General features: G+C 40.5%; 21 protein-coding genes, 1 long non-coding RNA gene and 4 pseudogenes across 36 annotated transcripts in view; 12 read left to right on the forward strand and 14 right to left on the reverse strand.

Moving 5' to 3' along the window:
• Window positions 1-604: 604 nt before the first annotated feature.
• zgc:112001 (uncharacterized protein LOC550384 homolog) lies at window positions 605-6913 on the forward strand. The gene is made up of 3 exons (XM_057352080.1): window positions 605-2347; window positions 2431-2561; window positions 6826-6913. The coding sequence occupies exon 1, from the start codon at window positions 808-810 to the stop codon at window positions 1699-1701; it is 894 nt and encodes a 297-aa protein (XP_057208063.1). The 5' UTR covers window positions 605-807; the 3' UTR covers window positions 1702-2347; window positions 2431-2561; window positions 6826-6913.
• Window positions 6914-10837: 3924 nt separating this feature from the next.
• LOC130565410 (G-protein coupled receptor family C group 6 member A-like) lies at window positions 10838-15772 on the forward strand. 2 transcript variants are annotated; one of them, XM_057352083.1, is made up of 7 exons: window positions 10838-11033; window positions 11168-12028; window positions 12126-12417; window positions 12644-13399; window positions 13920-14117; window positions 14192-14315; window positions 14507-15772. In XM_057352083.1, exons 2-7 carry the CDS (start codon window positions 11826-11828, stop codon window positions 15628-15630), a joined length of 2697 nt encoding a protein of 898 aa, XP_057208066.1. In that variant the 5' UTR covers window positions 10838-11033; window positions 11168-11825; the 3' UTR covers window positions 15631-15772. The 2 variants fall into 2 exon arrangements, with proteins under 2 accessions (XP_057208066.1, XP_057208067.1); XM_057352084.1 differs by having other exon boundaries at window positions 10838-12028.
• A 6256-nt stretch (window positions 15773-22028) lies between these two features.
• Window positions 22029-27010, reverse strand: LOC130565409 (G-protein coupled receptor family C group 6 member A-like). Of its 2 annotated transcripts, XM_057352081.1 has the most exons (7): window positions 26768-27010; window positions 25773-26633; window positions 25384-25675; window positions 24402-25157; window positions 23684-23881; window positions 23486-23609; window positions 22029-23294 (listed from the first exon to the last, which is right to left on the reverse strand). In XM_057352081.1, exons 2-7 carry the CDS (start codon window positions 25973-25975, stop codon window positions 22171-22173), a joined length of 2697 nt encoding a protein of 898 aa, XP_057208064.1. In that variant the 5' UTR covers window positions 25976-26633; window positions 26768-27010; the 3' UTR covers window positions 22029-22170. The 2 variants fall into 2 exon arrangements, with proteins under 2 accessions (XP_057208064.1, XP_057208065.1); XM_057352082.1 differs by having other exon boundaries at window positions 25773-27010.
• A 10623-nt stretch (window positions 27011-37633) lies between these two features.
• On the forward strand, window positions 37634-45797 carry LOC130565876 (G-protein coupled receptor family C group 6 member A-like; annotated as a pseudogene).
• A 3415-nt stretch (window positions 45798-49212) lies between these two features.
• On the forward strand, window positions 49213-55615 carry pcare2 (photoreceptor cilium actin regulator 2). Its single transcript, XM_057353262.1, has 2 exons — window positions 49213-52135; window positions 55021-55615. The coding sequence occupies exons 1-2, from the start codon at window positions 49479-49481 to the stop codon at window positions 55196-55198; spliced, it is 2835 nt and encodes a 944-aa protein (XP_057209245.1). The 5' UTR covers window positions 49213-49478; the 3' UTR covers window positions 55199-55615.
• Window positions 55616-75329: 19714 nt separating this feature from the next.
• Window positions 75330-78240, reverse strand: LOC130565476 (serine/threonine-protein kinase pim-1-like; annotated as a pseudogene).
• A 4399-nt stretch (window positions 78241-82639) lies between these two features.
• Window positions 82640-89494, forward strand: LOC130565951 (BTB/POZ domain-containing protein 9-like). The gene is made up of 10 exons (XM_057353121.1): window positions 82640-82921; window positions 83843-84206; window positions 86053-86320; window positions 86448-86667; window positions 87104-87223; window positions 87451-87560; window positions 87644-87833; window positions 88190-88297; window positions 88381-88459; window positions 88593-89494. The coding sequence occupies exons 1-10, from the start codon at window positions 82734-82736 to the stop codon at window positions 88719-88721; spliced, it is 1776 nt and encodes a 591-aa protein (XP_057209104.1). The 5' UTR covers window positions 82640-82733; the 3' UTR covers window positions 88722-89494.
• Window positions 89495-89545: 51 nt separating this feature from the next.
• Window positions 89546-92669, reverse strand: ypel5 (yippee-like 5). The gene is made up of 3 exons (XM_057353122.1): window positions 92549-92669; window positions 92130-92280; window positions 89546-90769 (listed from the first exon to the last, which is right to left on the reverse strand). The coding sequence occupies exons 2-3, from the start codon at window positions 92268-92270 to the stop codon at window positions 90545-90547; spliced, it is 366 nt and encodes a 121-aa protein (XP_057209105.1). The 5' UTR covers window positions 92271-92280; window positions 92549-92669; the 3' UTR covers window positions 89546-90544.
• Window positions 92670-93552: 883 nt separating this feature from the next.
• On the reverse strand, window positions 93553-101730 carry LOC130566297 (tripartite motif-containing protein 16-like). Its single transcript, XM_057353696.1, has 6 exons — window positions 101132-101730; window positions 100909-101008; window positions 96767-96996; window positions 95362-95524; window positions 95205-95264; window positions 93553-94788 (listed from the first exon to the last, which is right to left on the reverse strand). Exons 1-6 carry the CDS (start codon window positions 101711-101713, stop codon window positions 94172-94174), a joined length of 1752 nt encoding a protein of 583 aa, XP_057209679.1. The 5' UTR covers window positions 101714-101730; the 3' UTR covers window positions 93553-94171.
• A 649-nt stretch (window positions 101731-102379) lies between these two features.
• LOC130565523 (ankyrin repeat domain-containing protein 6-like) lies at window positions 102380-103588 on the forward strand. Its single transcript, XM_057352306.1, has 5 exons — window positions 102380-102518; window positions 102628-102726; window positions 102810-102929; window positions 103012-103167; window positions 103468-103588. The coding sequence occupies exons 1-5, from the start codon at window positions 102504-102506 to the stop codon at window positions 103504-103506; spliced, it is 429 nt and encodes a 142-aa protein (XP_057208289.1). The 5' UTR covers window positions 102380-102503; the 3' UTR covers window positions 103507-103588.
• Window positions 103589-105058: 1470 nt separating this feature from the next.
• On the reverse strand, window positions 105059-130984 carry slc16a10 (solute carrier family 16 member 10). Its single transcript, XM_057352298.1, has 6 exons — window positions 130563-130984; window positions 115423-115567; window positions 113890-114319; window positions 108459-108602; window positions 108018-108246; window positions 105059-107862 (listed from the first exon to the last, which is right to left on the reverse strand). Exons 1-6 carry the CDS (start codon window positions 130849-130851, stop codon window positions 107627-107629), a joined length of 1473 nt encoding a protein of 490 aa, XP_057208281.1. The 5' UTR covers window positions 130852-130984; the 3' UTR covers window positions 105059-107626.
• Window positions 130985-132429: 1445 nt separating this feature from the next.
• LOC130565517 (tripartite motif-containing protein 16-like) lies at window positions 132430-136411 on the forward strand (annotated as a pseudogene).
• Window positions 136412-137591: 1180 nt separating this feature from the next.
• Window positions 137592-142527, reverse strand: rpf2 (ribosome production factor 2 homolog). Its single transcript, XM_057352304.1, has 10 exons — window positions 142423-142527; window positions 139764-139896; window positions 139521-139558; window positions 139245-139284; window positions 139078-139159; window positions 138906-138982; window positions 138726-138825; window positions 138408-138510; window positions 138175-138319; window positions 137592-138044 (listed from the first exon to the last, which is right to left on the reverse strand). Exons 1-10 carry the CDS (start codon window positions 142443-142445, stop codon window positions 137868-137870), a joined length of 918 nt encoding a protein of 305 aa, XP_057208287.1. The 5' UTR covers window positions 142446-142527; the 3' UTR covers window positions 137592-137867.
• Window positions 142528-142766: 239 nt separating this feature from the next.
• Window positions 142767-143685, forward strand: LOC130565525 (uncharacterized). Its single transcript, XR_008964388.1, has 3 exons — window positions 142767-142827; window positions 142934-143088; window positions 143572-143685. It is a non-coding gene; the product is annotated as an uncharacterized LOC130565525 (long non-coding RNA).
• A 235-nt stretch (window positions 143686-143920) lies between these two features.
• On the reverse strand, window positions 143921-160600 carry si:ch211-241j12.3 (uncharacterized protein LOC566552 homolog). 2 transcript variants are annotated; one of them, XM_057352296.1, is made up of 11 exons: window positions 160432-160600; window positions 160223-160316; window positions 159814-159918; window positions 153837-155060; window positions 153409-153528; window positions 153197-153325; window positions 152748-152940; window positions 151520-151644; window positions 151104-151294; window positions 150225-150358; window positions 143921-149101 (listed from the first exon to the last, which is right to left on the reverse strand). In XM_057352296.1, the coding sequence occupies exons 3-11, from the start codon at window positions 159886-159888 to the stop codon at window positions 148869-148871; spliced, it is 2424 nt and encodes an 807-aa protein (XP_057208279.1). In that variant the 5' UTR covers window positions 159889-159918; window positions 160223-160316; window positions 160432-160600; the 3' UTR covers window positions 143921-148868. The 2 variants fall into 2 exon arrangements, with proteins under 2 accessions (XP_057208279.1, XP_057208280.1); XM_057352297.1 differs by lacking the exon at window positions 143921-149101 and having other exon boundaries at window positions 151177-151294.
• Window positions 160601-164337: 3737 nt separating this feature from the next.
• si:ch211-241j12.4 (uncharacterized) lies at window positions 164338-171195 on the reverse strand. Its single transcript, XM_057352303.1, has 9 exons — window positions 171032-171195; window positions 169864-169938; window positions 169657-169780; window positions 169471-169570; window positions 168934-169053; window positions 167612-167728; window positions 166593-166753; window positions 164740-164886; window positions 164338-164664 (listed from the first exon to the last, which is right to left on the reverse strand). Exons 1-9 carry the CDS (start codon window positions 171048-171050, stop codon window positions 164520-164522), a joined length of 1008 nt encoding a protein of 335 aa, XP_057208286.1. The 5' UTR covers window positions 171051-171195; the 3' UTR covers window positions 164338-164519.
• A 1199-nt stretch (window positions 171196-172394) lies between these two features.
• Window positions 172395-173758, reverse strand: smim8 (small integral membrane protein 8). The gene is made up of 2 exons (XM_057352307.1): window positions 173493-173758; window positions 172395-173297 (listed from the first exon to the last, which is right to left on the reverse strand). Exons 1-2 carry the CDS (start codon window positions 173640-173642, stop codon window positions 173139-173141), a joined length of 309 nt encoding a protein of 102 aa, XP_057208290.1. The 5' UTR covers window positions 173643-173758; the 3' UTR covers window positions 172395-173138.
• A 2574-nt stretch (window positions 173759-176332) lies between these two features.
• Window positions 176333-179014, forward strand: gjb7 (gap junction protein beta 7). Its single transcript, XM_057352305.1, has 2 exons — window positions 176333-176601; window positions 177289-179014. Exon 2 carries the CDS (start codon window positions 177310-177312, stop codon window positions 178102-178104), a length of 795 nt encoding a protein of 264 aa, XP_057208288.1. The 5' UTR covers window positions 176333-176601; window positions 177289-177309; the 3' UTR covers window positions 178105-179014.
• A 483-nt stretch (window positions 179015-179497) lies between these two features.
• Window positions 179498-193397, reverse strand: znf292b (zinc finger protein 292b). The gene is made up of 8 exons (XM_057352295.1): window positions 193212-193397; window positions 189184-189338; window positions 189004-189082; window positions 188740-188875; window positions 188463-188665; window positions 188095-188231; window positions 187846-187987; window positions 179498-187759 (listed from the first exon to the last, which is right to left on the reverse strand). The coding sequence occupies exons 1-8, from the start codon at window positions 193371-193373 to the stop codon at window positions 180908-180910; spliced, it is 7866 nt and encodes a 2621-aa protein (XP_057208278.1). The 5' UTR covers window positions 193374-193397; the 3' UTR covers window positions 179498-180907.
• A 3169-nt stretch (window positions 193398-196566) lies between these two features.
• Window positions 196567-213131, reverse strand: LOC130565519 (5-hydroxytryptamine receptor 1E). Of its 3 annotated transcripts, none has more exons than XM_057352301.1 (2): window positions 213051-213131; window positions 196567-199659 (listed from the first exon to the last, which is right to left on the reverse strand). In XM_057352301.1, exon 2 carries the CDS (start codon window positions 199604-199606, stop codon window positions 198470-198472), a length of 1137 nt encoding a protein of 378 aa, XP_057208284.1. In that variant the 5' UTR covers window positions 199607-199659; window positions 213051-213131; the 3' UTR covers window positions 196567-198469. The 3 variants fall into 3 exon arrangements, with proteins under 3 accessions (XP_057208284.1, XP_057208282.1, XP_057208285.1); XM_057352299.1 differs by having other exon boundaries at window positions 212933-213123; XM_057352302.1 differs by having other exon boundaries at window positions 213065-213102.
• An 18841-nt stretch (window positions 213132-231972) lies between these two features.
• bub1 (BUB1 mitotic checkpoint serine/threonine kinase) lies at window positions 231973-244987 on the reverse strand. The gene is made up of 25 exons (XM_057353774.1): window positions 244820-244987; window positions 244555-244614; window positions 244337-244478; window positions 243889-244085; window positions 243759-243805; window positions 243588-243670; window positions 243471-243511; window positions 243208-243383; window positions 243012-243121; window positions 242519-242796; window positions 242333-242382; window positions 242132-242248; window positions 240258-240362; window positions 239623-239701; window positions 239475-239544; window positions 239055-239229; window positions 238908-238980; window positions 237846-238831; window positions 236952-237110; window positions 236702-236802; window positions 236459-236620; window positions 235982-236139; window positions 235422-235599; window positions 234980-235086; window positions 231973-233922 (listed from the first exon to the last, which is right to left on the reverse strand). The coding sequence occupies exons 1-25, from the start codon at window positions 244840-244842 to the stop codon at window positions 233724-233726; spliced, it is 3876 nt and encodes a 1291-aa protein (XP_057209757.1). The 5' UTR covers window positions 244843-244987; the 3' UTR covers window positions 231973-233723.
• A 1047-nt stretch (window positions 244988-246034) lies between these two features.
• syncrip (synaptotagmin binding, cytoplasmic RNA interacting protein) lies at window positions 246035-254579 on the reverse strand. Of its 8 annotated transcripts, none has more exons than XM_057353161.1 (12): window positions 254430-254539; window positions 252830-252989; window positions 251624-251742; window positions 251397-251504; window positions 251213-251326; window positions 250775-250951; window positions 250336-250471; window positions 250025-250230; window positions 249579-249728; window positions 249374-249495; window positions 248891-249272; window positions 246035-247350 (listed from the first exon to the last, which is right to left on the reverse strand). In XM_057353161.1, exons 2-12 carry the CDS (start codon window positions 252975-252977, stop codon window positions 247312-247314), a joined length of 1701 nt encoding a protein of 566 aa, XP_057209144.1. In that variant the 5' UTR covers window positions 252978-252989; window positions 254430-254539; the 3' UTR covers window positions 246035-247311. The 8 variants fall into 8 exon arrangements, with proteins under 8 accessions (XP_057209144.1, XP_057209143.1, XP_057209142.1 ...); XM_057353160.1 differs by having other exon boundaries at window positions 246035-247353; XM_057353159.1 differs by having other exon boundaries at window positions 248749-249272.
• Window positions 254580-264186: 9607 nt separating this feature from the next.
• On the forward strand, window positions 264187-268474 carry akirin2 (akirin 2). The gene is made up of 5 exons (XM_057353622.1): window positions 264187-264671; window positions 267180-267317; window positions 267440-267586; window positions 267750-267821; window positions 268314-268474. The coding sequence occupies exons 1-5, from the start codon at window positions 264494-264496 to the stop codon at window positions 268322-268324; spliced, it is 546 nt and encodes a 181-aa protein (XP_057209605.1). The 5' UTR covers window positions 264187-264493; the 3' UTR covers window positions 268325-268474.
• Window positions 268475-269952: 1478 nt separating this feature from the next.
• Window positions 269953-271448, forward strand: LOC130565477 (heat shock cognate 71 kDa protein-like; annotated as a pseudogene).
• A 5144-nt stretch (window positions 271449-276592) lies between these two features.
• rars2 (arginyl-tRNA synthetase 2, mitochondrial) lies at window positions 276593-283908 on the forward strand. Of its 2 annotated transcripts, XM_057353600.1 has the most exons (20): window positions 276593-276757; window positions 276846-276919; window positions 277484-277586; window positions 277662-277745; window positions 278347-278444; window positions 278571-278626; window positions 278815-278898; window positions 279938-280014; window positions 280081-280239; window positions 280388-280494; window positions 280572-280667; window positions 280748-280808; window positions 280925-281001; window positions 281083-281207; window positions 281328-281395; window positions 282248-282357; window positions 282730-282822; window positions 283218-283292; window positions 283408-283471; window positions 283548-283908. In XM_057353600.1, the coding sequence occupies exons 1-20, from the start codon at window positions 276722-276724 to the stop codon at window positions 283632-283634; spliced, it is 1734 nt and encodes a 577-aa protein (XP_057209583.1). In that variant the 5' UTR covers window positions 276593-276721; the 3' UTR covers window positions 283635-283908. The 2 variants fall into 2 exon arrangements, with proteins under 2 accessions (XP_057209583.1, XP_057209582.1); XM_057353599.1 differs by having other exon boundaries at window positions 279938-280239.
• Window positions 283909-284033: 125 nt separating this feature from the next.
• slc35a1 (solute carrier family 35 member A1) overlaps window positions 284034-288358 on the reverse strand; it is a 5849-nt gene continuing 1524 nt past the window's right edge. For both annotated transcript variants that reach the window (XM_057353611.1, XM_057353612.1), the window contains exons 2-8: window positions 288032-288209; window positions 287800-287959; window positions 286974-287126; window positions 286576-286642; window positions 286324-286500; window positions 286116-286250; window positions 284034-285989 (exon numbers count right to left, since the gene is read on the reverse strand). In XM_057353611.1, coding sequence (XP_057209594.1) covers window positions 285856-285989; window positions 286116-286250; window positions 286324-286500; window positions 286576-286642; window positions 286974-287126; window positions 287800-287959; window positions 288032-288209 — 1004 coding nt within the window. In that variant the 3' untranslated portion in view covers window positions 284034-285855. The remainder of the gene's footprint in view (window positions 285990-286115; window positions 286251-286323; window positions 286501-286575; window positions 286643-286973; window positions 287127-287799; window positions 287960-288031; window positions 288210-288358) is intronic.

A 288358-nucleotide genomic window follows, 5' to 3' on the forward strand; every position in this document is an offset into this window, starting at 1 on the left:
CTTAGAAAGAGCTGTTGTACATCTATTCTAAATCATAAACATCTTACAGACATCTTCTAGATGTCTATATGACGTCTGACAGCAGACATCTCCGAGACGTATTGCAGATGAGCAAACTATGTATTGTAGATGTCGTGCAGATGTAAATGCAGACGTCAAATAGACGTAAACCAGATGTATGTGTGCTATCAGGGTAAAAACCGGATCGACATCAGAAATGATTCAAATGTGATTTATTTGACATTGAAATTGAAAAATAGTATAGCCCACTTATGAAAAAAATCGTTTCGGTGCTTTTTAATTGAAGTGTCCAATGAACATCCCAACTTAATAGGTTAGTATATTCTAACATCTATCCTATATTTACGCAGCTGCTGGACTCAATATAGCCTAATCTAATTTGGGTTTGTTCGTTTTTTACGATGCGGGGGCTATTTTCAGAATCGCATGCCAAAATGAAGCTGACGTTGCCAAAAACCAACGATAACCGCAGTTTTTGATGTCACAAAGTTCGTCTGTTGTGACAAATATATCAGACATGGATGTTTGTTTGTAAGTGAAATCCTGTTGGAGGGACAAAGGGTTAAAATACTGCGCGCGCATGCGCAGTGAGGTGACACTGCAGAACGAGAGGGGGTTTACTGACAGACGCGTCAGTGCTGAGATATGGCACTGAATCAACATGACAGTCGATCTTTTCCTACCGAATCGGATGTATGACATGAATTCGTTTCGCGTGTCTCGCGTTTTTCGTGACAGAATGACGCCGTCGGCCTGAATCCCCGCCGTACTCCGGCGCATCGCGCGATGTCATCGTCCGGCCACAATAAAACCGGCAGAGCCCAGATGGACGACAAGTGTAAGCAGCAGAAATTCATTTCGTTTCTTTTTTATCAAGCGGTGCGGGACCTGAAGCCCGTGTGGATGCTGGAGGACATGCGCACCATGGAGACGTTTTATTGGGAAGAGGACGCCAAGCAGAGAACTTACACCCCGTCCGAGGCGCTGCTCTACGCGATCGTGCACGACCATCAGGCGTACGCGCAATATCTGCTCGGTCACTATTCTGACGAGGCGCTGGCGATGCCGGGCGAGCGCTTCTGCTGCTGTCCGTCATCCGCGCCGCATTTAGCCATGGCCGTGCGCTACGACAGGCGCGACATACTCGCTCACATATTGCAAGTGGCGCATCGCTTGCCGAGCCTGCGCTCGTACATGAACCGCGGAGGGTGTTTCCATCTCGAGGACGGCAAGACCCCCCTCCACCTGGCCTGCGAGCTCCTGCGCTCGGACGCCGTCGTGCTGTTGCTCGGCAACGGCGCGTCGCCGCAGGCCGTAGACCACAACGGGATGACGCCGCTCGACGTCATCCTCCAGCAGCTCTGGGACTCCAAAGTCAACAAGGGGGCCAAAAAATCCTGCTTGGACAACCTGTTGATGTTTATGCCGGAGATGCGCTTCAAACTGAGGAGCTCCCTCGAGAAAGACCCCACGCGGTGGTCCAAGGTTCTCGGGGAGGACAAACTGAACTACCTCATCGGAAGAGACCCGCCTTCTCTGTTCCTCATCGCGATGCAGAGAATCCTCGCGCTCTTGCCGCCCGACCAGTTCCCCACGAGCCTGGACAAGCTTCCCATTCCAGCCTCTCTGAAACCTCTTCCCAGACCCCTTCAACAGTGCGGCCGTCTCAAAGTGGCCTGAAACTGTTCACATGTTCTCTTAAAAGTAAAGGTGCTTGAAGGGTTCTTCACTGCAGTGCCACTGAAGAACCACGTTTTGGTTCCACAACATTACATACATTTATGCATTTGGCAGACGCTTTTATCCAAAGTGACTTACATTGCATTATACTATACATTATTGTTTCTAAGTATGTGCAATCCCTGGGATCCAACCCATGAGTCATGACCCATGCTCTAACCACTGAGCTACACATTTATTTCGTGTAGAACCTTTATACCTATTAGTTTATGCAACACGAGCGTTCCTCGTGGAACCAAATAAAAGACCCTTTATTTTTAAGAGCGCATACGAGGAAAAAACGTGAAGTTGACGTGGTCTCTCTGTATTATCCATACCTTTACATCTGTTTCAGCATGAATTCTGTCTGTGTAGTATATGGCATGAAATGACTGACAGAAACAATCTTCAAGACTTCAGTCACGTGAGCAATATTGTCTTCCTGTGGTCTAATATGCTGTCCGTTTGAATAATTATTTAAATGCTTAATATATGTCTTGATTTTAACACAATATGCAAATTGTAAGTTATGAGATGTATTTATGAAAGCTGTTATTTATAGACTGTGTGAATGGCGAGCGTTACCTCATGAAGCTCATGGACTGATGTGAGTACAGTGGGGCCGGCTTTAAATTAAAAACAAATCATGATTCAAACTTATACAGACTTTCTTTCAATTTTATATTTCAGCTGTCTTACAGGAATCATTTCTAGCATCATTTATTGACTCTCATGACTCTTTGCTAAGTGGAACACAAAAGAATGTGTCGTGTAACCCTAACTCTTCATGCAGAGAAACAGAAACACAAGCTGATGTGCAGGTTAGATAAGCTGAACCTGCTCAGCTGCTCCTCAAGTATGTCGCAAAAGCATTTCATTTGACACATGGAATCCAGTTCAGTTCAGTTCGATAATATCAGAATGTGTGCCGTGTAACCCGAGGCAAGCTTAAAGTTTTGTTGAAATTGGATGGCATTGTTTTTAATTGATACATTCATTGGTTATTTGTTTTTGGGCCTTTACTTAACTTACAATAATTAACCATGTTTTTGTGGTAAAAGCTTTGGTTTTACTACAATACGCATGGATATTTTGTGGTAACCATGGTTTTACAAGATTAACCATGGTGTTTAACAATTGTTAAAGTGACAGTTCACCCAAGAATGAAAAATCTGTCATCATTTACTCACCCTCTAGTTGTTCCAAATCTGTATAATTTCGTTGTTCTGATGAACGCAGAGAAAGACATTTGGAAGAATGTTAGCAACTGACATTTCTTGGACATCATTGACTACATAGTAGCAAAAATCAAATATCAAAGGTGCTCCAGAAAACGGTTTGCTTTTCCAAATTCTTCCAAATATCTTCTGTTGTGTTGAACAGAACAAAAAAGATACAATTATTTTTCCTACTATGGTAGTCAATGATGTCCCAGAAATCTAACATTTTTCCAAATATCTTTCCTTGTGTTCATCAGAACAAAGACAGGTTTCAAACGATCTGAGGGTGAGTATGAAAGAATTTTCGTTTTTGGGGCGAACTATCCCTTCAGAGATCGATATTTTATTTAGAATCAGAATAACAACAAGCTGACAAAACATACGAGCCGATACGCCCTTTTCACAAGACGTCACGCATCTTCCGTTCTGCCGCGAAGCAGTGTATCGTTACTTCCGCTAGTACTCCAGTTCATAAGGTGGCGGTAATGCACCTTTAAGCTGGTTTGCCAACCGCCAGTAAAACTCAAGAAGAAGAAGTTACTTCCGCTAGCGGCTCAGAATGGAGTTTACCAAGTCCCTTGCACATCTGCCACAAATACGTCTAGATCAGTGGTCACCAACCCTGCTCCTGGAGATCGACCGTCCTGCAGACTGCAGCACCAACCCTGCTTCAGCACAACAGTCTGTAATTATAAAGCAAACCTGAACACCTTGATTAGATAGTTCAGGTGTGTTTGATTGGAGTTAGAGCTGAAATCTTCAGGACGGTCGATCTCCAGGAGCAGGGTTGGTGACCACTGGTCTAGATGATGTACAACGTCTTGCAGACCAATTTTCGCTAACGACAAGATCAAAGCTAGAGAAAGGATACAAATTCTTCGTTGAACAGTACCTGTTTGATTATGAAGGTAAGTGTTTTCTTTTCTTCTTGTGTTAGCGAAGGTGCTAGGATAAGTACTTGAATACGTGTTTGTCCATTTTTTTCCACTGTTGTTAAATTCCAGCACGACGGCAAAACGGAAGTTCTTCTTCTTCTTGTTTGTTGTAAGACGGATGTTATGATACACTGCTTTGCGAAAAGGCGGAAGTTAAGTGACGTCATTGTGAAACGGGCCTATTACATATCAAAGCATAAAGTTGAAGGGCCTGCAACAGAGACAGAAATGCAGACATTTCCAGTCAGACCACTAGAGGTCAATGTGTTACCAGACAGATGTCACGCAGTAGTGGACAAAAGCGATCTTCTGTGTGTTTTGTTTGTCAATTCTACTTAAATTAACATCAGAGCGATATTTTTTTCACCTCCGAGCTATTATTATTACACTCCATATCAACCAACCCCACTCTTTTTCCAACAAGCTTCCAAATATAATGTCAAAATATAACCGTGATCCCTGATCTGTTTCGTTCGATTTTAATTAATACTCTTGAATTTTAAATATGTATCTCTAACAAGTCAAGTCAACTTTATTTATATAGCGCTTTTTACAATATTCATTGTTACAAAGCAGCTGTACATAAAACATATTGATAAAGAAGGACACAAAAGCAAAAGTTCTAAAGCACACACTTTAGATAAAGGAGAGCGAAACACAGGTCAAATATTAAACAGACTATATGTAGCAAAGTTCAATGTAGGGAAGGAAGGAGGCGGGAACCGGCAAACATTCATAAAACTTTAATTCAAAAATAAATAAACAATAAACAGCAAATAACAGGCCGGCAGCCACCTCACGGTCGACTGCCGGCCACACGAACACATAAACAAACTTAACTGTTTCCGGGCCCGGGTCCTCTCTCCAGATGGTCCGGTCGCTCGTCCTCTTATGCTCCCGAGCTCCCCCGTGTGGCATGCGGGGACCGGCGGTCGCACAGCTGACACTCGTTGCCACTTACGCCGCCGGCCCCGCCTTACCTGCCCCACGGCTCTCGCCCCGCCTTCCTCGCTACACTATAAATTCCTATATGTAATATTAATTAAGTAAAACTTTAAAATAAATAAAATAAAATAAAGCAGCCCCCCCGTCCAGGCAAAACAGTATGCAAACGGTGGCGAGGAACCCAAAACTCTAATGGAGAAAAAAAACCTCAGGAGAACCCAGGCCCAACCAGGGGATTCCAGTTCCCCTCTGGCAAAAGCTGCTGCCTCTGCACAAGCTCCACAGAGCTTGCACAAGGCTAAATAAAATAAATAAACTTAGTAATAAGGTAAATTATAGTTTTAAGATGATCATTAATAATCTAATAGCATTTGAAATTTTGTGGTGAAGACGTGTCAGGTGACAGAGTCCTTCTTTATCCAGCTCTATCATCTCAGCTCTTGTCAGGTCGCTGCTCTACCATCAGGTCAGGCCATGAACTGCATCCTGCTCGCTGTGGTAACCTTGGAACAATGAGACAAGACTGGCTGAGAGTAGAGTACTGTTCTGCACTCTTTGATGCAACAAGTACATCAGTTGTGTTTTTGGTTCCGGTTGATCTAACTAATGCAGCCTAAACCCTCAGAAGATTTATATTATGGAAGAGTAGTGTATGCAAGATTAAAAAGATGCGTCTTTAGTCTAGATTTAAACTGACAGAGTGTGTCTGCCTCCCGGACAGTGCAGGGAAGACTATTCCAAAGTTTAGGCGCTAGATAGGAAAAGGATCTACCACCTGCACTTGATTTTGAAATTCTAGGTATTACCAACTGACAGGACGCCTGAGAGCGTAATGCACGTGAAGGACTGTAATACAAAAGGAGTTCATTCAAGTACTGAGGAGCTAAACCATGTAAGGCTTTATAGGTAATAAGCAAGATTTTAAAGTTAACGCGATGCTTTATAGGTAACCAGTGCAAGGTTGACAGAACCGGGCTAATATGTTCATACTTTTTTGTACGTGTAAGAACTCGAGCTGCCGCGTTTTGGACCAATTGGAGTTTTTGTAATAAGCCTGCAGGGCAACCACCTAACAGTGCATTACAGTAATCTAGTCTTGATGTCATGAATGCATGAATTAACTTCTCTGCATCTGAGATTGACAGCATATGACGTAGTTTAGATATATTCTTAAAATGGAAAAATGCAGTTTACAGGTGTTGGCGACGTGGCTCTCAAATGACAGATTGCCAACAAACATTGGTCCGAAGGCAACGTCCTGTCCCTGGCCGAAAATAGTCGCGGTAGGAAGGCATAAATCGGTAAAAATATGTGACACAGAACATTTCCTAAAAATGCATTCAGATGCATGTGTACATGTCAACAGTTCTCTGGGGTTGCATGTACAATTGTTACTTTGACTTTTAGCTACGTGTAATTCTATAAATACCCTGTTGTGAATCGGTTGTGAGAGGACGTCCTCTAGAGACGTCCTTTACACGTGCATTTTTAGTCCACCATGACCCTCTGTAAAATTCTTGTGAAATATGCAAAAGCAAATGTACTTAAACCTTGATTAATACTGCAATGATTCATTTGAGTGCCCCAATTAGTTTTAAAAATGTTGTGAATAGACGTCCACTGACATCCTTTACACGTCACGCAACACCCAGGAAGCAGGAAATCTTTTTTTAAAAACACGATCATTTGTATTCATCTAAGTTAGTTTAATGACAACTTATATTTGCAAAGTGCCCTGTGTGGTCAAGTGATTACAAAGCTACTGCATTATTCGAGACGTTTTCTGTAGGCCTACATTACAATTGTATTACTTTTATGAAAGTTGTGCATATACATATAAATCAGATATAATGTTATAATTATTTCCTTTCACAATTTAAAATGGATGATTGCCAAAACTGTGCTGCTAAGATTTTGTAACAAATCACGCGGTGTTTCAAAATCCCGCGATCTCGCAAGAGACCGATGACGCATTTCCGTTTCAGAAAGGCCATGGCGGAGGAGGACTTGGGAATGGCGGTTTGGTTTATTTCGAAAAGTGACGCAGTATTACAAAACTACTGTTGGGTAAGTACATTTTGTATAGTTTTATTAATGTGGTTGAGTTTTACTTGTTGGATACGAAGGAACTGAAAGAAATGATGCGCACATCAGGCTAAAAGGTTGTTTCTACACTTGAGTTGTGCTGTTATGCTTCTTGCTGGGAAATTGATGGCAAAATCATCAAGTCCCCAAACTGTTAACGTTGGCTGAGTTTTGTGTCACTGATCAACTTAATGTTAAATGTAACTGTTTTAGGCAATTTCATGCAACTAGGAACAATACATAGATTGGGGTTCCCAACCGTCTGCCTGATTGTTTGTAAACACAAAATGTGACTGAAAGTGTCACATATTCAGTTTAGAAGTAGTCACGTGTCCAGGTGTGTGTACAGATTAATGAACAGATTATTCTTTCAGGATTCCAAAGGAAGATTTTCCATGCTGTTTGGTTTGAAAGATGAACTTCAGTGAATAGCTGTCAGTCTGGAACAGGGCAAGTCTACATCTTCTATTAAGAGACTGGATTGTGACAAAGAATGTGTGTTTGTGTGTGTTTGTGCGCATGGTAGTTTTTGTCTCTCTCCCCCCCCCTCTCTCTCTCTCTCTCATTCTAAACTGTAATTTTTCTGAGGTGAAGTAATCCCAAGTAATTTATTTTACAGGATCACATTAAATGACTTAATGGTGAAATTCAGTATGAGGGGTGGTGGGCAACTTGAAAAGAAGCCGTTCAAAGCTATACTATGTAATTCAAGGTAATTTTGGCCTTCTGACATTGCAAAAATCTCTTGCAAAAATCTAAGAACATCAGGTTTTACCAGAAATGCCACTTTCACAAAGTTTACACACCTGGTTAAGGGTCTTTCTCAAGGGCGCCACAGTGGCAGTGTTTTTTTTTACTAATCTAACATACCCTATTTTAGACCATATAACGTGTTCCCCTCTCACTGCTAATTCTACGTGGATTCAAAGTGCTGAGCTTTTAGATTGCCAATTAAGGATAGTTCAGTTGATGGATTTTGGATGCATCGCAGAACTCCCGCCAATCCGATTCTTCGGTAGACGATGGGGGCCATTGACAGTGAACTCTTGCTGCAAGACATTTGATATCGAGCTTTCATTGCATTCCTGCGAAGAGCCTAGAATGACATGGGGCATAAGGAAATGGCAGAATGTATACCTGGCTTACGATGATGGCCTAAGGGCCTATTGAGAAATCCACATAACCACCCGCCTGCACAAACAGCATGTTCCTGCATTCGACGCATTGACTCCTGATTTCAAGATCAGCTCATCAGACGGCAACATTTTTCAGCTAATCAATGCCGTGCAATGACTTCTATTTTAGGTGTACGTGGGTCTGCGTGTACCCATCTGCCTGTCGGTGCTACATCTTTTACCGTGTAATTTCTAAGTGCTCTTATGTTAATAGTCGCCCTTTTACCACATCACAGCATTTTGCCATGCCTATGAGTTTTCTTCACTTTGAAACCCAGAAATTTCGTAAAACTAATAGCATTTCTAAGCCGTTGACAATGCCGCCTTCTTAATCACCTTTCATTGAATTAGTTGAGTTCAGGGTGTCTGACCGCCTAATCTACACTCATGTGATTGGATTAGATTTGCATATAGTAACGTGTTCTATATCTTGTATTCCTTCAAATCTATTAAAGGAGCTTCATATCAAATGCACTATTGCTGAATCTTTTAACGATGGATGGTACTCTACAGTGTTTGCTACTTTATTGAATAATTTCAGAAATAATTAATACTTAACATCTGTGTATTTTTTTAACTAATCTGCAAAATCTGCATCCAATTTGCTTCAAATTGATTCTTTTTATTCTTTTCATCGAGCTAACAGGTGAAGCCCAAATGCAACAGATTCAGACTTTGATGCAGCAGTGGCGGAACACCTGAAGCACGCTGGGGGTGGTGGATATAAAAAATGAGCCACAAAAAGCTTTTACCTTAATCCATAATCCAGTATTTTGTTGTTTACTTGTTTTATGGCTGTTTAACAGTAATACAAGACTGTTAGGAAATAATAGGTAGTACCATAGCTCTGACTTCCATACATCAATGGTGGAACACATGAATCACACTCCTGGAAGAGCTGGTGGTCGGGGACCAAGAAAAAGAGAGTAAACATTTTGAAAAAATGGAAAGACTAAAGTAGTTACATATGTGTTTACTATAATACTGTACTTTTGTTATTTTCATGTTTGATTAATGGCTGCTTAACATTAATGTAAAACTCCATTGCTATTGACATTGTACTATTTTTATTTTCCTGTTTGAATAGTAGCTGTGACGTGCAGAAAAGACGTGGAAATCACGGCCAGGTGAAGTCAAAGACGTCCGTTCAACTTTCATTTTGGAACTATTTTTCAACCGTGATGGGACGTGTCGGACTGACGTATTTTCAATGGTCATTAAACGTCCAAATGTTTGTTGGGTTACTATCGAATAAAATGCCTTTGCTGACGACGAGGGTTTTATGGAACGTCAATAGATAAGCAGTATTCTTGGTTGTTATGGCGTGGTTTTCGGTCCTAATAATAACAGACTGACACAGGACTCAAAAATTCAATAGCAGATAGACAGATCCTTTCTTTTGAAGTATATTTTAACAAATGGTATAATGATCTATTATTTACTTCACAGCACTGTGAAAAACGATGATTACAGCCAGCCAGTTTCGTTATAGCAAAATAAAGCCTATCAGTTTGATAAGAAGAGCTATCCAGCTCGTGGTGGGGTGTTTATTCCGGGGAATTCATAACCCGGCTGCTGACTGTAACATAATTCTTTACTTAACCCAGTATATCTAAATATGTACAGTTAAAACTACTGACTTAACACATAAGACACACACACTGTAGCAAACAATCCATGGAACATGACATTAAACAGTGTATTGTCAGAAGAGAACTGGCCCATCAGGTGTAGCCTTGGTTTTCCCCCAAGGTGTTTTCGTACATTACTTGTATTTCCACCCCAGTGTGCACACGATCTCACCATCCAACTTGGGCATCCCAACTGTGGCTGTGCTGTACTGTGACGAGATGGGGGTAGGGTGCGTTCAGCGAGGTTCCCTGCAAGCGGAGGAGATGAAGAGTAGACTTGAGGAATAATGGCTTAGTAGTTCGCGTTTTATGACGGGTCAAGCTGGGACATGCAAAATATTGCGAAGTTTCGAAAATCGTGTCATCAACACAACAGGCAAATTGGTTGAATTATTGGTAAATATAATGTCATATATTGTGTATTTAAAAAGACATATTTATTAACCTAATTTTGAGTGTAATTATTAAACTGCCCCTACTCAAAATGATTCGCAGCATTCCGGTTACACGGGTGTTATTAGTTTATTTGAGCGGTGTGTTATTTGAGATTATTACCACTGGCCTCTATTTGAATTGCTTGATTTCTGATTGGCCAGTTTGCGACAATTCAAGGGTTGTTATTGTCCGGCTCAAAACAAAAACACCGCTTGTGTTATGATCAATGTGGGCTTATTTTCTGCGCATTAACAACCGGCATGCCTGAAAAATACCCATTGATCCCTTACATAACAAACCCTTGGAATGTGTTGTGACTGGCCAATTCAGAATCAGCAATTCAAATAAGCCTGGATAATAATTTGGGATAAGTGACTACTTTGGTTTGTTTCAATAAGACACCAGTAGCTAAGCCAAACTTCGGTCCCTCTTCCTTCCTGACTACTGACATTGACCTTGTTAGCCAACCACAATCACCAAGAACCTCAGAGTCATGTTTTGATTGACCAAGCTTCTCGTCAATGATCATGGTTGCATAAGACGCATGCCGATCATTGCCTTTAACCATTGAGAAAGGTTAGACGCTTATCTCACTGAGATCAGCGGCACAACTTCCTTGTCTCAGGCCCTGGTGATCTCAAGGTTGGATTACTGCGACTGCTCTTCTTGCTGGACTTCCTGCAAAGGCTATCAAACCACTCCAGCTGGTTCAGAATGCACCCTTTCACACACTGCTACACCCCATCAAGAACCTTGCATTCAGCAAACAAGTGGCGTCTTGTATTGCCTTCTCAAAACGGCAGTAAATGGCTTTCCCGCTCATTCTCCTTCACAACTCCTTCCTGGTGGAACACTCTTCCTAACTCAGTTTGGTCAACCACATCTCTCACAACATTCAAAAAATTACTTAAAACCCATCTCTTCTGTGAACAATTGACAGACAAATGAAAGAAGAAAAAAAATCACTAACCCTCTCTCTCTCTCTCTCTCTCTCTCAACAGGTTTTGTTCTGGCTTATGTTGAAACTAGTAACTTGATATTAGCACCTATTGTATTATTGCTCCTGTATGACATATCGCTTTATTGCTCCCTGAACTCTCTGTAAGTCGCTTTGGATAAATAAAAGCGTCAGCTAAATGACTAAATGTAAATGTTTTCTTTAATGGCAAGCAATGCTTATACTTAGAAGCGGCCGTGTGTGAGGTGCTTCTGGGAGGTTATAGTACACGATTTCACAGCTTTAAAGATGATCATGTGACTTGGATGTAAGCCAGGTGACATGTAAGGACAAAAAAGTGGTTACAGTATATTTTCATTGTCCACTTTGGATAGTAGACTGTCTGTTAGGTTAAGGTTAGTGTTGGGTATACGGTTAGAAGAATAAGTTGACATGTAGTTACAAAGTTACTTATAGCCAGTAGAAGTTTTTTTGAGCAATTATCATGTTTAAATAAAATTTTAAAGAGACAGTCTACTAAAACTCTACTGACTGGTTGCAAATTTACTTATAATTTGTGAAATATCTAAAGTGTACTTCAAAATATACTTCAAAATCTGAAAAAAGAGGCCTGCGTTTCAACTAACGTCACTACAAAAAAAAAACAGAACCAGTTTTTCTCTACAAAAACACTCACTCGTATCATTCTGCACATTCTCAACATGAAGCTCTTTACTCTTTATCATCATGTCCGTGTGCTGGGGCTGATGTTGTGCTTGGGTTTGTGGGTTCATTGTGACATTCCAGATGATCTGTCTGGAGCTTACCTGCATGGAGATTTTAACTGCGCAATTTTGTCATCTATTCACTCAAAAGTCATCAACCTTCACAACCGAACACGCCCGGAGCCATTCATCTGTTCCGAGTAAGTATGCACAAACCTTTGTCATATGTACAAACCTTTGTCATAAGTACAGTTAAAAGCCAACGTTGATGCTTAATCTTGTTTATCTATTCACTAGTTTTGATCTGGGCTCATACTTAGAATCATTGGCTGCGATCCACACAATTGAAGAAATCAATGATTCTAAATTTCTTCCGGGAATTAAGTTTGGATATCAAGTATGTGACCCGTGTGCATCTCCCACCAAAGCACTGCACTGTCTGGAACATTTACTGGCCATTAACGGATCTCTGCCAGTTCTCTCGGACTTCTCTGATTTCCGCCCGTCAATGAAGGCGCTTTTGGGAGAAAGATACTCTGAATTATCTATCGCTGTTGCCAAACTACTCAGTCTCTACATGTTTCCTCAGGTAATTTGTTAACTGCTCCTCCAACTGTACCTTCATTTTAGTGTCATTATTTATCCTCACATTGTTTCAAACTACAAGATTCGTTATGCAAGAATCTTTATGCAGCTCTTAGATACAACAACAGTTCATAGCAAACACTTCTGCCAAAGTTCTTACAGTGGTTTGCAATAAGTCTGTTTGCACTGAAAGTACAAATGCGTGATGCAGAGAAGTTTTCTGTCAACAGATCAGCTGTACCTCCTCTTCACCAGTCCTCAGCGACAAACTGCGTTATCCTTCTTTCATGCGTGTCGTTCCAAGTGATGTCCACCAGGCTAAGGCCCTGGCCAAGCTCATGGAGCATTTCTCATGGAGCTGGGTCGGTGTGGTGTACGGAGACGATGACTACGGAAGAGCAGCCCACCAGAGTCTCCGACAAGAGGCCGAAGGAAAGGTGTGTCTGGATTTTGAGATGGTAGTACCGCACTACTTGGACCACGTAGAAATTGACAAGTACATCAAAGATGTCATCGACACTATACAAGCTTCTTCTGCCAAGGTCGTGGTTCTCATTCTAAAGGACAAGCTGGTAGAGAAGATTTTAAAAGGGATGATTCAATCCAACATGAGCAGAATTTGGATCGCAAGTGACGCCTGGTCCATGCACGGCCCCTTGACGAAGATGCCGGACATAAATAAAGTGGGTGAAATTTTTGGCTTCTCTTTTGTCATGGGAAATATACCAGGGTTTGAGGATTATTTGAAAAACCCCAGGCCATCACCAGGAGCAAAGAATGACTTCATAGAGGAGTACAAGGAGTTGAGACGGAACTGTTCCATCTCGGCCCTGAACTGTGGTGTAGGTGATCTGCTGGACGTTATGGACCGGAGGAAAGTTTACGGTCACAGAGTGGCGGTATACGCTATAGCTCACGGCCTTAAAAAACTCCTGAAATGTAACGAGACCGCCTGCCTTGGAGATATCAACTTTCCACCATGGCAGGTACGATTTCTCAAGTGACGACACAATAAAATATGATGTTCCGTTGTGTTTGTATATAAGGTTGACTCGTTTAAAGTCTAACATAAACAGCGTTTCCAGCTTCTCGGTGACACAGTGTTTCCCGTTTATTCCTAATTTGCCCTGCTAGTGTTGCTAAATTAGCAACTCTTTTACTAGATCTAGTGACTTTTGAGAAGAAGTGCATAACGACACTTTTTGGTTAAAGATTAGCTTTCATTTAGAGGGACAATATCACCAATACTGTCCCACGAGCATGTCGGGAGTAGGTAAAAATAGGTAAAAACTATGTGAAAACTACACGATGATGTCACAGATATGTTAATTAGCATGTGACCTCATCCAGCACCACAGTTCCACAAAATCCAAGCGGAAACACTGATTATGAAAACATACACAGAATTAACCTATGTTGTATGAGAACACCACACTTCACAATTACAACAAACATTTAAAATGTGATAATAGTGTATTAAAAATGTTTAATATCTTTATTTTGCAGCTTGTGGAAAGCATTCGCAGTGTGACTTTCACACTCGATGGTATCTCACATTCCTTTGATGAATACGGGGACTTTACGGATGGTTATGACCTTATAAGGTGGACAAAAACTAATGATGGTCGAATTATTGATGTTGTTGGAAAGTTTATATTGAAGAAAGGAGAAGTGGAGCTCCGGAGTGAATACCAGGGGATCACGGTGAGTCCTGTCCAGTATTCTCATCACGTGTACATCATCACAGATCATTAGATCATCATCATTGTGTCTTGCAGCTCCCACCGTCCAAGTGCTCAGAGTCCTGCCCGCCGGGCACCAGTAAGGGTGTGGTGAACACGGTAAAGTCCTGCTGCTACAACTGCACCGAGTGTCCCGAAGGAACTTACACGAACAAATCTGGTATATCACGCTTCATTCCCCTTGTCTTCTTTTTGCAGATGTTTTACCCTTTTATTTGTGACTTACTGAATAGATGTGAAATATTGATTCGAGTATTTTTACGATGTGAGAAGAGAGACGTGAAACTAGCACAGAAACGGTTTGCCTAGGACAGTTCATTCCTGATGTTTCCTGTGTTTTATTTTTTTCAGATGAAGACAGGTGCCATGATTGTCCAAAAGACCAGTGGTCTACAAAGAAACAAACTAAATGCGAGGTCTTCCAGTACACGTATCTCTTTTGGTCTGACGTCTATCCCATAGTTCTGTTGGTGGCAACAGCAATAGGCATAACTGCAGTGTTTACTTCATTTATCATTTACTACATTCACAGAGACATGGCGATCATCAAAATGGCCGACATGAAAATGTCTAGTTTTATGTTGCTGGGTCTGATGGATAGCTTCGTGAGTGTCATCATGTTTATTGGCAGGCCGAACGATCATCTGTGTCGAGCACAGCAGGCCGTGTACGGCTTAGGTTTCACCCTGTGCGTTTCGAGCATCCTGGTGAAAGCGTACCGCACCTTCCTGGCGTTCATGATCTTTAAGCCGAACATAAAGCATCAGCTTAACAAACTCTACAAGCCTCTTATCAACGTGCTGGTGCTTACCAGCGGTCAGGGAGTCATTCTGTTGTTTTGGCTGATTTTCAAGCCTCCTAATGAAGACACTGTGTGGCCTGGAAAATCAGGGATCGTAAAGTACATCGTCTGCATCGAGGGTTCCATCATAGGTTTTGCAGTCATGCACTGTTATATTTCTCTTCTTGCCTTCATTTGTTTCATTCTTGCCTTCAAGGCTAGAAAAGTGCCGCAGGATTTTAACGACACCAGTGTCATCATCTTTAGCATGTTGATTCACCTATTTGTCTGGCTTTGCTTTATTCCCATTTACATAAATAAGAACAAGACTGAACAGCAACACATAGTTCAGGCTTCGGCTGTTCTGGCCTCCAACTACGGCATAATCTTCTGCCATTTTGTCCCTAAGTGCTACATACTCTTGTGGGATTTGTCTGGAAACTCGAGGTCTGCCATCCTGGGCAGGTTGAGTAGACATATTAGACAAAACACGAGGAACGCAGACATTACTGTGTTACATGATGCAGGTACGGGAGCGGGTCCAGTAGAATCTGCGGAAGTGGTTGGCACAATTTCTCAAGATGCTCTGCGCACCGTCAAAACTCTGGGAAATGTTTTGAATGAGGACAGAGGCAGCGTGAACTCAACGCAGAACAGACATGCCCGAGTGAGGCAAAGACACACCACTAATTGAGTGCTCTGTAATGGGTTGTCTTTTTTTAACTCATTTATAAACCTATGATTTCAGAAAATAAATATTATTGCTCACCTCACGAATCAACTGTTTCTTGTTTTACTGTTTCTTGTTTTCTTTCTTTTCTAGCCCTAAACCGACACACTAGAGTGTCTATTTATTTCATAAATACGTAATCTCCTTCAGCAAAGAAGCGAAAACTTGACGACATCTTCTGTGTCAGTCACCATAGTGTTTCAGAAGGGAGGGGGGAGTTGTAGAGTGAGCCGTTGTTTGCAATTCAAAACCTCACCACTAGATGCTGCTAAATTTCATACTCTTGAGTATATTAACCCTGAAATGAGGGAAACTCAGTGTTTTCCATTTCAGAATATGTCTAACCTGATAAAGCGGGTAAGTCAAGCCCGTTTCTAAAAGAGAGGTAACTTTTACTCAGAGTCAGTAACCATAGTAACTTACTCTGTGAACCTAACCTGGTCGGGAGCAGGTTTTCTTCGGTAAACCCAGAGTTTCTTTTGGTTTCCTCCCCCTTTTAAAGTGCAAGTGGTGTACCTCATTCATTCATTCATTTAGTACAGTCATTCATGGAACACATTTTGATCACACAGAGACCATCTCAGTGACTAAAATGTCATTCAGTGTTGTAATGTAATGAAGTAAAAATACTTAAGTACAGTACTTAAGTATTTTTGGGCAGTATCTGTACTTTACTTGAGTCTTTATATTTCTGCAGACTTTTACTTTTACTCCACTACATTTCCTGAACAAAATGTATACTTGTACTGATACATTTCCCCTAAGCATGTTCGTTACTACAAAATAAAACCATAGAAACAGAACTGAAATAGACAAGTCGGCGATCCGGGGCCCTATCGTACACCCGGCGCAATGCGGCGCAAAGCGCAGCGCAAGTGTTTTTGCTAGTTTCAACCAGACGCAGATCTAATTTTCCCGCCCTGCGCCGCGTTGTTTAAATAGCAAATGCATTTGCGCTCATTTGTGTTGGTCTAAAAAAGAGGTGTGCTCAGGCGCATTGTTGGCGCGTTGCTATTTTGAGGAACTGAAAATAGACTGCGCCATAGACCAACTCAAACCTGGTCTAAAGTCTAAAGTCAATGGCGCAATATTTGTTTGTTATTTAAAGAGCGCGTTAGTAGAAAATGCGCCTCTGGGCGCGTCCACAATGCGCGTTCACTTTGCTTATTACACAGAGGGAAGCGCAGCAGCACACAAACATTTTTAAATATGAAACAATAAAAGATTAAAATGTAAAAGATTATTATTGTGTACATAAATATAAAAATGCCTACATGTCATAATGGATAGACATTGCATGTATCAGAATTAGGCTACATATTTGCTGTTCAGAAGAATGGAATTGGCTAATTATTTCACCAATCGTGACAATACACACATGTATTTAAACTGATTCGTCAGGCTGAGCTATTTCCAAGCCTGCATCCAACGCAGACGACTGAAAGATTGACTGGCCACTGAACATGTAATTTGAGCAAAACATCACTTGTTGAACTCCTCAGTTTAATCTGTGTATTTAAATTCGGCACATCTTCTTCCCTCAGACTATCAGGCTGCTGAACACTCAGAACTGACACTCGCACAGCACACCTCTCTGTCTGTACAATTCACCATGCACTTTAACTCCACCACCACCACCACCACCACCACCACAATTTTTACCAACTGGACTGCATGTAGCATGCACTGCACTTTAACACAATAATAGTCTGACAATGTCATGATTCTGCCCTCTCTTGTCATGCTTTTTGAGCCTTGTGGCAGAATCATGACAGACCCACGTGTTTTATGTGGAGAGAGGCATTTATGGCCCTTATGGCTTTCCATACACCCTCTCCAGTCTCATCTCTGTTACCGCCCTCTCGTCTCCTCATTATTGCTTGTTTATTAGTTCATGCCATGCACCTGTTCCCCCTTGGTTTTATCCCTTATTTAATTTCCCTGTGTCCTCTGTCTTGTGCTGATTCATGCGATTCATTTGTTCCATGTTCTCACTCTTCCACATACCTGTCCTAGACTGAGGTGGAGTGTCGCCAGAAACTTCGCCTATCCCGCCAGGCAGTAACAGACCTCTGTCATCTTCTGGCAGGTGATCTGCAGACGAATGCATACTGCCCTCATGCACTCCCCATTGCTGTTAAAATAACTGCTGCACCAAATGTTGTTTGCGAGTGGGTCATTCAAACATCCCTTGAGTTCAATTGGAGGCATATCCCAACCTGCCGTAAATTCGGCCATACATGCAGTAACATCAAACCTAGTCCGACATGCACACAAATTCATTAAATTCCCCATGACGCATGCTACCCAAAATCGGGTTAAAGAGGAGTTTTGTACTAAATTTGGGTTCCCTGGAGTTTTGGGTGCGATAGATTGCACAGACGTGCAACTACGTGCCCCGTCAGAGAATGCTCTGATATACGTTAATCGTAAGGGAACCCATTCCATCAATATCCAGGTGATTCGCGATGCAACGTGTAAGGTTACACACGTATTCACAAATTATCCTGGATTGAGCCATGACTCCTTTATTCTGGCCAACTCTGTCATTCCTGCAGTCTTCCAGGGTGACTCGCCCCTGGACGGGTGGCTGTTAGGGGACAATGGCTTTCCATTAAAGACATGGCTGATTACACCGTATATCATGCCTACAGAAGTAAGGGAAGTGTTTTTTAATCGTAAACACAAGAAAGCACGAGCTGTCATTGAGAGAACGTTTGGCATGCTAAAAATGCGCTTTAGGTGTTTGGATAAGTCAGGGGGAACATTACAGTACAGCCCTCAGAAGGTCGGAGCGTTTTTTGTGGCATGTTGTGTGTTGCATAACATTGCCATACGCCATGGATGTCTCTTAGACATAAATGAGCACAGATTACAGGACTTTAGGTGTGAAAATGAACTGTATGTGCCGATGCCAATTAACCAAAATCCTCAAGCAGCAGCACGGGCGAGGAGAGATCAGATGGCAGAAGAGCTGCATCATCTGTAGCCTGATAAGCTGAATTGTGTTGTAAGTAATACTTAATTAATTTTGAAATGTCTTTATGCTATCATGTTTTCATTATAGGAAGACTTTGTTCCTCGATTTGTAAAGTTTTTTTTCCCCAGTCATGAAGTAATAAGTAAAATTATCAGGGTTTTAATTGCTGAAAGTATGGATACATGATCACTGTAATCGCCAAAATATGCAAGTATTTTTTTAATAATCGTTTACAAATATTCAAAAAAATGTTTACACTCTAAAAATAATTTACTTGTAACAAACAGGAGATAAAGAATTTACAAATGTTTCGAGAGCCGAAACGTTTCAACAACTGGGGGAGCGCTGTGATTGTTTTGATAAAATGCTAATTTAAAAAAGATACAAAATCCAGAGGTACAAAATCTTCCTATACAATAAATACATGGGATAGCATAAAAAAGACATTTCAAAATTATTGCAAGGTTTGCACTTTTAGCAAACAATTCAGCTTATCAGGCTACAGATGATGCAGCTCTTCTGCCATCTGATCTCTCCTCGCCCGTGCTGCTGCTTGAGGATTTTGGTTAATTGGCATCGGCACATACAGTTCATTTTCACACCTAAAGTCCTGTAATCTGTGCTCATTTATGTCTAAGAGACATCCATGGCGTATGGCAATGTTATGCAACACACAACATGCCACAAAAAACGCTCCGACCTTCTGAGGGCTGTACTGTAATGTTCCCCCTGACTTATCCAAACACCTAAAGCGCATTTTTAGCATGCCAAACGTTCTCTCAATGACAGCTCGTGCTTTCTTGTGTTTACGATTAAAAAACACTTCCCTTACTTCTGTAGGCATGATATACGGTGTAATCAGCCATGTCTTTAATGGAAAGCCATTGTCCCCTAACAGCCACCCGTCCAGGGGCGAGTCACCCTGGAAGACTGCAGGAATGACAGAGTTGGCCAGAATAAAGGAGTCATGGCTCAATCCAGGATAATTTGTGAATACGTGTGTAACCTTACACGTTGCATCGCGAATCACCTGGATATTGATGGAATGGGTTCCCTTACGATTAACGTATATCAGAGCATTCTCTGACGGGGCACGTAGTTGCACGTCTGTGCAATCTATCGCACCCAAAACTCCAGGGAACCCAAATTTAGTACAAAACTCCTCTTTAACCCGATTTTGGGTAGCATGCGTCATGGGGAATTTAATGAATTTGTGTGCATGTCGGACTAGGTTTGATGTTACTGCATGTATGGCCGAATTTACGGCAGGTTGGGATATGCCTCCAATTGAACTCAAGGGATGTTTGAATGACCCACTCGCAAACAACATTTGGTGCAGCAGTTATTTTAACAGCAATGGGGAGTGCATGAGGGCAGTATGCATTCGTCTGCAGATCACCTGCCAGAAGATGACAGAGGTCTGTTACTGCCTGGCGGGATAGGCGAAGTTTCTGGCGACACTCCACCTCAGTCTAGGACAGGTATGTGGAAGAGTGAGAACATGGAACAAATGAATCGCATGAATCAGCACAAGACAGAGGACACAGGGAAATTAAATAAGGGATAAAACCAAGGGGGAACAGGTGCATGGCATGAACTAATAAACAAGCAATAATGAGGAGACGAGAGGGCGGTAACAGAGATGAGACTGGAGAGGGTGTATGGAAAGCCATAAGGGCCATAAATGCCTCTCTCCACATAAAACACGTGGGTCTGTCATGATTCTGCCACAAGGCTCAAAAAGCATGACAAGAGAGGGCAGAATCATGACATTGTCAGACTATTATTGTGTTAAAGTGCAGTGCATGCTACATGCAGTCCAGTTGGTAAAAATTGTGGTGGTGGTGGTGGTGGTGGTGGTGGAGTTAAAGTGCATGGTGAATTGTACAGACAGAGAGGTGTGCTGTGCGAGTGTCAGTTCTGAGTGTTCAGCAGCCTGATAGTCTGAGGGAAGAAGATGTGCCGAATTTAAATACACAGATTAAACTGAGGAGTTCAACAAGTGATGTTTTGCTCAAATTACATGTTCAGTGGCCAGTCAATCTTTCAGTCGTCTGCGTTGGATGCAGGCTTGGAAATAGCTCAGCCTGACGAATCAGTTTAAATACATGTGTGTATTGTCACGATTGGTGAAATAATTAGCCAATTCCATTCTTCTGAACAGCAAATATGTAGCCTAATTCTGATACATGCAATGTCTATCCATTATGACATGTAGGCATTTTTATATTTATGTACACAATAATAATCTTTTACATTTTAATCTTTTATTGTTTCATATTTAAAAATGTTTGTGTGCTGCTGCGCTTCCCTCTGTGTAATAAGCAAAGTGAACGCGCATTGTGGACGCGCCCAGAGGCGCATTTTCTACTAACGCGCTCTTTAAATAACAAACAAATATTGCGCCATTGACTTTAGACTTTAGACCAGGTTTGAGTTGGTCTATGGCGCAGTCTATTTTCAGTTCCTCAAAATAGCAACGCGCCAACAATGCGCCTGAGCACACCTCTTTTTTAGACCAACACAAATGAGCGCAAATGCATTTGCTATTTAAACAACGCGGCGCAGGGCGGGAAAATTAGATCTGCGTCTGGTTGAAACTAGCAAAAACACTTGCGCTGCGCTTTGCGCCGCATTGCGCCGGGTGTACGATAGGGCCCCGGATCGCCGACTTGTCTATTTCAGTTCTGTTTCTATGGTTTTATTTTGTAGTAACGAACATGCTTAGGGGAAATGTATCAGTACAAGTATACATTTTGTTCAGGAAATGTAGTGGAGTAAAAGTAAAAGTCTGCAGAAATATAAAGACTCAAGTAAAGTACAGATACTGCCCAAAAATACTTAAGTACTGTACTTAAGTATTTTTACTTCATTACATTACAACACTGAATGACATTTTAGTCACTGAGATGGTCTCTGTGTGATCAAAATGTGTTCCATGAATGACTGTACTAAATGAATGAATGAATGAGGTACACCACTTGCACTTTAAAAGGGGGAGGAAACCAAAAGAAACTCTGGGTTTACCGAAGAAAACCTGCTCCCGACCAGGTTAGGTTCACAGAGTAAGTTACTATGGTTACTGACTCTGAGTAAAAGTTACCTCTCTTTTAGAAACGGGCTTGACTTACCCGCTTTATCAGGTTAGACATATTCTGAAATGGAAAACACTGAGTTTCCCTCATTTCAGGGTTAATATACTCAAGAGTATGAAATTTAGCAGCATCTAGTGGTGAGGTTTTGAATTGCAAACAACGGCTCACTCTACAACTCCCCCCTCCCTTCTGAAACACTATGGTGACTGACACAGAAGATGTCGTCAAGTTTTCGCTTCTTTGCTGAAGGAGATTACGTATTTATGAAATAAATAGACACTCTAGTGTGTCGGTTTAGGGCTAGAAAAGAAAGAAAACAAGAAACAGTAAAACAAGAAACAGTTGATTCGTGAGGTGAGCAATAATATTTATTTTCTGAAATCATAGGTTTATAAATGAGTTAAAAAAAGACAACCCATTACAGAGCACTCAATTAGTGGTGTGTCTTTGCCTCACTCGGGCATGTCTGTTCTGCGTTGAGTTCACGCTGCCTCTGTCCTCATTCAAAACATTTCCCAGAGTTTTGACGGTGCGCAGAGCATCTTGAGAAATTGTGCCAACCACTTCCGCAGATTCTACTGGACCCGCTCCCGTACCTGCATCATGTAACACAGTAATGTCTGCGTTCCTCGTGTTTTGTCTAATATGTCTACTCAACCTGCCCAGGATGGCAGACCTCGAGTTTCCAGACAAATCCCACAAGAGTATGTAGCACTTAGGGACAAAATGGCAGAAGATTATGCCGTAGTTGGAGGCCAGAACAGCCGAAGCCTGAACTATGTGTTGCTGTTCAGTCTTGTTCTTATTTATGTAAATGGGAATAAAGCAAAGCCAGACAAATAGGTGAATCAACATGCTAAAGATGATGACACTGGTGTCGTTAAAATCCTGCGGCACTTTTCTAGCCTTGAAGGCAAGAATGAAACAAATGAAGGCAAGAAGAGAAATATAACAGTGCATGACTGCAAAACCTATGATGGAACCCTCGATGCAGACGATGTACTTTACGATCCCTGATTTTCCAGGCCACACAGTGTCTTCATTAGGAGGCTTGAAAATCAGCCAAAACAACAGAATGACTCCCTGACCGCTGGTAAGCACCAGCACGTTGATAAGAGGCTTGTAGAGTTTGTTAAGCTGATGCTTTATGTTCGGCTTAAAGATCATGAACGCCAGGAAGGTGCGGTACGCTTTCACCAGGATGCTCGAAACGCACAGGGTGAAACCTAAGCCGTACACGGCCTGCTGTGCTCGACACAGATGATCGTTCGGCCTGCCAATAAACATGATGACACTCACGAAGCTATCCATCAGACCCAGCAACATAAAACTAGACATTTTCATGTCGGCCATTTTGATGATCGCCATGTCTCTGTGAATGTAGTAAATGATAAATGAAGTAAACACTGCAGTTATGCCTATTGCTGTTGCCACCAACAGAACTATGGGATAGACGTCAGACCAAAAGAGATACGTGTACTGGAAGACCTCGCATTTAGTTTGTTTCTTTGTAGACCACTGGTCTTTTGGACAATCATGGCACCTGTCTTCATCTGAAAAAAATAAAACACAGGAAACATCAGGAATGAACTGTCCTAGGCAAACCGTTTCTGTGCTAGTTTCACGTCTCTCTTCTCACATCGTAAAAATACTCGAATCAATATTTCACATCTATTCAGTAAGTCACAAATAAAAGGGTAAAACATCTGCAAAAAGAAGACAAGGGGAATGAAGCGTGATATACCAGATTTGTTCGTGTAAGTTCCTTCGGGACACTCGGTGCAGTTGTAGCAGCAGGACTTTACCGTGTTCACCACACCCTTACTGGTGCCCGGCGGGCAGGACTCTGAGCACTTGGACGGTGGGAGCTGCAAGACACAATGATGATGATCTAATGATCTGTGATGATGTACACGTGATGAGAATACTGGACAGGACTCACCGTGATCCCCTGGTATTCACTCCGGAGCTCCACTTCTCCTTTCTTCAATATAAACTTTCCAACAACATCAATAATTCGACCATCATTAGTTTTTGTCCACCTTATAAGGTCATAACCATCCGTAAAGTCCCCGTATTCATCAAAGGAATGTGAGATACCATCGAGTGTGAAAGTCACACTGCGAATGCTTTCCACAAGCTGCAAAATAAAGATATTAAACATTTTTAATACACTATTATCACATTTTAAATGTTTGTTGTAATTGTGAAGTGTGGTGTTCTCATACAACATAGGTTAATTCTGTGTATGTTTTCATAATCAGTGTTTCCGCTTGGATTTTGTGGAACTGTGGTGCTGGATGAGGTCACATGCTAATTAACATATCTGTGACATCATCGTGTAGTTTTCACATAGTTTTTACCTATTTTTACCTACTCCCGACATGCTCGTGGGACAGTATTGGTGATATTGTCCCTCTAAATGAAAGCTAATCTTTAACCAAAAAGTGTCGTTATGCACTTCTTCTCAAAAGTCACTAGATCTAGTAAAAGAGTTGCTAATTTAGCAACACTAGCAGGGCAAATTAGGAATAAACGGGAAACACTGTGTCACCGAGAAGCTGGAAACGCTGTTTATGTTAGACTTTAAACGAGTCAACCTTATATACAAACACAACGGAACATCATATTTTATTGTGTCGTCACTTGAGAAATCGTACCTGCCATGGTGGAAAGTTGATATCTCCAAGGCAGGCGGTCTCGTTACATTTCAGGAGTTTTTTAAGGCCGTGAGCTATAGCGTATACCGCCACTCTGTGACCGTAAACTTTCCTCCGGTCCATAACGTCCAGCAGATCACCTACACCACAGTTCAGGGCCGAGATGGAACAGTTCCGTCTCAACTCCTTGTACTCCTCTATGAAGTCATTCTTTGCTCCTGGTGATGGCCTGGGGTTTTTCAAATAATCCTCAAACCCTGGTATATTTCCCATGACAAAAGAGAAGCCAAAAATTTCACCCACTTTATTTATGTCCGGCATCTTCGTCAAGGGGCCGTGCATGGACCAGGCGTCACTTGCGATCCAAATTCTGCTCATGTTGGATTGAATCATCCCTTTTAAAATCTTCTCTACCAGCTTGTCCTTTAGAATGAGAACCACGACCTTGGCAGAAGAAGCTTGTATAGTGTCGATGACATCTTTGATGTACTTGTCAATTTCTACGTGGTCCAAGTAGTGCGGTACTACCATCTCAAAATCCAGACACACCTTTCCTTCGGCCTCTTGTCGGAGACTCTGGTGGGCTGCTCTTCCGTAGTCATCGTCTCCGTACACCACACCGACCCAGCTCCATGAGAAATGCTCCATGAGCTTGGCCAGGGCCTTAGCCTGGTGGACATCACTTGGAACGACACGCATGAAAGAAGGATAACGCAGTTTGTCGCTGAGGACTGGTGAAGAGGAGGTACAGCTGATCTGTTGACAGAAAACTTCTCTGCATCACGCATTTGTACTTTCAGTGCAAACAGACTTATTGCAAACCACTGTAAGAACTTTGGCAGAAGTGTTTGCTATGAACTGTTGTTGTATCTAAGAGCTGCATAAAGATTCTTGCATAACGAATCTTGTAGTTTGAAACAATGTGAGGATAAATAATGACACTAAAATGAAGGTACAGTTGGAGGAGCAGTTAACAAATTACCTGAGGAAACATGTAGAGACTGAGTAGTTTGGCAACAGCGATAGATAATTCAGAGTATCTTTCTCCCAAAAGCGCCTTCATTGACGGGCGGAAATCAGAGAAGTCCGAGAGAACTGGCAGAGATCCGTTAATGGCCAGTAAATGTTCCAGACAGTGCAGTGCTTTGGTGGGAGATGCACACGGGTCACATACTTGATATCCAAACTTAATTCCCGGAAGAAATTTAGAATCATTGATTTCTTCAATTGTGTGGATCGCAGCCAATGATTCTAAGTATGAGCCCAGATCAAAACTAGTGAATAGATAAACAAGATTAAGCATCAACGTTGGCTTTTAACTGTACTTATGACAAAGGTTTGTACATATGACAAAGGTTTGTGCATACTTACTCGGAACAGATGAATGGCTCCGGGCGTGTTCGGTTGTGAAGGTTGATGACTTTTGAGTGAATAGATGACAAAATTGCGCAGTTAAAATCTCCATGCAGGTAAGCTCCAGACAGATCATCTGGAATGTCACAATGAACCCACAAACCCAAGCACAACATCAGCCCCAGCACACGGACATGATGATAAAGAGTAAAGAGCTTCATGTTGAGAATGTGCAGAATGATACGAGTGAGTGTTTTTGTAGAGAAAAACTGGTTCTGTTTTTTTTTTGTAGTGACGTTAGTTGAAACGCAGGCCTCTTTTTTCAGATTTTGAAGTATATTTTGAAGTACACTTTAGATATTTCACAAATTATAAGTAAATTTGCAACCAGTCAGTAGAGTTTTAGTAGACTGTCTCTTTAAAATTTTATTTAAACATGATAATTGCTCAAAAAAACTTCTACTGGCTATAAGTAACTTTGTAACTACATGTCAACTTATTCTTCTAACCGTATACCCAACACTAACCTTAACCTAACAGACAGTCTACTATCCAAAGTGGACAATGAAAATATACTGTAACCACTTTTTTGTCCTTACATGTCACCTGGCTTACATCCAAGTCACATGATCATCTTTAAAGCTGTGAAATCGTGTACTATAACCTCCCAGAAGCACCTCACACACGGCCGCTTCTAAGTATAAGCATTGCTTGCCATTAAAGAAAACATTTACATTTAGTCATTTAGCTGACGCTTTTATTTATCCAAAGCGACTTACAGAGAGTTCAGGGAGCAATAAAGCGATATGTCATACAGGAGCAATAATACAATAGGTGCTAATATCAAGTTACTAGTTTCAACATAAGCCAGAACAAAACCTGTTGAGAGAGAGAGAGAGAGAGAGAGAGGGTTAGTGATTTTTTTTCTTCTTTCATTTGTCTGTCAATTGTTCACAGAAGAGATGGGTTTTAAGTAATTTTTTGAATGTTGTGAGAGATGTGGTTGACCAAACTGAGTTAGGAAGAGTGTTCCACCAGGAAGGAGTTGTGAAGGAGAATGAGCGGGAAAGCCATTTACTGCCGTTTTGAGAAGGCAATACAAGACGCCACTTGTTTGCTGAATGCAAGGTTCTTGATGGGGTGTAGCAGTGTGTGAAAGGGTGCATTCTGAACCAGCTGGAGTGGTTTGATAGCCTTTGCAGGAAGTCCAGCAAGAAGAGCATCGCAGTAATCCAACCTTGAGATCACCAGGGCCTGGACAAAGGAGTTTGTTCCGCATGCTCCAGTGAGATTAGGTCTAACCGGTTTCATAATGTTATAAAGGCATATCGGCATGGTCTTTGCAACATGATCATTGAAGGAAGGCTTGTCATCAAACATGACCTCCTGCAGGTTTGTGATTGTGGATTGTAACAAGGTCAATGTCAGTAGTCAGGAAAGGAAGAGGAACTTGAAGTTGGCTAGCTACTGGTCTTTATTTGAACAAACAAAGTAGTCACATTCATCAAATTTTAATTACACGGCTTATTTGAATGCTTGATTTCTGATTGGCCCAGTCACGAACATTCCAGAGGGTTTGTTAATGTAAGGGATAATAGTACAGGCAGCCCGGTTGTTATTGCAGAAAATAAGTGTGATCATAACACAAGGGTTGTTATTTGTTTTTGAGCAGCAATTACCAACCCTTGGAATTGTTCGCAACTGGCCAATCAGAATCCAGCATTTCCAAATGAAGCCGTGGTAATAATCTCAAATAACAACCGCTCCAAAACTAATAACCACCCCTGTAACCCGGATGCTGCGGAATCATTTTGAGGAGGGGCCAGTTTAATATTACACTAAAATTAGTTATAAATATGTCCTTTTAATAACAATATATGACATTATCATTTAACCAATAATTAAGGTGGCCAATTTTGCCTGTTTGTGACGTTTGAAGTAATACAAGTTGTAACCGAAACTAAACAGCTTTCCTCACGAAAGGTCTGCATTCGGTAAAAACGAGCTAATAAAATATTTTATGTAATAAGCGGGATAATGTACAAGCAGCCGGCTGTTATCGCCAAATAAGCCCCTTCAGTGTGACACAAGACCCTCCGCTTCACGTCCTGATCACACTGTCTGCCATAACAACCGGCTGCCTGGATATTATCCCTTACTTAACAGGCCGCGCATTCAGCGCTCAGTCGCATACACAGTATATCCAAGTCTGTGAGATTCCTTCCGTGCAGTCGCCAGTAAGCAGCCGGTCCCTCTCTTCCCCAGCTCTCCTTTGTCGGCTCTTTTATGCAGACTCTCCACGTCACTTACTGGTATANAGGGAAAATAAATACTATGGGAGTCAATGGGAGATGAGATCTGTTTGGTTACTGACATTCTTACAAATATCTTCCTTTGTGTTAAGCAGAACAAAGATATTTATACAGGTTTTTGTCTTTGTTGATCGGTCTGGGCTGTGTTCCCAAAAGCATATAACCAACTATGGTCGCAAGTTCCGTCCTACCAGCAGAGTTTAACGACTCAAGTGATTTCCGAACAATCACGAACATTCGCAAACAGCATCGTGAAGCTGCATGGTTGGAACTACAGGTCTCGAGCTGTGGTTAAAAGCATAGTTCCTTGATATTATGACATGTAGACTTATACTGTACTGTATACATTATGCTTTTGAGCACAATAAGCAAGATCATGCAGCGCCTTCCATAGCAATCATTCTAAATACATACAAATTCCATTTTACATTTACATTTATTCATTTGGCAGAAGCTTTTATCCACATATAAACATAAAGCATATAAACATTTTGTCAACACACTATACCGTTAGTTTACAAGTCCACGTTACTAGGAGGATTAAAGCTGGAGTAAGCAAAGGAGAGAATGAACAACATATTTTTTTATAGACACAAGTCAGTTTTTTTTATGTCTTTTAGTTTGTCAAATGAATTAATGCGCTGTTTTTGAAAAGTGTGCATGTAGGACGCCGGGGGAATCCCGAGGCGGAGTGATGTAGGAAACTTTTTAAAATAAAACAACAAAGAACAAAAAAGGATAACAAAAGTAGCCTTTCAATGCAATGTCGACTGTAAAGCATTTAGCTGTATGCAGCTAGTTGCCAGTAACTTACTGTAGATTTATATTGATCTAATTTATTGGCAACAGTTTGTTCAAAGATAAATGAACATTAAACTTGAACAAGTCTTTATCTTTACAGAAACAAACTATAAAATAGCAGCCTCATGCAAAGCATTCTGGGAACCAGAAATCCTCATCAACCTTTTTCTGTCACACCGAGTGAACTACCTGGGAGATGTGTGCACACTTGTGGAGCACTGAAATGATACACTTTACATGCACAAAATATATACAGGCGGTTTCAGAGCACGGTATTACCTTCACACAAAGAGTGAGAAAATATCAAATTAAACTCAATAATTAAGCAAGTGCACCCACTCACACACACAACAGTACTCACATAACCCCCCGATGCAGAACTGTGTCGTGGCTGGAGTGCGTAGAGGCCTTTGAAACTTAAACTGGCCACTTCGCTCGCGTGAGCAGACAAAACAAAGAAACACAGTACCTAGGCTCTATAATCCAAAGCACCCGGATAATCGCCCACTGTGATCCTCCCGGAAAGCACCGATCGTCCCTTGTAGCCGGAGGAACACCCAACGCTTCCGGTGGCTGGATGCGCTTTCCGGTTATGCCCGTAGCTCTCTCCCTAGTAAATAGAAACTTGCTCGCACTTCGGGTTTCAAATGCGCTAAGTACTATCTCCCGCATCTCACCGAGAATCAAACCACGGCAGAACACAAACGCCAGCAAAGAGTCGCAATTATACGTTTAAACACGCACCGATCCATAATTGAAGGCGTGCGCCGTCTCGTGTAAAGGCAGCAATGTCCCAAACGCCTTGGTACTAACTGTTAACCCATATCTTGAGCTAACTTTAGCTTCGAAGTCACATAACAAAGGTACTCAGTTTTAAACAGAAATAAAACCACGTTTTCTTACAAATCGCAAGTTATTCACCTACGACAAACTTCGCGTGTCTCTCCTCCTTCAGTCTCTCTTGACCCACACTTTATTACCAGTCAGTGTTGCCGGATAGAGTTGAAGGTTTTCAGCCCAAAAACGGTCCAAAACCCGCCCAAAATAATTGATTAATATTTGGTTAAATTTGATCAATATTTAGCTATTTTAAATGCCACAATTAATGTACCATGCTATGGCTAGCGACATACACCAGCAGCAACGGAACCACAGTAACAAAATGACAACATAAGGCCGGATTCACATTTTCCGCGCGCATATTCGTTATTTTAAATGTAGAAGGGCGGCAGCCGTGCGGAAATAGGGGGCGACTATGGAAAGCCGTTTGGGTCAAATTTCGCCATCAACCAGACGCCTGGTGTTCAAAAGACGCCTGGTTTTACGGCGTTTAAGACTTACAGACGCCGTAAAGTACGGCGTTTTGTAGCGCATGCGCCGTAAATTACGGCGTTTTCGCCGTCGTTCATTTCACCGTTTGGACTTCCATAGTACGCCGTAAATGACGGCGTTTCCGTGTAACAATGACGCCGTAAAAAGCGACGTTTTCTATAATATTCAAATCAGCCCCGCCTTTTCTACACAGTCCAGCCCCTCCAATGAACATAAAGACCTGTGTAGTAGAATGTCGATCTGAATAACGTTTCCTGTTTTTACCTTTATTGCGAATAATGCTTAGACTTTCATTATGTGATTTTATCCCATTGGGCACGTTTTTCCTCCTTTTCGTGTATCATATTTGCAGAAACGGCATATTTTCTAGAGTGTGCACGGTCATGACTCTGTGTATGTTCATGTTTGTAAAATGCATTGGGTTCTCTCACGAATGCGTCAGCCTCAGTAGCACAGTGGATCGCGTGCGCGGCAGCAGCACAGTACCGCTTTTAACGACAGGACTTCGACTCCGCGGTCCGATCATCATTCCTTTTGAGTTGATTTATTGGGTCATGTTTTTAAATGTCGGAAAACTACCCTGTTGCTGACAACTGATTAAATGACAAGAAATGCTTATTAACAAGCCAACCAGTGTAAGGCCTTAATGCATGTAACAGCTGGGGGCTAAATCTGCTTACTGTACAGTGGCTGTTAAAAACGATTTCCCATACGAACGCGTTTGTTTTTCTATTTACATATAGACTGTACATGCTGCATGCATTCAGTATAAAACACTATAAGCTTTTGACGATCAAAAATCTAAAAATGATGGAGACTGTTCACATACAGAAACAATAAGGGAAATGCTGACAAAAAGAGCTATTGTTGCATTATTATTATATTGATTTTTTTAGGTGACAAAAACGGCATTTTAAAGGAAAGTATAGGCCTGTTTTTATAACTTATTTATTGGTAAATACAGAACAACAAGCAGCAAAGTTGCAATTAGAACTAAACGTTTTTCCCTTCATGATAAAAGGATAGCCTATAGCCTACGTACAGCCGTCGTACGGTAGTAAGACGTGTAATCTGTAGGTGACTGCATGTAGGTGAGTGCATGTTAAAAGTTACCAATCAAATGAGCGGAGACATCTGCATGTCTCTGCTCATTTGATTGGTAACTTTTAACATGCATTGTCCCGCCTCCAAAGTCTCAGAAGTCAACTCAACGAGCGAGCAAGTGTTGAGCAGTTGCGAGAGCATAGAGAGAATCGCGCACGCGCTCGTCAAAGCCTCTGCTCGCGGACTGACCCAATTCCTCATAGCACTATAGTTATATTGGGGTTACATTTAGTTCCTAGAGTGCTTTGCATGAGGCTGTTCTTTTATAGTTTTTTTTTTCTGTAAAGATACAGAACACTACAGTAAGTTAATGGCAAACTGCTGCCAGTAATACTGTCATTTCTACAGAAATGTTTTACAGTGTACGCTATCTACAGCAATAATTTGACATTACAAGAGGAGTTCACTCAAGTACCTACATAGCTAAACCATGTAGGGCTTTATAAGTAATAAGCAAGATTTTAAAGTAAATGCGATGCTTTATAGGTAACCAGTGCAATGTTGACAGAACCGGGCTAATATGCTCTTTTTTTGTACGTGTAAGAACTCGAGCTGCCGCGTTTTGGACCAGTTGGAGTTTTTGTAATAAGCCTGCAGGGCAACCACCTAACAGTGCATTACAGTAATCTAGTCTTGATGTCATGAATGCATGAATTAACTTCTCTGCATCTGACATTGACAGCATATGACGTAGTTTAGATACATTCTTAAAATGGAAAAATGCAATTTACAGGTGTTGGCAACATGGCTCTCAAATGACATTACTATCGAATAGAACGCCAAGATTCTTTACTGACAACGAGGGTTTTTGTGGAACGTCAATAGATAAGCAGTATTCTTGGTTGTTATTGTCATGACCAGGGGAGTGACAAGGAGGGAGAACCCAATTGAAGGTAGTGGTTGACAAGAAACAAGACTTTATTTACAATGACAAAACAAGAACCCAAGATGGGGTAAAACACGGACAGGACTAATAATAAAAAAACTGAAAAAAACACTTCCCACGTGGGGGAAAAAACAAGAGAACAGGTTTACAAGACTTACTGTAAAACAGGAACCAAAATAGGAAACACGACGCAACGTAGAAACTAACAAAGGGTAGGAAGTCCGATGGGGCAAGGTAATTCAAGGGAACGGGTAACACAAGGCAAGCCAATATTCCACAAGGTAAAACAGTGAGATGACGAACTAGGCATGGCAAATGATACACAATAATACAGGCCGTGTGGAAACGCTGTATGACAGTGTTACTGGCAGGGACAAGCAGTACGAACAAGCACAGTACAAGAGACACAAGGACATAATATAGGGAGACTAACAAAGGATAATTAACAAGGGACAGGTGTGGGAAATGAAACACTAATGGAAAGCTAAATGAGGAACGATAGGGCGGGAACAGAGACGAGACCGGAAAGAGAGTATGGAAGGCCGAAAGGGCCACAATGTCTCTCTCCATACAAAACAAGAGGTTCTTTCGTGGCTCTTCCACTAGGTCAAGAAAAGCAAGACAAGGTGGGACAGAACCATGACAGTTATGGCGGTTTTCGGTCTAATAAGTAACAGACTGAACAGACTCAAAATTCAATAGAGATAGACAGATCTTCTTTGAAGTATATTTTAACAAATGTATATGATCTATTATTTACTTCACAGCACTGTGAAAAACATGATACAGCCAGCCAGTTGTTATCGCAAAATAAAGCCTATCAGTGTGATAGAAGAGCATCCAGCTCGTGTTGGGGTTTATTCCGGGATGATAACCCGGCTGACTGTACATAATTCTTTACTTAACCAGTATACTAACATGTACAGTAAACACTGACTTAACAATAAGACACACCACTGTAGCAAACAACATGACATGACATTAACAGTAGTTGTCAGAGNCGATGACGCATTTCCGTTTCAGAAAGGCCATGGCGGAGGAGGACTTGGGAATGGCGGTTTGGTTTATTTCGAAAAGTGACGCAGTATTACAAAACTACTGTTGGGTAAGTACATTTTGTATTGTTTTATTAATGTGGTTGAGTTTTACTTGTTGGACACGAAGGAACTGAAAGAAATGATGCACACATTGTCAACTGCCATGTAGTTTGAGTTTGGCTAAAATTAGCTATCAGGCTAAAAGGTTGTTTCTACACTTGAGTTGTGCTGTGTTATGCTTCTTGCTGGGAAATTGATGGCAAAATCATCAAGTCCCCAAACTGTTAACGTTGGCTGAGTTTTGTGTCACTGCCTAAAACAGTTACATTTAACATTAAGTTGATCAATTTCATGCAACTAGGAACAATACATAGATTGGGGTTCCCAACCGTCTGCCTGATTGTTTGTAAACACAAAATGTGACTGAAAGTGTCACATATTCAGTTTAGAAGTAGTCACGTGTCCAGGTGTGTGTACAGATTAATGAACAGATTTTTCTTTCAGGATTCCAAAGGAAGATTTTCCATGCTGTTTGGTTTGAAAGATGAACTTCAGTGAATAGCTGTCAGTCTGGAACAGGGCCAGTCTACATCTTCTATTAAGAGACTGGATTGTGACAAAGAATGTGTGTTTGTGTGTGTTTGTGCGTGTTTGTGCGCATGATAGTTTTTGTCTCTCTCTCCCCCCCCTCTCTCTCTCTCTCTCTCTCTCATTCTAAACTGTAATTTTTCTGAGGTGAAGTAATCCCAAGTAATTTATTTTACAGGATCACATTAAATGACTTAATGGTGAAATTCAGTATGAGGGGTGGTGGGCAACTTGAAAAGAAGCCATTCAAAGCTATACTATGTAATTCAAGGTAATTTTGGCCTTCTGACATTGCAAAAATCTCTTGCAAAAATCTAAGAACATCAGGTTTTACCAGAAATGCCACTTTCACAAAGTTTACACACCTGGTTAAGGGTCTTTCTCAAGGGCGCCACAGTGGCAGTGTTTTTTTTTACTAATCTAACATATATTCCTTGTCACAATCTAGACTCTTAATAAAAGATGTAGACTTGCCATGATCCAGAATGCCAGCTATTTGCTGAAGTTCATCTTTCAAACCGAACAGCATGGAATGCGGTACTCTACAGGTGCTTTTGCTACCCTTTTATTGACATACGATTATTCTAGAGAAAAATAACGTGTAATACATTTTAATTACAATCTGGTATGTATTTTAATGTTTTTTAAATTTAGTCCTAAAATCATAGGCCTTTTTCAAAATAAGTTCATGTCATTTACCTCAAATTTTGCCTTTTTTTGCCTCAAATTTGGATTTTTTCCTACTTTTTTAATATTCATATTCTCTTCTCTCACTCAGATGCTATGAACAGGTGAAGCCCAAATGCAACAGATTCAGACTTTGATGCAGCAGTGGCGGAACACCTGAAGCACGCTGGGGGTGGTGGATATAAAAAATGAGCCACAAAAAGCTTTTACCTTAATCCATAATCCAGTATTTTGTTGTTTACTTGTTTTATGGCTGTTTAACAGTAATACAAGACTGTTAGGAAATAATAGGTAGTACCATAGCTCTGACTTCCATACATCAATGGTGGAACACATGAATCACACTCCTGGAAGAGCTGGTGGTCGGGGACCAAGAAAAAGAGAGTAAACATTTTGAAAAAATGGAAAGACTAAAGTAGTTACATATGTGTTTACTATAATACTGTACTTTTGTTATTTTCATGTTTGATTAATGGCTGCTTAACATTAATGTAAAACTCCATTGCTATTGACATTGTACTATTTTTATTTTCCTGTTTGAATAGTAGCTGTGACGTGCAGAAAAGACGTGGAAATCACGGCCAGGTGAAGTCAAAGACGTCCGTTCAACTTTCATTTTGGAACTATTTTTCAACCGTGATGGGACGTGTCGGACTGACGTATTTTCAATGGTCATTAAACGTCCAAATGTTTGTTGGGTTACTATCGAATAAAATGCCTTTGCTGACGACGAGGGTTTTATGGAACGTCAATAGATAAGCAGTATTCTTGGTTGTTATGGTGGTTTTCGGTCCAATAAGTAACAGACTGAACAGACTCAAAATTCAATAGAGATAGACAGATCTTCTTTGAAGTATATTTTAACAAATGTATATGATCTATTATTTACTTCACAGCACTGTGAAAAACATGATACAGCCAGCCAGTTCTTATAGCAAAATAAAGCCTGTCAGTGTGATAGAAGAGCATCCAGCTCGTGTTGGGGTTTATTCCGGGATAATAACCCGGCTGACTGTACATAATTCTTTACTTAACCAGTATACTAACATGTACAGTAAACACTGACTTAACAATAAGACACACCACTGTAGCAAACAACATGACATGACATTAACAGTAGTTGTCAGAGGAGAACTGGCCCATCAGGTTTAGCCTGGTTTTCCCCAAGGTGTTATCTACATTACTTGTATTTCCACCCCACGGTACAATCTCACCATCCAACTCGGCAATACCACTGTGGCGAGTGGTGCGTGGTTCAGGTCTGCAGTGGGAGCGAGAGCTGCGAGACGAGCAGTGAATGAGTGGGTCAACTGCAAAGCAAACGACAAACACCCGTGTCTTATACCAGTAAGTGACGTGGAGAGTCTGCATAAAAGAGCCGACAAAGGAGAGCTGGGGAAGAGAGGGACCGGCTGCTTACTGGCGACTGCACGGAAGGAATCTCACAGACTTGGATATACTGTGTATGCGACTGAGCGCTGAATGCGCGGCCTGTTAAGTAAGGGATAATATCCAGGCAGCCGGTTGTTATGGCAGACAGTGTGATCAGGACGTGAAGCGGAGGGTCTTGTGTCACACTGAAGGGGCTTATTTGGCGATAACAGCCGGCTGCTTGTACATTATCCCGCTTATTACATAAAATATTTTATTAGCTCGTTTTTACCGAATGCAGACCTTTCGTGAGGAAAGCTGTTTAGTTTCGGTTACAACTTGTATTACTTCAAATGTCACGAACAGGCAAATTGGTTGAATCATTTGTAAATGTAATGTCATATATGTAATTAAAAGACATATTTATAACTAATTTTGGTGTAATATTAAACTGCCCCTCAAAATGATTCGCAGCATCCGGGTTACAGGGTGTTATTAGTTTTGAGCGGTTGTTATTTGAGATTATTACACGGCTCATTTGAATGCTTGATTCTGATTGGCCAGTTGCGACATTCCAAGGGTTGTTATTGCTGCTCAAAACAAATAACACCCTGTGTTATGATCACACTGTCGGGGCTTATTTCTGCGATAACAACCGGCTGCCTGTACATTATCCCTTACATAACAACCCTTGGAATGTCGTGACTGGCCAATCAGAATCAAGCATTCAAATGAGCCTTGTAATAAGTTTGGATTAAGTGACTATTTTGTTGTTCAATAAAGACCAGTAGCTAGCCAACTTCGTCCTCTTCCTTCCTGACTACTGACATTGACTTTGTTACAACCACAATCACTGCTTCCAAAACAGCCAGGAACCTCGGAGTCATGTTTGATGACCAGCTCTCCTTCAATGATCATGTTGCAAAGACAACGCGGTCATGCCGATATGCCTTATAGCTAACATTAGAAAGGTCAGACCTTATCTCACTGAGCATGAGGCACAACTCCTTGTCCAGGCCCAGGTAATCTCAAGGTTGGACTACTGCGATGCTATACTTGCTGGTCTTCCTGCAAAGGCTATCAAACCACTCCAGCTGGTTCAGAATGCACCCTTTCACACCCTCCTACACCCCCTCTCTGTTTCTCAACAGGTTTTGTTCTGGCTTATGTTGAAACTAGTAACTTGATATTAGCACCTATTGTATTATTGCTCCTGTATGACATATCGCTTATTGCTCCCTGAACTCTCTGTAAGTCGCTTTGGATAAATAAAAGCGTCAGCTAAATGACTAAATGTAAATGTTTTCTTTAATGGCAAGCAATGCATATACTTAGAAGCGGCCGTGTGTGAGGTGCTTCTGGGAGGTTATAGTACACGATTTCACAGCTTTAAAGATGATCATGTGACTTGGATGTAAGCCAGGTGACATGTAAGGACAAAAAAGTGGTTACAGTATATTTTCATTGTCCACTTTGGATAGTAGACTGTCTGTTAGGTTAAGGTTAGTGTTGGGTATACGGTTAGAAGAATAAGTTGACATGTAGTTACAAAGTTACTTATAGCCAGTAGAAGTTTTTTTGAGCAATTATCATGTTTAAATAAAATTTTAAAGAGACAGTCTACTAAAACTCTACTCACTGGTTGCAAATTTACTTATAATTTGTGAAATATCTAAAGTGTACTTCAAAATATACTTCAAAATCTGAAAAAAGAGGCCTGCGTTTCAACTAACGTCACTACAAAAAAAAAACAGAACCAGTTTTTCTCTACAAAAACACTCACTCGTATCAATCTGCACATTCTCAACATGAAGCTCTTTACTCTTTATCATCATGTACGTGTGCTGGGGCTGATGTTGTGCTTGGGTTTGTGGGTTCATTGTGACATTCCAGATGATCTGTCTGGAGCTTACCTGCATGGAGATTTTAACTGCGCAATTTTGTCATCTATTCACTCAAAAGTCATCAACCTTCACAACCGAACACGCCCGGAGCCATTCATCTGTTCCGAGTAAGTATGCACAAACCTTTGTCATATGTACAAACCTTTGTCATAAGTACAGTTAAAAGCCAACGTTGATGCTTAATCTTGTTTATCTATTCACTAGTTTTGATCTGGGCTCATACTTAGAATCATTGGCTGCGATCCACACAATTGAAGAAATCAATGATTCTAAATTTCTTCCGGGAATTAAGTTTGGATATCAAGTGTGTGACCCGTGTGCATCTCCCACCAAAGCACTGCACTGTCTGGAACATTTACTGGCCATTAACGGATCTCTGCCAGTTCTCTCGGACTTCTCTGATTTCCGCCCGTCCATGAAGGCGCTTTTGGGAGAAAGATACTCTGAATTATCTATCGCTGTTGCCAAACTACTCAGTCTCTACATGTTTCCTCAGGTAATTTGTTAACTGCTCCTCCAACTGTACCTTCATTTTAGTGTCATTATTTATCCTCACATTGTTTCAAACTACAAGATTCATTATGCAAGAATCTTTATGCAGCTCTTAGATACAACAACAGTTCATAGCAAACACTTCTGCCAAAGTTCTTACAGTGGTTTGCAATAAGTCTGTTTGAACTGAAAGTACAAATGCGTGATGCAGAGAAGTTTTCTGTCAACAGATCAGCTGTACCTCCTCTTCACCAGTCCTCAGCGACAAACTGCGTTATCCTTCTTTCATGCGTGTCGTTCCAAGTGATGTCCACCAGGCTAAGGCCCTGGCCAAGCTCATGGAGCATTTCTCATGGAGCTGGGTCGGTGTGGTGTACGGAGACGATGACTACGGAAGAGCAGCCCACCAGAGTCTCCGACAAGAGGCCGAAGGAAAGGTGTGTCTGGATTTTGAGATGGTAGTACCGCACTACTTGGACCACGTAGAAATTGACAAGTACATCAAAGATGTCATCGACACTATACAAGCTTCTTCTGCCAAGGTCGTGGTTCTCATTCTAAAGGACAAGCTGGTAGAGAAGATTTTAAAAGGGATGATTCAATCCAACATGAGCAGAATTTGGATCGCAAGTGACGCCTGGTCCATGCACGGCCCCTTGACGAAGATGCCGGACATAAATAAAGTGGGTGAAATTTTTGGCTTCTCTTTTGTCATGGGAAATATACCAGGGTTTGAGGATTATTTGAAAAACCCCAGGCCATCACCAGGAGCAAAGAATGACTTCATAGAGGAGTACAAGGAGTTGAGACGGAACTGATCCATCTCGGCCCTGAACTGTGGTGTAGGTGATCTGCTGGACGTTATGGACCGGAGGAAAGTTTACGGTCACAGAGTGGCGGTATACGCTATAGCTCACGGCCTCAAAAAACTCCTGAAATGTAACGAGACCGCCTGCCATGGAGATATCAACTTTCCACCATGGCAGGTACGATTTCTCAAGTGACGACACAATAAAATATGATGTTCCGTTGTGTTTGTATATAAGGTTGACTCATTAAGGGCGGTTTCCCAGACAAGGTTTAGTTTAAACCAGGACTAGGCCTTAGTTAAATTAGGATAATTAAGTTGTTTTAAAAAACATACTTTACAAAAAAAATATTACTTTGTGCATCTTGAGACAAAACAATCACAGTGATATATTTTAAGATATGTCAGTGCAAGTTGTTTTCGATCAAGGCATCTCTCACATTTAAGTTAGTCTGAGACTAGGCTTAAACGTGTCTGGGAAACCGCCCCTTAAAGTCTAACATAAACAGCATTTCCAGCTTCTCGGTGACACAGTGTTTCCCATTCATTCCTAATTTGCCCTGCTAGTGTTGCTAAGTTAGCAACTCTTTTACTAGATCTAGTGACTTTTGAGAAGAAGTGCATAACGACACTTTTTGGTTAAAGATTAGCTTTCATTTAGAGGTACAATGTCGCCAATAACTGTCCCACGAGCATGTCAGGAGTAGGGTGAAACTATGTGAAAACTACACGACAGATATGTTAATTAGCATGTGACCTCATCCAGCACCACAGTTCCACAAAATCCAAGCGGAAACACTGATTATGAAAACATACACAGAATTAACCTATGTTGTATGAGAACACCACACTTCACAATTACAACAAACATTTAAAATGTGATAATAGTGTATTAAAAATGTTTAATATCTTTATTTTGCAGCTTGTGGAAAGCATTCGCAGTGTGACTTTCACACTCGATGGTATCTCACATTCCTTTGATGAATACGGGGACTTTACGGATGGTTATGACCTTATAAGGTGGACAAAAACTAATGATGGTCGAATTATTGATGTTGTTGGAAAGTTTATCTTGAAGAAAGGAGAAGTGGAGCTCCGGAGTGAATACCAGGGGATCACGGTGAGTCCTGTCCAGTATTCTCATCACGTGTACATCATCACAGATCATTAGATCATCATCATTGTGTCTTGCAGCTCCCACCGTCCAAGTGCTCAGAGTCCTGCCCGCCGGGCACCAGTAAGGGTGTGGTGAACACGGTAAAGTCCTGCTGCTACAACTGCACCGAGTGTCCCGAAGGAACTTACACGAACAAATCTGGTATATCACGCTTCATTCCCCTTGTCTTCTTTTTGCAGATGTTTTACCCTTTTATTTGTGACTTACTGAATAGATGTGAAATATTGATTCGAGTATTTTTACGATGTGAGAAGAGAGACGTGAAACTAGCACAGAAACGGTTTGCCTAGGACAGTTCATTCCTGATGTTTCCTGTGTTTTATTTTTTTCAGATGAAGACAGGTGCCATGATTGTCCAAAAGACCAGTGGTCTACAAAGAAACAAACTAAATGCGAGGTATTCCAGTACACGTATCTCTTTTGGTCTGACGTCTATCCCATAGTTCTGTTGGTGGCAACAGCAATAGGCATAACTGCAGTGTTTACTTCATTTATCATTTACTACATTCACAGAGACATGGCGATCATCAAAATGGCCGACATGAAAATGTCTAGTTTTATGTTGCTGGGTCTGATGGATAGCTTCGTGAGTGTCATCATGTTTATTGGCAGGCCGAACGATCATCTGTGTCGAGCACAACAGGCCGTGTACGGCTTAGGTTTCACCCTGTGAGTTTCGAGCATCCTGGTGAAAGCGTACCGCACCTTCCTGGCGTTCATGATCTTTAAGCCGAACATAAAGCATCAGCTTAACAAACTCTACAAGCCTCTTATCAACGTGCTGGTGCTTACCAGCGGTCAGGGAGTCATTCTGTTGTTTTGGCTGATTTTCAAGCCTCCTAATGAAGACACTGTGTGGCCTGGAAAATCAGGGATCGTAAAGTACATCGTCTGCATCGAGGGTTCCATCATAGGTTTTGCAGTCATGCACTGTTATATTTCTCTTCTTGCCTTCATTTGTTTCATTCTTGCCTTCAAGGCTAGAAAAGTGCCGCAGGATTTTAACGACACCAGTGTCATCATCTTTAGCATGTTGATTCACCTTTTTGTCTGGCTTTGCTTTATTCCCATTTACATAAATAAGAACAAGACTGAACAGCAACACATAGTTCAGGCTTCGGCTGTTCTGGCCTCCAACTACGGCATAATCTTCTGCCATTTTGTCCCTAAGTGCTACATACTCTTGTGGGATTTGTCTGGAAACTCGAGGTCTGCCATCCTGGGCAGGTTGAGTAGACATATTAGACAAAACACGAGGAACGCAGACATTACTGTGTTACATGATGCAGGTACGGGAGCGGGTCCAGTAGAATCTGCGAAAGTGGATGGCACAATTTCTCAAGATGCTCTGCGCACCGTCAAAACTCTGGGAAATGTTTTGAATGAGGACAGAGGCAGCGTGAACTCAACGCAGAACAGACATGCCCGAGTGAGGCAAAGACACACCACTAATTGAGTGCTCTGTAATGGGTTGTCTTTTTTTAACTCATTTATAAACCTATGATTTCAGAAAATAAATATTATTGCTCACCTCACGAATCAACTGTTTCTTGTTTTACTGTTTCTTGTTTTATTTCTTTTCTAGCCCTAAACCGACACACTAGAGTGTCTATTTATTTCATAAATACGTAATCTCCTTCAGCAAAGAAGCGAAAACTTGACGACATCTTCTGTGTCAGTCACCATAGTGTTTCAGAAGGGAGGGGGGAGTTGTAGAGTGAGCCGTTGTTTGCAATTCAAAACCTCACCACTAGATGCTGCTAAATTTCATACTCTTGAGTATATTAACCCTGAAATGAGGGAAACTCAGTGTTTTCCATTTCAGAATATGTCTAACCTGATAAAGCGGGTAAGTCAAGCCCGTTTCTAAAAGAGAGGTAACTTTTACTCAGAGTCAGTAACCATAGTAACTTACTCTGTGAACCTAACCTGGTCGGGAGCAGGTTTTCTTCGGTAAACCCAGAGTTTCTTTTGGTTTCCTCCCCCTTTTAAAGTGCAAGTGGTGTACCTCATTCATTCATTCATTTAGTACAGTCATTCATGGAACACATTTTGATCACACAGAGACCATCTCAGTGACTAAAATGTCATTCAGTGTTGTAATGTAATGAAGTAAAAATACTTAAGTACAGTACTTAAGTATTTTTGGGCAGTATCTGTACTTTACTTGAGTCTTTATATTTCTGCAGACTTTTACTTTTACTCCACTACATTTCCTGAACAAAATGTATACTTGTACTGATACATTTCCCCTAAGCATGTTCGTTACTACAAAATAAAACCATAGAAACAGAACTGAAATAGACAAGTAGGCGATCCGGGGCCCTATCGTACACCCGGCGCAATGCGGCGCAAAGCGCAGCGCAAGTGTTTTTGCTAGTTTCAACAAGACGCAGATCTAATTTTCCCGCCCTGAGCCGCGTTGTTTAAATAGCAAATGCATTTGCGCTCATTTGTGTTGGTCTAAAAAAGAGGTGTGCTCAGGCGCATTGTTGGCGCGTTGCTATTTTGAGGAACTGAAAATAGACTACGCCATAGACCAACTCAAACCTGGTCTAAAGTCTAAAGTCAATGGCGCAATATTTGTTTGTTATTTAAAGAGCGCGTTAGTAGAAAATGCGCCTCTGGGCGCGTCCACAATGCACGTTCACTTTGCTTATTACACAGAGGGAAGCGCAGCAGCACACAAACATTTTTAAATATGAAACAATAAAAGATTAAAATGTAAAAGATTATTATTGTGTACATAAATATAAAAATGCCTACATGTCATAATGGATAGACATTGCATGTATCAGAATTAGGCTACATATTTGCTGTTCAGAAGAATGGAATTGGCTAATTATTTCACCAATCGTGACAATACACACATGTATTTAAACTGATTCGTCAGGCTGAGCTATTTCCAAGCCTGCATCCAACGCAGACGACTGAAAGATTGACTGGCCACTGAACATGTAATTTGAGCAAAACATCACTTGTTGAACTCCTCAGTTTAATCTGTGTATTTAAATTCGGCACATCTTCTTCCCTCAGACTATCAGGCTGCTGAACACTCAGAACTGACACTCGCACAGCACACCTCTCTGTCTGTACAATTCACCATGCACTTTAACTCCACCACCACCACCACCACCACCACCACAATTTTTACCAACTGGACTGCATGTAGCATGCACTGCACTTTAACACAATAATAGTCTGACAATGTCATGATTCTGCCCTCTCTTGTCATGCTTTTTGAGCCTTGTGGCAGAATCATGACAGACCCACGTGTTTTATGTGGAGAGAGGCATTTATGGCCCTTATGGCTTTCCATACACCCTCTCCAGTCTCATCTCTGTTACCGCCCTCTCGTCTCCTCATTATTGCTTGTTTATTAGTTCATGCCATGCACCTGTTCCCCCTTGGTTTTATCCCTTATTTAATTTCCCTGTGTCCTCTGTCTTGTGCTGATTCATGCGATTCATTTGTTCCATGTTCTCACTCTTCCACATACCTGTCCTAGACTGAGGTGGAGTGTCGCCAGAAACTTCGCCTATCCCGCCAGGCAGTAACAGACCTCTGTCATCTTCTGGCAGGTGATCTGCAGACGAATGCATACTGCCCTCATGCACTCCCCATTGCTGTTAAAATAACTGCTGCACCAAATGTTGTTTGCGAGTGGGTCATTCAAACATCCCTTGAGTTCAATTGGAGGCATATCCCAACCTGCCGTAAATTCGGCCATACATGCAGTAACATCAAACCTAGTCCGACATGCACACAAATTCATTAAATTCCCCATGACGCATGCTACCCAAAATCGGGTTAAAGAGGAGTTTTGTACTAAATTTGGGTTCCCTGGAGTTTTGGGTGCGATAGATTGCACAGACGTGCAACTACGTGCCCCGTCAGAGAATGCTCTGATATACGTTAATCGTAAGGGAACCCATTCCATCAATATCCAGGTGATTCGCGATGCAACGTGTAAGGTTACACACGTATTCACAAATTATCCTGGATTGAGCCATGACTCCTTTATTCTGGCCAACTCTGTCATTCCTGCAGTCTTCCAGGGTGACTCGCCCCTGGACGGGTGGCTGTTAGGGGACAATGGCTTTCCATTAAAGACATGGCTGATTACACCGTATATCATGCCTACAGAAGTAAGGGAAGTGTTTTTTAATCGTAAACACACGAAAGCACGAGCTGTCATTGAGAGAACGTTTGGCATGCTAAAAATGCGCTTTAGGTGTTTGGATAAGTCAGGGGGAACATTACAGTACAGCCCTCAGAAGGTCGGAGCGTTTTTTGTGGCATGTTGTGTGTTGCATAACATTGCCATACGCCATGGATGTCTCTTAGACATAAATGAGCACAGATTACAGGACTTTAGGTGTGAAAATGAACTGTATGTGCCGATGCCAATTAACCAAAATCCTCAAGCAGCAGCACGGGCGAGGAGAGATCAGATGGCAGAAGAGCTGCATCATCTGTAGCCTGATAAGCTGAATTGTTTGCTAAAAGTGCAAACCTTGCAATAATTTTGAAATGTCTTTTTTATGCTATCCCATGTATTTATTGTATAGGAAGATTTTGTACCTCTGGATTTTGTATCTTTTTTAAATTAGCATTTTATCAAAACAATCACAGCGCTCCCCCAGTTGTTGAAACGTTTCGGCTCTCGAAACATTTGTAAATTCTTTATCTCCTGTTTGTTACAAGTAAATTATTTTTAGAGTGTAAACATTTTTTTGAATATTTGTAAACGATTATTAAAAAAATACTTGCATATTTTGGCGATTACAGTGATCATGTATCCATACTTTCAGCAATTAAAACCCTGATAATTTTACTTATTACTTCATGACTGGGGAAAAAAAACTTTTAATGAGAACCAAAGCTTTAATGGAAAATAAATACATTTCTATTAATAATAATAAACACAACTCAATTTTAAACTGGTCCTCTTCTTCCTCCTTGGGTTCGCAGGAGGAAAGCACCATGGCGGGACGGGCGACGGGAGGGTCCAGGAGCAGAAGAGCGCAGCATAGACATGGATCGGGTGGTCAGAGAAGATCTGGTGGATGGAGGATTGCAGGAGATGTTGCAGGTGCAATGCGCTCAACTGCATCAGCGAGCCATCCCATACTGTCTGCGATGCGTCCGAGGGGCAGCAGCAACATCTCCAAGCGGCTCAAGCGGGTGTTCACGCGCCGCAAACTCTGATGTAGTCTACCCAGTTCCCTCTCCAGCGTATTGAAGCTGGCCTGCTGGAGTGTCAGGAATGGGTGGTCTTTGTGGCTGACATTCTCGCATCGTGCTCTGGTTCACCTCGCCTCTTCCCTCAACCTAGATGGTTGTTCCACAGTTTCTTCTCCATCCGAAACTACCCCCTCCTCCTGGGTTCGGCCGCACAATCTTCAGCCAGCGGAGCTGCATGAAATTTCATGTTCAAATATTTTATGACTGTTGATAAATAAAATATGTTATATGCCTGAATGTTATGTACAAATTATTTTTTCCCATTATCATTACATAACCTTCGACGCCCACCTCTAAGCCCCCAAAGAGGTGACGATGTCCTCCGCTGGCGTTAGGTCCGGGGTGGCTGTAGGTGGCCCTCCTCCCGTGGCCACCTGCTGTTTTTTATTAGCGGCGAACTTTTGTTTTCCCCGTCTCCTGACATCATTGTACCTGTTTCTGCATTGTACAGCCGTTCTTCTGATGCCAGAAGACGAGGACACAATCACCGCTACTTCCTCCCACGCCTTCTTCACCTCGGGAAGCTTTGGTGGATTCCTGCTTGTCCCGTAGATGATCTGCTCGCACGCATTAGCACGAGCAAATCAGTTTCTTCACTTAAGAAGCATTCAGCTTTTCCGCCAACAAACTCCGCCATGTAAATAGCGACCCGCCATGGCGCGAGCGCAACTAGCTCTTAAAGGGAATGAAAGATGACACTCTGATTGGTTTACTGCACGTTACGCCCAAAAAACACCCATGACTCATTAAGAGAATGACCGTTTTCCCGTCGTTAAACTAGCAAAAGTGGATTCAGACACGCCCTGAGTGCACTTGCGGCCTGCGCTTTAGACCATACACTTAGATCGTGAAAATAGGGTCAACCATGACAGCACTGAACCAATCATTGGTTTAAGCTCAATGTGCAAGTGCAGAAGGGTTTTAATGTGCTGCTTCTTTTAAAGATAAACAGCAAATTGTTCAGTTTCAATGAACGATCAAATGACTGGATTATTACTGTATGGGAAATGCAAGGAAAGAAAGCAGTAAGGGCCAGACAGATTTGATCTGAATTTGTTCCAAGTTGTTCTCTTGGAGGGATAATATTGGGGGTGGGAGGAAACTTTTATAAAGTAAAGTTATAAAGATGTGGTTTCTGAACTTTATTTTTTTAGTTAAGCAATTTGGCATCATTTTGTTCCAGATAAAACTACTGAGCTTGAGACAGAGCTTTTCAAAGTTGTAAATTTCTATGTATGTCACCCTTTATGCTAAAAAAAACATTTTTATTAACAACGTTTGCTAACTTTAACTTGCTTTAACTTTACTTTCAATACTTGAGTACATTAAAAATACAAAGTACTACTTAAGTACAAAATGTATCTGTTGCTTTAAGACTTTTACTCAAGTCATATTCTAAAAGGTTACTTTCACTTCTACCAAAGTAATTTTCTGGCAAGATATTTGTACTTTTACTCAAGTATTGCTTTTAGGTACTTTATACATCACTGATGTCATTTGTGCTTTTGTAGAGGATCTTGTATGTGAAGAAGCTGCATTAATAGGGATTCTTTGATTTCAGGAGAGCAGTTTAGGAGCCGAGTGGAATTTTGTCATTTCCCTGTGAATTTTTATTAAAACTGTACCATTTTTCTTTACAGTGAAATAGATATGTCAAAACACATCATCCATCCTTACATCAAAAACATCAGCCGTGTGTTACATCAGAGCATATTCTCTCCCTTACATGTTCTCACAAATGGTAGTTTTCTATGGAGGATGAGAATGACCTAATAAAGTATAAATAAAGTGCACGAATAAAGAAATGAATAAATACAGACGTAAATGCAGAAATTAAGTGATAAAGGTAATAAAACAATTAATTTAGACGTGCAACCATTCATACCCAAATCCGTTCCGAGCAGGGTTCGAACCAGTGATTGAACAAGTGTCCTATATACACCATAACGTCTCACACTCATCAAGAGCACTGATGGGGAGTGAGAACATAAGAATTTTTTATTATTTCTATTTTATTTCTGTTGTTTCATTCATTTACTGATTAATTTAGTTGTTTATTGGTAGATTTATCTAATTATTCATTTAAACTTAAGTCATTTTCAGCACATTAGTAAATCCACTGTATGCCTCGCTCTCAAGTGCTTTCTGCCGCCATGTTGCTTTTTTTGGTGCCGTTGCCATGGTGAATCGTAATATCGGAGCTCCATTGATCATGGCTTGTCGTAGTTGTGGTGCAAGCTCTTAAGTCAAGGTAAGTCTACCCAGAGTTGCTAGAATTAACTCAAATCAGCTGTTCTGAAACCCATAACTCACAGTTTCGCATCTCAGTGTAAATCAACTCAGAGTTCACATTTAACTCGGTGTTGGCTGAACCTACCCTGGTTTAAAACCCTAAAAACAATGAAGTTGTCCATTTTTTTATATCTTTGAACATGATATAGTCATATATTTGTAATGGAAAACAATCAAATAAGTGCACTCAGGAAGGGGTCGACCACATTTGCCAGTAGTTTTATCCAAAGTGATGTACGGTAAATTCAAGCTATACATTTTTATCAGCACGTGTGTTCTCTCTGAAGATCAAACAGACGACCTTTGTGTTGCTAGCACAATTCTCTACCAAATTAACTACAGGAATACAATTAACCACCAAATTAATATTAATAGTGTTTCTGTAATGGTTAGTCAATGCTAAAATAAAATGATTATTGTTATCCGTGAATTTACAAATGTACTGTTTTACAAGAAAGGCAGGAAAAATAGTAAAGCACTTTATTATTTTCTATTCAGATGCACAATTACAGTCAATAACTACAAAGACTGTGGAAAGATGCATAAAAACAAGGCAAGCTGTTATCAAGAATAAAGTGAATTCATTCACAAAATGAATGTTTTTTATGTGTGAATAAAGACTATTTAGTTGTTTAAGTTTGTTATTTGCCTCAAAAATAACAATAAAATATGTAGTTTTAAACATGTTTTTCACTGATTCCTAAAAGATTTGTTTTTTCTCTTTATTATGACAGGTGGCCTAGTTAATTTGTAAATAACTGTACAGTATACAATATAGGTAATTGACAAATATACCGTGTGTATATGTGTGTGTGTCCTGTGGTGTGACAGCAAAAATCTAGAAAAAAACTAACAATTCGCATGCAGTTTGCTGTCAGAATTTTGGCTGTCACACCATACGGCATATTTGTCAACTACCCTTATAAATGTAATAGTTCTTAACCTTTGATGCACTCTTAAATGTTTGTCACTGTTTGTAATGCCTGCGGCTCATTCGGTTCTATTTAAATCCGTCTCATTCTCAGTAGATCTCTGGCACATGTCCAGATAGGATTTCAGTAAGAAGTAAACGTCTAGAAATACTCCAGTCACACTAAACTTGATTTGCACTGCTTTTGTTGTTTGTTAAAAATACACTCATGATAAGGGCTCATCTCATGACCTGACATGCCAAAGAACATACTTAAAAAAATAATAAAAGGTCATCTAAACAACTTCTTTCACCATATTACTTTGAATTCCTCTTAGTTGGAGTCACAGGATTTACAAAAATGTATATATTATACATTATATAATGCGTATTGACTACTTCCTTCAATCATAATTCACAAAGGGTAAAAATAAAGAAGACCGGGGCACCAGCCGGGCATCTTATTAGCCTGATGAGCTTACGGGCTTACGCATGCACTAAAGTGTGACCATATGTGTGTGTGGATGAGCTGGACATTGCCAATCCTGTTTCTCTGGCTTGTTCTTTGCGATTTTGGTGTGCAACGAACCTACTGGGCTGCAGTGAATCTCAACAAAACACTGTGAAGTAAGTGTAAAAAAAGCTGGAATTGGAAGCCAACCTGATTCAAAAGATTTTAAGGAGATGTTTTGGGGGGATCGAAGAAGCCAGAAAGAAAAGGTTTTGAAACTTGATAAAAAACAACAAAAGAAAAAGAATACATATCTTTCATCAGCATGGGTTGCTCTCCTTCTAAAGGTCAACTCTTCAGTAAAAAAACAATGCCAACTGCACCGCAAGAACTGCTCTCAAACACGACTTCAGAAGAATCAGCAGAAACAGAGATACAGGACAATACTATAAACATACAAGGTAAGAGATCCTCAGTAGGTGACGTAGTCTGTGATGCCACTTTGAAAGTCGTTGAAGGAGACGGTCCTGAAGAAGATGTGGATGTAGTCCAGAAAGGAGGTTCTCAGGATGGACAGACTGCACAAGGGGGGTTGCTAGGGAAGTCGAAGAAAGGCACCGAAGAAATAAAGACAAAACGTAAGCAAGGAAAACAGAGGAAGCTCAGAAAACAGAGGTTAAGAGAAACTTCATATGTGCAGTCCAAAGCAGAGTTCATATTAAAAGCACAGCACAGAGCCTGTGCTTACCTGAACCCCAGCATATCCAAATACGAGTCGCTATTGGAACTATTGGACCAGGCATCTCAGACCCGCTTATCTTTGAGGAGCACGGTAGCTTCAGTAATCTTACACTATGAAGAAATCAACCAAGCTTTGGAGGAAATGGCCGCTGAAGGTGAGCAGATGTTGTGGGAACACGGACACTACATGACTTGGCCTTCTTCACTTAAAGACTGTCCACTTACGATAAGCAAACCCAACAATGATCTGAACACTTCTGAGGTTCCTTCTGAAATGCTCCGGCAAATGCTTCTTCACTCCACACTAAAGATGATCTCTGTTGGAGACTCTGTGAGATGCCTGGGTGATTCCGCATTACAAGAACTAGCCGATTACTTTGGTTCCTTGTCTGAACTGGTAGAAGAGAAATTACGTGCTAAGCATGCGGCAGAGAGTCGCTTGAAACAGGTCTTGACACGTGTGGAAGCTGCTGCTCTCGGGAAAGGCAGTCCTGAGGACTCTGCCCTGCACAGCGAGGACAGTGGCATAGGTGCCGACAATGAGTGTCAGAATGGCACAGAGCGCCTCCGACGCCATCGCAATAGTTCTGGGTCGAACGTGGGCACAATATCTGTTTGTACCACAGGTAACTCTCCTGATCAGCAGCTTACAAATGACAATGAAGAAGTTACAGACAATGATGATGATGATGACGATGATGATGAAGATAATGATGCAGAAATCGAAGAAGTCAATTCTAGAGATGAGCAGATGACTGACAAGATGAGGGAAGCTATCTGTAGTTCTTCTGAAGCAGATCCTCTAAATCGGGATGGTCTTCAAATCAACGACCAAGTCAACAAGAATGTAAGGAGGAACACCAGACGACCAAAAACCACAGATAACAGCTGTCAGGTGAAACGAAAGAGCCGCCATTTAAGAGGACCAAAGCATTCACAATCCACAGGGTGTTTGTGTGCCAACGTAGAAGGCTCTGAACTAAATGAGCAACAGAGGACCCCGAGAAACAAACAAACTCTTCAGGAGTTTTTGACAAGTAAAGATTTTCCTGGGGAGCCCAGAGGTCGCATTCAGACGAAGATTAGAAGACATTCATCAGGAGGACAGAATGCAGTCAGGTATTACGGTCTTCAGTACGGTAGCAAAGGGCCTTTTACAGCAACGCCACCTAATTCTCCCACAGAGTTTACTCCAGAACCACCTGGCCGACATGCTGTCAAGAGGCTCATTAATACTTTTAGCCAAGGAGTGGAAGGCAATTCCAGACTGGATCAAAGACCATCAAGAGTCAAGAGTAACAAGAAAAATTGCCTTCCGTTGCTGTTGAACAGCAGAGGTGCACTTACCACCAATAGCAGCACCCGTCCACCCGAGCCCAGACTGTCAGACAGACCAGAGCATGTGGATTTAGAGAGTCTTCCACCTCCACCCCCAGAGATGTTGATGGATAACTCATTTGAGAGGAGTACAGGGTTGCCACCTCAGGAGTGGACTCAATGGTCACAGTGTAGACAGCAACGTGCTTCATTGCCAAGAGAGACTGTGGCCCCCAACAGGGTGAACATGCAACAAGGCTACATCAGTTACTCTGATACTCGTCCACTGAGACAAGATGCTTTGGTGGGTTCCTGCATTGAACAGGATTACAACAAACTGATTGAGCTGGATTCTGAAAGAGAGGCAGCAGCCACTTGTAACCAGCAAAAGGCTGTTCACAAGTCAGGCCTGGCTAACGGAAGAACATGCCGATCTCCACCGCCTCAAGGATGCAATGACCACCAAAAGTTTGTTCCTCCGACAACTCCACCCGTCTCCAGAGCGCGACTTTCACCCTCTTGTCCCACCGTGCACCATGCAGTGCCAACCCCTCCGTCCACAGGTCTCCCCCCGAGTGGGAACTGGACACCATCCACAACACCAACCCCCTCTAGTATACATAGATGGGCTGTGACAGAAGAAAACGACCCGTCTGTTTCAAGCTCACAATTGTTTTCTGAAGCTCGATCCGTATTCTGTCAGAACAACCAGTTAGTTCCTCATACAGGGACGCCTTCATGTACTTCTACATTGCCACGGCCATGGGGAGAATCAGCAAAAAGGAGAATTCCCACTGCTCATCTTCAACCCACTTTTATGAGATGCAGTCCCTCGGGTCATAGGTCATCCCACAGTGAGCAGCAACAATCCTTGTTTAATGTCAAGCAACAACACATTCAGGGCAATGATGTCACAATTGATGGGTAAGTGTCATGCTTCCAGTATTATTGATTATTATTCCATTTAAACTACAGCAAAACATCACACGTCGATTCAAACTTTTAATATTTTTGGAGCTTTAGGGCGTTTTTGGTCGAGCGCCCTTTTGAAGTTGATGTTTTTGCTGTGTTTAACTACAACATATAGCAAATATCAATGTTTGTCAGGATACACTCTGTGTTGAAAAAATATACAATAAATGCATCTGGTGTAAAACAATCTGTGTAACACAATGCAATTGTAGCATGCTCAGTGGCAGAACCACATTCCTTCTCGATGCCATCTGGGCTTGTGAAAAGCAGAACTGGTGATTTTTTCTTGGTCTTACTGTAAATGTTTATCTCATGTGTGTAAACAAAGGAACACTATTCTTAAAAATATCAAGTTGTACATCAAAACAGCCGTGAGAGAAATGTAGGGTTGCACAATACATCGATACTAGAAAAGTACCACGATACTATTTCTCATTTCATTGGTATGGATAACAAATTAAGTCTGTAGAAAACCTACACAGACCAGAAGAACTAACGTGTCCAGCTAGGCAAAGCATTTCACCAACAGACATACTGACCCGTTTAAATGTGAATGATAACAACAGCCTGAATGTCTTTAAATAAGTGTAATGTCATTTATTTTGTGACATAAGAACATGCTGCTTACCAGCTGTGACAGGACTTGATAACACTATAAGGTTCCATTTTTTTACATTAGTTAACATGAACTAATAATGGGAAATACTACAGCATTCATTCATTCAATAACCTTAGTTTATGGTTATTTCAATTCATTAAAAAAATAAAAGCTGTATTTGTTAACATTTGTCAATGAACTAACATGAATAACAAACAAACAGATTTGTTAAGAATATTTTATTTGCACCTATTAATAAATCTGGGATTAGAAACTGAAGTGAATTAAATTGTCCAAACCTTAAAGGGATAGTTCACCCAAAAATGAAAATTCTGTCATCATTTACACCCTCAGATTATTCCAAACCTGTATAAATGTTTTTGTTCTGTTGAACACAACAGAAGATATTTGGAAGAATGTCAGTAACCAAACAGATCTCATCCCCCATTTACTGCCATACAAGGGAAAATAAATACTATGGGAGTCAATGGGAGATGAGATCTGTTTGGTTACTGACATTCTTACAAATATCTTCCTTTGTGTTAAGCAGAACAAAGATATTTATACAGGTTTTTGTCTTTGTTGATCGGTCTGGGCTGTGTTCCCAAAAGCATATAACCAACTATGGTCGCAAGTTCCGTCCTACCAGCAGAGTTTAACGACTCAAGTGATTTCCGAACAATCACGAACATTCGCAAACAGCATCGTGAAGCTGCATGGTTGGAACTACAGGTCTCGAGCTGTGGTTAAAAGCATAGTTCCTTGATATTATGACATGTAGACTTATACTGTACTGTATACATTATGCTTTTGAGCACAATAAGCAAGATCATGCAGCGCCTTCCATAGCAATCATTCTAAATACATACAAATTCCATTTTACATTTACATTTATTCATTTGGCAGAAGCTTTTATCCACATATAAACATAAAGCATATAAACATTTTGTCAACACACTATACCGTTAGTTTACAAGTCCACGTTACTAGGAGGATTAAAGCTGGAGTAAGCAAAGGAGAGAATGAACAACATATTTTTTTATAGACACAAGTCAGTTTTTTTTATGTCTTTTAGTTTGTCAAATGAATTAATGCGCTGTTTTTGAAAAGTGTGCATGTAGGACGCCGGGGGAATCCCGAGGCGGAGTGATGTAGGAAACTTTTTAAAATAAAACAACAAAGAACAAAAAAGGATAACAAAAGTAGCCTTTCAATGCAATGTCGACTGTAAAGCATTTAGCTGTATGCAGCTAGTTGCCAGTAACTTACTGTAGATTTATATTGATCTAATTTATTGGCAACAGTTTGTTCAAAGATAAATGAACATTAAACTTGAACAAGTCTTTATCTTTACAGAAACAAACTATAAAATAGCAGCCTCATGCAAAGCATTCTGGGAACCAGAAATCCTCATCAACCTTTTTCTGTCATTTTTTTTCTAAATTTGGTTCCCAGAGTGCTTTGCATGAGGCTGTTCTTTTATAGTTTTTTTTTCTCTGTAAAGATACAGAAAACTACAGTAAGTTACTGGCAAACTGCTGCCAGTAATACTGTCATTTCTACAGAAATGTTTTAGAGTGTACGCTATCTACAGCAATAATTTGACATTCATTAGATCTGAATGTATTACCCCACCACCTGTGTCAGATCATCAACTATATTGTTGAACCAACTTGGTTGAAACGATTGATCTCCGACAGTGTTACTATGGTTTAGGGAAACAGTCGAAACTACATCGTTCATTTCCCCAACAATACATCGTACCATGGTGGTTAAGCAGTGATTTATGTAATTCATAATAATTGCATTAAATAAACAATTTGTCAAATTTAATTGTAAAACAGTTTGTTGAATGGGTCGGGTAACTTTGTCACATTTAAATTTAGCCAAGTAACGCTTCTTTCTTTAAAGTTGAAAATATATCTTAAAATAGTGGTGGTGACCAGGACCGAGTTGTTGTCACCTCTTTCTTTTAATCTCATCAATTTTGTTAATCTGGGTTAGGCTCAACACAATCCCTCAGATTAGCATCTGTGCCTCTTTATGGCGTTCTGGACTGTTACACACACATGTCCCCATGCCCTACATAGGCCTACGAATGACATCACTTCTGCTTTTGACATGATTACAATTGTGCTGATACAGAATAATAAAGATGCATCTGACAGCCACCATTTTCAAACACTTGGGGCCATTTAGTTTATCTTTAGATTTCATATTAATGTTATTATTTTTATAGGACAAACAAGGTCTCCATATTATCAGAAGACAACAGATCTGATCGGGGAGGCACAGACCAAGAACCATATACTGCTCATCTGAACACACACAGCGTGTTGGAGGGTGAAGAGATTATAGATAAATTGGATAGACTCCTTTTCTTGGGAAACATTTCCAAATCAAGAACGCAATGCTAAAAAAAAGTGAACCACCGGTGGATATTTATCACTTGGTTATTCAATAACATTCATACATACTTTTTACATGTCATAAGATCTTCCTGTGTATTTTGATGTGCACCGCATATGTAAATGTTGTATCTCTATCGCCACCTGGGTTTGAAACATAATATTGCAGCTTACTTTACCTTATGTACATATTTACTTGTCATTTACAGCAAAATTATAAATCATTATATGAAGAGTTTGGTTCCAAAACGCTATAAATCCATTTTGATTAATTTTAGTAAAAATGTGTTTTCTTTACAAAGAAAGTGGCGAGATGAAAACCACTATTTTCTGTTTCAAAGTTTCACATAACATCTTTAGGTTCTAGTAACATAAAAAATTCAAAACCAGATTCTGATTATAAAAACTGATCTTTTTTTCCAAAATGCAATGAATCCATAACCATTTTTTTCCAAAATGCAATAAATCCATAACCATTTTTTTTTCAAAATGCAATAAATCCATTGAATCGATATAAAAGTTATTTTTCATATTGAAACAGTTGAAAATACACAACAAAGTGAGTTGATCCCCATATGACAGCCTCTGAACTCAATACAATACTAATCTTACACACAGGCACTGGACTAAAAACACGTTCAGTCAGTCATCGCTCCTAAAATGTACTCAACGGGTCATCTTTTTAATGCTATAAATTAGTGCCTCGTCTTCTTAATCTCCTCATGTAAATGATTAGATTTCGATGGCTTACGTTTCTTCCCCACCGCAGAAACCAGCACAGGTTCATCAATGCTGTCAAAATTATTCATTTTTGTGTTTGTTTGTTGAACACAAAGTCGATCAGGGAAACTAGGAGCCGACCGTATTCAGAGCGCCGCCATTACTGTTTACAGCGCGTGGAATGCTGTGCTGTGATTGGTTGAGCGGATACATCGCATTCCGCAGAGAAGTGACACTGGCGTATACTGCGGTTTGGGGAAAAAGGGAGAAAACATGACAGAATAACACGGCGGATATCATCGCATTTTTCGTAAAATTACAAAGTGACTTTTCAATACCAACCTGATACAATACTGATTTTGGCGGAAACTCTTTTTTTTAATGGCGTTTAGCGCGTTTTGGAACCAAACTCTTCATATGCTCTCTCTGAATCATGGTAAGGTAAGAAGACCGTTTTCAACACTGTTTATTATATGAATTTGTTTTAATTCAGAAAAAAATGTGGATTTAAGTAAAATTCAAAACTAAAGCATCAAAAAAGTAATCACACCTTAGTTTTCTTTTGACCACAATCAATCCTCAAACTCATATTATTGCCTCCACTTAAGCAAGGACCACATTTACTTGCCACAACTTCCGTTATTCGCTAACTAGATTTTTGGTATGATTAATGTTTTGTATACAGTATTTCTACATAAATATTTAGTTCTTGTTTTAAATAATTTCAGAATGTTCTCCAGTAATATGTCTCATATATAAACTAGCACTACCATTTGAATTTGTGTTCTGTTTGACATATTGGTCTGCATTTATTTGCACTGAAAATGTTCCATTGCAGATTTCTGCATGTATTGTAAATCTATTGTAAAATGTGATGTGATCTTAAAAATAAAGAAAATATTAAACATGTACACGCGTTTTACATCGTCACTGTTGTATTGTCACCTCCAGCTGAACCCTGCCAAGACAGAACTACTCGTGTTTCCGGCACACCCCACGGTGCAACACGATCTCACCATCAGACTTGGCAATACCACAATCACTCCTTCCAAAACAGCCAGGAACCTCGGAGTCATATTTGATGAACAGCTGTCCTTCAATGATCACATTGCAAAGACAACGCGGTGATGCCGATATGCCTTATTCAACATTAGAAAGGTCAGACCCTATCTCACTGAGCATGCGGCACAACTCCTTGTCCAGGCCCAGGGTTCGAACCAGTGATTGAACAAGTGTCCTATATACACCATAACGTCTCACACTCATCAAGAGCACTGATGGGGAGTGAGAACATAAGAATTTTTTATTATTTCTATTTTATTTCTGTTGTTTCATTCATTTACTGATTAATTTTGTTGTTTATTGGTAGATTTATCTAATTATTCATTTAAACTAGTCATTTTCAGCACATTAGTAAATCCACTGTATGCCTCGCTCTCAAGTGCTTTCTGCCGCCATGTTGCTTTTTTTGGTGCCGTTGCCATGGTGAATCGTAATATCGGAGCTCCATTGATCATGGCTTGTCGTAGTTGTGGTGCAAGCTCTTAAGTCAAGGTAAGTCTACCCAGAGTTGCTAGAATTAACTCAAATCAGCTGTTCTGAAACCCATAACTCACAGTTTCGCATCTCAGTGTAAATCAACTCAGAGTTCACATTTAACTCGGTGTTGGCTGAACCTACCCTGGTTTAAAACCCTAAAAACAATGAAGTTGTCCATTTTTTTATATCTTTGAACATGATATAGTCATATATTTGTAATGGAAAACAATCAAATAAGTGCACTCAGGAAGGGGTCGACCACATTTGCCAGTAGTTTTATCCAAAGTGATGTACGGTAAATTCAAGCTATACATTTTTATCAGCACGTGTGTTCTCTCTGAAGATCAAACAGACGACCTTTGTGTTGCTAGCACAATTCTCTACCAAATTAACTACAGGAATACAATTAACCACCAAATTAATATTAATAGTGTTTCTGTAATGGTTAGTCAATGCTAAAATAAAATGATTATTGTTATCCGTGAATTTACAAATGTACTGTTTTACAAGAAAGGCAGGAAAAATAGTAAAGCACTTTATTATTTTCTATTCAGATGCACAATTACAGTCAATAACTACAAAGACTGTGGAAAGATGCATAAAAACAAGGCAAGCTGTTATCAAGAATAAAGTGAATTCATTCACAAAATGAATGTTTTTTATGTGTGAATAAAGACTATTTAGTTGTTTAAGTTTGTTATTTGCCTCAAAAATAACAATAAAATATGTAGTTTTAAACATGTTTTTCACTGATTCCTAAAAGATTTGTTTTTTCTCTTTATTATGACAGGTGGCCTAGTTAATTTGTAAATAACTGTACAGTATACAATATAGGTAATTGACAAATATACCGTGTGTATATGTGTGTGTGTCCTGTGGTGTGACAGCAAAAATCTAGAAAAAAACTAACAATTCGCATGCAGTTTGCTGTCAGAATTTTGGCTGTCACACCATACGGCATATTTGTCAACTACCCTTATAAATGTAATAGTTCTTAACCTTTGATGCACTCTTAAATGTTTGTCACTGTTTGTAATGCCTGCGGCTCATTCGGTTCTATTTAAATCCGTCTCATTCTCAGTAGATCTCTGGCACATGTCCAGATAGGATTTCAGTAAGAAGTAAACGTCTAGAAATACTCCAGTCACACTAAACTTGATTTGCACTGCTTTTGTTGTTTGTTAAAAATACACTCATGATAAGGGCTCATCTCATGACCTGACATGCCAAAGAACATACTTAAAAAATAATAAAAGGTCATCTAAACAACTTCTTTCACCGTATTACTTTGAATTCCTCTTAGTTGGAGTCACAGGATTTACAAAAATGTATATATTATACATTATATAATGCGTATTGACTACTTCCTTCAATCAGAATTCACAAAGGGTAAAAATAAAGAAGACCGGGGCATGCCAGCCGGGCATCTTATTAGCCTGATGAGCTTACAGGCTTACGCATGCACTAAAGTGTGACCATATGTGTGTGTGGATGAGCTGGACATTGCCAATCCTGTTTCTCTGGCTTGTTCTTTGCGATTTTGGTGTGCAACGAACCTACTGGGCTGCAGTGAATCTCAACAAAACACTGTGAAGTAAGTGTAAAAAAAGCTGGAATTGGAAGCAAACCTGACTCAAAAGATTTTAAGGAGATGTTTTGGGGGGATCAAAGAAGCCAAAAGGAGAGGACTGAAGAAAGAAAAGGTTTTGAAACTTGATAAAAAAGAAAAAAAGAAAAGGAATACATATCTTTCATCAGCATGGGTTGCTCTCCTTCTAAAGGTCAACTCTTCAGTAAAAAAACTCTGCCAACTGCACCGCAAGAACTGCTCTCAAACACGACTTCAGAAGAATCAGCAGAAACAGAGATACAGGACAATACTATAAACATACAAGGTAAGAGATCCTCAGTAGGTGACGTAGTCTGTGATGCCACTTTGAAAGTCGTTGAAGGAGACGGTCCTGAAGAAGATGTGGATGTAGTCCAGAAAGGAGGTTCTCAGGATGGACAGACTGCACAAGGGGGGTTGCTAGGGAAGTCGAAGAAAGGCACCGAAGAAATAAAGACAAAACGTAAGCAAGGAAAACAGAGGAAGCTCAGAAAACAGAGGTTAAGAGAAACTTCATATGTGCAGTCCAAAGCAGAGTTCATATTAAAAGCACAGCACAGAGCCTGTGCTTACCTGAACCCCAGCATATCCAAATACGAGTCGCTATTGGAACTATTGGACCAGGCATCTCAGACCCGCTTATCTTTGAGGAGCACGGTAGCTTCAGTAATCTTACACTATGAAGAAATCAACCAAGCTTTGGAGGAAATGGCCGCTGAAGGTGAGCAGATGTTGTGGGAACACGGACACTACATGACTTGGCCTTCTTCACTTAAAGACTGTCCACTTACGATAAGCAAACCCAACAATGATCTGAACACTTCTGAGGTTCCTTCTGAAATGCTCCGGCAAATGCTTCTTCACTCCACACTAAAGATGATCTCTGTTGGAGACTCTGTGAGATGCCTGGGTGATTCCGCATTACAAGAACTAGCCGATTACTTTGGTTCCTTGTCTGAACTGGTAGAAGAGAAATTACGTGCTAAGCATGCGGCAGAGAGTCGCTTGAAACAGGTCTTGACACGTGTGGAAGCTGCTGCTCTCGGGAAAGGCAGTCCTGAGGACTCTGCCCTGCACAGCGAGGACAGTGGCATAGGTGCCGACAATGAGTGTCAGAATGGCACAGAGCGCCTCCGACGCCATCGCAATAGTTCTGGGTCGAACGTGGGCACAATATCTGTTTGTACCACAGGTAACTCTCCTGATCAGCAGCTTACAAATGACAATGAAGAAGTTACAGACAATGATGATGATGATGACGATGATGATGAAGATGNTACAAATGACAATGAAGAAGTTACAGACAATGATGATGATGATGACGATGATGATGAAGATAATGATGCAGAAATCGAAGAAGTCAATTCTAGATATGAGCAGATGACTGACAAGATGAGGGAAGCTATCTGTAGTTCTTCTGAAGCAGATCCTCTAAATCGGGATGGTCTTCAAATCAACGACCAAGTCAACAAGAATGTAAGGAGGAACACCAGACGACCAAAAACCGCAGATAACAGCTGTCAGGTGAAACGAAAGAGCCGCCATTTAAGAGGACCAAAGCATTCACAATCCACAGGGTGTTTGTGTGCCAACGTAGAAGGCTCTGATCTAAATGAGCAACAGAGGACCCCGAGAAACAAACAAACTCTTCAGGAGTTTTTGACAAGTAAAGATTTTCCTGGGGAGCCCAGAGGTCGCATTCGGACGAAGATTAGAAGACATTCATCAGGAGGACAGAATGCAGTCAGGTATTACGGTCTTCAGTACGGTAGCAAAGGGCCTTTTACAGCAACGCCACCTAATTCTCCCCCAGAGTTTACTCCAGAACCACCTGGCCGACATGCTGTCAAGAGGCTCATTAATACTTTTAGCCAAGGAGTGGAAGGCAATTCCAGACTGGATCAAAGACCATCAAGAGTCAAGAGTAACAAGAAAAGTTGCCTTCCGTTGCTGTTGAACAGCAGAGGTGCACTTACCACCAATAGCAGCACCCGTCCACCCGAGCCCAGACTGTCAGACAGACCAGAGCATGTGGATTTAGAGAGTCTTCCACCTCCACCCCCAGAGATGTTGATGGATAACTCATTTGAGAGGAGTACAGGGTTGCCACCTCAGGAGTGGACTCAATGGTCACAGTGTAGACAGCAACGTGCTTCATTGCCAAGAGAGACTGTGGCCCCCAACAGGGTGAACATGCAACAAGGCTACATCAGTTACTCAGATACTCGTCCACTGAGACAAGATGCTTTGGTGGGTTCCTGCATTGAACAGGATTACAACAAACTGATTGAGCTGGATTCTGAAAGAGAGGCAGCAGCCACTTGTAACCAGCAAAAGGCTGTTCACAAGTCAGGCCTGGCTAACGGAAGAACATGCCGATCTCCACCGCCTCAAGGATGCAATGACCACCAAAAGTTTGTTCCTCCGACAACTCCACCCGTCTCCAGAGCGCGACTTTCACCCTCTTGTCCCACCGTGCACCATGCAGTGCCAACCCCTCCGTCCACAGGTCTCCCCCCGAGTGGGAACTGGACACCATCCACAACACCAACCCCCTCTAGTATACATAGATGGGCTGTGACAGAAGAAAACGACCCGTCTGTTTCAAGCTCACAATTGTTTTCTGAAGCTCGATCCATATTCTGTCAGAACAACCAGTTAGTTCCTCATACAGGGACGCCTTCATGTACTTCTACATTGCCACGGCCATGGGGAGAATCAGCAAAAAGGAGAATTCCCACTGCTCATCTTCAACCCACTTTTATGAGATGCAGTCCCTCGGGTCATAGGTCATCCCACAGTGAGCAGCAACAATCCTTGTTTAATGTCAAGCAACAACACATTCAGGGCAATGATGTCACAATTGATGGGTAAGTGTCATGCTTCCAGTATTATTGATTATTATTCCATTTAAACTACAGCAAAACATCACACGTCGATTCAAACTTTTAATATTTTTGGAGCTTTAGGGCGTTTTTGGTCGAGCGCCCTTTTGAAGTTGATGTTTTTGCTGTGTTTAACTACAACATATAACAAATATCAATGTTTGTCAGGATACACTCTGTGTTGAAAAAATATACAATAAATGCATCTGGTGTAAAACAATCTGTGTAACACAATGCAATTGTAGCATGCTCAGTGGCAGAACCACATTCCTTCTCGATGCCATCTGGGCTTGTGAAAAGCAGAACTGGTGATTTTTTCTTGGTCTTACTGTAAATGTTTATCTCATGTGTGTAAACAAAGGAACACTATTCTTAAAAATATCAAGTTGTACATCAAAACAGCCGTGAGAGAAATGTAGGGTTGCACAATACATCGATACTAGAAAAGTACCACGATACTATTTCTCATTTCATTGGTATGGATAACAAATTAAGTCTGTAGAAAACCTACACAGACCAGAAGAACTAACGTGTCCAGCTAGGCAAAGCATTTCACCAACAGACATACTGACCCGTTTAAATGTGAATGATAACAACAGCCTGAATGTCTTTAAATAAGTGTAATGTCATTTATTTTGTGACATAAGAACATGCTGCTTACCAGCTGTGACAGGACTTGATAACACTATAAGGTTCCATTTTTTTACATTAGTTAACATGAACTAATAATGGGAAATACTACAGCATTCATTCATTCAATAACCTTAGTTTATGGTTATTTCAATTCATTAAAAAAATAAAAGCTGTATTTGTTAACATTTGTCAATGAACTAACATGAATAACAAACAAACAGATTTGTTAAGAATATTTTATTTGCACCTATTAATAAATCTGGGATTAGAAACTGAAGTGAATTAAATTGTCCAAACCTTAAAGGGATAGTTCACCCAAAAATGAAAATTCTGTCATCATTTACACCCTCAGATTATTCCAAACCTGTATAAATGTTTTTGTTCTGTTGAACACAACAGAAGATATTTGGAAGAATGTCAGTAACCAAACAGATCTCATCCCCCATTTACTGCCATACAAGGGAAAATAAATACTATGGGAGTCAATGGGAGATGAGATCTGTTTGGTTACTGACATTCTTACAAATATCTTCCTTTGTGTTAAGCAGAACAAAGATATTTATACAGGTTTTTGTCTTTGTTGATCGGTCTGGGCTGTGTTCCCAAAAGCATATAACCAACTATGGTCGCAAGTTCCGTCCTACCAGCAGAGTTTAACGACTCAAGTGATTTCCGAACAATCACGAACATTCGCAAACAGCATCGTGAAGCTGCATGGTTGGAACTACAGGTCTCGAGCTGTGGTTAAAAGCATAGTTCCTTGATATTATGACATGTAGACTTATACTGTACTGTATACATTATGCTTTTGAGCACAATAAGCAAGATCATGCAGCGCCTTCCATAGCAATCATTCTAAATACATACAAATTCCATTTTACATTTACATTTATTCATTTGGCAGACGCTTTTATCCACATATAAACATAAAGCATATAAACATTTTGTCAACACACTATACCGTTAGTTTACAAGTCCACGTTACTAGGAGGATTAAAGCTGGAGTAAGCAAAGGAGAGAATGAACAACATATTTTTTTATAGACACAAGTCAGTTTTTTTATGTCTTTTAGTTTGTCAAATGAATTAATGCGCTGTTTTTGAAAAGTGCGCATGTAGGACGCCGGGGGAATCCCGAGGCGGAGTGATGTAGGAAACTTTTTAAAATAAAACAACAAAGAACAAAAAAGGATAACAAAAGTAGCCTTTCAATGCAATGTCGACTGTAAAGCATTTAGCTGTATGCAGCTAGTTGCCAGTAACTTACTGTAGATTTATATTGATCTAATTTATTGGCAACAGTTTGTTCAAAGATAAATGAACATTAAACTTGAACAAGTCTTTATCTTTACAGAAACAAACTATAAAATAGCAGCCTCATGCAAAGCATTCTGGGAACCAGAAATCCTCATCAACCTTTTTCTGTCATTTTTTTTCTAAATTTGGTTCCCAGAGTGCTTTGCATGAGGCTGTTCTTTTATAGTTTTTTTTTCTCTGTAAAGATACAGAAAACTACAGTAAGTTACTGGCAAACTGCTGCCAGTAATACTGTCATTTCTACAGAAATGTTTTAGAGTGTACGCTATCTACAGCAATAATTTGACATTCATTAGATCTGAATGTATTACCCCACCACCTGTGTCAGATCATCAACTATATTGTTGAACCAACTTGGTTGAAACGATTGATCTCCGACAGTGTTACTATGGTTTAGGGAAACAGTCGAAACTACATCGTTCATTTCCCCAACAATACATCGTACCATGGTGGTTAAGCAGTGATTTATGTAATTCATAATAATTGCATTAAATAAACAATTTGTCAAATTTAATTGTAAAACAGTTTGTTGAATGGGTCGGGTAACTTTGTCACATTTAAATTTAGCCAAGTAACGCTTCTTTCTTTAAAGTTGAAAATATATCTTAAAATAGTGGTGGTGACCAGGACCGAGTTGTTGTCACCTCTTTCTTTTAATCTCATCAATTTTGTTAATCTGGGTTAGGCTCAACACAATCCCTCAGATTAGCATCTGTGCCTCTTTATGGCGTTCTGGACTGTTACACACACATGTCCCCATGCCCTACATAGGCCTACGAATGACATCACTTCTGCTTTTGACATGATTACAATTGTGCTGATACAGAATAATAAAGATGCATCTGACAGCCACCATTTTCAAACACTTGGGGCCATTTAGTTTATCTTTAGATTTCATATTAATGTTATTATTTTTATAGGACAAACAAGGTCTCCATATTATCAGAAGACAACAGATCTGATCGGGGAGGCACAGACCAAGAACCATATACTGCTCATCTGAACACACACAGCGTGTTGGAGGGTGAAGAGATTATAGATAAATTGGATGGACTCCTTTTCTTGGGAAACATTTCCAAATCAAGAACGCAATGCTAAAAAAAAGTGAACCACCGGTGGATATTTATCACTTGGTTATTCAATAACATTCATACATACTTTTTACATGTCATAAGATCTTCCTGTGTATTTTGATGTGCACCGCATATGTAAATGTTGTATCTCTATCGCCACCTGGGTTTGAAACATAATATTGCAGCTTACTTTACCTTATGTACATATTTACTTGTCATTTACAGCAAAATTATAAATCATTATATGAAGAGTTTGGTTCCAAAACGCTATAAATCCATTTTGATTAATTTTAGTAAAAATGTGTTTTCTTTACAAAGAAAGTGGCGAGATGAAAACCACTATTTTCTGTTTCAAAGTTTCACATAACATCTTTAGGTTCTAGTAACATAAAAAATTCAAAACCAGATTCTGATTATAAAAACTGATCTTTTTTTCCAAAATGCAATGAATCCATAACCATTTTTTTCCAAAATGCAATAAATCCATAACCATTTTTTTTTCAAAATGCAATAAATCCATTGAATCGATATAAAAGTTATTTTTCATATTGAAACAGTTGAAAATACACAACAAAGTGAGTTGATCCCCATATGACAGCCTCTGAACTCAATACAATACTAATCTTACACACAGGCACTGGACTAAAAACACGTTCAGTCAGTCATCGCTCCTAAAATGTACTCAACGGGTCATCTTTTTAATGCTATAAATTAGTGCCTCGTCTTCTTAATCTCCTCATGTAAATGATTAGATTTCGATGGATTACGTTTATTCACCACCGCAGAAACCAGCACAGATTCATCAATGCTGTCAAAATTATTCATTTTTGTGTTTGTTTGTTGAACACAAAGTAGATCAGGGAAACTAGGAGCCGACCGTATTCAGAGCGCCGCCATTACTGTTTACAGCACGTGGAATGCTGTGCTGTGATTGGTTGAGCGGATACATCGCATTCCGCAGAGAAGTGACACTGGCGTATACTGCGGTTTGGGGAAAAAGGGAGAAAACATGACAGAATAACACGGCGGATATCATCGCATTTTTCGTAAAATTACAAAGTGACTTTTCAATACCAACCTGATACAATACTGATTTTGGCGGAAACTCTTTTTTTTAATGGCGTTTAGCGCGTTTTGGAACCAAACTCTTCATATGCTCTCTCTGAATCATGGTAAGGTAAGAAGACCGTTTTCAACACTGTTTATTATATGAATTTGTTTTAATTCAGAAAAAAATGTGGATTTAAGTAAAATTCAAAACTAAAGCATCAAAAAAGTAATCACACCTTAGTTTTCTTTTGACCACAATCAATCCTCAAACTCATATTATTGCCTCCACTTAAGCAAGGACCACATTTACTTGCCACAACTTCCATTATTCGCTAACTAGATTTTTGGTATGATTAATGTTTTGTATACAGTATTTCTACATAAATATTTAGTTCTTGTTTTAAATAAATTCAGAATGTTCTCCAGTAATATGTCTCATATATAAACTAGCACTAGCACTACCATTTGAATTTGTGTTCTGTTTGACATATTGGTCTGCATTTATTTGCACTGAAAATGTTCCATTGCAGATTTCTGCATGTATTGTAAATCTATTGTAAAATGTGATGTGATCTTAAAAATAAAGAAAATATTAAACATGTACACGCGTTTTACATCGTCACTGTNCTGGTAATCTCAAGGTTGGACTACTGCAATGCTCTCCTTGCTGGTCTTTCCTGCAAAGGCTATCAAACCACTCCAGCTGGTTCAGAACGCAGCAGCACGCCTCGTCTTCCAACAGCCCAAAAGAGCTCAGTGACACCCCTTTTCATCTCTCTCCACTGGCTACCGGTTGAAGCCCGTATCAGATTCAAGTCACTAATGCTTGCCTACAGGACTATCACTGGATCTGCACCCATACTTTCACACCCTCCTACACTCCTACACCCCATCAAGATCCCTGCGTTCTGCAAACTGAGCGGCGTCTTGTATTCCTTCTCAAAAGGGCAGTAAATCGCTTTCCCTCTCATTCTCCTTCACAACTCCTTCCTGGTGGAACATTCTTCCTAACTCGGTCCGGTCAACCACATCTCTCACAACATTCCAAAAAATACTTAAAACCCACATTCTTCTTGAATACTTGACAGACAGAATGAGCAAAAAAAAACACTAACCCTCTCATCTTTCATCTCAACAGGTATTGGATCTGCTTTTGTATGATACTAGTAACTTTGTATTGGCACCTATTGACTTATTGCTCCTGTATGACATATCGCTTATTGCTCCTAACTCTTTGTAAGTCCTTTGGATAAAAGCTGTCTGCTAGAATGACTAAATGTATGTATGTATTGAACAAATGTGTTCACTATCCAGTAAGTGTTGTAAAGGGTGTTTCAGTCAGTACAAAATAAATCCACACTGCTCCTGGTGATGGAATATTAAAGCAATAAGCCGTGTGAAGAAGTGGGTTACTAAAGCAATACGCCCCAAGAAGCAGTGGGTTACAGTGCATTTTATAACAGCTAAGGGCGTTGTGGCACGACGCGAAGCGGAGTCACTACTTTATTATAAATAAACTTTATAAAGTTTATTTATAGGTATTCTTTCGTTTGGGACCTGATGTCGCACAGGCTCATGCCGGCCAAGTACGCGGTTCTCACGGTCACAAAACGGTCAGTCTGATCTTTATTCAGAGGTTGCCGGGTAAACTAATATCATTAAGTCTGGCCGCCAAATGCTTGCTCAGAAACATAACAATAGTTATTTTAGTCACGATCATGCAACTTGCTAAGGCAGGTGAAAGGTGGAAATCTGGTACATGTGAGCTTTAGTAAATGTGCCCCATTTGTAGTTTAAATAAAAACTCCAGTCCATCCTATCCTGACATATTGATTTTGCAGTGTATTGAACAAATGTGTTCACTATCCAGTAAGTGTTGTAAAGGGTGTTTCAGTCAGTACAAAATAAATCCACACTGCTCCTGGTGATGGAATATTAAAGCAATAAGCCGTGTGAAGAAGTGGGTTACTAAAGCAATACGCCCCAAGAAGCAGTGGGTTACAGTGCATTTTATAACAGCTAAGGGCGTTGTGGCACGACGCGAAGCGGAGTCACTACTTTATTATAAATAAACTTTATAAAGTTTATTTATAGGTATTCTTTCGTTTGGGACCTGATGTCGCACAGGCTCATGCCGGCCAAGTACGCGGTTCTCACGGTCACAAAACGGTCAGTCTGATCTTTATTCAGAGGTTGCCGGGTAAACTAATATCATTAAGTCTGGCCGCCAAATGCTTGCTCAGAAACATAACAATAGTTATTTTAGTCACGATCATGCAACTTGCTAAGGCAGGTGAAAGGTGGAAATCTGGTACATGTGAGCTTTAGTAAATGTGCCCCATTTGTAGTTTAAATAAAAACTCCAGTCCATCCTATCCTGACATATTGATTTTGCGGTAACAAACAGGCTCCTTTCAATCTACCGGTAATAACAGTCTCTGAAGGATTCTTATTAAATCAATTATTATCAATAATAACAATTTATTATGCCAGGCAGTACAACATTAATTAAAATCATAGAATGCGCATACAAAGAAAATTCAAACTTAATAAACAAAGATGATCAACATAATATAAGAATAAAATAAAACCACAAAGTTAATCATACCTGGCAAAATCGAGACACACAGTTGCAGTGTGGGAAGTTCTGGTTACAGATGCTTCCCTGAGTCTTTAGCCAATGCACCTTATACCCAGATGTAACAAAGAATCCAATGGTCAGTGAAAAAGTTAGTTAGTTTGTTTTCTCATGACTGAAGAGAGCATCAAATGGGATCTCAATCTATCTGTAAATAAGATTCCCTGAGAAAGTCACACCTCTTAGAGAAGTGCAGGTTATGTCCTAAAGTTAAAAAGTTCTAATACACTCTTTGTTAGGTTTTAAGGAACTAGACCCTTTTACCCATCACACCATGACCTTTAAAACAATACCAAACATGATGATCAAATCTTCATAACATGACAATAAATGATATACACAGTATGAAATGTGTAAGCACTTTTCCAGTGGTCAGGATCTAAAGAGATGAAGGGGAGGGGAGGTGTGATAAGAAGAGGGGGTTCAGTTCCTGGGCATCAACAACCCCTGATGGGAGGGCAGGATATCATTCCTCAGGATATAGCAACAAATGGGGTTTTATTGTTTTGTGTCCCAGCATCACAAACAAACTCAGCTCTTAGCACTTTTCCAGCTGCCTTACAGTAGTTGGGTGGTTAGAAGACATGACCTTGGAGACATCATCTTGAGATAAGAGAGAGAAAGAGGGGAGCGAGCATGTGTCGGGGGTTTGGGCGTGACCAAGAGGCGGCGGCGCAGAGAACTGACTGCTGATGGTGGTCGTTTTCTTTACGAAGAAGGACGCAAAATCATCAGCTGTTAAGTCGGATGGAGGTGAGGGGGCAGGCGGGCAAAGAAGAGCAGAACAGGTTTTAAAGAGAGTACGAGAGTCAGGCGAGTCTTTAATTTTAGCGTGGTAGTACTGGGTTTTTGCAGAGGAGACATCAGCAGAGAAAGAAGAGAGCAGAGACTGATAGAGACAGAGGTCAGTAGGTTCTTTAGATTTGCGCCACTTTCTCTCAGCAGACCTGAGCGTGGCGCGATGCTCGCAGAGAACATCAGATAACCAGGGGGCAGAAGGGGATGCACGAGATGGCCTAGATGTAAGGGGGCATAGGTTGTCTAAGCAGGAGGTTAGTGTGGAGCAAAGAGTGTCGGTGGCACTGTTAGTATCCAAGAGAGAGAGCTGTTCAGAGGGAGGGAGTGTAGCGGAGACAGCAGAGGATAAGCGGGAGGGAGAGAGTGTACGTAGGTTGCGTAGGAATGTGACCAGTGGGGAGGCATGTGTAGTGTCTGGGGAAGTTAGGTCGAGATCAAGAGTGATGAGGAAATGATCCGACGTGTGCAGCGGGGTGACCTGGGAGTGATGAGTGGAGCAGTAGCGTGTGTAGATAAGATCAAGTTAATTACCAGACTTATGAGTTGCTGAAGTGGGAACTCGCTTGAGGTCAAACGATGCAGTCAGGTTGTTGAAGTCGGCAGCCTGCGGTTTTTCAAGGTGGATGTTGAAGTCTCCAAGTACCACCAGAGGAGTACCATCCTCGGGGAAGGATGACAGAAGCGTATCCAACTCCTCCAAGAAATGTCCAAGCTGACCTGGGGGATGATAGATAACCACAACATGAGTTTTAACAGGGTGGATGATAGTAACAGCATGTGACTCGAATGAGATGTTATCACAGGAGGGTGCCAGCTGTTTGAATTTCCAGTTGTTAGAGATAAGTAGACCGGTTCCTCCACCCCTCCCTGATCTGCGTGGGCTGTGAGAGAAAGTGTAGTTAATGGAGAGAGCAGCCGGTGTGGCAGTGTCATCTGGCTTGATCCAGGTTTCAGTAAGTGCTAAAAGAGAAAGACCAGAATGTTTAGCAATAGCTGTGATGAAATCTGCTTTGTTTACAGCAGATTGGCAGTTCCATAAACCAATGGGAAATGTAATTGAGGTAGTTGTGGGTGCTGAAAGAGTGCGCAGATTATTAGCATTAGCATTGCGCCGGTGATTTTCGAGTTGTAGTGACAGTAGGGATTTGAAAACACAGTCAAAATCGGGGAATAAGAAATATACTAGACAAATAACAAGAAGAGAATAAATAAAAGTGCAAAAAGTTAATAAAGTTGTCGGTGTCCTTGCTCGGTGGAGTCACGCAGGTAGAGTCGATGGTCTTTATGCTCTTCGGTCTTCATGCGATTAGGCTGCCGCGGTGTCAATTCACTTATATACCCGTCTGAATCATGCTATTGAAATCAGCAGGACATGCCTCCCAATATCTCCCAATAACAAACGAAACCAGCACGAGAACAAACGCGACTTCAACACGTGACAAACGCGGTAGTAAACAAAGCAACGACACTGCATTTAAACTCAATAAGACAAGATTAATCAATTACACTTACACGCTTCAGTTGACTTCAGCTGCAACAAAATGCTTCTAATAAAAACATGATTTTAGAAAAATTATCTCATTTTGGAACCAAACTCTTCATTTGTAAGATTAATAATAATCATTTATAATTATTGTAATTATAAATAAATAAAAACTTAAAACCGAAGTGCTTCTAGACCAGCGTTTACAAGGTCCTTGCCCTTAAACAGTCCGCTGAAATAGTGTGGTTGTTTACTACACAAATGAAACTGTAGCGCCATCTAGTGGATATAAGAGGACTGTAAATTATACAGACCTAGGGGCCCTATCGTACACACCTGGCACAACGCAAGTGTTTTTGCTAATTTCCGCCCGATGCAGTTCTCATTTTCCCGTCCTGCGCCGCGTTGTTTAAATAGCAAATGCATTTGCTCTCATTTGTGCGCCCATGGGCGCGTTGGTCTAAAAAAAAGGTGTGCTCAGGCGCATTGTTGGCGCGTTGCTATTTTGAGGAACTGAAAATAGATTGACATAGACCTGGTCTAAAGTCCTCTGGGCGGGTCCACATACAACGCGTTTTCTCTTTACTTATTAAACAGAGGGAAGCACATCAGCACACAAACATGCCAAATATAAAAAAATAAATTGATTACAATAAAAAAGATTATTATTGTGTAGATAAAGATAAAAATCTGGCTTGTCCTGTAGATGGTCTGCTCGTGCGCTTTAACCTCACGCACGAGCAGATGCGTTTCCTCTCTGGAGAAGCGACCCGTCTTTGCTCTTGCAAATTCCGCTGTGTAAGTAGCGAATCTGCCATGGCGCGAGCGCAACTGGCTCTTAAAGGGAATGAGAGATGAGACTCTGATTGGTTTACTGCACGTTACGCCCCAAAAAACACCCATTACTCATTAAGAGAATCGGGACAACCCATTTAGACCATGCGCCCGTGCACGCGACCACTTTCCAGTCGTTAAATTAGCAAAAGTGGATTCGGACACGCCCTGAGTGCACCTGCGCAGTGCGCTTTAAACCATGCGCTTAGATCATGAAAATAGGGCCCCTAAACTTTTTTACCCTGTATAACTGTAAGGACCTTTTGCATCTGAATATTAAAACAAGAGTTTTAATACTAAATTAATACAAGGCATCAAGTGACCACTGTAACAGACGACCATGTCTGTTAAGACTATGATATAATTAGCTTTATAAAATATGAATATAAAAATACAGCCCTCTTCATGTGCAAACACATTTGACTTATGTCTTGCTTGGCAGTTAAACAGAATATAAGCAGTTTACTTGATCCCAACACGGTGGTTTAAAGTTGTCTCCGCGACTTTAAATACAGTTTTAATAATTTCTGTATTTGTTTTCTAATAAATGATAAATGGCTTGTTCGAGATGTGCCTTGCCTCGCCTGAAAAGAAGACGAGAGTAGGCGGCTGCAGTAAGGGGAGGAGTGAAAACAGCGCAGGAAAAACGGACACTTCCCAAATCGCGCTGTCGAGTCGAATTTGCTTTTATAAAACGGTTATTCCATATGCGTAGCAAGGTTTCATAAAAAAACAAAAAATAAAGTGATATTTAGGCTATGTAATGCGGTCAGCCATTACTGTATAAATCGGGGTATTTTATAACGGCTTAGAACTCTGCTCAACCAATCAGAATCAAGGACCAGAACTGACCGTTTTGTAAAGTGCATTTTATAACAGCTAAGGCCCGATTCACATTTCGCGTCTAAAACTACACGGAAAACACGAGCCGCGCTGCTTTCTCTCTTCATATGACCGAAAAGTTGAACTATTTCCATCTCAATGCGGCGCCGACGCGCCTAGAAAAATGTGCGCACTGCACCGCATGCGCGTCGCCCCCTATTTGCCCGCGCCTTCCGCGCGTCTATATTTAAAATAACGAATATGCGCGTGGAAAAGACACGAAATGTGAATCAGGCCTTAGCTGATATAAAATGCACTTTATAAAACGGTCAGTTCTGGTCCTTGATTCTAATTGGTTGAGCAGAGCTCTAAGCCTTTATAAAATATCCCGATTTATAACGGCTGACCGCATTACATAGCCTAAATATCACTTTATTTGCTTTAGAAATTCACTTAAAAATTGTATGTGATATTTATCCTTCTGGAGAGTTTATATATTGTGTAAATTCTGTAACTCATTTCCAGAAAACACAGAGCATATTTTCTTTCAGGGCATATTTTTCTTTCATTCCTGGACAAAGTGCAATAATTGTGGTTAAAGTTAACATGTCGTTTATGTAAAATTAAATATGAAAACTGTGAAAAAGGTTTTTTATTAATAACTTACTTTTGTTAGCTAAGAATTTAATTCCCAAATGTATTTTTTAAAATCACACTGTTTATAGTATTTAAGAATTATTTGGGACAATATTCAAAAACGCTGTCAAAAGCAAATAATAAAAAGCTGGAATTTTGTTAGACTTATTCGATAATATAAATTATATTTCTTGTTTTGTATTTATTCATATGGATGGATTGAAAAGTAGATTTTTTTTCTTTCTTTTTTGTCTTTGTTGTTTGGTTTGTATTGTCTTTTTTGAGTCTTAGCTCCTCTTAAAATTGATGTTTTTGAATGTAAACTGTTTTGTAATGTTTTTGTTAAACTTTGATAGAAAAGCGCTTTTTATCACAGATGAAATCGATGCAATTGAATTGCCACTGCTTTTACATGAAGGTGGTTATGAGGACAATACATTTTACATAGGTGTGTTTTTTCCACATAAATCACACAAAAAAACTACTTCGGTTAATGGACTTATTAATGGAACACTTAAGAAAAAAGATATCAGCTGACATTCTCGCCCAATGAGCATTTAAACTGTGTCGTCAGCAAGTCGTTTCCCATCGTGCTTTTCATCAACGCAGTCGGGGGGAAACTGCGCGGGGAAACTGCGCTCGCCTGCGGATTTCGGCCAGGCCGCCTTGCCGTCGCGAGAGTTTTTTGGCACACGTCAGCACGACATCAGATCAAGGCGGACGTAACTCGGAAACATTTCTAACCGGCATGCATCTTGTGCTGATCACTGGTGATCGATTCTGCGAAGAATTTGGCCATGTCGAACAAGCCTAAAGTTACAATCTCCGTCATTTGATTGCACAAGATGGCACCGGTGAGCTTTTGCGACGCCAGAGTCCTCAGACTAATTTCCGGTCATATAATATCGAGCAATGTAACTGTAACAGTTAGTAATGCTAATGTACCGCTTATGACCAAATTTCAATAACATACTATAGTGTATAATTTTCATTATACTGTAGAGAATGTGAAGCTGACCCTATGTTGCAGTGGCGCCACCATCTTGGGAGGATAATACTCCACGGCTATTATTGTTTTGATACCACTTTCGACATCAGATCAAGGCTTTTCCTGAACAACTCTGCGTAATACTATTGCAGTTTTTAACACAGCAAGACCGACCTACCATACTAATCAAACAAGAAAAACAAAGCACTGCATTGAACGCACTAGCAACCATCCTCCCAAGAAGGCGCAACATTCAACGTGGCGTAACGTCGATTAACAAGCTCTATTGTCATGTTTTCTACGATTTCTCAAGCCCCCATCCCCCCCAGCACTAAGTATATCAGAAATGCACAGATGCTGTGCAGTTTTGCTAAATTTAACTTGCAACGTGTGTGAACATAATTTATGAACCCACAAGTAACCAGCCAACTTGTCTAGTGATTTGACAGCGCTACCCGCCACGGTTGATTTTATCCGTGTCTGACGGGTGTTAATTTCAAACCCGAATGTATGATAATAACTCAAAACGTTTTCTACGGACCCCTTGCAATTACGCCCTAGTGGTCCGTGACGTAATTGCAGGGGGTCGAGAAACAGAGTTTCTGACAGGATGACTTGTGATCTCTCGTCCATCCAGATGGCCCTATAAAACAATTCAAAAGATTTGTTTCAACAATACTGTACAAAAACAAGACTTTCAGANAACGTGTGTGAACATAATTTATGAACCCACAAGTAACCAGCCAACTTGTCTAGTGATTTGACAGCGCTACCCGCCACGGTTGATTTTATCCGTGTCTGACGGGTGTTAATTTCAAACCCGAATGTATGATAATAACTCAAAACGTTTTCTACGGACCCCTTGCAATTACGCCCTAGTGGTCCGTGACGTAATTGCAGGGGGTCGAGAAACAGAGTTTCTGACAGGATGACTTGTGATCTCTCGTCCATCCAGATGGCCCTATAAAACAATTCAAAAGATTTGTTTCAACAATACTGTACAAAAACAAGACTTTCAGAGCAAGAATAACATTAATGATAAATGAGTACTTTGGTTTAAACAAATCAATGTTAACTGTCCAAAGTGAATCATGTGCAATGTTATTGGTCACCTGTTTACTGAAACCAGGGATGACGCTCAATATCCTCCAAACTGGGCCGGCCATCTGGATTTCCATGAAGAGACCATCGAATCAAGTTTTGAAATTCTGTTACACAAAAGATAGTCCTTGTCTTCAATAACACAAAAGAGCAAATCACATCCTTAAGTAGGCATGATATCGGTCTCGTTGACAGTTTTCTCTGTCTTACCTTTAGAGAGGTACTGCGGTATGTACGGCTGGTTTTCGATGATTTCCCCTTTGTAATAGAACGGGAGTGTGCCGCACAGGATACAACGTGACTCCAACTGACCACACAGTCGCAGGTCTGGCATAGTACCGCCGGCTGAGAAACCACTCAGGCGGAGCATAGAGAAAAGTGCCTGAGAGAAAGACACGGATGGAAAATTAAGGAAAAATGTCCCAGATAACCTATAGGAACCTAAAATCACTGAGATGAAGGTCTTTTCTTCAAAGACTTCGCCAACCTGCAAACCTCTCGTAGGCCGTGATCTTCAGAAAATCACCACACCCGAAATCCAGCAACTTGACTTTTTTCGTGCCCTTGCAGATGAGGATGTTTTCGGGCTTGACGTCCCGGTGGAAGACTCTTCTCATCTCGCAGTGTTTGAGAGCTTTGATCAGTTGTAGCATCACCCCCTTGGATGTCTTTTCGCCCATAGTACCGATGCGTCTACAGAACAACTTGAGATCCTCGCACAGATCAGGGTGTTCAAGGATCATCACGTAATGATTCGGCTGCTCGAACCACTCCACAAGACGCACGATGTTGGGACAGGCCGGACGTAAACCGACAAGCATCATTAATTCCACCTCCAATGGCACTAAAACCTGCAACAAAGGAAGATGTTCCAAAAAATTTCACATGTTTGACACCCAAAAATCATCCAGAGACTTTTTCCTACATTTTAAAGGTCCAGTCAGTGAAATCTTGAGGCAAGGTTGTGAACTGCAACCAACCGCTCACTCCACCCCTACAACACTACGACGGCTGACAGAACATGGCGAATTATATGCAAGGTGACCCGCGGTGTATGTAGATAGAAATAGATCATTCTAAGGTAATAAAAACATAAGGCTTCATTGTGTAAGCTCTTTATACACCTCTGAAGACATAGTTATGTATATTATATTGCATTTCTGTCAATAGGTCCTCCAAAAATTACACACTGGACCTTTAAACAACACAACGCTGTATTGTTCATCATTTCAAATTGAACAAACGTCTTTTTGGTTTTGTTCGAGAAGTGTTTTATGTGCTCTTGAGTTTGATATTGTGTTGTTTAATGCAGAGACATGAATACAATAGCATACATAGTGCAAGTGTCTGAATATCGCTGTAAATGTGAAATAAATAGATTGAAAGTGGAACTTACAGAGCTCCCCACTTTCTCTGCCCGCTCTTTAGGGACGAACTTGATGGCAACCTGCGGACCAAAAAACATGACAATGAACATACAGATTGTTTCTGTGTTAAAGAGCTATGAGCGTGAAAACTGTACTGTGGCTTTTCGGTGTTGCTGATATAAATAAATTTTAAAAATCTTGTAAAACAGCTGTTTAACAAAAGGGGGGCAAGAACGACTTACTGGCAAACCATCGGATATGCGGGTCCCAGCATACACGCAGCCAAATCCACCCTGCCCCAGCTTAGGACCTTTTAAATATGGCAGGCCTGTCAGGAGAAAACATGTCAGAGTGAAATTTAAGCAATGATAAAATACTAACTAATGAGTCATTTTCACTCACACACATAAAAACATCCCAAAACAGCAAATGAATCACTTGTTGAGCAGGAGGTTGTCTAATGTGCCATGTTTTATGTGGGTCAAAAATCTTATGAGTGTCAAAATATCTTGCCTTTTAAAAGGATGAACATTTTGAAGGCAAATCGTTAAAGAGACTCACAAATCATTTAATTTACTGTAAGCACAGTCTCACCTTCGATGGCCTGGAAGTCTGCTGTGATGGAGGGAGAGGGCTGAACTTCCTTTCTCAGCTTATTATTCGGATGCTCGCTGTCTTGTTCTTCCAATTTTCTTTTCTTGGAGACACTTTTCTTCTCTTGGGCATGTTGTTGTTCTTTAGGCTGGGTTGAGGGCTTATCATCGCCATGACGTCTGGGCAATGTCGGCCTCTTGCACAGACGTTCACCGTCTTGTTGGGCGGTCTTTCTTTTTCGGGCAACACGTCTGTTCTGCAAGGTACCTGTAGTACCTGAATAAGTACAGATGTAAAAGGACACGTATGGGAAATTTCTCATATGTCATTGAGGATCTGTGCAACAAATAATGCATCAAGTGTTCTTGTATGGGATGATGTTTTTCTAGACATTTCTTGTACAGTATGTAAAAAACATGTTTCCTGTTCATGCTATAATTTGCTTTTTAGACAAATATTTCATTAAAAGCAAATATAAGCAAATCTGGAAATCACTTATGGTCACTAATATCTACTTACATATTAGGCGGCGTGAGGCTGAAATAACAGCATATGTGTTGTTATTATTTTACCATCACTGAACTTGATTTGACAGTGTTTGAGTCTTACAGTACTAAAGATGTTCGGGGCAAATACAGGACATCATCATCATGTCATTCAAGACTTAATGCTTCACTTGAAAAATGAAGTACTGAGTATTTTACTGTAGTATGGGATAATGTTGCCATCTGCTTCATACTTCAAAAACAAGACCACTGACTCGAATTTTTGGTAAGATTTAGCTCTAAATGTGAAAAATCTTATAACTGATAATTGTCTCCCTCACACATCATGAACATTTTGCTCTAACATACAATTAATGTATCCGTAAAAACATAAAATAATAGATAAATCCAAAAACAATAACAAATGTACAGCGATTGCTCAGTTCACTTACCGCGCTTTTCAGATCGATCAGACTTCATTTGTGCAGTCGACAACATACTTTTACTCGTAAAAATAATTGTCTCTGCACAAGAACTTTCTGAAAATACCAAAAGCGTTCACAAAAACACACTCGATAGCTGACAAGAGTCGCAAAGAGTCGCGTGAAATCTCTCAGTAAAATGAAAAGCGTTGCCTGCACAAACAAACGCGCTTCAGCGTTCTAACGTTAAACCTTTATGACGCAACGAGTTTTGATTCAAACTCGGCATCATCTGCTCAATGGAAATGTAAAACGCATTTCTATAAATAAAGCTTTGTGAAAGAAATATCAGTCTTATAGTCTAATGCGTTTGTCTTCTGGATGCTGATGTGGGATGAGAAAGCAACTGTCTAACGAACACAAATTGAACTTTGCAAAGCTGGTTTGTTGCCCACCAGTTCCTTACAATCTTCTTGTTCAATCAAATATAAAAAGCATTCATATTAAATATCAATAATACTGACATGAATAATAATTGTTATGTTAACTAAATTCATTTGCACGAAGCTAATTTTCCACGTCTTTATCAAATGAATAGCCTATCTGAATAAATTTATTTTCCAACCTTCAAAACGTGTTAATTAGACGATTCAGACATTTCACATTGATCAACTTACAAACCCGATTCCAAAAAAGTTGGGACACTGTACAAATTGTGAATAAAAACAGAATGCAATGATGTGGAAGTTTCAAATTTCAATATTTTATTCAGAATACAACATAGATGACACATTTAATATTTCATCTGAGAGAATGTATCATTTTAAGGGAAAAATAAGTTGATTTTAAATTTCATGGCATCAACACATCTCAAAAAAGTTGGGACAAGGCCATGTTTACCACTGTGTGGCATCCCCTCTTCTTTTTATAACAGTCTGCAAACGTCTGGGGACTGAGGAGACAAGTTGCTCAAGTTTAGGAATAGGAATGTTGTCCCATTCTTGTCTAATACAGGCTTCTAGTTGCTCGACTGTCTTAGGTCTTCTTTGTAGCATCTTCCTCTTTATGATGCGCCAAATGTTTTCTATGGGTGAAAGATCTGGACTGCAGGCTGGCCATTTCAGTACCCGGATCCTTCTTCTACGCAGCCATGATGTTGTAATTGATGCAGTATGTGGTCTGGCATTGTCATGTTGGAAAATGCAAGGTCTTCCCTGAAAGAGACGACGTCTGGATGGGAGCATATGTTGTTCTAGAACTTGGATATACCTTTCAGCATTGATGGTGCCTTTCCAGATGTGTAAGCTGCCCATGCCACACGCACTCATGCAACCCCATACCATCAGAGATGCAGGCTTCTGAACTGAGCGCTGATAACAACTTGGGTTGTCCTTGTCCTCTTTAGTCCGGATGACATGGCGTCCCAGTTTTCCAAAAAGAACTTCAAATTTTGATTCGTCTGACCACAGAACAGTTTTCCACTTTGCCACAGTCCATTTTAAATGAGCCTTGGCCCAGAGAAAACGCCTGTGCTTCTGGATCATGTTTAGATATGGCTTCTTTTTTGACCTATAGAGTTTTAGCCGGCAACGGCGAATGGCACGGTGGATTGTGTTCACCGACAATGTTTTCTGGAAGTATTCCTGAACCCATGTTGTGATTTCAATTACAGTAGCATTCCTGTATGTGATGCAGTGCCGTCTAAGGGCCCGAAGATCACGGGCATCCAGTATGGTTTACCGGCCTTGACCCTTACGCACAGAGATTGTTCCAGATTCTCTGAATCTTTGGATGATATTATGCACTGTAGATGATGATAACTTCAAACTCTTTGCAATTTTTCTCTGAGAAACTCCTTTCTGATATTGCTCCACTATTTTTCGCCGCAGCATTGGGGGAATTGGTGATCCTCTGCCCATCTTGACTTCTGAGAGACACTGCCACTCTGAGAGGCTCTTTTTATACCCAATCATGTTGCCAATTGACCTAATAAGTTGCAAATTGGTCCTCCAGCTGTTCCTTATATGTACATTTAACTTTTCCGGCCTCTTATTGCTACCTGTCCCAACTTTTTTGGAATGTGTAGCTCTCATGAAATCCAAAATGAGCCAATATTTGGCATGACATTTCAAAATGTCTCACTTTCAACATTTGATATGTTATCTATATTCTATTGTGAATAAAATATAAGTTTATGAGATTCGTAAATTATTGCATTCCTTTTTTAATCACAATTTGTACAGTGTCCCAACTTTTTGGAATCGGGTTTGTACATTAAATTCAAGAATAAAATAACCAAAAATGGTTGTGAAGATCATTATATGTTGTTATGAATGATTGACATTATAGTGTCTATGAAGAAAAATGAACATCCATTCTAACGTTAGTAACGTTACAGAAGAAATACAATAAACAGTTCGATAACGTTAGATATTTCATTAAATCACATTAAAACTACGTAATATTTGATCACTATTTAACTTTTTTTGTCAAATATGCTCATATACGTGGGTAAAGACGTGAATACGTCGTATATTTCCGACACGAATGCTTCTCAAAGTGGGGAATATTTAGAAGTACACGGTGTCATCTAAAGACTGAACAATATAATACTTCAACAATTTATAAAGTATGAATGGAGGGCCCAATTCGATCTAACATCTCTAACGTTACTCACCTATTTGTAGATGAACTCTTTCATTCCTTTACTGTCACAAAAATCTGTCATTTGGATTCACAGTTGATATTTTGGCCAAACGGGAGATGTTCTCTTCAGTTGTTGTGCTTCTGAAGTATGTTTTTCTTCTTTTGTAATAAACTAACGTTATACTCGCGCTTACAGTCGTGTGGGCTAAAGTCAATAGCATGGTTGCTTTGGTGTGATCATAAAAGCTTTTTTTTTTTAGAAAAACAGATCTATACTTTCGATTATTATTGGTTATTTATGCGGAAGGAGGCAGATGAATCCCCCCCCCCTTTGGGCTTTTTGGACTTGACTGGAGGCGGTTGACTGAAGCAAATGACGTTGCGTAAATTTAATATTCGTTCTGATTGGTCAGCCTCTGTTGTATGTGATATCACCTGCCATTGGTTACGCATACAAGAAAAATGAAAATAACAAAAATATCTCTATGCATTGTGGACATCATCAGGGTATAAACAACTCTGAACGTTTGTGATTGAAATAAATGTTGACTTGTAAGCTTTAGCTACGATATTTTGTACTTGTTTAGAATCTGACATTTATGGAGGTTTTTTTATTAAACCAATTGTCACCATTTTGAACAAACACATTGAAATAACCTAAATGTATATTTATCTGCACAACTGAGCAGATCTGAGTCAAAGTCAGGGGCGTTATTTGATAATGAAGTAATAATTGGTGTCAAAAGAGTACACTAAAATCATAAAAAATAGACAGAGAGGCACATAAACTTAGAGATCTTGTGTTTGGTTTCTTAGAATAATTGAAACTCTTAAAAAATTCCCAAAACCAGATAAAAATAAATTAAAAAATGGTTTACATTTGAATGTAAGGAATTCAAATCACCCTTGAAAAACATAATATCCTGCAAAACAAGATGAGGAATTTACTGTGACATCACATTGAAAGAAAAGGTGATCAAGAGTTTCTGGAAAAGAATAATAAAAACCACAAGGACCCATCTCAAAATGAAACTTTGTTTGTAAAAATTCACCTGCAGGGTAAATCTTAAACACAATTTTATAGTGAGTCTCATTAACCTTACCTTTGTAGCCACAGGGTATGATAAATAGAAAACCAAAGCTTTATTCATAACTGAGCTTCCACACCTCCCCAAAAATAACAATGATAATCGCCAATAATAATAAAAGGCTACGTTTATTATTACATTTGGTATTAAGGTCTACACATTGCATATTCTCAATGATCCTTAACTACAGGGGACAGCTTTACATATTTCTTTCATTACTGTCATTTTAACTTTATATTGGTTAATAAAATCATTGTAAGATAAAACATTTCCATTGGCCTCTAATAAATCCCGAATGCCTTTAGTGTACCAATCAACTTTGTAAAGAGACTTCCTATTAATAACTACTGCCCTTTTATTCCAAAGAGTGGAGTTATGAGGAGAACATGTATGGGTAGATTTTTTTTGTTAAAATCAATACTTGTTCATGAAAATTAGATTTTTTTAGACCACCAATATAATTGAACATACGATGGAATAACAGTTACCATATTGAATGGGGCTTTGATAAACACTCAAGAGACTCGAAATCAATTTCTTTCAAACCTCCTTGTTCATACTCTTTAACTAAATTAGATTTACGTAAATAGTTAGTAAAAAGAGTTTTATTTTATAACATAAAATTAAATAAAATAGAATTTAAAGATATAACAGGAGACATCGCAAATATGACCACCGAGTGTGGAGACTTTCCTTACAGGGACTTTTCCGCTGACGTCAACAAGACACACATCAACATCCGGGTCGCGGAATTTCGGACGGAAGTCTCTGTATGTGTCTGAAGATGGTCTGATGTTATTCCCGCAGATGTGCGGTGATGAGCAGCAACAGTCACCCTCTGCGGCCCTTGAGCTCGGTGTCGGAGATCGATCATGTGCACCTGCTGTCCGAGCAGCTGGGCTCTCTGGTGTCCGGCCACGAGTACAGCGATGTCACGTTCATCGTGGAGCAGAAGCGCTTTCCGGCGCACAGGGTCATTCTCGCCGCACGATGCCATTATTTCAGGTAACGTTAGAACAAACACACGGTAGGTTTTATGCATCACAAAAACTGTATGTGGCATATTTCCTTATTTTCCCAAACAGTTTTGGGAAAATAGTTTTCACGCTTGCTCTCACCCTGACACGACACCCCATCAACTCTATTATAATGATGTGTAATGAGTTAAAGCCCCTCCCCCTAATATATAGAGCACTTATCATTTGACGAGATGAAGCCTGGCTGGCAAGTCTCTGATTTAATATTTTGTCATAAATGATTGAAATAAGAACAACTTGCTAGCTGGTTCCATATCAAAACTAGATCAAATACTTCTAACAGGTGGTTTGTTCATTTTGCAATAACCAGCTAACAATTTCTCAGGAAACGTTAGATTTTGGTTCCCAGAATGTTACCCTAAACCTTATTCGGGATGCTTTCCATGCAGATGTACATCATCCGACACAATATGGAAAATTAAATGACTGTATGATTTGCTTTGTAGTTAAAGATGGTTGTCATTTTTATTACTAGGTCGTTTTCACTTTAATGCATCCATCACGGGTTATCATCTCGAATAAAACTGCAGAGTACTTCAGCATCAGCCATTGTATTCTGAAATAAACATAAATGATAAACTGATTACCGTCATGTTAATGCTTTCTTTCTGTAATATCAGTTTGACAAAGTACTAGTCCGTAGTTTACAAAACCAGTATGACTATGTAAAACACAAGTGGACTTTATGAATGTATTAAATTGTGATGTGGATCCAGAAAGCCTCACTTATTGATTCAAATGAATACTTTTAAGCTATAAGCGGCTGATTCTTCGATTAAAGATGTGTAATGATATGGCCTCTTTGAATGTCAAATCAAATCAATGCATTAAACACAAGAGTATGTTCGGGCTTTGCTGGTGTTAATGAATTGAATCTCTTCGTCCTCAGGGCTCTTCTGTATGGAGGAATGAAGGAGTCACAGTCTCAGGCCGAGGTGTGTTTGGAGGACACTCGAGCAGAAGCGTTTGGGATGTTGCTCCAGTATCTGTACACGGGAAGAGCCAGTCTCAGCTCGGCGCGGGAGGAGGTTCTGCTGGACTTCCTGGGTCTCGCCAACCGTTACGGCCTGCAGCTGCTGGAGGACTCCACGTCAGACTTCCTGCGAACCATTCTGAACACGCACAACGTTTGTTTGGTGTTCGACGTGGCCAGTCTGTACTCGCTAAACTCTCTGGTCGCCGCCTGCTGCTCGTACATGGATCGACACGCTCCGGACGTCCTGACCTCCGATGGCTTCTTAACGCTGTCTAAGGTAACTGTCAAAGAGATTCGATCTAATATCTTCTGTCTCTTGTTCATTTTTCCAGTAAATTTAGAAAATAAATAAATAGATTTCACATGAATAATGAGACGTGTCATTAGTGATGCTTTGTAAAAGCATAACTATTGTTATTCAAACATACATACTTCTTATGATTATTGTTGTTCCGCCAAAAGTTTGGCACGCTACTTGTCCCGCAGCTTTTGACGTAGACCCATGAATGAATACATCACATCGACGGGCCTATTCGGGAATGGTGTGCTATGACTTTTATAAGCGATCGGGTGGGGGGGGCGAAAAAAACCGCCCAAAAAATCCCATTGACTTAACATTGCGCCCAACTTTGAGGGATCGTAGCTCCGAGCGAGGATATCGTAGAAACATGAAAATAATACACGATTTGAAGGGGTTATCAGGCTCTATAAGAACATCACTCACAATGGGGTGTAAGTTGCACCCCTGGGGTTTAAGAGCCTCCCAAAATTTCCCTATACTTATAATGGCGCCCATAGACTCCCATTCAAAACCTAGATACCTATATATTCACGCGTTATTTTTTGGACCCATGAATGACTACATCAAATCGAGCGGCCCATTGAGGAATGGTGTGTGATGACTTTTGGAAGCGATCGGGTGGAAGGGGTGCGATAGGGGGGCGAATAAAAACCCGAAAAATCCCATTGACTTAACATTGCGCCCAACTTTGACGGGTCGTAGCTCCGAGTGAGGATATCATAGAAACATGAAAATAATACACGATTTGAAGAAGCTATCAGGCTCTGTAAGAACATCACTCACAATGGGGTGTAAGTTGTACCCCTGGGATTTAAGAGCCTCCCAAAATTTCCCAATCACAGGAAGCATGCCCATATAAGGCGTAAAAGTCCCGTGTTGAATATCTTAGCAGTACAACCACTTAGAGACAAGGGGGTGGGCTCATTTTACTCAGGCTACCAATCAGTGTGACATGATCATTATGAAGTTATTAAGCCACGCCCATAGCAACCATTTACAGAAACCTAGCAACCGATCCCATAGACTCCCATTATAAAAAGTCCATGTGGATATCTTTGCAACACATTGTCATAGAGACAAGGGGGTGGGCTCGTTTTACTCAGGCAACCAATCAGTGTCCCAGGATCATCATGAAGCTTCGAAGCCACGCCCATAGCAACAAAACATGTCAGCCTAGCAACCGTTGAGCAATACCTGTATCTCTGCATCAGAACATCGTAGAGAGACGGGGTTGGTTCTTTACACTCATAGCTTAGAGCATCATCAATTGACAGATGCTAAGCCACGCCCATAGCAACCAAACAGGTTAGCCTAGCAACCATTTAGCAACACCTATGTCTCTGCATCAGAACATCGTAGAGACACGGGGGTTGGTTCGTTTCACTCATAGCTTAGAGCATCATCAATTAGCACATGCTAAGCCACGCCCATAGCAACCAAACAGGTTAGCCTAGCAACCGTTTAGCAAAACCTATATATATGCATAGGAACATCGTAGAGACATGGGAGTTGGTTTGTTTCACTTGTGGCTTGAAGCATCATCAGTTGGCAGATGCCAAGCCACACCCATAGCAACCAAACACATTAGCCTAGCAACCGTTTAGCAAGACCTATATCTCTGTATCAGAACATCTTAGCGTCATGGGGGTTGGTTAGATTCATTAGTACTTAAAGTGTCATCACCCTAGTGCCGAGTTCCGCGGTTTGCCACGAAAGCATCACTCACAGTTTCTTTAGAAAATGTACTATCTAGTTGTCATTTTCTCTCGTTGATGTCGTCTCCGATCATCCTCTATGAATGTAATATTCGTGCGGCACGCAGGGGGCTCTCTTGACGGTCGTTCGGCGAGACTCGTTTGCGGCCAGCGAGCGGGAAATCTTCCAGGCTTTGGCTCGCTGGTGTCGGCAGAATTCTGAGGGGACGGCCATGCAGGACGTGATGTCAGCAGTGCGTCTGCCCCTCATGACTCTGACGGAGATGCTGAACGTGGTACGTCCCTCGGGTCTGGTCAGTCCGGACGATCTCCTGGATGCCATCAAGACGCGCTCTGAGAGCCGTGATATGGACCTGAACTATCGCGGCATGCTCAGTGAGTCTTGATTCCTCATCAGCTATAACTGCTTGGTTATAAGTAGAGAGAGACGACACTGTACATTGATACTGTCGTGGTACTGCCACGACACAGATATTAAAGTTTCTGTGTTTGGTGTGTTTAGTTCCCGAGGAGAACATAGCCACCATGAAGTACGGTGCTCAGGTGGTGAAAGGAGAGCTGAAGTCTGCGTTGCTGGATGGAGACACTCAGAACTACGATTTGGACCACGGATTCTCAAGACACCCCATAGAGGACGACGGGCGTGCGGGGATTCAGGTCAAACTTGGCCAGGCTTTTATCATCAACCACATCCGCATTCTCCTGTGGGACCGAGACAGTCGGTACACCCCCCCCCCAAACACACACACACAATAATCCATCTTAAATTACTTTCAATTACATTAGGCATAGTTGTCTGTAAAGCAATAGTGAGCAAACTGTAGAAAAAGTTAGATATACTAACATGACGAGATGTTAAGAAAATAAAAACCTCATGTCATGATCCCTATTTTATACACCGTATGCTCTATCTGCCAAACCTGATAGCACACATACATCTGCAAGACGTTTTTATTGTTTTGTTATCTGCAACGTGTCAGATGTCATATAGACCTCTAGAAGACGTCTGTAAGATGTTTTGATTTAGAATGTATGAAAAACTGCCCTTTCTAAGATGTTTGTCAGATGTGTTTACACAACGGATGTTTTCCAGATCTTTAGCAGACATCTTACAGACGTACGTGTGCCATCTGGGTGTCGCTCTGTCTCCCCCTGTAGGTCGTATTCATATTACCTCGAGGTGTCTGTGGATGAGCTGGATTGGGTTCGAGTTGTGGATCACTCAAAGTCCCTGTGCAGGTCCTGGCAGAATCTGTACTTCTCTGCACGCGTGTGCAGGTACAGTGTTGCCACAGCCAGATGCTCGGCGTAAAGTCTGGATCACACTGCCGTTTATTCAGGCTACGCTTGGACTACATTGCAGAACAGTCAGAATGAAACTTGTCATTTTGGTAAACGTATTGTGGGCCATTATGTGTTATCACCCTTAGCGAATCTAAGAATCATTCTCAAAGAAATGCACTGTTTGTCTGAAACCAACGAAACAATGTGATATTGTGTCTCAGGTACGTGCGAATTGTGGGAACACACAACACAGTTAATAAAGTCTTCCATCTGGTGGCTTTTGAATGCATGTTCACTAACCGTTCCTTCACGCTGGAAAAGGGGCTTGTGGGTAAGAAAGCTTTAGATCTGTAGATTATGGATGTTTCGTTCTGATGTTCATTGGCCTCTCGTATCCTACCTGTGTTTTTTTAGTGCCCAGTGAAAACGTGGCCAGCATCTCAACGTGTGCCAGCGTGATCGAGGGCGTGAGTCGCAGCAGAAACGCCCTGCTGAACGGAGACACGCGCAACTACGACTGGGATTCAGGTTATACGTGTCACCAGCTGGGCTCCGGGGCCATCGTTATTCAACTGGCTCAGCCTTACATCATAAGCTCTTTACGGTGCGCCTGCGTCTGCACCGTCTTTTCACGACGATTTGTAACAATCTTACGTGTATTTAATTTCGTACATATTAGTGACTGTAGGTTTAGGGGCGGAGCTTCATTATTGCTTTATTAATACCTTATGCATTCACATTATTTCAAGTTCCTTATTTCGAATATTTATGAATTCCCCTAAGATGAGGCTGATCCTTTCTGAAAAGTTTTTTTAAGCGTTATCATACATTTCTAATATGCAAACGAATGGGCGGGGCTTGGTGAAAAAGTTTATGCCATCCTAAGGCACAGAAACGAAGTATTTCAAGCTGCAGGTTTGAAGAAGAAGCATCGATTGGAGGATGTGTTTTACATTTCAGGCTGTTGCTCTGGGACTGCGAAGAACGCTCGTACAGTTACTACATCGAGGTCTCCACCAATCAGCAGCACTGGACGAAAGTCGTGGACCGAACGCAAGTAGCCTGTCGGTGAGCATCTCTGAGTGCATTGTGTCTGTTCACATGAATGTGTATGTCGTGTTTACATCAGCTGTGTTATTCTCCATCGTCAGATCCTGGCAGACGCTGACCTTTGACAAACAACCCGCATCGTTCATTCGGATTGTTGGAACGCACAACACTGCAAATGAGGTGAGTGAGATTCGGTATTGCATTAAGACGTTCTCAAGGTTATAATTCATTACAACTGTGTGCATTATAACATCCTTGACATAACAATAACAGAGTTCAGGTCATTTCTGATGGTGAGCTTTGACCCCTGCAGGTTTTTCACTGTGTGCACTTTGAGTGTCCCACACAGTTTGAAGCCGGAGTCGTGGAGGTCAGCCCGGGACACGCTCAACCTGCCGGCCCGCCCCCTGCTCAGCCTCCATCATCATCATCACACGTCTAACACTCGATGTGAAAGAGATTCGGTCCACAGAATAGCACTTGTCTGATTGTCGCAGGTCGTGTAATAATCATGACACTTTGGGTTTCTGAATAAGCTAATCTTTTGTTATGAAGAGATTTGTATGTTTTTGATTTGTTATTTATTATTAAGTAGTTGATCTTGTGTATGTCAGTTATTCTAATAGCATCATAAAACTCATTTTATTTATTTAGAGACGTGTGCTTTGGTTTAGTACTTGTTTTGCATTTATTGTTTTCTGAAGATCGCACTGTAGAAGTTATAGAAGGTTGAACAAGCTGTTGAGACGCATTCCAATTAAATCACCATCCTTAATAAATCCGACTAAAATGCACATTTAAACGAGTTCAGTGTTGTGTTTTAGACTTTAAATATGCTGATATTTACACTAGAAATAGATTTGACTTTTATGTAGTTTTGTTAGTTTGATGCTAAACATTATTTGCTCAACATGTGATTCTCTAAACCAGTCTTCCAAGATTTAGTAAGAGAGCTTCTCTGTGATGCTTTGATTCGGGTCGGACTGAATTCTGATGTGCACATTTTTGCAAAGCTGTAAATAGCATTTCATGTGCATATTCATCTCTGTTTTTATTATCAGAACTTATAAATAAAGTGTTTTGCAAACTATACTGGCTGATGTGAGTACTGTCATTTTGAATATAGCAATTCACAAACCCTATGGTAGTCATGAAAATAGCAGCTATTTGTGTTACTATCTAAACTGACGTCATCCTAAAGTGAAACTGTTTTAACAACATGGTGCTGTATCATATTCATACGCATGACAACTAAATAAAGAGTGGAATCACAATACAATGTTTATTTTATTAGGTCTTTACATACCGAGTAGAGTTTTGCTTTCAAAAAAGGACCGCAACAGAAACTATTCTTTGGGAACTCATCAAACGGCCCTGCCTTTCATGACTACAAAACAAAATATGAATCGCGTTTCCATCGTCCTACAGATATTTTAGTCTTACACCTGATGCTAAAGCACAACATTGTATTTCTCTTTCAAGACTCGATCTCAGCTCAGCTGTGCTTCACCAGTCATGCTGTTGGAGCTCCAGACGACAGCATCATCTTTGAGAAACTCTAGAGAACGTCGTGTTTTCAGTACCCCATCAAGCAGCATGTAACAAAATTTATACTAAATGTTTATTACTAATGGAAATATTAGAAGAAAAAAATGTAAAGGAAAACAGAGTTCAGAAACGCAACAGGAAAGTGAGAAGTATGATTCATGATTGACTCGGTACTAGAAGAATCTGAACTTAACCAGAACAAGAATTCATCTCCAAAGTTCCTTCATCTCTCTCAACCATTCATTCTGAAATCCAACAAACAAATATTAAAAACATTCATGAGCTGTGTGTATCACGACAAATCAAAAATAAACAAAAGTGCCTCATGGATTGAAAACATGTTTTCTTTTAATAAATGTCCCAGAACACTACTGACGTGACAAAAGTAAGATTTTATCGAGATCAAATGAATACAGATTTAACAAAAGTAAAACACTTTAAACCAAATAATTTTTTGAAAAAGATATAAACAGAAAAGCAAATGATGATGTTGGTCTTCTACATTCCACACGCTGCCCCTGTGACAACAGCTGAAATACTGCAGTGAGCTCTCGGCATGTGTCATGCGTCTGTACACGTGTGACCTGTGTGACAGGTGACAGAAACAGCAGGTCTGAATCTTGTCACGTCACCTCACTCATCAGAGAGTATCGCGGGGTCTAGAGCAAAAAGCTGATGCGTCATTCACACGGATGAGGGGCAGTGATGTCACGTGACTCAGGAAGCATCTGACGGCACGTGCTCCTCGAACCCTTCGCTCTCTCGCACCAGCGCTCTCTCCAGTATCACGCGGCCCTCTTTATAGCGCTGGCTTTCCTCTGTGGCGAACTCATAGATCCAGCCCAGTTTACTGTTGCAGTTCTTACAGCTGACATCACGCACCATGTGTCGTCCCGTCAGCATGACCCTGTCCTGGACTTCACTGTACTGCAGGTTCACCACCTGAAAAACAAAACACGCACAGATTTACAACCGTTTCTCACCGTCTCACCTTAAAGGTATAATATGTAACATTTTTGCAGTAAAATATCCTAAAACCACTAGGCCAGTGTTATATATTTTGTTCAGTTGAGTACTTGCAATATCTCAAATGTTTCCAACTATTTGTAAATAACCAGTGACACGGGGCCGTCATATCCGCGTTACCAAAGACACTAGATGGAAAGTCTGCAACCTTCAGCGGAATGCAGGAAAGCGGACTAGAGCCTGTTATGTTATTGGCTGAGGTGCCTCACGTGATTCGTGTCAGCCATTACGCTTTCTCCAGACCTTGCATCTCCCTAATAACACAATCTCTGGCGTTTCCCTCGGTTTACGCTTTTTCTGCCGTAGTCTCGTGGACAAATGTGAAAGTGTTCGTTTTTTTAGAGTCTATCAAGCAACTATATCTTGTTTTAGGCAGTTGTTATTGAGCACAACTATTCTTTACCGTTTGCAGCAGGTTCGGTCAACAAAGACAAAGGGGTAAACCAAATGACCCAAGAATAGCTCGAGACAAGAAGATATAATCGAGAGACATCAAACTAGGATCAATATCGTTGTGGCATTTCCTACACGGAAAGAGCTGGGCGTCAACTTGTTACTGGACAGAGACGCCGATCTTGCATGTGTTTTACTAGACAAGTGAGCAACTGTTTAGATTCCTTTACTGACAGAAAACGTATGATTATTATATCCATCAACAAGGTTAGTCTTATTGTTAGAGTGTCTTTTTCTTAATTTAGCACGAGTGTCATGTATATATTTACTGTACAAGCAGTAATTTTTTTAGATTAATAATTATAAGTGAATCTTATGAATTACGTGTAATTCATTATAATGAAATAAAATCGTGTCATCAAACGCAACATGTATACAACTTTATTACTTTCATCTAGCCTGGTAATACCAAACTCTGCTACTTCGCTTTGCTTCGTAGACAGAACAGGACAGAAGTACAGTACAGAAGCGAACTGAAATTGAGCGGAAGTAGGAAGTCTGACGTAGTCAGGCTAACGTTCATCATCCATAAACATAAACATGTCTTATTCACGTCTGATTGATTATTAGCGGTGTTGTTCCACGCTCCTACACAGCGTCATCAAGCTACGCCGTTGTTTTGAAAATATGTTTTGAATGTGCGCCATCTAGCGGCGGATTTTATAAACTGTACCTTTAATGCTGACTACCAAGCAGTGTTTGAATTAATAGGGGGTTGAGGGGGTCCCAGACATCTCAAAGGGCAGGTTTTTATAGGTTTAAAAGGGGGTGTGACCAAAAAAAAGAACCATTGGTGTAGTGTGTGTCAGCTTTCTTTTTTCACCTTGTTAAAGAGAAATGCTCGTCCGGTGGCGCCGGTGAAGCGCGTGGATATCAGCTCTGACCGGTTGGTTAAAATCGTGTCGCAGTTTGCGCAAGAGAAGAGTCTCGTGCCTCCGATGTGATGCAGAAAAATCCGACCCATTGCGCGAGACCTGTGACAGATCAACATGACATCATTCTGACAAAAATGACGTGCACGCGACAGTAGGATTAAGTGAATAAAACAACATTAATAACATAACAGTTTAACACACACACACACACACACACACACACACACACACACACACACACACACGCGCACACAGTCTCATCTTATCAGACGCGAACACACATGAGATCAGACTGTAACACGTCATCAGTCTGATGAGACAGACACGATCACAACAGAACTGTAATTTTTAATAACGGCGAGCTAACCGTTTTCCGTCAAATAAAAGCACGAAATTTCGTCTCGGTTGGTGTCACTTCTGCTCACTCTTTCAAAAGCTCTCTTCTCGTTCCCTCTCCGGTCTTCTTTTCTTCCGTCTTCTTCTTTTGGTTTCTATTGTTGTTTGCTAACCAACTTTAGCGGTGCATACCGCCACCCACTGTGATGGAGTGAAACAACGCCCTCATAGAACAACAAGGGACGATTCATATTTATTCTGTATCTCATAGAAGTTCATTTCTAAGTTGAATGAATGAAAGTTATAGTTTGGACATGTTTTGTGTGACATGTGGTTAAAGGGTTGTCTGATTCAATAATTTAATAACAAATAAATGTAACAAAAGAGAAGTCTAGTATTTTGACATTTATTTGATGTCAATAATTTTGTTTTTCAAACAAAACGAAACAAATAACATGGACTCTACAATCACACACATACTGTATTAAAATCAAACTCAACGATACTGGTCTTGAAAGTACTTGGTATTGGAACAAAAACGTGTTATTTATCTCCCATCCCCAAGGCACATATTGTTTGCTTAAAATTGAAAAATGTATTAAGCCTATTATAAAAGTTAGCAGGTACAAGAGGCTGTGCTTTATTGTGAATAAATCACGGCTGGGACACCTGGTGGTGAATGTGAGGAGTGTTGTAGTCAAGACAAGACCAAGACTGAGAGGGGTTGAGACCAAGACCAGACCAGCACTCTTCAAATTCATAAGAATGATTCACATAAACCTTACCGTAAACATAAAACAATAAAACGTAATTGCAAATGCCTTTTAAAAACCATTTCAAAATCAAAGAACAGCCGCTCTCTTGCTCTTTTGTGATATTCTTAAATTATATCAGATGTTTTAATGTAAGAAACATAAATCTTATACAGTACAAGTACTTTTGCAATCATCTTTTGAATTTTGAGGCCATTTGCATTTGTTTTGTTGAAATGTTTGGCATAATCACCTATTCATTTTGAACCCTTGCAAAACATTTTCAAAATAAAGCACAATGTTTTATTTCCAATCACAGATTTTATTTCAAGACCACATCTACAGGATGGACTCATTTATTTGTTAACATCATTACTGAGGCATACAAAGTGAAGAACAATCATCATTTTTTATGCAACACTGCAAGGTACAATACTGCATAGAGTCAACCGATTTAAATGCTACGTGAACTCAACCAATCAGCATGTTCGGTGGAAACACTCCCGAGTACAGCCCAAAAGTCCCGAGTTCATGGGGTTAAGGTTTCCCGCGGTTGAACCCCAGCTTTAGTCTGAGACCAAGACCACGTGGAGACAAAATGTTCTTGAGACCAGTCTTGAGTACTACTTTAACATATACATGCATAAACACATGTAAAATAAATGAATAAATGAGATTCTTTTCTTTAAGAGAACAGAAAAAAGCAGGAATGGGACCAACACCAGGATTCGAACTTGGGTCGAAGAAGGCATATTATTTTCCATTACTGTAGGCTAGTTATGTCACGTCAGTACCCACTAAGCTATGGGCTCTGACAAGGACTTCTTTCAAGTATTTATGCTCAGTGTTGTTTCATAATGATTCATGATAAGTAATTAGGAAGCATAGGTAACTTCAATTAACTAAAATGGTATATGCCTCAATATGAAGCGCCGAAGGAAAAACTTTCTTGATACAAGCTTTGAAGCCTTGGTATCAGGTGCATCAACAGAAATCAAATCACACAGTTTCACTTTTGAATGAAACCAGCCAAGTCCAAACCCAGGATAGAGCGGTTGAGTGAATGTGGTGCTGATGCTGTGGATGAGGGACATTGTGTCAGAGACGCTGTAGAAGGACAGAATCCCTACTCTCTCATCCACATACACTCCTATTCTATTAGATCTGGACTCTACAGAGAGATCGATGTGTTTGTTATTGTGTCTGAATGAATAACTGGAGTCACAGCAGATCAAACTCCAGGACTGATCATTACCTCCAAACTCACACTCATCACCCAGTCCCTTCCTCCTGATGCTCTTATATGACACTGATATCGCCACAACATGACCAGTCCACTCAATCTCCCAGTAACAGCGTCCACACACACTCTCTCTACACAACACCTGACGCACATCAAATCTGTCCAGATGATCAGGATACTGATGCTGTGTGAGAGTGTATGTAATCTCTCTGTTGTCCTCAGACAGATGGAGGTGTTTATCCACTGTGTTCAGATCCAGAGTCAACTGAAGAGAATCTGAGGATCATAAAACACATCATCTGCATCTTTACATCACAAAAGTAATTAATCAGAGAAATATTGAGATATTCTTCATTGTCGACATCAGATTTATTGTTTTTAAAGAAACGCTTCACGTTGAACAAAGTCAAACTGTATGAAATCTCAAATTTGCACCTGCAGCTGTCATCCAGTACAGACGCGCTCTCTGTCGTCTCCATTAATGTCACAAACTAATATCTGACACCATATGAACTAAAGAGGAGATTCTTACACAAACAATCATTCACTGATTCAAATCATTCGTTCTGGACTAAATCAACAGCTCTTGACATCACACGTGTCGTGAGATTCTTCATGTTGTGTTTCTCTGTAAAGTTTGTGTGTTTGATAAGAGATGTAGTGGATGTGTTGATGTGTCTGTAGTCACTTACACTGGAGGAACTGATCTCTGCTCTTCAGTTCAGGACTGGGAATAATCTCTGTGTGTTTCACTTGAGAAATAAACAGACATGTGATTCTCATGAAATCATTTGTGTTTCTACATGATCACAGCTGATGGATTGTAAGAGTCAATGAATGATACTTCACCTCTCTCAGAGATCTTTTCTAGCTCTCGTGCGCAGAACTGCTCCAGTTCGTCTCTCAGATGAGATACAGATTTGATGACATCATCAAAAGAGAGGAGAGAGCTCACAGTGATGCTGGACAGAGAGTCTGTGGATCCAGGAGGAACAGAGAGAGACAGCAAACTCTACACACACACACGCACGCACGCACACACACACACAAACACACACACACACACACACACACACAAACATCTGTGTGACACACATGCTGTTCTCTTCCTATGTGGCTTTCATACAGGACGCAGAATACGCTGCGCTATGAAACCCTTTCATTTCAATGGCTTGCGCCGCGCAAGGACGGTTTGTTGCTGCGTCGACCAAAGCGCACACGCAGCGGAGTGCACCGTTGTCGAGCTTGCGCACACGCCGAGGTCACAGTTCAAACTAGTTATGCTGTTGCACTCTGTGACGATTAACCTCGCGACCAATAGAAACAGGATGAACAGCTACTATCCCTGTGTACTATCCCTGAAGTGAGAGCTTCAAAGGGTTGAAGGGTGTATGGGACCAACTGGCCATTTCTCAATATGCGCTCTTCAGCGGTGTTGTGGTGTTCTTGCTCTACTCGTCAAAGTCCAGTTCCAATACTCAAGAACAGAGAACACATGAAAGTACCCAGATGTGTTCTTGATATCAAGGATGCATTGAATGCAGAACCAAACCTGCTTGAAGTCCCATAATTCATTGCGGTACGTCCGTTCTTCCGAGGCTGCCTTGAACACAAGTCCATTCTTTGCTTCCTTGGGATTGACGGCTCTGTTTCTTAAAGTGCCTTTCTGCGTCATCATCCCCTGCCCATAAGTAGGCACCATTGACATGCAAAGAATCTGTGCAAAGAATCACGGGGGCGTGAAGTGTCTATCAGGTGTACCCTTCCATATCTGTCATTCTGAAGGGCCCTTTGAAGTGGCCAGTTATGAGCCAGGAATGACCCTTCAGTATGGCGGCCATGATTGTTTTCAGTCCGAAGTGCCCTCGGAGGGCGATATATCCCATTAGGAACGCATCGCATGTGTGTCTGAATTTCCAGAACATCGGGAGAAACGCTGAGATCAATTCAAGTTGGCATGTCAGGTGTGTTTTAAGTCAGGGAACTTGTTGTAGGTAGGCAATATGCGTGTGAAAGGACATGGGCAGCAGCAGCATGCCATTTTTTCCTCCTCTAGCCTCGTCCACTACTTTGAAATAAAGCTAAAATGTATAGAACTCCCGCTGTTTTTACAACTCCGCCTATTTTGCTCTGGCCAGCGCAGCACAAATCGAAGGTCTACACTGAACCCTGCGGCCAGCACAGCACATTCTGCGTCCAGTGTGACAGGTGCATCAAGAGCACTGGTCTGTTTTTCACATCACATCTCTGTTACCTGCAGCAAATGGATGTGATGATGTGTGTGTGAAAGCTTCTCCAGCTCAGCGTCTCTCCTCCTCAGATCATCCATCTCCTGCTTCAGTCGCTCCAAGAGTCCTTCAGCTCGACTCACTGCAGCCGTCTCCTGATCTCTGATCAGCTGCGTCACCTCAGAGCGTCTTCTCTCAATGGATGAGATCAGTTCAGTGAACATCATCTCACAGTCTATGCTGTGCTGTGCACACCCTGACACACAACGTGTCTGGTTGACTATCCCCGTGGGGACAGTCCATAGGCGTAATGTTTTTATACTGTACAAACTGTATATTCTATCCCCTATCCTAACCCTATCCCTAAACCTAAAGATCATAGAACACTTTTTGCATTTTTAGATTTGTAAAAAATATTGTTCTGTACAATTTATTAGCTTTTTTGCCCTGAGGACCTCAATTTTGGTCCCCACGGTGACACGAGTCCCCATGTGTTGGTGTGCATTCAGGTTTAGGTCCCCACCGGGATATCAACAGAACACTGAACACAACAAACACACACGGACGCAGCAACATGTATAACTTTAGCAAACTAATGGTGGACTATGACACGAATCTTAAAGGTACAGTGCGGGATGTTTTGTATGATCTATTAACAGAAATGCAATATAACATACAAAACTGTGTCTTTAGATGTGTATAAAAACCTTACTAATGAAAAGTTATGTTTTTATTACCTTAGAATAAACCAGTTGTATCTACATAGGGAGCGCCTATCTACATGGAATTTGTTATGTTGCGCAGCCATGTTTTGTACAGTAAGCTCTAACGGACAAGACAGCTCTACAGAGCGCGTTTCGTACATGTTGGTCTTCGTGTGTGTTTTTAGACGCAGCTTGCGTCATCACTGAGTTGAAGAGCACAAAGTAGTAAGTCGTAGTACGGAGAGGTGGAGGAGTAGTCGTCGTCTAGCTGAAGCAATTGATTGTTCTGTCTTAGAAGTTTTGATAAAATGGAGCATAGGGAGCGACGCAGTTGGTTGGCGTATTACGATGCGTACTTAGTTAAGGCGAGCTTTCTGTGAGTAGGTCGAGACGTCTACTCTGCTCGCGTGGTCTGCTCCACAAAAGGCGCGCTCAACTTACGCTTCTCTTAGAATTGTCTCTCCGTCATGACTCGAAATGCGTTGTCACGAATCCGGTACCTCAGGCCGTGTCAGATTAGCGCAAGGACACGATAGGCTTCCACGGCGGGCCAATGAAAATGCGACCTCTTAACTACAGTAGGCCTAATTGTTAAAAATGCTTGATGAAGAGTTGTTTTTCGTGTTCTTTTCTACAAAAGTGTCATGTTAATGTGTAATTCTTGTAAAATAGTATATTGTAAATTGCTGAGTTTCATTCTTATAAAATCTTTTAATATATAAATCTTTTAATGAGTGGATTCTTGCGTGTGGGTAGGTGGGTGGATGGGGGGCACCATGAGGTCTTAATACGCCTCTGGATCCACCACGTTCTCAGGTAACAATTTTAATATATTTGATGCAACATTATTAATCAAATGTATATTATAAATGAACGGTAAGGGAGCGTTTGGTATATTGCATAGAAGTTCAGTTGTGTGCCCTGAACTTCTGGAACACTGAATGCAGAACACTTACAGTGTCTGTCTGCAAACGCATTAAATGCATAACCAAATAGTATAGAATATTATATGATATTTCCAAATGCTCCAGTGCTATTATTGTTTTGATATGTACCGTTACTTGTAGTAAATATTATTTTAGAATAAAGCTAACTTAAGACACCAATCTAAATTGTTCGGTAATCAATTTAGTACTATTTTGACAATATTATGTTTAGTGTAGGACATGCATGAGGACCACATGAACTTGAGGGTGTTGGCCTGTTTTGTCTGAATAACATGGTAGTTAAACTGAGTTTATATGTAGCCTACAAAGCATCCTAATGCCCCGTTCATTTCTAATACACATTTGACTAATAATGTTGCATCAAATATATTAATATTGTTACCTGAGAACGTGGTGGATCCATCTCGCTTCGTTGAAAACGTCGAGTCACTTTCAACCAATAGATGCCATGTAAAAGGTCGCGTTTTCATTGGCCCGCCGTGGAAGCCTATCCCTGATTGGTTGACTACTTTTGACAGCCTATAATGCCTGGAACACACAGGAGGACCTCTCGAGAGCAAGAGTACCAAAAGATTCGTGGACGCACGGAACGCATTTTGAGTGCGCACACGCTCACTGAGCGAGAGGAGAGAAAATTCATAAGAGAGCAGCGTATAGTTGAAAGCGCGCGTCCAGTTTTGTGCACGAGCAAAGGAAATCGGCGTGCGAGCGGAGAGATTCGCGCGCTCGTATGACAAGAATGCGCTTCGTGATATCGCTCGCGTCTTTGTTTCATTAATAATAGATAGTGAACTTCCGGTAAAGACGAAATTGATCCTGCAGACGAATTAGAGACAAACGGCGGCAGAAATCCAGGATAAACATCGGTGTATCTATTACCAGATGGAAGGCACTGTTGAAAGACAAATGTTTTCAAGGGAGCCGAAGTTGCCTGTTTTCTGCTAGACTGGTAAGATAATTCAACATTTTCAATGTTTCCACTTTTTCAATGTTTACCAAACAACTGTTTTGTTGAAACGGTAACGTTAGCATTTTATACAAATGGCCATATAACCTCCGAATAATAATGTTTTTCCGTCCCTGCGGTACGTACTCCGGTTGTTCCTGACTTTACAAAGGGGGAGACAAACGTCTACTAACTTACACCTAACTGCCTATGTCGCTGTCAGATCAAACGCTTTGAACAGCGTTGCTATTTACGATTAGCTAACTTTAGTTACTTCACTACTCTCAGCGTGTACTAGATAGCACGCAAGAAATATATCTAATTATAGAATTGTAACAGTAACTTTCGCAATAGAATACATGTTAAATGATTAATTACGTTAATATATTGCCTTACTGCTTGTATCACTCTATCCGCTGTCTCAGTAGACGACATCTTTTTTTACTGTTGCGGCCACCGTCGTAATTCGAAAGGGAGGGGTGGGCAAATGACTCAGAGATTGTTGCAAAACTATAATACAAAGCTAGTGGCCGCTAGTTTTCAAGAATGCGCCTTTAAGTAAAGGGAGTGTTCATTCAGTACATTCAACCAATGAAAGGCTCGTTACTGTGTACATTCGAACGCTATTGGCTCAGCACCTGCGCACATACATAACGCTGCAATAATGTCTTGCTCGAGTAGTGGGATTCATTCAATGTAGTGAACCTTAAAGACATCTCACATAAACTGTAGTACATTTCTTTAATCATGCAAGCATCTTACATACAAGGTTCAATATTTTAATGTGCACACAAACTCACTTCATTACATCTCTAATCTGTACAGGGCAGCGCTGGTTTGTTCATAGCACCAGCTCATGTTAGCAGATATGTTAACGATGGATATAAAAACGTTTGTGCTCGAGTTTCGAAGTAACTCGCTTGCAATTGCGCCTCAAGTTTGTTTTGTTTAACCGGCGATTGCGAAAAAAAATAAGACACTTGATAAACCGCGTGATGACAACTCGAGGTTAGTTTCACCTTTGTTTCCGCTTCCGGTAATGTTTTCCTCCTCGTGTTGAGTTTTCTTTGCCAAGTGCAGTATGAAATGCACTTTGTACTTTGACGCGCATGATAAAAGCTGCACGCTGACTGACTGTTGTTGCGTTTATTTCTGCGTTCTGTTAGACTGTAAGATTAATCCATATCGAGTCAAAGTGCCAATAGCTGATCATCGTTTTTGAAATACATTCTATCGCGATTCGGTATGATATCGTTTATCGGCACAGCCCTAATCAGGTTTATGATATATTCTATCCCCTAATCCTTAACCTAATAATCACACAAACATGTGCCCTCTATTACATTTAAAGACAAACACTGTTTGAGCCAATTATGAGCCTTTTTATTTAGTGAGGACCAGTAAAATGTCCTCACAAGTGGGTTCACACATATTTCACTTTGGTATTGAGGACATTTGGCCCTCACAAATATAGCTAAACCAGTACACACACACACACACACACACACACACACACACACACGTTACTGTGAGACTTCACTGAGACTCTTCTGAGATCATCTGCTCCAAACTCACCTTGTGAGAGTCCACAGCATCTTTGATCTTCTGAAGGTCTTTCTGTCTCTTCTGGATCTGCTGCTGAAGTTGATTCTTTCTTTCTCCAAACTGACTCTGAAACATTGAACACAATGACTGCATAATAGAGTCTGTTTGAACTATTAAATCGTCATAAAGCTCAGTAAACTTCCACAGTAAGACAATGAAAAAGCATTTATTTCTAAATAAAATAAGCACCTGTTTCTCCGTCCATGCTGCTGCAGATGAAACAATCTCGTGGTTTTTGTGTTCATCTATACACAGAATACATATAAGCTTCTGATCCGTGCGACAGTAAATGTCCAGAATCTTGTCATGTCGAGGGCAGATCACGTCATGAAGTGGTGCAGTGGCGTCTATCAGGTCGTGTCTTTTACCTCTGAAGAGATTCTGGTGTTGCTCAAGATGAGTTTGACAGTAAGAGTTGAGACACAGCAGACAGGATTGGATGGCTTTGTGTTTTCTTCCAGTACAGACGTCACACTCCACATCTGCAGGTCCAGCGGAACAGTGATCAGAAACAGCACATCTGACTTCAGTCTTCTTCAGTTTCTCCATCATCTCAGCAAACATCACATTCTTCCATAAAACAGGTCTTGGACTGAAGGTTTGTCTGCACTGAGGGCAGCTGTAGATTCCCGTCTGATCTTCTCGATTCCAGCAGTCCGTGACGCATCTCATGCAGTAAGTGTGTCCACAGGGAACAGTCACAGGATCCTTCAGCAGATCCAGACACACTGAACACATGAAGTGATCCTCTGAAATACTCGCTTCTGCCATTTCACCCTATCAACACACACAGATAGAAACACCAAACACTCCACACATCGATGATAGTTCACTCTCACTTTCTCTCAACTGAACTTAAAGACTTCCTGCTTCTGATTATGAAACACGTGAAACAGGTTTGACAAGCGATGTAATAAACACGTCCACTAGATGGCAGCAAAGTGCTTTATTTAAGGAAAGTCTCCTCATGGTGACAATATTTGAAACTGCTCTGGGCAGATATATTTCAGTCATGCAAAACCAAACCAAATAATCTAACGGTGAAGATTAATATCTTTCAGAATACACTAAATAATAAATTGTCTCCTGAAAAATCTGTGTTCAACTTCTTTTATTGTCTACGTTGGGAGAATATTTAAAGTTGAATGTGTACAGTGGCCTATACAGGACAAACTGCATTCTGTGTGAGTTTAATACTACTAGTTTGCATGAACAATTAACTTCTTTGATGTTTAAAGTCGCCATGAAATTAATACTGAAGTTTTGTGGCTTTTAGTGTCAATATGTTGGCATTACAGATATAAACATTGATAAAACTCACATTAAGAACATACAAGCATTCAAAACTTATGGGTCGGTTTCTCGGGCAGGTGATAAAGAGACAGTTCACCAAAAATGAAAATTCTGTCATCATTTACTCACCCTCAGATTGTTCCAAACCTGGATACATTTATTTCTTCTGCTGAACACAAAGGAAGATATTTGGAAGAATGTCAGTAATCAAACAGATCTCATCTCCCATTTACTGCCATAGTAAGGAAAATAAATACTATGGGAGTCAATGGGAACACCACAGGTGAAAAAAACACACATGTGCAACCATCTTAAAATGAATGATTATTCAGTCTGATCAATGTGGTCAATCAGACACAGCTGACACATGTGATGTGTGTGTTCACGTGTAGAGCTTCAGTCGAGGACGGACGGTGAGGAAGAGGAGGGACAAGATGAAGACTGAAGGTCGAGCGCAGTCGGTCCCGCGCGATGACATGTTACAGAGAAAGGTGGAGACGTTCAACTCCATACACCACCATATTCTGCTCTTAAAGGGACAGTTCCCTACAAATGAAAATCTGTGTGTGTGTAGGACAGTGAATCTCCAGCTAATGACACTCATCATGGCAGTGACGGTTCTCTCCGGCACAATGACAGCATGTGTGCCACAGACACACCAAACAAAAACCTTGAGAATAAAGTCAAACAGACGGTACACTGGCAGATGACTCATTACTCGACGTGATGGTGATGATGATGATGATGATGATGAGTTAAATGTGTGTGTTTGACAGGTGTCTCCATCAGACGCTCTCATCAGAAGACACAAACACGGTGATGTTAAGAAGAAGAGTAAAGCTGACGGATCATTTCCATTGACAGCTCCTCACAACTATAAAGCCTATCAGCTCTACACACTTTACAGAGATCAAGACGGAAAAATCATGCAGGTGAACTCTTCTCACGCCTTCATTATTCATTCACGTGTGCTCGCTCTGATTGGCCAACGTGATGATTTCAAATTCAAATATAATCAACATTAGCAGATATTTTCAAAAATATCAGGTTTTGTGTGGATGAAAATAGTGAAATAAATGAAAATAAGTGTTCGTGTGAGGGTTTAGTGATAGAAAATAGTTTTTAAACAGAAGTCAGTGTTGAAGAGTCAAAGGAACATTTGATCATGTGGATCAAACCCAAATGACAAGAGCTGTCCAAGCAATAAAACACTTAAACCCACTTCCTTTTAGTTTTCAGATAAAATGATTGAAAACAGACGAGCTGTTTGAAACCTTCATCAACTGATCAAATAAATCGGCAGCGAGGAGCGGGTCCTGCCAGTGACTGAAAGAGTCCCGCTGAAGCCGTAAGGTAACATTGATCTGTCACAGCTTAATACTTAGGCTAATATTTCAATGACACGCGAAAAAATGAAGCAAAGCACTTCCAAAGCCCTACTGTTTAAAAGCTCACAAGTCAGAATCATGTCTGTAGTCTCGTTCTCTTTACAGTTGTTCTAAACATCCTAGTTGCGTTTATTCTACACTTAAAATAAGGTACATTTCATATCAAGTGTTTTTATCAAGTATTCCCACAGAGATGGAAGTGTTGGCAGTCTGTATCTGTACCAAGTGAAATCCTGCATATGTTTTTACATCATTTTGTGTATGTGATGTGTTAAAAAGATATGCTTTGTGAAAATATTGTATTGTGGTCCACTGGTGTAGACCTGTTTTTATCAACTTTTTCCAAATACTTATTTTTTTCCAGTGCCATAACTTCATAATTAAAGCATAAGTGAAGAATTATGCATAATTGTGAATAAATGGCATATTTAACTGTGTTTATTTTCATGGCACTAGAAAAACAAACACACTGACTGTCTCTTTTTGGTCATTTGGGGTCGGCGGTAATATAACGTCGTTTTTTGGTAGGACTACACCACTGCCTTTGACCAATGTGTAGTCACATCTTCAAAACTCTAAACACCGTTAGCACAACATCTGTCTGTTGTGACAATACCATTAACACAATTCATGTTGTTTCACGTTTCTAACATGCTTACATTTTCTTGTCACTCAAGCTACCCATACCAAAATCATGGATCTTTCGTATCTTTTTACAAATGCTTAAACCGCACACTCATTTATAAAATGCTACATAGAAACCATCCTAAAATTGATTTTACGGCAATTTCTCAAAATGTGTATGTGTGATTCATAAAACGAACATTCGCACAGAAAACGTGTGTACGGCTCTTATTCAGATGTGAAATCTATAAATCTCAAATTAAAATGTTAAACATGTTAGCCAAACAGGTTCAGATCTCCGCCTTGTAAACAATGTCTAATCAACGTCATTAACATAGAAAGAGCACCTGTCAACATCCAAATCCTTGCATTTAGAAAAACCTGAGACACTTGGACAAGCAAAAGTGCATATGTCTGCTCAGACCCTGACGTACTGCTAAGCACTTTTCATGTCAAAGACCGTTTTTAATCATATGAACGTTGCTGTAGATTTTTGCATGTTTTATAAATGAGAGTCCACAGCCTCCTTGATCTTCTGAAGGTCTTTCTCTCTCTTCTGGGTCTGCTGCTGAACTTTCTTCTGTGTTTCTCCAAACTGATTCAGAAAAATTGAACACAATGACATTTGCCTGATCTATTAATATCTGTAGAACTCTCCTCGCTTTAACAGTAATGAATGAAGATTGAAGAATTCATTTATAAATCAAATAAAAACCTGTTTCTCTGTACCAGTTGATACAATGTTGTGACCACCAATCATCACACATCATTCCAAGCTTCATGAGAATCCACAAACACAGCTCTACCCCACGAGGATTACTATGTTCTTTATTGTGGTTTCAAATATAGCAGTTGTGTGATACATACGTACACAAAAATAACACAATGAAATCGTGAAGAATGAAAAAACCGAACTGCAGCGATAAACAGATCATCTGCATTATGGTTTACACACAAGAAGAGTGAAACACAAAACCTTCTCACTGTTAAGTGCAATATGAAGGATAACTCATCCACTGATGAAGAACCAGTTGCTTTACACGGTTCGTTTTGATTTACTTGCTTATTTGGTCAATGTCATTTCAGAACATTACAACAACACAGAATAAAACAGACAAAACCTTCTCAATTCTTCAAGAGTTTACGGTTTAATTTAGGTGTTTAGCTGAAGACACTTTACAATCCAGTTCATGTCTTATGACCCCGAGTAAATCACTTATGATTGTCATCAGTCCACAAAATATGTTTTCTTGGGCACACAGCAATGGCTTACATGAGCAATATGTTACATGATTAAAAAAGTAAAAAAATGATAATCTTCCCACAAACATGCTGGAAAACAATATTCATATAATATTCACATAAACTATTGAGTTTAAAGACAAAGCGATGGACGTCTACAATTAAAAGCGACGTGTAGCGGCATGTTTTAATAAAATAACAACACACACACACGTGTCAGAAAGAATCTTTTCCTGTGAAATGTTCTGAGCGTTTGTCTCCGTTTGCAGCATCTGAAATCGAGTCAAAGCTTTCAGATGTCAAAATCAATCCAACAATCATCTTGTCAAGGCACTCTGAACAGAATAAAGCACACGGACGAAACACACGTGACACGGGCATCTGTGATCGGTGTTTCTGTAGAGAAACATTCAAACAATCGTGTCAATCTGAGGTAGATTACAGCACTAATACTCAAACACCACAGGATTGTCAATATGATGATGCACGTACACTGTAGATTTAAGAATATTGTCACCATATTCCCTTCAGTCCTGTAGCAAAGCACCTGCTTCCATTATTACAGGAATATGAATAATACCTGATGACTGTTCACGAGAAATGATATGAAACCACAGCGAACAGCACTGAGATTAAACTGACAATTCGCCCAAAAATGAAAATTCTGTCATCATTTACTCGCCCTCAGGTTGTTCCAAACCTGGATTCATGTCTTTGTTCTGCTGAATGCAAAGGAAGATATTTGGATGAATGTCAGTAAGCAAACAGCTCTCATCTCCCATTTACTGCCATAGTAGGGAAAATAAATATTATGGGAGTCGTTGGGGGATGAGATCTGATTGGTCACTGGCATTCTTACAAAATGATAAGAGCATAAGTAAATGATGACAGAATTTTATATCACTTTAAAATAAATGTGACTGACACACAGTCTGATGATGAAAACATGCCGGTCAAGCTTCGTCCTGAACCTTACCCATTTAAAACAACTCATTGCATAGAAAACATCCTCACAATTCATTTCCAATACTAAAATCTGTCCTGCCTGGAGCACAACACATGTAAACCCTCGACGAACACCCAGAGCTCAAACACAAACCCTTTACCTGTGTCATGAACCATGCACACATCTACACGTGTGACACACAAAACTATTTTAAACCTTTACATTGAATAATACACTGAATTTGGCTTTTAGTTTATAAAGCAGCACTAACGTTTCCTCATGAAAGTGCATCACAGATAATGTCATACAAATAGGGATGTAACGATTCACTCAGCTCACGATACGATTTATTTTCACAAAATGTTTTGAGACAAATTAGAAATGAACAACTGCCCTTTTATGCACATTTCTTTGTAAAATAAAAATATATTTTATGTCAAATAACAAAACTAAACTCTAATTTTAAAACAAACAAAAAATGAATTATACAAAAGTCTCTTTAATATAAACAAACTAAGACTTTGTGCTGTTCTTGGAATTTTTTACATTTATGAAATATCAGCATATCCACGTTTTCCAAGTTTGAAGGGTAAACACAGCGGCCCCTGCTGTTCAAAACATGCACTGCGATTCAAATAACACCTCAACCGGCTTGAATCCTCACATACTGTATTATAATCGATTTTTAACCGGCTCACGGTGAATCGTTACATCCCTACATCACGTAGTCATCACTTTCACTTTATAAACACAACTGAAGTGCTTAAGTCATGTGATGAACACACAAAAGAGAAAAATAACACAATGAGAAAAGATACACACACGGTCATTTCTTATTTCTACAACAACTTTCACTATTCATAAAACGTAAGAATTCTGACTCACTGGAATCAAAAATAAAACCATTTCAAAAAGATGAATTGGAGGGAATCCCTTTAAAATCCTATTTGGTTATTACAAATATATATATTTTTTTTACAGAAAAACGTCCAGATGTTCACCTGTCGATGCAGACATGCGAGCATTTTCCCTTTTTCACTTTCAAGTTTGCGCATTCAAAACTCTTAAAAGTTCAACGCAACTACTGAAGGACACTTTCTGAATGATGCATAGCTTTAAAAAATCACATTTGTGCAGTTCACCGATGAACGGCCAGAGAAGCGTTTCACGACGCTTCATCATACAGTAAACTCAGACGATGGATTCAGGGTCGTCCGTCTTCTCTCGAGCGCCTGCGTCGTCCTGCGCGTCTGCGCTCTTCTGCTCCAGCATCTTCTCTGCTGCGTCTGTAGCGGCTTCTTCGCCTTTCCTCCTCCTCCTCGTCTCCACCCACGGGATGAGACACAGCACGGCTCCGCCGATGATGGGAGGAATCCCCGCCAGGTAAAAAGCCACGTCGTAGCTGCCCAAACGGTCCCTTAAGAATCCTGCAGACATGAAAAAAGAGATTGAGCAGCTACTGTGGCGGGTCATTAAACGGTGCAGTACACCGTTCAGCCAGCAGGTGGCAGACGTCTGCGATAACGAAATCACACAAGCTCTTCAGACGTCAGGAGGACGGAGAGGTGCACATGTGCCGTACCTGCGATGGGAGGACCGACGGTCATGGGGACGGACATCATGCCCAGGAGGAACCCGATGGCCTGCGACACGTTCTGAGAGCCCACCAGCTCGAAGGCGATGGGAGCCATGATGCAGATGAAACAGCCGTCGAACAGACCCATGAGCAGACACACGGCGATCAACCCGCCGAAAATATTACACAGAGGAATCATCATAGACATCACGCCGATGACCAGGAATGAAGACACCTGCACAGAAGAGAGAGAGAGACGTTTGTTTTGACATGTTTTGTGGTCGACAGGTTTATAGACAAGAAAATCAAGTAGATGAAGCGCTAGCGTTATTGATATGACATGATGCTTATGAAAACATGTCAAATGAAATGGTGTCGTGTATAAAATGTCTGATCATCGGAGCTCTTTAAAGTGTTTGTATGAGGTGAACACAAGCAGCATCTCACCTGCAGGAAGACTTTGTTGACTCCGGGTACATAATCAGCCAACTGGCCGAAGATCAGACGACCAACTCCAGACGTGATGCCGATACACATGAGCAGGAGCTCTTTATTAGTGCCCTCTCCAAAACGCTCTTCCACATGCTTCATCTGATAACACACACATGATGTACAGTATATCAACAAACATACAGTATACAAAGAATTCAACACATGAACACCTGTGTGTGTGTGTGTGTGTGTGTGTGTGTGTGTGTGTGTGTGTGTGTGTGTGTGTGTGTGTACACCTGTGAGAGTTATTTTTGTGTTATCTGTGTGCGTGTAATCCTTTGTGTTTGTGTACATAAGTACACATATTTACAAAATACAACAGTAGGCAACGATCTGTAGCCGTATAAGATAGGTAGGTATAAATGCAAGGTAGGTACGGACAGTCATGAGTATACCTTCACAGATATACATTATGAGTAACAACCAGCAATGAAGGTGTTGTGGAATGGATAAATAAGTAAGTAAGTACCAGTAAGGCATAGAACTATGAGCAGTGCGCAGCAGTGTTGGTGCAGTAAAGCCTCAGTGTTGTAGGACTGCTATATAAGCCCAATGGGCTGGTAGCACAAGATGGCGCCGGTGAGCTTTTGCGACGCGGACTAATTTCCGGTCGTGTAACACTATCAGAGTTGTTTTGGCTTAACAAAGTGCTCAGCCGTGTAAAGAGGATCTGTCATATCGCTTATATATTACTTTCTTCTTTTTTATCTAAAAAACACCCATATTTGCCAGCCAAAAATCCTCCTTTTCCCATACAGTGTTATATCGTAAATGACTCACCGGCATCATCTTGTGCAACTAGCGAATAGCTTAAGATAAGAATAGAGTAATGTTGTCCTTCATCAAATGGAGTTCAGTTTGATGATTGAGCGTGGGTAGAAACTGTTCAGGAGTCTGGAGGTCTGTGTCGTGACAGGCTGATAGCGCTCACCCGAGGGCAGCAGGGTAAAACGGTTGTGGCTAGGGCGAGTGCAGTCCGTCATAATGTTTCTGGCCCGTCGAACACATCTGGTCCTGTAAATGTCCTCAAGTGAGGTCAGTTGTGTACCTATGATCTTTTGTGCCGAGCAGATGACTCTCTGCAGAGCTTTCTTCTCATCTGCAGTGCATCTGTATGCTGTCAACTGAGCAAAACAAGCAGCTGCTGGGACAGGTTGGTTTCTCTCAGTGGTCTTAGAAAGTACAGCCGCTGCTGGGCCTTCTTTATGAGAGATATAGTGTTGACAGGCACTGTAGAGTCATGAGAGATGTAAAGGTGGTCACCCTCTCCACCATGTCTCCACTAATCTTCTGTTTCCTGAAATGAATGATCAACTCCTTTGTCTTGGAGGTGTTGAGTGCCAGGTTGTTACTGATGTGTTTGTTTGTGTATATGTGTGTTTGTGCATGCCACTGTGTGTGTTTGTCTATCTGTATACGTGTGTTTGTGCATGCCACTGTGTGTGTTTGTGCATCTCTGTAAGGGTGTGCCTTTTTGTGTGTGCGTGTGTTTGTGCATGCCAGTGTGTGTGTTTGTGTATCTCTGTAAGGACACAGATTTTATTAAAGAATTTGGTGGGTTCTTATCAGAACTAGTACTGGCCGCAGATAGACTCCTTGTCGTTGGTGACTTTAACATCCACGTAGATAACGTTACAGATGCCTTAGGACTGGCTTTCAAAGACACTCTTAACTCCATGGGCATTAGTCAACATGTGTCAGGACCCACTCACCTTCGTAATCATACTTTAGATTTAATACTGTCTTACGGTATAAATGTGGACGACGTTAAAATCCTTCAGCAGAGTGAAGACATTTCGGATCATTATCTGGTATTATGTTTGCTTCACTGGCCTACGGCTGCAAATAAAACTCATTGTTACAAATATGGTAGAACAATAACTTCAACTACCAAAGATGCGTTTCTCGATAATCTGCCCGAATTGTCNGTTCATGGCCTGACCTGATGGTAGAGCGGAGACCTGACAAGAGCTGAGATGATAGAGGTTGACATCTTTGTGTTATGTTTGTGTATCTGTTTATGTGTGTGTGCATGCCACTGTGTGTGTTTGAGTATCTCTTTGTGTGTGCATGTTTTTATGTGTGCATGCCTCGGTTTGTGTTTGTGTATCTATGTGCGTTTGCATTTCTTTGCTTGTGTTATGTTTGTGTATATGCGTATGTGTGTGTGCACGCCTCTGTGTGCATGTTTTATGTGTGCATGCCTTGGGGTGTGTTTGTGTATCTATGCGTGTTATATTTTTGCATGTGTATGTGAGTGTGTTTTTGCCTGTGTGTATACACGACTGTGTGTGTATTTGTGTGCGTTGAAGGATGGCTTTGTCAGTAACTGCAGCATTAAATATGAACGGGTGGGTTGTGCCCCCCACCCCACACACGTACACAAGAACAAACACACATAGTTATATCTTGAGCTGTGCAGGAAACAGGATCAGGTGTCTGTTTGGAATTTTCTTTTCCTGCCTAAATTCCTGTATGTAAAACTATTTCCACATCCTAACACATTCATCACACGCACACGCACACGCACGCACACACACACACACACACACACACACACACACACACACACACACAGGCACGCACACACCACCTCTTCCTCCATTGAGACACTTTCACATGCACATAGAAGAGATGGAGAAGCGAGTTGAGGGGTAATGGGAGGAGTGGGGGGGATAAGCAGGGGGTAAGTGAGGGCACATGATATGATGTGAACCAGATGTGTTTGGTGGTTTGTGGGCGTTCGGTTCCTCCTCCCAAAATACACCAATCTGAGAGCTGAGAGACGGGAGCGGCCCACCCGCCGTCACAATCAATACATCACACACACATAAAACATCACATAACACAACGGTCCAGACGCAGCGGGGTTGTATCCTTACAAAAATATTACGAAATGAGCTGAATAAATACAACACAATAAACAGCCTGCAGTTAATGAACTGTATGACATGTGTGTATTACTAACATGAACTCTTCATTATCAGGGTTTTTCCTGGCTCAAAATGAGGCAGAGATGGTGCAATGCGCGTGTAGGCCTACCGTCCGTCCGTCCCTTTAAGTGACTTAACAAAACACTTATATTAAAGTTCTAAAAATTTGATGAAAATGACAACTAATAAGTTATATAAAACATTCAATTTATTCACCTGAACAGAAAAGTTGAAAATTTGAATACAAGCTTAACTAACTTTTCAGGCGATAATTAACCAGTCTTACTAAATGAGCAAAGTTCATTCACATCCTACGTTCTCTTGTGGTTCACTGAGCTTTGAATGAATCGCTGATCTCTTACATTCTGTTTAAATGAATCGGATCAAAGGAGTCATTTGTGTGCGAGTCGGTCTGATCGCAATGTGCGTTCATACTGGCAAACTCGCTGTGTACAGAATAAAGCTGATTCAACAAGTCAACTTCACAGCTAAAAACATTCCAATGATGTACAGCACGTTAATTTGGGAAACCTTTTAAAAAAATTGAACGTAAAACACATGAACAGCCGCTCTTCTACTGAACTCTTCGGCGCCTCACTGTGCTGATAACGAAACAGCGCCTCCATTGTGTGGCATAATGCCGCAACTGCAGTTACAAATGACAGTCTGTTTAATGCCCACGGTGTTTTTTGTGAAGACACCCGACATAATTTTGCAGAGAGTCGGAGGCGGCACGAAATTTGGCTGAGGCGGCCGCCTCCAAATTCTCTATGCAGGAAAAACCCTGATTATGAGCATGAAACACACATTCTCATATGATGCATAATATGAAAACTGATGCAGATTGGGAGTCTTCCTGCGCTGGTATCTTTTTTATATTGTAAAAGTTCTTTAAACAGATAAAAACAACAGAACCGCCGTAGATCTTTCTGAGGTCATGTTATGAGAGAAAGCACATCTGAGGAACATCACACGGAAGCTCTGAACACGACTTTATCTTCTGGATAATAAACATCATAATAATAAAGGACCTTGGACTTTGACTTCTAGAAGTCTGGTGACTGCTGACTTCAGCAGAGTAAAAATGCGACATCATGACACTGTCAGCATCTGCTGCAGACGCCTCTCTGCGTGAAACGGGTCACAAGACAACAGATTTCCTTCAGCGGCTTTCAATGAACACACGACTCAGCATAAACGTCATTACTCTATACACATCTCCTTATATTTCTATTTATACTGTACATAATGTAAACTATATTTGAATACAAGTAAATAAATATTTGATCTTTTTTGTCCTTAATTTATATTAATGCACACACATATTTCTTGCTCAAATCTATCAATTACAAATATTTATACATTTATATTCAAATATAATTTACATTACGTATAAATATATATTATTCATATTTCAGTCTAAATATATACGCATTATATAAACACAAACATTTATTTTGGAATTATCTGACAGCACAAATTTTAATACTTAAAAAATACTTTAATACTTTGTTACTATTGTTAATTTTGTCAAATAAAACTAAGTACTGTTTTACACTGTCTATATTATTCAGTTTTATATGATATTTGTACGTGACTAGAATAACTGTTTTATGAAATTACATGAGTACTGAAACACTGTACAAAACCAACCAAAATGTCCTTAAACATAATATATCGTCGCTCTCCTTCCGAAACCTCGTATCTCCATATTTTGATTTAGATTTTTTGTAGTAAATCACTATTATTAGTCACTCGTTATGTTTTTCACTGTGTTTTGCAAAAATCTTACCATTAAAATGATTTCAAAAATGCTTGTCAACTTGGACAACTCGATATTGAAGCATTTCAAAAGTACTATGTTTTTCCATTTCCTGAAAAACTGCAAATTTGGACATATGAGGTTTCGTAAGGACAGCGAAAATATTATTTATTATTTCAAATTCTTGGAATTTAGCAGGTTTTTGTTGTTGTTATGAATGACCCCATCGGTACGGATCTGAACTGACGGTCAATATTATTCCTCCGGTTTGGAGTCAAACTGAGACACAGCGAGATCCGGATTACTGAGGAGCTTTAAAAACATCTCCATCTGACCCCGAACCCTGAGGAAGTTGTTTTTGTTTTGACTTGAGCGGGTCAAGAGTGCCGTTCAACCCCGTCAGATGACAATGACACGCTGAGATGAGTGTTTATCCACCTCGCCTCACACCCAGCGGTTCCTCGAGCCAGAAACACTCCCGAGCCGACCGTCTGCACGTAAACAAGCCATTCCTCTACCAGCACCACCCATGAGCCGTCATCTCTCCACAGATCAGTTTTGGATGCTTATTTGTCTGAACCTCGCAGGACAAACATCATCGAACGCATCGAGCTTCAGGTTGGCATCATCGTGCCTCACTTCTGTCACGTCCACACGGTCAAGAGACACACAACAAAAAACACACACTTACCAGATGAACGTAAGGCACAAAGTATCCGTACAGCGCGGCGGGGATCCCAAAGGCCCAGATTCGATATCCCAGAGACTTCCAGATCTTCAGGTTAAAGACCCTGTTGAGTGCGGGACAGCGACCGCCCGTCTTCCCGCTGCTCTCGGGTTTGGGCAGGATGGGTTTGTAAGTAAAGCCGGCCAGCACCAGGATGAACATGAAGATGGAAAGAACTCGCAGGGTGTTGTAGAGACCCACACGCTCCAGCAGACCGGTCAGAACGTATGGGAGGGTGATGGTGAACACGCTGCTGCCCGCCGTCACAATGCCGTTTACCAGACCCAGCCTGCGCTTGAAGTAATGACCCAGAATCACCAGACTGGGCTGATACGCAAAACTGCAGCCGCACGCGAACACTATACCATAAGTGAAGTACAGCGCCCCGAGAGACCTGCCGAGAAAAACATTTCAAAATGATTTCTCTTAGACATCAATGAGATTCAATTGAGAGCAAATGGAATCTTAAGTCTCATCTACGTCTCAGATATTTCTCCTGAAATAAAGAGTCACAAATCTGACAAATGTCTCTATTAAAGTTTGAGAAGAGATGTCAACAATGTGTCAAACTGAGCTCAGATTTGTCATGTCTGCAATCAAGAGTCAATATTATTGAAGATCTCAATATGAACGCTCATCACATTTACTCAAATCCAGATGATTTCACCTCTACAGTCAACATTCGTTTACACCTCCAAACTCTTCATGTGTTTACACAATTACACTCTCATTTCATTCTCTTTTTATTTCTCCTAAACATTTTAGGAGAAACATCTGAGACTAAAGGCTAACATACACTACAAGACTTTTGCCAAGATTTTCAGTCTGGACTTGTTGCAGAAAGTCTGTGCCAGTCTGCAGATTTCATCACTTAGCGTGTTTCTATCTGAAACTTTCAAAAAGTCTGCAAGTGTGTGATGTCTAGTTTAAAAAAGTCTGTTCAGATTTTAAAAGTCTCGTAGTGTATTCCAGCCATAAATTGAAACTTAAATGAAACACTACCGAGAACTCCATCAAATCTCCTGAACTATAAAACTTTCGACTGTGACGCAGTTTGTTGGCAGGACTTGTTTGTCTATATAATGGAAGACGGGGGGCGGTTTCATAACAGGCTGTTACACGAGCACTCACATTAATCTCACGGTGTATCTATGAAAGATCTTCTGTCATGTCAAACTGAACTTTAGCCAACAGGTAAACAACAGGCACCGACGTGCTTCAAACACAATGTTCATGGCTGCTGAAACAGTGATTTATGCTCTGATGTTTCTTGGAAACAATACATTTCGTTTTGATCAGTATGAGAACATCATGACAAAGTTTACGAGAATTAAGCACACTTATTTTTTGCAGTGATACGCCATGTTGTTTTCTATATTCTCTCTATGTATTCTATACATTTAATACTTTTTAGTGATTTTTTACATAAAGTAAAGCTGCTGAAACAATGCAACTTTTAAAAAGTGCTATATGAAAAACATGAATTGAGTTACTCACCTGACCACTGAACTGGCCACAAGTCCCACAAACCCCACCGCAGCTCCACCCACAGCCGTTATCCGACAACCGAAGAGATCGGTGAACACGCTGACGATCGGTGAACAGAAGAAGATCATTCCCATTGAGAGAGAACCAACCCATGCTGGAAACACAAACACAATTCATTTACACACAACACAACAGTCACATTCATCACAGAGAAGAACAAAGAAGCCTCTAGCACATCTCTACAGGTGGCGCTGGGGAGGAGGAGGGATAGCATAAGCTTCATAATCGCGCAATCTGACAGGTTAGAATACAATATTTAAGGTTACGTGGATAAGGAAGCACTTCTTCTCTGATATTATAATGGTGCGTTCCCACCAGACGCGAATGAGTGATTTACATGTTAAGTCAATGCAAAGACGCGAGAGGACATCCTGCGGCGCGATTCACGCGAATGACGTGATTCGTGCGAATTGAAAAATCTGAACTTTGGCAAATATTCGCGGCGCGTTAACCAATCAGGAGCTTGCTCTGATAGTGACGTGATTACGACATAGCGAGCGGAGGCAGAAATCCGAAACAACAATGGAGGACAAAATCATTGTCGCTGAATGTGGATACCCGGAGCTGTACGATACTACGAAGTCTACGCCATTTTTTAGCCTTCCATAGCACATAAAGCGCAGCTACCCTCTCAACAAAAGCCACGTCAGCCTTTTCGCAACGAGACTGGAGCCGCCTGGCAGAAGCCCCTCCCATGACGCGAATTCACATCTGTTGCGAAGCGAATGGAGCGCGTAAACTCAAAATGTTCAAGCGTCCAACTACGCGTGAATTGCACGATTTATTCGCGCAAGACGCGTCTGGTGTGTGAACGCTCAGTAAGTGTTACACACAAAGCTGGTTTTGCACGTTTGTATTTACATATGGCGTTATCTTTTCGTTTGGATCAGTCAAATTCCAAATAAAAGCAGAATTATCCAACAAAAGCCGTTATTGGATGGTTTTAATATTTTATATTCCTACTGTATATGTTTTTTTGAGTTGTGATGTTATATTCGCAGACACCCACAAAACACGCGGATACAAAACTACAGGACAGATATCTTGCAAATAACACAACCTGTCATTCATTCTTAACAGACGAATGCAAAGAGAAATCAAGATAGAGGGTGCAAGGGTCAATGATCAGCATAAGACATAAATGACACAGACAGATGTTTTATATCTCTAGTCTCCAACACAAACATGTCTTTTTCTCTGCCGTACATTCGCGTCCTTGATGTTGCACGGCAGTCTTTCACAGTTTCAGACGGGACGTCACATAAATCACATGATGGAGATGAACAGCACATTCATGAATGTACCAAAATAATATTTCGCTTCAAATTCAGAAACATACGACAGAATCTGCAGTCTGTGCATGAACTAAAGCTAATAAAAGAATATAATGACATTTCAGTGTCTGGCATCGCTGACGTCAAACTCAATGCAACTCAAATGGATCTCAGAGGTTTTATCTCGACTTCTGTGACAATCCCAGTGACCTTCTCCTCCCACCCTTACTATAGCAAAAGTATTGCGGGTTGATTACAATTTGTAACAAATAAAGTAATCCTGGTTTTCGTTTCATTTGTAGTAAAACCATGCTAAATCTTATGGACAGCCTAAGAAACCAGAAGAGAGACGTTTTTTTAATGATTAATCTCATATTTTGTGCACCGGCGATCACGCCGTCCTTTCGCTGCGATGAGCGATGCTTCCACAGAGAAGATGAACAATGTTAGCAAAGCTCTATAAGAGCTCCAAGTGCTCACATCCCCAAACCCCAACAGATTCCACCCGAACTATAAACAACACAAATCCCATTTCCTCAACAAACACCTGAACCTTCAACAGATATCCAGTTGTGTTCATACAGTCAAAATCAAATAAAGTCTTTCTAAAAATTCAGTTTCTTAGACTCGTGGAGGTCAATCTGTATCATAAGTGAAGTGTGTATAAACAGACCCTCAACAGAGCTGACAACCACATGCTGTGCCAACCTGAAACAATGAGTTTAGGTAAATACTTCAGAGATGGAGGAGTTATGCTCTCTCTTTCCTGAACGCCACAAATAACCACCAATGAATGACCGCTCCAAACACACTTCCATTTCCCCTTTCTGGGTTTTTCAGTTGATTTATCAGCTTGACTTCAACAACAACTAAATATATCACCAATAGGCCAAGACACACCAAGAGACTAGAAAACTCAGATGTTTCTCTTTCATAGCTCGGAAGATTTGATGGTGTTCTCCAATGTATCCGCTTAGTCTCACATGATTTCTCCTCAAATGTTTAGAAGAAATAAAAAGCAGAAAACAAACGAGTGTAATTGTTAAAGGGATAGTTCATCCAAAAATCAACTTTGTGTGATTTTTTACTCACCCACATGACGTTAAACATGTTTAGAGAACTTCTGGAGTCTTCGAAAAACAAAGCAAAATACCGACTTTAATGGATATATTCTATAACGCGCGCCATACACTGACAAGACAGCGGAGAATATATCCATTAAAGTCGGTATTTTGCTTTGTTTTTCGCACTCGCGTCGCTTCAAAAAACTTCAACTGAGCCACTATGTGCGGATGGACCAATTTAAGCATGTCTTTAGTACTTTTCTGGACCTTGACAACAACTGACACCATGATGTCTATGAGGAGGCCTGGAAAGCTCTCGGATGTCACCTAAATATCTCTATTTGTGCTCGGAAGACGCCGGAAGTTCTCTAAACATGATTAACGTCATGTGGGCGAGTAAAAAAATCACACAACGTTGATTTTTGGGTGAACTTCCACTTTAATACACATGAAGAGTCTGGAGGTGTAAATGAATGTAGATTGTAGAGGTGACATCATCTGGATTTGAGTGGCGGGATGCGTGCCTCAGGAAAAACACCTGAGAAACAAATGACACTTGAGCAAAAGTTTCCATTCGCTCTCCATTTAATCTCATTCAAGATCTGATTTTACACCAATATGTATATCTGAAGCTGACCGCTCTCGGAACAGTCTTGCGTGTTTTTTCTATGTCAAGTACATCATGTCAGATCTAACGATGATGATTTGAACATTAAGTAAAGAAATTCTCTGATAAGATTATGAACACAGGGTTCATGTATTTCTCTCAAGTGTACTTGAGGTTAACAGTACAAGGTTCAGTAAATGTGAGCACCACACCCATCCGTGATCGTCAACGTTCATCTCCAAACACTGGACATTTATGTGAGCTGATCCAGACAGAGATGTGCTAAATAACTTGGATTCCTCCCGAAAGATTTTCTTCTCAATGTTAGAGGACCGCTGCTATCACAACAGTCGAGATCTTCCACAACAGACTGTAAATCATTTCTTCATTGACCTTGTATGCACTCGATAAAATGCTGGCTTTATTCAACGCATGGTTGTGTAAAATATGCACAAACCCAACACCAAGTCTTTTTTAGTGTAGATACTTGGTGTCATGCACATGCTAGTATTTGATGTTAAACAGAAGAGTCGTCGTATTGGTGGTGAAGTATACTTGTATTGAGAAAGAGGCAGACAGGCCCAAATATCCATCTGTTACTCAAGAGCAGTGGATCTGAAGAGTCCCAGCGGTCAGAGATACTGTCTCCCACAGAGTTCATCTGAGCAACACCCTGACAACTATACAGATCAACCTGGCAACAACAATAAAACACACAGCAGCGATGTCTCGTGACATCTGCACAAAAAAATGTTTCCCGTTTTTCAGCCACTGCGTGTGAGGTTTACTGTTTCATCATCATACAACTGCAGATAAATCAGTGGACTCATTAAAGTGTTTGCCATGCCAAACTGATTGACAGCTTCCAACAACGCCTGCTGTGCAAACACTGAAAGAAGAAGAATCGCCAAACGCTTACCAACGCTTGTCCAACTCAGCCACAGCTGACCAACACCACACAAGTCCAGAGAGAAAATACACTCTTAAAAAAAAGGTGCTTCAAAAGGTTCTTCGATGTCATAGAAGAACCTTTTGGTTCCATAAAGAACCTTTAACATATGAAAAACCTTTTCAGAAAAGGTTCTTCAGATTATAAACAAAGTAAGAAAGAGACAGTTCTTCAAAGAACCTTTGGCTGAATGGTTGGAACCACAAACGGTTCTTCTATGGCATCGCTGTGAAGAACCTTTTAAGCACCTTTATGTTTAAGAGTGTACTGCAGTATACAACAGTATTTACTACAATAAGTTTCAGTATGCTGTAGAATACTATAGTAATTGTAAATAGCACACTGTGGTATTCTGTACACTGTAATTTTACTGTTGTGTTTCTGACAAACGGTAAAAATGTTAAATTACAGTAATAGACTGCAAATTCGCAAGTTGGGTGAAAAACAACAACAAAAATGTTTTTTCGGGTGCCTCAGCTGCCAGAATCCTACCGTAGGGTTTCAGTGTAGTAAACTGATCAACTGTACGAAATAATGTAGTAGTACACTTTAAAATTGACTACAGTAAGGTTCAAAAACACTACAGTATCTAGAACGTTTACTACAAATACATTAGTATACTAGAGTGTTGTTATGAGGGAAAGCAGCAGGTTACTGTAAAACACCACACCACAACACATCTGACATCGCTTTTGTTAGTTCCCATTTCAAACATCTCACACCAGATAAGTTCAAACGTGTTGATTAAACTTCCTGTAACAACAGTGAAACAGTGATAAAAGAACCGCACAACGTGATTAAACTAAACACAAATCTTTACACTTACAACTCCACCAACAGTACAAGTGCAGTTCATAACCTTAAAGAGGCAAACATCTGTCAAGAATAAAACAGAATCCAGAGCCACCGGCGGGAAACACATTTATGAGCCGGATTCATCCCCCAGCATCACGCTGGCTCTTAATGTGCTGCTTGACATCTGAGAGACTGACATCAGACGTTCAGGCCCTCGGGTGTTTCTGAAGATCTGGAGATCAGAGCTAGACTCCAGAAAACACAAGGCTTCCTCCATAATTCAGCCCAGCTTTCCTCATGATGACTTTGCAGAATTTCCTGAAACATGTGTCGTCGGCCTGCGGGGATGATCTGGAGGAGCGGAGCGGCTCTGGAGGGTTTGCCATGGACTCCTTGTAAAGACACAAGCGATCCCGGAAATCCTCAAACAGCATTCAGACATCAACAGCTCGACTAGAAGAGCATCACTTGAGCCGTTATCCATGTGAGCACGCAATTAAATCTCTCCATGACTGTTTGATTCTTTCTCCACTGTCATATGCTACACTATGGAGGACCAGAAATGACTTAAGAATAATTGAAAAAAGAAATACAAAATACTTTACATAATTATTTATGCATTTATCTATGTGTTTATTTATTTCTATATAAGTCATTTCTCATCCTCCATACATAAACACCCAAGAGTCCTCATAGTGATAACACCCAATCTATCTGGTAAATATATTAAATATTATCAATAATTGTGTTGAAGATACACAGAATATTGTGAATATGGAATGTTATTGAATATTAGGATTTAATGTGTCAGCAATTTCACTCTCCATTTGGCAGCGCAAAACATAAATATGGGAAAGGTTTGTTTTTTTAGAAAACAGATATGAAAGACAAAATCCCATCATGTGCAAGAAAACAGTCATGACAAAGAGTGAAAGCACGATCTCGTTCATCACATCATGTGTTCATGTGTGCAAACTAGGTCTAAATTTTACTGTGTTTTTGCACTAAAAGTTTTAAGCATTTTTATTGGAGGCAAAAAAACCCAAATAACTTCAGAGCAAAAGCAAAAAAAGTGGTTTCAGCGTCAACAACATTAACAAATGTTATGTGGTCCAAACTTAACGTCCGGTGGACCTCTGCAAATAATCTATAACTGTTGAGCAGCTTAAATTTAATTTAATACAATAAAATATTAATACAAAGTAACATTAATGTAAACTACACATCAAATGAATTGTCCAAACACAAGAGCGGAAGTTTGAATGAAAGCATCTATATAGCATCATCAGTTTGGACCAGAGGTGGACGAAGTACACAACTTCCTTACTTGAGTGAAAGTACAGATACTACTGGTCAAATATTACTCCACTACAAGTAAAAGTTGTAAAGACAGATTCTTACTTGAGTAAAAGTACAGAAGTACGTGCTTTTAAAAGTACTCAAGTATTAAAAGTAAATTTCCTTTATGTCAGTTGTGCATTGTTTTATTGTCGTATACCTTATGCCTCTGAAGCAACCTACTGAATACAATGAGTAGCTCAGTATCAGTTGTATTAAAGGAGTAGTTCACTTCAAAATTTGCCCCCATTGACTTTCCATAGTAGTTTTTATTCCTACTATGGAAAGTCAATGGGGGCAAATTTTGCAGTGAGCAACTCCTTTAAGAGCTTTATATGTTTAGCACATATATGTTTAGTTTAGATATAATCCTGTATGATCATTTAGCCTAATTATCCTCATTAGCCCCCTAGGCCTATATGTATTTATGAGCAGTGTTCTTTTATTTTGTATATTCCCTTTACCAGTTTTAGCAGCAATTTACCAGTAAGTAGTAAGGTTCTTGTAAATAGTAAAGTGTAGAAGCCATGTGTTTGTTGGATTTATTACCATTTGTATTACCATAATTTAACTACAAACATAAACTATAGCTAGTATAATGATGAATATAATGAAACTATGGTATGTTTAGTTGCTGTGGTTTTACTAAAGATTATTAATTGGAGTATGGTTCCTATATATAGAAAATGGTAAATTTGTGGATACTGTGGTTTTACTGCAAATACCATCCCTGCTGAAAAAAACAATGAATTTTTTAATTAGAATGAGATTTTTAAATTAAATTCCTCTTTGTAGTGTGTTTTGGGTTTTATTCCAATAGGATTTACCATCCCAGCAATAGAATCCATCACATACAAGTAGACAACAAGTATCCATAGTACAATTCCCATTATAACCATTAAATCCATTACATTTTATGTTGTATTTTGGGCAGGGTTCTATTGTTTTTATTTCAACAGGAATACTTCAACTATAGTTACTTCAGTAAAAACATCATTCATTCTCCAAATCGCTTTAAATGATATAGCAGCAGATCAGAAGTTAACACGCACGTGTAGCTCAAGGTGTATGTGATGCTTATTTACCGTTTAGCCGTTATGCCGATCATTTTCATGACAATGTTTCTACGATCTTTGACTGATCGTAACCCACAGATGATTACACCACACTTTAACATGTGCCTTTTTCCTCTTTTATTGTTCTATTTGCCTTTTCAGAGCGCTATCAACGATGTAGCAGCGCCTACGTTTACATTAGTTTAGCGGGGAAGATCCCAGAGTTGCCAGATTTGCGTTAAAAAAATCTGCCAAATGGCCATTCAAAGCTTGCCGGAAAACCGCGAGCTTAGAAAAACTGAAATACTTGGCAACAGTAAAAGGTCCTGGCAGATCGCAAGCCAGATAAATTGCGCACACAGGAAACCCCGCTGCATAGAAACCATTTTCTACTTTTGGACCTTTTTATAAATGTAGTGGAGTAAAAAGTATGATATTTGTCTTTCAAATGTAGTCAAGTTAAAGTACAAGTACTCAGAAAAAATAATACTCAAGTAAAGTACAGATACTCAAAAAGTGTACTTAAGTACAGTACTCAGGCAAATTTACTTCGTTACTGTCCACCTCTGGTTTGGACAGAAATTGAGTTTTAGGTAAATCACCCAGCAGCACTATAAGAAACACGAATAAAACATCAAAGTCATGTCTCAAAACACTGACTTCTGAACAACAAAAGCTGGAATTTGCAGTTTTCCATCTGTTGAAATACCGCCATGGATTCTCAGACAGAGACATACAGTAAAGTAGATGACTCCTGAATGTTTACAAAACATCTTAATCAAAACAGCAGACAGAAGACAACCATGTCACCAGATAATGCACCTGAATAATCAACCGTGCAGACGTAAAAACATCAAACCAATTTATGACGAAATTGCGAGAAACTCACAGAAACAAACTCAGTCCATAAATAATGTGATGAACGTTTTATTTTTCACAATTTACTGTGACAACAACAAATCCAAACACTTAGATTCAGAAGAATTCATCTGAATTCAGTCAACCCCGTGAGAGACCCATCCTGTTTTTCCCCGCCACCCGCTGCAGTTATAGGGTGATGATGCCATTTTGGATGCTGGAGCGATGTGATTGGTCCACGCTCCTCTGAGCTCATGGTTCCTGTGTTTATCTATTTAAATGCCAGCAACCTTCACCTAAACTTTGTGTCAACAGAGATCAAATGCTCTGTTGACTATTAACTAACCTGCGTGGGAGAGAGACACGTGTCTGCGTGTTAACTCAAACCCATAAGAACAAGGCCAGTGCCGTGCACGACTGCAGGCTGTTGATCAATATCAAAACTAAAAACAAAACATCACAGTTTGAAAAATAGACGAGTGAAAAGACAGAAGGGGTTGTGTACAGTGTCAAGCGACCATCATACGGATTTTTCAAACAGCTTTTTAACGTCTAATCTCACAGCTTCAATCAGACATTCTACAGTAATGACAATCGAATGCTGTGGCGTGGTCACACTAGACTTAGAAAGTGAGCCCTGCGCCTACGGGTACTAGCAACCAAAAAAAAACATTTCATCTATTAACTAATGTCAGCAAATACAACCTTTCTATAAAGTGTTACTGATAAACTAGACCAGCGGTTTGCACGCAGGGGTCCGGGGACCCACAGGGGCCTCCAGAAGGTAGAAGTCTACTGAACATGATCATTGTTTCATTTCAAGTGTTTATAGTTTGCAGAATTGTTTATATTTGTATCTTTCTAGTGAGTTTTTTCTCACTCTCGTTCCTTTTTTATATTTGTAATCTCATCTGGCTTTGTTGTTGTTAGAAAATTTATAAAAACGATATTGCAAAAACAAAAAGTAAAAGTTGCCACAGTACAAATACATTTGAATCGAAAATGTCTCTTCAGGGTTATATACTGTACATCCAACAGATGTTTAAGTTTTGAAACAGTGACCACGTTTACATGGACGTCAGTAATCAAATGATTTGCCTTATTCTGAGTAAGCTAATATTACGATTAAGGTGTTTACATGAGTTGCTTTAAGAATATACCCCTCATGTTCCCGTTTTACATGTTACACAACATAGTTGGATTAATGGCATACTCAACTTTATTTTTTATTTATATAGCGCTTTTACAATTTCATTGTTACAAAGCAGCTGCACATACATCATTACGTCCCTAAGCGACGCCGTTCGACGTTCCCTCCATCATTTCATGTATCAACAAACAGTTGGTCTTCGCCATGGTACCACATACAGTATTTGGTGTTTCATTTATTTTCTAGAATTGTTGGCATCTTTCTTGTTTCCAGTTCAGACCAAACGTGCTTTCTTAGCCATGTTGTTTGCCATAAAACGAAACGGCTGTCCACTGCCGTGCGTGTGTGTAACCTGTCGCAAAGTGCCGTGAAAGTTCCTACACGCCAGTAATAGTGCGATTAAGGTGTGTACACGTCTATACCGCACTTCCATAATGCCACTAAAATAGGAATACTCCACCCGTCTTAATTCCATTTGTGTTTACTACCATTATGAGTTGAGACGGATTGAGCGAATCAAAAAGCTCTGTTTACATGGCCCATTCTTAATCAGAGTATTGTCTTAATCCTGTTAATATCGGATTATTGCTGTCCATGTAAACGTGGTCAGGGAGTGCATTTACATGCACAGTCTTACTTCGATTACGCTTAATAAACTGATAACGTGTAAGTCATATGTAAACGTGTAAAACGGTTTTGTTTTATCGGAGAAAGCTCATAAACGGCGTAAGCAAAACCCGCTCGGCCGAGGTAGTTTTTTGCACATTACTCTGATTTCGCGTTGCATGTAAACGCCTTTACCGGTTTTCTCTCAGTTTTGTTTACGTGCGCATGTCTGACAGCGCAATAGTAAAAGTCCCAAATGGAAGTAACAGTAAAATAACGCATACATTTCGGCTCTGGAATCATGCAGTTGATGTAGAAACGTCAAAATGAAGAACTATTGTTGCATATGCAGGTACTGCGGACATGAGAAGAGATATAAAAATACAGCTTCTGACCGTTTTCCCACTGCATTTTTAATGACTATCGACGGTGACGTCACTGCACGCGAGAAACCCAGGACGTCTCAAACTTCCGTGTAAACGCGGTTTTATGAGTAGCCGGTTTATTACTATGCATGTAAACACGTGAAGACAGGTTTCTTTTTAAGCTGATTTTTGATAGATATCCGTTTATTGTGTGCATGTAAACTAACTCAATGTCTCAATATGTTGTCTTTATAATATCACATTTACTATTTATCTAACAAAGTTCCTCACACATAAAAAAATATAGATGTAAGGGGGTCCCTCACAAAAGGTTCATCTTATTTGGGGGTCCTTGACATCATAAAGTTTATAAACCCCTGAACTAGATAACATGCTAATGTACCTTCATAAAAGAGTTTAGAAATCATATTAATATTAATGTATAATGGTTCAAACTGAAAAAAGAATCATTCAGGATTGACATTCTTGCTGTGGCAGAGCGAGACGGCAGCAGGGCTGTATGTCTTATCTCATTTTAAAACAAGTTTATTGTGACCGTGTGGAAATACGACGGTTGGCCTCATGTCACTATCAAGAGATGTGTTCTGCTGCATCTCGCGCGGTGTGTGGGTGTGCGAGACGCAGATAAAAGCATACGAGAACATCTCCAAACAGTACAACACAACATCATCAGAAAAGAGCAACGGTAAAGTTTCACATCAATGTTAAAATGGAATATCAAAACGTTTCAAATGTCGCGGCAAACCTGTATGAGTATCTTTCATCTGCAGAACGCAAAAGAAGATATTTTGAAGTATGTTGATAATCAAACAACACTGAACCCCATTGACTTCCATTGTATGAACACATTTCTCAAAATATCTCCTTTTGTGTTCCACTAAACAAAGAGTCACAAACAGATTCACAAATTTTAGATGAACTGTCCCTTTAAAAATGCCTTCTTTTATGGTTCAGTGTGTCTTTCACAAATTTCCATTAAGCATGTTAACAGAACCTTGACGTTGTCCTGACCTTTGACCTCTGCTGGCATCAGGCGAGTTGTTTCGTGTGTGTGTGAGGGACGAGAGACAGCTGGACTGAACTGCTGCTGATGCTGAATCTGCCAAGTTGTAAATCCGAAGGTGAACGAATAACAAAGTTATTAGCTTATAAAAAAGGTAATCGACTCTGAATCACGCGAACAAGTCATCACCTGTCCGAATCTTTAACCACAATGTACCTACGTCACTAGAAAAATCCCCGCCTACTGACTGCGAAAACTTAACTCTCTCCTCCCCAAACACTGTACTAGCTCGTTCGTGACGTGTGCATCATGTCTAAGAGAAGCTGTGTTCTATGTAGTGAAACTAAGTCAGTCTTATTTTCACTACCAAAGGAAGAACTTCTGAGGAAAAAATGGTTACTATTTATTTTTCAAACGACACCAAAGGAGTATAAACCGAACGTTTTACTTTGCGCGCGTCATTTTACCGAAGATTGCTTCATCAATCTTGGCGCCTTTACTGCAGGATACATTAAACGTCTTTCCTTAAAAGATGTTGCAATACCAACTTTATTTGGACCTGTAAGCTCCACCGAATCACAACCTGTAAGTGTGACTCTTTATTTTTGACTTTACTTAAAATTAAATTTGTGTGACGTTATCTCATGTCTGTGTTTAGCTAACGTTACCGTTATTTTTGGGGTTGTTACTGTTTGTTTACCTAACGTTAGCTATAAACTCGTTGCGCTAATGTAAGTGTTCAACCATATTAACTCACAAAGTCTTTAATTCAAGAACTGCGTGGTGTACTATAGTTATAATAACATCTGAAGATACGAACACCGTACACTGTATGCCGTGATAACTAACTGTTACAAGAGAAGTGTCTAAAACAGTCCTTTTTCTTACTGGCATCTGTATAAGGATTAAAGAATGATTCGTTAGACTCGGGCTCGAACTGGTAAGGTAAAATCGACGCCATCTCTCTCTATACACTGTTAATATCCAACCACCTGCAAACCGTAATACAGCAGTAATGATAGGCGGTCCATTTGCGACACATGCTGAACGCGTTTGACCAATCACAGCAGACTAGACCATTTGACCAATCACAGCAGACTAGACCATTTGACCAATCACGGCAGACTAGACCATTTGACCAATCACAGCAGACTAGACCATTTGACCAATCACAGCAGACTACACCATCTGACCAATCAGATCAGACTACGCTGGCGGAAAGGCGGAGATTACACAGATGAATCGCGGAACGAATCATTTGAGAGTCAGTCAAGAAGTAAGGTAATAAAAACTGCTTATTATTACGAAATAATAGTATTTTTACATCATGTATGTACATAAACTTGTTGTCGGACACTCCATAAACCAAAATAAGCCCTTAAAAATATTGAGGAATGTACTCTTTAAAAAACCTAAAAGTAATACTCGTTTTAACCTAAGGAGGCCGCCATGTTCTTTTTCGATGACGTAAAATGGTTGCACGCACAGGCAGCCAAACTGAACACAGACACACTAATCTGTTCTTCAGTAAATATAAGGAGCTGTATGATAAAAATATATATATATAAATAATGCTAAAATAATAAAGTAAGACAATAAAGACGCTACTTGGTGTATTTTCATACATTTTAATATTGTTGGTCTGAAACAATACAAACATTTTTGACGTTTCAGAGTAAAAATGTTTCCAAAGTTTATGAATACTGTGACAATTACGCAGTTATTTTTTGTTTCACATTTATAAAGTCAATGCCATTGTTCATATATTAAGCCATACATCTCTCTACACCCAAGGTTCCTTTTAAGAATTATGAATAGTGAATCTTGAAGCCAAGTACACGGTAATAAATGTTGAGATGTTTTGCTCAACAGGTCTGATTTGATCTGGACACTATTACGACACTCCTGCGTCTACTACGAGTGTGTTGCAATAGCTTTAAAGTGATAGTTCACCCCAAAATTAAAATTCTGTCATATGGATTTACAAGGTGCCATTTGAGAGGAACTCTGACAGAGTCAAGAATCTGCGACATCACTTTGTAGAGATATGTATGCAACACTACTTCCAGTACTTCAGACATACCATATTTACTCATCTGTACAGACAGTATTGGAGATGGATGCCCATGTAATTCGCCATGCATTTATTTACGTGGATGAGGTTGGCTTCAACCTCACCAAAACCAGGCGCCGCGGAAGAAATGTAATAGGACAGAGGGCAATTACCAATGTCCCTGGACAGCGTGGGGGTAATATAACTATGTGCGCTGCCATCACTCAAAACGGGGTCCTCCATCACAATGCCACACTGGGTCCGTACAACACCAGCCAGATCCAGATCAGGAGCCTGCTAGATTTGTGGTTACATGGGACAATGTTAGTTTTCACTGGGCTGTTCTGGTCCAAACCTGGTTTGCCACCCATCCACAATTTGTAGTTTTGTACCTACCCCCATATTCACCTTTTCTAAATCCCATAGAGGAGGCGCAGGAAAGTGTACGATCGCCAACCCTATGCCCGCATGGCGCTTCTCCGGGCAATGGCGGACGCATGTGGGGACATAGAGGTTGCCTCTGTGCAAGGTTGGATACGCCATGCTAGGAGATACTTCCCTCGATGTTTGGCAAGAGAAACGAATCTTGTGATGTGGACGAAGTATTGTGGCCAGACCCAGCCCAGAGAAGAGATGAAGCGTAGCTTAGCACTGGTGACTGCCCCCCCGGGACCCCCCACACACAATTGTGTTCTTTACTGTATTCTGAAGAATATACTTTTGGTTTACATACGTTTATGGTTTACTGTAAACAACAGTAATGTTTGGCCTAATAAATATTTTCTGTTTCTACATTGCATTGGTGTTTACAGTGTACTTGTTACCCCTCTCAGCAGATTACTTTCACTATAGAACATTGTATTGAAATGTAGATATAAGCCTATGAAAGACCAAAGAGCTTTAGATTTAGAGCAACAGTGTTTACATGGTATATCCAAACATTTACTATTAGGAAAGAAGTGTTTGCCATTTGATGCAAATGCTTCAATCTGCCATGTGTTTATAGCGTTTTGAATGCAGCGTTACATTTCGAAGGAGATGTGAGGCATTTTGTGTGTTCAGTTTTGGGTGCAGTTTTAAAAACGTGTGTAAGCGGTTGGAAAAAACTGTAATACGCAATCTTTGATAAGACACAAGAGTATTTGAATGTGTGTAACTGACAGAAACACTTCAGAAAATATCTTTTCCAAGCATTATAAAGCAGCGAACGCATGCATACGTGTCTTCAGACAGTGTGTATAATCTTTATCACAAAGGCCCGTTGTGACTTGTGTTGAGAAGTGAAACCTCAGAGACTTCTGTTTCTGTGTCATTATACATGCAACGGCTTTTCCATCAAAGCAAACCACATCATTCTTGGGTATTTGGGCAAGTTTCATTGTATTGCTAGTGTTTTGTTTCTAACGGTACCTTAGCAACAATGCTTTATGGACAGTACAAGCATGATCGACGTTTAAGTGTCTATACAGTTCCATTTAACTACTGAGGTACATGAACATGAGGCCGGGGCTAGTTGTCACGCTTCATCTCTAAAAAGTCCCAAATCTAATTTGGACAATGTTTTCTCCAAAGCTGTCATCGATTCTTAATGTTGTGAATTGCGTCTTCCAAACAAATATTCCATGCCCTCATCATAAGCTGTCACGTGTCTTATATTTTGAAATTTACACAATTGATAAATGACTACTTTTTGCGTGTTACCTGTTCACTGGCAATATTCCATTGTTCTCTGAACAATAACATGTCCAAATGTGCTTTTTGGCAGATGTGTATACTAGTGTATACAGAAAGTAAACGTTCCCATAAAAGTGTATCGAGCAGCCCCAGTCTGATTTTGCCACGTTTGATGATGATTACGGTTACACTGCAGCTCGTGTACAGTAAGCAGTACAGTAACTTTTTGCACGCGCGTGCACGTGTCTGTAAACGCGCCGCGTCGACGTAAGTTTACCTGTTCTGAATCGGAGGTCCTCGTCGTCCTCGGAGCCGAACTCCTTGAGCAGATACACGAACAAAATTCCGAACGCGTTCTGGATCCCGAACACCGAGCCGTTGCACCACATAGCGGCCAGCATCACCACCCACCCCCAGCCGCCCTCCGGGGGCTCGAACTCCGCCGGTGGGGCTTTCTCCTCGCGCAGGGCACTTTTACCGTCTCCGTTCTCGTTCTCGTTCTCCTGCTTCGCCGCCGGCTCGCCCGCGTTCACCGGCGCGGTCGCGTCTGATTCGCCCTTGCTCATGCTGCTGATGTCTGATCAGTCCTGACTCGATGCAGATGTATGAGTGTAAATGTTACTGTGGTAAATCTTTAGGCAAACATTCCCCGCAGTGTGAGGGCAGAACAGCGCGCACGAGGCTTGACTGCACTGCTGTTGCAATAACGTATAAATATAGGTCGAGCCGGAGGGGGCGGGGCTACGAGCCCATCACCCTCGAACCCCTCGAGGAAGTTGTGATCCACGTGTGAACTTTATCAGTATTATAACAACTGCAGATGAAAATTAACCACGGTTTTACTTCAGTAACCACAAATTTACTATGGTCTCACTGCAGTAGACGTATGAGATTTGTTGTAAAACTATGAAAAATAATAATAATCGATCTGCCAAAACACTAGGTAATACATTAACTATAATAAATATATATATTTTGTTAATTTTCATACAATTTATCTTGATTACAACTATAACATAAGTACATAAATTGGATGACCTTTAGTCAACACATCTCTTGGATAATATTAAGCGTTTTTTGCCCTCAATTAGTGACGTCACAGTTTTCGCGTGTGCGCCACCCACCGGTGAATAAACGCTCTGCGAGTATTTTAAAGGAACAGTTCATCCAAACATGAAAATGATCTTGTTCTGTATTATTACCATTAATTATTTAACAAATGCTATATTAAAAATCTCTACAACCCATTTTTACACACGTAACTTTACATTTACAACTTGACAAGTAATTGAAATCAGATCTGAATCTGCAAACCGCCCATGTCAGCAGGTCTTGTGTTCACTTGCTCTATGTAGAGTTTCTGTACGACACTGACATCTAGTGGACGTGTTTATTACATCGCTTGTCAAACATGTTTCACGTGTTTCATAATCAGAAGCAGGAAGTCTTTAAGTTCAGTTGAGAGAAAGTGAGAGTGAACTATCATCGATGTGTGGAGTGTTTGGTGTTTCTATCTGTGTGTGTTCGTAGGGTGAAATGGCAGAAGCGAGTATTTCAGAGGATCACTTCCAGAGGTGTAAAGAGTACCTGAAAACCATACTTAAGTAAAAGTACAGATACCTTGCAGTGAAAATTACTCCATTACAAGTTACAAGTCACCAATTCCAAAACGACTTCAGTAAAAGTCTTCGAGTATCTGATTTGAACAGTACTTGAGTATTTGACTCATACTGAATGTAGGCTCAAAGCAGCACTAGTCCTCAACACTTAAGAGACACGTCAGTGAAAAACAAGAAACAGTTGATTCATGAGGAGAGCAATCGCATTTATTTTCTTAAATCATAATAAGACTGAACACCTCAAAATTGCAACAAGTCATGGCCTACACCATAACTTTTATAACAAATAACACCATATAGCCATTTTATAACACCATAACATCTATTACAAACACCCAAGTCTCATTTAAGCTCAAGAGCTCAAAAAAAAACAAAAAACATACAAAAAGGTCTCTTCAATATGACGGATAAATAAAATAATGTTAAGTAAAATTAAAAAGTCAAAGTCAAAGCCAGCGATTGTCAACTACCTGATAATGCACTCGTATTCACATTAATAAGTAAGGGCAAAATTCACAAGAAGTACCTTCAATGCCCTTTAAATGGCAATATTAATTCTTCTGTAGCAAAAATAAACTGCTGCAAAAAAAGATAGGTGCCATGCAAAATGTAATGTGTAATTGCATTAGTCATTACAAATGTAGTAGAGTAAAGAGTACATATACTTGTTCAAAAATGTAGTTAAGTAGAGAGTAAAAGTTGCTAATATCTTTAATACTCAGTACAACTACAAAGTAGCCAAAAAGATACTTAAGTAAAGTAACTAAGTACATTTACTCCAATACTTTACACCACTGATCACTTCATGTGTTCAGTGTGTCTGGATCTACTGAAGGATCCTGTGACTGTTCCCTGTGGACACACTTACTGCATGAGATGCGTCACGGACTGCTGGAATCGAGAAGATCAGACGGGAATCTACAGCTGCCCTCAGTGCAGACAAACCTTCAGTCCAAGACCTGTTTTAGGGAAGAATGTGATGTTTGCTGAGATGATGGAGAAACTGAAGAAGACTGAAGTCAGATGTGCTGTTTCTGATCACTGTTCCGCTGGACCTGCAGATGTGGAGTGTGACGTCTGTACTGGAAGAAAACACAAAGCCATCCAATCCTGTCTGCTGTGTCTCAACTCTTACTGTCAAACTCATCTTGAGCAACACCAGAATCTCTTCAGAGGTAAAAGACACGACCTGATAGACGCCACTGCACCACTTCATGACGTGATCTGCCCTCGACATGACAAGATTCTGGACATTTACTGTCGCACGGATCAGAAGCTTATATGTACTCTGTGTATAGATGAACACAAAAACCACGAGATTGTTTCATCTGCAGCAGCATGGACGGAGAAACAGGTGCTTAATTTATTTAGAAATAAATGCTTTTTCATTGTCTTACCGTGGAAGTTTACTGAGCTTTATGACGATTTAATAGTTCAAACAGACTCTATTATGCAGTCATTGTGTTCAATGTTTCAGAGTCAGTTTGGAGAAAGAAAGAATCAACTTCAGCAGCAGATCCAGAAGAGACAGAAAGACCTTCAGAAGATCAAAGATGCTGTGGACTCTCACAAGGTGAGTTTGGAGCAGAAGATCTCAGAAGAGTCTCAGTGTGTCTCACAGTAATGTGTGTGTGTGTCAGTGGTGTGCACAGACAGCAGTGGAGGACTGTGAGATGATGTTCACTGAACTGATCTCATCCATTGAGAGAAGACGCTCTGAGGTGACGCAGCTGATCAGAGATCAGGAGACGGCTGCAGTGAGTCGAGCTGAAGGACTCTTGGAGCGACTGAAGCAGGAGATGGATGATCTGAGGAGGAGAGACGCTGAGCTGGAGAAGCTTTCACACACACATCATCACATCCATTTGCTGCAGGTAACAGAGATGTGAAAAACAGACCAGTGCTCTTGATGCACCTGTCACACTGGACGCAGAATGTGCTGTGCTGGCCGCAGGGTTCAGTGTAGACCTTCGATTTGTGCTGCGCTGGCCAGAGCAAAATAGGCGGAGTTGTAAAAACAGCGGGAGTTCTATACATTTTAGCTTTATTTCAAAGTAGTGGACGAGGCTAGAGGAGGAAAAAATGGCATGCTGCTGCTGCCCATGTCCTTTCACACGCATATTGCCTACCTACAACAAGTTCCCTGACTTAAAACACACCTGACATGCCAACTTGAATTGATCTCAGCGTTTCTCCCGATGTTCTGGAAATTCAGACACACATGCGATGCGTTCCTAATGGGATATATCGCCCTCCGAGGGCACTTCGGACTGAAAACAATCATGGCCGCCATACTGAAGGGTCATTCCTGGCTCATAACTGGCCACTTCAAAGGGCCCTTCAGAATGACAGATATGGAAGGGTACACCTGATAGACACTTCACGCCCCCGTGATTCTTTGCACAGATTCTTTGCATGTCAATGGTGCCTACTTATGGGCAGGGGATGATGACGCAGAAAGGCACTTTAAGAAACAGAGCCGTCAATCCCAAGGAAGCAAAGAATGGACTTGTGTTCAAGGCAGCCTCGGAAGAACGGACGTACCGCAATGAATTATGGGACTTCAAGCAGGTTTGGTTCTGCATTCAATGCATCCTTGATATCAAGAACACATCTGGGTACTTTCATGTGTTCTCTGTTCTTGAGTATTGGAACTGGACTTTGACGAGTAGAGCAAGAACACCACAACACCGCTGAAGAGCGCATATTGAGAAATGGCCAGTTGGTCCCATACACCCTTCAACCCTTTGAAGCTCTCACTTCAGGGATAGTACACAGGGATAGTAGCTGTTCATCCTGTTTCTATTGGTCGCGAGGTTAATCGTCACAGAGTGCAACAGCATAACTAGTTTGAACTGTGACCTCGGCGTGTGCGCAAGCTCGACAACGGTGCACTCCGCTGCGTGTGCGCTTTGGTCGACGCAGCAACAAACCGTCCTTGTGCGGCGCAAGCCATTGAAATGAAAGGGTTTCATAGCACAGCGTATTCTGCGTCCTGTATGAAAGCCACATAGGAAGAGAACAGCATGTGTGTCACACAGATGTTTGTGTGTGTGTGTGTGTGTGTGTGTGTGTGTGTGTGTGTGTGTGTGTGTGTGTGTGTGTGTGTAGAGTTTGCTGTCTCTCTCTGTTCCTCCTGGATCCACAGACTCTCTGTCCAGCATCACTGTGAGCTCTCTCCTCTCTTTTGATGATGTCATCAAATCTGTATCTCATCTGAGAGACGAACTGGAGCAGTTCTGCGCACGAGAGCTAGAAAAGATCTCTGAGAGAGGTGAAGTATCATTCATTGACTCTTACAATCCATCAGCTGTGATCATGTAGAAACACAAATGATTTCATGAGAATCACATGTCTGTTTATTTCTCAAGTGAAACACACAGAGATTATTCCCAGTCCTGAACTGAAGAGCAGAGATCAGTTCCTCCAGTGTAAGTGACTACAGACACATCAACACATCCACTACATCTCTTATCAAACACACAAACTTTACAGAGAAACACAACATGAAGAATCTCACGACACGTGTGATGTCAAGAGCTGTTGATTTAGTCCAGAACGAATGATTTGAATCAGTGAATGATTGTTTGTGTAAGAATCTCCTCTTTAGTTCATATGGTGTCAGATATTAGTTTGTGACATTAATGGAGACGACAGAGCGCGCGTCTGTACTGGATGACAGCTGCAGGTGCAAATTTGAGATTTCATAAAGTTTGACTTTGTTCAACGTGAAGCGTTTCTTTAAAAACAATAAATCTGATGTCGACAATGAAGAATATCTCAATATTTCTCTGATTAATTACTTTTGTGATGTAAAGATGCAGATGATGTGTTTTATGATCCTCAGATTCTCTTCAGTTGACTCTAGATCCAAACACAGTGAATAAAAAACTCAATCTGTCTGAGGACAACAGAGAGATTACAAACACTCTCACACAGCATCAGTATCCTGATCATCAAGACAGATTTGATGTGAGTCAGGTGTTGTGTAGAGAGAGTGTGTGTGGACGCTCTTACTGGGAGATTGAGTGGACTGGTGAAGTTGTGGAGATATCAGTGTCACATAAGAGCATCAGGAGGAAGGGACGGGGTGATGAGTGTGAGTTTGGAGGTAATGATCAGTCCTGGAGTTTGATCTGCTGTGACTCCAGTTAATCATTCAGTCACAATAACAAACACACTAATCTCCCTGTAAAGCTCAGATCTAATAGAATAGGAGTGTATGTGGATGAGAGAGTAGGGATTCTGTCCTTCTACAGCGTCTCTGACACAATGACCCTCATCCACAGCATCAGCACCACATTCACTCAACCGCTCTATCCTGGGTTTAATGTTTATTATAAATCATCAGTGAAACTGTGTGATCAGTAGATGATACAGAGATTACACAAGTTATATTTTAAAAGAAAACATTTCTCAATGTCAATAAAATAATATCTTCCTCTTATTGGCAAAGTCCTGATGTGTAATATAAAGCATCTTGTAATAATTCAGTGGTCATTAATAAAGATGTAAAATTAAAGGTCAATGAATGAATATTTAAAGGAAAGAGGCATGATTTGACTTTCGCTTGCGAAACACGTAACACAAATATATCAAATAAAAAAATTGTATTAAAAAACATTAATTTCATGTAAAGTAAATTATACTAAAAGTAGATAACATTTAAAAACACGAAGTATAATGTAATTATTTGATGCTTTCGTCAGACAAACTTTTTGCTTTAATGAAGCTGTGAAGTAGTTTAACTTTTACAGATGCAGAAGAAATACAGCCTCAGAAAAAGGTAAGAGACAATTTAAAATGTTTATTTTTATTTAAATTTCTAGGTATTTCTAGATGTATTGTGGTCATTCTAGTCCAGTATTTGTAAAATCAAACATCAGGAGCGAGTCATCCAACAGCAATGTGAAAGACATGACAGCATGACAAAACGCACAAAAACTGTCATAAAAATCCAGATTATCACATAAAAAAGTTTTTGAACTCTTTATAATTACATGTAGAAATATGACTGTTGTGTTGCTGTAAAGTGAATCTGAACTTGTTTTCTTTGCAGTATTCGAGGTCTGAAAAAATACTGAGCATCTCTTCTGTTGTTTTCACCTGTTTCTAGTTTCCATTTTCTGCAAATAAGTGCAAATAGAAACAAGATTTTTATTCGAAATTTGGGAGAAATATTGTTAGCCGTTCCCAGAATGAAACAAAAATGATCATTTTTCCTAAACATAGTCAATTTTAAAGTTGGTCTCTCTTACAGTATTTTTTCCACAGCTGTATATTTTAAGTGCACTGGTTTGGTTGTTTCCATTTACAACTTATTTGAAACTTGTTTTGATGATTATAATAACGATGTTCTTTTGACAGAAACCTTCAGAAAATCTCTTCACAGTTAAAGACACAAATCTGAGAATGATATCCCTAAATCTCTTAATTTTATCAAATATTTTTAAGATAACGTGATTTTATTTAGAGGATCAAACCAAACGCTGAGCATTCCTTGTACACATTATGAATATTTAACAAATGATATCAAAATAATATACCCAGTGTTTCCTGGTGAGAAAGCAATGTCTGTAAGAAACATTTCGTCAGCTAAATATAAATGAATACATCTCGACAACGACCAATAGTCTAGAGTTTTTTTGTGCACCATCACACCGTCTTTAAAACAAACCACACAAAAACATTAGTTTTGAAAAAATCGTTTTATTACAATGACACTTATATCTCGATATATGTGATACTCAAGCGTTAGTCAGTAATAAATGTAAATCTGTTCGAGTGTAAGAAATCGTTCTCCCTGTAAATATCAGTCCATGATAAAGTCAGAGTAGAACCGCCATCCATACGTCAACTGAATTTTCTGTTTTGCTTCTAAGCCTGTTTGGGATTTGTAAGCTTCAAACACACACAGTCCCACAATGCAACAGTGTGGGTTTAATTCAAACACCACAGTGATGTCATTCATCGGTTCTGGGGAGTTTGGGTGACGTGACATCTGCCGTGATCTCTCCTTTCCTTTTCTTCAGGCCCTTCATCTTACGTGTCTGCAGTTTGTCCAGATTCTGCTTCTGCATGTGTATACGGCCCAATCTGGTGCCAAAGGCATCATGGGATATGTTCTTCTTTTTCTTAGGCTGTGTGGGTACAAAAGACACAATGTGATGAAGTTTAACAGAAGTAAATTGATGCAGAGATATACATCTAACGGACTACATAACAGTATAAAACCAAAGAAATCTATTGCATGTGATGTCAGCGAATGACCTTCACGCCTTTGGGCCGTCTGTGTGCAGATCTGAACAGGTCATCTGAGGCCATGTGACTTCTCCTCATGACAAAATCAAAGGAAGGTCCGATCTCCTCCAGTTCAATCCTGGGGGTCCGACAGCCAGATTTCTTCAGCAATACTCTGTGAACATCAGTGATAAAACCAAATCATCAGCAATCTCTGTCTGAAACCGATCACGTGTAGCTGAAGTGAAGAGTTTGTGTTTTACTTGTAGCTGCGCATGTAAATCTTGTCGTCCAGCGCGGTGAAGTGAAGCACGTGCTCCAGTCCTGCCAGCCGTACAGCGTTTACTCTGGGACCACAGAAGAAATCTGACGGAAACATGTAACAGCACAGCGTGAGAAATGAATGCCTCTAGTGTTACCACACGCAACTGTAAACACAAAAAACGCTTTAATATACATGTTTATACACATGAGCATGTGGATCCACGAGTCTAAAACGACATCATAGAAGAAAAATATTGTATGGAAAGTGTGTTAGTTAGGACATGATAAGAAGTCATTGAGAATTGATGCTACATTACCTGTCAGAACGTTCCTTAATCGTTTATGTTCATTATCTGTGTCAAACAGTTCGCCAGCAAACACCAACATTGGTTTGGTGCCCTCGGGACACTTGTCCTTCTTCAGAGAGAACAGAGAGGTTCTTTAGTTTCCATCAAACACATAAAAACACAACGCATCAAATAAAAATGCTCATTTACCTTCACGTCTTTAAGAGAAACAAACTTCTCAATGCCGAGCTCAAACATGTCCAGCACATGGAAATCAAACATGCGACCTGTGACAAACGAAAGTAAACACACACGTGACTTTGGCCAAACCAACCATTTAAAAACGTGTGTAGACGCTTCATGTTTTAGTGAACCAAATTACCAAATATGAGATTGTGTGGTCTCTTCTTGTTGTGTGAGCCAAACAGAAACAAGGAACAATCGGATTTCTTGGAGAAGAATTCCTGAAGGACGGTTAACATCGTGTTACACAATGAACCACTGAAACGCCATATTAATGAAGACATGACGTACGACTCATAAACTCACCAGCGCCGTTGAGTCTTCAAATGGCCTTACTATGTTTTTCCTGTGAAGAATGAAGCGGTTTAGTGGTGCTGTAAAAATGATTATAGCCACACAAAATACACAAAAACTATATATATATACGGCCGACTCTATTACAGAAACCTGAGGGCATACAGCTCCACTCACACTACTGCTGAGTGCTGACGTTTGTATGCTGTGTGCAATAAGCAATTTTTGTCTGGATTGAAGACATCATAAACCACATGCTTGTTTATAATTTAAGAGACATTGACTTACTTTTTGTACAACACAGCACCTGGTTTCTTTAGAGCATACTGAAACAACACAGACCAAATAAAACATTAAACACAGAATGTGGATTAACATTAAAACAAACCGTCAGAGGGCGAATAGAAGTATATTTGTATAAATGGTCTAGATCTGGGTCTTGACTTCTTCAATAAATTCATCATGGTCTATTAAAACAGGGATCCTGATTCTGACGGACGGCTCATGAATGAAGAGAACGAAATCTCTCACCACATCCTTCAAGGCTTGAGTGACAGTCTCGCTGGTGTTGCCTCCTTTAATGATCATGCCATTTTTAACGTTTTCTATCAGTTTGGGTGCTCGGCTCTCAAGAAAGCGTTTAGAGCGCTTCGTTTTCGGCCTCCTAAAAGAAAGAATTAAAAATAAGATCAAGGAGATACCCAAACTTGATATTTACCCAAAGGACAGTTGCGATTCATTTTACAGTATGTACAGTACACTTACAGTATACCCAACAGAACGCTGTTAACACGTACTTGTTATGGGTTAGGTTCAGGGTTGGTATATATAATCACACAGAATCTAGTCGTAACCAAACGTTTTGAGAATGACACAAATATTCATTTTCACCAAGTCTACTGCTTCAGTGATTTTTGTGTGTTTTTGTCAGATGTTACTATGGTATACTGAAGTATAATTACAAGCATTTCATTAACGCAATATTAATGATATCCTCCAGATAATACACTATCTATTTTTATACAACTTTTTCTGTAAATTATATTTCATTCATTCTGCTGTATATAGCACATACATTGTACTACAATAGTCTATTCTTATTTTTTACTTGTACATATTTACATACATACATAGCTTTACACTCTCTATATCTTTATCTTATGTTTATTGTATTGTATTTCTTAATCGTTTATACCCATAGGCCCTTATATAAATCATTGTGTACTGTATTCTATCGTGTTATGGTCTCTGTGTACTGTTGTTGCTGTTTCTGTGTTCTGGATGCTCCTGTCACCAAAACAATTCCTTGTATGTGCAAACACACTTGGCAATAAAGCTCTTTCTGATTCTGATTCATGAGTGTCAAAGGCTTTAATTGACAATTACATTAAGTTTACGCAAAGACTCAATATTTGCAGCGTTGACCCTTCTTTTTCAAGACCTCTGCAATTGGCCCGGGCATGCTGTCAATCAACTTCTGCCCCACATCCTCACTGATGGCAGTGTAATCTTGCATAATCAATGCTTGGAGTTTGCCAGAATTTGTAGGTTTTTGTTTTGCTTGAGGATTGAACACAAGTTCTCAATGGGATTAAGGTCTGGGGAGTTTCCTGGCCATGGACCCAAAATGTTGATGTTTTGGTCCCCGAGCCACTCAGTTATTACTTTTGCCTTATGGCAAAGAGCTCCATCAGGCTGGAAAAGGCATTCTTCATCACCAAACTGTTCTTGGATGGTTGGGAGAAGTTGCTCTCTGAGGATGTTTTTGTACCATTCTTCGTTCATGGCGGTGTTCTGAGGCAGAATTGTGAGTGAGCCCACTCCCTTGGCTGAGAAGCAACCCCACACATGAACGGTCTCAGGATGCGTCACTGTTGGCATGACGCAGGACTGATTGTAGCGCTCACCTTTTCTTCTCCGGACAATCTCTTTTCCGGATGCCCCAAACAATGAGAAAGGGGATTCATCAGAGAAAATGACTTTACCCCAGTCCTCAGCAGTCCAATACCTGTACCTTTTGCAGAATATCAGTATGTCCCTGATGTTTTTCCGAGAGAGAAGTGGCTTCTTTGCTGCCCTTCTTGACACCAGACCATCCTCAAAGAGTCTTGTCCTCACTGTGCGTGCAGATGCACTCACACCTGCCTGCTTGCTGGACTTTCTTGGGCGCCCTGAAGCCTTCTTCACAACAATTGAACCTCTCTTCTTGAACTTCTGATGATCCGATAAATGGTTGATGTAGGTGCAATCTTACTAGCAGCAATAGCGTCGCCTGTGAATCCCTTTTGGTGCAGCGCAATGATGACTGCACGTGTTTCCTTGCCGTTAACAGAGGAAGAAGAATGAATTCCAGCACCACCCTCCCTTTAAAGCTTCAGTCTGTTATTCTAACTCAATCAGCATCACAGAGTGATCTCCAGCCTTGTCCTCGTCAACACTCACCAGTGTTAACCAGAGAATCACTGACCTGATGTCAGCTGGTCTTTTGTGGCAGGGTTGAAATGGAATGTACATGTTTTTTTTTGGACTAAGTTCATTTTCATGGCAAAGAGGGACTTCACAATAAAACTCAATTCATCTGATCACACTTCATAACATTCTGGAGTATGTGCAATTCGCCATCATAAAAACTGAGGCAGTAGACTTTGTGAAAATTAATATTTGTGTCATTCTCAAAACTTTTGGCCACGACTGTACACAGTATGCTCATGTAGTAAAAGAAAATAAATATATACATGTATATTATATATTTAAAAACGATATACTTCTGTTCTATTGTTATTCAGAAACATACAGTACCCTCGTGCATTTTATTGGACATGCCTCAATGAAATTAAATAGCATATTGTTTTTGTGTTAGCAACGCAACGGATGTGGGTTCGATTCCCAGGCACTGTAACGTTAAGCCAAAATACATAAACTCATTAAGGATGAAACATCTCAAATTCGCACGCGTTATTGCCAACTTCATTCTATCTTGGTACTGGTACTTGTAAGGGTGGCAATGTTACTAAACAATTCTGAAATCTTTTAAAAAAACATGATTTTAGCTTCACGTGTCTCGAGCTGAAAAAGCGGCCAAGCTTAGATCTTGTACTAAAACAACTTTTCTACCAAACGCACTACGTTACACTAATCCTCTAACACGACGTTAATTAACCAGCACACAGAAAATATAACGTAAACTTACACGATCCCGTCTGACTGTGTCATGGTTTTATCCCGCTGTTCCTCGTTGATGGAAACACGTGAAAGCAGCAGAGTGAAGCCAGAGTTCAAAATAAAATAACTTCCGTTTCTCCCCGGCAAAGATAAAAAATAAAAGTCGTTACCACTGTCGCATCATTACAATGATAACGTGTCATTGGGGAATTGTATTATGAAACGTGAAACATACCAAAATTCATTTTTATCTTTACACAACATACAATCCAATATTTTAATTAGAAATGTTGGTTTGATTTGTACCCTTAGGGTTGGGTGGCCCACTATTTGATGGGGGGAGATGACGCCAGTGGGGTGCTGATGACTGACGGGGAATTGAACCAATAGCGTGTATTTGTGAAAGTGAAAGTAAGACAGAAGACAGTTTTTGGTGACTGCATCTTATACATCTCCTTACTGTGTATGTCTTTAATTTAACCTTGTACTAAAGTACTTTGTTATTGGTGTGTGTGCGTGTGCGTGCGTGCGTGTAACAGCGGTGTGCACAGACGTCAGTGGAGGACTGTGAGATGATGTTCACTGAACTGATGAAATGCCTCATTCATTCATTCATTCATTCATCGATGATCTGAGGAGAGACGCTGAGCTGGAGAAGCTTTCACACACACATCATCACATCCATTTGCTGCAGGTAACAGAGGACATTTTGTCAAATGCTGTTTTTATTCTTGTGAAAAATGATTTTGGTCATGTAAATTGCAGTAATGTGGTGATTTATTACAAAACTGCAATAATATGCGTCATTTTACAGAGTAATTTGAAAAGAATTCAGTGCTTCAGAAATGACAATAATGGCTGATATAAATTATAAATTATATGAGCAATTTAGATGTTTCATTAGATTTGTCTATTTTTGGTTAATAAAAACTGACAAATCATTGAGACCTTCTGCAGATTGTTGTGTCTGAACATTGAATCATTTTTAGCCCTTTAAATACCAGATTATGACGTTTCATTGTACTGTACATGTACATTCAAGTTCTGACCTCTAATCCAGCTAAAATAGATTGTGTAAGAATGTTGGAGGAATGTGATTGTAAAGTGCTGTTGAAGATGATGATGATGAAAGTGACAGTAGTTGTGATGGTGTTTGTGTGTTTATTTGATGCTGTAGAGTTTTCAGTCTCTCTCTGCACCTCCTGAAGCTCCGGACGACATCAGTGTGACTTTCCTCTTTTCTTTTGATGCTGTGAGAGAATCTGTCCGTCAGCCGAGAGACAAACTGCAGGATTTCTGCACACAGCACATGAGAAAGATCTCCGGTAAAACACTGAACATTCATCTAATCCAATCTGACGTCATATTAGAAATACAGTCCAGAGAATGAACATCATGAGTTTCTATATGTTGATTTCTACAGACACACACACCAACACTGTCCCCAGGATCAGAGACCACTTCCTACAATGTAAAGTGCACAATAACACACTGAGAGTGATGAAATATCATCTCTAAAGGATGATCTGAACAATGAATGAAAACACCATCTGTGTTTCTAATCAATATAAATCAATATAATCCTCTGACTTCTGACATCTAAAAAAACTTGTAGCTTGTGCTTAAAGAGAAACTGAATAGTGACTCTGAATAGTTATAAATTATAAATAGGTATTTTTTTAAATCATTTTTTGCAGTAACACAGCAGCCCACTTTTTGAGATAACCTGAGTCTACTCTATATAAAAAAATATATTGCCGTAAAGTAATTACAGATGATAGAAGATATATAGACAGTTGAGGTACTTTTTAAAATGCTCTGGTGTGTTTCTTTTCTTTCCCTTTTCACTTTGCAGCTCCTGAATTCATTATTTGGTTATTTTAGCACTGTATATAGTTATAACAAAAACAGAATAGATAACAAAAACATTAGATATTTTAGTTCATAGCAGGCAAATTGGGACGCAGCAACTCAGAGACAGCAAACTGTTGTTCTACCATCAGAAAAACCACAACGCTAACTAATAACAACTAAGTTATTAGTATAAAATAGAAATATTATTGATTTTTTATTATATTTGGTTTGCACATACCAAGAAAGAACAAACCACTATCATCAAAGCAAATAACATGACATGAACCTTATAGATTCTTTCAATTGCTGTAAATATTTTATCTACTAAGTTTTGAGATGAACAACATGTCACATGTTTTCAGGTCTCAGTGTAATAACACATCTGCTCTGTGATTGGCTGTCTGGCAGGCTGTTTTATTGGACGTGGGGGTGATGACATCAGCAGGTTAATGATGAGTGATGGGGAACTGAACCAATAGCATGTGTTCAATTAAGAGTAGAACAGACAGAAAATGGGACAATAATCTAACTATTATTTATTTAAACCCCCACACTGGACCTTTAAAGAGACAAAATCAGTTTAATTTTAGAGGTTTGCTGGATGTTTTTACAGACCATGTGGTGGCAAATTTGTATTAGTTAAACTAATAGAGTGGACTGACAAGATTTTAAAATGTGGAACTGTTTTCACTTTACAAAGCAGGCTTATGATCGCTGCCCAGATTCAAATGCACCTACACACAGGCTGCTTTTCACAAACTCAGATCTTAAAGTCGGCATGAAATTAAAAATGATCATTCTAATTGTTTTACACAGTGGTGAAGTGTTTATTATAAATTATTTATTCGCGCACATCAGTATTTTTTAAAAATTCATGTGCACTGTAATCTATTTAAAACATTAAGCTCCTCCCCCTCTGGAAACGACCTCTCTTCACTTCTGGTCACGAGGAATGGTGCGAGGGCGGGGCTTCAATGCCTGACAGATTGCAAACTGGCGTTCAAATCTTTCGCCTTTTAACGATCCAATCAGTTGTCGGTGAATGTAATCAAGTCCCCTCCTACATTTTTTCCTCATTTCAGAAGTCGTTTCACTCGGGCGTCACGATACGGAAAAAAAGACAATCGCTACTTCGGTTTCATGCCAACTTTAAATTGGCAGTCCGTAGGATTGGCCTATTTGTCGCCATCTCAGTTTGAAATTGCTACTGCAAGTGATGTGCGGAGGTATTTTCTTTAATTGAGTTGTGATTCGGCACTGCTCAACTGCGCGGATGATTCTGATGTTTTGAGTCGTGTCACGTGTGGCCTGTGACATGTGACAGTGCAGCGGTGAGAATCTTCACTGTACATCAGTAGCGCATAATAAACACAGATAACATGGCAGATGATATAACACGAAACAAATAAGAACATAAACAGACACAAATAGCGCAAATGGAGGCTGTGTTGAAGTGTTTTGATATTATTTTGGGTGCTGGGTCACCCAAAATCCATACCTGCCAACACTGCCGTTTTGGCCGAGAGGCTCCCGTTTTGTTATTTCTCATGGAAACTCCCGTAACGCGAACCGGACAGAAGATCCCCGAACGCGGGTCTCAATTGCTGACAGGTACGGTCATATATCATTATACACCATACAAATATATATACCTGTATATATAGTTATTTTAAATTATTCGATTTTTGTGCTTAAGCTTCACATGTATAATTATTGACCTTTTGTAAACCTCTAATATACCATTACTGTGATGACACAAAACAAACAAAGAGTTTATTTCCAAAATGAGATCATTTCATTTTTTCTTGTGTATTCCAATTCATAATCAAACTGCAGTTGGTTTGTTTTGATTTAAGTCATAATAACTAAATAACCAACTAACACAAATCATAACATAAAAACATGATTTTGGAACCAAACTCTTCAAGTAGTTTCAACTTCTGTATTTTGATGTATTTAGTCTGTGCTTAAATGATTGTTCTCACTTAAAGGGGCAATGAATTAAGATCTCAATTTTAACCCAAGCTTTTGTTATATAAGAGGGAATCATATTCAAGTGAACATCCTGTAAGTGTCAGAACTGAAAACACCCTTGTTACTGAGATTACAGCGGTTATTGACACCAGGTTCAGCGAACGCCTATAGGTTGAACACCGCCTCCACAGAAGAAAATCAACTACTCTAGCCCCGCCCACTGGTTTGTGCATGACAGTACTGAAGTAACAAGTTGCGCAGAACCAGATAGAGCGAGCAAGCAATAAACATGCTGTTAAAGATCGCAAAATATTGTGCAGTCAGTGCCTGGTTGTGGAAGAACACAGTCGCTGCATAACCTTCATTCGGATTCCGACATATTTAGTTTATTTTTAAAGACGTTCCAGCTCACGTGGGTAAAACATTACCGCGGATTCCTTTGTGAAGAGGTCAACGATGGATTTGCGGAGAGACTAAAATTAAAAAGCAGCGCTGTGCCGTCAATATTGGATCCGATAGGAATGGCGCAGCGATATTATGCGAGTACAACAGATTTCTACTATGCGTCACTATTGCTTTGTTGCAGATCGCTTGATATGCCCTGAGCCCTATTCGCACAGGATTAGTATTACCTGGGGACCTCTAGTCATTTGTAATAGTTGCAGAGGTTGTCTGTGATCTTAGTCCCGTGCGAATCGGCCATGTCTTTAATTTGTAAAGTAAAAATTCCCCCACAAATGACCTACCATATTTTGACTAACACCGAGGTCCTGTGATAATATTAGTGCGAATCTGCATCTCTGTGATTTGGCAGGCTCATATATCATTTTTCAAGGTTTTATGCACAGTTTGCAAACAATGGAGGCTGTTTTGAAGTGTTTTGGTATAATTCCATAAATTACCGGGAGCTCCCGTTTGTTTATCATGGAAACTCTCGTAACATTTGAGATTTGCTATCGCGGTGATCTTATGTCTGGTTCGCAATCACGGGGCTCAAATGCTGACAGGTACGGCTATCATTAAACACCATACAGGCTATACAAACTATGCGCAAAGCCTTGCCATCACATCCAGGACATAAATTAGTAAATTTGAGTAAAATCATCCCGTGCGAATGCGCCACATGAAATACTGATATGGGGAAGTAATTTATAAATCACACAAGGTCCCCAGATAATCCAAATCCTGTGCGAATAGGTCGAATGTGCAACCTAACGTTACGTCTCTAACCAAATTCACAGAAGGCTCCAAGTAAGTTTACTACGCAAACTGCCATCCAATCATAGCAGTGGGCGTTTACTTCCAAGCCTTCATGGCGGCCCACCCATTCAAACCGATCGTTTGTCGAGCCGGCCTCAAAACCCAGGTAGAAAATGGCCTATTGCTGATGTTTTTGAATGTAAAAACCACGCGGACGTCATAAGTAGACCTCATACAACAGTATAAAACAATAAACAAGCCCAGTTCATCATACCTTTAACCTTACATCATTCTGAAATTAAAAGCTATTTTTCATGAAACAGATCTTTTACTCTGTTTAAAAGATATTTTGATGTCTGTAAATTGCTCTTACCGTGCATGTGCGGCAGCTGAATCTGAGCAGACATGTTACTGAATGTTTCAAACTTCTTGCCAGATTAATCTAGTTTTAGAAAAGCTTGACACTATCAAGTTGTTTACAAATATGGCGACTTTTAAAAAGCACACAAAACAAGGTTGATTTCGAATGATTTATTGTAAAAAGGTCAGGACAGTTTAACAGACACTGATGCTGGAGATCACGGGGCATTAAAGACAAATCCACCTGAACCAATGAAAAACTAAAGATTCAGCGATTAACAAACAGACCAAACCTTCAACAGTCTGTGCAGTCACACACATGCAGAAATAAACACAGACATGCACACCAAACGCATATAAAGTGCATTTACAAATCTTTCGTCCGGCACACACCGAAGGGTTTATTATACTGTAGAGGTCTGTGAGAATGACTGAGATCAAAACCTGCAGGATACACAATCTCAATCCATGTTTATCCATCCATACGCACTTCAAAACCATTCCTTCAGACACTAAAGACTAAAGCAAAACCACCGTGAAAATACAAACTTATTCCAAGTATGACACTCGTGCAAATAAACCCAATTCCACTCAAAACACACAAGACTCAAAACCAGCTGAGGGAAAGATGAGAAATTGCAGCTATGTAGGAGAACAGGATCTCTGGCAGGTAAATGAGTTCAGACTTCAGCTCAGAAATGAATGTAAAGATTCAATCTGTAGATGACTGTGGCACATTACTTTAAAAGATTCACAACGGACTCCATCCATTCACACGTTTGACACGAGTCCTGCATCCACAAACCACACAGAGAATTGATCATCACATACATATAAAACTTTTAGATAACATTTTGAATAGATATATATAATAGAGTAAAAAATATCTGATTGATACAACCAGTGTTATTAACCACTTTTAGTGTTGGTTAAGGACAAAAATCATCAAACAAGCTTAAAACACGGCTGATGCGTTGCATTACGGTCACATGATTCAGAATTCACCAGGCTGTTATTCATCTACATAAATAACTCTTTTCAATAAGACCGCGTTGAATGACAAAACTGCATTAAAATGAGTAAACCTCAGAAACATTTCCTGAACACAATCTGTGGACCAAACTCTTCATATTCATCAGAGCTGATCCAGGCGCTGGAGAACACGGGCAGATTGGCCAACACGGCTCCTCCACACCACACTGAGAAGTCTCGATCGCTTGGACTCGTGACTCTCACAGACTCCATCAGATCTGCTGGAACCATGTGTCTGATCTCCATCTGCAGACGCTCGGGGAGTCCGGCCAACAGCGTATTACCACCTCACAACAGACATGACAACACACAAACTCAGACATGTGCACCCATAGACAAACTATTAACCCTTCAACAGAACTATTAACAATCCCAATAAATGAAGAGTTCATCATTTGCGAAAACTGAAAATACTTTTTATTAACCTTCATAAATCATGTTTTATTGTGTTAAACTGGATTTATACTCGAGCGTCAAACCTACGCAGAGCTGCATACCCCACGCCGTAGCCTGACGCGCACCTCAAGCGCTGGGATTGGTCCGTTTCAACCCCTCCCTCAGGTCAAAAAACTCTGCGATAGAGTCATGTTTACTCAAACGCATTGCCGAATGAATTATCCAAGTAAAATATTTGTGCTTCTGTATTAAACAACTCAAATCTGCAAGAAAAGTCACCGTTTACTTGCCGCCATCACTGCTAATAGTTAAATCAAACTGCAGTTGGGTTGTTTTGATAGAGATTAATAGGAACGCACAATGAAAAAGTCAAAAATCATGTTTTTTTTAAAGACAGTTACACGTTTCTTCTTCATATATTAAAAGGATGCACACAAAAATGAAAAAATTGTCATTTACTCGCCCTCAGATTGTTTCAAACCTGTAGAAATGTCTTTTTTTGGCTGAACTCAAAGGAATATATTTGGAAAAATGTCAGTTACCAAACGAATCTCATCCCCATTGACTCCCATAGTAGAGAAAATAAAGTAAATGGGGGATGAGATCCGTTTGGTTACTGACATTCTACCAAATATCTTCCTTTGAGTTCAGCCAAACAAAGAAATGACAGAATTTTCTCATTTTAGGGTGAACTGTCCCTTTAACATTTTATTACATAATCCTATGAAATGCAATGCTGATGAAAAGTATTTATACAGATAGTATCACTTGTTTTTTTTTAAAAGATTTCCCATAATACCATGTATTGAATATATTTATTTATATTAAACGTCTTTCACAATGTGTTTGTGTCAAAAGCCCCTCCGAGATAAACAGCATGTTCACAATAACAGCACGGACTGATTTAATCAACTCTGTTACTGTGAATATGGGCACTAAAAAGCATCAACACTTCACTCATCCAAACACCAAAACAGCTTCAATATATCCACAGCAGACTCGTTTGATTCATACCTGACAAAACCATGTTTCCCAAAAAACTCCTCCGCAGGTCAACGTCAGACTGGAGAATGGATTTAAAAACGCTCTCATGCATCCCATAATGATCTCGTCCAATCAGCTCTGGCTTGAACAGGACCTCTGGTGCCCTGTGTATGACAGTGATATAAAGAGAGACTTTTGTCATCTAGGTTTCACTTCACCTGCATATTCAGCAGCGTTTTCATTATAAAATCCAAATCTGAAGAGAATTTAGAGGAAATGTGTCTCCTAATGTTTTCCAATCGGTGTCATTTTATTGCACTCTCATCGCTCTCATCCGCAGGTCTGTTTTTCTCTCTTCACTTAGACCTCATTACCATTTTGATTTCTGTGAAAAGTAGGCAAGCCAAGATTCTCATGTATGTTCTGAGCACAGACCGTATCAAATATCATCAGCGCGATGAGCTAAAATGACAGAAACCATCTTTGGATAAAGCATATTTGCAGTGCGATTGGATTTTTTGGTTTGCCGTGATTCCATTCGTTTCTATGGAGAGGGCGAGACTGATGACCTATACCGCAGTCAGCCACTAGGGGGGCGATCAAATTGCTTTAGCCTTGAAAACCTCAAACAAAGAATTGTTCTACTGCCCAGACAACATCTGCAAGATGTCTGCTAAAGATCTGGAAAACGTCTTCGAGCAATTTACCATACGTTCTAAATCACAAACGTCTTAGACATCTTCTAGACGTCTATATGACATCTGACAGCAGACGTCTCCGAGACGTATTGCAGATGAGCAAACTATTAAAAAAAAACACGCCTTGCAGATGTAAACGCAGACATCAACTAGACGTCTGCCAGATGTATGTGTGCTATAAGGTGCTAATATCTGAAGATCGTCTCATCACCTGAAGCGTTCTGTGCAGAGCGAGACAATCTGTCCATCAGGTAGCGTGTATTGGACCTCCGAGGACGCCGTACCTCTCTTCCGGATCTCGGATTCATAATCCAGTGCCACACAACAACATTTCTCTTTCATCTCCCGCACGATCTCCAGCTCTGCAGACGTCTGCATACAGACACCCTGTTCCAGGAGAAGCTATAACACACAAACACACACTTCAGTCTCAAACATTTACAGACACAAGTCCTCCTCATGGACATTTTCTGTATTATGACCAGTGTGACTGCTTGGCAAACAAACACACAGATATGTCTGTGTCAATATTAGACTCAATAGCGGTTACAGTGTTCGAGGGAATCAGACGGTTGCGTCAGCTGTATGGATCTCATTGCGGTTATGGTGCATGTGTGACGTCATCACCTTCTGCAGCTGCAGCGTGACGTCAGCTCCGGCCAGACTGAAGCGCTGGACAGCGTGAGGCAGACAGTAACCATCAAACACTGGAACACTGTGACTGACACCATCACCAGAGTCCAGAACCACACCTGAACACACACAAACACCCACAAAATACACATCAAAATCAGCAGTACACGAAACAAACATGAATTTATTACTAAACATCTACTTAAGAATATTTACATATTTGTAGTAATAAAGTATAATCAAGATACTTTTATTGGACAAGTAAGAGATAATCCACAGCTAGCCGTGCATTAAAGGATTTAAATGCACGATGCGTTTGCCTCCGAAGCTGTGGATTATCCCGCTTACACCATGGTCTCTTGCCAAGTTAAAGCTGTTATTGATGTTTAGTGTTTTTGATCAGACAGGTGACATTTTCCTCAGTTAATTTCAAACATTGATCAAACTGACTGGAACTACCCGTGCATTAAGCAGTTTTAATGCACACCTTCCAGCCAATCAGAATCAAGTATTCAAACAGACTATGGTATGATTAGTCTTGTTTTATGAAAGAACATATAATTAAGTTTGTTTAAAACAAGCGGGGTGAGAAAAATTACAATTTAGTTTTACTTTTGATAAAGTACCTAATTCAAGTTTATTTTTCACCTCATGGCAGAATTTCTGCTTGTTTTAAACAAACGTAATTCCTATATTTTCTTTCATTATACAGAACTAAATATCTTCGGTCACTTTCCTTGTCTCGTTTTCTAGTACAAATATCAAAAACCTCTTAAAGCAAGATACATTAACCCGACAAGTAAGAAATATTTAGTAAGAAAGTGTTTTTTGCTGTGTAGGATCTCCATCATACGTCAAGTTTGAACTCGTAACTAAAAACCACTGTTCAGGTGAGAAGCAAGCAAACAAACAAACACTGAAAATCAAACATTTTTCAGCTTCACTGCTAATACAGAACATTAGAATCTTCCTGCAAGTACACATGGGACACAAGATGTGGCTTTTTACAAACAAAATATCAAGGGCTTTTCAGTCTTCAAGACAAATCTTTTATATTATTTAGACAACTCCGATAAATACAACTGAGAAAATGAAACCAGACATTGACGACAGGGATAAAATGCTGCATGTGTCAGTGACCATCTGAACAAACTAATAAAATCATTTTTGAGCGGAACCTGAGAGATAAACCATTGTGAAAAATATCCCGGATGGGTCTGACCTGTGGTTCGTCCTGAGGCGTAAAGCGCCAGAACGGCCTGCATGGCCACAAATGTGAGCGGGACGTTAAAGGTTTCAAACATCAGTTCTATCATCCGCTGACGGTTCTCCAGAGGATTCATGGCCGCCTCCGTCAACATCACCGGATGATCCCGAGGATCCACAGAGAGCTGCTGGAACGCATGATGCCAGATCTACAAACAAACAAAGAAATGATCCAAAAAAATCGCTTTACACCTTCCTCTGTCCAGAACATCAAACCAACACACAGAATGATCACGCTGGAGCAGTAAAATAAAAAACATTTTTTTCTTTGACCGATAGATTGTATAACACAAAGCTAGTCATGCGAGCTCACAAAATAAGGTCAACTTAGATTTCATGTGGACTTTAATTCGTGTAGAAGAGACACTTTCAGAAAGTTATCGAGATCAACCACACACAACTCACCATCTCCATCTCATCCCAGTTGCGTACGATGCCGTTTCTTATGGGATGTTTGAGGGTCAGAACTCCTCTCATGTGCCGAGCATCATGACCCACATACACATCTCTGTCCACACCTCCACTCATCACCTCCTGCGATTTAAAAAAAACAGCCAACATCAGCATCACAACTCATCATGTGACACTGGAGACTGTACGGAGGTGAAAGGTCAAACCTCATATTTTGGATGACCAATAACAGTAGGGAACACAATAGTGGGAAGGTCCTGGTCTGCAAATCCTGCCTTCATCAAACCAGAGCCCGTGTCCAGCACAATGGGCGTCTTATAGTCCAGCTGATAAAGAGACATGTAAAAACATGTTTAAAGACTTGTACATCAATTCCTCCTGGTCAACACAAACTCAATGAGTTAAAGGGTTCCAGACTTTCGTGAGCCATCTTCTAAGATAATATCCTGAGTTTACAACAAAAACAGCCTCAGATGTTAGTAGGCTGCTAGGATTTGAACAAATCGCCAGCTTGAATAAAAGATGCTTTCCATGAAGGATCAATGCAGAAGCATCATCTGTCCTCATCCATCAAAACCGACGCTCGCTGGCATTGGAAACATTCAAGTTGAATGTAGAAATCTCTAGTCCTCACCGGTCTATTAGACGTGATCAGCTGCGGCTGGTCCAGCAGAGATCCAAACACGGCTCTTGTGGAGCCACCTCCATCATAAACTCCACGTTCATTCCGCTCACGGCCCGACATCTGCCCCGTCTCCTCCCATTCTGCTTTAACACTTTCCTCATGCTGCGGTTCTGCTGTGTTTGCTATGACTGTAGAGATGTTCTCTTGGGTTTCAGAATGTCCGTCGTGTCGGTATGATTGGACGAGAGTGTTGTTGTTATTGTTTTGCATATGAAGTCCTCGTAGACATCTTGTGATCTCGCCGGGAGTTTGGGTGAGGTTGATTGACTCGGAGATGGATTCAGAATGCTTTTGTGTTTGTGCGTCATAAAAGACACGTTTTGGTGCAGGTACCAGCGCTCCACCAGGATCAAAAGCACCATTCTCTGGATTGGTCTGCTGCGTCTCCGCTGGACAGGAAGATATTTCATCCATCAGAGGATTTGATGACCGCTCCGGGTGGACCGAAGCTGGAGAGTCTGTGCTGGAAAATCGCGACAAATCACTCGTATCTGACTCCTCGTGACGAGACCGGACATCTTGATCAATTTCAGACAGAGATGTAGAATCTGGAGAAGCAGGAGAACTCAAACTTGACTGAGATTTGTTTGCGACTTCTGTACACTCCTGTTTTTCATCTTGAGGTGATGGACTGGTGTTCATCTTTGTAAGATGAGATGTGTCGGTATGTTGCAGTTTCTCTTCGGTGTCTGAACTCCACAGATCTTTCTTCATAGAGTTCTTCATGATGGAACACCTCACAACTCTCTTCTTTACTCGCTCTTTTCGCAGACTTCTTTCCATTTTCTCGACGACCCACCTCTCGTCCTCCAGGTGTGCCAGAAACATCCGGCGCTCTCTGCAGGAGCTACGTGTCGTGACGTGAGATCGAGCTAAAGGTTCGGACTCGCTGAGACGCAAGGCTTCAAGTTTGAACCTCTCCTCCAGAATTTGCTCCTCGAGAACTTGAAGATCTTGAAGGATGTCACTTCTGTCCACTTTCTGTTGTACATCCACACACGTGAAGCTTTCGGTAACTGATCCGCGTGAACCGGAGCAGTTTTCACAAATCTCACTGGTTTCAGTGTCAGAATCAGATGATGGGAGTTGACTGCGAGGACTGACAGGAAGAGAAGAGGAGATTTCATCGTCTAACCCAATCACGCCAGATTGAACCAGATCTTGAAGAGACATCTGAAAATAAAGACATTGGCATGAAATGCTTTTCTGATTAGTTTCTCGCATTATTCGTGTCTTTACGTAGCGTGTCAAGCCTTTACAGACATTCATTTTGTCTAACTGTGAAGATGATCTCGTGTAAACCATGACACTATGATGAAGTCTCATCAATCTAACGTTAAAACGGATGAGGTCCACTGTGAGAGAGACGTCTGTCTGTTCATGGTTTACATGAGATCCTGTCGTGTGGAGTATTTTGGTGCACTTTTTCTCTCCTTGTCTACGGTCCGGCACGGTTTAAGGTGTATCCTGCCATGTGGAGTGTATTGGTGCATTGTTATATGACTCGTCTCCAGCCCGGCACAGTCTATGGCATCGGCTACAGCATTTGTGCCCACGGATCCGTTTATTTGACAGGAGCCTGAACTTGCTTTGGGTGGTGTGTAGTGGTGTACTATTCTTCGACTGTCCAAGGCTTGCATTGCTTACGGCAATTGTGGTGCTTTTGGATTCCATGTGCCGAGTGCCGATGCACCTGGGTACTACTCCATGGACCTTGCAGAACTTATTGTCTCATTATGCGCTGCTGGTGGTTTCTCATCGTTATTTTCAGTTTACCCTTAACTGAACTTTGTGGTGAGCGGATCTTTGATCAACTGGATCTCGACATAAGGTACACTCTCTCTGAACTCTTTACACTTAACCATTATATGCCTCCCGAATCTTCTGTTCAATGAACATTACGAACATTATGTACATTGTACATAAATTTTACAACACAGGGGTTGGAATTCATGTCCTATGCTCCAGCTCCCAACGTTCTGACACTCATGTGGACAATTATGGCATTTGTTCTGCAAATCTAACTTCTCCATCAATATCTGCAAACGGTTTTGAGAGACCGTGGCGTGATTGTGAACTTTGCACACTTTAATATTCGCTCACTGAAAAATAAGACGGCAATACTTCAAGATATTATTGTTGACAAAAAACTTGATTCCTCTGTGTCAATGAAACTTGGCATCATCAAAATGATTTGACATCTTAATTTGACTACTCCACCTGGCTATACGTACATTGATAGACTTCGGCTAACTGGGAAAGGAGGTGTTCTTGCAGTTATTTTTAAATCTGATATATCAGTTACTGAAATTACCATCCTTAGTGTGTCATCATTTGAGTGGATCGCTTTTATACTTAATGGTGCTTCCCCAGTTCTCATCTTGTTTATTTATCGTTCACCAAAGTTCAATCCTCCGTTTAATGATGACCTCACTGAACTTCTGGCTTTGGTCAGTTCTATTTGTTCAGCTATGATTCTCATAGGTGACATCAATATACATGCGGACAATTTAACTTCTCATACTGTACCTTTTTTGGGCACACTTGACTGTTTTAATACACCTCCGCTTGTTTATTTTCCTACCCACAACAAAGGTCACACACTTGATTTGGTGTGTTCTGTTGGTGTTAACATCAACCAGCTGGAGTGCCATGAGATGTGTATTAGTGACCATAAGCTTCTCTTAACTGTCCAGTCCCTTCTAAATCAGCTTCTCATAAGAGAGTAATTAGTTTTAAGAATACCAACTATGATCACTTTTCATGTTTAATTCTAGAGCATCCAAAAATTGAAACTGTGGAACATTTTAACATTGTTCTACTATCCACTTTGGATATCCTTGCTCCTAGGAAGAAACTTTGTGTCATTCAAGAATTCATCCCCCTGGTACACCAATGAGCTTAGACACTGAAGGCTAAAAACAGGCAACTTGAGCAGCAATATAATAAATCGTGCTTTACTGTCCATAAGCTCATGTTTGATGAGCACTTAAAGCCACAATATGGAATATTTGGACCGCTAGATGGCACACTTTCGAAACAACAACAAAAGGCGAAGCTAAATGACGTTATGTAGGAGAGTGGAATTATGGGACATGTCGTTTTCACCATCCAGAGGCGTGTGGAGATCGCCCATCATGTTAACGGATGAGGTAATGAATTTATTTTATGTCATCGTNAATTGAAACTGTGGAACATTTTAACATTGTTCTACTATCCACTTTGGATATCCTTGCTCCTAGGAAGAAACTTTGTGTCATTCAAGAATTCATCCCCGTGGTACACCAATGAGCTTAGGACACTGAAGGCTAAAAACAGGCAACTTGAGCAGCAATATAATAAATCGGGCTTTACTGTCCATAAGCTCATGTTTGATGAGCACTTAAAGCCACAATATGGAATATTTGGACCGTTAGATGGAGCACTTTCGAAACAACAAAAGGCAAAGCTAAATGACGTTATATGTAGGAGAGTGGAATTATGGGACATGGCGTTTTCACCATCCAGAGGCATGTGGAGATCGCCCATCATGTTAACGGACGAGGTAATGAATTTATTTTATTTTATGTCATCGTAATGAATTAGCTTGCAAGAAATGTGGAATGTAATGCTACGTTAGCCCGCGACTGATATTGGACTTTGTCAATTGATTTGGTAGCGTAATGCTACAGAGCTTTACCTGTTTCAAACAGTCATTCCTTTACTCGCCAAAGAGTAATCGTGATCCGTTATAACAGAACAGATGCTGCATCCCAGATGCTGTATAACCACTTCCGCATTTGCGTCTTGCTGTAGTTTCTACAACTGGAAACTGAGGGTAGTGCGGAGCAGCGGATATTAAGTCACTGATATGTGACAAATACAAGGGAGACGATGGACGGGCCATTAATTAAAATAGGAATTTCTCTGGATTTGCACATTCTTGGGAACATGTGGGATTATGCAAATACACAACTGCATGAAATATCACACAGTGCAAGTGATTTTTGGATATTTCATAAAATTATTCCATATTGTGGCTTTAAGTCAGTATAGTGCTGCCCTTAAGGTGGCAAAGAGCTGAATATTATTCACAAATTAGTAATGATGCGGTTAACCCAAATAAGCTTTTTAAGACCATGAGCATACAGTATATATATATATATATAAATGATATTTTACTGCAACTCCAAGTTTTGTAACATTTACCGTGGATCACATCTCAAAACTAGTGCTGGCAATGAATTCAACAACTTGTATCCTTGACCCTGTAACAAATGTTGTTCTTAAGGGATGCTTGCTGACAATAAGTCCTCTTATATTACACATTGTGAATACCTCTCACTACTGGGATTGTTCCAGTGAGCTTAAGGTTGCAGCTATCACACCAGTCCTTAAAAAGCCTGGGTGTAATACATCACATCTTACTAATTTTAGGCCCATCTCAAATCTTCCCTTTTTGGCAAAGGTCTTGGAACGTGTTATGGCTCATTACACTCCCACTTGTCTCTGTACAATCTCTTAGAACCTTTTCAATCTGGGTTTCAAACAGGACACAGTACTGAAACTGCCTTGGTTCGGGTAATGAATGATGATCTTTTTTCAGCTGCCTCTGGTGCCGCAACCATTTTGGTTCTGTTGGACCTGAGCGCAGCATTTAATACAGTATGTCACCCTATATTGCTCAAACTAAAGAGTTGGATTGGTATTTCTGGCACTGTACTTGATTGGTTTAGATCCTACCTTTCAAATAGATCCTACCTTTCAAATAGATCCGTTTGTTGTTCTGGGAAATGACAAATCTGACACTACTCCGGTCCCATATGGTGTACCACAGGGATCTGTTCTGAGCCCCATACCCTTTAGTATCTACATGCTTCCACTGGGACAAATCATTAAGAAACATGGTCTTGGGAATCATTATTATGCTGAAGATACCAAAATTTATATTAGCTCAAAGTCTGATGCTTCGGTTAACTGTTCTGCAAACAGTCAGTGAGGACTGCAAACTATGGATGCACCATAACTTTACAAATAGAATAGCTCAAAGACTGAGGTTCTTCTTATAGGCAAACCCGCTACTACCCAAAAATGTAGGAACTTTAATTTGACTATGAATAGATCTGTAATGACATCTTCGCAAGCTCGTAACCTTCGTGTGATATTTGATGCCAATCTGACACTGAAGAAAAAAAAAAAAAAAAAAAAAAAACAACAAAGTGTTACCAAATCGGCTTTCCATCACCTCCAAATATTAGTAGGATTAGGCCTTCCCTTTCTGCGCTTGACGCTGAAAGACTTATCCACGCATTCATCACCTCAAGAATTGACTATAGCAATTCCCTTTACACTGGCTTACCAGCAAAATCCATAAAATGGCTGCAGTATGTTCAAAACTCGGCAGCACAGGTCTAAACTTATACAGCCTCTTGTCAGCAAATTCGGGTTGTCCTTTGTAATTTGCATTGTCTTCCTGTTCATCTCACATTGAGTTTAAAACTTTGGTTTTAAATTATAAAGCGGTCCATGGATTGGCTCCATATGCATCTGACTTAGTTAACCCTTACGTGGCTCCTCGTTTTCTCCGCTCTACTAATTCTCTTTCCCTTCATCAGCCACATTGCAGACTAAAAACTATGGGTCAGCGAGCATTTTCTTGTGCCGCCCTGAGGTTATGGAATGAGATTCCTCTGATTGTCAGTAGCAATCCCACATTAAGCTCCTTTAAGAAACTTGTGAAAATGCATTTTTAAGATTGCTTACAATATTTAATGGTTATTAACTGACTGCCATCAAGAGGTTTATATTGCATCTCTTTTACTTATTGTATATTTTTATTACTCATTAAATGTATTGTTGTAGCGCTTTGGGTGCGAGTAAGGCAAATTAAAAATCAAATGAATTATTATTATCTTAAATTTGTTCTCATGCGTGAAGGCAGTCTTACCTCACTGTGCTGATCTTTATTCCATACAGGACCGTGTTTGAGCACGTCTTCAGTTTCTAACAGCTCATCGAGCATCACTTCCTGTGCAAGCACATTCTCTTCCTCCTGAACATGACATGAGCGTTTTATTCCCAGACAAATTACAAACCCACAGTATTGTTTGCAAATTTAATGTGTATGATTGTAAACACCAGAAAGAGCAGACAGCAGAAAGTCTAAATTAAAGCCACCAGAATTAAACCGAACATAAAAACCGCCACATTACAACTGGCAAGAGTTCCTGTCATTTTCACCTGTAATATCGATCAAATGGTCAAACAATGTAATGCTATAGATAATTGGGATTGTGTTTAAGTCACATTCATCTGGGACGGCGTATTTGGGAGTAAATACAGATTTTCAGTCTCACCTGCAGGATCTCAGCTGCTCGCTCTAAAGTCTTCTCCACCTCCTGAAGCTCTTCTTGTTCTCTCTGAACCCACTCACACAGAGACGCATCCAACCTATCCAAAACATCCCACAAACACTCACCTGGATGGTCACACTGTGCACTTATGCACTATGATTTTGAAGTTAATTCTGCTTTAAAGTAGGATGTGACATGTACGGCTAACTCACCGTTCACAGGAATCATGTCTGAGGTTGTGAAGATCAAACGTGTCCCAGAGAAGAGAAGCCTCAGCGTCCACAGTACTGCTGGATTTCTCTTCAGGATCAGTGATGGTACTGGACAGAACATTGATGATGGGATTCAGTTCAGAGTCCTCAAAGCTATCCTGCCTCTCGGGATGTTAATCACAAACACACCGCGGGTCACGTGTCCGAGAGGTTTGATCTGCATCATGAGTGTTTGTTGATAAGCCGGGGCTCTTGATAATCCTCTGCTGGTTGGAAGAGTTTGGTGTGATGATAACAGTGTAAGAGCTCTCCAGATCATCTATAGGCAGACTGAGCCAGGGGTTCTTGGGTAGCGTGGCCGATCGCTTCACCTTGATCTCGAGGTTCACAGAGTCCGGTGTTATTTTGGGAACGATCTGAATACTGGCCTGAGGGGTGTCTCTCTTCAAACTACACACTGGATCTTCACCCTGGCCTTCGGAGTCGGACACGCTGGCGACGTTCTCCTCGTGAATTTGAGCATAAAACGGTTTGGAGTCCCCGTTGGCTGGAAATCTAGAGAGCCCCTCCCTTCGGTTCCTGGTGTCCACGTGACTGCTTCCCGCTCCATCAAAACCAGAGTCGAAAGAGCTGAGAGAGGGAGGTTTACCGGCACCAGGAGCGCTGCTGGGTGACACCTGATGGTCACTATCTCCAACCGAAGGCCACTTGGCTAAATCAAACAAACTCTCACATTGAGAAACTAAAGGTCTGTGTGGGACAGAGTTGGACATGAAGCTCAAGTCTCTCAGACAACTCTTATTCTGCTCAGTCTGAGGGGAAGTGATGTCAGAGGTTGTCTGGTTACTCATGAGGTACTCGTACTGCCACTGAAGCGCAAGCTGGAGGTCATGAAGAGGTAGAGACGCGGGCGATGTCAACAGTCTTCTTAAAGTCATGCATCTGTGGATGGAAACAATATATTATTCATTATAGAAAAGCAAGCTTCATATCAAACAAGTTTTACATGACGATCATGAACTACTAGCACAGGTTGCACAGTTCTATCTTAGAGGAACAGTGTTTCAGATGTTAATCACACGAGTGATGAGTCATATTCTATACTCGCATCTACATTTTATACCATTCTGATCAAATAAAAAAAATGTGTTCAAAAGTGAGGGTTAAAAGATGTCAGATAAACATCTATTTGTATTAAAACAATACAGTACAATAAAATATCCTGCTTTCCTGTAGCTCAGTGGATAGAGCATGGCGCTAACAATGCCAAGGTCATGGGTTCAATCCCAGGGATTGCACATACTTGGAAACAAATGTTTAGTATAATGCAATGCAAGTCGCTTTGGATAAGTATTTTGGCAGAGTATGGAAACCTATTTCGCGTTTGTAATAGAATCAAACCTTATGATGAAAATCCTAATTGATTCTTAGTTACTCATCGTCTCAGAAGAGGAAGACGTCTCATTGGATTTGCAGACGCAAACTTCATATTTAAATATAAAATATACTAAAACCCCTAACTTAGCTAGATTACTGAAATACACATTTACACACAACTATGTTTAATTACTTTATACTTCTATTTTGAGTAACAAACATTGTATGTGCATATTTATGATCTCTTGTTACAATGCACTCAATACACATTACTGCAAAAAAAAGTAACAATGAAATTAATTACTAACTATTTAAAGGACCCATTGGATGAAAGTCCATTTTTTTCTGTGTTTAAGTGCTATAATCGGGTCCCCGGTGCATCTAGTAACCCAGAAAACATGAAAAACAAGATCCCAGTAACTTTGTTTTGGTAAGTCTTTCCCTGCAAGCATGTGAGAAATCGAACTGTTCAGATTTCATGCCTGATGTGACGTAGACGCAGGCTCTTATTATAATATTACCGCCCCTTAATCTACACTATTCCATTGTTGTTTTCACAAGCGACAGCGGTGTACGTGACACCATGGCTAAAGTTCGTGGACAACATGCAATGTAGTCGCTGCACAGAGTCCAAACCTAGGAAGAGACAGGAGTGGATTTGTTTTATTTTTAGTGGAAATCCCTAAGAAACCATAAGTAAAAACCTGCTTGTTTGTGCGAATCACTTCAAGCCGGAGTGCTTTTTCAACCTGGGACAGTACAAGCAGGATTAGCTTCAAAGTTGTTCCTCAAGAGGGATCGAGACCGACTGAACGAGACAAAGTTGCCAATGTAAGTAATATTTATAAACAGTCTGAATTGACGTAAATGTACCGTATATACAGGAGGATAACGTTAGCATATGATAGCGAAGGGAGCTAAGTCAGTCACGGGCTAAATAGAACATTCAAAGCCGTGTTAAACTTACTTTATATTTGTATGTTATTTGGCAAATGGGCACTAGGGGTTTAGGCTGTATGTATGTTAATACATTATGTGCGGTACCATGTTCGGCTGCGGCAAGCTGTTTGTTTTGCTAATGAACAGAGGTGAACACTGCAGTTAGTTTCAATTTAAACATCTCAAATCATTCATCCTTAGGCTGAAAAATCTGTCACAGCATACTAGTTATGCTCTCACGTTGTGTGTGTAACGTTATAACCGATTAACGACAAGTGCCAAAATCCACAGACCTTCGAACATGATCAAGCAAACAATGACGACATCTTCAGGACGAAAAGTGAATTGCAGAAAATTTTCACAGCCTCTGGGGATTCCCAAATCGATATTTAGTTAAATTACAATGAGATTAGAATCTGAGGATGGATTTTTTACCCAGCCATTGAATGAGTGTACCTGCGAGACAGCTGTTTGCCGGCATGCTGTAGGTACGGGTCAGTTATAACATCAGTGAGATGAGCCAGCTTCACCAGCTCGTGCACTTCAGGACAAGAACTCCTCCTGAGAAACGTCTCCACTCCTCGTCTCCACAAGAGACCGTCTGGAGTAAAGCTGCTGTCACACAGACCCTCACGTCTCCGTGAGAGATCTGACAGGAAGGTTTCACACAGCACCTGCTTGTACCAGTCTTTACACTATTACAAAAATAAACCAGATCAAGAGTTACGGTTTAAAGTCATGCTGAAACGCCACAAATAATGTCATGATTTCATGACGAGGTGAAAAGCGCATACTCTGTTTAAGGTGTAGTGGAAGTCTGACATGTTTCTAAGTGTTTGGTAAAGTTGTTGAACAGAAGAACGGAGGTTCTCCTTCATTCGGTGCAGATCATCGACCCACGGCTCGCTGACATCTGTTAACTGAACGCTCTCTGATAACGTGTGGAGAACATCCTCAGCACGACGAACAAGAGCCTGTTAACATGAGAAAGACATTTGATCAGATTAAAACATGTGCGCACCCCTCATAGTACAATACATATGGCAGACGTCTATTTGGCGTCTGGAAGACATCTGCAATACGTCTCAAGAGAAGTCTGCTGTCAGACATCATTTAGACATCTGTAAGATGTTTATGATTTAGAACGGATGTAAAATTGATCCAAGATGTTTAGCAGATGTTTTCCAGACCTCCAGTTCTTTAGCTGACGTCTTACAGACGTACATGTGCTAGCTGGGACATTAGTCATCTATAGCACTGTGTCCTAACCAAAGACATAACCCTGATAGCACACATAAATCTGCATTGCGTCTATTTGACATCTTCAAGATCTCTGCAATACGTAGTTTGCTCAACTTCAATACGTCTCGGAGACATCTGCTTTCAGACGTCATATAGACATCTAGAAGATGTGAGCAAGATGTTTTTGATTTAGAATGGATGTAAAACTGCTCGTTTAGCAGATGTTTTCCAAACGTATTACAGACGTCTCCAAGACATGTTGCAGATGAGCCAACTACTGTATGTATTGCAGATGTCTGTGCAGACGTTTCCTCAAAGCTGAAGATCCGTTACGTACCATTGCATGCATGTATATTAAAGACTCGAACTCCAGCCGGAGACTTTCAGCTCTGTGAACATCTTCAGCCGGTTGAATCCTGTAGGGCTGAACCTTCTCTCTGTGTAGCACAACTATCTGCTCCTGAATCTGAAATCACAACAAGCTCAAATCAACTATGAATCTCCGCACTTCATGCATTTAACGGTTTTCATCACAGCGGGGAGAAGGTGTATAACGCTGTTTTTGTTTGAACCTGTTGAGCTTCTCTTTGCAGGTGGGCGACCTGAAGCTGGAGGCGGGGCTTGGAGAAGGCCTGTTGCCACAGCAACTCCACTTTCTCCACTGCTGCACTTAACCTGAGAGCGAGAGATGCTAAGTCTGTATAAAATGACAATGAGATCATGTTGGAAGTGTGCTCTGGTTGTACAAACCGGTTGTAGTTCTGGAGCATTTCCAGTGCGGTGAGAGAGAAGAGAATCGTTCCGGCCATCGCATAAAAACACGGCTCATTCTCAGGGAAACGCAGTTTCTCCAATAAACACTCACAGCGCTTCAGCAAGTCATCCAAACCAAGATCCCTAAAACATGAACGAGTAATAAAGACAATCTAATAAATACAGATTTTCATTCAGCAAAGTATTAGATCATCACTGTCCGACAGAAACCTGTGTGTGTAGCTCTTAAAGCAACATTAGAGAACTTTTGCTTACAGTTCCCCATGTGGTTGATAAGCGCAATTGTCTGATTTCAGTGTCGTAAATACTGTCGCTGTATTCCCTGTGGGCAGCGCAATACACGTGAATTTGTTGACCAAGCAGAAACCACTGTTACGTCATGTCACTTCATAAAGTGTGCATGTACTAAAGCACTCTTTTGGCTCCCATAGGGTTCTACTGGGCTATACTAATAGCTCAAACTAGATTCTGAGGTAGCAGCTGGTTGTTAGCCATTAGCGCATAGCGTGCTAGCTACATAGCACATTTGCAGTCACCCAAAACACAACGCATGAACGTGAATGTGTTTAGTAACCAACAAAAATAATTTTCTGTAGTTATATTTCCGGAAACACACTCGCAAACAGGCATTGAGAGCAACTTTTGACCATACAACATTTATTGTGGTTTGGTAGTCATAGTTTACAAGCTTAACACTAAATTTGTGACAAGGCGCGATCATGCTACACAAGCTATTGAGACCCGGCAAAATTGCTCTCTATCTCTAGTCTACCTTACGGTTATAAATTGTGAACCTGTAACGTTAGTGCGCCAATACATCTGAGCACAACCTAATTACTAATAAGTTCAAAAGTACAGAACAGTAAGATAAAATGTACATATAAGACTTTCAGATCCAGTAGCAGGAAGGCTAATGTTAGGTCTCCATCCGTTTGGCAAAACAGTTGCCTCTTGCAGCTCGCGCCACCGAGTGCAAGTCCGTCAGATATTGATTAATGTTCAGACTCGTGTCCGATCACTCTTTTCCTCTGGCTCTGCCATGGTGATGGTTTGGAGACTTGTGCTGAACTAGATCGTTTAGTCTTATTGTTAGCTGTTGGCTAGCTTCACCCAGGCTACGAGTAAAACATGTCACGAATGCCGTAAAGCAGGTGATGGGCAGGGCTTGTGTACCTACCCGCACACCAAAGTTACAAGTGTGATTTCAGTTTAGGTAGCAGCGGCAGTAAAACTCATCCAGTTAAGAGTTGTCCTACCACAAATAATTTTAGAGAGATTATTTTAGGGTCGAAAAACTCCATAGTGTTGCTTTAAAGATCCAGTGTGTCATTTTTAGGAGAATCTATTGACAAGTGCAATATAATAAACATAACTGTGTTCAGAGGTGTATAAAGACCTTACATAATGAAACGTCATGTTTTTATTATCCTAGAATGAGCTATTTCTGTATACATACACTGCGGGTCCCCTTACGTGGAATTCAACATGTTGTTTCTACAGTAGCCCTAAACGGACAAACTGCTCTACAGAACGCGTTTCATAAATGCGTTACATCATTCGGAAAAGAAGCGAAAACCTGTCAACATTTAAGTTCTGTGTCAGCCACTGTAGTGCTTCAAAAGGGAGGGGTGTAGTGAGCCATGGGTTGTAATTCGCAACCTCACCACTAGATGCCACCAACATTTTTAAAAAGTATTCAAACGTTGATCAAATCTTAATGACACATGGAACATCAAACAGCCCAGAATTCCGTTCAGCAAAGTTCCTGCGTGTTAAAGATAAGAGAATACAATCATGCCATCAAATGAAACGAGCAGAAACAGAAATACCTCCTGAGCTGCTGGAATCGAGCTTCGTTCACGGAGCAAAAGTCACGGAGCCGCTCAAAGTCTGCTGGGACCGGCAGCTTCGCAAGCGACTGCAGAGTACAGATACTGGACGGCAGTCTGTTCACCACACACAGAAACTCCTGCACAAACATGTCGATCTCCTGCACGACAACATGAACACGGTTCACCAGATCCAGTGAATCAAAATTCATAACTACTGAACTACAGACAAACACTTTTTTATTAATTCCCTCTCATGTGAGTCTTTCCTCACAAAAAGATGATATTTGTGAAATGTCTCCGTGGTTTTGTGTTCATCCAATGGAAGTCAATGGGGTTCGGTGTTTGATTGTCAACATTCTTCAAAATATCTTTTGTGTTCTGAAGAAAGAAACTCATTCAGGTTTGACATGTCATGAGGGGGAATAAACGTATAAAAGTATTTATTTTTGCCTGTACTGTCTCTTTAAGACCCGAAAAACGCTCACATGACAGAGCGAGAGAAGCGGGCGAGCTGAAGCAGAAGAGAGAAAGACAGCCTGCAATCCTTTCACTTGCTAATGATCTCAGACGATCGGCCTCCAGGGAGACACACAATAGAGACGCGCTCATTAAAACCCTCATCATACATGCACATATTAAACACACATCAACAGACAGAACAGAACCTTCAACCCTCAACATCTCTCGCCATTCTAAAGTGAGGAGTACAGACTCCAGGCCTGTGAGACTCGCCAGAATAATAATTATGCGGTTTGTGAGCGCTACTGCATTTACATGGATATACTTTTGGACTACACTTTCTCCAAAAGGAAACGTCACAGGAAAAACCTGAATTTGAATGAATGAAGCATTTCTCTAAGGGTTACGGTTTCATTTTTTCATCTTGGGAAAAACATCATCAGAACAGTACGGCGTGTCCTCATTTAGATAACGCAGTGTGTGGAAGGAACATGCGATTGAAAAAAAAGTTCAAGTAGACCTTAAAGATTAAGGTCTACAAAACCAAACACACTTACCTTAATGAAGTTAACCCAGCTGTCATGGCAGTACATGAGGTATCCTCCTAAACTACATGTTAACTGACTCCAGTCCATGAAGTTGGAAAGTTCACAAATATCCTTGAGGAAAACCCGCTGTTCAAATGCATAACAAAACAATGTTAACAAAAATACATACCTATAAAATCACAAAGGACATATCGCTGTCCTTACAAAACATCACATGTCCAAATTCACCATTTTTCAGGAAAAACGCTGCATTTAAGCGATTAAAAAGTGTAACAAATGAAGAGCACATTTGAATACTTTTTGTTTGTTAGATAGAAACCCAGCGACAAACAAAGAGTGACTAACAATAAGTTTTGACAAAAATAAACATGAAATATGGAGATACGAGGTTTCAGAAGGACGGTAGGAAGCGATATGAAACCGTTTAACCACACTTGCAACAATAAACAGTAACGTAGAACAATTTTCTTTCATGTTAATTTTTCATAAATCTCTTTTTTAAGTCAATTACTGACATTTCTGAAAAACGTTGCCTAACATCATTTTAAGCAGATAATGTTTTCAGTCCATGTTTTCAAAATTCACATACAAGTGATTCTTAACTTTTCAATAAATATCTTGAGTGACATGTCGGTTTGATTGTGTCTATTTTCACACTCAAAATAGTGAGTAGACCTTTAATTTAGAACAGGATTCTGCATATGAGCTAAAAAGAAATAATGTCAATATCGTTCATGGTGTGAACAAGCCTTTAAAAGGATACTTCACCCAAAAATAAAAATTCTGTCATCACCTAGTCATCCTTAAGTGTATTTATTGTACTTCTGTTCAACACAAAAGAGGATTTATTTTTTTAAATGTGGGAAACCTAACCGTTCTGGGGCACCATTGACTGAGTTTACTTTATCCCACAATTCTTGCAAACATCTTTGTGTTCATCAGAACAACAAAACTTACACAGGTTTGAAACATCACTTGACAGCATTTTTGGGTTAATAAATTCTGTCATTTACTCACCTTGGAGTTGTTCCAAATCTGTATAAATGTCTTTGTTCTGATGAACAGCGAAAGATATCGAATAAAGATCTAGAAAGATCTTGCCCCCCATAGTAGGAAAAAATGCATAGTTAGTCAAAAGTGCCCAAGAACTGTCTGCTGTCCTACATTCTTCAAAATATCTTTCTCTGCGTTCATCAAGACATTTATACAGATTTGGAACAACTCCAAGGCGAGTAAACGATGACAGAATCTTCATTTTTGGGTGAAGTGTCCCTTTAGGCGACAATTGTCACGTTTGTATGAGCAGGTGACTAACACAGATATGAACTCACTTTAAAGAGAACGGGTCTCTTCTGTTTGGAGCTCGGTGTCAGAAGTTTCCCCAGCTGCTTCTGAACAGATTTCTTCTTTGGTTGAACAAAATACACCGAATGAAAGATCCTCCTGTAGAACTACACAACACCAGGCATCAGCTGTCTGAACATTACATTAAAACACGTTAAACTCAAAGATTCAAGTGTACGGCATCTAAATATTCCATGTCCATATCAAGCGCATCATCCCGCCCGAGCTCTGTTATTAGATAACATCAGTCCTGTGACCCACAGCAGGCATGTGATCTTCTACTCGCTCTTCTACGCTTCAAGCACGTCACAAGAAAAACACTGGAGCCTTTCACTTCAAAACCAACATCATTCCTGCTTAATAGATATCATGAACTACTCTCTCGGGAATGTCTCCTGACAGACAGAAAAACACTCGCAAACATTTCATTTATTATAATACTTTGGTGTTAATGAATAGAAATGATCATTTTACGATCAAAGGCAGTGGGTCAGAGAGAAAATGCTCTCAGGGCGAGTTAATACCTCCAATCTCAGGAGAGTTTCGGTGATAAACTTCACGACAGTGACGTCAGCTTGTCTCAGATCAGCAACCACAGACACCAGACCCTCTTCTCCTTTCTTACTGTTCGAACACAAAATAAAGGTACAACACAAGTACACACACTGACTCTCGCTGTATTTGGTTGACGCGCATTGTACGTTTCATACTTGTGCAGACGCAGACAGTAGAGTATAAACTGAGACACCTCCTCTCCGCTGACCTCCTCGGACAGTTTCCATTGAGTGTCCGCCGGAAACATGACCAGAGGACATCCGTGCTGATCGAACGCACCTGTTCACATTCACACACTTCGTAAGAACACAACAGACCAGAGTCGTGACAGATCTGTCAGGATCATAGAGAGGAAGATTTACCGGGGAATATGACCGCTCCAGACTTCAGCACATGATCCGCAGGCAGGGCAGGGGACGGGGGAGACCACCAAACCTCTGAAATAACAGGCAAACCACTGGACATTATTCATCTGTGACGGGCCTTGAAATTAAATTAACTACTAAAAGATCACAAAACACGTTTGTATTATGTAAGGTTGAAAACATTTGTTCCAGTTCATTTCATTTTTGTTTGAAACCACGATTGAATTTTACAGAATCTATGTTACAAAGCCGCCTGATCCGAGTCCGTCGTACCTCAGGGTTGTGTCCTGCACATATTAAGTTATATAGCAAATACAGCATTTAAACATGTATTATTAAAATGAAGCCATGTATTTTGTAAACAACTTCATTTAAAGAGACGGTTATGTCACCCAACCTCATGTCTGTGGTGTCACAACAGCATTGTGTCCGTAAGTGAAAAGTCAAATTACTTTTCGAAATGTCGTCATATTGCCTTTTACTGGATATGAAGCAAATTTTAAATGAACTACTTCAAAAGAACAGTCACCAATCTTTATATTTTTTCATATTTGAGAACATTAATAAAAGAACAGCGCAGAAATGAAATTCGGGGAAAAACTACGTTTTATTTAATCCGTTTTTTCAATGTGCAGAAATTCTCTCGTCTTTTTATCAAGCAGCTTCTTGAGGTCTTTTAACAATTTTTTAACTGGACTTGTTGGCTTATTTTTTCCTTATCAAATTCATAAACAATTGAATTCAATAAAATTTGTTTTTTATAAAAGAGTATGGTTTGCACAATAATATTCCACAAAAAGTTCAAACATTCAGACACGTGCCTTCAAATCAAAAGGTTTTCAAACTCACGAAAAACACTCCAGTCAAGCGAGTAAGAACGTTGAAACAGCAATAATGCTATAAAAACAAGCAAGCATTTGTACATGTCCCGTCACTTCAGATGAAGAATGAGCGCCTCATACTGCGTGTATTCCTCTCGTGCGGCGCGAGACGCTTTTCAACGCACAGTAACACGCGCAGCACTTGATGCTCGATTATAATAATACCATAGTAATTAAAATAGCACACAAACTACACTTATGAGCACTTAATAGAAGGCCTTACATTTTTTTTAACAAACAAGTGACTGATCACGAGCTCAGACTGATGCTGTTGGTTTGTTTACCTGCGCGTGAGCTGCTCATGTTCACGGGACAGTTGCCATCAAAACTCTGAAAGTAAACGGTACGTTACTCCAGGAAACTACATGAGAAAGTCAGTGTGCAGCAGGCGACCAGCGAGTGTTTCCGCCATGTTGACCCGAGTCCGGTGAGCATCTCACGGCTGAATGATCCCGATGAGCCGCAGCCGGTGCAACGTATTTATAACCTGTGGCGGGCGGGGCTACGCGCCAAACTCCGCCCACTCACAGGCACGTATTCCAAAGACTTGATTGGTTGCATAAACAGTCAAATCTATGGCTGGAACATAATTTATACACAAAGTTACAAACACATACATATATAGACCACTTTGCAACACTAAATACTGATCCACCGATTTTAAATCTTACACATATGATTAAATCTTACAAGCTTGTTGCTTGTAATCTTAGTTTGTTCAACTTCATGCAGTGTTAAAAAAACTAAAACAGGACGTTCTTCTGGATCAGAGTTGTTTATTATTATCATTATTATTATATTGTTGCCATTAATGTTTCGTCGTTTTTGCCACATGAACTTTACATTCGGTTCTACTTTATGTTACTTGTTCTACTTCATATTACTTGCGAAAAAGACAAAGCACAATTTGCAAATGGCTACTGGCTGAAGTAAAGTATCTCAAATAAAATTACTGATCATTTCAACATTGGCTAAATTAAAAGCGAGACTGATTTTTTTCATTTACTTTGATTGTTTTCTTTAATGTGAAATAAAAGTTCTATAGATTCCTGACTGATCCCGTCAATCATTCCCAAGAGTATACTGACAGCCGTCTACATTTCTCTTACAACAACCCCCCCTTCACCCCGACCGCTCCTATGATTCATTTTATTCTATTCTATAGTCGTGAGGGTTAGCTCAGAGTTCAGGCCGAGTCTCAGAACCAAATTTGTTTTCTATTATTTTCTTCATAAAGACTGGATGAGCAGGTGAACTCATGAAACCAGCAATAAACCACCCTTTTAAATTTACCTACACCTTTAAAAAAAAAGATGGATTGACAGAAATATACAGTAAAATAATAGTTTTTGTTCCTGTAAAATTGCTGGATATAAGGATATATAATAAATAGTTTTCCCCGTTTTTCTTGTAAATGTCCTGTCTTTTTCTGTAAAAAAAAATATTTTTCAGGCAGCTGGGCGCCAGAAATAAACTGTAAAATAATCCCTGTAAAATGACATGTTTTCCCTGTTTTCTTATACATTTTTTTGTGTGTCAGTTTACGTTTTTTGAATGAATTTCAAAAATACATAAAAAACCTGTGAAATGTTGACAAAAGGCACGCCAACAAGTTAGCATTCATTCAATGCATGTGAGGTTTATTTCAAAAAGGTTGAACCAAAAAAATCATTCTGTTCTGACATTTCTTGTGAATTTCTTTTCCTTTTTGTGCTGTAAAATAATCTTGTTGTTTCTATATGCCTTGACATTGTGACTGAGAATCATGTACATTTTTCTGAATTTCTGTTAATGTCACATAACTTTGTGTCATACCGATCAAATGCATAGCATTCATTTTTAGTCAGTCATCAAAACGGTTATCATAGATTACATTGGGAAATACTGACACTTATAACTGTCATCTGTCTTGTTGTTCAGTGACATGAGGACTTCTCATTCTGGTGCTGATGTTGCCATAAACATTTACTTCTGAAAGATATACTTAAGATTTTGAACAAGTGACAGGCTTTTGCAGGTAATCCATGGCGCGGTGCTGTTTGTACAAACAGTTCTGAGCAATGCACTTGTTTTGTGATGTTAAGGACTCAAGAATGCACCGAAAGCGGCTATAAATACAGCAACATATATATTAAAGACAATTTAGACTCTGATATACGAAAGGCCATATAAATACCATGACATTTCTTCTTCATTCTGTGTTTGTTGATTTAGTTACACATAACATGAATGTTACAGCGCACAAAAACTTTCAGCAACAAATGTCATTGTAAACAGTCAGACAGGATTCATTTATTCTTTGAGTCTAATAATGAGAATAAGCAGCATTGCATAACGTAGTTTGATATACTAGGAGAGTGGAGGTGAGTGTCAGTAGTGGTTTAGTCTCCATCAGTCCCATCTGGAGGTTTTTTTCCTCATGTAAGTCTGTCCATCACTGTCTATGGCCTCATAGAGCTGCTGGTCTCTGTCTCTGATGGCGTGAAGATAGCCCAGATACCCAACACACAGACTGATGGTCACCAGCCCGAAAAACATCACCGGCTTATTCTGCAGGGAAAATAAAATGTTCATGTTGTTTATACAGACAGCTCACTAGACTTCGAGAGACGGTCCTGTTTGTTCAAGGTCAATAAATCATGTCAATCATTGATGTCTTTAGCCTACTCACTAGAAAGCGCAAAACAACCCCATCAACAAAACGTAAGTTGTGCGGTATAACGTGACATGAGTGAAGTGACTCACAGGTCTGATGAAGAGCTCCGGGTTGACAGCACGGAACAGTGAGGTGGTTTTAACTCCCCGGAGCCCCGGACTCTTGTAACCCGCCTCCCGCTCACTGACGCCCGGCTTCTGCGCACCTCCCGTCCCGCTGTCGTCCGCTGCTCGACACATCCTCACTGCGGTTATCAAATCCCTTCAGTTCACTTCAAAAACACGAGAGTTATTGTCATATGCAGGAGGACGACATTTTGAACAGACAGACGACGGTTAATAAAGAGAACGCAGCAGGTTGAAATGCGGCAGAGAAACATCGCAGCGCCCTCTTGTGTTTGATCCTGTGTGAAGTTCTGTAGTAAATAAAGCAACGAGAATTGTTCAAATCTTTGACCTATGTCATTTTTGCAAAAAGGATTCATATATTTTGTTCATTTTAGTTTTTGTTTACTATTTTTTCTTCTTTTTCCCTGTATATTGTTTTGTAAAGGATGTCTTTACATTTTTGTAATAATACATAAATAAATAAAAAAGATCTAAGTATGACATCAAAGCATCGCGAGAGCTATTTTTACATGAGATAATGCAGTAGAACATTGAAGCTAATACAGTAAAGGAAAAAACACAAATACAAAACAATTTGCCAGGGCAGCAGAAAAATAAAACACCTCAGGAGGACACAAAGGATTAAAAAATCTTTGAATTTGATTTGAATGAATCCAAATATATTTCTAAATCATCTAATGAATAAAAAAAAGAGAGGCTTAGATCAAGTAATTGTTTGCTTATGTATGTGAAATTGAGGGTTAGTTTTGAATAGTCAAACCTGAGATGCCGCATTGGCCACTGAATCGTGGGTCGCCGTCATATTGGGAAGGGAAAGAATGCCCTGCCTACGTAAGTAAACGGGGCAGCTGAGGGTTTTAATTGAAAGAGTACCATAACGTCACATTTCTCAGCCGATCGCAATGCTTTACAATCTACGTGGATCTACATGATCAGTTTTTATACATGGAAGGTTTCTCGTTGTCGTAGGAAATGATGAAAACTCGGCCTTGTTTGTCTTTCTTTAGCGATGTGGTTTCTTCAGTAGGCATATGTAATATCTTACAGTGATGTTAGGTATTAGGTAGACATGATGTTGAGATGTTGAGCACTGTGAAGAGAATCACAGCACATTTGCCCTTTAAAATTTCACACCAACAGCTTTGGGGCGTTAAAGGCTGTGGGCACATAAAGGAACATAACGTTGCCATTATTGTTCTTTACAAAAGATTCTTGTTAGGAACTTAATGATGTCATCTGTGTCAGTTCGTCTTTATTCGGCATGCAACTCATGCTACATTTGCAAATGAAGCTGCATGGGTAAACCTTTAAAAAGTTGTGCTTTCTTTCAAATAAGTAATTGAGTCAATCCAGTTCACTGTCATGTTTTTTCGAGCAAAACGGGAATTTCAGGAAGAAAACGTAAAATGTATTCATGGAAACAATCTGGCGACACTTTATGACAGGCTGAGGTTGAGAAAGTTATGTTCAAGTTATGTTTTCTAAATAAAAGTATATTTTTTATTAAACACACGCTGATGAATCATTCATTGTAAGTGTGTGCATCAAGACACATCAGTTTTGATCTAACGAACACCGTCAACCACGCATCTACACTCTTAAAACTAAAGTTGCTTCACCATGCCATAGAAGAACCTTGTTTGTCTAAATGGTTCCATAAAGAACCATAAACATTTTCTTTCAAAAAAGGCTCTTCAGATTATAAAAAGTTATGAAAGAGATGGTTCTTTAAAGAACCAAAAACGGTTCTTCTATGACATCGCTGTGAAGAACCTTTTAAGCACCTTTATTTTTAAGATTGTAGTAAGATAACAGGGACAAAGTTGAATTGTCTGTCTTTGACTTTATTCAGTGTCTCTCTGTTGGTAACAAGATAAGTGCTTCTGATCTCATCAGTAATTCATGCACAGGTTATTAAAACTGCATGTGCACCTGTGGTGTAACACAAATGTACAGGTTTGCATATATCTGCAGTAAGTCACATTAACATATATCAGTACTTATTGTTAAACAAAGACGCATAGCCCAGCTAACAAATATCAAAGAGTGTTCCCTAAACAAGCCATTGCACAAACATATATTACAGCGTTTGTGCCTGAAGACGGGAGGATTTCTGCTGTTCTCACGGTTAATGAAAGTGGCTTATATACACACGTTTTCACATGTTTCACTTTACTGCAGAAAATACTTTTTGAGTGGATGAGCTCTGTGTGGATATATTCTGATCTGGCAACAAACATAAGGCTGCTATAAACAGGACTATCCATTACCTCAAACAATAAGAGAAGTTATGGAAATATTGACTTACCAACATAAAACAAAAAAAGGGAAGTTGATATCACGGATATACTGTATATGAAGAGTTTGGTTCCAAAATGAGACATTTATTGTGTATTCCAATGAATATCAATTAAACTGCCGTTGGTTTGTTTTGATTTAAGCCATAACTTCAAAAATACAGCTAACTAACACAATAAAAACATGATAACATCATAAAAAACATTTTGGAACCAAACTCTTCATATTGTGATGTGAGTGGAAATTGTGTCTGTTTTCATTGTCAGAACTCACATTAAGATGTACAGTAAATACTTTACACCCTCTTACGTATTTACAGCAAAAATCAGTCAAATGCAAAGTGATTTACTGTCCCTGTTCTCCTTTTTCCTAATATTTCCGTTTACATTTTGAAACACCCATGGAGACCACGACAATGGAAACAATGGCGTACAGACCTGTCGAGGACACGAGCGTGTGTGTGTGTGTGTGTGTGTGTGTTTCTGGTGATTTGAACAGTGTTTACACTAATAACACTACAGCAGGATCTCTGATGACTCTGCAAACATGTCAGCTTTTCTGTTGACCAAAAACACCGTACAGCAATAAAGCATCTGATTGGTCATATATCATTCGCTTCGCGTTTCCATTAACATAAGAGCTCATCCATGGCAACCAAACGGGTGCGGCACCTGCGCCAGGTGTATTTGACTATCAAATAGCACAGAGACGCTGTGCCGTCTCTACCAGCCAGAGGAAAACAAGAGAAAAGAGAAGTCAGACTACATCAAAGGTGAATACTTTCATATTATTATTAATATTTCAAAATAGTAGGCCTATTTCCATTTGTTATAAAAAAAGCATTTTTGCGTAGAACATATGTTGTTTTATATCTTGCTGTGGATAAAACAGTCCGCTAAATAAATGTAAAGTAGGATGTGTGACATGTGAACTTGTAAGCAAACATGATCTAACAATGAACAATACCCTTTTTGAGCATTTATTATTCTTACACCCCGTCTACACCGGACGCGATGTGACAAATGCCTTGTTTTCCCAACGGGTCTGTTGCTCGCGTCTGGTGTAGACCGGGTGTTATAGTTCATGTTCATTTCAGAATGTACAAACACATTTTGAAAATCAAAAGTTGAAACTGTTAACATTAGTTAATGCACCATAACCATACAGCAAACAATTGTACTGGAATCAACAAAGATGAATAAATGCTGTTGTTCATTGTTAGTTCATGTGAACTAATACATCAAGTAATGCTAACAAATACAGCCTTATGGTAAAGTGTTACCTGTAAACTTTTTAAAAGTGATCTCCGAGTCTTTGGGGTCACTGTACATTGAATTCACTTCAACAGTTGTTTCAAAGGAAATGTCTGTATCAGTGGAACCTCTTGATCTCATCAGGTGACACGAAAAACTCGTGTGTTGTTGATTTCATGATTTGTAACGTTGTGTTCTGACTTCAGCCCGATGACACCCCAGAAAACATGAACTGGGGATTTCTGGAGAGTGTGTTGAGCGGAGTAAACAAGTATTCGACAGTCGTCGGACGGGTTTGGCTCTCCGTCCTCTTCGTTTTCCGGATCCTGGTGTTCGTGGCCGCCGCCGAGCAGGTGTGGAAGGATGAGTTCAAAGACTTTGTGTGCAACACTCAGCAGCCGGGCTGTGAGCAGGTGTGTTTCGACCACTTCTTCCCCATCTCACAGGTGCGTCTGTGGGCCTTGCAGCTAATCATGGTGTCCACTCCGTCGCTGCTGGTGGCGCTGCACGTGGCCTACAGGGAGCACAGAGAGAGCAAACACAAAAGAAAGCTGTACCGGGACAAGGGCAGCATCGACGGAGGTCTCCTCTTCACATACATCATGAGTCTGGTCCTCAAAACCTCCTTCGAGGTGGCGACTCTCCTCGCTTTCTATTTTCTGTACAGCGGCTTCAACGTCCCCCGACTGCTCCGGTGTGAGGAGAGCCCCTGTCCCAACACTGTGGACTGCTACATTTCCAAACCCACAGAGAAAAAGATATTTCTGTATATTATGGGATGTACGTCTATACTATGCATCGTGCTGAATGTGGTGGAGATGGTGTATATTGTATCCAAACAGTGCTGGAAGTGCTTCAGTAAGAAGTATGTCCCTGTGAACGCAAGAGTCGGCTGTCACAGTCCACCTCCTTCCGTGGTGACTCTCGGTTCGGCCGCGCCACACCCGTTATCAGCGTCTAAAGAGGGTGGACTTCATTCTGCACTGGAGGGAAAGGACAACCCTACGCTTAATGCTGCGTGAAATATGGACTGTTGGATGTTTTTCTTTTCGGATTGGAATCGGCTTAAAATTCATGTCACTCTCTTCGTATAACCAAATCAGACAAAATTAAAAGCTTTATTTCATTCACATTTCTAAAAGAACTAAAAGAACTCAGGTTGGTCAAGTGTTACGTGGGCAATTTCATATTATTATTATTTTCTATCAAAACTTGAAATAGAGTGTTTATAACCAATGTATTGAAGCACCTGTTTATAGTCTAAACAAAAGAAAAAAATCAGTTTATACATGTTTCTATTTAAAAAAAAAGGGAACAATCAGTGATGAAAACCTTTGGTAACAACTTCATTTTGTCATGGTAAATTTCACCATTCACCGTTTATCGAATGCGAGCACCGGGACTGCAGTTATCTTCCGGTTTGTGTTTGGCTAGCCGCTAGTGTCTAATAACATAACTATTTATATTTTATTTATGTTAATATTAATTTGTATTATTATTTTATTGTATTATAATTGTAATTAAATGATTTGTTGAATGTTGATTTTATTAAATAAACAATTTGTTGAATGGGTCCTGTAGTTTGGTCGCATTTAAAGAATCCGTACGGTACATTGACATCTAGCGGTTGAGCTTGGTATCACAGACTAAATTCAAAATATTGGAGAGACAAGTTTGGCCAAGTAACGCTTCTTCTCGGTGTCTTTTGATTGTTATCAGAAATAATCTACAGGAGCTCTATTGTTTGTGAACGTGTACCGGAAGTTAAATTCAGCCCACGAACATGCGCATGCGCAGTAACATTTGTTTATGTTGTCACTTTGAAAGTCTATATTAAAGGAATGCTTTACCCCAAAACGAAAAGTCTGTCATCATTTACTCCAAACCCGTATAAATTTATTTGTTTTGCTGAACTCAAAGGAAGATATTTGGAAGAATGTCAGTTCTCATCCCCCATTTACTGACATAGTATTGAAAATAAATAAATATTTTGTGAGTTTTTTTTTTTGATGAATTAAATATAAATATATCTTTTAATGACATATATGACATTATATTTACAAATGATTAAACCAAATTGCCTGTTCGTGACATTTGAACGTCGTTTCTTACCTTAAAACCGAAAGTTAACCACTTTTCCTGGAAGGTTTGCATTCGGTAAAAATTAGGTAAAAATATTTTAAATCACATTTCATGTCCAGTTTTTTTCTCATGTGGCAAGTAGCCGTGTAATAAACAGGATTACGTACAAGCAGCCAACTGTTAGCACCAAATAAACCCTTCAGTGTGATACAAGACACTCCACTTCGCGTCCTGATCACAACAGGGATTATTTCTGCCATAACAACTGACTGCCTGGACATTATACCTTACTTGGAACAATCTGAGGGTGAGTAAAGGATCACAGAATTTTTATTTTTGGGTGAAGAATCATTTAATGTTGTAAAGGCTGTTGAGATTATCAGCATCACCTGTGATTTCTTTGCATACCAGATGTTTACAATGAAAATGATGGGATTTAAACTCCATATTTCTAAATTAACTGGGCAGCCCTGTTCACAAATATAAATAATTGGTCACTTTGTAGAAAAACATTTTAAAATAAGTGTTTTACAAGTGGTTTTGTTTGTGTGATAACGTGGTTCAAAGTTTCTACTTTGCATTTGACTTTGTAGATAAAACCTTGTTTTCTAAAAAAAAAGTCGTATGTGCACAACAAATAAAAAACATCACAGTGCAAATAAGAGAATCTGAATAATTCAATTTTGACAAAAATCTCAGAACATTAATTGTAAGGCGGAATCATAGAAAAGGACTTGATCACACTGCAAATTTCTCTCCTTTCCAACGAGTGTGCTTAACGTTTGGTTATGGGTTTGAGGTAAGGGTTGGCTTATGGTGAGTGGTAACGGCACAGTACACATGTTAATTCAGTGAAAGTACTTTAAGTGTATTTACAACTAATACAGAACACTCAGGTGAAAAAAAAGTGTACTATAATACATTTAAATGCACTTAAAGTGCTCTGTTTTCACGCACTAATCTTACTCTTAATATACAAAAAAAAAATGTTAAGAACCTAAGTATACTCAACTGTGATATTTTGAGACATCATGAATAGAAGTAAAAAAAAAAACATTTTTAGTATATTATGTAAAAATTATTGAGTGGCAAAAGAGCACTTTGAGTGCATTATGGAAATAAACTAAATGAAGTGTACTTAATGCATTTGTTTTACCAGGGCACACAATACACACATAAAACTCATGTCCTGGGTTCCTGCTGACATTGCAATGAAAAAAGAGACCAAAACCGAGTACCAAAAAGCAAGCTGTATTAAATCGGTTGCCACTGATTAACATACGGACTGCTGGTGGCAGTAGTTGATCAAAGAACCAGACACAACATTATTGACAAATTTCAGATTTACAGGGTGAACGGGACCAAAACGGTTACGAATTATACACGGCACATGACATCAGAACTGAACCACTTTCAGCTGGATAGAAAAAGTCCAATGGAATATTACAAAGTCTATCCAAAACTCAATAAAGAACAAAATCAACTTCCCAAATCAAGGCAACAAAATGTGCTGATCACTTTTATCTAAGGACATACATGCTTTAGAGGTATTTCATTATCTACTGCAACTATAAAGTCAGCCTATAACATAGTCATAACACAGTCATGAGTAATAAACATACTGGGGACCATTAAGATACCGGGCATGTAGTGTTTATCTTCAAATGCAGCTACAACCGTTCAGCATTCATTTCTTTCTGGGCATCAGTTTGCAGTCGTCATTCTTATCCTGAGTTCAATAAATTAATTTTCTTTTTCAAGGATCACCGTGGGTCTCATTTCATGAAGCTGCTTGAGAAGAAGCTCCAAGACGCCAGAGAACACTTTCTGCACCTCAAACGTGATGTTGCTGAGAGAGGTCAACTTGTGGGGATTTTTAAATTCCACAAGTTTCAGGACGTCCCGCGAAGGCATTTCTGCATCCGCTCTTTTGCACACGATCGTGGCGGTCTTTAGTTGGAAAGCTGCCGTCCGTTTACGTGAACCTCCGTTCATCTGTTCCGCTGCCTTTCTCTTGGATGTCCGTGATTCCTCGAGAAACTGAAGAAAGGACACCTCAAATCCCATGGGCTTGAACGAATTTAATGGCGTGTTCTGATCAGAGACGTCTTCCTGGGTCATAGTGCTGGAGGACGTGGAATCCGAGTTTAAATCCACATAACTGACTGTGCAACTCCTTGGAGTCCGCAGTCTCGTCGTCCTATTCTGTCCCGATGATGTCCTGACTATCTCACCCTTCCGTGGACGTCCCCTCCGGCGTTTAACCACTACGGAGATCTCTGAACACGTGTCCGTGGAAGGCTTGCTATCGGACAGATCGGGATCCTCTGTGCTTTCTTTCTCAGACGTGGGTTTTGAGAACTCGGACTCGCTCGGCTCGGGCTCAGCGACTTCGTCGTTGTCAGACGTCTCGACTGAACTTTCCTCCGACTTATCAGTGTCATCACTTCTGGATGCGATACGTTTATATCTGGAGCGGGGTAACTTTTTACAGTGGATAAAGTTGCTTCTCTGTTCTTCTAGGTACTGTTTTGGAAGACCATGCTGGAGGTAATGTTTCATTATATTTCGCTCTGACCCGGTCACCGTTTCACAACCCTTTATCATACAAGCGTACTGCAGCTGTAATCGTTTGGTGCACATCGCCGAGGCTTCTTCTTGGGTTTTCAAAATGGGTTTCCCATATTTGGTCCAGTTGTTTTTCGTGGTTTTGTTCTTCTTCGGACATGCCTTTTTAATTGTTTTCTTGTTTGTTTCTCGGTTTTCTTTCTCGACGACATCAGCAGTATCATCATATTTCTTAGGACGACCGAGTTTACCGCCCCTGCTGCCTTCCCGTGGATTCATGAGCAGCCGTTTGTAAACGTCGTGGTGTTTCTTCATGGTGTGCCGCAGTAGATTGGAGCGCGTGCTGTAAGCGCATTCGCAACCCTCCACCTGACATCTGAACATGCCCTCCACTGGCTCCACTTTAGAGATTTTGATATCTTTATGCTCTTTATCCACATGATTAATGTACTTCCAGAATCCTGTAAACATCTCCGAGCAGTCGGGTTGATCACACTGAAACCTGCCCAGGTTGATGCTGCACATCATGGCACCAGCTTTCTCAAGGGGTAACTTGTGTGGCTGAAGGTAGTGCTGGAGCAAGTCCGGAACTGTCTGGAAAATGCAAGAACAGTCTTTGACTTGACACCTGAACTCATCCACCTCTTTGATCTCACCATCCAGTTTATCCTCGGTCTCCTCGTTCTTCTCTTTATCCTCTGTCTCTTCGTCGTTCTGCTCATCTTGATTGTTGACCTCAAATTTAGGCAGAGCAGACTGATGCACCGCTTTATAATGCAAGATCAGATTGTGTTGAATAGTAAAAGCTGCCACGCAGCCATGATGAACGCAACGATACGGTCTGTAAGGACTAAAGCTATCGTCCGTCTCAGTTTTTTTCTCTTTCGGTTTCTTGGGAGATTCTTTTGGCTTTGGCGGTCGGGGCTTGCCAGGCTTGGGCTTTTTATCCAGGGGCTGGTTTTCTATCTGTACCTGTGCTGATGGATTTTGGGTTAAGGGAGGCGTAGGCAGAAGTTCTTTGAGCGGGGACCCATTGGACTGTCCGGGAAACCACGTCTTCGGATGCTGATCGACTCTTGGAGTCGTATGAACAGATACAATGACTGATGGCTTTATGGGTGTTTGACTTTCCAAAAGTAAAGCCTGTTTTGCTATTCCAGGATTTTTTTTTGCTATTCCAGGATTTTTGCTTTGAGGAACAACAGCAGACTGCTGGACAAGCGATGGAGTGATGCATGTTTTTTTCATGATATTGGCTTCTAATGTCCCTGATCTACCTACTTGTTGTTGTTGACTTGCATGTGTCATGTTTTTGACTTGACTGGACACATCTGGCATTGGGCAAGGGCTCCCGCCATCGCTCTCCACCAACCTCTGATTAGATTGACGCTTAGTTTTCAATTTCCTCATGTCTTCCTGTGAGAAGTTATGAATAGTCAGATAATGGGCTCTGAGGTTGGAGTTGCGTGTGAACGCCTTGTTACATATCTGACAGCTGAAAGGGGAGACGTTACATTGATCTTTTACCTGAGCAAGCATGTCGTCCGTGTAATTGTGCAGTTTGATAAGATGTTTAAAAAGAGCATCTTTTGTCATTGCTCTGTAAGTACAACCGTTTGCGTCACATGCAAATGGTTTCTCGTAACTCGACATCTCTATGGCGGAATCATTGGACTCTGGTTTATTGGGTTTTACATCACTCATTTTAGGTTGGTCCACAGTTCTGGTATCTTCAGTGATTTCTCTGTCTAGGTCAAGTTTCTCAAAAAATTTTTGGATTACCAACATTTCATCCGGGATGGCTGTGGTCATATCGTTAATCTCATTCATATCATGTCCTAAAGACATGGATGAATTGGTATGAGATAAGTCCTCATTTAGAATGGCGTCCCCCAACTGCAAAACAGTCTCAGCAGAAGTCCCAGCAGCGTTCCATTGCTGCTCACCTTGAGTTTGGGTACACTGTGTCTCCCTAGTCACAGGACTTGCTACAGAAATTTGTGAGCAGGAACTATCAATGCTCGAGCCACGGGGCAGATTGCTTATTTTGTGAAGGTCTCCTGCCAATATCTGTTCACGCAGTCTTTCTTTGACGCTCTTTTCAGACACCAAATTCTGAGCGAGACTTTCCATGGCTGCCAGAAGACCATCATTCGATATCACGCTTGCGTTGCTGATGGTTGGTTTTTCTGTGGTCTCCATTTTATTTACAGTTTCAGCTTGAAGAATTTGACTGACGTGACCTGAAGAACCACTACTCAGGGTGGATGCCGAGTGGTCTTCAGCCAACAACTGAGAAAGAAGAGGATCACTAAGACCATCTGTAAAAAGTGGATTGGAGCTGTCAGGGTAACTGGGTTGTAGCTGATGTTTCACACTATCAGTGTGCTGTATTACGCTAGTTTCTGACATTCGATTGTTTTGAGTATATCCACCACAGGCATTTGGAAGCTGTTCTTGTCCAGAGCTCACACACACATTTGACGAGTTCTGCTTGAACCCTTCCTCCATCTGTTTATCACTGCTAGCATACGTGGAGCCATTAGCTTGAGGATAAGTGACATTGGGAAACAATTTCGGATCAAGAGGACCTCTTATCGGCGGGTGCACAGGGATTGGCAGGTTCACGTATGAAGGAGGTGTTGGATGAGGCGAGTTGAGAAGATCAAGAAAGGAGCTGGGAAGGTCTGCCGTCAGGTCAGCTTCATCGAATGGTTTGCAATGAACACGCTTGGACAAGTGCCCACCAAGAGATTTAGGACTCTGAAATTCTCGATAACACCTGCAACAAATAAACTTGCCGTCTTTAATGATAGCAGGCCATTTTGTTCTTCTGCTTCGTTTGACTTTTTTGTCCCCATCGTTTGACACACTCCCAGTGTTATTCCGAGGAGCCGGAGAACTCTCATTTGATGGGGCACTTATGTTGCTCGAAAGAGGGAAATCTAAATTCGGTTCTGTCTTCAAGCTCACTGCACACTCGGTGTGGGGTACAGATGAGAATGAACCGTCACTTTGTTGTTGAGAGTAGGAGCACACTAAGGGATCTTTAGGAATTGAACCGCTTAAACTGTCAGCATAAGGGGGCAACAGAGTCATCTGAGCAGATGACAAATTTGGATCTGCTACAGAATTAACAGCTTCCATCATATTAGAACTCGTGACTTGTTGAGGTGGATTAATGTTGCCAAGTGAATGCAAACTGTCACCATTTAGCTTTTGAACACTGTCCAATAGGGCAGGTGCGGGTGGATTATTAGGATGTAGAGTAGAATAGCTCATTCCTCTATGTTGGGCACCTTCAGTAGATGCTGTGTTCAGATGAGGAGTGAAATGACTGCCTGAAAGGGTGTTCATGTTTGGAGTCATTTCCTGAGAATGACACGTCTGTTGTTGGAGGGCTGAATTGTGCCTGGGGTCCCACAAGTGACCTGTTGCCATGTGAGACTGATTTGTACCAAGTTGAGAGATCACAATGGGATCCAATATATTTTCCATATGACTGGTTTGAATATGGCCTGTAGGAGCAGTTACGTGAGGGGCGACAGACGGAAAGCCGGAGTTGATACAGTTTGTTGAGTAGGCATTGGATTGGGCATGAGGGTTCTGTGGTTGAACAGCAGGAGCGGGAACTTTTTGAGCCAACTGGTCTTGTCGACTTGAATTGAGACTTCCTTTTTTAGAAACAGTTCGGAGTGTGGATGGCATTGCCATTTTATTCTTTTTTGCTAGTTTCCACTGCGTGTAAAAATCAGGATGAACAGCTTTCATGTGTTTGGTTACGCTCCTGTAAGAGCTGTAGTCCCGAGTACATGAATCGAAAAGACATTTGTGTCTCTCTTTCACCACTTGGGTAGAGTTGTTTGTGTTTACCGATTGCACAGACTTGTTCTCACACGCTTGTCCATTATTTGGCAAGGGAGCTATTTGACGATTAAGTGTCTGTGAAATAGCTGGAACCATTTGACCCAATGACACAAGAGGGGTTGCATTGTGGGAACCATGCGTTGGAGACGTCATGGTACTATTATACATGCTGGAATACTGCGTCTGAACCTGACCTAAAGGATTAGGAGTGTATTGTCCATATACTCCATTGGTATTGTTGTATAAAGGAGCCTTAGCAGAATCTGTCGTCTGAAGTTGACCGTTCAAAGCATCAGTTGCTGGAACAGGTAGAAAGTCCTCTAATACACTCTGGTATGAAGACGTAGAGGGCATGGGATCTGAATCACTCATCAAGGCTTCCAGCAGAGATTCCTCTGGTCCGATTTGACTCAAGTGAGACATGTGAGTGCTCATGGCTGTCTGCGTCAGGTGGTCATTCGTTTGAGGGATTGGATGATGGATGGGAGTTTGAGGTTGACCTGTTTCAGGATGGACACACTCTTGAGTGGACATTTCCAACATACTATTAAGCATATTGTTTACAGAATGCTTTACTACCAGCATGCTCGATGGACGATCCACTGGAGGATTTGTGCTGTTGGCTTGTGTGGCCGAGAGAGGGTCTGAATGAACAGAACTCTGATGCGTTTCATTCGATTGGTCTTCATGAGGTTCAGTTGGCAGGCCGTCAGAGCTCGGGACCTCTGCTTTTGTGACGTGACTCTCTACGTGGAGATCTAACTCAGTCTGACAACGAAACACTTTACCACAGTCTGGTGCTTTGCAGGTAAATGTTTTGTAATGCTGTGCCTCATGGTCGTACAGTTTGTAGGCTTCTTGAAAAATCTTGCGACAACCTGGAAACATACACCTTGCCTTGAATGCCAGGTGCTCTTTCTTATGTACAATGAGTTCAGCATTAGAGTCAAAACTGGCTTTGCAATTGAGCTGTATGCAAATATAGGGTTTAGTTCCACAGTGGACCTGTAGGTGATCATTTAGGTGGTCAACGCTGACAAACTGACGACGGCAATACTGGCACACTACCTTTGTGCTCTGCATTTCAAGGAAGCGCTTTGCTTCTTCGTTGTCCCCATGATCTTTCACGTGAGCAATGAGATTACGGAAATATTTGAATCCCCTTCTGCAGCTTTGAACTGGGCAAATGCTCCCTTCGCTGCCTTCCTTGACGTCCAAGGGCTCTTTGTCATTGGCGTGTCCGTTAAAAAGTTTGTCGGAGTCCCCGTTGCAGTTGTTTTTTGTCTTGGCCTTGCTCATCTGATTTTCGCCACTTTTAGCTTTCAGAGCAGCTATGACAGGAGCAGCGGTTTTTGGGTTGGCTAATTTCTTACTAGTATTCATTGCGGCGAGACGTTCTTTGCACGAAAGTTTCACGTGCAATGCGACGTGCGGTTCGAGAATCTCTTTTGTATCAAAAGTCTCTAAACATATTGGGCAGCTGTAGAATCCATCTTTAAAGTGAGTCTGTGCGTGTCGCACAATTCGGTGACCAAGAAACTCCTTATCGCACAAAACGCAATACTGCATGTAAGCCTGCCAATTTCTGAACCTCGCTGAAACAAAGCCTTTTTCTCTCAACTTTTTCATCTCTCTGTTCTTCTGCCTCTGATCTGCGATTTCATTTAATTCATTCGTTGCCTCCACAAAGCACTGAGACACATCCTTAAAATCCTCAGAAAACATGTTCGCATCTTCTTCTGAACCCTCAGGGTCTCCATCATTCAGTTCATCAATGGAGGACACAATAGAAGCCTCCTCTCCCATAAGACCCAAACAGTGGCGCTTTAATGTCTTCCAGTCCCAAAACTCAGGATCGAAGGGCCACTGGGTTTTGAGAACTAAAATCAGCTCACAACGCAGCGAGTTCGGTACTGGTAGATCTTTCTCCTCCAGCTTCTGGTCCGGCTCGTTGTAAAGAGTTTCCACCGCATAGTAGGAGTCTACCGTTGGCTCCAGAAGAAACTCTGTCAGCTGGCAGGACCTTTTCACCTCCAGGTCCGAGGGTAAGAGACAGGAAATGGTTTTGCAGACCGTGGCCTTGGTGCTTCCTTCACACGATTCCAATCGGAGAGCTCGTATACACATATCAATGCAAGTGGAAAGCCCAACTTTATCCATCTAGAGATTGGGAAAAAAGGAACGTTTAGTATTTTAAAGACATCTGTAAAATAATTACATGAAACGAGAGCTTAGGGAAGATTCACCTCCGACTGAATGACTTTAATGAAAAAGAGTAGATGGAACACAGTTTTGGACAGAAGTGACATTTGACGGCATCGGTCCAAAAAGCCTTGCTCTGAAGGTTCTAATCGCTTAAGAAGTTTTCCCCAAAACAGAGTCAGCTCCCTGCCAAGAGATCACACATCAACTTTCAATGAAATCATTCACAAAATAAATATACTTATAGCAAGGCGTATTTTGTTAATTAGCAATGGTAACTTTTCGTAACGTACCAAGCACAGTAAGAATCCTCTTGAAGAATCTGACGGGTCAAAAAACCTGAGCATAAAGTAAATGCGGCTTTCTCATCGCCGTCCGCCTCAAGGTTGCAAATCATCTCTAAAGCATCACGACAGTCCACTCTTGCCAGCTGAAGAGAAAAAATGTTGAAAAAAAAAACATTTAAAAAACATTTTAATTCCCTTTGAAGTATGAAAATCTAGTTTCAAGAGCCCACTGACAATAACCCTCAGAAAGTTCAAGTTTAAAGTCATACCTTTTTATTCAAGTGGCATATATTTTGAAGGACTGCTTTATAGCAAAAGCAGAATGACAAGATGCAAACGAAAAGTTTATCAAAGTTTATGGTTCGCTGTCTCACCTCTTCCATCACAATTTCCTGTGGAGCGATGCTGCACAAACAAACTAGGTATGTTTGCTTAAAGTGCCCCTGTTCTTCAAACTCGGAGAAGTCGGCACAGGTCTTGGCCAGCACTGCGGCCTGCTCGATATAGCTCTCCTTCATAAGGTGCTTGACTCGCATCTTAAGAAGTGTTGGTCCTTCCTGAGTGAGGAACTCGTGAACTGTAGAAATGAAAGAAGAACATTAGACTGTTCTTCACACAGAGCTCAAGAGGAAAGAGGAAAGACAACAACACCTCTCTCCTGCGGTGGCGTGTCGTTTTTAAGGATACTCTGCAGCGTTGGATTGGTCCACATCCCTTGTTCTTGTGAGATGGTGTAGAGCATCCTCAGCTGAGAGATTCCTTTCTCCTGTACCAGAGAATGAGCAATCTACACAGAAATAGCAGCCCATAATATAGTCATTACCATACAGTTCTAGAAGCTTCCATTGATTTTTGTCAAATACATTTTGTCAATGTGAAGGACCATAAATCTATCAAACGCAAATTCTGATTTACCTGGACAGATGACCTAAACCTGTCCCACAATGCATCTGGGACATTCTGGTGCAGAGAAATCAGCAACTCTACACAACTCCTAAAGAAGGCAAAATAAATCACGGGTTACAAAGCAAAAAACAGATAGAAGACAGAAAGAAATGAAAAAGATAAAGTATTTTTAAAGAAATGCATACTTACAGTGAGAGCCTTTCAAGCACGACAGGCACCTTTTCACACTGTGCTGAAAGACACGAGGACACCTGTGCAAAGCTGAGCAGGGCCATGATGTACACCTCCAGTACTGGTAACGGGTCCTCCTCCATCTTCCACAGACTGGCATACTCCACCAAAGTCTGAAAAAACACAAGCACAGGGCCGATTCTTCATTAAAAACAGCTGAGAAATTATTTTAAAAAATTCACTGCCAGTTTATTTAAATTAGGGCTGGGCGATTTGGCAAAAAAATCTCATCTAGATTTTTTCAGAATGTTTGACCGACTCGCGATGTCGATTTCGATTTTTTTAAATGTTTAACTAGTCAACTTAAAAACAATTACAACGTGTTTCAGGTAACATTCTTTTTAATAACCACCTGGTTAACCCCATCATGAAGTGATCATATAAGAAATGACTTGTTATCTGTTAAATATCCTCGCAAAAAATATGCATTAAATATTGCACAAACTTAACCCAAACATATCTTTCATGTTCAGACAATATAAAATAAGATAAATGCTAAATATTTCTTGGTCAGAGATAGACATTCAATTTTGAAGGTGAACCAAAAGAGGCAAGGCAACCTTACTACACAGATGTGAAGGGTTATTTAACCGTAATCATAAGATTTGTGCACTTTAATGCCCTTAGAATCTTACATATGCTTCTTTCGAAGTGGAATCATTGCAGAATATTGAGTGATGTTCACTTCGCAGGGCACTTACGATCGTATTGAACAAACCTGTGAACGGAATAAGAGAAAATGTGCAAAGCGGGGGGTCGCGAGGACCAGGATTAAGAACCGCTGGCCTATGTTAATATCAAACATACAGCATGAGCGTCTCACGCATAAAACACATTCTTACAACTTACTTGCTTTTCAATATAATACAATATACCTTTAAAATAAAATTGAGCAAAACAAGTCAATAAAAAATTGAGTCCTCTCCCTGGGCCTGAAAGAATGTAATGTTTAATGCAATCAATAAATGAAAGGCTGCTGACAACAGTGAATATATGACTATTAATGCAACATTATACTGTGATATACTGTGCTATAGAGCAATACAAGTCCTTGCAATATTACTTTAGTACTGTCACTAAAATGCCAGCACTTTATCTGAAAAAACAAAACTTAAGCACAAATGTCTGTTGTTGAACACACAAACACATCTCAATATCATTACAGTACATTGGGCTCTGAAGGTCAAAGGGTGTAAGGGGCTAAGATTTCCCATTACAGGGTACACGGTTGTGCTCAAATGAACACTGGCAACAGAATGTATGGTGCCAGTTAACATGTTCAGAAATAATAAAAAAACTAAACTAAACAACAAACAAGGCTCTCCAAATGTTAAACCACAATTTGCCATATATATTTTCTGTTTACAAATAGCAATAATCTTGTCTAACAATGTCATAGCTTGGAAAATTGAAGTTTATGACTTCACAGAACAGAAGGTTTTGTTGTCAAACGTGTTCAGATTTCTCATGTGATGATGTCCTACAGAAAAGAGCTTGTGAAGGTAAGCAGCATCTTTCTGACAAACTATAATGATGTGGTTCACTTCAATGACTGAAGTTTAAATGGGTGGTGCAACGGTGTGTCATGCATTCTGACTTCTTTACAATGTTAAACGTGCTGTCTTCTCATGCTTAACATGGTCAACTTGTCAAAAAACGAGTTGGACGTATGACTTGGTATTTTTGTGTTCGATACACTCCCCCAGCGATCGGACAGGTTTCTGAAAGTTTTTTTCAAACATATAAAACTGTTTCGTAACAATTTTTCTTAGTCCCTTATTGGACAATTCTCCCGGAAAAACACGCGGCAGCAAGGAGAGCAGGAGAAGGAGCATGCGCAGACGTCACTTTCACTTGTGTGCAGGAGAGAAAGAGAGCATACGTTCGCGAAGTTCAGGTGTTTGTTTGTTCACTGCATTTGGGTGATGAATGATATATAAACGGTCAGTGTTGTGCAAGTTACTTCCAAACTGTAATACATTACAGATTACTTGATACTGTTATTTAAAAGTAATCCCTTACCTTGCAGTATTACTGTCTCAGAATTGTAATACGTTACATGACTCCTGTATCACTTTTGAGTTACTTTCACAGAAATAACTACAGAAGTAGAACTAAACATTCTAAAATGACAAAATGTCTTTGTATTTTTGTATTTTCAAAATACAAAATACTTTTTGCCAATCAACCTCTAGACTGCTGATTTCTTGAATTAACTAGGATATACAAAAATAAATACAAAAAATACTAAGATTAAATGCATTTAAATACAAAATACTATTACAAAATAATAGTATTTTGTATTTCAAATGTATGTATTTGAAATACTACCCATCCATGCAGTCTAATACGGCGGTTGATTGGCAAAAAGTATTTTAGTTTGAAAAAACAAAAATACTAAGATTAAACACATTTAAATAAATTAAACATTTTAAACAGCAGATTAAGCATACTGTCATATTTTACACCCTGATGGGAAGACTTGTTGGGGGTCCCTTGTTAGGGATGCACGATATCGGAATCGGCCGACAAATGGTCATTCTTAATGTTATCAGTATCGGTCCAATAATAAATCCAGGCCGATATGTTAAAGCCATAAATCATTTTCTCTGAGAAATGATTTTACTTCACTTACTGCTATTAGAGAATCGTTCATTAATAGGCTTGGTACATGATTTTTGCATAAAAATAACTAAATGTAAATGTCTTGTTTTTCTGAAGTCAATGTTTTGAGATAAAGGCAGCTGTCCTCTTTTAGCCTTTTCTTTCAGGCTTAGAAAAATGTATATTAATATTAAGATATATATGTATATCGGCCAATATATCGGTTAATAGCTTTCCATGTTAAAGGGATAGTTCACCCAAAAATGATCATTCTGTCATGAATTACTCACTCTCTAGTTGTTCCAAACCTGTATAAATGTATTTGTTTGACTGAACACAGAGAAAGATATTTGGACAAATGCTTGTAACCAAACAGTTCTTAATGGACCCCACCGACTAGTAGGAAAAATGACAATGGTAGCCCAAGCGCCCCAGAACTGTTTGCTGTTCTACATTCTTCAAAATATCTTCTTTTGTGTTCAACAGATCAAAAAATTCTTAAGTTATTTTTCCGCCTATGGTCGTCAATGGGGTCCAAGAACTGTTTGGTTATAAGCATTCTTCCAAATATCTTTTTCTGTGTTTATCCTAAAGAAATCTATACAGATTTGAAACAAACAGAGGTGAGTAAATGATGACAGAATTTTTATTTATGGGCGAACTATCCCTTTAAAGAATGATCAGTTAGCGACCAAACTTTTAAGCATTATCATATCACATATCACACCACTCTTTAATATCATGCAGCCCTAGTGAGTAAATGATGATGTGAGCATCAGATGATGTGCAGTGAGAAGCAGTTTATGAAAATGATGAGTGAGTGACCAGTGACGTGATGTACTGCACACAGATGATGTATCAGATTATGATGATGATGTACAGTGACAGATTATGATGCACTGCGAGACATATTATGTACCAGATTATGATGATGTACAGCTCATGATGCACCCTGAGTGACAGATGATGTGCTGTGAGTAAAATGATGATATGCAGTGTGTATTAGATTATGATCACGTGCGAAGGTTAAAATGAACAGTGATATCAGACGATGTAGAGCAGTAATAGTTGATAGGCATGCAGTCAGTGCCAGATGATGTGCAGTTATAACTGTAGTTTTAATTATGCCGCTGTGCGTGCGCTGCGTGCTTGTTTACAGTCCTGCGCGAGATGCACACATTAGCCTGACTGATCGAGACAAATAACGACACCGAATACGCGACACACCCGCTACACGCGTGCTATCACATCAAGGGTACTGTTATTATTCGTTGTATACAGAACCCCGTTAGTTATCACGGCAGAGGTTATCGTATTTCAGTCGCTGTGCGCATGTTTATGAGTGCAGCTGCGCCGTGTTTTGTCAGACAATCTGCACGTACCTGACAGAACTCATAGCAGTACTGCGACGCGAGCTCGTCAGGCGACTCCGCGCTGTTTTTCAAAGTCGCCGCTATCTCTTCCAGACGCGCTGAGAATGCGCTTAAAGCGTCGGAAGCGTCGACCCGCTCGCCGTGGTCCTGCTCGGCCTCCTCGTCCGCCATCTTCACTAACAATTCCGCCGCGTACGCACAGCGTGTCACGTGACGAAAAATCACCGTGCGTCCTGACGCACAGGTCAAGTCACGTGTCTCCCCTCAGCAGCGGACTGGGGATTTTTCATTCAACGCAGCTAAAAGGGTTAAAAGCCTGACTAAAAAGCGTAAAGGAAACCAGAGGCGGTTATTTATTTCTTAATGGGGGAGTAGCTTCACTACGCTGAATAAACTTAGATACAAAATAGTGTATAATGTAATGGTTCGCTTGTCTGCTAATCTTCAACATATTTAACTCTAAACAATGCACTTGTTGGTAACTGTATGCGCTGAAGTCATTAAAGTGCCTCGCTTGACCCAAGTCCTTTTGTGCATTGTTTTTTCCAGTGGTAGAAGAGCGTATTTCAAGTTTGCCATTATGTTTCGACTACATTCATGCAGCGCTGCGTGCGCAGACCGATCGGTGTTTAACGTCAAAGTACCGCCAGAACTATTCGAAAGCTGTTACTCTCGCGGTGCTTCAACGTCATAAACCGATCGGTTTGCGCAGCGCCGTATGAAGTCAATCACTCGGGTGTAGGTTTTGTGCGTATATTGTAAAACCACGGAATCACTCAAATTTAAGTTTGGGAATAAATCAAAACAATGTTACATTTGATCATCTATAGTGTGGCAGGTGGCCACCCTTTGTCTACAATAATTTACAGAAATGTTCTTTTGTCATTTTATCAAGCAGCTTCTTAAGGTCTAGCCCTGAGATGTTTATACACCCAGCTAACAATTTTTGGTTCCCAGAGCGTTCCCCTAACGTTAGTTTTTGGGTACCAGAACGTTCCCCTATCGTTAGTTTTTGGTTCCCAGAACGTTATTTTCTAAGGTTCGGTTTTGGTTCTCCGGGAAAGTTTTCTTTACGTTAATAGAACGTTCGTTTCTGGTTCCCAGAACGTTATGGGAACCAAAAAATAACATTAGGGGAACGTTACCCTAACGTTATAGAAACCATGAAACTAACGTTTTATTTCCGTAAAGATAACCAAAAACAAACCTTAAAAAACTTTCTGGGAACCAGAAACTAACGATAGGGGTTATCCAAAAATATTTTTCTCGGTCCGTTTGGCCTCACTACACGTCAGTAATGAATACATCCATGCTGTGTTTTTACCCATCACTTGTCTAGTCTAATTAAAATAAGTAAAATACATCACCCCACACAATATGGAGGCTTAAATCAATGCATTAGATTATTCTTTTAGCCTAATAAATACTTTTTCATTACTGAAGTAGCCTAATTTTCGATTTAAACAGCACAGTATATCATTTCTATTAAAACCACACTGTGTGTAGCCTAACGCTACCTCAACATCAGACATTAGGCTATAAATATTGAAATAAAATAACCAATGACTTCAACATAGTGTTGCTTTCGTCAACGAAAATTATGACTAAATATGGTCGTCAACGAACCTTTATCACGTGACGAAAACGAGACGAGACGCAACGTAAATGCTGGTCATGTGACGATGACTATAATTAAATGTATAATGCAATATTGTTGACGAATAAAACCGAGACTAAATGTGGTTTACAAAATAAAAACTATGCTAAAATGTCTCTTCATTTTCGTTGACCAAAACGAGACGAGACGAAATGTTATAACGTTATTTCGCCTTATGCTTTAACCTAGATGCGGAGCGGAATCCTGTTATTTAAATGTCATCTGGCTGTTCTGCGCGTCTGAGTGAATTATGTGCACAGTTTAAAATACAACACGAGTGATGGTCCAGGATTTATCTGGGTCTGCACTGTATGAGGAAGGATATGAACACATGAACTTCATCTCCAGTCAGAGTTGCTCTGAGAGTTTATTTTACGAGCGTTTACTGTTTGAGTGAAGCTATCGGCAAACAAGCGTCTCCCCAAAGACCCGTCAAAATAAAAGTCCCGTTAAATTGAACACTCAGACAAAAAATACTTTAGTGAACTATAGTATTTGCTATTGAAAATTGTAGTGCCCTTGTAGTAAATTGATAAACACTGTATACTATAGTAAAGTTCAAAAACACGATAGTATCTAAGAATTTTACTGTAGTTTACTATAGTAAATACAATAGTATACTACAGTAATTTATGTGGACAAATATACCACTATTGTATAGTAAAAAAGGAAAAACACACAAATTAGAAAAAATTAAATAAATTTAGGTAGTGTAAAAATTACATGGCCCTAATTTATCCATCTGTATGTAACATGAATGTCTTTTGTCAGTTACCTGCCTTTTCATGATGAACTGCACTTGCATAATTTTTTATAATGATGACAACTGACAATTTATACTTGTGCTCCTACTGTTTGGCCTGTGCTACCAAACTTTAAACCTCTTTAGCTCCAGTGCTATGTGCAAAAAAAGTCTGCATTAATTTACTGCATTCTGTATGCTACTACAGGGCACTGAGGGCAGTCACTCTTTTCCTGTTGGTTCTTTGCAATGCTGGCAAATGTAACCTTTCAGTTGACTTGCGAAATCACTTCCATTTGTTTTATTAATAAAGGATATTGGAAGTAAAATTGTTATGGGTACGTTCACGTACTTTGATTTTAATAATCACACAGCAAGAAAAATAAAATTTGTATAGGAAAAAGCTGCATCGAGAATCATTTTATCATTGCATCGCAGCCCTCTGAATCGTAATCGCATCGTGATGTGCCTCGAGATTCCCACCCCTAACGATGGCTTAAAATTAAAATCAGAGCATCTTCCGTGTCTGGAATGGATGTATTCTTGAGTCATTAAGGTAACAATAATATAATAAGATAACCTTGTTTGAAATGGGTTTGGCTAAAAGAAAATTTTGGTTTCGTCTATACTACTAGGTACTTATACTGTATTGACTGGGTTAAATAGAATTGCATTACTAAAAAGAGACTAAAATACAATTTTCATTGACTAAAACTAGAGTAAATGTCATCAGTTTTCGTCGACTAAAACTAGACGAAAACAGTCATGGATAATTCTGACTAAAATAAGACTAAAATGCTAAGCCTTTTAGTCGACTGAAACTTGACTAGACTAAAAAGAGTATGAACGTGACTAAAACTAATAAAAACTAAAATGACAGCTTGACACAAAGACTAGACTAAAATTAAATTAAAACAGGCCGCCAAAAACAACACTACTTCAACACAATATTTAAAGCAGATTTTTATTGACAGAAGAATAAACATTTAATTATCTTCAGGCTAACAATATTCTTGTCTCACCACAGAAGTATAGGGTGGATCAGTCTTTAGATATAACAATCAAAAGCCCTGAGTTTCAGTCCTTACATCATGGTCTGTTGATTTAGATGTGTCAAATCAATCTAAAATCACGAAAATATAAGCTTACTCTCGAATCTGTACGTTTTTAAATAAAAAATTAAAATAAATAAACCGCTAAACTAATGTGTTAGTGGGTGAGGTAAAACGAAATGACCGTTAATTTTTAAATGACCGGAGTGCGCGGCAGAGAAGTATGCACGTGCTCGAGCGCACACACATACAGTAACAGACAACCAAAGAAATACACATGGATATATATATAATTGTATTTTCATTTAGCTTAACTAGTTTATTATTTTCAGCCATTAAAGGGCACATTTATTAATTTCATTTGGTCAGTATAACATGTGTTAATGTGATCTTATAATTTCCATATTGCACGTCACTGACGTTTACCAGTTTTGACTATTTTTACCATTAAAAAATAGCCAAAAAAAGAACCATCAGGGAACGTTTATTTACGATTTTCTGGTTATTTTCTGCTTGCAAAACAATAACCAAAAAATAACCATCAGGTAACGTTACTTTATGGTTGCAAAAAAATAACCATCAGGGAACGTTGTTTTCTGGTTATTTTCTGGTAGTAAAAAAATAAACAATAAATAACCATCAGAGAAGTTATTTTCTGGTTTAAAAAAACAATAAATAACCATCAGGGAACGTTACTTTTTGGTTATTTTCTGGTTGCAAAAAATAAAACCTGAAAAGAACATTCTTGTAACGTTATTTTTTGGGTCCCAAAAAATATCCAAAAGGGAACCAAAAACTAACGTTAGGGGAACGTTCTGTGTTTGCTGGGCAGTTTTGTTATGAAATGAACAAATTCAGACATATGGCTTTAGAAAAAAAAAAAACATTTTAGTGAACGAACCCTAAACTTTTGAACGATAGTGTGTTTTTACATGAATATTTACATATGGAAATGTATATTATTTATTTTCACAGGTAGGCTATACTGTATAATCTAAATTTAAACCAGTGATCTGCACGACTAAAGTGTTTTGGTTTAATGACATGGCAAATGAATTACATTTGTTATCCCCTGCTGCGTGCGTAGGAAGGAGTGAACGCTGCCCAGAGACCCTGTGAATCAGAAGACAGCTTTACTAGTGGGCTTGTCTAAAATGCCACATTATTCCTCTTAAATGTGGGCGGATGTATCAATAAGAACTGTTGTGTCGAACAGTTTCTCACTTCTCATGGTGGACCAGCAACCAACGTGAGCAAAGATAGCACCGCCTTTGTAGAGGATTCATTTGAAATATCTCATGAAATTAAATCTGTGCATCCCGGAAGATGATGTCATCAAGCAATCGTTAAAGAGACTTTACAAAAAAGTAAGAGGATGAAAAGTGATTTAGTTAATTTATTACCAATTAAATCAATAAACATGTTCAAATGAGGAATCAATATTGCAACATCTGCCCATGTTCAGATGTAATAAAATCTGTTATAAAGTCCATCCTTTAATATTTTGTGTTTAATATTTATTTTATTGACTATAATATTATGTAATTTAGGTTGCATAGTGCAGGACATGCATATCTCACTAATGTTGGATCTGGCTCATCTGCTGCATCAGAATGAAGAATGTTGTAGAAAAGCCGAAAGTGTGTTTTCATCGCATTTTATTGAAACATTAGAAATGAAACCAGCAAGGAATGTTTCGTGTACATTTTTCCTTCTGGTTGCTCCATTTTTGAAAAATGTAGAGTAAATGCACACAGAGTTCCAGAACTTGAAATAATTCCACATGATTTTATTCACGAGTGTCTTATTGAGGGTTTTATGTGTGTCCTTTGCATCTGATCAGTCTCTTAAAGGCCTGTTTAAAGTCCTCGTTGAAGCTGGTGTAGAGCAGCGGGTTTATGAGAGAGTTCACGTAGCCCAGCCACGTGAGAAGGTCCGACACATAGGGGGGCGAGTTTAGCATCTTCAGCCCCACCAGCAGCTCCTTCAGAAAGAAGGGCAGCCAGCACACGATGAACGCCCCCAGGATGAGCCCCAAAATGCGCGCCGCCTTCCTCTCCCGGGACGTACAGATCTGATTCCTCTCGTCCGAGTCCGCCATTTCCAAATCGATCGACGGCATGCGAACGGTGATGTTGTTTCGTTCTAATTCCGTTGCGTTGTCGGAATTGGACGGGTCGGAGATGCAGAAAGCGTGCGTGACCCGGCAGTGATTCAGAGAGTTCTGGCTGTCTGTGCTGCGGCTGCTGAGATGTCTGGACGAGCCGCGTTTCTGATACAGCGTCTTGGCGGCGCCGTAGATGCGCGAGTACAGGATGAGGATGAGCGTCATGGGGATGTAAAATGCGCCGAAGGTGGAGAAGATGGTGTAGCCCACGTGATCGTGCTCTATGATGCACTGCTGCGGGCCGCCGCCCTCCTCCCGACGCCTCCAGAACAGCGGAGGTATGGAGATGAACACCGAAATCACCCACGCCATCGCCACCATGACGGCCGCGCGGCGAGCCGTTCGCTTGCGCGCGTATTCGATGGCTTTAGTGATGGCCCAGTAGCGGTCCAGCGCTATGACGCACAGGTGCAGAATGGAACTGGTACAGCAGGTCATGTCGACGCTCAGCCACGCCTCGCACACGATCTGCCCCAGCGACCACGTCTCCGTGGTGATGTAAAGGATGCTAATGGGCATCACCAGCACGGCGACCAGGAAGTCAGTGACGGCCAATGAGCAGATGAGGTAGTTTGCAGGGAGGTGGAGCTTTTTGGTGGTGCAAATGGCTGCGATGACGGCACCGTTCATGACGACCGTCAATAACGTTAGCAAGGCCAGCAGAGCCACCAAGGCTAATCTTTCCGTCACCACCATAACGCGAAACGCCGCTCCCGGTGTAGCCGTGGCGTTGGTGGTGTTGGCAGGCGCACTGGAGCTTTCTCCCAGGTAACGCTCCATCTCCATCCCACAGCTGCACTCCAGGACTAAAGCCACTGCTCCACACGACGATTAACACCCTGTCAAAAACACAGTTCAACAAGGTCAAACGAATGAGTTAAACGTATTCATTATATTTACTTGACTTCCAAACACATTTCGCTGTTGAAAAAAACAGCATATGCTGGTTAGGTAAGTTTTGAAGCATGGTAGCTGGTTTAAGATAGTCCTGAGATGGTTTAATCTGGTCCTAAACCAGCTCATGACCAGTTTAAACCAGCAAATGACCAGCTTAAACCAGCTACCATGCTTCAAAATCGACTTAACCGGCATATGCTGTTTTTTTCAACTGGGTTGACCTTCTACTAAATTGTTCGGAAGATCTTTCTGTACGACAGATCGTAATCACATCTGTCATGTTTCATGTAGTTTATACAGCTCGTGCACTATATCCTCAGTCTTCATAATCCAGGCGATGAAAGTTAGTTTGTTTTAAACAGAAAATCTCTATGTAAATCTGCAGTCCATGGTGCAGGTTGGATGTCAATGACCTTAATTGCTATCAGTTATAGATTTTCATGTGACCAAATGTGATGAGGTTACTGTACGTTCACACCACCAGCGACTGTGTCGCCAGTCTCTGGCGTCGAGGTCGCTAGAAGGCATTCCTAGATTTGGTTGCTCTAACTGTTATAAACAAACCCTGCAGTAACTGACAAGAGACGGCTGATGTGAGCTCCGCTGCTGTACTCCTATTGGTAGTCTCCCACGAAAGTCACTCGTCATTTGCATAAAGTTGAGCAATTCTCAACTTTGTCGCTGCTAGACATACCCACTTCCGGTCACTCGTGTCGCCAGAAGTAGCTGAGTTTCCATTGTTTCCACATTGGGTGGCTTTGTCGTTGGCGGTGTGAACACAGTTCACAAAGCTTGACATCATTTAATTTTTGGTCAGTTCCAAACCTTTAGAATATAGCTTGTTATACTGTATATAGGCTGTTGAATGCTTCAATCTGATTGGTTGACAAACATTCTATGGGTGCATTAACTTTAAGTAAATGCACACATATGAAGGTGTTCCAGGTCTGAGTTGATCTGCACGTGCTCTAGATCTGGCGTTTAGAATGTCAGACTTTACTGTTAAGTGAAACGTGTGCAGTTTCATTTCAATAAACAAAGCATTTAATTTTCGTTTTAGAAAGGTACATTAAAAAACAAAAAGGACCCTTGTTTTTATTTTCTACTAACAATCCAGAACCAAGCGGTGGAAAAACGAGTCAATTTTGCGGTTCTTCTGTCATTTACAGAAAAGAAAATCCATTGAAAACTAAAACAGAAAAATGCCTCACTTTCCAATTTACTAAACGCCATAACTGGGAACGCCCACAAAACTCCGTTGGAATTAACGCGTGTAGACCTTGTTAGGTGCTTGATCTTAGCCCCTGTAATGATTACGATTGGTTTTTGCTTGGTGCGGTGTCGAAAAGTTGCTATGTGGTGTTCTGAATCTCTAACAAGTTACAAAAAAACCCAGATATGAAGTTTTATATACAGCGATAAAAAACAGACCCGTGTTGTCCCGTTACCCACTCAACGTGAAAAACCCTTATTCATTCAGTGATTTGCTCAATTATACCCTGAGTTCGTGTGACTGATTATTATCTCACGCTCTTTCATAGGGCTAGTTTTGTAGTTTTTAATCAAGAATCATAAGAAAGTCGTATAAGTGGCCAAGTAAAATATTAATGCTTGGCTCTTAATTGCAACACTGAACAGTTATTTGATTAAAATTACCCTTATACATACTTTTGTCATCTCCATAGACTAGTCTATTAAGGAAACAGCTTCGTGGCTTAATGTACCGAAACAACGACCATGTGTAACCAAATTGCTACTGATTTTTTTTTTACCACTGATACATACCACATCAACATAATACCAGCACATTTTGTGTTCGTAGCTTATCGCTGCCTTGAGCCACGTTATACGCTTTATATACGTTTATAAAGCTTCCTTTATAAAGTTTCCTTAAGTTATAACGGCATGCCGCTGCTACCTGAGCAGCCTCATTGCGGCTACAAGCACACTCTGTAAGTTCTGTCCCCGCCCATTCCCTGCCTGCGGAAGAGTGCCACATGGTTTCCAAATAACATTTCTGCATTCGCCGGTTACATCAGCTTTGTAAATAAATTTACGTGTATCGCGTATACAGCGACATTATTTACAACACTGGTAACGGACAACTGCGCTTATCAACCACACGGGGGAACCCGTGAGCAAAAGTTCTATAGTGTGGCTTCAATTGTTGGGGGCATAAGATGCTTTTAAAGTCAATTTTAAAGTATTAAAGTAATTATAACATAGCATTTTTGCCTTATGAGTATATTTTATACAGTATATCTTTACAAATAAAAATTGTAGTGAAGTTAGAAGACAACTTACAAGAAGATCATTTTTAAAAACAACATTAAAGGGGCAGTGTGTAATTTTTTGGAGGATATAATATAACTATGTGTTCAGAGGTGTATAAAGATCTTACATAATGAAGCGTTATTTTTTATTATCATAGAATGAGCTATTTCTGTATACATACACCGCGTGTCCCCTTACATGGAATTCATCATGTTTCTACAGTAGCCCTAAACGGACAAACTGCTCTACAGAACATGTTTCATAAATAAGCTCTCTCCTTCAGCAAAGAAACGAACATGTGATGACATAGCCGCGGGAAGTGGGGGTGCGAAAGAAAAACTGAAACAGTGTCAAAGATAAATAAATTAAGGCAGAGACTATTTACACTAGGTCCGCCCACCAATATGTGACTGGAATAGAGAAAGTGTAAGAACGACGCCATTTTGAACAGTGACTCCAGTGGCGAAAGGTGTAAAGTCTGTATTCACCTTATTTTTTTACGCGGAAGTAAATGATGTGATGTACTTCCTTTTTGTCTTGAGACTTACGTATTATTAGCCTGCCGGTGGAAAACAATGGAAGTGGTGTCTCGAGAGGATGCTCAAAACACCATTAAAACAGCTCTGGTGAATATTTTTCACACCCGCGATGTATAACACAGTGGGAGGATGAAGTGGCCTGATATATCATATCAAGATATATCAATTATTTCGTATTTTCTCTCGAAGTTGACGGGTCTTCGATGCGCAGCTATAAAAGCACGGAGACGTAACTGTACCAGTACATGCACAGTGGGAAAGTCGGTCAAAATTTGTACATGACAGACCACGAATTCATGTTTTTAAAGGCAAATATTCCTGGATCCTCACAACTAATAACAGAAGAATGGAGACAGCTGGTTGCTCTTGTATCGTAGGTCTCCACCGAGCTGCAGCATCCATCACAACTTTCTAAAAACATTAACCAATTACTGTCTGTTTTTATGTCTATTAAATACAAAATATTTCATGTTGTTCATTTTCTCCCTTGCTTACTTCAGCTTTAATCCTCCTAGTAACATGGCCTGGTAAACTAGGCTATCAGTACTGTTTAGCGTGTTGATAAAATGTTAAATGTGCTTTGGATAAAAAAGTCCATGTAATGACAGGTCAAGTCCTGTAACTGTTAGTCATGCAGCTGCGATCCTCTGGCAGGTAAGTTAGGGTTGCTTTAGCCTGTTAAGTTTTAAATGGCTAAATACATATAAAAATGCTGACAGCTAAGTTTTAACTCCTGCTAATATTATTATACCACTATTTGCATACTGTTTATTTAGTTGTGTTAAATATGTTTTGTTTATATGTAATCTATGATATATAATAATGATATTTTTCTATGTTTAGTGTCACTCTCCCCATAAATGCCTGCCTTTAATCATGTTTATTAGTTATTGTAGTCAAGAAGGTGACTTGTCCAGGAGAAAGGGCATACAGTAGGTTAAAATAATGAATAATGGATGCAGCTCATAAGGTGCGCGACATCCAGACTCTGCTCTGGTGCGTGGATTACGGTCAAAACAAATGTTTTCTAGACATTTTTTGCGTTTGTACCAGCTATTATGGCAACCTCTAACTGCACACATTAAGCGTGTCCCTTTAGGTTCCATAATAAATATGAACTAGCCAGTCAAAACAGCACATTCGTCTCACTCGCAATACAACGGCCATTAGCTATAGAGGCTCACCGGAAGTCTAAATACAAACAGCACAAAGATGGCGGCGCCTACATTTACATCCAAAATAAGGTGAATAGCGTGACACAGGAGACCAGGGTTCTAATCTAACGCTCGCATTTGTTTCTAATAAAATGGATTTAAGACTTAACATTCATTTTTATTCATAAAGTTTAGGGTAAGGATAGGGGTGCAGGGCTTTACTATCTCAATAAGTTGCCATCATTTTAATATATTTTATAAATATAATGATTTACACTCTGTTATTGCATAATGTTGAATGCACAACAATACTGAGGTGCAAATAGTAATGTAATCTGCCACTATTTATAAGTATCAATAGCATACTTAATCCAAAGAAAATACAGCTATTTTCGGTTAAGAGTAAAAAGCATTGCTGCCTTGGGCGGGCTGTTTGTTCTCTGTGTAAATAGACACTCCGTAAATGAAAATGTTATGAAAAATAAATATAACACATGTTATTAATGTGTCTATTCACTAATATCCATTGAAAACATTAATAACGTTACAGTTACAATGACAACGCAAGTGTCTCATGACGTCACGGCGTTAGTGAAGGTCAAGTGTCACGAGCGGTCTTTGTCTACCGACATTCTTGTCAAAACGGCGCAAAAACGAATTTCAGACTTTTTTACTGAACATTAATGTCCTCATGCAGGACTTCAGCAGCGTCCACCCAGAAAGAAATGCCACTTTCGGAGTTTTGCGTGCAGGCCAGCAGTAATGTAAGACAGTTATTTCTTGATTTTAGATTGTGGCAAAATACGTTCCCGCGGCTATGTGTGATGACGTGATTAGTTCGTATCAGCCACTGTGGCGCTTCGAAAAGGAGTGAGGGGCTCGCTGGTTGCAATTCACAACCTCACCACAAGATGCTGCAAAATTTAATACAATGGACATGTGCATACACATGACATGCAGGAAAAACAGATAACTAATTCATGTGCATGATTTATAAATTAGTATGGAACCCTGCATGTCATGCGCGGGGCTCTCAAATTAAAAAAACAGCAAGTGGTCTGCTTTAATGAACTTTTTTCTTTTTAATATAAAAAAGATCATTAAAAATTACATTTTAATATTCTCTAGTCATTGTCAAGCCACACAATAGCCTCACACCTACAAACAACAACACAATGAAGTGAATGAAATGTTGACTATTTGTCTCCAGGGCAAAGACAGAGAAACCCTTCACTTTGATGCATTTATTTAGGATGTTCACACCAACACACAAATATCCATATACTGTATACAAACATGTCATCTGGTTCAAAAAACTCTTCAAATAACAGGTAAATACCTCTTCCACTTATACACAACTGTTCAAAACTTAAGCACCACTTGGCTGAAATGATGTTCATGGTTTTAATAACCTTTTGATCTGAAGATGTATGACTGAATTTCTGGACAAAAATACAGTTGTGCCAGCAATAACAGGCTAACATGCTGTTCTTTGCTATTAAAATGAAAACATCAGCACTAACATTTCATTTTAGTACATTAAAGAAGGCAGTAATAAAAACTTACCCAGCCGTTCAAATGTGTGTGCTTGTGTTTGTTGGACGACATTGTTTACACCAATGATGTCGCTTGACTTTCTCACTGTGACCATTTAAATTTTACATTTTTACTTTCACATTTATCAGAAGTCTAACCTTTAGGTCCCAAGTACTAGGTCATACTAATGATAAAGACACACATCAGCAATCATTCATACACCAGTAACCTATAATTGCAGAGGTATGACTAATAGTTTAGCATGTCCCGAGAGGTTAAAATATACAAATATACAGTACAATCACCTCTGCTCTTCAAGACCCTGATTCATTGACCTTCTCTGACCGTGGGTCCTCTGTTTGCTAAGACTGAGTCATGACGTGCAGTCGTCAGGATATTTGAAAAGCGTCTGTCATCACGCTCAGACCTCGTCTGTCTGCACGTCTCAAAGCGAGTGCTCTCAGCCGAGACAGGTGAAGGTGCTACAACAGCATCATAGACTCAACGACTGTGGAATGAAGACGTTTATAACCAGGCTCAAAATTATACACAAAGTAATACACTGAGTGATAGAATGATGCAGAGAGTGTGATACGGAGATACGCAGAGAGTGACACACAGAGTGTATACACAGTGATACAAAATGATACACAAAGTAATACACAGAGAATGATACACTGAGTAATAGAGTGATGCACAGAGAGTGATACACTGAGTGACAGAGTGATACAGAAAGAGTGATACACTGAGTGTCACTAAAATCTTGCTTATTACCTATAAAGCCCTACATGGTTTAGCTCCTCAGTACTTGAATGAACTCCTTTTGTATTACAGTCCTTCACGTGCATTACGCTCTCAGGCGTCCTGTCAGTTGGTAATACCTAGAATTTCAAAATCAAGTGCAGGTGGTAGATCCTTCTCCTATCTAGTGCCTAAACTTTGGAATAGTCTTCCCTGCACTGTCCGTGAGGCAGACACACTCTGTCAGTTTAAATCTAGACTAAAGACGCATCTTTTTAATCTTGCATACACTACACTTCCATAATATAAATCATCAGAGGGTTTAGGCTGCATTAGTTAGATCAACCGGAACCAAAAACACAACTGATGTATTTGTTGCATCAAAGAGTGCAGAACAGTACTCTACTCTCAACCAGTATTGTCTCATTGTTCCAAGGTTACCACAGCGAGCAGGATGCAGTTCATGGCCTGACCTGATGGTAGAGCGGAGACCTGACAAGAGCTGAGATGATAGAGCTGGATAAAGAAGGACGCGGTCACCTGACACGTCTTCACCACAAAATTTCAAATGCTATTAGATTATTAATGATAATCTTAAACTGTAATTTACCTTATTAGTAAATTTATTTATTTTATTTAGCCTTGTTGTGCAAGCTCTCTGGAGCTTGTGCAGAGGCAGCAGCTTTTGCCAGAGGGGAACTGGAATCCCCTGGTTGGGCCTGGGTTCTCCTGAGGTTTTTTTCTCGATTAGAGTTTTGGGTTCCTCGCCACCGTTTGCATACTGTTTCTTGCACTATTTATCTGGCTGGGGGGCTGCTTTAGAATTTTGAAGTTTTAATTAATATTGCATATAGGAATTAATAGTCTGTTTTATTTGACCTGTGCTTCTCTCTCCTTTATCTTAAATGTGTGCTCTCACTGAGCATGTGTGTGTGCGTGCGTGCGTGTCTGTGTGTGTGTGCATACTTGTCTGTGTACGTGTGTGTGCGCGTCCGTGTGTCTATGTCTATGTGTGTTAGTACGTGTGCATATTGTGTGTGTGGAGTGTTTTGTATGTGGGTATGTCTGTCTTCTGTGTTTTCAACTTTTTCTTGTTTTTGCAGGTACAACTTTAATTGTTTTGCTTATAGTCAATATGTCTCATGTACAGCTGCTTTGTAACAATGAAAATTGTAAAAAGCGCTATATAAATAAAGTTGAGTTGAGTAGTTCACATAACTCAGTTTACTGAGTAATGTCACATGTCTTTTACTTCACTACAAAATCAAGTAGAATACAAGTAGATTTCTGAGTTTGCTTAACAAAGGACATAAGATTCCACCCAACTTATTTTTAATTGAAAACTTAAACCTTTACTTTGTTAATTCTATCTAAGATAGACTAAAGAATTGGTCTAGTAACTGTTAAAATAGTTTATGTTGAATGTATTTGTACTAACAGTATGGGACGTAACGATTCACCGTGAGCCGGTTGAAAATCAGTTATAATGAGTGACGATTCAAATCGGTTGAGGTGTGAACTGAATCGCAATACATTTTATGAACAGCAGGGGCCGCTATTTTCACTGCAAATCTAAACGTGGACATGCTGATATTTCTTAAATGCAAAAAAATCCAAGAAAAGCACAGACAGTATTAGTTTGTTTATATTAAAGAGACTTTTTCTATTATTAATTTGTTATAAAATTGCAGTTTAGTTTTGTTATTTGAAATAAAACATTATTTAATTATACAAAGAAACATGAAGCATTTAAGAAATAATGCAAGGGAAGTTGTTCATTTCTAATTTGTTTCAACTCATTTTGTAAAAATAAATCGTGAGTAAATCTTGAATAAATCGCATTGTGAGATCAGAATCGTGACTCGCATCGCATCGTGAGCTGAGTGAATCGTTACATCCCTAACTAACAGAAACATTGCCTGATGCAGTTAGACGTTAACATTGAATATACAACCCCCAATCGCAAAGACAATGAACAAAAAAGAACTCTAAAAACAACTTACAGTGATAACCCAAAAAATCAGTCAACATTTCACTTAAGATATTTTGAGAAATTTCTCAGTGGTTTTGTGCTCAATGTTGTTTGGTTATCAACGTTATTAAAAATATCTTCTTTTGTGTTGTGTCGAAGAAAGAAGGCCAATATCTGGTTTGACATGACATGAGGATGAACGAATAATGAAAGAATTTTCATTTTTGGGTGAACCATGCCATTTATGCCGTTCACACTACTAGCGACAAGGCGACATGATTCATTTCAATGGAGAGCTGGCAAGGTCCGGTGACACGAACGACAGCAACCGGTGGCGACCGGACTGACCGTGTCTAGTGACACGACAAAGTTGAGAAATGCTTAACTTTATGCAAATGAGAAGCAAATTTCGGAAAGTTGTTCATAAATTGGAGCGTAAAATGTAATGATTAAGAGTTTTATTTCTATTTTGCATGCTGTCATAAATATATCAAAGATGCCTAATAAATCCAAAAACATTACAAATATGCCCGACAGAAATAACCCATGCGTTATCTAATGTGTCTCACAGTTAAATGTATATGGATTATTGGAAGCCTCAGATGAAAGATCTCCTGATGAACAGCACCTGCTGATAACTCAGAGACACGGTCTATTAAACACACATCATGACATGATTGATTCACTTGAAACATTCCCTTTAGCAGCGTGATTAAATTAGCACAAAAACGACAGCTAAAATACCTGTCAATGACACATCTATTATGGATGCATTTATTATTCAAAGCTCGGATGAAGGGAAGACCCCAAATCTCCAAGATCAAAGCATTAACTGTGATCTACACAAATCATACATTAAGAGACACATGAATTATGCAGCCGATGATTTGCTGGCCGCAGAGCTTTATAATGCCAATGCCAGGTCACCCCTTTATGAATGGACCACCACTGAATCATCTTGTTTAACTTGATGGATTTAGTCTTCGGGAGGTCTGGCTTAAGACCAGTGTCACAGTATGCCATACGGTATGTTGAGAAATGACATTTTCCTTGAGCTTTATAAGAGGTGATTTTCCGGATGCAAAACATACTTCTTAGTCCAAAATAAACCAAGGTAAAATGGTCAAGAAAACGGTCAAATGTATGCTCAATGTTAGAAACCGTGGACTTTTTCTGACTTCTGGTTCTGTTTTTAACTCCTCTCTCTCTCTTTATCTCTGTTTTAAAGTCTTTGAAGCTGGAGAACATTGGCTAAAGAAGAACAGAAATGAGGTGCGATTTATCAACTAAGGGAGCGATGACATCCCCCGCTCCACTTTAAGTGAAGTTGATATAACTTCAGTCTGTCCTTGAGCTCATCTTCATCCACACACAGGCACAGTTGGTCTTGGGCAGAGCGAAAAGTCAAATCCCACCTGGGCGGGATGAAGAGGGATGGATAAAAACATTTTCCCTAAAGCCCAAAAGTGCTGCTGGAAACATTTGTCACGTTGTCGTCTCCTCTCCGGAACGTTCAGCGGTGAAGAGTGTGTAACCTCACATGCTCGCTGATAAAAACCTGCCGCAGTGAACACGACTTTATAGGTGACCACTTGTGTCGATGCACAAACTCACAACGATGATGGATCGCGGAGAGACTGTGACACATGTGAGGAGGATGAGGTGTAAGAGAAATGGGTGTGAAAAAGACACATAGTCATATCAGCTTAATGAAGTGAATCAATTCACTGTTCAATGCTAAACTGAAAATAAAACCTTTATAAATGAATGATATCAACGATAGTATGGGTAACACTTTACAATAAGGTTGTATTAATTATCATTAGTTAAAGGGATGGTTCATCAAAAAATGAAAATTCATCATTTACACACCCACAGGTTGTTCCAAACCTGTATGACTTCGTTGTTGCTGAATCAGGAGAAAGATATTTGGAAGAATGTTTATAGCCAAACACTTCTGGGTCACTATTGACTACTAAAGACAGTGTCAAAGCGACAACATAAACAAAAGTTGCCGCGCATGCGCGCGTTCGTGGACTGCACTTAACTTCCGGTACACATTCACAAACAATAGAGCGCCTGTAGATTATTACTGATAACAATCAAAAGAAACCGAGAAGAAGCGTTACTTGACTAAACTTGTCTGTCTAATATTTAGAATTGAGACTGCGATACCAAGCTCAACCGCTAGATGTCAATGTACCATACGGGTTCTTTAAATGCGACCAAACTACAGGACCCATTCAACAAATCGTTTATTTATTAAAATCAACATACAACAAATCCAACAAATCGTTTATTTTATAGAATTACTATACAATAAAATAATAATATAAATCAATATTAATATAAATTATATCAAATATAAATAATTATATTATTAGACACTAGCCAAACACAGACTGGAATTTAACCGCAGTCCAGGCGCGCGCGTCCTATGAAATGGTCTATAGTAAGAAAATAAATCTACAACGGTAGTCAATGGTACCCCAGACGTTTTTGGTTTCCCACATTCTTCAGATATTGTCTTTGGTGTTCAGCTTAACATAGAAATGTATCGAGTAACTTGTGGGTTAGTAAATGATGACAGAATTTTCATTTTGTCCATTTAATGCACTGGTTAACGTGAACTCACAGTAAACAATATTAGTTAACAGCATTTATTATTATTTGTTAATGTCATTGCAGTTGTTTATTGTCTGTTCGTATTTTATTTCAGTTTGTCACATTAACTAGCCTTACTGTAAAGTGTTACCTAAATAGGTTTAGTTGTTGCTGAAAACCGTTTTAATGCTCGCTAAAAAATATTCATGGTTGGTCAATTTTCTCAAGTCACTGGCCATTGGCTGGTGTGGTGGTTTAAGCCCGGACTGTGACTATATGGTCAGTGTATTACTATATAGTGCATTAATGTGTGTGTGTGTGTGTGTGTGCGTGCGTGCGTGCGTGCGTGCGTGTGCGTGTGCGTGCGCGTGCGCGTGCGTGTGCGTGTGTGTGTGCGTGATGAGAATAGTGAGGGGTCATAAAGTATGAGGATGAGGGTTTTGCTTCTCTTGTTTGAAAAGATTGTCTACAATCAGGCAAAACTAGAGCTGAAACAGAACATGACCTCAGTTTCAGCAAACAGCACGTGGGTGCACAAACTCACAGATAAATCACACACACACACACACACACACACACACACACACGCACACACACACACACACAGGCACTGCTGTACACATGTGGACTGTTCAGAATGTCACTCATTACACAAGACATACAGACATCAAGAGTTCACACCAGTACAGTACTGCAGTGCTGATGTACACTTGTCTAAATCTCTCGTGCATGTCACTTGCATGTCTCTCGCATGCACTATGAAAACACAAACTTACAAAATGAAACTTTAAGTTATTTATAAATAAAAGTGTGTATGTGTCTACATGCAGTATTACGTAAGAACAGATTTAAGGAAAGATGAAATCCTAATAAAATCAAAACAAACAAACACTATTGACATTCCTCATCTTATTGTGCATAATTCATCACTGCACATCATTCCAAATAAAAGGCATTTGTTTTCATTTCATATTCATTTTCTGGAAATGTTATCGTTTTATATCCACCAGAAGTTACTTCAAAGCCTTGACTGAAGAATGCTTTAATCTTTATGTCCAATGCTCAACATGAGCAAACAAATCCATTGCATTTCTGAATCACTGTTGTACTATAACCCTACACTGGAAAAATCCGGTAAAATAACGGTTAAAGTACTGGCAGAAAATAACCAGTAAATTTTCCTTTATTTTACGGACATTTCCGTTAATGCTAAAATGTAATTAAATGCAGTGCAAAATGTAAAATACAGGTAAAACAACTGTAAAAAATGAATACGGAAAATTCCTTCATATTAATACTGTACATTTGGCGGACACTTTTATCCAAAGTGAATTATATTGCATGATACTATACATTTGTATTTGAGTAGCGCCATGATCTAACCACTGAGCTACAGGAAAGCAAGATGAACATTGGAAACATAGTCAGTGGTGCAATAATATGACTAAATGAATGTCTGCACATTAATAACTGCTGTACTTTAGCACACATAACAGTACCGTTGTGAGTTTGCTCACAGATTGTGTACTCTGAGGTTTCACTTTCAGGACCTTTTCTGACAATATCACTAATTCCTTGTGACATGACCTGAAATTTCCCTAAGGAATTCTCAAAATAACTGTGCTATATACTGTAAATAACTAGAAATACATTTGCACACTGATGTTTGATTGGACTTTTCTTTTTTCTGCAAATGAAAACATCTTTGTAGTATATTTGAGTATTTACTATAGTAAACTGTATTAATATTCTATCATGTTTTTGACCCTACCATAGCAAACATTAAAGTAGGACAGTATTTGCTAAAGTTCAATTCAATATCAGTTTACTATAATATCAATTTACAGCAATTGTACTATACTATTACCACTGTACTATAATAAACTACAATTTATTACAGGTCTACAGTATATTAAAGTGTATGTTCGTTGCATTAAATGAATGATCTTTGGTCTTGATTTTCAGTTCACTTCATTTACACAACCTAACCTACACAAGACTAAACCATTAGCATACGTCAAACGTTAAAATCATTCACTTCAGTTCTTTATATACAACAGTTCTTTATAGCCTAATGCACATTTATTTTTATTTTCATATTTAATCTTAAAATTAAACGAGCTGGGCATTTTCAATATCGATAAAGCATGAAAATGTCGAAATCAACTACTTTTTTACAAGACGATCCCCGTACATACAACACGCATTTATAATGACAAACAGACCGTCAGTCTTATCGCGTCACGTGAGGAAATCATTTCGGTCATTGTGAATGACACGTTACGAAGAAGTTTTTGCTTTCAAGCGCTTGATTTAGTCATTCATGAAAGATTTAACATCGTCCACAAAATCGTTCAGGCTGAACACCACGAAAGCGTTTATTGAATGAACTCACCAGCATGTCAAGCATTCACCGCAACTTTCCTCCATTTACTGAATGAAATATCCATCGTGCATCAGCTGGATGGAGTGTGTGTGTGCGTGCGTGTTTGTCATGAATCTTCCACACACACCTGAGCTAACACACCTGACAGCTCCATCATCATCCTCATCACCCGATCATCACGAGCTCTTCTCATGCCTATGTCTGTGACGGACAGCAGAGGGCTCTAACCCTCGAGCTGCGCGGACAGAGGATGCTGGCGATGGTTGCCATGGTGAGCGGATAAAACGTCATCACGCAGGGAAGACATTTCATTATTTGAATGACAGTATGACAATAAATCTGGAAAAATCCAGTGATTATATCAGACGGCAACATCAAGTGAACACTATGCAGTAGGTAGATTTAGTTTTGTTAAAGGAGACATCAGATGAAAACCCCACTTTTTCTGTGTTTAAGTGCTATAATCGGGTCCCCAGTGCATCTAGCAACCCAGAAAACGTGAAAAATAAGAACCCAGTAAGTTTGTTTTGATGAGCCTTTCCCTGCAAGCATGTGAGAAATCCAGCCGTTCAGATTTCACTCCTGATGTGACGTCCAAAGAGGATTTTATTATAATGTTACCGCCCCTTAATCTACACAATTCCACCCACCGCGCTCCACCATTGTTGTTTTCACAAGCGACAGAAGTGTACGTGACGCCATGGCTAAAGTTCGTGGACAACATGCAATGTAGTCGCTGCACAGAGTCCAAACCTAGGAAGAGACAGGAGTGGATTTATTTTATTTTCAGTGAAAATCCCTAAAGTAAATCCCTATAAGTAAAAACCTGCTTGTTTGTGCGAATCACTTCAAACCGGAGTGCTTTTTCAACCTGGGACAGTACAAGCAGGATTAGCTTCAGAGTTGTTCCTCAAGAGGGATCGAGACCGACTGAACGAGACAAAGCTGCCGATGTAAGTAATATTTATCAACAGTATGAATTGACGTACATGTACCGTATATATAGGAGGATAACGTTAGCATATGATAGCGAAGGGAGCTAAGTCAGTAACGGGCTAAATAGAACATTCAAAGCTGTGTTAAACTTACTGTATATAAGTGCAGATGGACACATGGAGTTTAGCTGTATGAATGTTAATACATTATGTGCGTTAATATGTTTAGCTGCGGCAAGCTGTTTGTTTTGCTAATGAACAGGGGCGAACACTGGGGTTAGTTTCGTTTTAAACGTCTCAAATCATTCGTGCTTAGGCTGAAAATCTGTCACAGCAAACTAGCTCTCACATTGTGTGTGTAACGTTATAACTTGTCAATGACAAGCGCTAAAATCCATGTAATTCCACTGAGATCTGCAGTGGATTCCGTGTATTTTAGGTAAGCATACACGCACAACGTAAGCGCATTAGCTGTTTGCTGTGACTGATTTTTTTGTCTCCGGACGAATGATTTGAGACGTTTAAGACGAAACTAACCGCAGAGGAATTCAGGAAATATAATTTAGCTAAACCATTGCCACTACTAGTGTGTTGTGTTGACACGCCGGACAGAAAAGGGGTGGGGTTCGCTGTAACTCATTATCATTTAAAGAGACATGCACCAAAACGGGTTGCTGTGAGCATAGTTGTTTTTGACGAGGCAAGAAGGGTTTTGTTTACGCAGCCATTGAGTGTTTTTAAGCCAAATATGTTCCAGACATTTCATGAAGACCCTAATAAATCATACCAACTTGTTGAAAGTGCTCGTCTGAGGAGACCTTTAAAGTGTTCATCATTCACAACATACAGTCGACTGTGCCAGATCGGCCAATACATATTTTTCATCAGTACTCCCCACATAAAATATGTTACTAGCAGGCTATACTTAAATTAAGTATTTACTGTAGTAAACTGTATAGGATAGTGTATTTATTATATTACAGTGCGGTACCATAGTATTCTAGTGAATTGATAAGTAAATTACTTCTCTTAAATTCACTATGATAAGGTTCATAGCATCAAGGAATTTTACAATTGAGTAAATATTAGGCCTAAAGCATACTACAATGTTCACTCATGGGAATGGTTAGCCTCAACTAAAGCTATTTCACATAAAACACGAATCTCACTAGGACAAATGAAAAGCTGATTTGTACATTATTAATATTCATTGTTGAAAGTATCTCACCTCACAAAAGCGTGTGTTTTTCCTATAATCACTTCTTCTGTAAACGTTGATTAAGCTGCTGTGAGGAGAACCTTTGATTCACACTCGAATGCAACATGATCTCAGCTGTGGAAAAGGCCCAGGAGCGAGTGAAGACAAGAAAAAGGGCAAATGTAATTACCAGTGTAAGAAAAGTGTCCAGATCTGAGCTGTAAAGGGCTCATCATGACAAGTGTGATTATAACTGCATGTTTACATTCACAACTGCTCCGGCATTGTTCAACAAACCGTCCAATCTGTGCTATTCATCCTCGAATAAGGAAATATTCTTTACAGACATTCTTTTAAGCATTGAATATTTTATTCTGATGCTCAATGCTGGTGTCTTTGAATAAAATGTGTTATAAATTGTAGTTGACTGGAGTAATGTCAGGTAACATGATAATGTCCTACACTGAAAAAAAATCTGTTGGATTAACATTAAACATTGGTTGCACGTAATAAAGTCATCATTTATCTATGTTGAGGAGTCCTGATTTATGTTTGTTAATAAAACATGATTTTTATATGTTTCAGTTTCATATTTTCATTGAACATTCTCAACATGTAAATATTTTTAGTTAAAACTACATACAATTTTAATTTATTTTAACAAGATATTAAGTTTACATTTACATTTAGTCATTTAGGAGACGCTTTCCAAAGACGCTTACAAGTTGTGTAATCAATGGAAGCAATTGGGTCAACATTAGGAAAACAAAAAGCATAAGTGCAATAAAACATGTCTCACAAAGCCTACTACAGTGTACAGAGCTAAGTTAAAAAAATATATATATATACAGTATATATACTGTATATACTGTATATATAGATAGAGTAGAAAAGAGATAGAAGTCAGAACTGATCGGTCAGGTGCTGACGGAAGAGATGTGTTTCAGCAGATTCTTAAAGATGGCTACAGAATCTGCTTATCTTGTAGCAGCAGGCAGATCATTCCACAAACGTGGAACCGATCTAGAGAAGGTTCGTGAGAGAGATTTTTACCTTTTTGGGATGGCACCACAAGACGTTGTTCGTTTGCAGAGCTGGTGGGTACATAAGTCTGCAGTAGTGAGTGAAGATAAGGGGGTGCCAAAACAGTAGTGGTCTTGTAGGCCAGGAGCAGAGTCTTGAATTTGATTTGAGTGACTATAGAGAGCCAATGTAACTTAGTGAAGAGAGGAGTGACGTGTGCTCTCTTATGTTCATTGAAGACCACTCTTGCTGCTGCATTCTGGATCATCTGTAGAGGTTTTGTTGTGCAAGCAGGAAGTCCAGTCAGTAGCGCATTGCAGTAGTCCAGTCTGGACAGAACAAGAGCCTGCGTAGCATGCTCGGATAGGAAAGGTCTAATTTTCCTAATATTGTAGAGGATGAATCTACAGGGCCGGGTGGTGCTGGCAACCTGAACAGTGAAGTTAAGCTGATCGTCGATCACCACTCCCAGGTTTCTGGCCGTTCTGGAAGATGTGATGGTTGATGAGCCCAGTTGAATGGAGAAGTTGTGATGGATTTTAGTGTCGGACGGGATTACAAGCAGTTCTGTTTTAGCAAGGTTCAGCTGCAGGTGATGGTCCTTCATCCAGAACAAGATGTCGGCTAGGCATGCTGAAATGCGTGCAGAAACAGTCGGATCGTCAGGCTGAAATGACAGGTGGAGTTGTGTATCATCTGCATAGCAGTGATAGGAAAAGCCATGTTTCTGAATGACAGAGCCAAGGGATGTCGTGTATATAGAAAAGAGCAACGGCCCAAGCACTGAGCCCTGAGGCACCCCTGTGTCGAGATGTTGGGACTCAGAGACCTCTCCTCTCCAGGATACTCTAAATGACCTACCTGTGAGGTAAGACCTGAACTATTGTAGCACCATTCATAGCATAGCATAGCAGTCTTGAGGGTCGACAGGAGTATGTGGTGGTTAACGGTGTCAAAGGCTGCAGATAGATCCAGTAGGATAAGTACAGATGAGTTAGAGGCGGCTCTTGCTAGTCTCAGGGCTTCACTGACAGAGAGCATCGCAGTCTCAGTGGAATGACCGCTCTTGAAACCTGACTGGTTGCTGTCCAGGAGGTTGTTCTGAGTGAGAAAGGAGGAGAGCTGGTTACATACAACACGCTCAAGAGTTTTGGCAATGAAGGGGAGGAGAGATACCGGTCTGTAGTTCTCTAACATTGCAGGATTAAGAGTGGGTTTCTTCAGTAGTGGGGTAATACGGGTCTCTTTGAAGACTGCGGGAAATTTACCAGTGGTGAGAGACAAGTTGATAATGTGGGTCAGAGTGGGAACAACCGATGGAGAGATGGCCTGGAGAAGATGAGTGGGGATGGGATCTAGCGGGCAGGTAGTCGGGTGGTTCGAAGACATGATCTTGGAAACATCATCTTCAGATAGGAGGGAGAAAGAGGGGAGCGAGCATGTGTCGGGGGTTTGGGCGTGATCAAGAGGCGGAGGCGCAGAGAACTGACTGCTGATGGTGGTCGTTTTCTTTACGAAGAAAGATGCGTCGGAATGTGACCAGTGGGGAAGCATGTGTAGTGTCTGGGGAAGTTAGGTCGAGATCAAGAGTGATGAGGAAATGATCCGACGTGTGCAGCGGCGTGACCTGGGAGTGATGAGTGGAGCAGTAGCGTGTGTAGATAAGATCAAGTTAATTACCAGACTTATGAGTTGCTGAAGTGGGAACTCGCTTGAGGTCAAACGATGCAGTCAGGTTGTTGAAGTCGGCAGCCTGCGGTTTTTCAAGGTGGATGTTGAAGTCTCCAAGTACCACCAGAGGAGTACCATCCTCGGGGAAGGATGACAGAAGCGTATCCAACTCCTCCAAGAAATGTCCAAGCTGACCTGGGGGACGATAGATAACCACAACATGAGTTTTAACAAGGTGGATGATAGTAACAGCATGTGACTCGAAAGAGATGTTATCACACGAGGGTGCCAGCTGTTTGAATTTCCAGTTGTTAGAGATAAGTAGACCGGTTCCTCCACCCCTCCCTGATCTGCGTGGGCTGTGAGAGAAAGTGTAGTTAATGGAGAGAGCAGCCGGTGTGGCAGTGTCCTCTGGCTTGATCCAGGTTTCAGTAAGTGCTAAAAGAGAAAGACCAGAATGTTTGGCAATAGCTGTGATGAAATCTGCTTTGTTTACAGCAGATTGGCTGTTCCATAAACCAATGGGAAAGTAACTGAGGTAGTTGTGGATGCTGAAAGAGTGCACAGATTATTAGCATTGCGTTGCTTTCTACGTGATACAGGGGTTAACAGATCTTAACAGTAATCCAAATTTAAAAGTTGTAGCCGCCTAACCAAAGGCAACGCTTTTCTAACCACAAAACTCAAAAATATATAAAACTCCTCTAAATCTCAATGATAACTGAACATTAAACACTAGCAAGTGTTTCTCTTGACTGAAAGACACATAAAACAACACTTTATTAAGAAAATAACTCTCAAAAAGCATGCTGGGAAATGCAAATCCTCTTCACAGTTGTAACAATTATATGTTAACACAACATAAATCATTCATGTTGTCCTAACATGAATAGATTAAGTTACATAACTAAACATGAAAAAATCGTGCTGTGACCAAATTTTCCAAAAATTATGTTAATAAGAAAATTGGACAAGCAGGGAAAATCCTTTTTTCAGTGTATTTTCTGTTTCTGTTTCACATTATACTAAAGCATCGAGATAGCTAGAATACTTGCGTTTGGCACTAAGCGTCTGCCAAATGCATTAATATAAATGTGATCGAGCTTCAAAAATACATCACATTTCAAAATAGCAGATGCATTGCTTACGCTGTTCTGCTTATATGAAATCATTCCCTAATGTGAACTGTTACAAAGCAAGAGAAAAATGCTTTTAGTTTGTCTTACTTATGTGTTTGTATTTCTCCTGAAGCACATATAATCAGTGTCTTTCAGAAGAGAACAAATGTCTAAATATGGGATGAAATGACCAGCATCCCACGTGTGCTTCATAGCATCTCTGTGGACGACACCTCAGGAGCGGATGAGTGTCGACTGAAGCTGTGAAGCTGTGAAGAATTAGCATTTCACATATAGCAACATATATAATAAAGTGGATTAGAAAGTGTGAGCGCTAGAGAAGTGTGTGCAGTGATGCTGGGAGTTGTGGGTGATTGTTGGTCCTAATTACAGCCCTGTGTCCTCATTCTTACAAAAAATCTTCATGAGGAGCAACAAGAAGTTCACATGCGCTGGACGACCTGTTGGCTGTTTTCCCATGCCAACAACAACCCCAATGTTGCTTTTAAGGTTCTTTCTGAAGCTGGGCTAGCTGATTTTTAAAATAATCTTTTGTGTTAAATCTGAAATCTTTCTCTCTCTTCATGTCTCACCTCCACCCACCCTCTCGCTCTCTCCGTCCACGTAACTTCAGACTGGGTGGAGAGATATTGTCCCTCTGCTCAGACTGTGGCCAGATGGCCGTTCTCGTTTTTATTTTTCAGGTTCTAAGCTGAATGACACCCAGAACGCTGACTCACCAATATTATCTTCCCTCTGTTCAGGTCGAAAGGAGATCAGTCTCTGATGATGTTAGTATTTCATTTGGGTTTGAGTCAGAGAGAGTCTGCCGATTATTGAAGCTTCATCTTCTCTGTTCAAAAGTTAGATTGATGTCTCTAAAGACCTCAGATGTTCTGTCTGTATGTCCTGCATCAAATAAACACTGATGTCTTTCTTTCATAGCTCTCATGGAGGTCTCAGTTGTGTTTCATTTAAGTCTCAACTTAAGGCTGGAATACACTACAAGACTTTTGCCCAGATTTTCAGTCTGGACTTCTTGCAGAAAGTCTGTGCTAGTCTGCAGATTTTATCTTGTAGTGTGTGATGCCCTGTTTCACACTTGCAAACTTTCAAAAAGTTTGCAAGTGTGTGATGTCTAGTTTTTAAAAAACAAAAATTTGTGTAGTGTTTTCCAGTCTTTAGTCTCAGATGTTTCTCCTAAAGTTGCTTAAGGAGAAATAAAACAGAAAACAGATGAGAGTGTAATTGTTGAAACACATGAAGAGTCTGGAGGTGTAAATGAATGTAAGATTGTAGAGGTCAAATAATCTGGATTTGAGTAAATGTGATGAGAAATGTTTGAGTTGATATCGAGATCTTCAATAATATTGACTTTTGATTGCAGACGAGACACACCTGAGCTCAGTTTGACACATTGTTGACGTCTCTTCTCAAACTCTCATGACATTTCTTACATTACTTAAAGGGGTGGTGCAACGGTGTGTCATGCATTCTGACTTCTTTACAATGTTTAAACGTGCTGTCTTCTCATGCTTAACATGGTCAACTTGTCAAAAAACGAGTTGGCGTATGAAGTAGTATTTCTGTGCTCGATACACTCCTCCAGCGATCGGACAGGTTTCGGAAAGTTTTTTTCGAACATATAAAACTGTTTCGTAACAATTTTTCTTAGTTCCTTATTGGACAATTCTCCCAGAAAAGCACGCGGCAGCAAGGAGAGCAGGAGAAGGAGCATGCGCAGACGTCACTTTCACTTGTGTGCAGGAGAGAGAGAGAGAGAAGTTCAGGTGTTTGTTTGCTCACTGCATTTGGGTGATGAATGTTATATAAACGCTGGATATAACACTAGATTTGGAGATGGTTTGAAACTGATATATGGAGCCGTCCCAGCGCTAAAAGACGCCGGACATGGACCACATGCGGTGAGTGAAACTGATGTCTGTGTTTTGCTGGCAATGGGTGCGCACGTGCTTTAATTCAGCCTACCCCTCCCGTGTGTTAGGACTGCTTTATGATAAAGTTTCCATTTGCTCTCCATGTAATCTCATTGATGTCTAGGAGACATGACAAAGATTTGAAAAGAGATCTCATCTGTAAGCTTTGGAATATATGTAAACACTGTGAAGTAGTCATATCTGGGGGGAAATGCTTTAGTTAAATAGTTTAATAGGTGTTTAACAATGTCCATCTCTGAGTGCTCAGTGAGTTTCCATCAACACTCATCTCTCTCTGTCATTCATGAAGAAAATACACGAGCGAGCTGTTTTCAATCAGTGTTCTCCTTCTCTGCTGGGCTTTAATCAGTCAAACATTCACTGGAGAATCACTGAAGACCTGCAGCTGCTGACGGCTCATGTGTCCTGGTTCTGATGGACCGTCATCCTCTCATCCATCCCCTCCCGAGTCCTGCCTCATGAACGCTCAGAGTGTGTGCGAGTATGTTTAAAAAGTGTGTTCTTGAAATGTTTCCTGCATAGGAATGTTGACAAAATGACAGGGATCTGTGAAAATGGCTATAAACACATGCATTATACTGTATTATTCATTGCAGACTTCCTGTGCAGTTGCACTGTGTGATAAATGCTCGTTTTTATTGATATGTTAGTAAACATGATCATTTATCAGTTTTGAAACTCATGTGTACTACTAGTGATCCGTACACAAAAATATTGAGTAAATAACACAAAAACACCCTCTTTACACTGACATCAATCTGGCCATGAGAGATGGGAATCAGAGAGCTTGCGTTGGATAGAAAAGCGCTAATGCATTTCCATTTGGAGGCATCTGTGCAAATACTCACTCATTATAGAACGCGTGTGACAACACCACACACACACACACACAGATGAAGCAGAGCTGGACATCTTCCACAATCTGCCAGAAATATCAGCGAATGAGAGAGGTGAAAAGAAAAGATGGGAGCCATTCGACTGGGAAAGCTGCAAATGATACAATTACATTTATTGAAGGTTGTCGTGAAGGTCCAGATGTGGAATTCCATGGAAAATAATAAGAGATAAGAGATGAAATCACTTGCAAATATTACGTGTGTGTGTGTGCGTGCGTGCGTGCGTGCGTGCGTGCGTGTGTGTGTGTGTGTTTCAGAGGAATGCAGGAGACTTCTCTGGATCTGCAGATTTACTGTCACATCACGCTGTACCGCGGCCACACGCACTACATCCTTCATCAGAATGACACGGTCCGCAGAGGTGGAGCACATCGATATTTCACACAACGACAAATCTCGACAAACTTACACAGATGGTAAATGTTGACTATGGGGACTAATAACCCATTGAAATCTGTGTATGTCTCTATGAGCAAATGTTTTAAAAATCTACTATTCACTGTCAAATCATCAACAAAGATGAATAAAATAAATATTTTTATAACACACAACTGACAGACAGACAGAGCAAAAGAAGAAAGACATAAAGTCAGACAGTCACCCAAAGAGAAGGATAACCAGATAACAGAGATTCAGAGAGGTTGACAGACACACACAGAACAGGCAGATATTAAAACAAACAGACAGATAAACAGTCAGACAGACAGACAAAAGAGAATCAGAGAGACAGACAGTAATTGTTGCGACAGCATGTTTCAAGCTCTTGTGTCAATGGTATGATGTTTTTTCTTCACGAGAGCTGGAGAACAGACACGAATGACTTCATCAATGACAGGCTCGCAGGTCTGGAGTCAGAAGAACGTTTCTCAGGAGTCTTTCTGTACATCACATTTACCGAGGAAAGATCAAACGGTCACATACGACCGAAGTGTGCTTTTAACAGCGTTCATCCTGCAGGAAACGCTGATGCTTGGTTTCCATGGAAATTCAAGGAATGACGACATGCTACATTCATGTTCACAGCAGTTTTAAGATTTTCGGAAAGAGTTTTGCACTGACTAACAGCGATGTCCGGAGTTTCAGCTCTTCACTTCATTTAATTCAGTGTTGTCCTCCCTGATCTGTATTATACAGAAATACAGTTCAATACACAAAACAACATAACTGGAACCAAAGAAAAACACACTTCTCTTTCTTTCAATCGTTTGAGTGTGTGTGAGAGTGACGTCACTGTCTGACAATCCTGCAGTCTTTCCTCACATTTAATCATAAAACATACATAGCGTCTCGCCTAAAACATCTTGTTTTTTTGGCCCATCAAAAGAGTCAAATGACATCAAGCGAGAAGAGCGTTTGTACAAAGTCCAGTCACTGTGAAAAACACTGTAAAAAACTGTAATTTTCTCTAATGTTTTTACCGTATTTCACAAATGTGCAAATAATAGAATTTTTTTTTTTTTTAAGTGCAGTTCTCTCCTTCTCTCTCTCTGTCTTATCCGTGACGACCTGAGGAGAGAAGCTTTCACACCGAACTCTGACTTTATATGCATGTGTTATTTTATATATTAATGACGTCTCATTTTCACATTCTCTTTCACCTCCTTCTCTTCTCGCCGCACTCTTACATCTTACGTTAATAACCCGTCTCATGTCTCAGGAGAAGAGGTGCGTCCTTGACAAGGATTTCATTAGAGATCTCTTGAGTTTTCTGCCTGAAGCTTAATGATCCACGCGTTCTTTCTCTCATCCGGTGACCTCGAGGAGAGATGTGAGGAGCAGATCAGGAGGTGAAATACAGCCCTACAACACCCTCATCCTCCTCCACTGAAGACGACATAAACCTCCACAGGGGTAAGACAGTTTCAGACGGGCTGACAGAATATTGACAGCTTTACACAAGATTTTTTTCGCTTTCGAAAAGCTTGTTTACACTTTTTGTCCACATTTCACTGACATTTTTTCGTGACTTTTAAGAGAGTTGTTTGCATGTCAGGTGGAATTGTTTGAACAGGTTTGTTGTTTGCGTGTGTGAGAGAGAGAGAGAGAGAGAGTTAAAGTCATGATGGATATATATAACCCTTTGCTTTGTTGTCGTAGGCCTGTCGTGGTCAAACTCTGTTGCCTGGAGACTGTTCGTCTCTCCATAATATCAACCAAAACAGTTTGGAGGAAATGGAAGACAACACATTAAAGAGTAACCAATGGACACGTTCTCTTCTTCAGCAGTAGAGAACCGTCCAGAAAGAGCCATGATGACTGCATGAGAAACATCATCTGTCTTTCTGACAAACACTTGAGAGCTGTGCTGGGGCTATCTCACGAAGCGAGGTGAACCAACACTGAGTTGCAGAGTAAGTTTTGAGTTGACAAAACCAGACAAACACAACCTGGTTCAGATCAGGTTCAGCTGTCGCACAACGCTTGGTATAAACCTTCTCTGTCAACTCAGGTTTGATCAGAGCTCGTGAGGCACCTGAAAGTTTGACACGTGCGGCAAACAGCCAATCACACGGTACATGGAAAGCATCATCAGTTCGATTGACTTCTGGTTTGATTGACTTTTCTGTTGAAGACGACGAGATCATTATGAAAAAATGTCATGAATTGAAACACATTTACAAGGCAGGAATAAACACGGCTGCAGTGAAAGTTTGAGAAGGCACACTGTAAGACTTTGCTGTAATTTGGCAGCAGGTTCGCCAGTAACTTACTGTAGATTTCATGTACAATTTTGTTTTAAGCATAAATTTACCTAGTTTATATATTTTTCTTTCACAAAACAAGACTAAATATCTTGGGTCACTTTTCTTGTTATGTTAATGTATCGTAATTTAAGAAGTTTTTAATGTTTTTACAGAAAACAAGAGAAAAATGCTTAGGAAGAATGTCCTTTTTTGCAGTGTTGCTGTGCTAATGCCAGTCTTTTCTTGCTCATTTTGAATCTCAAAAGTCAAAGCGTTTTAATTTTGATTAAAGTAATTGAAAACAGTACTAATTGGAAAGTATATTACGTAGTAATTAAATCTACAGTAAGTTACTGGCAAACCTGCTGCAAAAATACAGCAAAGTTTTACAGTGCAGCTACTGATTATATCAATACAGAATCAACTGAATTTAAATGATTTATATAGGTTTACAATAAGATCAAAAGATAATATGCTTCATTACTTTAAAATGCTTTATATATATTAAAGTTTCTTTTTATACAAATATAGTTATTTTAATTTAAATGCATCAGCATCAGCATCAGTTCAGATGAACCCCAGAGATCAACAAACACAGTGACACAAAGCAGCTGAACACGGATGTCATGATCCTGCCTCTTCTGGTCATTCTAGTCTTGTGGCAGGGTCATGACAGTCCCACGTGTTTAGTGTGGAGAGGAACATGGAATTGTTTGTTTTTGCATTCCATGCGCTCTCGTCATTGGCCCCGCCCCCTCGTTTAGCTTCCCGCCTGTGTCTCATTACCCACACCTGCCCATTGTTATCTTCCCTTGTTAGTTCCCTTATTTAATGCCCTTGTGTTTGCTGTCCTGCGCTGATTCGTTTTGCAACTTTGCTTTTTGAAACATAGGAGTTTTGTACCCTTGCGAGTTTGTACCTCGCCAAGTTGGATTCCGTGCCTCTTGACTTGATGTCATATGTATTGTTTAGTCTTGTCTTAGTCGTTTGAATTGTCAGTTTAAGTTATCCTGTTTGCTTGTTTTTCCCCCTTGTGGGAAGTTTTTGTTTCTAGTTTTGATATTAGTTATGTTCTCGTTTTTCTACCCAACACTGCAACACTGTCGGGAACTGGGTTCTTTCCTCGAACATTCATGACACGTGGGACTGTCATGATCCTGCCTCTTCTCGTCATGACTTTCTTGTGTCTTGTGGCAGGGTCATGACAGTCCCACGGAGGCATTAGGGGCAACTGAGATTCCCTCTGATTTCTCACGTGAGGCTTTGTGCAAGACAAAAAAACGAGAACATACTGTGTTTACAGATGAGTAAAAAAACTCTGGTTTGTGTTAGAAACACTGTTTAATTTGGTCTATACTGTAAAAAACAATTAAAAATTTAAGTCAAATTTACTTGAAAAAACTGTGTGCGCAAATGAACACAAAGAAACGAAGTAAATCCTAGTTGATTTTTATAGAAACGTTTTTTAACATAATTTAACCAGAGAATGTCGATCCGTGCAGCTTTTTTTTCTTCTTAACCTTCTTAACCTTCCAATGTTAATAAATTAATTGAGTATTCTATGACATACCCAAGCACTGTAAAACAGAGAAACTTATAATCGCATCACAGAAGAAAAAGAGCAATAAAAGTCACTTCGCTGGTAATAAACAGGAGATTTGCTGTCGATAAGTCAGAAAACGTGTGCTGTTCACAGGTGTAAAATGGTACAGGTAAAAAATTGCTGCTTTAAAGTTATAAATTTGTGGTCTTTTTCTGTAATGTACATTTAGTCATTTAGCAGACGCTTTTATCCAAAGTGACTCACAGAGAGTTCAGGGAGCAATAAGCGATATGTCAGACAGGAGCAATAACACAACAGGTGCTAATACAAAGTTACTAGTTTCAACAAAAGCTGAAGATTTGTCGATTCTTTTGAAGATTTTTGACCGTATTTCAAAAAGAGAATCCCGTAAAAAACTGACATTTTCCGGCAGCTGGGGCGCCACAAATATACCATAAAAATAACAGTTTTTTATTTGCAGTCTTTTTCAGTCATTTGTAATTTTGTATTTCAAAAATCTGTTCATAAAACAGTAACATTTGGTCAAATTGCAGTTCTTTGGCCATTATACATGAAAAATCTGTAAAAAAAATAGCAGTAAAATTCTGTACATATGGTTGATATTTTTTCCCCTTCTTTTACAATGTATTTTAGAAAATAATGTGATTTTTCATGATTTGAGTTTCCAGTCGCATGACTTGACATGAACCTCCATAATTTTAGATCTGATAATACACCCGAGCATCAGTACATTATGTTTGAAAAACATTTCTTTCTCTCTCTCTCTCTCTCCGTCTTCTTTTATTGACATGGAAAGCCACACACACAGCTAGTGGAAGTGCTTCGCGTTCTCTGTGTGTGCTGACGTCTCTCCAGAGCTGAAAACCAGAGCGAGTCTTTCATCTGTGTGTAACCAAACTGCCCACCGCCTCTGCAGAAGAAGCTCTGCATGCTGGGAAAACAGAGATTGTGAGAGAGTGTTAAACATCATTCCCAAAGAAGTCCATTTAGTCCAATGACAGAAAGCATTTTTGCAAGAACTGCAAATGTGCGATTGTGTTTTAAAGTTTACCACAAAATCTGGGGACACATTTCACTTTATTTTCAAAATCCCAGCGACGATGTTTTGTATGTTAGATTGATGCATGGAGGGAAAGTCTCTAAAGTTAACATCTTTATCACGTACACAGAACTCACAAAAACCCTGTGACATCATTTCATTAATGCAGAATAAACTACAAGCATGGAGTCGTGATGAATGCATATCAATCCGTTAAAACAAGGACATTGCTAGATCTTCTATATAGCAGAAACAAACCACAAACCCACGAATGTGTTTTGTTCTGGTTACACGAGAGCTGACAGTAAATGCTCCTGACAGACAGCAGAATCAGACTGAATGTGTGTTGATGTCCATCAGAGCTTCAATGAGGTTCACAGCAAACGGTTTCACACACACCTGGAAAAAGACACAAATCAACATCGTATTTCTGTCTGACACACCCGAGGACTGACATAAATCACATAAACACCGCAACGAAATGAAACGAAACGAAAATGGAAGCAAGAAAATGTCTCACTAAATAAAACACTGCAAAAGCGCTTGAAGAGGCAGTTCGCCCCAAAATGAAAATCCTGTCATCATTTACTCACCTTTGAGTCGTTCCAAATGTGTATAAAAGTCTTTGTTCTGATGAACACAGGGAAAGATATTTGGAAGAATGCTTGTAACCAGACAGATTTTGCCCCCCATTGACTCCCATAGTAGGAAAAAATACAACGGTAGTCAAAAGTGCCCCAGAACTGTTTGCTGTCCTACATTCTTCAAAATATCTTCTTCTGTGATCAACAGAACAAAAAAAATTGATAAAGTCATTTTCCTACTATGGGAGTCAATGGGGGTTGAGATCTGTTTGTTTACAAGCATTCTTCCAAATATCTTTCTCTGTATTCATCAGAACAAAGACATTTAGACACATTTGGAACGACTTAAGGGTGAGCACATGATGACAGGATTTTCATTTTCGGGTGAAGTGTCCCTTTAAGTCCCATATGATTCACTTCTGCCCAGCATAAAATAAAACTGTGCTTTATCAGAGCTGTAGTGTAATACGAATGTTATTCGTTAATTAAATTTGATTTGAGATGAAAGGGACACAACAGAATGCAGGGCGAAATTAAACTACAGGTGAAACAGCTGTGAACGACAATACAGACACATCTATGTATGATATTAATATGATTTGTACCGTGCATAAGTTGGCGTGGAGTGGTCTGTGATGAGGATCATGTCGTGTTGATACGTGAGCTTCATGGCTGTCAGGTTATTACAGTGTAAACGCTTTATGATGAGCTTGTCTACATTGACACCAGAGGTGAAAGAAACGACGAGCGCTTCATCACACAGCAGAAGAAAGAGGTGTGACACCCTCAATACATCTTTCACCGTCTGAATATGCAACCGTTCGGCTCCATCCTCATCTCTTTACTCTCAGATGTACGCAGTCGTTCCTCTGAGACGTGTTCAGTAAATGGAATAGACGCTGTTGTAACGTGGGCTGGAACGTGGTGTGACTTTGCCATGCCGTTGTTTTCTTGCAGGAAACCGAAGAACAGCAGAGACTGTGACTCACAAACCACACAAACACCAACAGCCCATCTCACCTGAAAACACGGTCACTCTCATCCTTCAGCAGATCTTCACCGTTGCTGGCACGTGATTGGCTGACACTCGCGTTAAGTATAACAGTTCAACAGGTGAATGTTTGATGGTCAGTGTGCTGAAGACATATCAAATATACAAGTCACAAGCTAACCGAAGTCTGAATGAGGATCAGTGTTTCACACTGTAAGTGCTTTCAGTCCTCAGACACATTTATAAACCTCTTTCAGACGCTCCAACATAGACCAGAGGTTTTGTAGGGTGAACAGGAGTCTCTAAAGGGCTCCAGTACGGTGGCCGTCAAGTGCCAAACAAACCTAAAATCACAATTACAAACCTGAAAACGCAATATCACATCAAAATAGCAAACCATAAAACACAACAACAATTCGGGAAACAAAATAACAAGTCAGAAAACACAATCACAAATCAGCCAAACTGGAAAGGTCTTTTGTTGGAATGGGATAGCTACTGCGGATTGGACGAAACTCCAAAAAGATTTTTCCTGACTTTATTGACTCAGATGACTCGCAGAGAGCAAGCTTTCTCTCGTCTCTTTTCCTCATACATGTTCTGTTCTTTCAACGTCAGGTCATTTCTTCTGAACGCCTGAATGACCTTCACTTTTATCTCTTGATTTAAAAACACCTGCGTTTACACACAGTTTCACACGAAACAATCGTCAGGAAACTTGTTTGACTATCAGAGTTGAGTTAAAGAAGTAAAAGTTCAGATAGATAAAGAGTGAGAGATGAGTGTTGAGAGTGCAGACCTCAGCATGTATCTTAGCAACCTGAGGAGATGCATGAAGTCTCTCTCTCTCATGATCGCGTGTGGGTGATCAGACACATTCAAGAGGAGAAGGGTCTTCTGAAATCTCTCTTCATGCCGACACAATGAACATCAACATACAGATCCCATGAGCACAGCTTTCTGGAGCGGCTCTGTCTGTTCTATTCTAATCCCGCAGAAATGTCAGTTTATATCATATTGACATGTATGGGATATTTTATTCGTATGTTTTGGTTGTCTACACCCTTAAAAAAGGGTGCTTCGAAAGGTTCTTTGATGCCATAACAGAACTTTTTGGTTCCATAAGAACCTTCCTGTTTCAAAAAAGGTGATTATAAAAACGTAAGAAAGAGATGGATCTTTAAAGAACCTTTGACTGAATGCTTCTTTGTGGAACCAAAAATGGTTCTTATGGCATCACTGTGAAGAACCTTTTAAGCACTTCCATTTTTAAGAGTGTGTAAGTTATTCTTGAATTCGTATTATGTATCATCTTTCCTCATTTGCAGACTGTCTTGTGTACCGAGACGTTATATAAATACTCTAAAGTATATTTTTATTTACCTTTTGATTGATTGGAAATCTTTGATGAGCTCCTTCGGAACAAACACAAACCTTGTGTGAAGAGAACCTGTTTGTTATTACCCAGATAGCCCATCTGCTAAAGATCTGGAGATCTGAAAAACATCTGCTAAACATCTTAGAAAGAGCTGTTGTACATCCATTCTAAATCCTACACATCTTAGAGATGTCTTCTAGAGGTCTATAGGACATCTGACAGCAGACGTCTCAGAGATGCAGGGCGGATGAGCAAACGGCAGATGTACTCAAATAGATGTCTGCCAGATGTACGTGTGCTATCAGGGTAGAGCCTCAACACAACATTTAAACAAGGCAATTTGGTTTAATTTTGACCCGTCCTCATTGATGTCCACACAAACAAACTAAACTCATCAACATTGTGTGAGCTCAACTTGACACGGGTCTCTTCTGTGACACATCACACACATATATCTGCATGTTTGTCCAGATGTCTGAAAGCGACACTTCACACTAGAATCTGAGGAAGATTGATTCCCAAACACAGCCACACGAAGAAAACAAATAAACGTGTAAGATATGTGAGGGATAACGTCCAGGCAGCCGGTTGTTATGGCCGACAGTGTGATCAGGACGTGAAGCGGAGGGTCTTGTGTCTCACAGAAGGGGCTTATTTCTGCCATAACAGCCGGCTGCTTGTACATGATCCCGCTTATTACACACCTACTTGCCACATGAGAAACAAACTGGACATGAAATGTGAATTTGAAATATCTTATGAGCTCATTTTTACCGAATACAGACCTTCCGCGAGGAAAAGCCGTTTAGTTTCGGTTTTAAGGTAAGAAACGACGTTCAAACGTCACGAACATTCAATTTGGTTGAACCGTTTGTAAATATAATGTCATATATGTTATGAAAAGACATATTTATATTGAATTTGTCCAAAAAACCTGTCAAAATGATTTGCTGCATCCGGGTTACGGTGTGTTATTAGTTTTGAGCGGTTGTTCGGGCCAATCAGAATCAAGCATTCCAACGAGCCGTGTAATAAAGTAATAACATCACATCCATGACTAAATTTACTGCTCAGCTAAAGTGATGCATCAGGATTGAAGAGAATTTTAAAAATCTGTTTTAAATGAAATTAAATGGCTATTCTCTTTGCTGTGCACGTCATTTTTGAGCTTTTTGTCTGATGCTTTTAACATTTTCTGAAAGCGGGGCAGAAAAAGAAACTGCACTTTACCTAGCATAGCTGTCAATGTTTCAACGATTTCTGCTGTTCCAAACTTTAAAATGACAAATATGATATAAAAGGATGTGTGTAAATGTAGCTATACAGGCCTACGGTGTGCGTGTGGATTCTGCACACATATGGAAGCTGAAGGTCACAGCCTGATATCACTATACTGATCTTACAGATTCATTTACTGATTCTTTGAGTCTTCTGCAACAACCGTGTCGTTTTTGACATTTCTATCAGATGCTATAGGAAATGCTTTCTTTGGTAGAACAGAAATACTCGTACGAACCAAACGCACTAAATCTCAAATTTGTGTTATTCTTCATATCAATTGATGATTTGTAGAACTGTTGTATATTTTTGTAAACTGCAATTGCCTGCAAGAACTCATAATGTAAATGTACAAAAAAACAATCTCCGGGATCATGTACTCACAACAAGATCATACATGTGTATGAAGAGAGTAAATAGAATCAGTTCACGCTGGAAAAAAGAACACGTCTGTCACATATGATTCACACGTACATTTTCACATGTGAACGGTGGCTTGTTCTAGAAGGCATTTCAATGTTGACATCGAAAAGAAATCCCACACACTACAGTGCTTGCAAGGATTTCGTTTCTTTTTTGCTTATATTTGGACCTGTATACAGGTCTTTTTTCCTACGCACATATCCATTATCTACAGGTGTGCGAGATTGACTGTTAAATGCTAATATTGACACATTAAATATGAAAAACATTTGTGATTCCATTTCACAAAAATCCAGAAAAGGACATTTAAATTATTTTTATCTACAGTCTGTGTCAAGAGTGGATGAATCGTCTGCCAACAGTGTTACTCAAGTATTACTGATGCAAATTTAACTCCATTCAAAATCTTAAAACAATTATGAAAAAAATGAATGTTTACAAAAATGTATTTCTAAAGTATGTGTGTTCAGTAGTTCTAGGCTTCTATATTGAACACAGACCCCAAAAAACAGTCGACATAATGCTATCACAATAACAAACACTCATGGCACATTTTCCTACAGATGTCAAATTATTGTTGTATATATCCATATGATCAGCTGTGTTACTGCAGTTTTTCATTTTTCTTCCAAAACAGCATTACAAATTTAACTTGTTTGAGAAAATCCATCCATCCATCCTTTCTTTACATCTCTGAATCTGCTCTCAGGGACGAAAGGTTTCAAAAATATATATCTAACATGCTTTTTTTAACTAGATGAGTAATGGAGTTGATTTCTTTCAGGTTAGTCCTCCTCCTGTGTTCCTGTAATGAAGGCTTGATGTCATCACGTAATCTCTACATGTCTTGTATTGTTCTTCAGTCTGAGCCTCATGTGACTTTAATTCATATTTAAAGCACATTGTTCACAGGCACAAAATGAATTCCCCTTCTGCGGTGTAACCAATGGAAACAGAGGCAAGACGGAAGATGTCATTTTGATTAAGGCGACAAAAAAAGACCTTCAAAGGGACTGAATTTTGATCAAACATTCATGAGTTTTGGAAACCAAGGCAACGCATTCGAGAAGCTGTTGAGATGAAACGAAAACAGATCAGGTCTAGATGACCTCACGATGGACGAGAGCGCGTCGAGATGAACGGAGGATGAGGGATTTACACCTGATCTCTGACTGTAGTTGAACAGTTTATCCAACTCCATATATCATCACTGGAGCGACTAAAACTATCTCACAACCCATCACCACCTTTAATCCTTTAAAGGGACGGTTCACCCCAAAATGAAAATGGTCACTTTTCACTCGCCCTCAGATTGTTACAAACCAGTATAGATTGCTTAGTTCTGCTAAACTCAAAAGAAGATATTTGGAAGAATGTCAGTAACCAAACGGATCTCATACCCCATTTACTGCCATAGTATTTATTTTCCCTATATGGGAGTAAATGGGGGATGAGATGTGTTTGGTTACTGGCATTCTTCCAAATATCTTCCTTTATAAAAAAGTAATTTATACAGGTTTGGAACAACCTAAGGGTGAGTAAATGATGACAGAATTTTCATTATAATCTCTTTAAAGTCACTTTAGTGGACAGACAAGACATTACAAAACTCATTGTCACCTCTAGACCTGACTACTGAGATCAGGATTCAGGCTTATGAAAAAAGCCACAAGAATAAAAAATAAACGATCAGATCACTTACTTTCTAGAAGAAATCATTGAGATGAAATGAAACTTTTGCGTAAATCTCAGATATTTCTCATGATGGTGACAAGTGTGTTTTCGAATCGTGGATGAATTTACATTCTGAAGCACAAACTCAGAAAAGGTAAAAACGATCAAGCGAGATGGTTGTAAATTGAAGGTAAATTGTTTTTGTCCAACAGCGCCATCTTGTGTGTCACTGAGAAACCGTTCAAACAACAGCTGTGGGAATCGAGATGATCCGGGGTTTATTTCAATTTACAAAAGGCTTCAATGACTCTACACACGATATAAAATGCAGCAGTAAAACACAAAAGGCAACGACTAAAAGAAATCTGTTTTAAACATTTTCATCTTCATTTGCGCGAGGAACGCGAGGACTCCAGAATCTGAACCACCAGTCTGTTCTTGAGGCTGCGCAGTTTGCTGCTGTAATTCTCCTGCAGGACTGCGTTCAGCTGCAGACGGAGACTGCGCAGACACGGTAAAGATCCGCAGTCGGGCACGTTCAGGAGCGTGTGGAAGAAATTCTGCCAGAGGTCAGCGTGAACGTTTCTGAAAAAGATCGAGTGAAGGAGGATGATATGACCTGTACAGTCCACTTTATTTATTTTTATTCAGGACACAAAGATGTATTCATAAAATGTACCATAACACACACACACACACACGTCTGGTTTACTATCTCTGTGGGGACAGTCCATAGGCGTAATGTTTTTTATACTGTACAAACTGTATATTTTATCCCCTATCCCTAACCAGTGTTGGGTGTAACTAGTTACTAAGTAATTAGTTACTGTAATTTAATTACTTCTCCCTTGAAAAAGTAAAGTAAGGGATTACTCTTATTTTTTCTGTAGTTTAATTACAGTTACTTCTGATGTAATTAAACTAAATACTTTGTGTAATATGTGTGTGTGCAGAAGAGGAATTTACATAAAAATTCAAAGTCTAACTTTAAAATCCGTGCTTTAATGTATAATTCTCACATTTGTAATTAATAATAATACTTTATGTAGTTTAATATTATTTATTTGAATGAATTAAAAGAGCCGTTTCATGTCTATCCTTGAATCACTTAACTCATCAAGGTTGATGTAGGATATAGAAAGTAATTAGTAATGAGTAATTAAATACTTTTTGAAGAGAGTAACTTGTACAGTAATCTAATTACATTATCGAATGTGTAATTAGTAACTAGTAATTAATTACTTTTTCAGAGTAACTTACCCAACACTGTCCCTAACCCAACCCCTAAACCTAAAGATCACAGAACACTTAGATTTAAAAAAATATTGTTCTGTACAATTTATTAGCTTTTGTGCCCATGAGGACCTCAATTTTGGTCCCCACGGTGACACGAGTCCCCATGTGTTGGTGTGTATTCAGGTTTAGGTCCCCACCGGGATATACACACATGAACACACACGAACGTCATTCTTTGTTTGTCTTCGTAATGACCGGTTTGAGACGACACGATGAGTATTTTTTGCATCACTGTTTCTTTGTTGCTCTAGTAACTAAAATCAAGCAGCTCTTTGTGTATTGATATATAACGGTCTTGTGTGTATGAGGTTTTGTCAAGGTGAATAAAAAAATCATCATCATTTACCTTTTGAACGTTCCATTTGTTTTCCAAACTCCACCTTCATTCTTCACTTGCATGTACGTCCCAAATATCATACAATAGACCGTCCCCGCAATGCCAAAGAAATCTGTCTGTTAAAACAGATTTATACTTTTTGATGAAATACTATAATCCAGCGATCCAACTGAAATCTATTTTTAACAGTCAAGTGTTTTTTTTTTTAACAACGTGCTGCTTTGTGACACAATTTGTGAAAAGCATAATCTACAGCAATTCAGGTCTACAGCATCTGTGAGTTCAACACTATAAAGCTTGTATTTGAAATGTAGACACTTTTTTATACAAAACATTTCTTTTTTTTAATTCACCAGATTAAGCTCCGAACACACTTACAAGGTGAGCTACTACATCCATACACCCTACATCCGTGTGAATGATGTGTGGTTCGTCCGGAGATGACGGTTACCTGATAGTTCCACGGTCGGCCGCTCAGCATCTCCACACACTGGAAGCCTGACGTCAAGCATTTGGCAGTGAACGCTGTGCCCGCTGGGAAGAGAGTCATGTCGATGCTCTGACCCAGATCAAGGAGAGTCAAACCGTGCTCCAGGTTCTCCTCATCGAAACACTCGTTCTCCAGAAACCTGAGAGAACACAAGACACGCTTTCAGCGGAAATCACTGTGAGGTTCATCGTCCTAACAGACGTGCTTCCAGAATGAGTTCAGCCAACAACAGCCCTTTAATTATTTCTCTAAATCCACGGTCAAAATAATCGTTAATACAAAAGTCTCTTTAATATAAACAAACTAAGACTTTGTCTGTGCTTTTCCTAACCTTCTTTAAGAAATTTCAGCCTATCCACGTTTACCAAGTTTGCTCCTGCTGTTCAAAACATGTACTGCGATTCTTTCAACGTCTCGACCGACTTGAATCGTCACACATTATAATCGGTTTTCAAGCGGGTGAATCGCTACATCCCCACATACTGTGAATGAATATCATCTGCATATGCAGACGCACGTACCTCTCTCCCAGCACAAAGTTATCCGGTTTGACGTCGGCGTGTATGATGTTGGCCTGATGCAGCGTCTCCACCATGTGCAGAATACAGACGGTGAAGTAAAGGACCAGCGGCTGCGGCATCACCTTCTCACCGCGACTCTTGTACAGATTTACTGCGCTCTGCACGTGAAACACGTCACACACGGCAGTTTAACAAACTATAATCGTTCAGCTCTCATGTCAAACCATGCATTCAAATCATCTTACAGACCACTGCGTCCAGAAGCACTTTTGATTTTAGTTTTTTATATCTTCAAGATATTGGTTTTAAATATTTTTTTAGTGTTCAGCTGTATTTTGTTTCAACTTCTGTGTGGAAACACGAAGTTCTTCTCGACCACTGTTGGATCAGCATCGCTTACGTTTTCCAAAGAGGCCTATAGAGCAGCTACAAGCCCCGCCCTCAGATATAAAAACATATTTCATTGGCTATCCTCACCAGGAGTGTGCCGCAGTTGTGCAGTTCTCCGATCAGCACGCTGCCGTTGGTGAAGAGATGGGCCGAGTATAATGTGTTAAAGAGATGACGCACGGCCGGCTGCAGACGGGCGTTCAGCCGACTGTCGATATAAAACTCCCACGGATTGGCTGGCTTCTGAACCTGTGAGGAGCAGCACACGCGTCACATGACTCTGATGTTCAGCCTTATATAAATATGAGACGAGCAGCGTTCAGGTCACACCTTCAGGATGAGTTTGTGTGAGCTCATCAGGTTTGTGGCCTGATAGACTGTAGCGAAAGCTCCCTGACCCAGAACAAAATCCACCCGCAGCGACTGTCGGGCTGAAACAACACACACACACACACACACACACACACACACACACACATATATATATATATGTTCATATTTACAGGCACATCATTCACAAACTGAATAAAGTTCCTTTTCAGTCAGGTTCCGCTCATGCTTATTCACATTTGGGATTTACCGATCTGGACGGTCATTTTAGGCGTGATGCTGGGCAGACGACAGGTCCAGACGGTGAGGTTGGCATGTGAGGACAGAGGAGGTTGAAGGTTGGAGAGCAGTGAAGCGATCAGGTCTTCATCCCAGGGGTCTGACACCAGCTGCAGTCCACCTACACAAACTATTGAAACTTTTAACTTTCAAGTTTTATTGAACAATGTCGTGTATCTGGTGTGTGATGCCTCGACTCTCGCAAAATGATTATGTCGGGTGTCTTCACAAAAACACTGCGTGCATTAATAGACCGTCATTTGGAACTGCAGTTGCAGCATTACGCCACTATGGTGCGCCGTTTCGTTTCCGGCACAGTGAGGCGTTGAGGAGTTGACGTTTAATTTCCTCATAAGGAGCTGTATTTCTTGGCTGTTCGGGTGAATATTACTTCGATTTCTTGAAAAGGTTACTAAAAAAAAATGTGGGGTACATCGTTGTAATGTTTTGAGCTGTGCAGTTGGCTCGTTGAATCAGCGTTATACTGCAAGTTAGTTACGCAGAGAGTTTGAACGCGCCTGTGATGATCACGTGATGAGAACGACTCGCAAACAAATGACTCCTTTGAACCGATTCGTTTAAACAGTTGAAATATGCAGTCACTGGCAAATAAAAGTAATTCACAAGAGAACGCAGTAAGTGAATGAACTCGTTTAGTTAATTCAGTTGGCTATAGTGGGCTGAAAAGTTAGTTGGAAAGTATAAAAAGCTTTCTATTTGAAAACATTTCATGTTTCATATCATTTAATAATTGTCATTTTCATCGGTTGTTTGTAAAGTGTTGGGTTAATCCACTTAACACTAGGCCTACACGTGCACGCGTGTTCAAGATCAGGATGGCTCCACCTCCGCCTCATTTAAATACCTGGTGTGGGCGTGTCCGCCGCGTCGGGGCTCATGGGAACATCATCCGCAGCACAAACAGTCTTCCTCTCCGGGCTCATCGAGACGCTTCGTCTCGCGTCTGAGCGCTTCTCGGAGCACTGCGGCGGGCTCGCCATGACATCCAGATCAATCTCTGTTGGTCGAGGTGGGCTGGCGGTGCACAGCCGGTCTCGTCCTGCGGCTGGACTCATGGGCTCCTCCGGGCCGGGTTCACAGACCGGCTTCGGACTCCTCAGGAGAGATTCGTGCAACATGCGCACAGCCTCCGTCCCGGACCTCCGCTGCTGGAACGATTTCTTCGGAAGCAGAAACTGGACTTCCTCTTGAGCCGAGAGCACATCTGAATCCTGCTCTGCCATTGGCTCAGGGCTCTTCGCCCACAGGAAGTCTGGTTCAGGGGCTTTCTCGGGACTCTGGTAGATGGTCCACATAGGTCTGGTGTTCTGGTGCACTCCAGCAGTCCTGCCAGGACTCATCATGACATCAAGATCTGCTTCTGCCGTGGGAACCGATGCGCCCACCTGTAACCAGGATAATCCCGGTGAGGCTTTGGGACTCATGAGGACGTCCTGGTTCTCCAGTGGTTTCTTCCCGGACTTTCTCCTGTGAAAGGATCTCTTGGGCAGGAGAATATCAGCTGCGTCTTGATGCTCGTCTCTCTCCGAGACTTCAGAGGTGATGAGATCTGCTCCAGGCTCTTTGTCCGGGCTCTGGTAGATGCTCCAGCTGGGTTTGGCGCTGATGGATTTCACAGAGTCGTCGTCCGTCCGCAGGGCGGTCTGGTCGGGGAACGACAGGGCGGCCAGCGGATGTCTGCTGCTGTGGTTGTGTTGGGTCAGAGAAACACCCGGAGTCTGATGAGCTAAAGACACGCCCTCGCCGATGATAGTGCCCTGAGCCCGCATGCTGATATTCTCCACCATCTCGGACGGCTTGTCGTCTAAAGGACTCTGCTCCATGATTGGACTGCGGACGGATGAGAAACGGGCCAATCAGCTTCAGCCAAGAAAGAAGAGAGAACGCTCTTTATTCAAGACCATACCTGAGTTTAGTGGGCGGCCGCACGTATTGGTTTTCCTCCGAGCTCTCGACACCTCCGACCTGCACGCTTTCTTCTGCGAGAGAACAAATCCAGCTGTCAATACTGTGAGGAGACGAAGAAATAAATATCGATTCAACCGTTGAATACCTTGCATTTGCTCCATATCCCACGAGTGCGGAGCGCGAGGATGCAGCGGTGTGGACACCAGATGAGCTGACAGAGCGAAATCACGTGTGTGGTTGGGACACGGGCCCAGCGAGACGTTACGAGCTCCCCACACTGCGCTCTCATCTGTGATGAACTCGGTGCTGACCGGAGTCTCCTACACAACAACATACAATCACTTACACCATCACATCATAAACATGACACAGCACATGAGTTATTCCCCTCGCGTCATGTCAGATTACTGTATAACTTCAGATATTTTGAAGAATGTTGATAATCAAACAACACTGAACCCCATTGACTTCCATTGTATGAACACAAAACCACCGAGACGTTTCTCGAAATATCTTCTTTTGTGTTGCAGTGAAGAAAGACTCACATACAGGTTTACACACTCACGCTGGTTTTGGAGATCTCGGCGAGCGCTCGACTCACTGCTGGTTTCTTTCGGAGCACAGACTGAGCAGATCTACAGACAGACAGACGGATTCAAACCGAGCCCTCACACAAACACTACATCACATGACAGATGAAGTCCTGATCTTACCCTCCGTTCTCCTGATCATCTGTGTCCTGATAGATCATGAACGGAGTTGTGCTGGGTTTAACACACGAGGCGGCGCCGCCTAAAACACAAACAAAACCAGAGTCAGACACTGCGTGATGTTGAAGCAAGACACATCGCTGCTGTCCTAATAAATCCTCGTGTTTGCATATTTTTGCCCGGTTTCACAGACAAGGAGTAGGACTAGTCCCAGACTATAATGAAAGTTGGAGAGGTCTTAACTGAAAATACATTGCCCTGACATACCTTAAAATACGTCATGATGCACACCAGTACTATCTTTCTCCAAGGCATTTTAATAAAAGCGACTTAATTTAACTGAGGCATAATACCGGCTTCAGCTAAGCCTCGTCTGTGAAACCGGGCCTTTGTGGTTTGTATTTTTTTCCCATAAATCATTATTAGTCACGCTTTGTCTGCCGCTGGGTTTTGCAAATATCGAGTATTAAATAAGTGCTTGTCGACTTTGACAACGCAGTTATTTAATCATTTAATAAGTACAGTGTTTTTCCATTTCCTGAAAAGCACCGAATTTGGACATCTGAGGTTACAGAAGGACAGCGACAGTGTGTGATGCTTTATTGCACATAAGAACCAGAGAATGATCTGAACGTCACCAGTGATTCTGCAGCTCTTCTCAAAGCTGCCCTCAGGCTGAATCATACTGTTAAACATGCTCTCCTGCAGGAGGGTGGGCACCTGGAACATGTCCATGATCACACCTACAAAACACACACACACAAACCTCTGTTGCACACACTAGACACAACAAGAAAAATCATAGCTAAAGACAGACTGTGTAGATTCGTTACACAGCAAAGATCTCAGCATAATACAACTGAACATGTGTGTTAACACAGACTGTCAATCATGTTTAAAAGTAAAGTTTGACACAATAATAATCCTTCATATAAAACATGTATTTAAAAAAGTATTTAAAGTCCCAATGAAAATAAAAATTACAGTGTCTATTTTATCATGAAATATTCCTGCGTTTATTGTAAATAGTTTATTAATGTGGGTCACTCTCTTTTTAAAATTTGCGTGCCCTCATAATCTTCAAAAATGCACTTCCGTCCTGTATATGACATGTTAGATGGCTTGGGCGGAGCATCTGTTAACTCCTCCCCTTCAACTGTCAGTCTGCTGCCAGTTCCATTTCAAATTGCAACGGCTGTTTTTATTCATCCAATCAAATTGCAGAGAAAGACGAAAGCCACAATTTTTCTCATTCAAAATTCCATTTCACTGGGAAATGCGTCAAAATATGGAAGTAAAAACGATCGCAACTTCCGGTTCACGGGGACTTTAATAGTGATGGTGACTACCAAGTTTAGTAGAACTTCCACTCATGTTTATCATAAAATGGTTCGTTACTCGAAGCTTTTCAAAACGGTGCACACTATCGCCATCTTGTGGTCAAAGGGTGGAAAAGCATCCTTTGTGTCCATTTATATTTTTAATGTTTCATGTAATGTGTCACTTTACATCAATAAAAAACATAAAACATCGATAAAAAAAGAAAATTATTGTATAACTACGACGTGCTTGTGAACTGGGGACTTGACATTTTATTTTTTGTAAGTAAAAATGTAAAGATTTTTATTAAAGAACAGGACATGGTCAACAATGCGAGGCTAGACTTTTGCTGCCTTTTAGGATATTTTTTCACACTCAGTTCAGTACTGAAGCGAAAAATACCAAGGGTTCAGAATACGAAGCGGTCTCGTGATTGTGTCTAAAAACAAAGCTTCGGACGTCACTGATCACATGGTTATGACAAAACAACTGAAGCTCCGGTACGATGCTTCACTGTGAGATGCTTCGGGTTTTTTACACAAGCTTTGAAGCCTGAGTGTCAGACATCAGGTCACTAGTATTTAAAGCTACAGTTTGTAAAAACCGCCGCTAGAGGGCGCACGATCAAAACAACAACAATGCCGTAGCTTGATGACGCCGTGAAGGAGCGTAAAATGAAATGAAACGAGAAATCATGTTAGCGGATGGGGTAAAGTTTTATAAATGTGCGAATAATTGTGGTCCATAAATAAGTGACCGCTCAAAACAAGCTAGTGGGTTGCTAGACGCTACTTACGCATTTGTCCACGACACTGTTGTCATGCGGTTTCTAGGTCAGTAAAGGCGTAACAAAGGGGAAGGCAGATATGACGCCATAGACAGGCGACCGCACAGCCCTGTGTCACTGTTTAGAATGGCGATTTTCTCACGATTTACAAGTAGTTGGAAACATTTGAGATATTGTAAGTACTCAGCTGAACAAAATATATAACACTAGCTTAGTGGTTTTTTGGATATTTTACTGCAAAATTGTTACAAACTGCACCTTTAAAAGTGCTTGTCATCTTCGACAACACAGTGTTTAATCATTTAAAACTAGTGTTTCCTAAAAACAGCGAATTTGGACATCTGAGGTTATGAAAGCACAACAATGATATCAGGGTGTTGAGAGATCAGGCGTGTGTGTTCTTACCCAAAGCTTCTCGTGTGTTGACAGTGGGGGAAGGAAGAACTCGGGATGGTGTGGCGTGCATGAAACACAGAGATGTGTTTGGAGTAACATGAGAGTGATTGAACCCTCCACATGATGCTGAGAGAGAGACAGAGAGTGAATCCACATACAGCCACTCTACGTGTGTGTGTGTGTGTGTGTGTCATGTACAGAAACACTCACGGTCTGCATTATTCCCATCATCATCTGCCTCCGGCTGTTTACACACATCACTACAGATAAACACAGACAAGCGTAAGGACACAGTTTTCAACACTGACCGCGCGTGTATATATTCCTTCAGTATCTGATCATTGTTTATTTTGAACCCAAAACCAGTCTTTAAAGCTGTGATGTGATGCTACTCACCGATCTCTGTTGTGATGGACGGATGAGCTCTCAGTGCCTTCTGACTCTCTGAATGTCTGCATCACACCTCCACTCTCTCTTACACCGCTCACACATTCAGCCCGGGAGCCCTGAGCCATGAGGGGACGGCTCGCTTCCGTCACGTGTCTGGAGGACAGACAGCTGTCTGATTTCCCAGCATGCCCTGCGGAGTGTTCGGTGCGGAGCTCCAGTGCTGTTTGATGCCGAGACACCCGCTCCGAGGTTTCAGTCCTGCTGAACGATGCTGCTGCTTGATCCTGTACGAAACAGTTCAAAAACAATTAGATTACTTTCAGAATCTTTCAGAATGAAAAGGAAGATGAACCTATAAAAATGCTGATGTCGTAGTTCACATGCCTTCAACCCCACACCTCTCTCCAAAACCAAAACAAGTTGAACAGACAGCGAGCTGTGAAGCGAGGGCTTGCGCCCACTGATTTTTGCAGGTGTGATGGTTCAGTGACATCTTTACCTTCCTCTCTTCCGCTGGCTGCACGATCACATTCTTCTCCAGATCTTCCAGGAGTTTCTTCATCTTCTTCACCTCCTCTTCCTCCTCCCACAGTCTCCTCTGCTCCTCCGCTGCTCACAAAACACTCATTATCACACAGGCGTCACATGTGCGTGCGTTTCGAACACACGTCAGGGATTCATGGACGTGTTCTCACCCAGTCTGCGCTGTTCCTCTTGCTGTCTGCATTTAGCTAAGTATCGTCTGGCTCTGAGCTCTTCAAAAGACAACTCTGATCCCTCACACTGCAGCTCGTTCACACAATACATGGACACGCTCTCAGCACCGTTGCTGCCGGCCGCCCGGGTCGGGTTATTCTCCGAGCGCGAGATCCTGTGCACAAAGAAAAGACGCTCAGACACGGCTCAAAAGAAATGCACAGCAATATTTGAGTTACAGTACTCCACACGATTCACTTACACACGCACTGTTCTCGGTGCCAGAGAGACGCATTCGGACTCCTGCCACACAAACACGTACGAATCAGAAAACAGGACGACAGTAAGACCACGCAGTTCAAGAGCAGACAGTCTGTACCTTGCACGGAGTCTGGACGGCGTCTCTCTGTCTCTGGGTCTGATTGACGAGCTGAGAGTTCTGCAGTGGCTGACGCACATGATCTGTCGTTGAAGAAGAGACGGCGGTGTATAGATGATCGTCCTCTCTCTCAGACATTCAAAAGCTCACACAGATGATTCACTACTGTACCTGGCACTGTCGTCTGAGCGTTCGCAGATATTCCACTCTGGAAGAGCCTGTGAAGCCATAAGAAACACAACAACACGTGATATCAACAACCCCGAGAGCATCCTGAACAAGAGCAGGGACGATCACTCACTTGTATTGTTGAAGCACGCTGTCCTGCGGTTGGGCCTTGTTCTCCAGGGCTCTCTGGTACACCGCCTCGGCCTGCGGGATCAGTCCCTTCTTCTCAAACTGAAGCGCCCAATCCATATAGAGCGCTGCGGCCTGCGTCCCCACACCCTGACTGTGAAGATGACTGTACACCTCGATTGGATCGCTGTAGAAACTGGCCTGCGGAGGACGTGTCATCACTTACTCACCCTCTTGTCATTTCAAACCGGTGTGTTCTTTCTTTCTTCCGAAAAATATATATTCTGAAGAATGTTGTTAACCGGCACCCATTCGCTTGCATTGGTTTTGTGTCCATACAATAGAAGTGAATGGGTGGCGGCGCTGTTCGGTTACCAACTTTCTTTAAAATAGCTTCTTTTGAAGTTTTATGTGTGTTCCATGTGATTGTGAATGCATGAGAGTTAACTTACACATTTGATACAGTGGGTGACGTATCGCAGGTCATTGTGGTATCGTTCATCATGAAGGAAGGTTTGAACCAGGCGGTCCAACACCACAGACAGACCCTTCCTCTCCTCCAGCGACAAGCTGCTCTCCAGAAACTGTACAAACCTAACACAACACAACACAACACATGTGAAACACTGCATATATAACCAGATGGAGATTTCATCAAAAATCTACTGACTTATCCCATGGGTCTAAAGGGTCATCGCCAACATAACTGCGGACGCTAGACTCCAAGGCCCTGAAATGAGGATTTGTGAATGACAGAAGATGTTCAAGCAGAATAGATGCTATCCTGATACTATACTGTCTATATAGTAAAAACATCCATTCAAAGACTTTCAACACAATCACAATAGTATACTATAAACATAAGAAAGAAAATAACAAGCGGCATGGTTATATCATAATGCAAAACTAGAACACAAGACAATTGAAGATCTTACTGAAAATAAGACGTCATGTCCATCTGTTCTTCTAGTGAATGTCCAAAAGCCCGCGGTGAATGTTTATAAATTCATTTGAATCGTAGATATCAAGTTATTAATCGCTTATATTCTAACTTGTTGGTCTTTTTTAGCTAACTATCTCCGTTCGGACACACACATTTTCACTTCAACGGAATCTTTTCAAAATTTTCCGCTAAGCCAATCACGAGCCTCCTCGATGCTGACCAGCCAATCAGCGCAAGGACGCGTCGTAAAATTGCGTCATCGTCGTGAGGTCCCGCCTCTGAGGAAGAGCTGTTCCTTTGGGGGAAAATGTTTGTGATTTTATTGTTAAGAATATTTATGTTAGTTTTGTTTTATTTTGTAAACATATACTATTTGGCGTTTTATAAAAAATGAATATACACAAATGTACATTTTCTGGTAAAAAACGTGTTTTATTCGATATTCTTTGAAACAAATAAATATATAGCTTTAAACATATAATCCATTTAAAAACATAATAAACATTTTAATTATCTAAATGTTTTAAAATGTGCTGCATGATGGCACCCGTGGATAATTTGTGTTTGAAGGCGCTTTGAAATATTTTCCAAGACGCGATCCCAATAAATTAATTAATTGTAAATCAAAATCATTATATAATACACTTTACACAACAGTATAACATGCTCCCTAAATATATGAATTGGTTGGTTTTATTTCGCGAATGTAAGAATTTAATCAAAATGTTAGATAAATATATTTCATACTTAAAAAAAATACGGGAACTTGAAATAATAAATAAGCAAACAAAAAACTGAAACCATAGATACAACTGAAACAACTCGGAGACTCCGCCTATCGGCAGTGACGTCACTCGTGGCGGAAGGAAACAGGAATGACGTTTTTGGCCTCTTCCTGTTTTTCGCCCTTTTGTTCGTGCTCAAATCATTTCTTTTCATATTTCTGGAAGTTGCTTCAAAACTCAAAAAAACGATTAACTCGCGTCACGAGTTATTTCCTGTTACCTTCAGTGAGACATTACCGAGACCAATGACACACTTAAGTCTGTGAAACAATGCACTGACACAGAGTGTATAAAAGTAAATCATAGCTCAATTATAAGACTCAGACGTATATACTACGTTACTGGAGATTACATTAATGCTGTAGAAAATGTAAGTTTGCTTGAGAAATAAATGATTCTAAAGACAAAACCATCCACACATGTTCAGTAACAAAATTTATTTGCAGGAATGCAAACACTAATGCAGCAGTATTGTGAATTCAAAACAAACACCACTTCTGATAAAATGGCTTCACGATCATACAGAAATAGTGGCAGTCAGTCATGTTCAAAATTCAGTCAATGTTATCAGATGCAAAAGAAAATCCCTTTTCAAAGATATAAACCCTGTACTTGTAAGAGAGACAGAATTAAAATCACCAATCACATGGCCACAATGATGCATATCTCATTAAGTCATCACATTTAATGTGATGTAAAGGCAGCTCTGGTGTGCCCAGTTACATGACATCACTTCCTGTCCATCCCAAGCACAGCTCACACAACAGACTCAAGAGTTATGGCAACAGTCTGATTGAAGATGAGCGGCAGGGAGACTGACCTCAAGCCTCTGATGAGAGGAGAACAAGGAAGCACGAGTTCCTCTCGGTCCTGTGAGATCTGATGGGCCGTCTCATTCTAGTGCATGACATTTATAAACTTACCTCTGAAACTGTGACACGGCATACAAAAGAGATGATGTCGATTAAAAACTGATCAAGCTGCGGATTTTTTACAAAATGCTTGAGAAAATAGCTCAAGCTTTTAAAAAGTAGCTTTTCCTCACCTTTACAGAAAACAAACCAGTGACTTTAGACTCATCATATGAGTTTCAGACACATGTCCAGTCTGACTGTTCTGCGCTATACAAAAGGACTATAATACACTATGAGTACATTGGCTCTGCTGCGGCCCTTGTGCATAAGTGTGGAATATTAAAAGCCCTGCTTACATCATATGTACAGCACAGACAGGGCAGTTTCAGCCTCCACGATGAGGTAGTTAACCCACCCTTTAACATCAACTTACTGAAGAAAATAAGCAAAAAAAGGTTCCAAGAGGAACCATTGACCTGGAATGCCTGGCCAAGTACGCCAGGTGGTAAAAACACATCAAATAAAAAACAAAGCAAGACTCGACACATGCCAAGCCGTGGTTAAAAACGCACAATAATATACACCAACAGCACCTCCAAGCCACTTCAAACATCTACAAAGTGCAAAATACATTTCACGTCGAGGAGAAACGTCCTTTGGGCATCTCCACCTCCAGAAGTTACTGTAGTGGCATTACGGTTCAAAGTCCAAACAGGTCTTATGGTGGCTCTGACGGCAATCCTGGAGGCAGACGGGGAGCTTCCGTAAGGCAGGAACCGAGTCGGACCGTGGAACGGACCTTACCATCGCATCCACCGGCAGCACCCCACAGAGCGACTCGGCCTTCACTGGTACGTGTCAAGAGCCGCCTCCAGCCCCTTACCCTGCTAGCCAGGTGACAAAAGGGACACAAATTAGAGGAGCGTTAACAACAAATACAACAACACAAAGGATAAAGATATCAAAACAAAACACAACAAGGATGATGCATTCACTAGACACTACCAACACCCTGTGATCTGTGGCATGCACGAGTAGACAAGCAGCGGTTTGGCTCGAAGCGACAGGTATTAGGGAAAGGGTGAGAGGGGTTATGATCCTTTACAGAGAAACGGAACAGATTGACTAGAGACAACAGTGCATGCATGCTTGTATAGATTTCCAACCGTTCACTACTAATTTGGAACAAACGTGCAAGGGCAAAGAGTTAAGAGTCTCCAGCGACAAAGACGCCTCGTCCGCTTTGGGTCAAATTGTGCTTTCTGTGGCTATGAGTGAGCGTCGATCTCAGCTGAGTTTTTCTAACAAAACCCCTCTGAATGCTTATCACAAAAAAAAACACAGAGCGGGACCTCAGGAGAGAGAAGGCTCCAGATTGGAATGGCAGTGAACTGTTGTTGTTGTTGTCGTCATTGTGTGAAATGATATCATGTTTTTACACATAAAGCTCGAGTGGGATGTGGACTGTCGGTGATATATCATCTGAAGGCATGCAGAGTGAGGTAGCAGCACGTCTAACAGGCAAACCTTTAGTCCTTTTTCTTCCACAAGGAGCCATAAATTTGTAGGCAATTTGAAGAGAGAATTTGCCGAAACATGAATTTGAAACACAATTTGAGTTTTTGTACACTGGTGCGTGTATGTTTATTCAAGCAGACAAACAGCAAAGAATACAAGCCAAAATGTAAAGCCAAAAATTAGGATCAAGTCCTTTTATCGTGTTTTTTTTTTTTCTTCCCCAAACACAAGACAAGCTATTTTACTAGCATTATCTTTTGTAACATACAAATATCAATTTTTTTTCTTTTTTCTTGAATACATGTTTAGGAGACAGTTTCCCCCTTCCTTTTTTGTTGCTGTTACCTACTTCAAGACATGGAGAGCAAAAATCCTATGAACATACATGGTACTAAATTGCCAAATAGACACAGAACTGCAAATTTAAAAATTTCAATCCCGATTTTTAAAAGGTAGGAAACGATTCTCAAACAAAACATAAGACAAAATCAGTTCGGCAGAAGCAGGTGGGAGTGTGTGACTACTGATCGAGTCCAAGCGGATTCTTAAAATATATACAAGAAAACCCGCCGGGAAAAAGAGAGAGGGGGCAACCTTTAACGTGTTTTAGGACCAATCAAGTCTCTATAAAAAGGGTTTCTTATTTAAAAAAACAAAAACAAAAAAAAGGCCCTACGATCTCTACTTCCACTGTTGCCCAAAAGAATCCTGATAAAACTCCTGGTTGTCAGATTTGTAACCATAGTTACCAGAATGATCGCCACCTTGCAAGGGTTGCTGTGCAATGGGTTGCGAGCCCCAGTTCTGATTAATGGTCTGGCGCCGCTTGGAATCTGGCTGGTTGTAGCCATCGGCTTTGCGCTTGCCTCCTACATTTCCACCGCGTCCACCCCGAGCACCACGTACCCCGCGCCCTCTCGGCAGAACCCCGCCTCTGGCTCCTCCCCGTGGGCCTCTGCTCGCTCCCGGTCCGACACCGCCGCGCTGCGTGAAGCCCGCCCTGCCCCGTGGAGCGCCGGCCCCTCGGCCGCGCACCGGAGACACCCCGCCTCTCGCTCCGCCACGCCCCCCACGGCCTCGAGCGGGCACCTGGAAATCATCGTAGCCGTAGTACGGGTCATCGTAGCCACCCCTGTAGTTATGGTAGTCGTAACCATAATAATCGTAGTAATCTTCGTAGCCATAATAGTCGGGCGGGTAGGCGTAACCGCCGCGACCGGCACCCCTGCCCCGGCCTCTGGCGGGAGGTGGCATTTGAGGGGGGCCGTAATAGTAGTAATCATCATACCTAGATAAAAACAACAAGCGCACGTACAGTATATTAACAATACAGACACTTCAAGAACACAAGAGAATAATTCCTCGAGAAAGACACCCATAGAAACTCACATGTGTGTCTTCGCTGCTTGGCGCTGTGCCTTCCTCTCTTTCCGCTTCTGGTCTGGTGGTTTGGCGAACACAATCTCGATGTTCTCTCCCTCCAAATCTTTTCCGTTCAATTCCTCCAGGGCCTGTCAACATTCATCGAGCCGCTGTTATCGCCGTTCGACAAACAGGCTTCCCACCCCACCGAAATAATTCTCAATGCCATTACCTTCACCGCACCGTCTCTCTCATCGTAGTGAATGAAGGCGTAGTCTTTAAGTTTCTTCACTCGCTCCAGTTTTCCAAACTGGCCAAATGTTGTTTCAAGTATTTCCTCCGTTACGCTGTTGGCCAGGTTCCTGACAAACAGTACTTTCACCTGACGGCACACGTGGACACAACAGACTGTCAGTACGTTAGAACTGAAACCCTGAGACTTACGGCAAGGAGAGCAGCACAAGCTTCAAGTGGCTGTCCAGTCAGATCTTAGCAGTAAACTGGCAGCGTAACAAAATCACTCCAGAACAACGTACAAAACTCATCATTTGGACAGCCAATGACACAGAATAAATAATCAGACCACTATATTCACATACTTCAAGGCAGTCGTTACTGTACAAGATTCAAATTAGTCAAAAGAAAAACCAGACAATTATAGTCCGAGCAGGTTCTGACCTTCGCCATGACCTCCGGGTCAGGGTCCTCGATAGGGTCGGCCCACTCGACTGTGACAACATTGCCCCAGACCTTCACCTTCCCGCTCATGAGCCTCCGTCGCGCCTGTGCTGCCGTTTTGTGGTCCTCATACTCCAGAAAACAAAAGCCCCTGTTCTTCCTCTTATCATCGGGCTGATGGTACAGGATCACGTCGGTGAGACCCTCTGATGGTGAGAAGACAGCGAGTTTGGTACATCATTCAACCCCAAGAGAATACATGTCGAAATGTTCAGCATGGAGCAGTGCATACATCAACATCACCGGCTCACCTGTGACTTTGGAAAACTCTTCTACAATCTGTTCCTTTGTCTTGCTCTTGGGGATGGAGCCCACAAAGAGTCTGTTGTTTGCGACCGAGATACACACGCCGATGAGTTTGCCAGAGCGAATTTCATGATTGTTATACTGCAAAGAAAAAGGACAGGTGAACACTTAAGCACCATTCCTGAAACCACTACACATTTCCAAACTGAAAACCTGATGTTTCAATGCAAATGCCACAACATAAGCATGTTCAACAAAGACACTGCTACATTTTCAGTAAATTAGTACCGAGCACTTAGCAGTGCATGTGCTGTGTGCGTTTTGGTTTCAGTTTTTTGCTCAAAATATTCCTCAGGCATTTAAATTATTTTAAGGATGAGTGTATGTGCTTTATGGAGCTTCGCCATTTTGAGCCAGAACGACAACTAAAGAAATAGTTCTTACTAGCTTGACAGCCTCCTGTGCAGCCTCTTTAGTGCAGAATGTGAGGAAGGCGTATCCCCTGTTCAGGCCGCTCAGAGGGTCCATCATCAGACGCAGGTCCCAGATCGGTCCAGCCTTCTCAAACAGAGGCACTAGCTCATCCTCAAACAAGTCCCTCGGGATCTTCCCTACAAAGATCTGCAGCACAGAGAGTGGAGATGAGACACACACACTGAAAACTTTTTTTACACATCAAAGTCTATTTCGTAATGAACGCCGTGGGTGTTCTAACAGCTGACTGTAGGGTTTATAGCAGTCAGGTCCTCCTCAAATGTTCAGTGTCACGTCCAATCAGATCTTAGCGGTAAACCGTCAGCGTAACAGTGTTACTCCAGAACAGTGTACATCATTCATCATTTGGACGCAATCCTCACAGACCTCTAACAGCATTTCATTCACCTCTGTTCCGATGTTGGGCTGAGCACCCGTGTAGACGGACTCAGGGGGAGGACCGCCATACTTGCGCTGGCCTGTAGTGACATCAAGGGTGTAGCCTGTCCTCTCAAGCAGAGTCTGAAGACAAAAAAACAGCAAATTACATCTACATTCATTACGGACATCAGAAACCTGTCACTGGACTTACTTTAATTTTCGCTTCATCCGGTCCTTTACTGGAGTCTACAACTTTGGACCCCTGTTTCTCTCTCTGTCTGTAGGTCTTCATAACGCCACAGAGAAAGGCACTTTTGTTCTGAGAGAGAGAGAGAGAGAGAGAGAGAGAGAGAGAGAGAGAGAGAGAGAGAGAGAGAGAGAGTCAATAAAGGCTCACTTCACGTTATCGCTCACACACAGCGCAGCAATCGTGCTCACCTGCACATGGGATAGATCGCTCTCTTTGAACTGCACGAGAACCTGCAGTGCACCTTCCTCGTTGAACTCCTTCAGCGCTTCAATGGCCCGTTCGTCCAGGTCACTGTGAGCTAGGAGACCTGCGGGGAGGAAAGCAGGCAAATCTCAGACACGTTTCACCCACGGCAGACATCACACACAGCACGTCACAACCAGCGTCCAATCAGATTTTTCTGTTGTACATCAGAGTAACAGTGTTACTCGGAGAGAGAGTTCAAGGGTATCATCATTTGGACGATGCTTCAAGGAAAAATAATATTTTGAAATCCTCTCAGAAATACATTTGATGTATTTGTGTTTGTGGAAGCGGCAGTAAAACTTGATCAACTTCATAAGGGGCGTAACAATGTCAATCAAATTCAAATATCATATTTGCAAAACATTAAACATTTTCACGAACATTTTTGTTGCACATACAACTTCTTATAGAACTGACAATATTTAAGGTTTCGTTGAACCTTCTGTATGTAAACTAACAGAAATTAAATTTAAAGCAGAGTTGAAAGAAAGACTTAAAAGACATAACCTCACAAAAAAGTAAAACATTTTATGTGGCGACACGTCATGTGTTGGCAGCTTAACCAACAGGTTTAAACAGACGTTACATTGAGTAAAAAGCTTGATAGCTTTCTGTATCACCATATACTGTGCCACAACATAGTTACATGCCTTTTAAATATCCCTCGCTAGTGCATGGCCTACATTCATCCGGCTATCACCTACCTACTCATTCATTTAAATAAACAATAATGATTATTGTAAAAGCACCCAGCTCATCTCAACCCCTTTAGATTTAGCATCTGTTAGCGATAAGACACAGGGGGGAGTTCACCTGTCCCTGCTCCAGACAGCTGCGTCTATTGTCCTAGCATATGCCCAGCTGGCCCACGTTTCCCCCAGGACTGCCCCCTCCCCACCCCCCTTTAAAACAGCTAATCCTCAAAAAGACTCCTCTCTGGATCGAACCAGACACGCTCGGTTTGGCCGTTGTAATTCAGCATCGCTCGACGCTGCAGTACCCATTTTGCGATGAAACCACACAAAGTTGCTAACTACATTCCAATTCCCTACTGAGAGAGAGACGTGACGGGCACACTTCAACAAGCACTCAATGTGATATAGAACAAGGGTGTGGAGTCCATTTGGAGGGTTGGAGTTTTGGCTTACCTGCTAGGTAAATTTCATCTAGCTTTTCTGCAACTTTCTGTGGTAAACCAGCTTCTAATAAAGTGTTGAAGTGGTCAGAATGGGTAACTGCAGCAGACGTGTCCATTGGTTCTTCTGTACCATTCCCATTAATATGTTCTGTGGCCATGTCTCCAGAAATCTGTTCAAATGCAATGAGCCAAATTATTCCAGGTTTTGGTAGAGGCAGACAGACAAATAAGGGCACTTAAAAATATATTTACATTTTATTCAATTTGACACTGAAGGCTGTTTTCGTCTGCATGCATATGACAAGCAAGGCTTGGTAAAGTATGACATCACTAACACGTATTTCAGACATGATTAAAGCGATTCTTACACACACCCCCATCACCCACAAATATAATTTATGCTGCCTTCGTGCGCTCTCGGGAAATTCGATAATTCCCACTTCAACCCGGAAGTAAGGTCTGGATTTAGTAACATTACAACATTAATGATTTAGTGGCATTAAAACAATACAAGTACCTGCTAACATGAAAAGAGCACTGTTTCATCAATTATTTCCGGGTTGAAGTGGGAATTATCGAATTTCCGAGAGCACGTGAAGGCAGCAAAACTCAGAGCTATTTCACAACATGAACAAATATATCACATAATCTGTATTCCACATAAGAAACAAACCATGATGAGCTCAGAACATCATCCTGCTAACACACGCACACACACACGTGAAACATTATTGTGTAGACCTAATGATGTGAGTCCATTTCGGATCAGCTACGTATTTTACACTGTACTGGTGTTAAAAACGCATTAAACACAATCTACACAATTAGGCCTACTATCAAACATCATCTCCACGGTTTCTATGCGCAAACACCATCTAAACAAGGTTGATGTCTAAACTGAAACACTGTTTGTATCATTTGCGCGGTTTATTTATTTATTTATTAGATATTATTTATTATAAAGATCTTGCTTGGTCTATAAACACCATGCACTGTGCTGTGTTTTACCTTTCTGTGTTTTTCTTATTTGCTCCTGTAAAGCTGTTTTGGAACAATGCACATTGTGAAAAGCGCTATATAAATAAAATTGAATTGAATTGAATTATAGCTGCACACCTGAGCGCAGGTGAAATGAAACACGTAAGTTACACGCGCCGGTGTGGTATCGGGCCGCTTCAGCTAAACACCGGCCAAACTGCGTTTATACAAACAAGAATGACCTAGCAAACGTGGTGATATCGTTATTTATTGGCATGAAGAAAAAATATATGAAATCACAATACGAGTGTGCTAAATATGGTTCAGGAGTGTCTTCAGTCAACAACATTAGCACTAGCCTGCTAACGTTAACTCACCCGCGTGACCCATACAAAACACGTAAAACACACGACTGCACCCGCACCTCACACGCGATAATAAACCACACAACTGCTCTCAAGCTGATGTTTAATCTGATCTGCAGGTCTGATTTAACTCCGTTAACGTGTGTTAAACGTGTCCGGTACAGCCCCTCCCCCCGCGCGCGCCTCACATTGTTTCCAAACAGCGGTGAAATAAACCTCCACACAGCGGTAAACGGCACTGAATCCCCTGAGCGGGCGCAAGGTTACCTGACGGTGTTTTTCCGGGTTGTTCGGGTTAGTGTGAGCGTAGGTTCGGTATGATGAGACCGGTAAATCGTCCCCGGCGGAGCTCCGCGCGATTCCCGATAATGTAAAATGGCGGGCGGCGCTACTCACGCGCGGCGCTGTATGAACGATCTCGCGCGGGAACGCGCAGACACTCACGCCTGCGCGCATCGACGGGGTTTCTGTCGCAGTCGGGCACGGGCACGGCCATACTGGGCGGGGAGAGCTCCCCAAAAAATAAAACGTGTGTGTAAAGATATATTTATAAAAATAAACAAATAAATTAAATTATTCTGTTTCACTCATAATGTCCTAGGTCTGTTTACATAAAAAAACAATAACAATCATCAAAGTCATCAAAATGATATATTTATAAAAACATTGAAAATTAACATTTAATTCTTCCGTTTTACTCATAATGTCCTAGGTGTCTTCAGGGGTGCCATAAGAGGGGAAGGTTAGGATGATTCTAAGGGCCAAAGCACTTTTGGGTGCCCGGAGCGACATGCCGGGGGGCCTGCGTGAACAAATGAAAGGCCCAAACTATAATTTAGCCAGGGGGCCCAGAATAGCTAGCAGTGCCCCTGGGTCTCTTTACATTCTTAATAGTGAAAACGTCTCCGGTTACTGTCGTAACCTCGGTTCCCTGAGAAGCGGGAACGAGACATTGCGGAAGCCCCGCATATGGGAACTCCTCCCTTCTCACCTCTCCTGAAGTCTTATTGGATAATGCCAGTGAAACTGGCCAATTGTCGCGCTCGCAACCGAATGTAATTACTGGCGACCCGAGACAGTATAAATACAGTGCACAGCGACAATACCTCAGAATCTGCGATAGAACGCCTCCAAGGCTGACATGCGATGAACACGGAACAGCGCAATGTCTCGTTCCCGCTTCTCAAGGAACCGAGGTTACGACAGTAACCGGAGACGTTCCCTATCGAGAGCGGTCTCTCGACATTGCGGAAGCTTCCGCATATGGGAACTGTATACAATCCCGCCGTGAGAGTAGCAAGACAGCCGTACACCGACCGCATACATTCACCAGTGTTAAGCACACAGATGAACCAATCGCGAAGTCGTCTTGAAGGGCCCGCAGCTGATTGGCTGAGACAGACCAATGAGCTGCAAGAACGGTCTTCTACAAAATTTGCATATCTCAGCCAAAGAAATGAGCGGGCTGCACTGAGACAGGGCAGACACCACAATAGTAAAATTCAGCGCGGAAACCCGGGCAGATATAATGCAAGTCCAGTAACACCAAGCACAGAGTTAACAGTAACACGGTAACAACTGCACAATATAGGAGATCAGCAACTAGGTAACATTGAGCTGTCCGTACTCACCGAGAGGACATGCGAGGCTAAGGAGGATACATCCAGCCTGTAGAATCTGGCGAAGGTGTTCTGTGAAGACCAGCCAGCCGCACAACAGATGTCCTTAATAGAAACGCGTCTAGCCCAAGCCCACGAAGAGGCAACAGCCCTAGTTAAGTGAGCCCTGATGCCGAAAGGGCAGGCCTGCCCTTGACTCTCATACGCCAGGTTGATAGCGTCCACCACCCAGTGAGAGAGCCTCTGTTCAGAGACAGCCCAACCTTTAGTCCCCCCGCCGTAGCACACGAAGAGCTGATCAGACAGCCGAAACCCGGCCGTATGATCAATGTAAGCCCTCAAAGCCCTAACCGGACACACAGCCCTCTGAGCATCAGCATCACATGAGGCAGACGACTCGGAAGACAAAGCAGGCAACGAAATAACCTGCTCTCTGAACGGGGTAGACAGGAACTTAGGCACATAACCCGCTTTCGGCCGTAGAGTGACGCTGCAGTCGCCGGCCCCAAAACGAATGAAATCCGTGCCGAAAGAAAGCGCACATAAATAAAACAGAAACAGCTTCCAACGGCTCGAACGGGGGCAGAGGAGAGAGCCCTCAGCACCAGAGACAAATCCCACGGGGGTACTGAAGGAGATCGCGAGGGAAACAGCCTCCGAGCTCCTCTCAAAAATCTGACCACCAATGCATGCCTACCGATCGATTGCCCATCAACCGGGGAACGAAACGAGGCGATAGCAGCCACATAAACCTTCAGCGTGGACGGGAGGCCACCATTATCCATCCTGTATTGTAGACAGCGTAAAACATCAGACACGGGACATGACACCGGGTCTATACCGCACTTAATACACCACTTCTTAAATACATCCCATTTCAGAGCATATAAGTGGCTATTGGAAGGCGCCCGACACTCCGCAATAGTGTCAAGCACTCTCTGAGGGAGGGGTTCTAAGACCCCTGAAGCGGCCAGGCATGGAGGCTCCACAAATCTGGGTTGGGGTGCCAAATCGAGCCGTTCGCCTGAGATAACAGGTCGCCCCTGAGGGGAATCCGCCACGGAGAGGACACCAGTAACTCTCTCAGGTCCGGGAACCACGGCTGATTCGGCCAAAACGGAGCAACGAGGATCACCGACGCTCTCTCCTCTCTGATCTTGCACAGCACAAGGGGCAGAATCTTCACCGGAGGAAAAGCGTAAAGTCGGGCGTCCGGCCAGTGCGTCGTCAGTGCGTCCGTCTCCCTGGGGGAGCGCGGCAGCGAGAAGAACAGCGGACAGTGTGCGTTCTCGCTCGTCGCGAACAGATCCACCTCCGCCTTCCCGAAGCGATCCCAGATCATCCGTACTGAGTCGGGGTGAAGTCTCCATTCCCCTTGGGAAAGACCTCCCCTCGAGAGCATATCCGCTCCGCAGTTCAAATGACCGGGGATATGCGCTGCCCTGAAGAAAAGCAGGTGCTGGTCTGCCCACAGCAGCAGCCTCGCAGCCAACTCGAAAAGGGCTCTGGAGTGGTCCCCTCCTTGGCGATTGATGTACGAAACCACGGACGTGTTGTCGGTGCGAATCAGTACATGACGCTGCATCAGCTGAGACCGAAAAGTCTGCAGAGCTAAGAACACCGCCATCAGCTCCAGCCAATTTACAGTATGTGCCAACTGCTCAGAGACGGCGACCACAGACCCGACGCCGGCCTGCCTTCGCACACTGCACCCCAGCCCGAGGAAGACGCATTTGTCGTTACCACCGTGTGCGTTGTGACAAGCCCCAGGGGAACGCCCTGGCTGAACATGCTCAAGTCGAGCCACGATTCCAAAGCGCTGAGGCATCTGTGAGTTATCCGCATGTGCACACGACCCGAGGGCCATGCTCTCCGCGGAACTTGAGTCTTTAGCCACAGCTGCAGAGGACGCATGTGCAAAAGACCCAGGTGGCAGACTGGTGATGCTGACGCCATCAGTCCCAGAAGTCTCTGAAATACCCTCAGCGGAACGGAACGGTCCAGGCTGAAGGCGCGCAGTGCGGCGGAGATGGACTCCAAGCTCTCCTGAGAGAGGCGGGCGCGCATCTCCACTGAGTCGAAACATACCCCTAGATATGTTATGGACCAACTCGGCAGAAGCTTGCTCTTCGGCACGTTCACCCGCAGCCCCAGGGATGACAAGTGACGAAGCAGCATCTGCGTATGACTGACAAGCACATCTCGTGAATGGGCTAGAAGCAGCCAGTCGTCCAGATAGTTCAGAATGTGCATACCACTCGCTCTGAGAGGGGAAAGCGCTGCGTCCACGCATTTTGAGAACGTGCGTGGAGCCAATGCCAGTCCGAACGGCAGCACAGCAAACTGGTACGCTGCTCCGTCGAACGCGAACCGCAGGAAGCACCGGTGGCTCTGGGCTATCTGAACGTGAAAATATGCATCCTTCAGATCCACGGACGCAAACCAGTCCCCGGGACGAACTTGCACCAGGATCTGTTTTAGCGTAATCATTCTGAACGCCCTCTTGTGAAGCGCTCGGTTGATGGGTCCCAAATCCAAAATAGGACGGAGTCTGCCATCTCTCTTGGGCACCACAAAATACCGGCTGTAGAAACCGCACACTACCTCGCTTGGAGGAAACCGCTCTATCGCTCTTTTTCCGAGCAGGCTGTGAATCTCCTGTCTCAGCACAGGAGCGTTGCACGGCAATGTGAGTGACGGGACAACTCCGCTGAAGCGGGGGGCCTGCGTCTGAACCGAAGGGAATACCCGTGTTCTATCACATTTAGCAGCCACGGAGAGATAACCCCAAAAAACCCCAACTCGACCCTAGAGAACTAAGGAACTACAGGCCTATATCGAATCTACCTTTCATATCTAAAGTTCTGGAAAAAGTAGTTTCAACTCAATTATGCTCCTTCCTCCAAAGGAATGACATCAATGAAGAATTCCAGTCTGGATTTAGAGCATGTCACAGTACAGAGACTGCTTTGATCAGAGTTACAAATGATCTGCTATTGGCGTCTGACCGAGGTTGTATCTCGTTATTGGTGCTGCTAGACCTTAGTGCTGCATTCGATACCATTGACCACAGCACACTCCTACATAGACTCGAAAATTATGTCGGCATTAAGGGAATAGCTTTGAAATGGTTTAAATCTTATTTATCCGACCGTTTTCAATTTGTAGCAATAAACAATGAGGTGTCACGCAAATCGCAAGTCCAGTACGGTGTACCACAGGGCTCAGTCTTAGGGCCTCTGCTCTTCGCATTATACATGCTACCTCTAGGAGATATAATAAAGCGACACGGAGTTAGCTTTCACTGTTATGCTGATGATACTCAACTTTATATTTCCTCGAAGCCTCATGAAACACAGCAGTTCCATCGAATAATGGAATGCATAGTCGATATAAAAAACTGGATGAGTAACAACTTTTTATTACTGAACTCGGACAAAACGGAAGTGTTACTTATTGGACCGAAAACTGCTATAAGTAACAACCAAGAATACTGTTTAACTATTGACGGATGTTCCATAAAACCCTCGTCGTCAGCAAAGAATCTTGGCGTTCTATTCGATAGTAATCTGTCATTTGAGAGCCACGTCGCCAACACCTGTAAAATTGCGTTTTTCCATCTTAAGAATATATCTAAACTACGTCATATGCTGTCAATCTCAGATGCAGAGAAGTTAATTCATGCATTCATGACATCAAGACTAGATTACTGTAATGCACTGTTAGGTGGTTGCCCTGCAGGCTTATTACAAAAACTCCAATTGGTCCAAAACGCGGCAGCTCGAGTTCTTACACGTACAAAAAAGTATGAACATATTAGCCCGGTTCTGTCAACCTTGCACTGGTTACCTATAAAGCATCGCGTTAACTTTAAAATCTTGCTTATTACCTATAAAGCCTTACATGGTTTAGCTCCTCAGTACTTGAATGAACTCCTTTTGTATTACAGTCCTTCACGTGCATTACGCTCTCAGGCGTCCTGTCAGTTGGTAATACCTAGAATTTCAAAATCAAGTGCAGGTGGTAGATCCTTTTCCTATCTAGCGCCTAAACTTTGGAATAGTCTTCCCTGCACTGTCCGGGAGGCAGACACACTCTGTCAGTTTAAATCTAGACTAAAGACGCATCTTTTTAATCTTGCATACACTACTCTTCCATAATATAAATCTTCAGAGGGTTTAGGCTGCATTAGTTAGATCAACCGGAACCAAAAACACAACTGATGTACTTGTTGCATCAAAGAGTACAGAACAGTACTCTACTCTCAGCCAGTCTTGTCTCATTGTTCCAAGGTTACCACAGCGAGCAGGATGCAGTTCATGGCCTGACCTGATGGTAGAGCGGAGAATGGGAAGTGGGGACCTGACAAGAGCTGAGATGATAGAGCTGGATAAAGAAGGACGCGGTCTCTTGACATGTCTTCACCACAAAATTTCAAATGCTATTAGATTATTAATGATAATCTTAAACTATAATTTATTTTATTATTAAGTTTATTTATTTTATTTAGCCTTGTTGTGCAAGTTCTCTGGAGCTTGTGCAGAGGCAGCAGCTTTTGCCAGAGGGGAACTGGAATCCCCTGGTTGGGCCTGGGTTCTCCTGAGGTTTTTTTTCTCGATTAGAGTTTTGGGTTCCTCGCCACCGTTTGCATACTGTTTTTGCACTATCTGCCTGACCGGGGGGGCTGCTTTAGAATCTTAAAGTTTTACTTAATTAATATTGCATATAGGAATTTATTATCTGTTATATTTGACCTGTGCTTCTCTCTCCTTTATCCTAAATGTGTGCTCTCACTGAGCGTGTGTGTGTGTGCGTACTTGTCTGTGTACGTACGTGTGTGTGTGTGTGTGTGTGTGTGTGTGTGTGTGTGTGTTGGTGTGTGTGCGTGTTGTGTGTGTGGAGTGTTTTGTGTGTGGGTGTGTCTGTCTTCTGTGTTTTCAACCTTTTCTTGTTTTTGCAGGTACAACTTTGATTGTTTTGCTTGTAGTCAATGTGTCTCATGTGCAGCTGCTTTGTAACAATGAAAATTGTAAAAGCGCTATATAAATAAAGTTGAGTTGAGATACCCGGAATGGCTTTCCACACATTCAGAAACATGCATAGCGGCCGAATTACCTCGGGCGATACAGCTTGCTGATATTCCGGAGACACGCTCTGCCCTCGCGAGGCTAATTGCACTGGCTGGGGAATGTGAAGCGCGTGAGGCTCCGGCCGCCGTTCGCCCACGGGAGCTACCGTGGGTGAGGGGATGCCGGTTATAGTGTATTCTAACTGTGGCTTCGCGCTGCACTGTGGCAGGGCAGGGGACACATTGTGGTGTGAGTGAAGGGGAGAGAGCTCCTTTTGTGAGGAGGTAAGTGCTTTAAATACATTTACACACACAACATTTTGAGCATTGCAACAATCGCCCGCAACAGCGGGGGAAACAAGATGCAAACGGCACCGCTTGAGCACCGGTCCACTCACGAACTCTCCCCTCCTCTCTGCAGACCCGTCAGGAAGGCGGCTTGGCAGCCGAAGACGATCCGCTATCGCCTCGATGACCTCTCTTCTGCCCGTACTTCTTCCTAGCTGGGGCAGACCACTGCTTAGGCCGGACGTCCGGCCCAGGGTCTCGGGGAGCCGAAGCGGCGGCAGCGGCCTGCTTAGCCGGCCTGTGGGAAGAGCGCGAAGCAGACGAGGATCTCGCTCTCGGCGCCGGCTGCAACGAACGGCGAGGAAGCACGTGGCTCAAAGTCCTCCGGGGCACTCCAGCTAAGGTCGAGCTCCTTAACGGCCTTTTCCAGCACCCTCACAAACTCCTCCTGGAGGTCTGGGGTGCTCTCCGAGTCAGTGCGGTCCCGCTCCGACTCCGCCCAGTCCTTCACCGAGGCAGAGATGGACATAGAGTCGTCGTCTTCCTCGTCGAGGCCAAAGGAAATGGCATCCGCAACGGCGGGAGGGGGACAAAGGCTCTCCTCAGTGAAAATGACCGGGGAACGATGCGATGGCAAAGGACGGCGGCCCTGAGCCGGGTCGTCATCGCCGCCACCACGTGGCATGGGTGGGCTCACCAGCGGCCCTTTGGCGGCAATGGGCCTCGACCCGAATAATCCTCGAGCAACGTTCCTGCGAGTCCTCAAGACACGCGCCGGCAGGTCAGCACAGTGCGCGCAATCGGACTCTCCGAACGCCGCCTCAGCGTGGGCCAGGCCCAGGCAGGAGATGCAATGCTTGTGCGTATCCTGCGGGTCAATGGGACCCGCGCAAAGACAACAGAAGGCGGCCATCGGATGAAGAAGCTTATGACGATATCAACGATGGCAGCGTGAAAGAGAAGATTCTGAGGTATTGTCGCTGTGCAATGTATTTATACTGTCTCGGGTCGCCAGTAATTACATTCGGTTGCGAGCGCGACAATTGGCCAGTTTCACTGGCATTATCCAATAAGACTTCAGGAGAGGTGAGAAGGGAGGAGTTCCCATATGCGAAAGCTTCCGCAATGTCGAGAGACCGCTCTCGATAGGGAACATTACTCACATCATTTATACTACAAAGTGGCACCTTCATAAAAGAATGCAGTGCATAATAATTGAATTGGGATCATTGTCATGCTCTGGTGCTGTGATATGTGACCCTGGACCACAAAACCAGTCATAAGGGTCAATTTTTTAAAATAGTTATTTATACACTATCTGAAAGCTGAATAAATAAGCTTTCCATGATGTATGGTTTGTTAGGATAAGACACTATTTGGTCGAGATACAACTGTTTAAAACCCTGGAACTGAGGGTGCAAAAAATGGCTTTTGAGGTTGTCTATCAGAGGCGCTGTAGCAGGCCATGGCTAAAAAGAAACAGGTTTGTTTTAACGCTCTCTATTGGCTTTCGGCTGTAATGACGTTGTGGAGAGATGATGAAATTCTAAGCTTTACATAGATACAAAGAGCAGGCAGCAGCAAGCAATATTACGATAATTTTACTTATGACAGGTTTTGTGGTCCAGGGTCACATATATCCTTGTACTGAATGAGTACCATTTTGTATATCATGTTTACGTCACTAATAACATGTCAACCTGAAAGTTAAATATTGATTAAACACTAAACATTGTTAAAGATTGTGAAACAATTAGTTTAACAACAATATTGCAAAGGTTTACACTCTCAAAACAGCCCTTGGACCACGAAATTAAGAGCAATTATTTTACAAGGCTACTGCAAAAGATGCAGCAAAACTGATTGTGGATGTGGAGAAACACAAAAATCTCTAGGGTTAAAGGGGTACTTCACCCAAAAATCAAAATTCTGTCATCATTTACTCACCTTCTAGTTGTTCCAAATGTGTCTAAATATCTTTGTTCTGATGAACACAAAAGAAGATATTTTGAAGAATGTAGGACATCAAACAGTTCTGGGGCACTTTTGACTAAATTGTTTTTTTCCTACTATGGGAGTCAATGGGGGGCAAAATCTGTCTGGTTATAAGCATTCTTCCAAATATCTTTCTCTGTGTTCATCAGAACAAAGCAATTTATACAGATTTGGAACAACTCCAAGGCGAGTAAATGATGACAGAATTTTCATTTTTGGGTGAAGTATCCCTTTAACATATGTTTTGCCAATAGTAATCAATGCACAAAAAACATGGTTACTACAGTAAAAAAAACATAATTTCCTAAGGTAAAGCATGTAGAATGTTGTATTGTGGTGTTCTAAAGAAAGTACTGTATTTTGGTTTTGTCCATTGTCCAAAAAATGACACAATGAACTAATGATTCTTTCTTTTAAAAAGTGTTTTTTTTTAGCTATGGAAATTATACAATAAAGACATTATGGAAAATATATTGTTATTAAAGGGATAGTTCACAAAACACAAAACTTTGTCATCAATTACTCATCCTTAGATTGTTCCTAACCTGTATACATTTATTTGTTCTGCTGAACACATGAAGAAATTCCAATATGTCTATCTGTATTGTTGTGAAAACTAAGTGTTTATGTATTAATAAAACTTATAAGAGGTCGGAACAGGTGTGTTCTCATACAATACAGGTCATATAATCATATCCAAAAAAGTAATTTCTTTTTTTTCAACCTATGTCAACAGGTTTGGTTGAGGGATATACAGGGTAAAATATCATTAGCATGATATAAACAAAATGCAAAATGCAAATTGAATAGAGTAAATCAATCCAGTGTCTGTCTGTGAGGTGCTTTTTTCAAATTCACAAACAATCCACAACCACCAATGGGAAACTTCACTTAGCTAAAAAAAGCGAGACGTACATTCTGGGTAATGTAGTTTTCCAGGCTCCTATTTACAGGCAGAATCCACGAGGAAATATATTTAAAAAACTACAAGTCCCTTCTTCCCTTGAGCGCCGCCGCGCATGCGCAGAGAGGTCGCTTCGTCGAACGTTTTGTTTCCACGCCATATTTGTTAGCCGGCGGAAATCAAGAGGCGTCGGACCGCGGTTGTTGGCACAATCCGAAATCATCGGCGTTTTCATGTAGATTATCGACGCCTCATCCACGTTCTTTAGTGTGTTTAAACGTTTATTATTTCCTAGCGGATGTTTTGCGTGAAAGGTCGACGCAGGATTTGAATAAAACGAAGCGATCGAGTCGCGTTCCCTAGAGATCGGAGCAGGACTGTCGCTAGCAGGAGCTCGAGCTGTGTGTGGGGTTTTTTTCGCGGATTGCTCACTTTAACTTTCGAGGCTTCCGATAAAATGGCATGCGGAGCCACTCTGAAACGGACTCTGGATTTTGATCCTCTTATGAACCCGGCGTCTCCGAAGAGGAGGAGATGTGCGCCCATGTCCCCGTCCACCTCCAGCGGATCTCCGCAGAAATACCTGCGCATGGAGCCGTCGCCCTTCGGCGCAGTGTCTTCAGTCCTGACCACAGGTCTGTAACATCTCAAACACATTCAGTTAACATTAAATATATATCGCGTCGTGTTAAAACAAAGAAATTCACTCATCGCAGTGACGTGACCTCACGATTGTACGTCACGGTTATGAACATACATGTTTAATGTGTTCATATAGTCATATATGTATTTATATATATATATGCTCTCTGACACTTTATTGACATTATACTTTATGGTTAAAAACATCACATTAACGTTAACAGTGTTGTGTTCGATAAGCTTTTAATGAGTGTTGCTATTCGGCTAACTATGCTAGCTGTGATCTGTTATGATCTGATTTACAATAAAGATTAATCTCGTTTTAGTAAATTAAACAACAATTATCTTTCTGAAACACACAGGATAGTTAAACACGAATGCTATCATTGTCCGTTAGGAAAGCAGCTATAAGATATTTGGTCGTTAGCGATTTTAGCAAACAGCTAATGGCAAATGACGTTGTTTGTCACATGCTGACTTATTTGAACTTTTGTCATTAATATAGATCAGTGTTGTGTTTACGTTTTAATTGATAAAAGTTCAAAAACACACGCAGTACGGTATGCTAGCTATTTTAAAGCTACATCATCAAATCATGGAACATGCAACGGATCCATTCATCATTTTTACACAGATTTAATTTTGTTGTGGTAAGTTTGAAAGTATTTAACTTATAGGGAATGTACATAAACATTGGTACAATTCAGTGCCTTAATACATATATTTAATTAACTGTTTGTTATATCAGCCTTTTCATGCTTAGTCAATGGTGGGAATTGCAAATATTCACTTTATGAAATTTGCGTGGTGTTTGGAGGCATTTAGTTCACATACACAAAAGATGGAAATCTTAACTTTTTCAACTGGATATCCGCCACATTAAAATTCATTACCTGGTTTTAGCCCCCTTCATCCAGCCCTGGCCCCAGCTGATATGTTGATGGTTTTAGATCGATCAAAAATTAACTCATGATCATCAGCAGTCAATACACACCGGTGCATCTCTAGTGTGAAAACATGAGAACAGTGGTTCTTCACAAGGGGGCCTCAAGAAGAGTAAACAAAATGAGCATTGAAATGAAATACAAAAAAATACAAAAAAAATCTTATTTTTGGCCATTTTTATAATGATTTTATATGATTTATCCTTTCTAGTTAATGACAAGCTCTAAAATATTTTAGGGGGATAAATTGTGAGTTTTTGTGGGGGGGTTGAATATTATTGAATACAATGGGGGACCTTGGAGTCAAAAGGTTGAGTAGCCCTGGTTTCAGAGTTCGCATTGATAATTTTTTTTACCAGTGATGGAAAAATCTGAAGGCCGTCCGTCAAATGACGAATTACAATAAAGGCAATTTGTTATTCCCCGTTTTGTAATTTCCCTTCATTAGAACGTGATCGTAGGCTACTACCCCTGCACTGAACACGATCACGAAGGAGCGTGCGTTTCCCATTCATTAACTTACTTGCAAATGCCTGGACTATTTAGGAAAACTTGTGCGCGGTCAGCGGAGAATCGCAGCGCATATGCATAGATGCATCTGTCACTCAGACCCCCGTGTTGCTTGCACGCATACACACACAGGCACGCAGTGGTGTGGTGTTTACACAGTTTTTTCCTTCAGAAAAGTGACTAGCATCTATTGGGAATAAACATCAGCTTTCAGTGAGTGGAGAAATGTCTCTCGGTATCTTCTCTGTTCAGTGAGCGTCAGAAGCAGCACATTCATGACCAAACCGCAGCTAACTTGTGAGTGAGCGAGTACAAAACACCATTTACAAGCACCAGGCATTGTTTCTGACTGGACTGGACATGTGAACATAAACATTTGTCTGTAATTGTTGTTTTTTGTCTGACAACAGAAACATTAAATATATAAATGATGAACAACAACGGCATTCAGTTGTATTAAAATACAGCAAGTTCCGAGAGTTAACGCAAGTACAGCGTGATGACGTCACGAACATGCTTACCACATAACGCCACCTTGCACCATAGCGACGGGTAATAGATTATGACGGATGTTTTACGAGCCTGTCCGTCCAAATGATGGACAAAAAAAAAGTCTAGCGCAACCTCTGCCTGGTTTACAAGAAACCATGGATTTTAAAGGAACAGTTCACCCCCCAAAAAAATATCCTGTCATTTACTCACTATCAAGTTGTTACAAATCTGTATAAATGTCTTTGTTTTGATGAAGACAAAGATATTTGGAAGAAAGCTTATAACCAAACAGTTCTTGGCCACCATTGACTCCCATAGTAGGAAAATTTGCTGTATAAATTTCTTTGTTCTGTGAAGATATTTTGAAGAATGTAGGAAAGGAAACAATTTCTAGGGCACGTTTGACTACCACTGAAATCTCTACTATGGTAGTTAATGATGGCCAAGAACTGTTTGGTTACAAGCATTCTTCCAAATATCTTTCGCCTGTGTTTCTGAGCTACTATCTGTCTTTAAACCACAGAGCTACCTTGTTAAAATTGTTTTATTTTTCAGAGCAAATCCTGAGTAACATAAAGCAGGAGTACAAGCGCATGCAGAAGAGAAGACATCTGGAGAGCAGTTTCCAGCAGACAGACACCTGCTGCCCCATCGATTCCCAGCCACAAACCTCCATCAGCAACACAATACCAGGTGCCCTTCCTTCATCCATTCATGTGATGTTTCTTTTAGAATTATTAAGGTTTTGATGGGCAGATTTGTCGGCCTGTGTTCTGGTCATGCAGCTGGTTATGTTGTCTGGTTGTATCTGTTAGGTTCTTCTGGATCGGCGTCTCCCTCCAGACGGGAGCAGCCGTTATTCACGCTGAAGCAGGTGGGAATGATCTGCGAGCGTCTGCTGAAGGAGCGTGAAGAGAAGGTCCGGGAGGAGTACGACGAGATCTTGACCACCAAACTTGCAGGTATCAGCTGTAACAATTATTCTTGTTCGTTATTGTAGAGCACAACAGTCTGGTTCTGGATGTCAAAATCCTGCTTGATGGTGGAGACAGACCTGATGTGAATACAGCAGCTAGTTTTTCGTTCACCTGATGCGATTTTTTTTTTCTCCTTCTCTCTCTTCAGAACAATATGATGCATTTGTGAAGTTCACCCATGACCAGTTGATGAGGAGATTCGGGGAGCAGCCCGCAAGCTGTACGTACCAAACCCCCACGCGTGTGGTTTCCATGTGTTTAAAGGGATACTCCACACAAAAAAGAAAATTCTTTCATTTTCTTTCAAACCTGTGTAAATTTCTTTGTTCCGTTGAACACAAAGAAAGATATTTGGAAGAAGTTTAGCAATTTTCAGTTCTGGGACATCATCCATTACCATAGTAGAAAAAGAAATATTGTCTATTTTTGGTTCTGTTGAAGACTAAATGAGATATTTTGAAGAATTTAGAAGAAAAAAGCGTATCTGGGGGGCACCTTTGATTGCCATTGTAATGAATTTTTCCTACTATGGTAGTGGATGATGTCCCGGGAAGTGAAAATTGCTAACATTCTTCCAAATATCTTTCTCTGTGTTCATCAGAACAAAGTCATTTTATACAGATTTGGAAAAACTTGAGAACGAGTAAAGGATGACAGAATGTTTTTTTGGGTGAACTCATTTCTGAATGAAATGTGTCACTGTTTTCTGCAGATGTGTCCTGAATTTGCTGTAACATCAGACGTTTTCCTCTTCTGTGGATCTGTGACTGGGAGCACGTGACGGGTCAGATCAGGTCCAGCTGGGTCTCCAGCGCCGGGCACAGAGTGTGTGTGATAAACTCTCTCTCTCTCTCTCTCTCTCTCTCTCTCTCACACTCTTAAACAAGTTCACAGCTGAGCTTCAAGCTTTGTTATGATTATGAAATGCTATATTTAAAAATCCATTTTGAATAATTTTATCGTTACTATTAATTTGTTTAATTTCATTTGCCTAAAANCTCTCTCTCTCTCTCTCTCTCTCTCTCTCTCTCTCTGTGTCTCTCTCTCCTCTTCAGAAGCTCAGTGCTTCCTGCCATCAATGCCCATATATGGACCTTTGCAAACTATTATTCAAATCAGTGTCTCTCTTATTGAACTCTGGATATTTATTTGGCTTTATCGATGCCTTTTATACAGTGACCTGTCATTTCATCCCGTTTGGTTTTTGTAAGATGTCTTTTCCCAGCAGAGGATCTCGAATGATGAACGTTATGAGGGTTTGAATTTTGAGACGGTCGGTCATAGCTTCATGTAAATACATCCCTTGATTCAGCTTTCATGTACAAATCATATACAGCGTTTATTTTCAAGTCTGTGTTTATGGTTTGTATTTATTTTGATTTTTTGCCCCTTTTCCCTGCATTATGGTTTTACTGCTCATATGTTTAAGTGACTTTGTTGGGAAAAATATACAAATAAACTGTTTACATAACCTATTCTCGCATTTGTTCTATAGATGTGTGTTGTTACCTGGGCGATCAATATAAGTTTTGTTTGAGTTTCTGGTTTGCCCGGAGACATTACACTGTCCTCTTCAGAGAAATGCTCCACAATCTTTGCAAATTTGACCTTTGTCCAGCGTTGAGTGTGTGATTAGGTCCATGTTTTTAGCAGGAGAATCAAGAGACACATACACAACTGTTGCAAAACATACATTCAGTGGTGCTTAAGACGACGTCAACACGGTGCATTTAAATGTCAAGTGTTTGTTAACCCTTGGACAGTGCGACCAGTGTAAATTGTTATTTTGTTTAAATATCATATATTCAATTCAGGAATGCCTGTCAGAAGCTATAACAATATACATATTTCTCAGAAGACAATTTATACCATGTATTATTTTTAAGGATTTACACCAGCCTTAATGTATGGTGGTGATATTGAAACGTTTTTTTAATTGGTAGCCCAATATATGGTTTACATACTTCATCAGAGTTGTTGATATTGAAATAATATGTGTAAGTTAGTATATACATATACTGGACAGAACGTAGGCCTACGTGATTTTTCGAACACATAAAGTGGTGATCGATGCTCCCCATTTTCCAGTGCAATGTGGGATTTTTAGAAGGACTACTAGAATTAAATGAAATGACTGTTTTATTAAATACTGTAAAATAAATCTTCTTTGATAAGAAGTTTTGTTTTTGGAACGCCTCAGACATGAGTTGACGAGCGCACGCGTCGCTGCACTCATGCAAAATCTAAAATTACAATAAACTATATTAGCTAACGCCTACCCAACCCTAAACATAACCTTGCAAAAAAAGGTAATTAACTGTTGTCAGCGTGACAAAAATTATGCTGTGCGCATGCCCAGTGGAGGGTTTTTTGTGTGCTTAGAACAAAGAGACATACAATATACATATGTGACCCTGGATCACAAAACCAGTCTTAAGTAGCACGGGAACATTTTTAGTAAAAGACAAAAATACCTTGTGTGGGTCAAAATTATCGATTTTTCTTTTATGCCAAAAATCATTAGGATATTAAGTAAAGATCATGTTCCATGAAGATATTTTGTAAATTTCCTACCTTAAATATATAAAAACTTTATTTTTGTGAGTGGATGGTCTGCCACAGTGCCCCTGATTAACAACTTCAAAGGCAATTTTCTCAATATTTTGATTTTTTTGCGCTTTCAGATTCCTGAGTTTTAAACGGTTGTATCTCAGTCAGATATTGTACTATTCTAACAACTCAATTTTGAAAAATTGACCCATAAGACTGGTTTTGTTGTCCAGGGTCACATATTACAACGAGGGGTATAGAAAAAAGATAAGACATACAAAAAAAACAAGACCTTTCAATTATTCAAAAATATTGAAAGATAAACATAAGTTAACAGTTTTCATAGCTTTTCTGTTGGTACTAGTTTGAATGACCAAAAAATATTTCACAAATTCTTTAAACAGACAGAATAGAGAACCCGGTGGAGGTATCGTGATCTGTATCCCTAAAGGAATTTTGCGTTATTTCTGGCTAGCCAGGGGTGCGTTTCCCAAAAGCATCGCTAGCCAATATGGTCGCAAGTTCCAGCATAGTTCAACGATTTAAGTGTTTCCCGAAACCATCGTTCCAACGATCAATCGCAAACAGCATCGCAAAGTTGCGTTGTTGGAACTACAGGTCTAGAGCTGTGGTTAGAAGCATAGTTCCTTTTTATTATGACATGTAGACTTACATGCATCATGCCTTTGAGCAAACTAAGCAAGCAACATGCAGTGCATTCTATATCCATCATTCGAAATACAAACAAATTAAATTTGACATCTTTTAGTTAAGAAAATACAAGCGCTGTTTTTTTTTTAAGTGCGCATGCGCACGAATGTATCCTCTGTCTCGGTGGAGTCATGACCGTGCTCATCAAGTGTAACACCACAATCCCAACTAAGCAGACTTTTACCACCTACTCCGACAACCAGCCTGGTGTGCTCATTCAGGTCTATGAGGGTGAGTGTGCCATGATGACCAAGGATTACGACTTGCTGGGCAAGTTTGAGCTCACTGGAATTCCCCCTGCACCTCGTGGTGTTCCTCAGATTGAGGTCACTTTTGACATCGATGCCAACGGCATCATGAATGTTTCAGCTGTCGACAAGAGCACAGGAAAGGAGAACAAAGTCACCATCACCAATGATAAGGGTCGTCTCAGCAAGGAGGACATTGAACGCATGGTGCAGGTGGCTGAAAAGTACAAGACTGAGGATGATGTGCAGCGTGACAAGGTGTCATCAAAGAATGGTCTGGATAGTCATATGCTTTCTACGTGAAGTCCACGGTGGAGGATGAAAAACAAATAAAATGATTACTTATTCCCCCCCAAAAGGTTATACACGCCCCCATCTGTTGACTCCGCCCCCATATCAAACCAGTGCCACAAAGCCAAGCGCAAAGTAAAGTGAAGCGCAAAGGAAAAACCGAGTCGCAAAAGCACTGGTGGCTGAAACGCAGAATTAAAGGGGCGGTGCAAATGAATAGGTACTGCAAAGGAAAAGATGTGTTGCAAAATCATTGCTGCTAAAGGTTTTCTTTGGAATTTTCTTTAGTACGCAAAACTTTCTTTTTGTTTGCAAAACTTAATTTTTTTCTCTCAATACCTAAGTTTTATTTCGCCATTCATTATTTTGGTCTGCAGTTGTATTTTTTTTGCTCTATTTTTATTTTGCAAAACTTATTTTTTGTTTGTTAATCCGCCTATGTCAATAGTAGGGCGGGGTGTCACGAAACATATTTAAACCACCTTTATTGATATTGTGATAATTCTACACATATAATAATATCGTAAATTATTTGGCAAGTTTTGCTTTAGGAGCCACAATTGTTAAAAAGCATTTTATTTTCGTCAGTTTAGCTGAGGGATTTATGAGGAGAATCACGCTTAAACCAACATTCAGAAACAACATACCTGTGAAAAAACACGGTGTCAAACAAACAACAAGAACAACATCAGAAACATTGAACAGTATAGAAAGTGAAAGAACGAACTAACGTACAGCACTTTCTATAGTATTGTCGTTTTTTCAAAAACCTTCACTTCATCTCAGTGTGTTTCCAGTGAGTTTATGTCTTTCTACTTTTGGGTCTGTTTGTAGAGAAACTAACAGGTGAGATGAACGCATCTGAACACAAAGTTTTCTGCTGTATGTATTCAAAACATCTTTTGTGTTGACATGAGATTTATGTTTCTGTGCAGGAAAGAAAACAAATGAAGAAAGTGGGTAAATTTCACACTTATTTTGATTTCATATCACACACAGGTATTTATAAATCAATGAATACATTTATATTGCGTGTTTCATCAAAAGCAAAAGGATTGTTGAAGGACAGTCTAAAATATGGGTCTCAATCACTGATCTATATAATGAGTGGATTGCTCATGACGTCATTAAACTGAAGCCACCGTGCCGCCATGTTGGTATGCCCAAACGTTCTATTCGATTAATAGGGAGTTATCACATATTAGTGATAAAACAGTAACTCACCAGTCCCCGTTTTTATATCTAAAGTCTCACAGTACATTCTTACAGCGCAAATGTCTTAAGATTGTAAATGATGAATTATTTAAAGTCAGGGATTTTCCCGTCTTATTAGACATAGAGTGAGTTACGTTCATTTCCATTACAGTAGCGTACATATCAGATCAGCAGATTAACGAGACACCTCAACATATGACAAATGTGCTTATTCTGAAATCATAATATAGATAAATAAATACAGGCTGTATATGTTCTTTAAGTCATGAAGCTTTATTTCTAAACATGTACACGTGCCAGTACAACAGTGTGCATTTCACCGTCTATACATTGATTTCTATACGTCGCAAATCTGCCCAAAATAAACATAAACATTGGAAAAAAACATCAGAAGTAACAATTAATTTAAACACACATGTGAACTAAAAACGTATCGCGCACCTAATAAGCTAAAAAACGGGTTATTTTAGATGGTCATTTTGACACCAGAGCTCAGCGTGTCGGTGTTGTGTTAGATCATGATTTGTGTCAGCTGTTATTTCATGACGTCACTGAGAGTAAACATCTACTGACCATCAGCACTAGATTCTCTGCACCAGTTGTTCCTCTCTTTAATCCTGGTGTAGGTGATACAAGTCCATTAAGAATGATACATCCTCCAGAACCTGAAGAATCACATGTAGAGTCCAGCTGAATTGTTGTCTAAAAGTATAAAAATACTTAAATGCCTTTAAATACTTGATTGTATAGATATGTTTTTCTTTTTTATTATTCCCATCTGGAGATTGTACTGCTTGTCTGCCTGTGCATACTGTATGTGACAACAGATGACAAAACTTCACCTCTGATATCTGCTGCTGGTTTGATGTTTGTTTGCTTATGAGACATTTAATCAGGGCCGTAGCTAGAGAATTCTGGGCCCCCTGAAAAAATTTTGATGCGGGCCCCCACCGCCTTCCAACTAATAGAGGGACATTTTATGTCAAGTTTTATATCATATCACTTTGACGTAGTCTATTTACATCTAACATTATATAGTATTGTTGTTGTAAACCCTATTTTAAAAGTTAAATGTTTAAAAATGTTATAGAAACTTATGAAACATTGTCTTAAATAAATGCATGAAGACTTTTAACAAACTAATAAAAGAATAATACAACACAATACATTATTAAATCATAATAAATAAAACAGATGTAAAAATGACCAGCAGTACTGTATAATAGTCTTATCAATCAGTCTGTTATCAAATAACTGAAGTTAACATTAAAGAATTGAGAAGAATACAGTCACGTAAATAAATAGACCACTTAAATGTTTATAAAGTCTTAATGTTTGATGAAAATAATATGGTATTGCATAATATATAATTAAATAAAGCCAATAAATGTATCTACATATACAAAAACCCCACAAAATGAATCGTGCAGAGCCCGGTTTAAATAAAAAAAAATTCTCTTCAAGTCTATTTTTTATATTTTAATTCTTCTAGGTGTTTTCTAGAATACTGTTGTATATAGTATAATGTTGTTCTTACTATACCCTCACTATGACAGTAAACTAATAGTAACTTATACAGATTATGCTACAAGTGTACTACTGTGCTTTTTTATGTGTGGGTCATAATTTGTTCAAATTAACCGGACTTTTATTTTGGCGGGCCGCTGCAAAGACCTTTGAGTTTCAGTGCGAGTAGCTTTTCTCAAAGGAAACAGTGACATGCGTGTGAATTAAACTCTGAGAGCAGCTCGGAGATGTTCATGTGTTTACGTCTTTATATAGTTAGAATGTGGATTTCATTAAAATCTCATGTAATTAAAATTATTTACAAAACAGGTGGCTTTATAGTATAACTGTTGGATTTTGTGGGGCCCCTAGAATTGTCACCACCTTTCACCCCACTAGCTACTAGGGTTGCACGGTGTACCGGTGCTACGGTAGCATCGCGCCTCTCTATTTTTGAAACGGTAGTATCGTAGTACCGTAGGTAATGTTGCATATGCGCATTAATATTTATTTGAACACTTACATCTGCCTTTTTGCAGTGTTTATCTCCAAAATGAATGTGTGTTTTGAATGTCTCGGACGAGTTAATGATTCAAATTGGCGTTTTGAACGAGTTGGTTAAATGATTCACTAACTCAGTGGAAGATTGACGCCACCTACTGGCCGTTTTAGTTCTGCATTTAAAGTAAGCCTAATATTTCCCTTTATAAAGACTGCTGTATCAATTAAATTTGTCCAACATTTGAATTAGTTCCCACGTGAAAATTGATCTAGTGTACTTTAGTATCTATGAGTTTTAGTAGTTTACTGTAGTAAATACTAGTGTTTTTGAGTCTTATCATAGTAAATATTTAAGTATACTACAGTATTTACAAATGACTAAATGTAAATGTATTTGCTACAATTTATCCAATTACTACAGTTAATACAACAACATATTCTAGTGCAAAGTATAATACAGATTACTATAGTAAATACAAAATGTTTCATCTAAATCTGTGTTTTTTGTATAGATTTGAATTATATGGCACAGCATCGTGATACTACTTGGTATCGAGATACATCAGCTGGTATAGTATCGTAAGACATGTTTATGGTACCGTGACAACCCTACTAGCTACGGCCCTGCATTTAATCACTGGTGATGTTTCATGTGTCCTGAAGGGACGGGTGCCGTGGCTTCACCTTACGTCAAATATAAATACTTTTATGTGGTTTTGACATTTCTTAATCAATTATTATTCAGCATGATCTTATTTTAAATGGATGATTTAAGCACGATTAACACCAATACAGAAAGTAGAGAATAAGTCCCTAATGAATGCTTGGGCTCTCTCTTGCTGCTAGGTCAGTGTGACTGTGAAAAGGGACTTCTTATCATCATGTTTGACAACATCTTCAACCCTTGAGGAGTTTGTGTTCGTGTGATTGTAATGTTTCAGGAAAGTGAGAAAGAGTGGAAAAACACGAGCCAGACGTAACCTCACGTTATAATGCGTATTATAGTACATGCCTGTCATCTTGATAATCTATAGGACTATATGTCCTGTCTCGTGACTCCAGAAGTGTTTGAGAGCTTTGTGTTCATGTCTATCTATTGATAACCAATCAAGTGAGCTTGATTTACCCAAGTAATGACGTAGTTACTTGACTCTGTTAGCTAAAACACTACTGCATTCTGGATGTAAGGTCGGCCTGTGGAACTCCTTGAGAGTGCTGAAGCTGACTTCTGCTGGCAAAACTACAAACTGTGTTTCTTCAGTAAATTTTCTTGTCTTCATTCATTCATAACTGGTCTACGGGTCTCTTACTGTAATTCCCCTACAGTCCAGTCTGTGTTGCTGTTTTGTCCCGTTTGCATCTGGACAGTCAGTGTGTATAAAAATCATTACTACATTATAATGTGAGTGACTCGAGTTATAGTCTCAGGAAACTTTTGTTGATTAAATTTTTTATCTGTTTTTAGTGAAATGTCTCAACTTTGACAATGTAATCAAATAATTAGTCAAGAAATAAATGACAGTTGATTATCATTTATAACTATGTGTTGTGTATCTTGTTTCATTTTCGCTGTTTTCTGTTCGTATGGTCCCATGTAAAATTCTACAATTTAATACTTTACTGAAGTGTAATAAATATAGTAAACTGTAGTAGAATTCCTAGATGTTTTAAACCTTTCCGCATTAAATATTAATTAATTCACTTTAGTTCATAATAAAGAATAACAAAGTGTAGTAATTATACACTATAGTGAACTAAAACTAATTGACTACAGTTTAGTTTCCAGTCAGTATTAAAGTGTTTCTTCATGTGGGATGCTTCTAAAAAAGTATTTCGGTTATACATGCCTAAATAGTAAAGACATCAGCATACTAAAAAAACTATTATGGCAATTATGGCACAACGTCGCACGACTTTTGTCACATTTTAAGACTGAGGACTTTAATTTTGAAAAGGCGCAATGAGATGACGACAGCTGACTTTTCCACAGCGAACCCATGCGCTCCCTGGATAACCCATCCCATCAATGACCCTTGACTTTATACAGATTTTATAACAACAACAACAACAACAACAACATTACAGCTGCTCAAGACTCATGGCGTGTTTCTTCAGGAGAACTATTGCACAGCAGGTACACGCGCGGTGTTTACACTATGACATAATAAAAGTCTCAGACTTCCTCTAATATAAAATGCTTACTGACTTTATCTGTTTTGCAGCTTGCAAAGATGTGTGGTCAGTCTGAAGATGTTTTTATACCTCTCATCTGTGCGGTGCCAGTGTCAAAGAAACGGTAAGAACACTCGGTGCATTGTCCACAGCTGATCTTTACAGTACACTACATAAACAGTGCCATAATGTACATGACATAATGAAGCATCAGATTTGAACATAAATAAATGATAAGATAAAGTATTAGTGGATCATGTCTTTCGTTTGTGTAGTGGATGTGGAAGCCGCGGAAACAATTCAGAGACCCCTTTTCTCTTTGCATTTATTTGCAGAAAATGAGACCTGGAGAAACAGGTGAAATAACAGAAGAGATGCTCAGTATTTTTTCAAACCTGAATTACTGCAAAGGAAACAAGTTCAGATTCACTTTTAAGTAACACAACAGTCATAGTTCTACGACGTGTATTTAGGAAAAGTTCAAATTCTTTTTTTTTATGTGACAATCTGGCTTTTGATGACAGCTGTCATGCTGTCAGTCTTTCACGTTGCTGTTGGATGACTGTCACTCCTGAGGTTTTGTTTCGTTGAAATTCAACAAACACTGGACTGGAATGACCACAATACATCTAGAAATGCAGATTTTCGGCTGTGGTTAAAGCGCTGTGTGTTGATGTGTGTGTGTCAGGTGGATGGGTGATTTACGGGTGTCTGTGAACTCTCTGGTGCAGAATGGTGCTGTTCTTCCTCATGAAGATCTACAGAGAAACACCGAAACGCTGGCCAAACAGGTGAGGATAGATTATTGAACAGAAGGTATGTCACGGATGAGAACTGATGTAGAGTTTGTGATGTTTCTGATCCAGATAAAACAGAACTCTGTGGTTGAGGACGTCATCGCTGCTCCAGGAATGATTTACTTCAGATTAAACAAACTGATGCTGGCACAGGTATAAACTCATCTCTCAATCACGATGCATGAAGTCTTGAAGAAAACATGTTCCATGCATGCGTGTGTTGTCTGAAGCCGCTCGTCCTCTGCCGGGGTGTCTGCAGACAGACACACTCTGGTCCATCACCGCACAAACATGTTACAATGAAGTTCAGTGTGTTAACGGCTAGATGACAAATTGACCTACACATGTAGAAACAATCATTTATCACTATTAATAATGAACTTCTTGTTAATAATCGTTATTAATATACAAATAGCATAAGGGAGATTTGTCTTCATTGTTAGGTTTTTTTCCTCGATTTTTACTGTCACACTGCAGGGCACATTCTTTGTCAATTACCCTGACATAAATGAATGCACTAGTTTACATAAACGACAACGTTTACTGCGTTTGTTAATGTAATGGCTGCTTCTACATCTGCATTTGACTATTTCAAGTAAATGAGCATTAGTAACCTGAATGATCGAAAGACTGTCACAGTATTGCCAAACAATGGTGATATTAATAACTGTGATTATTGCTTTTGTTGGGTTATTATTGATGATATTTAACATTTCGTCTTAAGAGTGTCTCTGCTTGATGTGTTTGATAACAGAAAGTCCTGAAGCAGCTGCGGTCAGAGCCTGACACGTTTGGACTGAAGAGTGAACTTCTCACACATCTACACGGCGGCAGAACGCTGGTGGAGTTCAGGTCAGTTGATACTTCATATCATCACGTTTCTCTTCTGTTACAAGAAAGACATGAGTGTGCATTGACTGAGTGGAGTTTACGGTCAGTGACGTCACGGGCTGTGTTGTGGATTTCTTTGGGTTTCAGTTCACCAAACGTTGCTAAGAAGTTTCACGCTGGACATCTGCGCTCCACGTTCATCGGTGAGATGTGAAATCTGCATGTTAAAAACTTTTCTGTGTGGACTTGACATGAACTTTTAGCCAAAGTGACTTACAGTTCATTCCAGGTTTACATTTATTTCTCAGTGTTTGTGTTCACTGGAAACTCACAACACTAGTAATGCTGCAGGAGCACTTTTATATATGATGATTTCTCCGGTTTTGTGTAGGAAACTTCATTGCCAATCTCAAGAAGGCTGTGGGGAAGGAGGTGATTCGAGTGAATTATTTGGGGGACTGGGGGATGCAGTTCGGTGAGTTCACTGTAAATAAGTATATATATGAAATAGTAAACAGACATTTTTACAGTCAGTACCAAAAATGTACATCCCATGAAACTGCTTAGTACTATGAATAGAAATGACTTTTTAAAAGAATAACTTTAAAAAACGATTAATCGCATCCAGAATTAAAGTTTTTGTTAACACAATAAATGTTTGTGTACAGTGCATATTAATTTAGTTTTTATATACTGTATACCTACACATACATGTTTACATATTTAGGAAATATTAACATGTATTCATTTATATTAAGCAATCATTTAAATGATATAAATGTGTATTCATTTTTATATTTTTCTTAAATATATGCATGCATGTATGTGTATGTTTTTATACGTACAAAATGAATACACACAGTGCACAGACATATATTATGTGAACACAAAATGTAATTCTTGATGCGATTAATCGTTTGACAGCCCTAAAACTGCAATAACATCATGTTTGTTGTGTAAATCTGCTTTGGAACAATGCAAAATTGTCAGAAGTGCTATGTAAATCAAATTGAATGGAATGAAACAGTATTGATATCGTTTGAGAAATCATAGAAATCATTCATCTTTAAAAACAAAATCATGTTTTCATGTTTAAAGATGGTATTCTTTATCATGTGAATGCATATTAATCACTAAAGGGTAACCAATACCAAAAAATAAAACAAAATGAATGCTGGACCAGGAATCAATGTTTGGCTCCTTCATTCAGTGTTTCATATGAGGTCAAATCCAGATGAAAAATGTAATATTTTGCAGAACTGGTATGCTTACAATAGTGAGATCAAAATGATGTCCGTGTTCTCTCTCTCTCTCTCTCTCTCTCTCATTGTGTTTGTAAACATGACTGTAAAATCATAACAGACACAAAGAAAGGTTTTCTACATTTTGGACAAGTACCCTCAGTAACTTTATCACTGTAAGAAATCTGTCTACACAACATGTCTATGAATGTGGTGTGGTGTCTGTGGTGGATGATGATGATGATGATGATTGTGTTGGGTGTGGTCTGGCAGGTCTTTTGGGAGCAGGATTCGAGCGGTTTGGCTGTCAGCAGAAGTTGAGAGTTCAGGCTCTTCAGCATCTCTTTGAGGTCAGCAGGTGTTTCTGTCACGCTGTCACACGTCTCTTCTCTCTTAACTCTCCGTCGTCCGTTCAGGTGTATGTTCAGGTGAACCGTGAGGCCGAGCGAGATGACAGTCTGCGTGTGGCCGCCGCGGACTTCTTCAGACGCCTCGAGCAGAAGGAACATCAGGCTCTGTCGCTATGGAAACAGTTGGTGGAGATCACAGTGGAAGAATACAAACGCATTTATGAGGCAAGTTTTCTTTGTGTCATGATCTTCAGATTTACATTGACAACATTATGGGTTAATGCAGACTCGCATCATTCAAAAACTGTACCTTTAAGACTTCTCTATGTAAATGTGCTGTGTTGTGATTGGCTGCGTGTTTGTCTTCTCTCAGCGTTTAGGAGTTCACTTTGATCATTTCTCTGGAGAGTCTTTTTATCACAGTCAAACTCAGAATGTTCTGCAAGATCTGAAGTCCAGAGGCCTGTTAAAGACCACACAGTATGTCCGTCTCTGCTCATTGGCTGATGACAGAAAGTGTGTGTGCGGGTGCTTGACTGTGATTGGTTGATTTTCAGGAAGGGTACGGCTGTGGTCGATCTGTCTGATGCAGGTGATTTGTCATCTTACGCCACGTTAGCGCGCAGCGATGGGACGTCACTGTACATCACCAGGTGTGTAACACAGACACACACACAGTGTCTAAAGAGGTGTGTAGTTCGCGTCTGTGATGTCATTTGTTTTTTATTGTCAGAGACATCGCAGCGGCGCTGGACAGACACCAGAGGTTTGGATTTGATGAGATGATTTATGTGGTGAGATTACATTATAAACAAATTGTGTGTGTGTGTGTGTGTGTGTGTGTGTGTGCGTGTGATGTGTGCGTGTGTGTGTGTTATTGTATTCACTCATCAACATGTTCCTCCTGAAGACAGATAAGAGTCAGAGCGGACACTTCCAACAACTCTTCCACATCCTGTCAGTCATGGGACACCAGTGGGCACACAGGTACACACACACACACACACACACACACACACACACACACAATCCCTAAACAAACATCTTCTGATAATATGTGTTTTTCAGGTGTGTTCACGTGGCATTCGGTCGGGTTCAGGGCATGAGCACACGGCGGGGTGACGTCATCTTTCTGGAGGATGTTCTGGATGAGGCTCGCAGCCGAATGCTCAACAACATGAGAGAGTCCAGGAGTGAGCAATGACACAAAACAACAACAAAACACGATACTTCACATTCACAGCAGCATCAGTTTTCACAAGCGTTTGACATTTGTGTTGTTGTCATTACTAACAATCTTCTGCGTGTGTTAGCTTCAAAAGCTCTGGAGGATCCAGAAGAAACCGCAGAGAGAATCGGCATCAGTGCTGTTGTGATACAGGTACTCAAAACTCACGCCCTAAACCACACACACACACAATGTGAAACCTGACGAACTGGATTGGTCACATTGTGTGATGTCATTTGCCTGTCAGGGTTAATTTCATATTCATCCTTCCAAACGTCATTTTTTCATCTTTAAAAAAATCCTGCTCAGTATTTCTGTCTTGTTTCCAGCACAAATATAGATGTGTTTATTTATTTATATAGTTGTCAAAACATGATACATTTACTTGAAGTACAATGACCTGGTAGCCTATAGTAAGTCTTGTTTTCTAAAACAAATAAAAGTAATATTAAAAAATACTATGTGGCATTGTGGATGAATGAAATGTTCAAACAAACTCCTACTTAAAGAAGAGCGAGAAGAATATAATTCAAAGCTTTTGTGTTCTCTTGCAGTATGTTTGAAATATATTTGTCTATCTCTTCTCTTATTGTTTTTCAGTAGGAAAAACATATCTGACTCGTTATAATTGACGTTTTTAACTCTTCACTGAATACTTCATTCAAGTTTATTTACCCCATTGAAAGAATGAAGAGTTGAAGAGTTCATTTGCAAAAACACATAAACTAACTGTTGTTAAAAATAATCAGAAATCATTTTTTTTATTGTGTTCCAATTAATTCAAACCAACTGCTCACACATGCTGACATGCTAAAAGAATAAAAAAACCTGATTTTTGAAAATGATTCAAAATAGAAGTTATTTTCATTTTGCTTCTCAAATAAATGTGTCTTGATTTAGAAAAGTTGAGATATTTGTAGTGGAAAACAGGACACAAATACACCGTGTAATCATTTCTGTTGATTGTGTGTTCGATCTTGAATTGGATGTGTTTGTGTTTGTGAGGATTTTAAAGGGCCTCTGATGTCAGATTATACATTTGAGTGGGATAAAGTTCTTCAGGCTCAGGGTGACACAGGAGTTTTTCTGCAGTACACACACGCACGACTCAGCAGGTAACACACACACACGCACACACCTCTGTAATGATGCTGTTTGTATTGACTGATCTCTAATGACGCTCTTCTGGTATATTCAGTCAAGCTGTACGTGAATAGATCACCTCTAACATGACATTTGCCATCATGATTTATCCACAGTGACCTTTGGCACATTCTTTAAAGCCCGTGACATTTGTGTTGCTAACTCAATACTCAGACAATACCATTGTTCTCATGTGCTTCAGCACGGTCATGTGCGTGTGAATCAAAAGTCGAAGTCTGCTTCATTATCAATTCTGCCACATGTATGTGCTGTATGTGCTGTACACGTGGCAGAATTGACAATAAAGCAGATTTTGACTTTGAATCCGTGTGTTTTGTGAACAGTCTGTTGAACAGATTTGGAGATGAGATGATGTGTGGTGACCTCTCACCTCTGACAGACAACAGAAGTGTTTCAATCCTCCAGCATCTGCTCAGGTGAAACACCCTTCACATTGCTCTGTGAGTGATTAAGTGATGAACCGTGTGATTATATTCCAGTAAAGCTGGTCTGACAGCACACATCACAACTCACAGGAGACACTAAACCAGTTATTCACTCTTTTCAATCACTAAAATTATATGTAAAAGGAATTATTATTAATGAGCATTACTGTTATTCAGAAGTATGCTTTTTTATTTTATTATAAAGTTGTTATTAAACTTTTTTATTATTTTATTAAACTTCTATTGTTATGTTGTTGTTGCCATTGTCACCTTAAATATTTATGGGTTTTCTATGTTATTATTGTTGGATTCACACTCTAATATTTTTTTTTTTGCTATTTCTATTTCATCATAATAGCATGAATATTTTTCTGATTGTTGTTCAGATATGATGAGATTCTTCTTCAGTCGGCGACTGACCTGCAGCCCAGACATCTGGTGAACTTCCTCATGACTCTGTGGTACAAACATCTCTCACTCAAGCTGACCGATGTCTGTCTGCCTGTCTGTGTGTCCTCATGTCGCTCCATCACAAACACCAGTCAGCTTGTTTAGTGTTGTGATGTGTGTTTGCAGTCATCTGGTGTCGTCCGCCCATCGAGAGCTGTCTGTGAAGGGAAGCTCGCTGGAGGTGGCTCAGGTAAACGCTCACATGTAAACGCTCTTCTCTATCGGCGCACATTCACTCATGAAACACTTGACACTTGTGTTGTCAGGCCAGACTTTGTCTGTTCAGCGCCGCCCGTTCGCTCCTGGCCAATGGAATGAGGATTCTGGGAGTCACGCCTGTGGACAAAATGTGATTTTTTTCTTTCTTTTCGTTGGCTGAATCTAAATATAAAGATGATTGATGAGCAACATCATCGTGTTCTGAAATGATTTTACAAACACATCCAGTTATTGAAGTCACACGACCAGCAGATCGTCACCACATTTACAGTAGACATCACATCATTCTGATCATTTTAAAGTCTCGTTATATTTGACTTTCATCTTGTGTAGTTTGTGAGGATTTTGATCTGTCCATCAGTCTAGTTTGAGAAGCTTCTACAAAGTGACCGATTCATTTGAAACAAAAGACACAGGATAAAGTTTCTCCCATTTATTCCCCGTCCTAACACCACCACACCTTATGCATTCAGGCTCTCCCTGCTGTCTGCAGGATCCTTCACATGAAATACAAATTCACATTGTGTCCATCGTCATCATCACCGTGATGTTTTAATATAGCATATGTGGATTGAGACCCCACACATCAGGTACATAACAGAAACATAAAATATCACCTTACAGACCGTTTCAACGCGTCTGATCTCCAGTTAACTTCCGGTTTGTGTTTGGCTAGTGTCTTGTTTATATTTGATTTAATTTACGTTCATATTAATTTTTTATTTTACTGTATAATGATTGTATTAAATAAACGATTTGTTGAATTTTGTTGTATGTTGATTAGGGCTGTCAACGTTAACGCATGCGATTCATTTTTTCAAATTAACGCGTGAGAAAATATTTAACGCAATTAACGCAGCATCCGTTTGTTTTGACATTCTTTGTCTAGCGTGACATTATGTAATCACGCTCTTATTCGTGTACAGGCTTTTAAACCACTTAAGCGCGATTTGAAACAGTTCCTTTGACGCGTTCAATGAAGACAGACAGCTTCTAAACTGTGGGACGCGGCAAAGCGAGGTCCAGTCTGGTGTAAACAGTCACGGGCTGAAGGCTGCGTCGGTGAATCTCTGTCAGACAGCGCATCCGTGTTCAGTTCTCTTTCGTGCTTGAATGGATAAAACCACACAAGATTATGTCAGAAAGCCCGTTTTGTCTAGCATTTTCTTAAGCACAGACTTCAAAGTGTAAAATAAAATCTTAAATGAATGCAAAGAGTTGTGAAAATGGGAGTGCGGTGACGGTCAGATCTGCGTACTGAGACAGCTCTTAAAGGGGCCGCGCTCTTATTAAACGTGCTGCTGTGACTCCTGTCACTAAAGTTAATCAAAGAACAAAATAAAAGAAGAAATCAATGTGATGTTGTAGCTTTAATGAGAATTCTTCTGCATTTAATTTATAATTTAGCATTAAAGACTGTAAAGTGTCCTTCTATTTCTGTATGTTTCCTACATGAGCTCTCAATTATACTGTTGAATGGCTATAATTCATGTTAAAATAATAAATTTAATAGAGACATCAGTTACAATACTAATATCAAAGTGTTAGCTTTCACAAAATGATGCTGTTAAAGAAATATGTTGTTTTTACATCAATTTGAAGATTGTGAAATTGTGAAATTATTAAAATGTAAAAGTATATTTTAAAATATAATTGTTATGTGAAATTAATCGTGATTAATCACAGAAAAAATGTGTGATTAATCCGATTAATTTTTTTAATCGATTGACACCACTAATGTTGATTGTATTAAATAAACAATTTGTTGAATTGGTCATGTAGTTTTGACGCATTTAAAGAAACCATATGGTTTTGCTGTTGAGCTTGGTATCGCAGTCTAAATTCATAATATTGGAGAGACGAAGTTGAAGTTTAGCCATCTAACGCTTCTTCTCGGTTTCTTTTGTTTGTTATCAGAAATAATCTACAGGCGCTCTATTGTTTGTGAATGTGTACCGGAAGTTCAGCTGGGGTCACAAAAATGTATGTTGTCAAGATGAAACCATTTTAATACACGCAGAGATCGTCCTCGAGAAAGAGGCGTAGCAATACCCGACACCTTCAACATTTCTACTGCAGCGATGAGATTCATCATCTTCTGTATTCAATATTTGAAAAAGTTTCTTCATGTGTCTCGTATGCACGTGTACATTCAGAGGACAGTTTTGGCATTAACAGTGTTGGATTCTTGTGATCTGGACACTATAACAACAAATAAAAGAACCCTCAACCCGTCCATTTCCATAACACCCAGCCTTCCTTCAACAGAAGGGTTTCATTATGCTTCAGTTCTTCTGTTAGCCGTCAGTCTTCGTCTGCTGGAAACAGTCGCGAGTGTGTCTCACTGATCTCAGATCAGACCGCTGTCCGTTTCTGTTTCTCGTCTTTATCCGCGCTGGGTGTTGACGCTTTGCTGGTGTCTTGTTTTGGCAGTCCGTACAGGTATATAGAGACGCACACCAGCATGGATCCGCTCATGAACGTCGTGGCTGCAGAGAACAGAAAACGATTCAAACTGAATAAAATACAGTCAACTGTCACGAATCACAATGAGAATGCGAGCGTACAAAGACAACAGTTTAATGTCACACGATCAACTGAACGACGGGACTCACTGATCTGCAGGCCGAAGAGAATCACAGACGCCACGGTGGACAGAACGATAGCGGCGGCCGCTGAAAATCCCTTCATGATGTTATCCGTGTACTTCACCACCACAGACGTGTACATTCCTCCAACACTCGCCAGAACTACACACACACACGCACACTTTATTTCTGGCCTTCATGAAACAGCGTTTGTAGATGAATTGTGTAAACTCACAGATGACCAGGCAGACCAAGGGCGTGTATCCGTAAAAGAATCCTTTCTCCATCACTTTGGCGCCGTCTGTCACGATGACACCTAGGAAGGTCACAGCTATACCCGACAGGTACATCTGAATGTTTCGCACCCACAGCGACGTGTCTGAACTCTTCAGAACCTTCTCAAAGTACACACCTGAGCCAAAGAGAGAGTCTCTCGTGAGAAATCAACGCGAGCCGCATATGAGCAACGTCAGTGATGATGTCATACCCGCAAACCCCGAGCACAGGACCGCCACCGCAATCGCCATGAAGCCCACGAACGGATTCTGCTCCACCTGGGTCACAGCACCATGACAAAAAACAAGCATACTTAAGGAAAGTTCAAGTACACTTTGAAGTAAGTATACTAATATCCTTGTACTTGTGTATGTGTCTAATAGATTGCTCCACTTTGTCGTTTATAAAGTATACTTCAAGATCAATACTTTGAAGTATACTCTCCCAGTAAACTGCTAGTGGAGTGGTTTTCATCTCTACAGCTCCAGTTCTGTTTCATTAGGCTTTATGACACAGCTCTGTGGAACACTTGATTCGGATCGGTCAGCTATTCACATCGCATGAGTTTAAATCATTGGTGGTGTTTTAAAGGATGTCAGTGTTGTGTACCTGAACTTTAGTGGATTCTGGTGGTGTCCACTGCACCAGCGTCACCCCCCCGCAGAGCATGAACACCGAGAACCACTGCAGACGACTCAGAGAACGACTGAGCATGAGCACGGTACACAGCGCCGTACACGGGATCTTCAGCTGATACGTCACCTGACACGCAGCAGCCAATCACATCATCTCTCAGTGACACATTTACACACGTGCACATCTTACAACCTTTACTGTGACGAGACAAAGTTATGAGTGCAACCCAAAAAACGGGATTTGGGTTGGAATAGATTGACAGATGTCAGCTGACAATAACCAAACACTACATAAATCTTGATTTTTAGCGCAGACAATAATAAGAGGGAGAAGGAATGCTACTGCTGTAGTGAAGGAAGCCCGCCCTCCAGCACAAACAGCCAATCATCAATCAAAAAAGACGGACGATTCTCTGGGACGGGGCTCTACACACAGTTTCGTAAGGGTGTTGGTCAACTTGTGTGCACGCAACACCTCAAAAACACCTTGACAAATGTGTTCGGAGCACAATTTGAGCTTAAAGCGACACAATTCTGTCATCATTTACTCACCCCCGAGTTGTTCCAAATCTGTATGAAAGTCTTTGTTCTGATGAACACAGAGAAAGATATTTGGAAGAACAGATTTTGACTCCCACAGTAGGAAAATACACAGATTTGGAACAACTCGAAGGCGAGTTGTCATTTTTGGGTGAAGTATCCCTTCAAGAAACAAACATGATGGTACAGTTGTTGTCAGGTGTAATATATCGTGTCATTGCGATTTTAGAAAATTGCTGTTCCTCAGTGGATTTCAATACCTGGTAGACGGCAGCGTCCAGATTGCTCAACGCCACGAAGGCCATGTTGTTCTGGATGGCGTAAACCACCGATGGGACGCTGAGCTTCAGCAGCTCCTTAGGACTTCTGAAGATGTGATGGACCAGAGCAGCCTTACACCTGGCGACATCACCAGTCTCCCTGTGGGAGACACCATCACCATGACAACAGGTCTGACGCGAGGATCTCCGTGACAAACAGCGCAGGTCTCACCTCACGAGCATGCCCAGACTGAGCATGAGTTTGATGATCTCAGTGATGCAGACTGCAGTGGTGGAGAAGTACAGCTCTGATGAGATGGTTCTGGTGTATCGGAGAGCCACGGTGTATGTGGCGGCGATCACAGTCATGACGAGCAGACAGTAGATCTTAAACCAAACACTCACTGACTCTGAAACAACACGACAACAACCTGCTGTCAGTCACACAAACACCTCAAGCGCGTTATTATTCATCACATCAAGCATGCTTTTATTCTAGAAAACCGTGATTAGCACTTGTATTGCACGATCATTGCAAATCGCAGACTGCGGATACTAG

This window comes from Triplophysa rosa, linkage group LG15, assembly GCF_024868665.1.
Source record: "Triplophysa rosa linkage group LG15, Trosa_1v2, whole genome shotgun sequence".
Lineage (NCBI taxonomy): Eukaryota > Metazoa > Chordata > Actinopteri > Cypriniformes > Nemacheilidae > Triplophysa > Triplophysa rosa.

Bases quoted from the DNA above. Each gene is read 5' to 3' on its own strand.
- zgc:112001 (XM_057352080.1), top strand. From the start codon at position 808: ATGTCATCGTCCGGCCACAATAAAACCGGCAGAGCCCAGATGGACGAC.
- LOC130565410 (XM_057352084.1), top strand. From the start codon at position 11,826: ATGAAGCTCTTTACTCTTTATCATCATGTCCGTGTGCTGGGGCTGATG. The intron at 13,400-13,919 runs GTACGATTTCTC...TTTATTTTGCAG, and splicing joins TCAACTTTCCACCATGGCAG to CTTGTGGAAAGCATTCGCAG. The intron at 14,118-14,191 runs GTGAGTCCTGTC...TGTGTCTTGCAG, and splicing joins GTGAATACCAGGGGATCACG to CTCCCACCGTCCAAGTGCTC.
- LOC130565409 (XM_057352081.1), bottom strand. From the start codon at position 25,975: ATGAAGCTCTTTACTCTTTATCATCATGTCCGTGTGCTGGGGCTGATG. The intron at 25,158-25,383 runs GTAATTTGTTAA...TTCTGTCAACAG, and splicing joins GTCTCTACATGTTTCCTCAG to ATCAGCTGTACCTCCTCTTC. The intron at 23,610-23,683 runs GTGAGTCCTGTC...TGTGTCTTGCAG, and splicing joins GTGAATACCAGGGGATCACG to CTCCCACCGTCCAAGTGCTC.
- pcare2 (XM_057353262.1), top strand. From the start codon at position 49,479: ATGGGTTGCTCTCCTTCTAAAGGTCAACTCTTCAGTAAAAAAACAATG. The intron at 52,136-55,020 runs GTAAGTGTCATG...TTATTTTTATAG, and splicing joins AATGATGTCACAATTGATGG to GACAAACAAGGTCTCCATAT.
- LOC130565951 (XM_057353121.1), top strand. From the start codon at position 82,734: ATGAGCAGCAACAGTCACCCTCTGCGGCCCTTGAGCTCGGTGTCGGAG. The intron at 86,321-86,447 runs GTGAGTCTTGAT...TGGTGTGTTTAG, and splicing joins GAACTATCGCGGCATGCTCA to TTCCCGAGGAGAACATAGCC. The intron at 86,668-87,103 runs GTACACCCCCCC...CTCCCCCTGTAG, and splicing joins CTGTGGGACCGAGACAGTCG to GTCGTATTCATATTACCTCG.
- ypel5 (XM_057353122.1), bottom strand. From the start codon at position 92,270: ATGGGTCGGATTTTTCTGCATCACATCGGAGGCACGAGACTCTTCTCT. The intron at 90,770-92,129 runs GTGAAAAAAGAA...TTTGTTTTTCAG, and splicing joins GAGCATTTCTCTTTAACAAG to GTGGTGAACCTGCAGTACAG.
- LOC130566297 (XM_057353696.1), bottom strand. From the start codon at position 101,713: ATGGCAGAAGCGAGTATTTCAGAGGATCACTTCATGTGTTCAGTGTGT. The intron at 95,525-96,766 runs GTAACAGAGATG...GTGTGTGTGTAG, and splicing joins ATCACATCCATTTGCTGCAG to AGTTTGCTGTCTCTCTCTGT. The intron at 94,789-95,204 runs GTAAGTGACTAC...TATGATCCTCAG, and splicing joins CAGAGATCAGTTCCTCCAGT to ATTCTCTTCAGTTGACTCTG.
- LOC130565523 (XM_057352306.1), top strand. The intron at 102,727-102,809 runs GTGGAGACGTTC...GTGTGTGTGTAG, and splicing joins ATGACATGTTACAGAGAAAG to GACAGTGAATCTCCAGCTAA. The intron at 102,930-103,011 runs GTACACTGGCAG...TGTGTTTGACAG, and splicing joins AGAATAAAGTCAAACAGACG to GTGTCTCCATCAGACGCTCT.
- slc16a10 (XM_057352298.1), bottom strand. From the start codon at position 130,851: ATGAGCAAGGGCGAATCAGACGCGACCGCGCCGGTGAACGCGGGCGAG. The intron at 115,568-130,562 runs GTAAACTTACGT...TTGTGTTTCCAG, and splicing joins GGACCTCCGATTCAGAACAG to CATGGGTTGGTTCTCTCTCA. The intron at 108,247-108,458 runs GTGAGATGCTGC...TCTTCTGTGCAG, and splicing joins TCAACAAAGTCTTCCTGCAG to GTGTCTTCATTCCTGGTCAT.
- rpf2 (XM_057352304.1), bottom strand. From the start codon at position 142,445: ATGACACAGTCAGACGGGATCGT. The intron at 139,559-139,763 runs GTGAGAGATTTC...GTGTTGTTTCAG, and splicing joins CTCAAGCCTTGAAGGATGTG to TATGCTCTAAAGAAACCAGG. The intron at 138,511-138,725 runs GTAATGTAGCAT...TGTTTCCGTCAG, and splicing joins ATTAAGGAACGTTCTGACAG to ATTTCTTCTGTGGTCCCAGA.
- si:ch211-241j12.3 (XM_057352296.1), bottom strand. From the start codon at position 159,888: ATGCTCGATGAGCTGTTAGAAACTGAAGACGTGCTCAAACACGGTCCT. The intron at 155,061-159,813 runs GTAAGACTGCCT...CTTTATTTTCAG, and splicing joins ATAAAGATCAGCACAGTGAG to ATGTCTCTTCAAGATCTGGT. The intron at 150,359-151,103 runs GTGATGAGACGA...TGTCATACACAG, and splicing joins CTCTGCACAGAACGCTTCAG to GGCACCAGAGGTCCTGTTCA.
- si:ch211-241j12.4 (XM_057352303.1), bottom strand. The intron at 169,781-169,863 runs GTAAATCTTCCT...GAATGTGAACAG, and splicing joins TGGAGCGGTCATATTCCCCG to GTGCGTTCGATCAGCACGGA. The intron at 164,665-164,739 runs GTTTGTACAACC...TCTCGCTCTCAG, and splicing joins ATGCTCCAGAACTACAACCG to GTTAAGTGCAGCAGTGGAGA.
- smim8 (XM_057352307.1), bottom strand. From the start codon at position 173,642: ATGTGTCGAGCAGCGGACGACAGCGGGACGGGAGGTGCGCAGAAGCCG. The intron at 173,298-173,492 runs GTGAGTCACTTC...TTTTCCCTGCAG, and splicing joins CGGAGCTCTTCATCAGACCT to AATAAGCCGGTGATGTTTTT.
- gjb7 (XM_057352305.1), top strand. From the start codon at position 177,310: ATGAACTGGGGATTTCTGGAGAGTGTGTTGAGCGGAGTAAACAAGTAT.
- znf292b (XM_057352295.1), bottom strand. From the start codon at position 193,373: ATGGCGGACGAGGAGGCCGAGCAGGACCACGGCGAGCGGGTCGACGCT. The intron at 188,232-188,462 runs GTGAGACAGCGA...TTTTCTCTTCAG, and splicing joins AGGAAATTGTGATGGAAGAG to CTGGCAAGAGTGGACTGTCG. The intron at 187,988-188,094 runs GTACGTTACGAA...ATCTCTTGGCAG, and splicing joins GAGGATTCTTACTGTGCTTG to GGAGCTGACTCTGTTTTGGG.
- LOC130565519 (XM_057352301.1), bottom strand. From the start codon at position 199,606: ATGGAGATGGAGCGTTACCTGGGAGAAAGCTCCAGTGCGCCTGCCAAC.
- bub1 (XM_057353774.1), bottom strand. From the start codon at position 244,842: ATGGACATGACGTCTTATTTTCA. The intron at 243,122-243,207 runs GTGAGAACACGT...TTTTGTGAGCAG, and splicing joins AGAGGAACAGCGCAGACTGG to CGGAGGAGCAGAGGAGACTG. The intron at 237,111-237,845 runs GTATTTAAATGA...AAGTTTCAATAG, and splicing joins GGCGGACACGCCCACACCAG to TTTGTGTAGGTGGACTGCAG.
- syncrip (XM_057353163.1), bottom strand. From the start codon at position 252,977: ATGGCCACAGAACATATTAATGGGAATGGTACAGAAGAACCAATGGAC. The intron at 251,743-252,829 runs GTAAGCCAAAAC...TCCTCCCCGCAG, and splicing joins AGATGAAATTTACCTAGCAG to GTCTCCTAGCTCACAGTGAC. The intron at 249,729-250,024 runs GTCAGAACCTGC...GTGTGCCGTCAG, and splicing joins ACCCGGAGGTCATGGCGAAG to GTGAAAGTACTGTTTGTCAG.
- akirin2 (XM_057353622.1), top strand. From the start codon at position 264,494: ATGGCATGCGGAGCCACTCTGAAACGGACTCTGGATTTTGATCCTCTT. The intron at 264,672-267,179 runs GTCTGTAACATC...TTTATTTTTCAG, and splicing joins GTCTTCAGTCCTGACCACAG to AGCAAATCCTGAGTAACATA. The intron at 267,587-267,749 runs GTATCAGCTGTA...CTCTCTCTTCAG, and splicing joins CTTGACCACCAAACTTGCAG to AACAATATGATGCATTTGTG.
- rars2 (XM_057353599.1), top strand. From the start codon at position 276,722: ATGGCGTGTTTCTTCAGGAGAACTATTGCACAGCAG. The intron at 280,240-280,387 runs GCAAGTTTTCTT...GTCTTCTCTCAG, and splicing joins AATACAAACGCATTTATGAG to CGTTTAGGAGTTCACTTTGA. The intron at 280,668-280,747 runs GTGTGTAACACA...TTTTATTGTCAG, and splicing joins ACGTCACTGTACATCACCAG to AGACATCGCAGCGGCGCTGG.